Here is a 288,358-nt window from a genome sequence, read left to right on the forward strand (position 1 = left end):
GCGTACATCCCGCTCTGGACCACTTATAACCGCCCCAGCCCACTCATTTATCCACACAGTTTCCACCCACAAGTTTAGCTTATGCTCCTCTTTTCTTTTTTTCCTTTTTCCCTCCTTCCCTCTCTTTGCTCTTCTTTCCCTTCTCCTTTTTAAGCCGTCAAAGCTTTCTGCTAAAAATGAGATCAGAACATTGGACAAGAGGTCCCACCCTTCCAACTAGGCCAAGGAATTGCGGAATCCAATCCCGCCCCCGCCCGCCTCTCCAACACCCCCTCCCCGTCATCATCCATGTTAATTATCGTCTAAGGCGCCCGGGAGACAACTCCATCGTTTACAATTTAATACAAATCTGCATTTCACCCCCTCTTTATTTCTTTTTTTCGTTTCCCCTTTTCTCTCCCCCTCCTTTCCAATATTTTTTACCTAATATCATATCTTCTAATACCCTTTAGTGGGTCAATTAAGTCTCAGCCACAACCCAATATAATCCCCTCCAATATAATTACTCTCTATCCTTGCTCAGAGAAAAAAAAACAAACAAACAAAAAAAAAAAATCATATCTCCTCCTATTAATCTATATATGAAACAAAATAAATAAATAAATATACTTATATATATCATTCCCTCTCTCCTCCTCCCCCTCATATCCCCGCCTCCCTCCCCTCCGGCCAAATAGACCACATTTTCTGGAATTTCAACATATTATTATTCTTCAATGCTCTATAATACTCCATCGCCAGCAACCCAGACATCTCTTTTTCCCATTCTTCCACTACCGGTGGGTTAATTGACATCCACTTTCTGAGAATACAATTTTTGGCCGCAAACAACGCCTTCAACATTGCCCCTTTTATCTCTAACTCCGCATGAATATTAGATAGATCCCCCAATACACATACCCTAATATCTTCTCCAACAGTTATTTGTAACCTATCTTCTAAACGAGATAAAACCGAAACCCAAAACCTGTGCAACTTAGGACATCTCCATAAAAGATGGATCAATCCGCCACCTTCTTGATTACATTTCGTACACTTATCTGTGTCCCTCAACTTCATTTTATATAATCTACTAGGGGTGTAATACACTCTATAAATTAAAAAAAAGCTGTGTAATCTTGAGATTTATTCTAGTGCTATTTCTATTAATATCAACTAAAATTTTTCCCCAATCAATTTCTCCCCCTCCCAACTCTTCGTTCCATTTGTCTCTAAAGTGTTTTTCTCTACTACTAGGCTTTTGCCCGTAATTATTTTATATATTTTCCCAATCACCCCTCTATTTATATTACACATTTTATCTATATCAATTCCGTGCTCTTGTGTCTTAAGTAAATTATTAGGTTGTGTCTTTCCTTTTGCATATACTTCTTGAATATATCTATAATAATGAATAGGACGTAATCCAAACTCAGAAACCAATACTGCAAATTTTTTTATGTTCCCTTGTACATCAAACAAATCCCAAATTCTAACAACACCCTTATTGACCCAAAAATTAAAGTCTTGAATTTTTCTAAACTGAACTAGAAATTTATTATCCCATATTGGGGTATATTGATTGCATTGAGATGACACTAATTTTGATTTAACGGCCAACCATACCTTATATGATAAATAATTTAAGGAATTTTTTTTATCTAAGTGGCACCCAGACTCCAAAACAGCCGAGAGATCTGGGTGCCATTCAGATTGCCTGGATTTCCAATATCCCGTAAAGTCAAAGCTCTCACCCTTGACTATATATTTGAGAAGCCAAAAAATATAACTCGAATATAGGGAGATTCATCCCACCTTTATTATTAGGTAGGCACCATGTCTCATAGGCAATCCTCACTGTCTTATTTTTCCAGATGAGAGCATTACAGAGCCTCTTAATCTGAGCCCAATACTCTCTACCCAACCAGAGCGGGCTATTAGCCAATATGTATAGGAGCTGTGGTAAAACCACCATTTTGATCAAACTAATTCTGGAGGCAACTCCTAGGGGGAGTCCATTCCAAATCTTAATTTTCTTGTGAAGATTTTTCAAAAGTGGAACCATATTTAGCTTTGGATATTGCTGTATTTGGACTGAGAGTTCTATACCAAGGTATCTGATCATGTCTTCCACCCTAAACATTGGCGACCTCTCATGCTCAATTCTATCAGCTTCTTCAAAAAATAATATCGAGGACTTGTCCCAGTTTATCCCAAAACCACTATACTCTCCAAATAACCCAATTATCTCTTTAAAATTTTTTACTGATTGGTGGACCTCCGACACGAACAACAATATGTCGTCCGCAAAAAGGGATATTTTTTCTACCCTATCCTCATATACAAAACCCTTTATTCTTTCATCCCCTCTTATTATTTCAGCCAGTGGTTCCACCGCCAGGGCAAACAGCAGGGGAGAAAGCGGACACTAATGTCCGCTGGGCCCTGGTGCAAGAGGTCAGCTTGGGCCCCCCCCCCCCCCCTCCTCGACCAAGCAATGCTTTTGGTATATATGTGTGCAAAAAAAAACTCACTGCATTCTTCAGTGTGAACTGGGGCCAGTAGCTGCACCAGGATCCACTGGTGTAAACTTATATAAATGTCCGAAAATGCTGCAGCACTGCACAATTTAAACAAAAAAACTTATTTTCCCATAAACTGAATAGCTTTATGGAAAAATAAACACAGAGCTTTCCATTTGAAGTCTGAAATCTGGAGTGAATGTATGCATATCTCCCTATGGCCCCTTGTCTCACCTCACATATAATAAGTTTTCTATACTGCCCCCCCATACTATTGTTTCCCACCCTTTACCCTTTCACTATTACCTCTTTTCTCCTGTATGCTGTATACACAAAGCTTTTTCTTTTTTTAACCTTGGGGAACTCCTACCCAATAATGTTCTAAAAAATACAAAAAAAGTCATACAGTAACTCACAGGTGACGTCTTCTTTCATCTGAGGCGTCACTTTCCTTTTCCTCTCCATCCAGCCCAGGCCTCGATGATGATTTCTTGCAGCTACAATTGATCTCTTTTGAACCTGTGAGACAAACATCTTAGGCTCCGCACTTATCCACTTATCTTACTTTTTTCCAACTCCTAAGATTCTACACAAATTCTACTTAAGGCTATGTTCACACTACGTAAAACTACGGCCGTAGTTTTGCGGTGTGGACAATGCCTTGTGTGCAATGGGATCCCACCCTGCATATAGTAATAGAGCCCCCTGCACCCTGCATATAGTAATAGAGCCCCCTGCATATAGTAATAGAGCCCCCTGTATATAGTAATAGAGCCCCCTGCATATAGTAATAGAGCCCCCCTGCATCCTGCATATAGTAATAGAGCCCCCTGCATATAGTAATAGAGCCCCCTGTATATAGTAATAGAGCCCCCTGCATATAGTAATAGAGCCCCCTGCATATAGTAATAGAGCCCCCTGTATATAGTAATAGAGCCCCCTGCATATAGTAATAGAGCCCCCTGTATATAGTAATAGAGCCCCCTGCATCCTGCATATAGTAATAGAGCCCCCTGCATATAGTAATAGAGCCCCCTGCATATAGTAATAGAGCCCCCTGCATCCTGCATATAGTAATAGAGCCCCCTGCATATAGTAATGGAGCCCCCTGCATCCTGCATATAGTAATAGAGCCCCCTGCACCCTGCATATAGTAATAGAGCCCCCTGTATATAGTAATAGAGCCCCCTGCATATAGTAATAGAGCCCCCTGCATCCTGCATATAGTAATAGAGCCCCCCCTGCATCCTGCATATAGTAATAGAGCCCCCTGCATATAGTAATAGAGCCCCCTGCATATAGAAATAGAGCCCCCCTGCATCCTGCATATAGTAATAGAGCCCCCTGTATATAGTAATAGAGCCCCCTGCATATAGTAATAGAGCCCCCTGCATCCTGCATATAGTAATAGAGCCCCCCTGCATCCTGCATATAGTAATAGAGCCCCCTGTATATAGTAATAGAGCCCCCTGCATATAGTAATAGAGCCCCCCTGCATCCTGCATATAGTAATAGAGCCCCCTGCATATAGTAATAGAGCCCCCCTGCATCCTGCATATAGTAATAGAGCCCCCTGTATATAGTAATAGAGCCCCCTGCATATAGTAATAGAGCCCCCCTGCATCCTGCATATAGTAATAGAGCCCCCTGCATATAGTAATAGAGCCCCCCTGCATCCTGCATATAGTAATAGAGCCCCCTGCATATAGTAATAGAGCCCCCTGCATATAGTAATAGAGCCCCCCAGCATCCTGCATATAGTAATAGAGCCCCCTGCATATAGTAATAGAGCCCCCTGCATATAGTAATAGAGCCCCCTGTATATAGTAATAGAGCCCCCTGCATATAGTAATAGAGCCCCCCTGCATCCTGCATATAGTAATAGAGCCCCCTGCATATAGTAATAGAGCCCCCCCTGCATCCTGCATATAGTAATAGAGCCCCCTGCATATAGTAATAGAGCCCCCTGCATATAGTAATAGAGCCCCCCTGCATCCTGCATATAGTAATAGAGCCCCCTGTATATAGTAATAGAGCCCCCTGCATATAGTAATAGAGCCCCCCTGCATCCTGCATATAGTAATAGAGCCCCCCTGCATCCTGCATATAGTAATAGAGCCCCCTGTATATAGTAATAGAGCCCCCTGCATATAGTAATAGAGCCCCCCTGCATCCTGCATATAGTAATAGAGCCCCCTGCATATAGTAATAGAGCCCCCCTGCATCCTGCATATAGTAATAGAGCCCCCTGCATATAGTAATAGAGCCCCCTGCATATAGTAATAGAGCCCCCCTGCATCCTGCATATAGTAATAGAGCCCCCTGCATATAGTAATAGAGCCCCCTGCATATAGTAATAGAGCCCCCTGTATATAGTAATAAAGCCCCCTGCATATAGTAATAGAGCCCCCTGTATATAGTAATAGAGCCCCCTGCATATAGTAATAGAGCCCCCTGCACCCTGCATATAGTAATAGAGCCCCCTGTATATAGTAATAGAGCCCCCCTGCATCCTGCATATAGTAATAGAGCCCCCTGCATATAGTAATAGAGCCCCCTGCATATAGTAATAGAGCCCCCCTGCATCCTGCATATAGTAATAGAGCCCCCTGTATATAGTAATAGAGCCCCCTGCATATAGTAATAGAGCCCCCCTGCATCCTGCATATAGTAATAGAGCCCCCCTGCATCCTGCATATAGTAATAGAGCCCCCTGTATATAGTAATAGAGCCCCCCTGCATCCTGCATATAGTAATAGAGCCCCCTGCATATAGTAATAGAGCCCCCTGCATATAGTAATAGAGCCCCCTGTATATAGTAATAGAGCCCCCCTGCATCCTGCATATAGTAATAGAGCCCCCTGCATATAGTAATAGAGCCCCCCTGCATCCTGCATATAGTAATAGAGCCCCCTGCACAGGGCCGGGACAAGAAGTTTTGGTGCCCTAGGCAGAGAAGGCAAATGGCGCCCCCCCCCCCCCCATCCCAGTGTTATCAGAATTGGTGCGCCACAGACAGTATAGTGCCCTGAAAGTGCCCCCACACTATATTATGAGCCCCAATACACACAGTAGTATTTGCAGTGGGTATCCAGAAGCTGTAACCTTGGTGTCTGAACACCTTAATACAACCTGACAGTTCTCCCCCCGATTTTCTGAAAGCAATGTTCCAGTACCGAACAAAACTTCAGAGGGAAATGTGTTTCGAATACCTAGGTGTTACTCTATATACAATAGCATAGTCACCTATATTACTGTATATACAATAACAGTCACCTATATTACTGTATATGCAATAGCATAGTCACTTATTACTGTATATACAATAGTAGCACAGTCACCTATATTAGGTGACTATGCTATTGTATATACAGTAATATAGGCGACTATGCTATTGTATATACAGTAATATAGGTGACTGTGCTACTATTGTATCTACAGTAATAAGTGACTATGCTATTGTATATACAGTAATATAGGTGACTATGCTAGTGTATATACAGTAATATACGTGACTGCTATTGTATATACCAGGGGTCCTCAACTGGCGGACAGCTAACCGGACCCCTGGTCAGACCTCCTAACCGCCCCGGATCCGGTCCGTCCCGGGGAAGTTAGGAGGTCCCGCTCCCCACCGCACTGCCTCCCGCCCCATAGGCGTACTGTCCTTAGATGTCAGTACGCCTGTGGGGCTGGGGGCAGTGTCGGTCCGGCCCCCGGCTGATACGCGCTCTCTGGGGACGTCGCGGGGATTCCCTAGCAGAGCGCGCACCACAGACCTCAGTGTACGCTGCCGGCCTGAACTTCCCGGAACTACAGGCCGGCAGCGTACACTGAGGTGACTGGTGCGCGCTCTGCTGGGGAATCCCCGGCATAACCCTAGAGAGCGCGTATCAGCCGGGGGCCGGACCAGGAGAGGAGAAGAAGACAGGCGCGGGAGCGAGGTGATAGGTGAGTTGTGGTTGGTTTGTTTTTTTTGACTGGGAGCCATCTATAAGGGGAGAGCGCACAGGGGGGGCTATATACTACAGGGGGGACTTCACAGGGGGGCTATATACTACTGGGGGGAGCTCACAGGGGGGCAATATACTACTGGGGGGAGCTCACAGGGGCTATATACTACTGGGGGGAGCTCACAGGGGGCTATATACTACAGGGGGGAGCTCACAGGGGGCTATATACTACTGCAGGGACCTCACAGGGAGCTATATACTACAGGGGGAGAGCACAGGGGCTATATACTACTGTCCGGAGCTCACAGAGGGCTATATACACTACAGGGGGGCTACATACTACTGGGGGGAGCTCACAGGGGGCTATATTCTACGGGGGGAGAGCGCACAGGGTGGCTATATACTACAGGGGGAGAGCACAGGGGTGCTATATACTACTGTGGGAAGCTCACAGGGGGCTATATACTAAAAGGGGAGAGCACAGGGGGCTATATACTACTGGGGGGAGCTCACAGGGGGCTATATACTACAGGGGGAGAGCACAGGGGGGCTATATACTACCGGGGGGAGCTCACATGGGGGCTATATACTACAGGGGGAGAGCACAGGGGGGCTATATATTACTGGTGGGAGCTCACAGGGGGGCTATATACTACTGGGGGGAGCTCACAGGGGACTATATACTACTGGGGGAAGCTCACAGGGGACTATATACTACAGGGGTAGAGCACATGGGGGGCTATATACTACAGGGGGAGAGCACAGGGGGCTATATACTACTGGGGGGAGCACATAGGGGGGCTATATACTACTGGGGGCGAGCTCACAGGGGGGCTATATACTACTGGGGGGAGCTCACAGGGGGCTATATACTACTGGGGGGAGCTCGCAGGGGGCTATATACTACTGGGGGACAGCGCACAGGGGGCTATATACTACAGGGGGTGAGCGCACAGGGGGGCTATATACTACTGGGGGAGAGCGCACAGGGGGGCTATACACTACTGGGGGAGCGCGCACAGGGGGGCTATACACTATTGGGGGAGCAACAGGGGGGCTATATACTACCAGAGCAGTCACCCCCTTTGTACCTAATATCAAAGGGCTGGTGAGAGAGAAAAAATGCCAGTTTTCCCCACTAATAAGCAGCAATTCTGTACGTAAATAGTTGAACGTTTGTGAAAAGTAACAAAACACGTTTCCTACTGATGTTCAGCTCGGACCGTCACCTGACTATAGACCCCGGTAAGAGGACCTTCACTAAAAGTTGTTGAGTACCCCTGGTATATACAGTAATATAGGTGACTATGCTATTGTATATAAAGTGTATATACAATAGCATAGTCACCTATATTACTGTATATACAATAGCATAGTCACCTACGCTTTTCTATTCAAACTGTGAAACATGAACACAAAATGCAGTGTGAACCTGAGCTTATACATACCTTCCAGTAATATACATAGAGAAAAAACTACATACTGTATACAGACATGTTTATGTATATACACACAGACACACACTTATGTATGCGAATACATTTATGCATATACATACACTTTTATGTACAGTATATATACACACACAGGCACACATATATGTATACAGACAGGCAGTATATATACATGTATACACACACACACACAGATACACACATTTATGTACAATATATATTTATATATACACACACACACACACACACACACCAGCTACCTCCCATCTAGGTGTGTGGCTGGTAATGCTGCACATTCCCCCACGCTGCCGTCCTGCACCAGGTCAGACGCCTCCTGGGAGTGGGAGCTCAGCCAGAGCAGTGTCCTCAGCAGGAGGCCGCCCCTCCCCCCTCCTATGTACAGCAGCAGCTGAAGACTCACAGGCTGTGAATCTCCCGACATGGGGCTGATGTAATCAGCTCCTGTATGCTGCTTCCGGGTTCGGCCTGGTGGCGCCCCCTGCTGTTTGGCGCCCTAGGCCATCGCCTACCCCTGCCTACTCTTTGTCCCGGCCCTGCCCCTGCATATAGTAATAGAGCCCCCTGCATATAGTAATAGAGCCCCCCTGCATCCTGCATATAGTAATAGAGCCCCCTGCATATAGTAATAGAGCCCCCTGCATATAGTAATAGAGCCCCCTGTATATAGTAATAGAGCCCCCTGCATATAGTAATAGAGCCCCCTGTATATAGTAATAGAGCCCCCTGCATATAGTAATAGAGCCCCCTGTATATAGTAATAGAGCCCCCTGTATATAGTAATAGAGCCCCCTGCATATAGTAATAGAGCCCCCTGCATATAGTAATAGAGCCCCCCTGCATCCTGCATATAGTAATAGAGCCCCCTGCATATAGTAATAGAGCCCCCTGTATATAGTAATAGAGCCCCCTGCATATAGTAATAGAGCCCCCTGTATATAGTAATAGAGCCCCCTGCATATAGTAATAGAGCCCCCTGCACCCTGCATATAGTAATAGAGCCCCCTGTATATAGTAATAGAGCCCCCCTGCATCCTGCATATAGTAATAGAGCCCCCTGCATATAGTAATAGAGCCCCCCCTGCATCCTGCATATAGTAATAGAGCCCCCTGCATATAGTAATAGAGCCCCCCTGCATCCTGCATATAGTAATAGAGCCCCCTGTATATAGTAATAGAGCCCCCTGCATATAGTAATAGAGCCCCCCTGCATCCTGCATATAGTAATAGAGCCCCCCTGCATCCTGCATATAGTAATAGAGCCCCCTGTATGTAGTAATAGAGCCCCCTGCATATAGTAATAGAGCCCCCCTGCATCCTGCATATAGTAATAGAGCCCCCTGCATATAGTAATAGAGCCCCCCTGCATCCTGCATATAGTAATAGAGCCCCCTGCATATAGTAATAGAGCCCCCCTGCATCCTGCATATAGTAATAGAGCCCCCTGCATATAGTAATAGAGCCCCCTGCATATAGTAATAGAGCCCCCTGTATATAGTAATAGAGCCCCCTGCATATAGTAATAGAGCCCCCTGTATATAGTAATAGAGCCCCCTGCATATAGTAATAGAGCCCCCTGTATATAGTAATAGAGCCCCCTGCATATAGTAATAGAGCCCCCTGCATATAGTAATAGAGCCCCCTGCATATAGTAATAGAGCCCCCTGTATATAGTAATAGAGTCCCCTGCATATAGTAATAGAGCCCCCTGCACCCTGCATATAGTAATAGAGCCCCCTGCACCCTGCATATAGTAATAGAGCCCCCTGCATATAGTAATAGAGCCCCCTGCATATAGTAATAGAGCCCCCTGCATATAGTAATAGAGCCCCCTGTATATAGTAATAGAGTCCCCTGCATATAGTAATAGAGCCCCCTGCACCCTGCATATAGTAATAGAGCCCCCTGCACCCTGCATATAGTAATAGAGCCCCCTGCATTGCAAAAAAACAAACCAACATTATACTCACCTAATCCAGGAAATTCCAGCTTGTCTTCTCTGTTGTGGCCCGGCCTCTGCAGCTGTGTTCAGGGATGGAGGGGGTCCCTCAGGTAGGCGGACGGAGGGCAGCAATTACAGGAAGGGAGTCCCCCCATAGCGCCGCGCAGGTAGCGGTACAGCGCCGGGGAGGGGGGGCCTCAGATGCCACAAGGAAAGCGGTCCTACTCAGGGGGGCGGGGCGCAGTATCGGCACAGCACGCCGCTGCGCTGTCTTGAGGTGCCTGAGAGTTCCTTAACCCCTGCCCCCCCCCAGGCGCCGTACCGCTACCCGCGCAGCGCTGGGTGGGCCCTTCACGAGTTAGGGGGCCAGAGGCAGTTAAATGGCGAGGGGGGGCCCCTGCGGGCCCCCCTTGCTGGCGGGCCGGGTCGCAGCCGCGACCGTGGCAACCGCTATAGCTACGCCACTGCCCCTGTCTGGTTCCCCTAAACAGTGCAAAAGACTCTGACATCTGGCCATTTATTAAAACCCTAGCGCGGGGCTCTCTATATAATAACTGGATCCATCCTATAAAAGTGTCCCCAAAGCCCATCTTTCTTAGAGTCGCCCACAGATAAGGCCACTCCACGCTATCGAACGCCCTCACAGCGTCCAACGCGAGGATGGCCCTACCCGTGAGCGACCCGACACTGCCCCTGATGTTACAAAAGGCTCTACGAATATTATAGTGGACCACCCTTCCCAGAATAAAGCCTGACTGGTCTCTGTGAACCAGATCACCCATCACTTGAGCCAATCTATTCGCCAAGGCTTTGGCTACTATTTTAACATCGCTATTAATCAGGGAAATCGGGCGATAAGAGTCTGGGGACGATGGATCCTTCCCCTCTTTCAAAATAACAATAATAACTGCTTCCTTTATTGAGTTGGGAGTATCTCTAGTTTCATATGAATAATCAAACACCTTCAAGAGCTCTTTTAACAAGATTCCCTGAGTCCTTTTATAGACTTCCGCGGGCAAGCCATCAGAGCCAGATGCCTTGCCCCCCGAAATCCCCCCTAGAGCCTTCTCCAGGTCTTTTACCGTGAGCGGGGCATCTAAAGTATTCTTTTGGTCTTCGGACAATTTTCTAAAAGGAATATTCCTCAAATAGTTATCAACCTCCTCTTCAGAATGTTTTGCCCTAGATGCATACAGAGCTCTATAATATTGCATAAATCTTTCTCTAATCTTATCAGAGGAAGTAATAATTTCTGTTCCCTCTTTGAGAAACCCTATATTATCCATGTTATTATTACTTTGAATAATTCTAGCCAAATAGTGACCAGGGCCATCTATTTCTATTTTAGCCCTCGCACACTCGAACATCCTCTTGGCCTCATTCCTACCCAAAATGAATCTCTCTAATTTCTCTTTCCCTGCCATCCAATCATCCCATGTCTCTATACTCGGGTTACTCAAATATATCCCCTCTTTATGCCCCAATTCCTGTATAATTAGATGCTCCCTTTGTCTTGCCCTCTTCTTAGATGCCACAATGCTATTAAATAGGAGTCCCCTAAATGTTGCCTTCCAGGCTTCCCATATCATGATTGGACTGGAGGAATTATTAGGGACAATTTTTAATTTATTTTGGGGGTGTTAGGCCAATTATTAGTTTATAAGGTTGAAAATGACAGGTGTCCATCAAATTCAACCTGTGTTGATCCAGAAGAAAGGCTAAAAACCCTTGTGAGGCAGACGACAGTAGCCTCATCACTGGGAAAAAATTCCTTCCCGACTCCATAATGTTGATCAGAATAATCCCTGTATGGCGACCCCTGAAATAGGAATAAGGGACAGAATTTAGATAATGTAGAACCCCAGTGACGTGTGGTACGCCTTGAAGCTATCCAGTATGCAGAGGCCGGGGTGATCAGGACAGGTGTCACACTGGAACATGGTGTTCTTCCTGATCCCCCTATTACGGCACACTCTGCACTTCTTCTGGGGTCTCCCGTTCTCCAGTGTGAGGGACGTCACCTGGAAAATGTTGCCCTGGTGCGATACAGGGTCCTTTATATCCAGAAGCGTGGGTTCGCTCCATGGCTGCTAAATATTAGGGCTTTATTACTGCTTCCGATATTTTCGGATCGTGCCGCAAGCTACTGTAGCTTGGGCAGCAAGGTACCGGAAAAGGGGGTGCTGGTATAAAAGTTATCCCCATACAGGTGGTAACCTTTATCCAGCAGTGAGAAGATCAGTTCCCAAACAATCTTCCCACTAACTCCGAGGATGGGCGGGAGGATCTGGGGGCTGGATTCGTGTGTCCCTTTCTTCATACACTCTAAGGTTACGTGCACACTGCGGAATGGAGAAGGATAACCCTTTGTGCATTCCGCAGCTGGCACCCGCCGGCGGACTGAAGCGGGCGCGCGTCTCTATCCGTGTCATAGACTCCATTCTATGCACGGGCAGATTCCGCTCTCCGTCCAATCTGTTCATTCTTTGGATGGATGATGGAATCCGCCCGTGCATAGAATGGAGTCTATGACATGTGCGGAGACATGCGCGCCCACATCAGTCCGCCGGTGGGTGCCAGCTGCGGAATGCACAAAGGGTTATCCTTCGCTATTCCGCAGTGAGCACGTACCCTAAATCTGTAAGTGTACCCTGAGGTACTCTCACAGAGTTTGTAGAATTTCACACCATACCGTCATCTCTAATTGGGACGGTACTGGCGGAAAAGACGTGTCTGGGGGGCAGCATACGCTACGCTACCCCCCAGACATGTCACTGGATGATGAGGATGAGGATGAATGGAGGAAAAAAGGATCCCCCATTCATCCTCACTGGCTGTTGCGGTGTCGGAGGCAATAATAGCGTATGCGTCCGACACCGAAAACGCCCTGGGGGCCATTTTTATATAGGGATTGGTATATGGGGTATGTAGTGGTGTAGTGTAAAACTTTATTTAGTGTAGTGTAGTGTTTTTTACGTTTTTTTCAACATTAAGTATAAAAAAAAAAACTACGCCAAAAATGGTGTTGATGATAAATGCCGCACTTACGTGCAGCACTTATCAGCAGACCGTGGCAGTAGGATATAGAAAAAAACAACCTACGCCAAAAAGAAGGAGTTGCTGATTAGCAGCGCACTTACGTGCGATGCAAATCAACACTCAGCGGCGTAAGGGTGCGGAAAATACAAAAAAAAAATAAAAATTGAAAAAAAAAAACCCATTTACTACATGCTGAACATCCCTATAGCTGCTGATAAGTGTATTACACTTATCAGACGCTAGAGGGCAGCAGAGCGCTGAAAAAAAGTCGAGGACATCCGAGGGGCCAACGGAAAAGCCCGAAGTCCCGAACGGAAGATGACGACGTCACGGAACCCGGAAGACACCGATCGGGACCCCGGGATCCGGTGAGTATGGCCAAATACCTTCTCTGGACCCCTCAGCTACCTAGCTGAGGGGTCCAGAGCAGGTATTTATTACTTTTGGGGACTTTGAACACAGTTATCGGCAGACCGGTACCGGCTGGCCGATCACGGTGATTGGGACGTGGCACCGTGGCCACCATTACTTTTACTTTGGCCGCCATTATTTTCTGGGTCATCGGGTCAACAATGGCCCGGAAAGGTGCCGATCGCCGCTATTGGCAGATCTGAACTGATCAGCCAATAGCAGCGATCATCGGCATGGGTTTGAAGCCAAAGCCAGAAACAGTATAAACAGAGATCAGGCCATAAAGGAAAGCCTGAGATTTCTCCTCTTTTCAAATCCATTCCAGGATTTGGCTTCAAATTTTTGGCAGATAATCTGTCAGACAATCTTTCTGTATAAATGGACCCTTATGGTGCGTTTACACAGGCAGAGTTATCTGACAGATTTTTGAAGCCAAAGCCAGGAACAGACCATTAACAGGGAACGGGTCATAAAGGAAAGACAGAGATTTCTCCTTTTTTTAAATTCATTCCTGGTTTTGGCTTCCAAAATCTGCCAGATAAATCTGCCTGTGTAAACGCACCATAAGTCAGGGCCTAGTGTTAGCCGGTATAAAATGGCTAACACTAACCCCCCCATTACTACCTCCGTACCCACCACACAAGGGGTACTGGAAAGAGTCAGGTACCAGTGGGCCAGGAGCGTTAAAATTGCCGCACACCTGGACTGGGCAGTAGCAGGCTGGTGAGTTTTTTTTAACCTAGCTGTATAATTTATATATATGAGAGAGAGAGAGAGAGAGAGAGAGAGAGATGCACTTTTTATATATATATATTTTTTTAAGCATGTAGGGTTTCCCCTATTTTCATAACCAGCCAGGTTAAAAAAAACAATACAGCATCAGTCTAGTGGTACCAGGGTGGGAAGGGCAAATTTTTTTTTGCCTTTCCACAGCTTAATACCAGCCTGCCACCATTCAGTCCAGAAGTGCCATTTTGATTCTACAAAACTACTGGTACATAGCTCTTCGCAGGATCCCTGGTTTGGTGGGTAGTGTGGTAATAATGGTGGGTTAGTGTTAGCCATTTTATACTGGCTAACACTAAGCCCTGACTTAGTAATGGATGCCATCTATCAGACAGCTTCCATGTCTTTACAGATAGCTGCTTACAGTCTGGCAATCAAGGGGTTAAGTGAAGAAAAACTTGTTGACCATTTTATTTTTTGAAAAAAGTCATCAACGTAGTCCACCGAATACAACACAGCCCTGGAAATACCTGTGTCTGGACTTCTGCTCTATGTAATGAGCAGAGCAATTAGCTCCGCCCCCATACACAGCAGCCAGACCTGAACAGCAAGGACCTGGACAGGTGAGATTATCCCTAGAACTACAACCCCGATCATGTCCTGCTAACAGTTCATGATGGCAGTTGTAGTTTTTCAGCTGGAGAGTCAGAGATTGGAAAACAATAATTAGAGAATGACACAGTACAGTCCATTAATTATAGGGGACAGTGGTACAGCACATGAGGGGGAGGCAGTGGTACAGTACATGAGGGGGAGGCAGTGGTTCAGTATATTAGGGGTAAGCAGTTGCACAATACATGAGGGGACACAGTAATAGTTCATTAGGACACAGTGGCACATTAGGTGGCGTACAATTAGAGTAATCGGATATACAGTGGTGCCTTGGATTACGAGCATAATTTGTTCTGGGAGCGTGCTTGTAATCCAAATCCACTCTTAAACCAAACCAAATTTTCCCATAAGAAATCAGAGAAATGCAGACATTGGTTCCGCACCCTAAAAATAATGATTTATTATTCTGAATAACAAGAAAAACAAAAGATACAAACATTCAGAAACAGCAGAATATGTGATATTATAAGTTACTGTACAGTAATGGAGAGGATGGGAAACACAAGGACTGACAGAGACTGCAGGGAGCATGACGGAATGAGCAGGGCAGATGTGGGCACAGTATAGCAGCACTCTCTGTATGGGGAGAGATTACCTCCACAGTCCTGTCCCCTGATGTAAGCCCCAGCCAGAAGTGGATCTGCTATGATTTGGAAGGTGAGGGAGACTTACTGGGTCAGAGTACTGTGCTGTAGACCCCGCTATGCAGACCATACCCCTCCTCCACTCGCGCTCCCCCCAGTACAAGGAGCTCTTAAACCAAGTCACAATTTTGAAAAACTGTGAGCTCGTAAACCAAAACGCTCCTACACCAAAGTACCACTGTAATGATTTTTGGCCTCTGACTATGTCTCATCATATGGGATGGGGGGAGGGCAAGCTAAAATTTTGCACCACGGCCCGTCAGCCTTTAGCTATGCCCCTGTTGGCACAGAAAACACTGGATTCACAGGTCAGACTGATTAGTTCTGGTATGGGATCTTGGGGTTGGGGTAATATGGTTTCAGGATGTTGTATTGCATGCTCTGCTATACACAAGCTGCTTGTCTAATGTCCCTGCTCCCACACCCCCTTCTCCATAGACCAGAAGGCCGGGTTCACATTACGGAATCCGCGCGGATGAATTTCGGCTGATTCAGTTGCTAGTACATGCTCACGGCCGTGCTCCTTTCCACCGGCTCCATAGACACCATTCTATGGGCGGGCTGATTCCGCTATCTGCCGAAAGAAGTGACATGTCAATTCTTTTGGCGGAATGCGGAATCCACCCATGCATAGAATGGTGTCTGTGGCACGGGCGGAGAGGCATATACTCTTTTTTTGTGGAAAAATGTAGAAGGCAGAGCCTGCTTCTCCATGTAAACAGGAGTTCTGCCTCTCCTTTAATAATATGGGACATCTTAAAGGCATATATCCGAGGTCTCCTTATAAAAGATATAAACACCTGTAAAACTAAATCAAAACTTATCCATAACTCACTACAGAAAAGAGTAGTAGAAACTGAACAGCGGTTCATTATTAGTCCCTCGGAAAACACGAGAAAGACATGGGATGAGGCCCAAACAATTTTTAAAGAACACCTAGAACAATCTGCGGACAACAAAAGATTCTTTCAAAAGCTGGCATATTTCGAAAGCGGGGAGAGCACAGGAAGGCTACTCGCTAGAAAAGCCTCAGCACAAAGGGGACAGTCGTTGATAATCCAATTAAGTGGAACAGATGATAGGTTAATTACTGGGGACAGGGATATTCTGCAGGCAATGGTATCATTTTACAAAGAAACATATTCCTCTACACTACTGCCCACCTCTAGTGAGATAATGAAGTTTGTATCTAACATTGATCTCCCTTCACTGACACAGGTGCAGAGGTAACAATTAGATGATCCCCTGACTGGAGGAGTTGGAGGGGGCGCTACAGGATTTTCCTAACAAACGCTCTCCTGGGTCGGATGGCCTACCTAGTGAATTCTTCAAATTACACAGTGAGTGTTTAATGACACAACTCTTGACCACCTTTGACTCCTCCACGGCAGAGGGAGTACTGCCTGCTTCTATGAGGGAGGCAATAATAGTCCTAATCCCGAAACCAAGCAAAAACTTGCAGAAAATGGGTTCTTACAGGCCAATCTCGCTACTGTGTGTAGATATCAAAATCATAACAAAGGCCCTGGCTAAAAGACTGATTCGGGTTATCTCTGCTCTGGTCCACGGTGACCAGACTGGATTTATGCTTGGGAAATCCACTGTGGACTATATAAGAAGTCTGTTCTTCAACTTGCAGGCGCCCACTGAGGGGGGAGGGGGCAGCGGGCGCTGCTCTCACTCGACGCTGCCAAGGCATTTGATAGCATTGAGTGGGAATGCCTATGGTGTGTGCTCTCCTGCATGGGCTTCGGTCCCAAATATATCTCGTGGATCAAATTACTTTATACTGAACCATCTGCACGACTCAGAGTAAACTGTCTATTGTCCGAGTCGTTCCTTCTACAACGGGGAACCAGGCAGGGGTTTCCCCCCTTCCCATTTCTTTTGCTATCGAGCCACTTGCCTGTATGGTTCGGCTTCAAATGGCATAGTGGGTTTTAAACATGGCAGGATGGAGGATCGCATTGCGCTGTACGCCGATGACATGCTTCTATTCCTGAGAGATGCAGCGAGTTCCCTACCACTAGTTATGGATCTCCTCTCTACATTTGGCAGATACTCTGGGTTAACAATCAATTGGGACAAATCAGCGCTGCTGCCCCTAGATACTTCCCCGGAACAGACCCGGCTGTCGGCGCAGCTGTCCCTATGGTTGCCCAATTCCGGTACTTGGGGGTGCAGGTCACTTCCGATGTCACTAAATATCTAACGCTGAATCTGTCTCCCCTAATGGTAAGGTCGGCCAGTAAGATAAAGGTATGGCGCAAGCTTCCCCTGTCACTTGTAGGCAGATCTAACCTAACAAAAATGATACTAATGCCGCAGTTTTTATATATATATATATATATATATATATATATATATATATATATATATATATATTGCACAATGCACCAGTGTGGGTGCCTATGACATACTTTAACCGCTTCCAGTCCCTATTTCGAGAATTGATATGGGATGGGGAGACACCTAGAATCCGGTTAGACACTCTGCAGAGGGGTAAGGACTGGGGAGGATTGGCGGTACCCAACCCATACCTATAATATCTAGCCGCGCAGATGCAGCAGCTCAGAGGATGGGCCGGATCAGGGAACATGGCTCCCACGGGCCTACTGTTTCAAAGTGTAGCAGAAGGGCGAACTCCTATATATCTGTTAGAAATAGCATCTCAAACAAGGCCACCGGATGTAACTCTCATTCTACCAATGCTCAAAAAAGTTTGGTCACAGATTAAATCCTTCTTGAATTGCACGTCCTACACCAAATACACCCCAATATGGCATCATTCAGATTTCCCTCATCTGCTTGACTTAGACGGGGCCATTTTTTGGTAAACAAAGGGGGTACATACACTTTCACAACTGTACCGTGAGGGAGACCTAAAATCATATGCCCAACTCCAGGCTGACTACGATCTGCCACATTCTGCCTTTTATAGGTACCTGCAATTACGACATGCCTTGGAGGCACAATTTGGTAGAGCACCAGTCACCATATCCACACCCTCACTATTTGACACAGTTCTCACTGCATCAGATTCCAAAAGATCTGATATCATTAATATACCAGGAACTGCTAGAGGCTTACCTCACAAGACGACCCCTGGTGGTTAAGGAACAATGGAAAATAGACATAGGCCCAATATCTGACGAACAATGGACAGAGGTACTTGCCTTAACCCCCAAACTGGCAGTGTCAGAGATGCACAGATCCTCTCAATTGTTCCTACTTCATTGCGTGTATAGGACGCCCAAGTTTTTACACAGGATTGGTATACGTGCTGATTCTAATTGCCCTAGATGTGGCCTAGCAGACGCACATATTATTACATCTGATGTGGAGTTGTATCGAGTTAGAGAGATATTGGAAAGAGGTTATTGCCCTCATACAAAGGGTGTATGGAGTTGCTGTGCCTATGGAACCCCTAAAATGTATACTTGGTCTAGTGCCCGAGGAAGATGAGCCTACAGGTATTGAACTGGCTATATGCCGCATTCTATACCAGGCACGCAAATGAATTGCTCATCACTGGATACAGGCGAGTGCACCCACCATCACAGAACTTATAGGTAGACTTAATGCAGTAATACGCTTAGAAAAAGGGATATATCAAAAAAGAAAGGCATCCAAAAAGTTTGAAAGTATTTGGGGCCCTTGGCTTGATGCGCCTGGCATACCGTCCAGGAATCTCCGGAGCAACCCAATGAAAGCCTTTTTATTACTGGCAGATCAGAATGCTGCAACCAATCGCCGTAATAGAGCGCAGAGTGGGAGAAGAGACATTACACGGTAGACGACATGGTCACCCTGATGGTGGGTGCTCCAACCTCCCCGTTGGGCTCAGGGTAGGGAGATTCCTATTAATGTTACTGAACGTACTGATGCACCTTGTTATTGTATAATGGATGATACTGGGGTGAGTTGCATTTCACGGTCTTTCCTCTATGACAACAGTCTTGATCTGTGTAACCTAGACAATATTGTTACCTCCAAAGAAATACTATTTTCCCTTGCGAAAGGGAAGCTGGTTTGGGGTTGGAGGTGGGTGATGCTTTATGAAGGGAGGGGGGAGAACAGGGGGGGGGGGGCTTGTTTTGTTGGGGGGGGTGGGAAGACACGTTTTGTGTGTGTGAAAAAAACTGTTTAATAAAAAAAATCTGAGTAAAAAAAAGAAGGCAGAGCCTGCTGTGATTTCACACAGCTGCATATGACCTAAAAAAACGCCTGAAAAAAAAAAACACTGTAAAAAACTCCAGTGGGTATTGCATTTCATTTGACTTTCAGCATCTGGCCACAGTGTTTACTGCATATCAGTTGAACTTTCTGCTCACTTGGTAACAGCTAAATGTTTCAGTGAATGCCATTTAGAAAGTTGATCAATTTTGGAAGCAAGAGACAAATCAACAATAATCAAATGTATAGATGTCCATTTTTTAATGGTATTTTTACTATTTTTTTTTTAGTTAGTATTTTGCATGTGCCACCTATGGAAGAAATAAAGAAAATAAATTATACAACTAAAGCCTTATACACACGTTCCATGTTTCACGGACATGCTGTTTTTGTGTGTCAGGTATAGGATAGTCTCCATTTCACATCTTTAAAAGTCCTAATGGATGACTGTATACACTAGACTTCTAAGTCATCCAAAAATTTTGAAGAAAGCTTTTACTGCTTAATTAAAGATAGTTTGCAGAGCCAACAGAATGTTTAAACAGCGGTTTAATATTCAACAGAATATAGTATAGGGCAGACGTGTCAAACCCAGGCCCTCCAGCTGTTTTAAAATTACAATTCCCATGATGCCTGGACAGCCTAAGCTAAAGCTTTGGCTGTCCAGGCATGATGGGACTTGTAGTTTAAAACAGCTGGATGGCCTGAGTTTGACATGCCTGGTATAGGGCATAGCATCTGTAAACCAAAAACCATCAGACAACCCTCATAGAATTACTTTAGAACTAATTTGTGCATTGTTCCATTGCTTGAGTATTGCCCTCTTAAAGGACAACTCCTGCCAAAACTATTTTTTAATATGTTATTACTTATGGAAAGTTAGACAAATTTCTAATGTACATTAATTATGGGAAATGCACATATAGGGCTATTTCTCTTAATTTAGTAGATCAGGGAGACTTCAGATTCTCTAAAAAACCGTGACGTCACGAACCGGGGGTGTAATTACAATGGAGTGTCCAGCAGGGGCGCACTATATATAGAAGTCAATGAGTACCATTGACTTCTATATATAGTGCGCCCCTGCTGGAGACTGCCTCTCTCCGCCGCCTCTCTCTGCTGGCACATGCCGCTTCCCGGTCCGCACTGCATGCCGGCCGGGGACAGTAAGCAGCAGTGGATATATGCAGTAAGCGGCGGCGATGAGCGGCGCTATAGTTACAACTTGTTAGCTGGGTGGAGGAGGGGGAGTGGCGGAGGGGGCATGCTGAAGTGCTGGGACAAGTAGCTGTGCGGCGGCAGCGTTCGTTATCGGAAAATAGCACAGGTGCTTCTTCCCCATTATCTGTTCATAATATGATAAACAGATAATGGGGGAGTAGTACTGTGCATATGTGGCAGCAGCAGCACCGAGCAGGGAGCCCTCCAAACGTACTGGTTAAATACATTTATGGATTACTTTGGGGAGCAAGGACACTTGCTCCCCAAAGTATTCCATAAATGTATTCAATCAAAAACCTACTGTATAGTACATTCCCATACACATCCATTGTAATTCCAATGGAGTGTCAAGCAGGGGCGCACTATATATAGAAGTCAATGGTACTCATTGACTTCTATATATAGTGCGCCCCTGCTGGACACTCCATTGTAATTACACCCCCGGTTCGTGACGTCACGGTTTTTTAGAGAATCTGAAGTCTCCCTGATCTACTAAATTAAGGGAAACAGCCCTATATGTGCATTTCCCATAATTAATGTACATTACATTACAATTAATGTACATACATTACATTTCCATAAGTAATAACATATTAAAAAATAGTTTGGCCCGGACTTCTCCTTTAAGGATTAGAACTGGCAATTCTATTCTTTAAAATGAGGTAATCCAAACACAACATGATCAGTGTATGCTAAACTTAATGAAACAAATCTCAAGAGTTACAGCCATCTGGTAGAGAGGTTTGGACCTATGTTAAGGATGCTTCCATAGTGTAGGCCCAGGACTTGTTCTCTGTTGTCAGACTGCTTGTAGCCTCTTCCCAGTTGAAGTTTTATGACAGATGAAGTATAGATATGATTAATATGTTCCTGGTGATGATCTGTTCTGTGCCGATTTGCAGCTGATGTTTTGTTTTAGCCACTTGTTTTGGAAAGTCTTCGAATGTTCGCTACTGCTTCATTACAGTGCTGCGAATATTCACAGACTTTCCCCACCGTCAGCATCATATTGACAGATGATGCCGTGTGGGAAGGGGTCTTCCACGGACAGCACATTCATGAAACACGGAATGTGTGTATAAGGCCTTTCTCAAGAAATGCCACAAAACACTTTGTATGTAGTGCATTTTAAACTTTACGCCGGTTTCACACAGGCATTATATGCCGTGGCCCCCCTTCTCTGCTTGCGCACGTTTTGCGGAGATTGTGGTCACTGACCGGCACAGTGATGTTTTTTGGTTAGGGACTCATGTGTATCAGAAGACCTGCACGTGGTACATGATGCAATATGGTTTGGCCAAATTATATACTAACTTCTGATGTTGGTTTTAAATGTAGCTGAATAAGCTTTCGTGTCAGCCATGGGTGCGATGTGCAGCCATTTCTGTCTTTTTGGCTTGTGCATATTTTATGTATTCTGTCCCTTTTTTCATCGTGGCTAGCACTCGTGCTTTGTAAGACCCATGTGATCCAAATTAGCAGGAAGCACCTGTGTACATAAGGGGAGGATCTCCTAATATTCTCCCATTCTACCTGCAGAGGAATGGAGAGAGAGGTAAGAGCTTGTTCACACTTGTGTTGCTTGGCGTCCACTTTTTCCACCGGTGGCGCCTGCGAAGTCCAGGGGGGCCCTTTAAGGTCTGGTCCTGTGACAATGGGGTTGCAGGGCAATGCCGTGGCCCCCCTTCTCTGCTTGCGCACGTTTTGCGGAGATTGTGGTCACTGACCGGCACAGTGATGTTTTTTGGTTAGGGACTCATGTGTATTAGAAGACCTGCACGTGGTACATGAGGCAATATGGTTTGGCCAAATTATATACTAACTTCTGATGTTGGTTTTAAATGTAGCTGAATAAGCTTTCGTGTCAGCCATGGGTGCGATGTGCAGCCATTTCTGTCTTTTTGGCTTATTCATATTGACAGATGATGCAGTGTGGGAAGGGGTCTTCCACGGACAGCACATTCATGAAACACGGAATGTGTGTATAAGGCTTTTCTCAAGAAATGCCACAAAACACTTTGTATGTAGTGCATTTTAAACTTTACGCCGGTTTCACACAGGCATTATATGTGGGTCTTGAGAATATGGGGTCCCAACTGCTCTTTGTGAATATAGCAGTAAGCATGTGTGACCACTGTGTGATTCACTGCTATGGGACTGACTGAGACCAGGTCAGTCCTTAGCAGTAAATAAGGCGGCAGCCACACAAGCCTACTGCTGCTTCATTCACAGGAGGCACCTGGAGACTGATATATTTTAGTAGAAAAACCCTGTAAATTTACTGTTAACAAAAAATTGTCAGTAATCAGTTTTACATATTATAAAATCCCAGATTTTTCCTTCCTGTGTGTTACTTTACATTTATGACTGTTTAACTTCTATTGCCACTTTCAGCCCAAGCATTTAACTTATTAACTACTTCTCCATTTTAGTATTAACCCTTTGAGGACCAAGCCCAAAATGACCCAATGGACCGCGCAAATTTTCATTTTTGCTTTTTGTTTTTTTTTCCTTCTCCCCTTCTAAGAGCTCTAGCGCAGGGCAATGTGAGGTGTACTTTGTAATGGCATCTTGTATTCTACCATAACATGTATGACAGAACCCCCAAAATTTTATTTTTGAAAATGTAAATTGGTGAAATTGGAAAAAAGAATGCAATAGGGTAACTTTTGGGGTGGGGGGGTGGGGGGGGGGGTTCCTGTGTCTACGTAATGCACTATATGGTAAAAGTGACATGATACCATTATTCTATAGGTCAGTCCGAACACAACCATATGCAGGTTTACACATATTTCCTAATGTTATATATTTTTTTTAATTAAATCCTTTTTTTGCAATTAATTATTAATAAAATGGACCTATAGTGACGCTTATAACTGTTTTATTTTTTCACCTACGGGGCTGTATGGGGTGTCATTTTTTCCGCCATGATCTCTAGTTGTTATTAATACCGTATTTTTTTTTACATATAACGTAACAAAAAAAAATAAAATAAAAAAAATAGGTAATCCTGGCACTTTTCCCCCCCACTTTTTGTTTACGCCGTTCACTGCAAGGAATAAAGATTGTTATATTTTAATAGATTGGACAATAACGCATGCTACGGTATATAATTTTATTTTTATAGGTTTTATTTATCAAATGGGATAGGGGGTGGTTTCAACTTTTATTGGGAGAGGGGCTTTGGGGTATTATAATAAACATTTTTACTTTTTTTTTCTTTTACACTTTTAAGTCCCCTTGGGGGACTTTTACATACAGTCATTACATTACATACACTGTACAATGCTATGCCATAGCCATAGCATTGATCAGTGTAATAGGCGCTCTGCTGATTAAGCCTGCCTGTGTCAGACTTAACCAGCAGAGCGCCGATCGGACTGCACGGAGGAAGGTGAGAGACCTCCGGCGGTCCGTTACAACGATCGGGACCCCCGCAGTAACACTGCAGTGTTCCCGATCTGTAACATTTGTGGTTTAGCATTGAAAAGAAGTTAACAAGCAGATCCTTTTAGCTTAATGCACTGCCATTTTCTGACCAGAGACAAACTGCAATGGCCCATGTAGTTATCATGTTACATTTAGCTATGCAAGTAAGACAGGCTCTAAACAAGCGTTATATGAGGGCATTTTTGGGTCTGTATAACGGCCTAAGGTCCCATGCCGACAGCAGGTTTAAATCACCCAAGCTAAAAGAATCACAGATCTTTATGAAGCTGTCAATTTAATTAATTAGATCTTCAGTCAAACCCAGACTTGCAAACATAATATGGGAATAGAAATATCTCTTCATTATGCTTGTGAGAAGCTGGCTTTAAATTTTTACTAGTATAGATAATAATCCACCGGTTCCAAATAATGGAAATAAGGACAATATAGTCTTGAGTATTTAATTGCAAGTGCTTTTGTGCATCATTTATTGCGTAACATTGGGGAACACAGACATATCCCGACGTTTCGGTGAATGCACCTTTCTCTTGTTTAAATTTTTACTATCATTTCCGAAAAATTGATGTATTGTAGATGTGTAGATGTAAAAAATGTGATTGTCAGGAAGAACCAGGAGAAACACACAACTGATTGTTTTACTTCCTTTCTTGCCATGATCTCTGGGCAGTTTCACAAGACTAACTACATTATAAGTCAATGGAGTCCATCTAGTGCAACTGAACAGAGATCACATATACTCCTCTCCCCACACACACACACTCTTTAAATTGATTGTAAGTGTCTAAGGGTACTATTACACGGAACGATAATCGGCCGAATTGGCCCGATTTGGCCGATTATCGCTCCGTGTAATAAATGCAACGATCAGCCGATGACAACGATCATCGGCTGATCGTTGATATAGGTTAGGCCTTATTTTCGTCGGGCGCCGACCGCGCACCGCTGCGTGTAATAGCGGTGCGTGGCCGGCGACTAACGATATACATTACCCATCCACGTTCCAGGGCTGCTCATGCCGTCCGCTTCTCCCGGGGTCCCGCGCGCGCTCTAGCTTCACAGAGGCCTGTCAGCTGATAGGCCGCGGCGGTCCCGGCCTGTGATTGGCTGAGCGGCCTACCAGCTGACAGGCCGCTGTGAAGCTAGAGCGCGCACGGGACCCCGGGAGAAGCGGACGGCAGGAGCAGCCCTGGAACGTGGATGGGTAATGTATGCCAGTTTAGCAAGGGCTGCAAGGACATCGGTAACGATGTCCTTGCAGCTCTTGTCAAACGATTATCGGGGCGTGTAATAGGCCCAGTAAACGAGCAACGATCTAGCAGATCGCTGCTCGTTTACAGGTATTATCGGGCCCTGCTCGGCCCGTGTAATACCACCCTAAGCCCTGAGACATGTCAAAAGTTTTTCTTTTAAGAGGACAGGGACATAGCTTTGCAACAGCCACACCTGTGATCTAGAGTAAAGCTTCTTGAATACTCCCCCTGGCAATGTGACCAGTGAAATCATATGACTGATATCACATAAGGTCCTGCAGAACCTTCACACCCAGTTTTGAGATGTTCTGTGTTAGTTTTCATATGGGACTTCACTTGTAATATTTCTTTTTATTTTATTGCCATACATCCACAATGCAACATAAGTAATTCTTGTTAAAACAATATCCCATACAAATATACAAATACAAAAGCCATAATTACACCATTATTACGAAACATAATAATTAACATTTAAGTCTCTGTGCAGGCAAAACTAATTCATATCTTTCTCCTAATAATATTCTATATATCTGTGACGGAAGACCCCTTTCCCTTCATCAAAGCCATAATTCTGTTGATTGCCTCACTATGTGAAATTTGAAAAATCTCTTTATTATGTGATTTATTTAATGCATTCCTTAAGTGTAAATAACTTATTTCCCCAATTCTCACCACAACCCACTAGAAGATTCACCATCTTTCTAAGAGAGCATTCCTCAAAAAAAAACACTGGACTTCACTTAGGCAACATTCCCTCCAGAACCTCTGATCCCATAACTCTAAAAACTCCGGAAAATTACAGTTATTCCAAAGGTCCCTAAAGGCCAGGCTACTTCTGATTTTAAAGACCCTTTTAATTTCCTGCCATACTCTATGGGGGAGATTTATGAAAGGGTGTAAATATACACCTGGTGTAAACTGCCCACAGCAACCAATCACAGCTCAGCTTTTAGCTCTGGTATAATATAGGAGGAGCTGTGATTGGTTGCTGGGGGCAGTTTACACCCTTTCATAAATCTCCCCCTATGTGTCAGTGCTCCAAAACTATCTATTCCCTTTGAGATCACCCTTAGCCCCCCCCCGTTTCTAATCTTACAAAAATAGCCTTTTCCATTTGCTTTATACAGTGAGCAGTTATCCAATCTGAATTTTTATGTGAGATTATAAAGGCGGTTTGAAAAGCCAGAAAATATAAAGGAAAATCTGGTAGAGAAAAACCACCCCTCTCTATTTTGGGACAGAACTGACCATAACGCAACCTCACCCTTTTTCTTTCCCATATAAGTTGGTTAAGAAGAACTTCAGCCAGTGTTAGGGCCCTATTCCACCGGACGATTATCGTTTGCATAATCGTTAACGATTAACGATCTCAAACGACCGCTATTGCGAAAGACCTGAAAACGTTCACTCATTTCCATGGAACGATAATCGTTATTTATGATCGTAATTGCGATAGTTTTTTTCTTCGCTATTTATTCGCTATTGCGTTCATATCTATTGCGAACGACCGAACGATGTCTTATTCAATGCGAACGATTGGTGAACGTTTTGCGAAGGAGCAACGATAAAAAAAAAAAGGTACAGGTCTTATAAAGCGATCAACGATTTCTCGTTCGGTCGTTAATCGTTAACTGCATTTCAACCGAACGATTATCGTTTAGATTCGAACGATTTAACGATAATCTGAACGATAAAACCCTTCTGGTTTTGGTTTATGATTGGAAAAAAAAAAAAAAAAAAGCTTATGGAAGTCTTATGGAAATACTATGCGTGAAGATAGCTATAAAGTGAGTGTTAGTCTTGACAATGCTGTCCTTCTTTCTGTGATAGGTGACATTTAAAAGGACAGTAATAAAAAACGGAAACTAAACATGTTCTGTCGATAAATATTTTGACAGCCTTGGAGGATACTGTAGGTGCCAGGATTCAATTCTCATAGTGTTAGAAACAAAAGAGAGTCAAGTAAATGTTTCAAATTAATATATATTATTAAACTGAAAATCAAAGAACTTTATTAAAATGAATGCAATGAGCTGTGAACATAGAAAAAAATAAAGACATAATGAACATACTAAACATTACTATTAACCCAACCAGACATGATGAAATTGGAACTAGATTTTGAATGCATCTTTCATACCACACTGTTTGATCAGTTGATATCAGGACTTTAATCCAGTACCCCAGTGTTAACAAGCACCTGGGCAAGAATCTCAAGGTTTACTTCTGTAAGAAAAAAAGTAAAAAAAAAAAAAAAAAAAAAAAAGTATGAGTTAAAATTCAAAACAAACAACAAATATACTGCAAACTATTATACATATACATACTGCAAACGATTATACATATATATTATACATGGTTTTTGTGCATCTGCTTATAACAGAACTACAGAGAGATCTAATAGTTTGTACCTTTTCATTAAAGCAAAACCACTTTGCTTTAAAGCAAAACTACTAAAAGAGCAGCTCCCCCCCCCCTCCCCCGCAATGCGATCCCTGCTTCCTGCCGGGCCAGGGCTCTGCACCCTAATGATGCTGATCCTGGCTCACCACTTGATTATTATGGGCTCCAGCATCCCATAGTTATAAAAACTGATTTCATAGATGAGAGATCAGTGTAGTTATAAAAAGTCCCCCAGGGGGACTTTAACCCCTTAAGGTCAAAGCCAATTTTCGTTTTTGCACTTTTGCATTTTTTCACCTAGAGACGCACATAAGCCCTTATTTTTTGCGAAACCAATTGTACTTTGTAATGACAGGCATTATTTTTCCATAACATATACTGCGAAACCGGAAAAAAATCATTTGCGCTGTCAAATTTTAAAAAAAAAGGAATTTGTTTTGATTTTGGGGAGTTTCGCATTTACGCCGTTTGCCCTATGGTAAAACTGACTTGTTATGCATGTTCCTCAAGTCGTTACGATTACAACGATATGTAACATGTATAACTTTTATATTATCTGATGGCTTGTAAACAATTCAAACCATTGTTAACAAATATATGTTCCTTAAAATTGCTCCATTCCCAGGCTTATAGCGCTTTTATCCTTTGGTCTATGGGGCTGTGTGAGGTGTCATTTTTTGCGCCATGACATGTACTTTCTATCGGTACCTTGATTGCGCATATACGACTTTTTGATCACTTTTAATTACATTTTTTCTGGATTTGATGCGACCAAAAATGCGCAATTTTGCACTTGGGAATTTTTTTGCGCTTACGCCGTTTACTGTGCGAGATCAGGAATGTGATTAATTAATAGTTCGGACGATTACGCACGCGGCGATACTAAATATGTTTATTTATTTATTTATAAAATGGGAAAAGGGGGGTGATTTGAACTTTTAATAGGGGAGGGGATTTTTTATTAATAAAAAAACATTTTTACTTTTATTTTTACTTTAACTTGAAGTCCCGCTGGGGGACTTGTATATAGACAGCAATGATCTCTCATAGAGATCAATGCTGTGTATATACACAGCAAAGATCGATTAGATCGGTCATAGATTACTATGGCCTGCTGCAGGCCATAGCAATCTATTGCCGAGCCGGGATCAGCGTCATTCCGACGCTGAGGCCCGGCACGGGCAGAAGAACGGATCTCCCCCCTGTGATCACATCGAGATCGGTCCCACTAGACACCAGGGACGTGCAGTACAAAGCCTCTAAGTGCAGCTGTCAGGTTTGACAGCTGCACTTAGAGGCTTAATTAGCCGGCACGGCAACAGGACCCGCGCCGCCTAATAGAGGCACTGCCCGGCTGCACATGTCAGCCGGGACCCCGCTCTGAACACCCCCCGCGGCACCATGACGTATCAGATACATCATGGGTCGCTAAGGGGTTAAGGTACTGTACAAAAAAAAAAGTTTAATAAAAAAAAAATCCCATCCCAATTCAAAAGTTTAAAGGGAATCTGTCACTAGGTTTATTCCGCCTTAAAGGAGGGAAGCATAAACTATTGACAAAAACGTTGAACAGATGGGTGTATTACCTACGTCTGTAATTACCCAAACTATTAAATGATCAGATCCCTGATCTCGCACCGTAAACAGCGCAAGTGCAAAAACCCGCCAAAGTGCAAAATCACAGATTTTTGGTCACTGATCATTTATCATTTTTGATCAAATCAGGAAAAATTTAAATAAAAAGTGATCTAAAACTTTGCATACACGCAAGCAAGCTACCTTTAGAAGGTACAGATCATGGTGCAAAAAATGACACCTCAAATAGCTCCACAGATCAAAAAATAAAAGCGTTAAAAGGATGGTAATGGAGCAATTTTAAAACTTTCATTTTTGAAAAAAGGTTTTCATTTTATAAAAGTTATACAAGTCACCTATGGTTGTAATTGTACTGACTTGAGGAACATAGATGGCATGTCAGTTACAAGGTTAAGGCTGGGTTCACACTACGTATATTTCAGTCAGTATTGTGGTCCTCATATTGCAACCAAAACCAGGAGTGGATTAAAAACACAGAAAGGCTCTGTTCACACAATGGTGAAATTGAGTGGATGGCCGCCATATAAAACAGTAAAAAACTGCCATTATTTCAATTTAACAGCCGTTGTTTTAAAATAACAGCAAATATTTGCCATTAAATGGCGGCCATCCACTCAATTTCAACATTGTGTGAACAGAGCCTGTGTTTTTAATCTACTCCTGGTTTTGGTTGCAATATGAGGACCACAATACTGACTGAAATATAAGTAGTGTGAACCCAGCCTTATAAAGGCGTAAACATAAATTGTTAGTCTTACCATGGGCAGAAACATATTACAACTTATGTTTAAGTAGAATACCCCTGTTGTGTTACCTGCTTTTGAACCTTCCTATCCATTTAGTAAGTCTGCTCACCCTATCTTCTCCATTCAGCACATTACTTCATTTGTTATTACATTAGAATTCAGTGAAAACTGAATTCTATTTATGTGATCCTGTTCTTGCGGAATTCTCTTGTCGTAAATTCCCTATGTGTGTACTGCTGGACATGAGAAAAGCAGCCATCCAGTTCTAACACACTCTACAGTTGTACCTAAATAGCAGAAGTCCATCAGTTAAGCGCTGTACATGGCTAGGGCCACACAGCGATTCCCAGTCATGGAGTGGGAACTGCTGTGAAGCCCTAACGTAAATTGCTCACCATCAGCTTAGGACACAAAGTAGGTAGTAGTAGATATGTATAATGTAGTTCTTTACACTTACCCTGAAGAGCTGGATAAAAGGGAGAAAGGGTACGGAGGATATTTGTTACAGTATTTGCATCTTTTCCTTTGAGAAGCTGAAGTATGTCAGGACTCAAAGTTTTGGATGTTTTTCCTTGTGTATGACTTGAGGAAGTCCTCTCAGAACTAGCTTGAGATGAGTAGCTGCTGGAAGGTGGCGATTGTTCAGGAATGGCAGAATTTTTCTCAGCACCTAAATCAGACAGTTTTGCTGTGTCAGTGTCATTAGGTTTCTTAACTTCTTGAACGGCCTTAATTTTTGAAATGTTGTCATTTGGTCTATCCTGAGGGGAACTGTTCTGTGTATCCTTTACCATCTGCATCTTTCCACCATATGTCTCTTTGGGAGCACTAATCTGTGTGCAAGTGGCTGCAATTAAAGAGGAATGTGACGACGACACTTCAGCTGAGCTGTGCTGAGGGAAACCCAAGTCATTCATGTAGGACAAAGAGGATGTATGTATGGTTGAAAAATTATAATGTTCCTTGTCCCGTTTCTTTTTTCTGCTCTGAAATTCTAAAATAAATAAATAAATATAGGTTAAATACAGTCATTCTCCAAACATGTCTTATTCCCATTCAAATTCTTTTGTGCAACTACTTCTTGAAAAACGTTAAAGGGATCTGTGCAAGGCTAAGAGGTTTACAGTGCATCTTCCATTATGTTAAAACAAACTAAATAAAATATTTAAAGAAATTATCAAGGCTTAGAAAAACCATGGCTGCTTAGAAACAAACAGGCATAAAAAAAAAAACATGACCACTTTCTTCCAGAAACAGCACAACTCTTGTCTCCAGTTTGGGTGGGTTTTTGCAGCTTCCAGTGAGGTGAATGTAGCTTAATTACAAAACAACATCCAAACTGGAGACATGGAGAGTCGTGCTATTTCTGGAAGAAAGTGGTCATGTTCATTTTTATGCCAGGAGAACTCCTTTAAGCTGAAGGGAGGAGAAAAAACAGAAGTAAAAATTTGTATATCCATGTATCAGGGACTCGGTGGTCTCTCTGTGGATTAGAAACGGCAAACGTTTCAACATTTAGGCTAGGTTCACGCCGAGGGTGACATCAGGGAACGAGTCGGCAGGAGGCTGGGGAGGCGGTGAGCCCTGCAGTCAGTCCCCGGCAGGGCATGTGAGTACATCAGCGGCAGCAATGTCAGCAGCGGCATCGGCAGCAGGGATGTGCATGTGATGGGGATAGCCCTGGTACTACTCCCCCATCATCTGCTCATACTATGAGCAGATGAAGGGAGGAGTAGTACAGTGTATATGTGTGCATACATAGACATCCATTAAATCCATAGTGTCCAGCAGGGGGCGCACTATATATATATATATATATATATATATATATATATATATATATATATATATATAGAAGTCAATGGTACTCCATGAGTTCTATATATAGTGCGCCCCCTGCTGGACACTCCATAGGAATTACAACTGATTTGTGACTTCACGATTTGAGAGAATTTGAAGAATCCATGAGCTTCTAAATGAAGGGAAATAGCAGTATATGTGCATTTCCTATAATTAATGTACATTAGGAATTTGTCTAACTTTCCATAAGTAAAAACATATTAAAAAATACTTTTGGCCGAACTTCTCCTTTAAGTCTGTGAACGCAGGATCTATGCTGCCTGAACAACGGAGCAGGAGGGCACAGCTGACTGACTCATATTTAGTCCTTTGGCACCAGGGAGATGAAAAGGCAGAACTGCCCGCTTCCGCAGAAAGATCTCTGCAGTTCTACAGGTCCTTGACGGGCACCGGAGGTGGGCTGATCTGGTAATAGTGGGTTAAAATGAAAGGAATTTCTACCAAGTAGAATATCAGGATGGGGACACAGGGGGTCTGGTATTAGGAAATCTTGGTCACTTACAGAGTTACACATTGTTAAATGGTTAGTTTAGTCTTGTAAAATGCTCTTAGACTAAGTTTCCTATAATACAAAAATCCAAAAGCTGAAGAAAATATTCAAGAGGGCACTGACCGTTTTTTGTCTTTATTCTTATAATCATGGTGGCATCAACGCAGTATAGCTGGCGGGGGCACCAAGTGCAAGATGATGTCACCATGATCATCAGAATAAAAACAAAAAAACGGTCAGTGCCCTCTTGAATTTTTTCTTTAGCTTTTGGATTGTTATTATTTCTTACATTAATGAGAGTGAGCACCCCGTTGAGTGACTTGGCCCCAATGGGTACATGAATTAGTAGTGCCGGTCTCTGTTTCCATACTTACACTTTGTATAATACAAAAATATTCAACTTGATGAGCCTTACAAGTTTAACTTTATTAGTTGAGATTGAAATACCCCTTGAAGAACAACAAAATAAATGTAAGGTAGATTTTATGGATACTGCTCTGAGGGTTCTAGGAAATTAAACCAATTGCATTTACCAATTCTAGTTTTGCCTCTAGACAGCTTTTCAAATAAGCACTATAAAATCTAAGGGGTAACAAGTTTTCTAAAAATACTTTAACCTCTTAGAGCCACAACCAGTTTTAACTGTGACTTGTTGTGTTTTATTATCCCTGACTTCAAAGAGCCATACATTTTTATATTTTTGTTAGTTAGTCATATTGACATTTTTTGCTTTCAGGAAGAGTTGTATTTATTTTTACTAGTTACTGTACCATACACTGTACTGAAAAAAAAATATTGAAGGTCAAGTGAAATAGAAAACAAAAGAAAACAGCATTTACACAGTTTTTTTTAAAGATTTTTTAAATTTTTATTTTAACGCCATTCACATGACATAAAAACAACATATAAACTTTATTCTGTTGGTCAGCACAATTTTGTGCAATACAAAATGTGTATGGTTTTTTCGATCATTTACAGAATAAAAGTCTATATTTTGAAACCAGTATCCACAGCTTGCCTCATAAACGTCCAAAATAGAAAAATTAGACATACTACATTTTGATCACTTTTTTTGTGTGTGTGTGTGTGGGGGGGGGGGGAGGCGATTTGACCTATTTGTCTGGATCGAAATGCCAAGTCAAATCTTTCCGCAGACTGATTTCACCCTTTAAAATGTAATAAATAGCAATCTGCAACAAAATCCTTGAATTAAAGCTAACAAATGCTTCATGTGAACATATCCTTACACCCATGCTACACTCAACATTTCTATCAAGGTCACCAAAAATAGGGATTCTGCAGCTAAAAGCAGATCCAAAATAGGAATTCTGCAGCCAGAAGCACATATGTGGTGCATTTTCCCTGCTGCGCTAGCTTCCCTTTCTTAGATGAAGAAAGACGTCCTTTTTAGCTGCAGACAAACAATGGGTAGGGGAAGCAGCTTTATCTTTAATCTTTTCCTGTCCTCATCAGTTTATTGCAGTTAATCATAGATGTGGTGTTGTCACAAAGCAATATTCTTGAAACCATTAAACAGGCTTCAAGTAATCAGAACAGAGAGGAATTATTTGGTTACCGATGGATATACAATATTTGGAAAAGACAGAAAAGTTGTTAATGTGAGAAGCTATAAATTATAGAAAATATAAAAAATATAAAAAATAAAATTATATATATATATATATATATATATATATAGTATTAATTTTATATAAACACATACCAGGGGCACTTCTGCTTTCTTGTACATCACATTTATCAGAATCATCTTCCGACAACTCAGGTTTGCGTTTCAGTCCCCGGGTATCTCCCAGTTTTACAGACATACTACCGAAGGAATGAGCACTTGTAGTCGGACACACAGAAGATGAAGATGGCCCTTCTGTGTGCCACTTCATCTCCTTGACACTCTTCAAACCTTAAAAATAAAGTGTAAGCTTAACATTTTACTAATTATACCTGCCATATTCTACATAAAAACAAAAATATCTTGCATAAAACCAATTTACAAAGTTAGACAACCAATACCTTGGTTTGCAGGACTTGTAGGATGTAGGTTTTCTTGAACATTTGGAGGAAAATTCTAAAGGAAGAAAAGCATGCCATTCAGTTTACCTTGCTAAATACTCTTACCTAGTTTTGTGCATATATACTTATGCACAAGCATATAAACAGTACACGGGGGAAGGCGTTCTGCCACTATAGCACAGCAGCTATGCTAGAATGACTGCTGCCTGTCGCACTGCTAGAACCACTAGCGTAGCAAACGTGGATAGTAATCACTACTTGCTGTAGAGGGGCTGCCGCACTGTGCTATAGTGGTGGGCAGCCCCCCTCCGGTCCAGTATATACAGTACACAAGGGTAAGGGTGGCTCTGCTCTGTATAGCATTGTGTGGTGGCGCTTACTCAAAGCAGGGATCTGAGAACTGCAAAAGTATACATTTATTTTATTGAAGGTATATTACAAAGTAATATAACGTTATAAAAGCAATGTATTAGCGCAAAAAATTTGAGTCTCTAAAGTAGCCGTATAAGCTGGTCATACACAAGATAGATGTCCGAAATAACCAGCTTTGATTATTTTGGCTGACCACCGCTTTTAAATTTTATGCATTCGGTCTGATAAAAATGTGATTTGCCATGCTGGAATGTTTCAACTGTTGTCGGCTAAAACTGGATGGGTATGCCATGTAATTTGTCACTTTGTGCAAGGGAACTGCCCTTTGTATAGGTAAAACAATTGCTTTTACAGTTTCATCTGGCATATAACTGGTGAGATCTGTTCATATTTCCATGTTAGATCTTCCCTTGACTGTAAAACTACATACAATGCATATTTTGAACTAATTTTGAGTAACAGTATTTTTCCCTCTAAACACTGCTGCCTTATCAATGAGAAACAAAAAAGAGTAAATTTGCCCATGCCCAGTGTCTTGATGCAGTGTCTCTAGTGTCCTCCGCTGACTACAGCCCCACCACTTCCAAGAATGACTTGTTTTAGGAGTGACAGACCACTTAGCCAATCAGTAACTGAGACAAAAGAGCTCAGTGGCCAGTGGTTGGCTGAGCGGGCTATCACTCTGGAGACAAATCCATCTTGGAAATGGCAGTCAGTGGAGGATACAGCATCAGGACACCAGGGTAGTGCAGAGGGGAAAGCATAGTCTCTTTTACTTTCTATATCAGTGCAGTAGGGATGCACGATGCACCGAAACATCGATACTACTATCGATATTTCGGGCAAAAAAAACGATTCGGTACCAGGATTTCCTGGTATCAATACTTTATAGTAAGCTGCCTAATAACGCAGCTTAACATAAAGTATAGAGCAGAGAACACAGCCGGCGGCTAGCAGAGCGCCGGCCATGTTCTCTGAGTGCAGCCCCCTGCCCCCTGGCGTCACTTCCTCCTCCTCCTCCGCCCGCCCCTTCCTCGCTCACTGCAGGGATAAGTTATAGCCGGGACACAGCGATCGCTAGTGCCAGCTATATAACTGTGCAGAAGCCGCTGTCACAACTGACAGCGGCATCTGACCCATCCTGAGCCTCTCCAAAAGCAGTGGGGGTTGGCTACTGTGTGTAACAGACCCCCGCTGCTAATGACCCGCAGCCCGTCACACCTCAGCCTCCTGTCCCTCCTGGAATGCAGCCGGTGTGAGGTGCTGTGTCTAGGGCTGAGGACTCTGATGCCCGCTCGCCCTCCGTCCATCCCCGGCGCTGTTCCTATGCATATTCATGTATGCACACTCTTGGTGGCTGCGCTTCCTGACCGGCCTGAGTGTGCACACATGAATATGCAGGAGGAACGGAGGCCTGACAGCTGGGAGCTTCCCGGAGCTGAGGGGAGGGGGATTTGTAATGGGAGCTTATTTAAGGTGGAACAGACAGCCTGAATCTTGGCCAGCAGCAAAGGTTAATCTTCCTGCTGGCCGAGGTTCAGGTTGTCTGTTCCACCTTAAACTCCCTTTACAAATCCCCCTTCCCCTCTGCTTTGACAAGCCTCATGCTTTGAGTGGTACCGCAGTAAGTGAGAGCAGGGGATGTGTGCAGACATTGCAAACATCCCTGCCCTCTAGTGTGCCCCCCACATCCCTGCCCTCTAGTGTGCCCCCCACATCCCTGCCCTCTGGTGTGCCCCCCACATTCTGCCCTCTGGTGTGCCCCCACATCCCTGCCCTTACACCCCTGCCCTCTGACAGGAACTGACCTGCCAGACAAAGTAACCCTCTCTTGTCTGTCCAGACCTGGCAGCCTTCACCAGCTCCCTGCAGTGTGGGGGTTGTAGTCTGTACCCAGTGGCGGATTAAATGTACCCTGGGCTGTTCACCCAATCTGGACCCCAACCCCCCCCCCCCCCCCCCCGTCAATCCGCCCACATTATAATCCACTACTGCCCCCCCCATGCTTTTCCCAATAAACACAATGTTTGGTCCCTTGCTGCACAGAGGATGTCAGGAGAGGAGGGGGCTGGTCTTAAAGGGGAGGTCACAGCAGCACAGAGGATGTCAGGAGAGGAGGGGGCTGATCTTATAGGGGAGGTCACAGCGTCACAGCAGCACAGAGAATGTCAGGAGAGGAGGGTGCTGATCTTATAGGAGAGGTCGCAGGGTCCCAGCAGCACAGAGGATGTCAGGAAAGGAGGGGGCTGATCTTATAGGAGAGGTCACAGCAGCACAGAGGATGTCAGGAGATGAGGGTGCTGATCTTATAGGGGAGGACACAGCAGCACAGAGGATGTCAGGAGAGGAGTGTGCTGATCGATAGGGGAGGTCCCAGCGTCCCAACAGCACAGAGGATGTCAGGAGAGGAGTGTGCTGATCGATAGGGGAGGTCACAGCAGCACAGAGGATGTCAGGGGAGGAGTGTGCTGACCGATAGGGGAGGGCACAGCAGCACAGAGGATGTCAGGAGAGGAGTGTGCTGATCGATAGGGGAGGTCACAGCAGCACAGAGGAAGTCAGGAGAGGAGTGTGCTGATCGATAGGGGAGGGCACAGCAGCACAGAGGATGTCAGGAGAGGAGTGTGCTGATCGATAGGGGAGGGCACAGCAGCACAGAGGATGTCAGGAGAGGAGGGTGCTGATCTATAGGGGAGGTCACAGCAGCACAGAGGATGTCAGGAGAGGAAGGAGTGTGCTGATCTTATGAGAGGTCACAGCAGCACAGAGGATGTCAGGAGAGGAGTGTGCTGATCGATAGGGGAGGTCACAGCAGCACAGAGGATGTCAGGAGAGGAGGGTGCTGATCTTATAGGGGAGGTCACAGCGTCCCAGCAGCACAGAGGATGTCAGGAGAGGAGGGTGCTGATCTATAGGGGAGGTCACAGCAGCACAGAGGATGTCAGGAGAGGAAGGAGTGTGCTGATCTTATGAGAGGTCACAGCAGCACAGAGGATGTCAGGAGAGGAGGGTGCTGATCTTATAGGGGAGGTCACAGCGTCCCAGCAGCACAGAGGATGTCAGGAGAGGAGTGTGCTGATCTATGGGGAGGTCACAGCAGCACAGAGGATGTCAGGAGAGGAGTGTGCTGATCTATAGGGGAGGTCACAGCAGCACAGAGGATGTCAGGAGAGGAGGGTGCTGATCTTATAAGGGGGGGTGTTGTATTTTTTTTCGAGGTATCGAACTGGTATCGAGTATCGAACTAAAAAAATCGAGTATTGGTATCGAACTCAAAATTCTGGTATCGTGACATCACTACAGTGCAGCCATATAGCAAAAGTTTGCTAATGCCAGACAACCCCTTTTAAGACAAGAAAACAGAGTTAAGATTAGTAGCAATGAGCACATCAGTAGTTTTTGTTTCACATAGATAAATGTTGGTCTGTGTATTTTCAAGTTGAGCTCCTATGCTGCACTGAAGTTACTCAACAAGTCATGTGGCTCTGAACTGTAAAATGTGTAGCTTTCCTTAAAGTACTTACCATTGGTGCTGATGTGGATGTTGTGGAGATTCTGTCTGGTATTGTGGACTCCAGAACCTGTCATTTACAAAGTTACTTAGTCAGTGAAGAATGTACTGATGAAACATGTTGGCCAATTAGATGAAAAAGCGAAAACAAAACACAAATGTTTAAAGCGTAACTGTCATTTCAGGGCCATTTTTTTGAAAACATTAAATATCAACAGTTCAAGCGATTTTAAGAAACTTTGTAATAGGTTTTATAAACCAAAAGAGTTTCCTTCTGTACTGAAAAGGCAATCTCCCAGCCTCCCCCCTCACTTCAGAAGAAGCAGGATTTCTGTCTCTATTATGTGGCTATGGAGAGGGGAGGGGCTGTTAGGAGTGACTGAGCACGGAGCAGTCCTGCACAGCACAATACCCTGCAATCTTCTCTCAGTAAGTTCATAGATAAGCACTGACCTTTCTGACCCCAGAATCCTGCGTTTTAGGTGCCCAGAGAGTCTACAAACAGCTGACCTTCATGTCACCTCTTCCTGCTCCCTCATCTCCCTCGGCCCCTCCCCCCTCCATAAGGATAGAATGGAGAGAGCAGAGCCCATCTTCACTGGCTTCTCTGTAATGAAGACGTGTTTGCCTGATAATGCACAGATAAGAAGTCAGGGGGGGAGGCTGGGAGATTGCTTCTTGAGTACAGAAGAAGGCTTTTTTGGCTGATAAAACCTATTACAGAGTTTCTTAAAATCGCTTATACTACTGATTTCTGCAATAAAAAAAAACATGACAGTTACGCTTTAACTTCTATTGAAACTGTGGGATGTTAAAACAAGTCAATATCAACCTCATATTGGCAAAGTATTTAAAGGGGAAAGTCCACTAACCACTGCAACTATTGTTGTTTAAATGTATCTAAAATTAAGTTGTTTCAAAATATTTTTAAGAAATCCTGCATGGTTTGTTTATATTAAAGGAGTTATCAGCCACACAGTTACCAGGGAGAAATTTTCTCTAAGGGCTCTATTACACAAACAGATTATCTGAAAGATTTTTTTTTTAAAGCCAAAGCCAGGGGTGGATTTGAAAAGAGGAGAAATCTCAGTCTTTCCTTTATGACCTGTCCCCTGTTTATTGTCAATTCCTGGCTTTGGCTCAAAAAAAATAAAAAAATCTTTTACATAATCCGTTGGTGTAATAGGGCCCTAACAAGTAGTAGACAGCAGATTGCAGATTGATGGAAGTAAGGTGTTACAAACGGCAGTGACCATTTAAGAAATTTGTAACTAGTCCTATTTAGGGATGGTCCGAACCTGCCGAGGTTTGGGTTCGTATGAACCCGGACTCTCGGCAATGATTCCCGGACTCTCGGCAATGATTCCTGCTGTCTTAAACCTCCGTGGAGAGGGTGGATAAAGCGGGAAGACCGCCTGGAAAACTGGGATACAGCCTATGGCTGTGGCTGTATCCCCGTTTTCCAGGCGGTCCTCCCGCTGTATCCACCCTCTGCACGGAGGTTTAACCTCTTAGGGATATATGACATACCCGTACGTCATATGTCCCAGAGAGGTGTTCAGAGCGGGGCCGCACGGCTGCTTGTGCAAAAGTGCAAAATTGTGCATTTTTGGTCTCATCAAATCCAGAAAAAATGTAATAAAAAGCGATCAAAAAGTCGCATATGCGCGATCTAGGTACCGATATACCCCCCAAATAAAAGAAATGCGTTTTTTTGTTCAATTTCACCACACATTGAATTTTTTCCTGGTTTCGCAGTGTACTTTATGCAAAAATTCAGCCTGTCATTGCAAAGTACAATTAGTGACGCAAAAAATAAGGGCTCATGTGGGTCTCTAGGTGGAAAAATGCAAGTGCTATGGCCTTTTAAACACAAGGAAGAAAAAACGCAAACACAAAAACAAAAATTAGCTCCGTCCTTAAGGGGTTAAGACAGCGGGAATCATTGCCGAGAGTCCGGGTTCGTACAAACCCAAACCTCAGCAGGTTCGGACCATCCCTAGTCCTATCTGTATTATAGTATAGTTATAGCCTTCATAGAAACATAGATACAAGCACACTCTTTTAGCTGCATACACCAAACAAGATGACATTTTATTACACCTTTTAGGGTTGTAGGTAATATGTTGGCCCATTTCCATTGCATTTGAGAAAAAACTGTGACATTCTCACTTACATTTCTTTCCCCAATCAGAATTCATGTACATTCAGCTAAGTGAACATGTGGTGATTAGGAGAAATAGCTGCCAGCTTTAAAACTGCTTAAAGTGACACTGTCACCCCCTTTGTGCATTCTGACATCTCTACACAGGTGTAAAGGGTAAATTTAGCGTTTTTCATACCTTATTTCATATCATACGTCGTGGTGCTTGTTCAAGTAAAAAGTGTCCTTTTATCAACTGCAGATTGTATTAAGTGGGCGTGACCTCGCGGCATTAGCGCCACTTAACCCCGCCCACAACGGCCCGGTTGGCCCCGCCCCCTTGACGCCCATTGGTTGTCCAACGTAAAGGGGGTGGGGTCTAGACCTTTCGGCCAGCCTGTTCCAATGGCCGGCGAGGGGGCGGGCCAACTGTGCCGTTGTGGGCGGGGTTATGTGGCGCTAATGCCGCGAGGCCACGCCCACTTAATACAATCTGCAGTTGATAAAAGGACACTTTTTACTTGAACAAGCACCATGACATATGATATGAAATAAGGTATGAAAAACACTAAATTTACCCTTTACACCTGTGTAGAGATGTCAGAATGCACAAAGGGGGTGACAGTGTCACTTTAAACACTTATATACTTCATTATCTGAATTACACACACGTACAAGTTAGTTTTATATAGCCCTTCAGTTAAAGTGACTCTGTACCCACAATCTGACCCCCCTCCCCAGACCACTTGTAGCTTCGGATAGCTGCTTTTAATCCAAGATCGGTCCTAGGGTCCCTTCAGCAGGTGATGCAGTTATTGTCCTGAAAAAACAACTTTTAAACTTACAGCCCGTGCCAAACAGGAGTATCTGCTCCCTAACTTTGCACCACCCCTCCGTCCCTCCTCCCCACCCTCTTCATTATTAGAAATGCCACTAGAACATTTTCTCCATGTTGAACATTGCCCAGCTGCCTTAATGATCCAGCCCATGTGCCGGGCTGACACAGGTCAGGAAAAAGAGGCAATCTGCCTAGAGTATTCCTAATGATGAGGAGGGTGGGGAGGAGGGACGGAGGGCTGGTGCAAAGTTAGGGCACAGATACTTCCGCTTGGCACGGGCTGCAAGCTTAAAAGTTGTTTTTAAGGACAATTACTGCATCACCTGCCGAACGGACCGCAGGACAGATCTTGGATTAAAAGCAGCTATCCAAAGGTACACATGGTTTGGGGGGGGGGGGTCAGATTGTGGGTACAGAGTCGCTTTAACGTCTTAACTGCGACAATGGCGAATGCGGTATCAAGATGAGTGATTCAGCATTCAGTTCATTTCTGAGATTGTACCATTTATCACCTCCTTGTAGCCACAAAAACTCCAGGTGTGCATTTTTGGAAAGGAGCTGTTAAAAATGTAGTTTACACAAGTTTAATAAAGCTCAGGCACTAAACAACGGCATCTATAAAACACCTAAATGGGGAATACTGGGGGATAACACCTTTACTATACAGCTCCCAAAAGGTATGTAAGACCATATTGCTATGAAGAATATTTGATATATTTTTTCCAGCTATTTTGTAAAAAGCTAAAGAACACTAAATCATGAAACACTTACATCTAGTCCTTTGTACTTTAAAAAATATTGCTCCAGTTGGTCACTCAGCTGCTGTGTTAGGTTCAGCACTATAGTTGCTTCTTCCCTGGATGAGATCTTGAACTTTTCCTAGAAAATGGTAATTATGTTGTATTGCATTACAATTTTATGTTGCTGAAAGAAAATATCTAGATAAATAAATGCTTATGTTAACTTACCGAGTAATCTAAAGCTATTTGTCTGTTATCTAGAACTTGAAACTATAAATAAAACAATAACAATTAGTATCATAGTTATCTAGAAAACTATTCATGCAGTACTGCATAAAACTAAGATATTAAGGCTTTGTCCACACTTTAGGCATGTCAAATGATTTTATCAGAATCGTCGCAGACTGGCCAAAACTGATTGTAAGGGCCCTATTACACAGGACGATAATTGTGCGAAAAATTGTTATATCGTTCGAATTTAATCGATAATCGTTTTGTGTAATTGTAGGCAATGATCGAAAAATTGTTCGTATGTCGTTGATTTAGATCTGAACCTAAAATTATCGTTAATCGTTGGCTGTAATTCCGCATTTTTTTCACTAATCATTTAGTGTAATAGCACATTGCCAATTGTTTTCCTTAGATCATAAGGAAAATACGATCGCAATAACGATCATATCTAACGACCATCTTTTTGTGTAATATGGAGAACGATTTCAGGTTAACGATAAACAATCTTGTTTGCGATCGTTTATCGTTAAAAATCGCTCTGTGTAATAGGACCCTAAGGGTTACTGTCAGGATTTCAGTTTTCCTTTTTTTACTGCATAGAATAGCATAGTCTTCTACACTATTCTGCATACAAAAAGCAACACAAACTGAAATCTGATACCTTCACAAATTATTATATTATATATTATATATATATATATATATATATATATATATATATATATATATATATAATGAAGGTGGAAGTTCACAGAGATGTAATGAATTGTGTGTTCCTCTAAGGCCCCATTCTCAACACATTTTGGCCCTCTTTCAGGGGGCTGTAATGTAACACACTGTAAAGACAAAGTGGGATGTGCTGATCACTTCTATAAAAAAAAAAAAAAAAAAAAAAACAACCCTAGGGAAGCTCCAAATTATGTAACCGCCCACATTTACCATATGCAACACAATGTACATATAAACAATCACTGGAGCTTTCCCAGGTAGGTCAGTCAGTCTTCCTAAACTTCTCCCAAAGCCTCTTCATACTGATGGTAATACGGACAGACCCCATCTACAGTACAACCGATATAGGGATTGCTTAGGAGGAAGACGGAGATCTCTGCAACAAGGCCCAGGATTACAATATAGCTTAGAAGCTCCTGTGATAAGGGTCTATAATAGTGATGAGCGAGCATGGTTGGTACTCGTTCGAGTATTAAAGATGATGTACTACCAGGTACATCCTCTTGAATTTAACACACCAATCGAACTGCACCGTCATGGGAAAGCCGGTGCCGCGGTCCATTTTTTGAACCGTGGCCCGGTTTCCGTGTACGGTGCCGTTCTATCCAGCGGTACCGGTACTGAAGCACTGGAGGTCGGCCGGCCCGCCCCCAGTGCGAGGCAATTCCCTCCTCTCTATGACGCGGCTCCATTGATTCTAATGGTACTCGATGCTCGGACGAGCATCTCGCGATACTCGAGAAAATGGCTTCATCCTTTTCCTGCAAGTTTTGGGCAATTTCTCAGCCAATAAACATGCAGGAGACTCTTTGGTACATCAGGCGATGACGTGGGGGGGGCCTGTGGGGGGGGGGGGGGGGGGTGTCGTCGATCGGAGCGGCGCCGGTGGGGAGGTGGCGATCGGAGTGGTGGTGGCGGGGGGGGGGGGGGGGGGGCGGGGTGGCAGGGGTGTGGCGATCGGAGCGGCGGCGGCCGGGCTGCGAGCGGGGGGTGGGGGCGGGGCGGCGGGACTATCGCGCGACGACTGTTTACACGAAGCGATCGGCAAATTTTTTACGAACGACGATTTAAGAACATGTTAAAAGATCAAAATGATTTCTCGCTCATCGTTCGATTTTTCGCCGTGTTTACACGTACGATTATCTTTCAAATTCGTTATTGCGAACATTCGCCCGATAATCGTTCCGTGTAAACGTAGCATAATTCCCTCTGCTACATGCAGCTTTGTGAACAAGTCTCTGCTAACAGCAGAGGGAATACAAAGCACTATATTATACAATTCTGTCAGTAAGGAATGGTTTACTACAGCTGATTTTTGTAGCCGCTATGGTGAATGTGTTTTGTCAGGTCCTGATCTAGATGATGAAAAAGAAAGAAAAAAGAAACTTTAATATTCCACTTTTCACATTGACCAAAGCCAATAGACTTACAATTCCAGTGTATCCTGAGGGCCTGAGGGGCAGGGCCAGTTGCACAATGTGCATCACCAGATAATAACGCATTTTACTGTTGAAAGAGACTAAGAATTCCATGGCTTACAGTTACTTAAGGACTGGTAAAATGATGAGAGTGCAATGAGAGATTCTCTTTCACCAGCACCCCAATTTACAGTTGGAAGGCAACTGTCCCTACAATAATAGGGAAAGCTTACTTCCTGCTCCATCCATATTGGCTTTAGGGTAGATGGAGTGAAAATTCTTGGTTTCTTCTGATAAAACTAACATTAAAATTAGGTGCCTAAATTGTGTTGGTCCCCTTGTGCTAGCTCTGATCTACTGAGGCATGGTCTGTACAAGACCTATAAAGACAGTCTGTTTTATCTGGTACCAAGATGCTAGCAGTATATCCATTACCCCTTAAAGAGCAATCACGTACATGAAAGGGGTAGTTCAGGATAAATTGATCATTAGCGATCCTACCGAGGCTGTGGGTGACATGACGGTGATGTGTCCCACTCCGCCACAGCAGCTGGTTCCCAGGCAGGACACTCTCTGCCACTGTCAGCTTAACAACAAAATACAATGACATGCCGCTCCTGACAAGCCCTTCCATCTCCCTCATATGCATGTATACCTTTATTGGAACATTTAGGAAAAGATAAAAGTGTGTTTACAGCATATTGCCTAATGCTAAACAATACCACAGGCAAAAGAGAAGGCAGGATGAAAACAGCAGGTGTAATGGTCTGCAGCAGCTCTGGGCAGGGAGCCGGCAGGAAAGCTTTGGGAGGGGAGTAGCAGTGTGAGAGGGCTGTGATGAAGAGCTGAGGGAAAGTAATGCACTCTGGGAATTCTAGTACTGAGCAACTATTCAACCAGGAAATCATGAGAGGACAAGCCTTTAACCCCTTAAGGACCGAGACTGAAATGACCTTAAGGATCAATTGTTACTTTTGTGTTTTCGTTTTTTCCTCCTCGCCTTCTAAAGGCCCTATTCCACGGAACGATTATCGTCCGTATTCGGCCGATATGGACGATAATCATCCCGTGGAATAGAGTGCAACATGTTGAAAAACAAGCGACTGATACAGCAACGATCTGCTGCCGTCGCTCCGTTGAATAGGAGCATCGGCAGCAGACGCTGCTGTATCCTATGGGCTGCCCGGACGATCAGCGATCAAAAAATGTGATTCCGCAAATGTTGCAGAGGCTTTCATGTTTATGTAATGCACTTTACGGTAAAAAGTACTTTTTCTTTATTCTATAGGTCAGTCTGAACACAGCGATATGCAGGTTTACTAGGTTTTCTAACGTTTTACTATTTTTATTAGCAGTAAAACTTTTTTATGCAAATAGGTATATTTAAATTGGCCCTACTGTGACTCCTATAGCATTTCTTTTTTTTTTTCACCCACTGGGTCATATGGGGCATAATTTTTTGGGTCATGATCTCTAGTTTTATTAGCAAAATGTTTTTCTAGATCAGACGTATTGATCACTGTTCATTAATTTTTTTATACATAAAATGTAATTTAAAAAAAGAAGCAATCCCTGCATTTTTTACCGCTTTTTGTTCACGCTGTTCACCGTGCGGGAACAATGTTTTTTTATTTTAATATTAGACGATTATGCATGCTACGGTATATTATAAGTTAATTAACTTTATTATTTTTATCTGTTTTACGTATAAAATGGGAAGAGGGGGGGGGTGATTTTCACTTTTATTGGGGGAAAGGCTATGGGACTTTTTTTTTTTTTTTTTTACATTTTTATGGTCCCCTTAGGGGACTTTAACATTAATACATTGGATATCATATACTGATCAATGCTATGCCATAGCATAGCAGGGAACAGTGTTATCTGTGATCTTCTATCAAAGGATCGGACTGCACGGAGGTAAGAAGTATACCCCCCAGCAAACAGGCAGTGCGATCGGAACTTCCACTTAAACGCTGTGGCCGCAGCGAGATCGCGGCATTTAAGGGGTTAATGGCGAGATTGCGGTCGCCCGCCATTGAGGGTGAGGGCCTGGCTGCAGATAGCAGCCGGTCCTCACCCGCTATGGGGTAAGGGCGTATATTTACTTTCTCCTGCCTCAAGACCCAGGCAGCAGGGGTGTAAATGTACGCCCGTGGTCCTTAAGGGGTTAATACAGTTTTGCCCTGCATATAGTTATTGTCACATTTTCTTTTAATTCTTTATTTTCAAGAAAAGAAGTGTACAGACAATAAAAGCAAATAAAATACATTTATACAATATATAAAAATATACAAAATACAGCATAGCCACCAAAACCACTATATGAACGTCATAAGACAAAGAAAAAGTAGTAATATATTTGAAACATGTTGAAATAGTATTTAAAGGCTATCATATTAAACCTTCCCAGCATGAGGAGTATCATGAAGATGGCAAAAAAGGAGCATAAAAACACCCCCGGGGATATTGAAGTTAAAAGGAGGGAGCAGCAAGAGAGCAACGGAAACTTAGGGTGCTATTACACCAAGCGATTATCGTCCTTACTTGGTCGTGCTAGGTCATGCTAAAAGGCAACGATCAGCCGACATCCATGATGTCGGCTGATCGTTCTCTTTCAGTGCGTTTTAAAAAAACAGCGATAGAGAGTCTACTGGCCGTCGCTCCGCGTAGTAGGAGCGGTGGCAGCAGACACCACCACCGCACCAGCCCTAAGTTTGTGCGGTATTTAAACTAAGCACAAAATACCAGAGCTGCAATACCACACTAAATTGAGGACAAGAGTGGTGCTATTTAAGGAAGAAAACAATGTTTTTTTTTTTTCTAATCTTGGATAAGCCCTTTTAATGAAATGACGTAAATGTACGCCAATATTGTGTTAAGGGGGAAAGAGGGGCCTCGGGACTAGTGATGTCACGATACCAGAATTTTGAGTTCGATACCAATACCAACATTTTTTTTCCAATGCTCGATACCAATTCGATACTTAATAAATTATATTTAAAAAAAAAAACACAAAAAACCCCTCAATATTAGAAATGCCCCCCCCCCAACTGTCAGGTCCGATGGAACCAATTTATGTTCCTTTAATTTTTTAACTTAAAAAATAAAGTTGACATTATTTACATTAAGGGACATTACATTAAGGGCTCTTTCACACGTCCCATAAAATTGTCCGTGGTCGCGGATCAGCAACCACGGACAATTTTACGGCCCATTAAAGTGAATGTGGCCATTCACACAATGATCCGTGCCGCGACCCGAAAAAATAGGACATGTCGTAGTGCGGATCGCGGCACGGATCCCCCCCTGCCACCCAGCCGCAGAGATGACAGGAGAGCATGATGTGCTCTCCTGTCATCTCATCTACTACTCACCTACTCCCTGTGCTGACCAGCTTCATCTTCACCAGAAGTGGCCTGGACTATGATACCTTCTCCTGGCAGCGTAGTCCCGGCCACTTCCAGGGAGCGTGTGTAGCCGGTCAGTGCGGGGAGTAGGTGAGTAGTAGATGAGATGACAGGAGAGCACATCATGCTCTCCTGTCATCTCTGCGGCTGGGTGGCAGGGGGGGAAATAGTGTGAAAGAGGCCTAACACTTCATCTATCAGGGAGATGATGGGGGCTGTAGTCATGTAACACACACACCAGCTGTCAGGGTGATGATGGGAGCTGTAGTCATGTAACACACCAGTTATCAGGGGGATGATGGGAGCTGTAGTCATGTAACACCAGTTATCAGGGGGATGATGGGAGCTGTAGTCATGTAACACATACCAGCTATCGGGGATGATGGGAGCTGTAGTCATGTAACACACCAGTTATCAGGGGGATGATGGGAGCTGTAGTCATGCAACAAACCAGTTATCAGGGGGATGATGGGAGCTGTAAGCTGGTATGTGTTACATGACTACAGCTCCCATCATCCCCCTGATAGCTGGTATGTGTAACATGACATCAGGGGGATGATGGGAGCTGTAGTCATGTAACACACCAGTTATCATGATGGGAGCTGCAGTCATGTAACACACCAGTTATCAGGGGGATGATGGGAGCTGTAGTCATGTAACACACCAGTTATCAGGGGGATGATGGGAGCTGTAGTCATGTAACACATACCAGCTATCAGGGGGATGATGGGAGCTGTAGTCATGTAACACACCAGTTATCAGTGGGGATGATGGGAGCTGTAGTCATGTGACAAACCAGTTATCAGGGGGATGATGGGAGCTGTAGTCATGTTACACATACCAGCTATCAGGGGGATGATGGGAGCTGTAGTCATGTAACACACACACCAGCTATCAGGGGGATAATGGGAGCTGTAGTCATGTAACACACACACACACACACACACACCAGCTATCAGGGGGGATGATGGGAGCTGTAGTCATGTAACACACACACCAGCTATCAGAGGGGATGATGGGAGCTGTAGTCATGTAACACACACACACACCAGCTATCAGGGGGGATGATGGGAGCTGTAGTCATGTAACACACACACACACACACACACCAGCTATCAGGGGGGATGATGGGAGCTGTAGTCATGTAACACACACACCAGCTATCAGGGGGGGGGAATGATGGGAGCTGTAGTCATGTAACACACACACACACACACCAGCTATCAGGGGGATAATGGGAGCTGTAGTCATGTAACACACACACACACACACACACACACACACACCAGCTATCAGGGGGGGGGGGATGATGGGAGCTGTAGTCATGTAACACACACACACACACACCAGCTATCAGGGGGGATGATGGGAGCTGTAGTCATGGGAGTAGTCATGTAGTCATGGGAGCTGTAGCAAGGTAAACTGCAGGCTGCAGACCCCCCCTCCCCCCTTCCCAGTGAGAGCCAGGCCGACCCCCTCTTCACCTCTCTCACATAGCTGATGTCCGCCCCAGGAGTGTCTTGTCGGCCCCGGCCTGCCGCCCCCTCACAGTCCTGTGGCCCCCACCTTACAGTGCTGTGCAGCCAGATGTAGTGGCCGCATCTCCTCCCCTCCTCCAGCCTTATGCTCCGCTCTCCTCTTCAGGAAGCGACGGCCGCTCTCCCTCTGCAGCCGCCGACCCTTTCACTAAAGGGTAAATGACTGCCGGCCGCAGTCATTAGTAGCGGGGGTCTGCTACACCCCCCCGCTACATAGGGAGCAGGTTAGGAGAGGGGGATAATGTCGCTGTCAGTGTGACAGCGGCATCTATACAGTTAAATAGCCGGCACATACGATCGCTGTGTGCCGGCTATTGGAAGTTAGCGCCGCCGGGAGCGGAGAGAGTGAGGGCGGGTGGACAGAGGAGGTGACACCAGGGGGGCCACGCAGAGCACATGGCAGGCACTCAGCTCACTGCCTGCCATGTCTTCTGCTGTGTACTTTATGATAAGCCGCACTGCTGCGCGGCTTATCATAAAGTATCGAATACCAGGAAATCCTGGTATCGAACCGAAAATATGCCCCGAAAATCGATAGTAGAATCGATTTTTCGGTGCATCGTGCATCCCTACTCGGGACCCGAGACCACTTTGTGCTGTGTTGCTCCCACCTGCTATTCGCAGCCGAGGACCACAGCTACTATTTAATTAACAGTGCCATTTAAATGGCTTTAAAAAGACTTTAGTGGTGGTCAAGAGGGGAAATTGGCTTCTCGCAATGAGCTCATTACAAGCCGATCCATTATACTTACCGGTCTAGTCCTTTCTTCTTGGTCTCAGCAGTTGTTTCAGGCAGCAGCCTGAAGCAATCAAACATAAATAACATTGATCAATGCAATACATTGGTATTGCATTAATCCCTATGAGCAATCATGGAGTCCCCTGGGGGACTACAAATAAATGTTAAATGAAAAAAAGAAAAAAAAAAGGTTTTAAAAATATAAATAATGCCATGCCATATTAAAACCTTTTTATAACAAAAAAATATAAAAAAAACAATAAAATTAAAACAAATATATTTGCTATTACCACATGAAGATTCACCTAAACATTAAATTATCACATTCCTGATTTTCTACGGTAATAAGCATAAGCACAAAAACCTGCCATATTGCAAAATTGCTAATTTTTGGTCACATGACATCCCAAAAAAATAAAATAGTCATCAAGCAAGATACTGATATAAACTACAGATCATGGTGCAAAAAAAAGGACACACACAGCCCTACATTAGAAAAGATAAAAGTGTTGTAAGGATCAAAATAGAACCATTTTAATCCCTTCAAGACAGAGCCCATTGATGCCCGGGTCAAATTAATGCAATATTCCTCCCCTCCTTCTAAGAACCATAGCGCTTTTAATTTTCCACCTACAGGGCTGGTTGGAGTGTCATTTTTTGCGCCATGATCTCTAGTTTTTATTAATATCATATTGGTGTAACAGAAAATTTATGATCGCTTCTTATTATTTTCTGATATGTAATTTTTTTATTTTTTTTATAAATCAGCAATCCCGGTGTTTTTCTGCTTTTTTTTTTTTTTCGTTTACGCCGTTCACCGTGCAGGAACAATAATGTTATATTTTTTATACTATATATTTTTATACTGGGCAAGAGGGTATTTTAAACTTTTATTGGGGGGTTATAAGGTTTTTTTTTAATACTTTTAAAACCTTTTTTTTATTACACTTTATTTTTACACTTTCACTTTAAAACATGCAATCAATAGATTGCATGTACTGATGTATGCTATGTAGGAGAATAGGATTCTTGCCGCACCACTCTCCTGCCCTCCCGCTACTGATTGACAGTTGACTGCCTATACACAGCATGGATAGATAACTTCTAATTAGCAGCTGGTGGGCTAATATCCAGGGGCTAATTATCCAGGACTACTGGGCTCATGCTTATAATGGAGAGGACTACTTATTGTCCATGTTATTCAGGAGGATATCTCCCAATCAGCTACACAGAACAATGTGTGTGATACATCATTTTGTTCAGCTTCTCTGTCACTATTTTATGCTACCCTGAGATAGGACAGCATAAACCTGCTGACAGAGTCTCTTTAATAAGATGGAGAGGTCATAATGAGTCACAGATTAATGGTAAGTAACAAAAAATAGATTGTACTTCCTAATATATGTGAACACACTTCTCATCTAACATCATAGTGGCCATAAAATTTTAATATGAATCAGAGAGCATATTAGTCATAACAGTAAACATACAGTTCATTCATGCATTTGCCAAGACACGGTAGTGCTATGTGTAGAGGGAGGTGCATCTCAACTACACTCGCAAGAATTCATTTAACAAACTGATCGGTGACAATTGCAGCTGCTCTCCCATATGGATTGGTGTATGGGCACCATGTGACGATAATAACACGATCGTAGTAATGTGGGTTTAGCAAGCCGGGTCTCAGTCATCTCCTATTAGTCTTCAGCAGCACATGATCTTGCAAGACGAGCCTGTAGATTCTACTCTGTAATAGTGAACTCTGCCTTTTTATTGTACGTGACTATGGCGCTATGGGATTGGTATCCCAATGCGTGAAGTCTTGCGAGTGTAGCTGAGATGCACCTCTTTCTACACTTAGGGCTACGGCGTCTTGGCGAATGCATAAATGAACTATATGTTTACTAATATGACTAATATGCTCTCTGATTCATATTCGAGGTATATGGCCACTATGATGTTAGATGAGAAGTACAGTATGGACACATATTAGGAAATACAATCTATTTTTTGTTACTTTACCTGGCACTCATACTGACCCTCCCCTTTATTAAGCGATTGTTTTGGATTTTTTTGCCTTTTTAAAGCGACTCTGTACCCACAATCTGACCCCTCCAAACCACTTGTACCTTCAGATAGCTGCTTTTAATCCAAGATCTGTCCTGGGGTCCGTTTAGCAGTTGATGCAGTTATTGTCATAAAAATAACTTTTAATCCAGCAGCGCTGTGTCTAACGGCCGGGGCTTACATTTGTATATGCATTAGGCTGGCACACCCTCTCTGTCCCTCCTCCCCACCCTCCTCAGCATTAGGAATGCTCCAGGCAGACTGCTCCCTATTCCCCACCTGTTTGTATAATGAACATGGGCTGGATCGTTAATACACCTGTGCAAAGCTCAAACAGCAGTAAATGTTGAGGAGGGTGGAAAGGAAGGACAGAGAGGGTGTGCCAGCCTAATGCATATAAAAATGTAAGCCCCGGCCGTTAGACACAGTGCTGCTGGATTAAAAGTTATTTTTATGACAATAACTGCATCCCCCACCGAACGGACCCCAGGACAGATCTTGGATTAAAAGCGTGGTTTGGGGGGGACAGATTGTGGGTACAGAGTCGCTTTAAAGCTGTGTATTAGTATTGTTTGTTATTTACACAGTTTTAAAGGAGTTATCAAGCGCTACAAAAACATGGCCACTTCCTTCCAGACAACACTGCTCTTGTCCCCCTGCCATCATCCTCTCCAGCAGCCACAGCCCGCACAGCTCTGGGAGTCGGGTCGTGACATCACCATATTATCCAGGAAGTGAAGCCTTGATGCAGTAGTAAGTGCAGGGAAAAAAGCACTTTATAAGCATTTCCCATAATAAGTGTATATTGGGGATTTGTATAACTTTGGAGTGACAATACAATACTGACTAGGGATGGTCCGAACCTGCCGAGTTTCGGGTTTGTATGAACCTGAACGCTCGGCAGCAGATTCCCGCTGTCTGCCTGCTCCGTGGAGCGGGCGGATACAGCGGGAGTAACGCCTGGAAAACTGGGATACAGTAACACGGAGCAGGCAGACAGCGGAAATCATCACTGGGTACGAACCCGAACCGAACTCGGTTCGGACGATCCCTAGTACTGACTTACAAAATTTCACACAAGCTGCAAAGAGAGAATCGGTCTCTAGAAGAAAGTGGCTATGTTTGTGTAGCACTGGATAACCCCTTTAAGGAAGGGAGGTGTACTCCCTAAGGCCATGTTCACACAACGTAAATTTTCTTTAATCATGGCCGTTGTTTATAAATCTCGGCCATGATTAACAGAAAATTTATGTTGCACTGCAGTCAAAGGAATCCCAGCCGGAGTGTATACACTCCGTCCGGGATCCCTAGCTGCCGCATGAAAAACTGACATGTCAGTTTTTTGTGGCCCCTATTCTTTGAATAGCAGCCGCACAGAATTGACAGCTTGCACAATGGAAAGTGTGGCTTCGGCCGCACTTTCCATTGTGTGCTATGGTGAATTGGGAATGCGAGCACACATGGATGCACCCGCATCCCAATTCAGCACAAAGGAGATTCTGTGACACAGCCCGTGTCTTACAGCGTGTGAACCCGGCTTGAACATGTAAACGTATTATTATTGTTATTTATTACAACTCTTTGACTAGTGGACGTCTGTGGGGCAGCGCTGGCAAGTAACTTAACTTTTTCTGTTTTTTAATGTTTGGTGACTTAAATGCAGGCCCCCTTGTGGGAGTATCCCGTCTTGAGTACATTTAGCCTGCAGCCCTTTTTATGCCAAATATGCATTTCCGTAAACCAATGGACCAGGTGATACAGTACACTGCCGCAGTCTGCAGGGTGATATGCACAAAGCCCAAAGGGCTACAAGGTGAGCACATATTCCCTTGCCTTGTTCCATTCTCCTTTGGTCATAAGCAAGGTGTCTGTGCACTTGTTTTTCTTTTCCTTTTGTCATTCTCATGGCAAAGCATAATTGTCAATTTTTTTAAACTGTATTAAGCCCCCTTTTATTAGGAAACTTCACCCAAACAGTCCCCACCCCTCACCAGAATCCTAAGCTGCCCATTGCTATGCTAAATCTGAACACATTGGCTGTGTAAAAGCACAGCATAGCTCAGTGCTTTTTACCTCAGGCATTGGATACGGCTCCTAGTAAATATAGTAAAGCTGAGACAGAAAGCAGGAAGGGAGCGTGAATATCCAAAGTTTACAGATAAAGGGCGGGTTCACACTACGGAATTCTTGCGGACAATGTCCGCGGAATTCCGTCAGTTGTCTGCCCACACGGGCATGCGCTTTTCCGCCGGCTCCATAGACACCATTCTATGGGCCGGCATATTCCGCGACCCGCTAAAAGAAGTGACATGACACTTCTTTCAGCGTATAGCGGAATACGCCGGCCCATAGAATGGTGTCTATGGGGCCGGCGGAAAGGCGCCCAGATGTGCGGGCGGACAGCTGACGGAATTCCGCGTACATTGTCCGCGAGAATTCCGTAGTGTGAACCCGCCCAAACAGGGAACAGCCCTCTCCATACATTTCAGCAGCTGAAGGCCGCCACAGAGCAATCCTTGTGTTGGCTATTTAACTATTTAGTTAATGCTGTAAAAACTGACAAGGCATCTAAATGACACTGCCACACGTCACTGGTGGAGCAATGGTTCAGATCAGCTCCTTGTGAGGAAATCGATGGAGCCAATCCATTGTCAGTGCAGCCCAAGGCCTCTGCTAAGCCTCCCATGGCTGCCTGACCCTGTGATCAATTTAGCATGCCTACAGCAAGCTGTACCAATAGAGCGCAATAGACTGAACTGCATTGAACTCTATGGGCAATCAAGCTATTGTTCATACTAATCTGCTAGTGGAGCTTCTAAACTTAAAAAAAAACAAAAAAAAAAAAAACATCTTAAAATAAAAGTTTGAATCAGATTTTACAAATATACGCACAGATTATACCAGTAATAACTACAGAATACTGCGCAACAAATACAGATGAAAAAAAGTTGTAGGGGTCAGAAAATGGCAAATTAATTTTTTTTTAAAGTAGCAAAACATGACAGAAACTATACAAACTGGGTATCATTATAATCGTACTAACCTGAGGAATACAGATAACATATATTCCCTTTAATATAAAATAATCTTTTCCAAATACAATTTAGGATTAATTATTTTATTGATTTATATAGCACTGACCTGTTCCATAGTGCTGTACAAAGTTGATCACAGTGGCCCCTGTCCAGATTAGCAATCCAACCTTAGTATTTATTTGGAGTGTGGAAGGAAACTGGAGTACCCAGAAGAACCCTGCTCAGACACAGGGTAAACATACAAACATGTAGATGTTGCCCTGTTTTGATTGGGACCTAGGACCACAGCAAGGCAAGGCAACATTGCTAACCACAGAGCCACAGTGCTGTCTATTTGTAGCTGATGGACATGTCCTCCAGTAGTTGTTCATTAAGGCAACAACGGTTCTCCCTGTGCAGCGAATACTAATCATCTTTGCACAGGGCAATCATGTGTAGTGTACACCACTGTGTCTTTCTGCTATTACTTCCCTTCACTCTGGAGCGGATGTCACGGTCATGAAAAGCTGAAAGACTCAAGGCTTTAATGAAAGTAGACTTTTTAAGGAAAAATAGCAATTAGTAGATTTCATTTATTCAGCCTAGTCTGTAAAAAGAACAGATTTTTTCTTTTCTTTTTTTTTTTAAACAGTTTTCTATAGTATTGTGTGGAATCTATATAGATAAATTTCTCTTCAGGTAGTTTCTGTTTAAGGGTACTATTACACCAAGCAATTTTTCGACGACTAACGATTAACGATAAACGATCTTAAACGACCGCTAAGGCAAACGACCGCTAAGGCAAACGACCCGAAATCGTTCGCCCAATTACATAGAACGATGATCGTTATTTATGATCGTTCTTGCGGTCGTTTAGTCTTCGGTATTGCGTACATTTCAGCTGCGAATTCTTATTCCACCGAACGATGTGCGAACGATGTGCGAACGATAAAAATAGGTCCGGATGCTATTAAACGATCAACGATTTCTCATTGGTCGTTTAATAGTTGCCTGCTATTACATGAAACGATTATCGTTCAAATCCGAACGATTTAACAATTTTTCGAACGATAATCGCTCCGTGTAATACCAGCCTTAGACACTTTAATGAATCTGGGCCCATGTATCTGAACTGCAGTGACAAGTAAAGGCCCATGTATACAAGCCAACGTACTGTAGTAAGCGAGCGCGCCGATGCTCAGTTGCGGCGTCTTTATTTTACTATAAAATGAAAAGGTGGTAAAAAAAGTCATAATATATATATATATAATTATTTTTTTTTTACATATAGCATCACTATTTTTAAACAATATGATCCTTGCACAGTTGGCTGCCATGTTTAATAGTGTCTGATGTCATTTCACGGCGCGCACACACACACACACACACTATATGGCACCTCCAGAGCATTGAAGTGAACCGAAGGAGTCTGTCTTACACTGGGGGCTCCGTGTACTGCACACGCGCAGTACACAGCCAAATGACATTTTCTACAATCCTTTAGTGTGACATGGGCAGCTGCTTCTGGGTCACACGCTGAGGGTAGAAGCAGAAAGAGAGGAGACCACAAATCATTACCGACCTCTCCGCTAGAGAGGTGGGCGGGCAGCCGCGGTGCTGGTGCAGAGGAGATTCCTTGGTGACTGCGGGTAGGCGGTAAACAAGCAGGAGAGCTGTGCAAGTGGGCGAGCGGATTCCCTTGTGACTGTGGGCGGCCTCAGGACTATGCGGGCGGATGGATGGTGAGCAGGCAGGAGAGCTTTGCAGGAGGAAGAGGCCTGGGGATGAGTCCAGAGAGGTCAGGCTGGGTGAATGTGCGCACTGGCGGCTGCCGGACCAGCAAGTGGAGGGTAGGTAGTGGCAGCCTGGGGATGGGTCCCGGGTGGTTGGCGACGACCCAGGGAAATGCAGCAACGGTGGCTGGTGAGTGTCCCCAATGGCGGCTGCTGGGCCAGCGAGCGTCGGCTGTCGAGGCATTCAGGAGGGTAGGCAGCAGCCTGGGAACAGGTCCTGGGTGGTCGGACAGGAGACCGTACTGCGGAGGGGATTCTGTGTGACTGGTGAGCTGGTAGGAGAGGCCTAGAAGGGGCCTATTGCGGGGTTCTGCGACAGGTGAGGCCTAGTGCGGGGTTCTGCGACAGGTGAGGAGTAGTGTTAGGTTTTGCAGCAGCTGAGGTGTAGTATGGGGTTTTGTGGCAGCTGAGGTGTAGTGAGGTTCTACAGCAGCTAAGGTGAGGTTCTGCAGCAAATGAAGTGTGCATTATTATGTTCTACAGCAGCTGAGGTGTGTAAGATGGGCTTCTTCAGCAGCTGTGGTACTGTAGTATACTGGAATTTGGCAGTTAGGGCTGGACTGTAGGTGGTTTGTGCAAGAGGGGACTGTGCAGTTGTTGGCGATTGTAGGAGAGCGGGATGTCAGGTGATCAGTCAGTTGGTGTTGATTAAGGGAGAGTGTACTTTGTGGTGACTGTGCAGTCGGTGGCGAGTAACCGATGAGCCTATTACACAGCAGGATAATTGTATATATCTATATCGATCTATCATTAGTGATTTTTGTGCAGCCATCACTTTTTATAATAAATAAATATATACATCACTTCTCCATGCTCCTGGTGTTCTTCGCGCTTCTGTCCGCACCCTGCAGCCGCCGCTGTATTTTTCAATAATACATTTTTATGTTGTATGTATTTTTAGGTTTGTTTTTACTTTATTTACATAATATAAAGATAATATTATTATATTATGTTTTTGTTATATTCAAAAATGGAGGAGGGGGGGGGATTCGGGGAGGTGCGACTGGGTTAGAGGAGCAAGCAGGCTATATAACAATAAACAAAACAAGTGTAAAACACTGGCAAAGTGTTTAGATATATAAAAATTTCTATGTAATAATGCAACAAAATGAGGGCCTTGGGCTCTTGTAGAAATTACTGGAGCTATTACTTGAGCTTCACTGGAGCACTTTCAATGGCCCAGCCTGCTTACATACATTGCCTTGAGCGCCCTACTGCTCCTCAGTCTGTATGAGGGTGCACTAGGGATGAGCTTTCCGTCTGAGGGTGCATTAGGGATGAGCAAATTTGCTTTGCCAGTCGGCTGCATTTGAGTTCTTTTTCGGGTGTATGAAGGAGCGGGATACAGTCCTTGGTGAAGTTTCACAGCACTGTAACCAGATTTTACAGACACCCGGAGCAGTGGTCAAATGCAGCCGGCTGACAAGGCGATGACAGAGCGCAGCAAAGCACTTCGCCACTACTGTAAATTTGAACATTCATAATGTACAGGCATGAGCTGTCTGTATTAGTGTAACAACAGTACTATATGCATAAGGGGCACGGTAGGTAATAAGTGCATGAGGTGTGTGCGTGCTGGCGAGCTGTATGAGGTTCTGCAGCAGCTGAGGTATATTATGATATTCTGCAACAGCTGAGGTGTATTATGGTGTTCTGCAGCAGCTGAGGTGTGCCATGAAGTTGGCTGGGTACATACTTGTTGTATGTTAAGACACCAACAAAATGGCGCTGAACAGCAATACATATAATTTCAACTTTTTCTTCTTTGTTCCTCTTTAAAATGAGGAGGGAGTTGATGATGTCACAGCAGCTGAGCAGGGACAGCCTCTTATTTTTTTTCAGGTTGCTAAAACCAGCAGTATTCCTGTAGGAGGGCGAAGTGGGCAATAACAGAGGTAAGCACACCTTAAACAAAAAGGAATCTACTTGAAGAGTCTCATTCATAACTAGGTATAATATATATGTTTGGGTACACAGTCAGTACCCAAACCATATTATCACTGCAAATGAACTCTTTTTTTGCAGAAACCAGATGCTTTAAAGATAATTTAAACTCATAATTTTAAGGACAAAATTAACTTACTTTTTTCTGTTCTGCATCAAACCTACGTTGAAAGAAAAAAAAGAAACCATCTATGAATAGAATGCAAACAAACATTTAAAAATTGAAAAGTTAAATTTAAATTCTTGATACAGTACTATAAAGGAAACTTATTCTAAAAATGTAGTCCAATATACTGGCATTCCTTTATATGGCAGGACATGTCAAATCTTTGGGTGGATCGCAGATTGCTCTTGAGAAATAACATTAAGTCAATGGGACACGTGGAACTTTAAGAGAGAAGTCAGGCCAAAAGTATTTTTAATATGTTATTACTTATGGAAATTTAGACAAATTTCTAATGTGCATTAACTATGAAAAATGCACATATACTGCTATTTCCCTTAATTTAGTAGATCATGGAGTGTTAGAATCCTCTCAGAAACCGTGACGTCACGACGAAGGGTGTAATTCCTATGGAGTGTCCAGCAGGGGGCGCACTATATATAGAAGTCTATGAGTACGATTGACTTCTATATATAGTGCGTCCCTGCTGGACACTCTATTGAATCAATGGAGAGAGGTGCCTGTGCATCTACCTCCCCCCCTCCTCCCTGCTCGGTGCTGGGCACATATACACAGTACTACTCCTCCAATCATCTGCTCATAGTATGAGCAAATAATGGGGGAGTAGTACCTGTACTATCCCCATCAGATTGCCGCCGCCGCCCCTCACACAAGGGGTCTCTTCATCATGCCCCCCTCCCGGCTTCAAACGTGTAACTATCCAGCCTCTGGCCGCCGCTCTCTTCTCCTACATGCCGGCTTCCGGTACGCACTGCATGCTGGCCGCGTCAGCCCTCCCCCACCCCGCAGGGAGCATGGTGCTCCCAGTGCTTCCTGGTGTCCCCGGCCTCCCTGCGCGTGGGGGAGGGCTGACGCTGGAGGCATGCAGTGCGGACTGGGAGCCGGTATGTAGGAGCAGAGAGTGTCGGCGGGGAGTCAGAGGCGGGATAGTGTGAAGAGCGGCGGCTGGCGGCAGGATAGTTACACGTTTGAAGCCGGGAGGAGGTGGTGGCGGCGGCATGATGAAGCGACCCCTTGCATGAGGAGCAGTGGCCGGCGGCGATCTGATGGGGAAAGCACAGGTACTACTCCCCCATTATCTGCTCATACTATGAGCAGATGATGGGAGGAGTAGTACTGTGTATATGTGCCCAGCACCGAGCAGGGAGGGAGGGGGGAGGTAGATGCACAGGCACCTCTCTCCCTTCCTGCTCGGTGCCCTCCTAATGTATTCATTGAATACATTTATGGGATACTTTGGGGAGCAAGGACACTTGCTCCCCAAAGTATTCCATAAATGTATTCAATCAAAACGTACTGTACATAACATTTTTACATACACATCCATTGATTCAATAGAGTGTCCAGCAGGGGCGCACTATATAAAGAAGTCAATGGTACTCATTGACTTCTATATATAGTGCGCCCCCTGCTGAACACTCCATAGGAATTACACCCTTCGTCGTGACCTCACGGTTTCTAAGAGAATTCTAACACTCCATGATCTAATAAATTAAGGGAAATAGCAGTATATGTGCATTTCCCATAATTAATGTACATTAGAAATTTGTCTAATTTTCCATAAGTAATAACATATTAAAAAATACTTTTGGCCAGACTTCTCCTTTAAGTGGAACTTAAAATTCAGTGCCTAAAGGGGTTATCCAGCGATACAAAAACATGGCCAATTTTTTCCCACTCTAGTCTCCAGTTCAGGCGTGGTTTGCAATTAAGCTCCATTTACTTCAATGGAAGAGAGTTTCAAACCCCACCCAAACTGGAGTCAAGAGTGGTGCAAAAGTAGCTATGTTTTTAAAGCACTGGATAACACCTTTAATTCCGTAGTGTTAACATACCCTAATAGGGCCCTTAAGGTATGTGCACACTAAGGAATAGGCAAGGCATTAAAGCGTAACCGTCATATTTTTTTTTGTATTGCAGAAATCAGTAGTATAAGCGATTTTAAGAAACTCTGTAATAGGTTTTGTCAGCCAAAAAAGCCTCCTTCTGTACTCAAAAAGCAATTTCCCAGCCTCCCCCCCCCCCCGACTTCTTATCTGTGCATTATCAGGCAAACACGTCTTCATTACAGAGAAGCCAGTGAAGACTGGTTCTGCTCTCTCCATTCTGTGCCTATGAAGGGGGGGAGGGGCTGAGGGAGATGAGGGAGCAGGAAGAGGTGACATGAAGGTAAGCTGTTTGTAGATTCTCTGGGCACCTAAAACGCTAAATTCAGGTGTCAGAAAGGTCAGTGCTTATCTAGGAACTTACTGAGAGAAGATTGCAGGGTGTTGTGCTTTGCAGGACTGCTCCGTGCTCAGTCACTCCTAACAGCCCCTCCCCTCTCCATAGCCACATAATGGACAGAGAAATCCTGCTTCTTCTGAAGTGAAGGGTGAGGCTGGGAGATTGCTTTTTCAGTCCAGAAGGAAACTCTTTGGTTTATAAAACCTATTACAGAGTTTCTTAAAATCGCTTGTACTGTTGATATTTAATGTTTTAAAAAAAACGGCCCTGAAATGACAGTTACGCTTTAAAGAGGAATAATATGCTCTTAATTTCCGCTTGAAATTCCTCCTGTAAAATATAACAATATCCCATTGTGTTTAATGGAATTTCCGCTCTGTTGTTCACACTGCAGAATTTCCAAACAGAATTTTCTGCAGCAGATCCGCTTTACTCCCAAAGAATTGACATGTCAATTATTTTTTAAATTAACTGGTGCCAGAGATTTGTAATTTACGTTTATAAAAAATCTCAAGTCTTTATTAGCTGCTGTATGTCCTACGGGAAATGGTGTATTCTTTCCAGTCTGACAGAGTGCTCTGTGCTGCCACCTCTATCCATGACAGCAACTGTCCAGAGCAGTAGAAAATTACCATAGAAAACGTCTCCTACTCTCCAGACTGGAAAGAATACCACTTCCTGTAGGACATACAGCAGCTGATAAGTACTAGACTTGAGATTTTTTTTTAACAAATCTCTGGCACCAGTTGATTTGACAGAATTTTAATTAACTGTGAGCAGTGTGAGCACTCTCTGTACCCACTTAGTGACACCATGATGGTTATACCAATCATTCGTCATTAAAGCGACTCTGTACCAACAATCGGACCTCCCCAAACCGCTTGTACCGCCAGATAGCTTCTTTTAATCCAAGATCTGTCCTGGGGTCCGTTCGGCAGGTGATGCAGTTATTGTCCTAAAAAAAAAAAAAAACCCTTTTAAACTTGCAGCCGTGTCAAATTGGCGTGGCCTAGAGTGTGTGTGCCCTAGGCTTGCCTCTCTGTCCCTCCTTCCCATCCTCCTCATGCCCTGGGCAGTATTTTTCCAAGTCATCACTTGTGTGAACAGTGCACAGGTGCCTTAACGATCCAGCACATGTGCAGTGTTCACACAGGTGATGAATAGGAAAAATCCTGCTTGGGGCATTTCTAATGATGAGGAGGGCGGGGAGGAGGGATGGAGAGGTGGTGCAAGGGTGGGCACACGCCAATTTGACACAGGGCTGCAAGTTCAAAAGTTGTTTTTCTTAGGACAATAACTTCATCTGCCGAACGGACCCCAGGACAGATCTTGAATTAAAAGCAGCTATAGGAAGGTACAAGCAATTTTTTTTGTTTTTTCTTTTTTTATGGGGTGGGGGGCAGATTGTGGATACAGAGTCACTTTAAAGGGTTAATTGGAAAAAAGGGGAAATTTTAATTTGTTATATTATTTAAAAAAAACAAAAACTTAGAATCCTTTTACATGGGCCAATAATTGGTGTGTACACAAAGGGCTTCGATTGTTCAACAAACAAAATGTCTAGTTCATCAGCTGACTGCATGTTTTGAGCAGGCACTAAAATCATAGTAGTCACCCCGCACATAAACAGAAATGTACAGCCTCTTATCATTAAGTTAATAAGCCACATGATGCAGTGATTTTGTGCGGCTCGGCTGCACAACTGATTAAGCCTTGCAGAGGTTTTGCAAACAAGCCTCAATCCTGTTAGTCAGGTCATGTAAAAGAGCCCATACGCACATCAATGCAGTACTATTGTACTGCATTAATCTGTCATTTCTGCATTTTGCTAGCAAAGTCTTTTAGCAGAGTCTACTTGGCAGCCAAGAAAGAAGACCTCAGAAGATCTCCGTCTGCCATAGTTACCGATCAGCACTGAGATCATTATTAATTGTTGCATTTAAAGAGGTTAAACTGGCAATTGCAGAAGAGTGCAGACTTGATATACAGCTTTCACTTGCTGCATAGGGAGCAGGGCTACATCTTAAGCTTACTCCATATGCAATGACTGTCCAGTACCGTAAAATTTGTACAGAAAGCGGGTAATAATGCTTACTCCATTTTTTCTTCTTTTCCAGCCATCGATTGGTCTGCAAAAAAATAAAATAATAATAATGAAATAAATAAAGTTGTGAGTATACTGAGAAAGCAAAATGTATTATTAAAATGGGGTTCAAGTGCTCACTACACCCCTAGGTGAAAAAACAAAACAAAAAAAAAACCTTATGGCCACTACAAATGCACATGGTTCCCAAAAACTGTTTGGCAAAATGGCGATCCTTTCCTGCAGTGCAGTGCCCTGCAGTGTGCCCAAACAGTAGTTTATGACCACATATGGGGTACTTCTTTACTCAGGAGGAACTGTATAACAAATTTTGGGAACCTTAGTCTTCTGTGTTCCTTGTAAAAATGAGAAATTTTAGGCTTCATTTTTCTGTCTCAACTTGACTTCTGTGGAGTTCAAAAGCTCACTTCCCCCCTAGATACATTCCTTGGAGGGTGTAGTTTCAAAAAACAGGATCTCTTAGAGGGTTGTTTCTAATGCTTTAGAACCTCAATTCCTATGCAAGCCCAATATGTTACCATTAAAAAAAAAAAAAAAAACAGCCCCAAAATCTACAGGGTGGTCCATTTCTTAGCCATGTGTGCAAGGCGAGGAGCTACACATGGGTTATTTCTAAAAACTGAAGATTTGGGGTAATAAATATTGAGTTAAATTGTACTAATGCCTGCCATGTTACAGAAAAATAAATACAGATTACAAGTGAAAATTTTAAATGTTAAAAAAAACTTCATCTCCACTTTGTGTTAAATGGGTATTCCCATCACCTAGACTTTTGTTAGGTGAAAGGGAATGCAAAGGAAAGCAACTTTGCAAATGTTTCGCATTAGCAAAATTGCTTTTATATTGTAGTCTGACCCTTTTGTGTCCTTGTAGTGTTGTCAGCTTGTTGCCTAGATTCCTGATCACTGCTCTCCACTCTGAGTAAGGTGGCTGGGCTGTGATGTCACAGGGTGGCCAGGATTCTCGAGAGCTGGTATCTTTTTAACACCTTTTTGTCTCTCATTGAGCTTACATATGTCTCCAGGGACAATCCACAAGCCCTGGAGACGTGTGTAACCTCAGTGGGAGACACAGCGATGTAGGGCTGATAAAGCTAGGTGCTGTCCTCACTCCTTGCGCTAAACCATGAACCAAAGGGGATGCCGCAGTGCCAGGCTGAATCAGAGGAGATGGGAAAACTCCTTTAATTCCTGTGAACCACCTAAAGAGTTAAAAAGTACCTAAACCCTGTTGTGATATATATTTTTTTAATAATCATCTAGATATGTTAAATCATCACTAAGTTATTACCACGTAAATTAAGACAGGTCAGATTTGAAAAACAGGGCTGTGCCATGAAGGTCAAAGTTGGTTGCAAGGGGTTGAATAGGCACTGTTGTGTAAAACTTTGCATAGCTCAATAGTACAAACAAATTTAGGAAACTTTATAATATATCTGACACAAATGTTTCATTTTACTGTTATGAAGCATCTTCCTCTCCACCTAAACTGTCTTTCACTCTGAAAAATTTACTTTTAATAGATATGCATTAAAACAGATGCTAAAACACACCGCCTCTCCACAATACTAACGTAACACCAGAATAGACTACAAAACAATCAACAATGAATGCCAGAAATAGACAATCCAATATATAGCACTGCACATGCCCAAAGTGAAAAATAGAAGTAGAAATCTTACCAGCTGATATATATGTTAGTGGGGAGATGCCTGTTCCTTTACTCGGTTCATGTAGTGGCTGGGTAGCCATAAATAGCAGGCAACACAGTAGCATCAGTCCCTACATGTCCTTTGAGTAGGTGCACCAATCTATCCCTGCTCGCTAACAGAACCTGTGGGGTGATCGTCTTAACAAGGCGTTTTGCCAATAAATTTATGTTTTGTTAAGTTTTGTGAATGTTTTTGTAAAGCCACAAAATGATTCAACTTGATTGAGGCCCCCCTTCACACGTTCGGAAAAACCACCCGGATTTCCTCTCAGGAAATCCGGACGGATTTCCGGACGCATAGACTTTCATTGGACACGGACACCCTTCCGGAATTTTCCGGAAGGGTGTCCATTCCGGAAAATAGGACCGGATTTTTTAGAACCGGTCCTATTTTCGTCCGGAAATCCGGCCCGGACGCCCCCATAGAAGTCTATGGGAGCGCCCGGGCCCCGGACGCTTTCCTGATGCACATCAGGAAAGTGTCCGGAGTTTCACTCACCCGGACCACCTTCCGCCGCTGCGCCCGGTCTGCCCCGGCCTCCTGCTCCCTCTCCCCCCCCACCCCCTGCGGCCAATCCTCCTGATCAGGATTTCCTGACAGTAAAAACGGACACGGACGTGTGAATGGGGCCTTATCTAGTAAAATAATAGTCTGATTTAAAAAACATTAGGTAATACACAAAGTGATTATAGGAAAAATGGTATGGTATGCTGTACAGGTTTAGATAAACTATACAAATACAAAGCTAAACAGACATACAATACCATCACCAGAGCGTTTAACATCATGTCTAGACTTCAGCCTTTCAGATAAGGTAGAGAAAGAATCAACATGATGATCAGGCTCCAATGAATACCAACAATAGGACAATAACACAATAATGACCTTTAAACAAAACGATTCCAAATATGAGAAACAAATAAAATGGTATTAGTAACACAGTGATCAATATACCAAAACGTTTGTTAACTAGATACTATTCTTTGAAGATAGCTGAATCTCTAAGCTAAATAATTTCTGCATACAAGCTGTGTCAATTCTGTTACTTATACATAGAGATGCAAAATGGATTCCAAGGTTTTGACTTCAAATAGCCACAAATTAGTCCCAGCATTAAACAAGAGTGGGCCCTGCCCCATGCTACCCCTAGTCCAAGACCCTACACTCACCTTTAGAGAGAAGCAACCAGCAGTATTGTGCGGATAATGCTGTTATCAGCTCCTAATAGAGCTGCTAAAGTGCTCCCTAACCATATGAAAACGTCAAAAAAGTTCTGGAGGAGACACCATTAAGTCCATGTCAGTCCAATATTAATGGTCTGTTTGCAGGTTACAATCTATCAACCATAGTGAAACAATTGTGAAGTCCAGGGTGTCCAGGATGGAGCCAATGCACTCAGGTTCTTCGGGGGATGGTGAGAAGGAAAAGGAGAACATTTCCAAAAACACAAATTAACCCTTAGAGGACCTAGAGACCCACATGAGCCCTTATTTTTTGCGCCACTAATTGTACTTTGCAATGACAGGCTGAAATTTTTCATAAAGTACACTGCGAAACCAGAAAGAAATGAAAAACAAAACGCATTTATTTTATTAGTTTTTTTTTTTTTTTAGTTTTTATGCTGTTCGCCCTGGGGTAAAACTGACTTGTTATATATGTTCCTCAAGTCGTTATGATTACAAAGATATGTAACATGTATAACTTTCATTGTATCTGATGGCCTGGTAAAAATTCAAACCATTGTTAACAAATATATGTTCCTTAAAATCGCTCCATTCCCAGGCTTATAGCGCTTTTATCCTTTGGTCTATGGGGCTGTGTGAGGTGTCATTTTTTGCACCATGATGTGTTCTTTCTATCGGTACCTTGATTGCGCATATGCGACTTTTTAAATCGCTTTTTATTACAATTTTTCTGGATTTGATGCGACCAAAAATGCGCAATTTTGCATTTTGGGATTTTTTTGGGCACTTACACTATTTACCGTGCAAGATCAGGAATGTGATTTATTAATAGTTTGGGCGATACCAAACGTTTATTTATTTATTTTTATTTATAACATGGGAAAAGGGGGGTGATTTAAACTTTTATCAGGGGAGTGGGCTTTTTATTAATAATAACACTTTTATTTGTACTTTTACACTTATACTAGAAGCCCCCCTGGGCGACTTCTAGTATAAGTGCACTGATCTCTCATACAGATCTATGCTGCATAGATATGCAGCATAGATCGATGAGATGTGTCCCGGAGGAGCGATCCTCCCCACTAGACACCAGGGAATGGCTGCATCAAGTAATCAGATGTAGCTGTCAACTTTGACAGCTGCATCCGATTACTGTATTAGCGGGCACAGCGATCGGACCGTGCCCGCTAATAGCGCTACGAACGGCACCCGAGACTGCGGCGGTTCAGAGCGTGGCCCCGCTCTGAACACATGGAGGCGGCCCTGGACGTACAGGTACGTCCAGGGTCGCCTAGAGGTTAATTATAATGCCCCTTGGTTTACACCAAGCGAAGGGTGGGGGTGGTTTGAGAGACACAGATCCTTGTAACAGTTATAGTGGTGATGCAAGTGGGCGCATTGGGTTTGAAGCAGTTTTAGGTCATGGGATCAGGCCCTATAAGGTTCTGTTCCAAAAACCACTTGGTTGCATGGAAGCATTGTATGATGTGGTCCATGATGTGTGGTGGGAGTAGTCTAATCATGGGTGACCATATATCAAAAAAAACTCAGGCTTCCTCTTGCACAGATGCCACACTCAGTCTATTCTCAGTACAAAGGGATCTTTTCCTGGAAGATGTAAAGACTAGGTGTGTTAGGTGCTAGCCAAGTCAGTAGTATTGTTTTCCTCACTGCTGCTGAGATTAGGAAAAGAAAACGAGTGCGTTTGTGAGGGAGATTTATGTCAGTCAGGAAGTTACCCAAGGAGGGCCCATACTGGGTGTAGGGAAAATGTATAAGGAATGTGAGAGTTCATTCTCTGTGTGAATTTGGCTGAAAGAACCAGACAACGCCCAGTCTCTTTCTGAACCTATTTACACTTCTACCTGCCAGGGGAGCGGACACCCGGCTTCATGCTTTCTCCTGTTTCCTCTTTTCTAGTGCTCGTTTGGTTAAAAAGAGTCACGGTTGTGAATTATTATTTTTTTTTTTGTTCAGAAATCAAGTGTCCAGGCGATTTAAAGAAACTTTGTAATTGGGTTTACTAGACAAATATGCAATTATCTGCATTTAAAAAGCCTTTTCCAAGGTCCCCCCCCTCCTCTCCTTTCTGTCACGCACTGCTCAGAATCTCAATCAGACATGTCCTGTCTGTTCTATGGAGAGGGGAGGGGAAGGAGAGACTAAGGAGAAACGTTGGCAGCAGAGAGCAGAGAACAAAGGAGGGGAGCTATTCAGAATGCTATTCAGAGGTCAGATAGGTCAGTGGTGACATCAGAGGAGAGAGGACAGAGGGTAATGTAGCTTTTAATTCTCTTGTATTCTCTTTTAACTCTTTGTTGTCCTGTTTTGGTGTCTCTTTTCCCTCTCTCCATAGGAGAACAATGAAGAAAGGGGGAGAGCTCCCAACTGCTTTTTCGAGATAAAAATTCATTTTTCGGCTAATAAACCCAAATACAAAGTTTCTTACAATCGCCTGGACTATTGATTTCTGCAAAAAAAAAATTCACAACAGTGACTTTTCCTTTAGGTGTTGCATCTGCTCCTGATGCTTAATACATTCAGACCCAAAGGGAGGGTTTCCTGGATGCTATTGGCCTCCATCACTGCTGTCAGACTCCTTGTTTCTATCAGGGATTGGGACAGGAGTTTTGGCAGCATTTAGTCTGATAATTTACACCCAGTAGTTGGCATTGCATGTTGGTCTCCAGCTACATCAGCGTTATCTATTTGTACTGTAGAATCCTGTTTCTGCTACTTCTCCTAGCCTACACTCTCTAGACAGTAAGGCTTTAAGAAGAATAATGGTTTACTAAAATAAAGGTAAAGTACAAGATAACAAATAGTGTGAATAGCCAATAGCAAAACCTTCCTCCAATGTCCTATACTAGGAAAATACAAGCATTAATACAAAAGACATACAACATCTATATTCCTAAAAGCTATATCCCTAAGTGCTATATCTATCATACAAAAAGGTCCTATATTTATATGAAAAGAACCCACAACCACACCAACACACACCCGCAGTTCCACTCCCGACTACGGTAACGTCAGTCTTTCTTTATGACAGTTCATCCAATCAGTGGGCAGTAATGAGATATCTGTGACCTCCCACATTCCAGTGAGCTGATTGTCATCTTCCTGCAGGTGGCGCTCGCTCTTTAAATCAGTCCTTGTCCTCCTGTTGACCCTTTGGGACTGAGCTGCATTTGTTCTTCAAGGGTGATAACAGCTGCCTTTGATCCATTGTGCACGGCTCTGCAGGGCTGTTTATCTGCTTTACGCAGGGGCTGTACATAGTCCCAGTAACAAAAGAGCTCCAGGATGACTTGCATGTTATCACCAGGGTGTGATGTTTATAACAGTCAATTCAATAGCTTCCTGATAGCATCTGTTTAACCACATCAGCTCCATATACACCCAGGGGCTATTCCAGGTTTATGACAGGAGCCCCCTGGAGAATGCTAGCTTCCCCACAGAATCTCAGCTGCTCCCATCAATCTCAGCCCATGATACACATATATTAAAATTACATTTAATATCCTAATATGGGGCATCTTTCATGTTGGCTCCAACATGTACAGATGGTGATTAGACCCTGCTATTATTGGACTTTGCATTGCCTTTTCATTCTGTACTGCACTACCTCTTGTGCAGACCTTGGACCCTTTGCTTGCTGTTTTGGATTTTGACGTTACTTCCTGTTTCCGACACACCTGTCTGTGTTTTTGTCTAACGCTCCATATCCTTCGTAAGGCTAGGGACTGTTGACCACTTGCTGCCCTATGGGTATCCTAGGGGGAAAAGTAGGCAGGAACAGGGGGGGCAGGTTCGAGAAAAAAGGACTGACATCTTCTTGGACCCCAGGACTCCCTGACGAGGAACACGTGTATCTGCAAAGAAATGTATTCTGCGCCAAAATATTTTAATTTTGGGACAATCCTATAAGCAATGGAAGTGGTCAGCAGTGTCCGCTCCACACCTGGAACAGGCAAGGGTAGGAGGTTAGGGAGATCACCCATTAAAAAGTTTCATTGGGCAGTTATGTAGCCTCTTTGTAAAATGTTCAGTGACATTTCCCAAAAGGATGTTGAGGAAAATATAAATGTTTTGGTCAAAATTTTATGAAGTGCTAATGGGGAAAACTGAGGATCATGCGTGGACCATTTGGTTATACCAAAGGTCGTGAGTTTATAGTCAAGCTAGGACCGGAAAAACAAATAGTTACTGGAAATAAGGCCCTTCCCGTTTGGGAAAAGGCAGCCAGGCAGGGACACAGCAAATCTCCCCAATCATGCATTGACTGAAATCGCATTATTTTAAACCTGTAAGAAATAGGACATATGAAGAGTAGAAAATCATATTACAAGGACACCTGGGAGAACAAGAGAACTTTCTTGTTAAAAGGGTTCACCACAATTTTTAATCCGTTAGTCCGCAACCGCTGGAATGTTGGGTGAGGTTTTCCCTGGGGGAAGAGAGCGTTGTTACAAAAAGGTTGGCAGAGAGACCACTGACCAGGCAGATCTTGGATTGTGACATATAGCGTTTCCAGACCTCCACAATGACATAAACAAAGGGTTCGCTCTTTGAGCCTCTGAGGGAGAAGGGAGTAGGGAGAGTGAAGCAGGGCTTGAGTTGAGATGTTTCCTATCAGATATGTTTGTAACACTATTGGGGAGTATTGCAATGTGTCCTAAAACCAATCCTGCAGAATTCTCATGTTAGCCACTGGGTATACAGCAAGCAGGGGAAAGATATTTTGTATAGATTTGCCTATGATAACGTAACGTAAAGGAGTTCCAGGTTTGGATGCCATCTTGTAGAGATTTTAAATATGCTTGGATGTTAAGCGAGTATAATTTTTTGGGGGGGGGGGGGGGGGGGGCGGGGGATCTGAACACTTATGTTAGAGTTCAGTCTGTGTGTGAACTCGGCAGGAAGAATCAGCAGACGCCCGATTTCTTTCTGACCTGTTCACACTTCTTGCTCTGCTGCCAGGGAGCAGACACCCAGTCTCATGCCTTTCTCCTGACTCCTCTCTGGTGCTCGTGGGGTTAAGCCTTCAGGTGTTACATTCTCCTGAGGCTTGCTCCTGTCTGAGTACAGGGGAGGGCTCCCTGGCTGCTATTGGTGTCTCATGCTGCTGTCAGACTCCTTGCTCCTATCAGGGGCTGGGGCGGGAGCTCTGGTAGCATTTAAGCTGGTGATTTACAGCTTGTAGTTGCCAGTGTATGTTTGGTCTCCAGCTACACCAGCATCTTATTGTTCTGCTTGCTATTTGACATTTGGACTTGGCCTCTGCCTTATCCTCTGTACTGCGTTACCTCTTGTGCTTGACCTTGGACCGGACTCTGTTAACCCTTTGTTTGCTGATTTGGATTTTGACGTGACCTCCTGTGCCGACTCTGACTGCCTGACCTGTTTGTATATACCTGTCTGTGTGTTCTGTTACCTCCCCGTATCCCTAGTTAGGCTAGGGACTGTCGCCCAGTTGCTGCCCTAGGGTTTAGCCTAGGGGGGGCAAGCAGGTAGGGACAGGGGTTGCGGGTCGAGAGAAGGGACTGCCATCTTCCCGGACCCCAGGACTCCCTGACAACTTAATGGAGTTACATTGCCATTTGAGGGGGAATTGGTTAAACCAAGGTGTGATGGGCCTCTTAAAAGTAGGGCTTTTCATTTTTTTAATGTTTATTTTGAAACCCAGTGTATCAGTTATCGTGGAGATTTCTTACATAAGCAGGGCTAAGGTTTCCTGTGGATGCAAGATGAACAATAAGAGATTGTCCGCAAAGGCTGTTAGTTTTAGAGGAGTAGAGTCAAACATAATACATTTTAAGGTGGGCCAAATGTGTAGGTAATATATGAGGGGGTCCAGAGCTGGGTTAAACAAAAGTGGGAAAGTGGGCAGCACTGTCTTGTGCCTCTTTCCATCACTATTGGTGAAGATAGAAGACCACTGATGAGTAGTCTGGTGGTAGGTGATGTTTGGAGTGTGTGGAGGAATTGTAGGAAGGTGTCTCCAAATCACCTTGTCATATGGAGGTAAAAATTGCAAGGATATGGAGTCAAACGCTCTATCATCATCTATACTGAGAAGCATGTTGTCGGAAATTTGGCTAAAACGGTGGCAGACACCGCTGATTGGATTAAAAGTAGAGTTTCTGCCTTCTGTGAACCCAAATTGATGGAGGGTATAGGAGTTGAGGTAAGAAAGTTTGCAACCTTTCTGCCACAATCTTGGCCAACAATTTATAATCTACATTAAGGCCAATTTCACAGCGAAATCCGCTGCAATACTGTCCTCTCATTTCTTATGCATCTACATTCTCGCAGATTTTTGTTCCGCTGTGAGAATGTAGCCCCTATCAACTTAAAAAACTGCTGCCGGGCTGATACATTACCTGTCTGCGCTCCAGCTTGCTTTCCTGGCATCCAGCTCAGCCAGTTCAGTTTGCTGTCCCACCACAGCCACTGACGACAGTGACTCGAGAGCCAGAGAAGCAAGCTGGAGCATGGACAGGTAATGTATTAGCTTGTTAGCCCAGCAGAGTTAAGTAGGCCATGACTGACAGTACAGAGTATCGCAACAGACTGCTGCAGAACTCGCAGTGTGATATCAAACTGTCATACGGTACGTGTAAAACTGTCCTAAGAAGGGAAATGGGACACTATGAGGTCACAAGAGCAGGGTGTTTATGTGGCTTACGGAGAACTATTGTGCATAAATCATGTAGATGTTTAGGGTGGGATCGTTTAATATATATCTTTTGTTAAAAAAGTAAGTAAGGGTACTATTTGTGACTTGCGCATTTTATAGTATTCTGCAGTAAGGCTGTCTGGACCAGGAGTTTACCATTGTGAAGTGACAAAATGGTGTACGCTACCTCCCTGTTCGTAATAGAATCCAAAAGGATATTGTGCCATCTTTGGGAAAGGGACAGGAGGCCTGAAAAGCTGAGACGATCCTAAGTTCGGTTGGAATCGTAAGGGTGCGCTGAATATAGGTCACTTAGGCAAGTTTCCATGATAGAGATTTTTGTGGAGGCTGGAGTGTATGCTACCCATGTGCGGGTTTCAATTGTAGTATGGTGGAGCGGGCGTGGAACATTTTCTTTTCCCCATTGAAACCTCTAAGCTCTGTTTGGCATTGGGCCAGTGTAAAAGCATCTAGTAGGCGTTTAGACTCTAGACAATCCTGTTTAGAGGAACTGGTAGGATTGTCAAGAAATAGTCTATGCGCCGCAGAGGTCTGAATGCAACTCTTGGTATTTTTTCTTCTGTACTCTTGCGATGTAGGAGGTGACTTGTCCATGTAGGAGGTGATGTGTCCCTGCATGACCGCCTTGGATGTATGCCATAGTAATGGGGTATCTGAGGTAGACTGTTCAATATCAAGGAAATTTCCCCGGTAATGCACTCACCCTATTTCCAACGTGTTTCCTGTGGCAAAAACACATCTGGTCTATAACGTTTAAGATGCTTGAGGACCCTTTTTCTCTTTATAGGCGTGTTCAGGCCTTCCACATTCCAAGAGAGGGAGGCAAATGTCGAGTGTGATGGTGTGGGTGTAGGTGAGGGTGCAGTAAATGAGGTACTCCTCCTATCCAGTTTTTTGTACGTGTGTTCAGTTCTACTGAACAAGTTCCCAGATGTCCTGTCCCAGAGAGCAAGACTATCTGGGTGAGGGAGAGAAAGAAGTTTGATCCGTACATCTTAGGGAGGAGGCGTTAAAGCTACTCTGTGGCCACTGTGGAACCCCCCCAAACTACTTATACCTTGTTGTAGCTTAGGCAAAGTCCTTTCTGGTGGTATGTTTTGTAAAGCAGGTTAGGCTTTGATGAGGCAGAAAATCCAACTTTAGTAGTGGGGCTGCCGTGTCTAAGAGACGGGGCCGAAGCGTTCCTGCCCTTTGTGGTGTTGCTAGTCGTCTCCCCCTGCCCGCCTTCACAGGGTTCCATGTAAATGCGCATGCAGCGTTTTTTGAGCTCCAGCGACGCTGTAGTGACATAGCCGGGTCCGCACCGCCTCCTTTGGCCGCCTTCCACGCCCTGTTTAGTGACGCTCTTGGCCCAGCCCCGGCTCGTATGCCTGTCAGCGGCCACCCCGCCCCATCGCATAACATGTTGGCGCACACTGCCTACGTCATCTTGTAGAGCTTTTGGGATCGGATCCCGCGCAGGCGCACTGACGCGACCGGCTAGACTAGTTTGATAAAGCCGGTCGCATCAGCGCGCCTGCGTACGATCTGATCCCAAGAACTCTACAAGATGACGTAGGCAAGGTGCGCCAACATGTTATGCGATGGGCGGGGTGGCCGCTGACAGGCATGCGATCCGGGGCTGGGCCAAGAGCGTCACTAAACAGGGCGTGGAAGACGGCCAAAGGAGGCGGTGCAGACCCGGCTATGTCACTACAGCGGCGCCGGAGCTCAAAAAACGCTGCATGCGCATTTACATGGAACCCTGTAAAGGCGGGCAGAGGCGGCACGGGAGGCAGGGGGAGACGACGAACAACACCACAAAGGCGGCACTGCACTAGGACACGAACGCTTCGGCCCCGCCTCTTAGACACGACAGCCCCGCTACTAAAGTTGGATTTTCTGCCTCATCAAAGCCTAACCTGCTTTACAAAACATACCACCAGAAAGAACTTCGCCTAAGCTACAACAAGGTATAAGTAGTTTGGGGGGGTTCCACAGTGGCCACAGAGTCGCTTTAAGGTAACTGGTTCCTTTGTCATAGGAGTGAACACCACAGCAAAGGAAAAAACAGGAAAGAAATCAGACTATTAACTAATAGAGAAATTAAATAGAAATGCAACAGAGGCAAAGCCCCCTCATGTGAAATAGGCTTAAAGTGGCGATGGCACATGTTTCAACCGTCATCTCGTGGTAAGAAGAACGAACGCGTTGTTTCCAGGTCCACATAGGTGGTGACCAGGCCATTTTCAGTGAACTTTAGGCAGACCCTTTAGCTGAGTACTGTAGTTGAAATTTGACTTGGTTTTCGACTAAATACTTGCAAATTGGGGCAGAGTTTGCGCTTTGCAAAAACAGTTGCTGAGAGATCTTGGAATGAGGATTTGGTGGCCTCTTACTGTGATGAACTTCTTCTGTTGTTACTACTGGAGGATATGTTCTTTAATTAATAGTTAAAAAAAGTTTTCCCAAGATTATAAATCTTGCAGTCATACTATTATATACTTACCTGTCCTTAATGTGCTGTCTTGGAAAAGAAATACCTGTCTGGTCACTAGAGATGAGCGAACCTGCCGGATTTCTGGTTCGTACGAATTTCAGGTTCGCTCTTCTCTACTGGTCACGTGATCCTCCGACCACTATCTTCTTTCTTCCTGCCAGGTTAGGGCTGGGCGATTAATTGAATTAATTTGATTAATTTGCCCAGAAAGTTAGAATCTATTCGATTTTTTAGTGAAAATTGTAAATTCGAATTTGTTTTGATGGAGTTGTTGAATTGTTTATTTGGGTATCTCAATCTTGGCCAGCCGTGTTAAAGGGAAACTATCAGCAGGTTAGACTAATCTAACCTGCTGACAGCCCCCTATAGCACCCGGGACACTGAGGAGGAAGGCATGTGTCTTACCTTTCCCCTTGGCGCTGGTTCCGTGCTGTTAGTCGGCATAATCTTTTGCCAGCAGCACTGTTAGGAGCACTGCCCCACCCCATAGCATCATCCAGCCTACCCACTCCATTGGGTAAACTACCGCAGCACCCCTCAGTCCGCCAGCCACTCCCTTTGCATGCCACCTGCTCTGTCCCCACAGCTCTCCTCTAAAAGCCCTATTTCACGGGTCGTTTAGAGGAGCAAACGAGCGCTCTCAGCGCTCGTTTGCTCCTCGTTCCCCGCTCGCTGCCGCCGCTATTAGACGCGTCAGCAGTGAGCGGGTGAGTGCGGGAGGAGCAGCGGGGAGGTGCCGGGGTGATCGCTGATCGTCCGGGCAGCCTATAGGATACAGCAGCGTTTGCTGCCGATGCGCCTATTCAATGGAGCGACGGCAGCAGATCGTTGCTGTATCAGTTGCTTGTTTTTCATCATATTGAAAAACAAGCGACTGCAACGATCAGCCGTCACGAACAATGTCTGCTAATCTATTGCACTCTATTCCACGGGACGATTATCGTCCGTAGCGGCCGATATCGGCCGAATACGGACGATAATCGTTCCGTGGAATAGGGACTTAAGGCTCTTATCCGACCTTTCACTTTGGGTATAGGGCTCCGTCTGACCAAAAGTGAGGGAGACAGGGTTGAAGATGGATGCAGCTCTCAGGGAGTCTGCTGTGGGGCAGGCCTCACTCCCAGCTGTGATTGGAATAGTGTCTATCTGCGTCCTGCAGGTCCCAGGCACAGGGGGACACAGGCTAGGGCAAGAATAGGTGGATTAAGACAAGGAAAGTGGGGCATTAAGGGGATTTTTCAAGTCTGCAGCTCTCAGTTCAAACGTCTGCTCTCCTTGGCAGTCAGGATACACCCCTCGGAAATCGTTCTTTTAATCCGGCACATGGTGCAGACAGAGCACCATGAACGCTGTCTGTATGTCAGTTACCCTGCAAAGCATAGGGTGGGGGCCACCCTTGTTAGGGCAAATCACCCCACAGGGTCCCTGAGCGAGCAAGGATAGATTAAAGCTAGGGCTGGGCGATATGTGCAAAAAATAAAATCTCGATTTTTAAAAATTTTTTGGGACGATTCTCGATTTAAATCTTGATTTTTTTTTTCCTTTTTTGCTAAATAAACAGAACATTTTCTCCTTGCAGCATCAGATACTATTTTAATGATATTTCAGACAATAACTGTATTGCTTTCCAGTGTAACAGAGCCCCCATATAGTATAGGAAATCATGTTTGTGCCTCCATCTACGTATTGTGTAGTAGTAGAGGTATAGTGGAAAAGGGGTGTGTAGTAGTGGAGGTATAGTGGATAAGGGGTGTAGTAGTGGAGGTATAGTGGATAAGGGGTGTAGTAGTACAGGTATAGATGAGGGGGGACTGGGGTGACACTGGAGGGGACTGGGGTGACACTGGAGGGGACTGGGGGACACAAAGGACTGGGGTAAAACTGAGGGGGACTGGGGGGACTTCAGGGGGGATGAGGTGACACTGAGGGGACGGGGGGGGACACTGAGGGGACGGGGGGGGGACACTGAGGGGACGGGGGGGCGGGGGACACTGAGGGGATTGGGGGATGACTGGTGAAGCTGGGGGTGATTGGAGCAGGAGGGCACACACACATCTCCTCCTCCTCTCACCTCCACACACACGCTCCCCTCCCGGCCAGACGTGGAGGTCCCGGGTCTGTGGAGGAGGAGGCCGCAGGGACTACAGGAAGTGGTGATTGCGTCGCTGCGGGTCACGGAGCTATAGAGCGGGAACGGGGTCTGCACTGAGCCCCCCCGATCACGCTGTATAGCTCCAGGATGTGCAGCGCCGCAATCACCACCTACTGTAGTCCCTGCGGCCTCCTCCTCCACAGACCCGGGACCTCCATATCTGTCCGGGAGGAGAGCGGGACGCTCAGCGGAGGGGGCGGGGGCAGGTCAGAGGCGGCACTGTCAGTGGCTGGAGGCCGCCGGCACCGCACCGCCCCTCTCCAGCCTGGCCACCCAGCATCTTCTCCCCGCTCACCCACACCGCCCCTCTACGGCTCTCCCGCCGGCCCGCACCGCAACCCCCCTTCCTCTCAGCTCCTCTCCGGCACCGCAGCCCGAAATGATTTTTTGTGAAAATCGAATTTACGATTTTCACAAAAAATCAAATAGATTTCAACGTTCTGGACGATTAATAGAATTAATTCGATTAATCGCCCAGCCCTAATTAAAGCACTTACTCAAATGACAGGGGACCAATGCTAGGGACCAATGCTTTTGCCTTATTGGCTATATATGGCTACCCATCCTATACATGACCTGAGTAAAGAACAGGCATCTCCCTACTAACAAAAATCTCGGGTGGCAAGATTGCTACTCCTATTTTTTGAAGAAAACTGTGCATCCACGGCTTCATAAAATCCAATAACTTTTATTCAACGTCACACATAAAATAACAAAATTGGTAAAAAAAACACGCTGACGCGTTGCAGGGTGAAAACCCCTTAATCATGGCAGTAATCTTATGGTTACATCATGTTTGAATAGAGATAGGATGTGACGTTAGACTGAATAGGGGCCGCCCACCAAAAACAGGTGCACCTAAGCACCTGATCCAGGTAAGTCACATGACTATTTACATCACCCATAAAGCTATATCAGTAAACATAAACCAACATATAATGCATATAAACTATATTAACCCTTTTACCATACAAAAAAAAAAAAGTGTACAAAACTCAGTAAATATAATACAAATCAGATTTATAATTTAAAGCGTAACTGTCATTTCAGGGTCATTTTTCTGAAAACATTAAATATCATCAGTTCAAGCGATTTTAAGAAACTCTGTAATAGGTTTTATGTACTAAAAGTTTCCTTCTGTACTGAAAAAGCAATCTCCCAGCCTCCCCCCTCACATCAGAAGCATTTCTGTCTCCATTATGTGGCTATGGAGAGGGGAGGGGCTGTTAGGAGTGACTGAGCACGGAGGATTTCTGCAAAGCACAACACCCTGCAATCCTCTCTCAGTAAATTCATTGATAACCAGTGACCTTTCTGACACCTGAATTTAGCGTTTTAGCTGCCCAGAGAGTCTACAAACAGCTGACCTTCATGTCACCTCTTCTTGCTCCCTCATCTCCCTCAGCCCCTACCCCCTCCATAAGGATAGAATGGAGAGCAGAGCCAGTCTTCACTGGCTTCTCTGTAATGAAGACGTGTTTGCCTGATAATGCACAGATAAGAAGTCAGGGGGGGAGGCTGGGAGATTGCTTCTTGAGTACAGAAGGAGGCTTTTTTGGCTGATGAAACCTATTACAGAGTTTCTTAAAATCGCTTATACTACTGATTTCTGCAATAAAAAAAAAACATGACAGTTACGCTTTAACCCTTTAGGGAACCTAGTATTTAAATTAAGAATCCATAGCGCCTCCCTCTTTCTAACCATTCGGGTACAGTCACCCCCTCGTTTAGGTCTATTAACCCTTTCAATAGCGGAGACTTTTAGGCCGCTCATATCTCCTTCATGGCACTTAACATAGTGTCTGGCAAGGCCAGAGAGCGAACGAGTACTACGGGATGAAAAGGACATCTTGACATCAGACAGGTGTTCTCCTATACGGGTTTTGAGCTTCCTGATGCTCGATCCCACGTACTGTAAAGCGCACGCCGTGCAGTGGGCAACATACACGGTGTGAGATGAGTTAGTTATGGAAGGATCGGATCCTGAACTCCCGACCCGTACTGGACGACACCACTGCAGTTTTTTTAGATACATAACGACACATACCTCAGCGCGGTACCGCACAGGGAAAAAAAACCTATGGTACTCAACCAATTCTGTGTATGTGACTGTGTACTCTTACTAATATCACTTGGGGACAGCAGTTTGCCCAAAGTCTGGCCTCTGCGTGCAACATATCTTACCCCATTATTTAGAATCTGTTCATACTTAGGATCTGAAAAAAGTAACGGTATGTATTTTTTTATTATATTACGGATATTGTTAAATTGGGGACTGTAATCGGTTGAAAAAGTTATGCTAGGTTTATCATCGGACTCCTTGTTCTCATCTGCCGATAAGTCAAAGGCTCTATCTCGCAGATGGTACGCTCTATCTTTTCGCTCTGCTATATGTCTAGCCCTTTTGATAACATCGGTATTATAAGCCCTAGCCTGAAGCCTCTGTTCCAAATCTTGTGCGCCCAACTGGTAAACCGCATGGTCTGAACAGGTGCGGATAAGGCGGATAAATTCTCCGATTGGGAGATTTCTAGTAACATGGGGAGGGTGACTGCTTTTAGCATGTAACAACCTATTACCCGCGGTGGGTTTGCGGTACAGACTGGTGGCGATATCCGTAATATAATAAAAAAATACATACCGTTACTTTTTTCAGATCCTAAGTGTGAACATATTCTAAATAATGGGGTAAGATATGTTGCAAGCAGAGGCCAGACTTTGGGCAACCTGCTGTCTCCAAGTGATATTAGTAACAGTACACAGTCACATACACAGAATTGGTTGAGTACCATAGGTTTTTTTCCCCTGTGTGGTACCGCGCTGTGGTATGTGTCGTTATGCATCTAAAAAAACTGCAGTGGTGTCGTCCAGTACGGGTCGGGAGTTCAGGATCCGATCCTTCCTTAACTGTAACTCATCTCACACCGTGTATGTTGCCCACTGGACGGCGTGCAATTTACAGTACGTGGGATCGAGCATCAGGAAGCTCAAAACCCGTATAGAAGAACACCTGTCTGATGTCAGGATGTCCTTTTCATCCCGTAGTACTCGTTCACTCTCTGGCCTTGCCAGACACTATGTTGAGTGACATGAAGGAGATATGAGTGGCCTAAAAGTCTCTGCTTTAGAAAAGAGGGAGGCGCTATGGTATTTGTTTATATGCATTATATGTTGGTTTATGTTTACTGATATACCTTTGTGTGTGATGTAAATAGTCATGTGACTTACCTGGATCAGGTGCACCTGTTTTTGGTGGGCGGCCCCTATTCAGTCTAACGACAAAGACAATAAAAATGTTGACATACTAAAATATTATTAAATGGGGAAAAAAAAAAAAAAAAAATAGGTGTTAAATCTACAACAATAAATGATTATCTTAACTAACCTTGTTCTTTTTTCATATCTGCTGCTGAAACATACTCAATCTAAAAAAATGAAAAAGTAATGTGTTAAAATAATCCCTAAAATGCAATCATAAATACAAGGCTTATAGGTTGGAAAATCATTGTATATAGTATACTGATACTTGTGAAAACACGTCGGAAGGGACTTTTTGTTTTAAGCCACATGTCTATATTCCAACTGTAGAATACATAGGGAAAGGTGTGCACAACTTATGCATAAAGAAAAATTTTAAATACATTGGGCTCACGTGACTGCCACTCCATTCTGATGGAGAAAAGGAACCCTGTTCTCCAGATCGCAGGGGTTCAGACTGCTGATCATACATTTATTCCCCATCCTGTGTAGTCAGATAACCCCTCTTAAAAAAGGACTAAAAGAGAGAGCAAAAAAACAGGGCACCAGCGCCTTGTGTAATACCAGAGGGTGCTGTGGAAAATAGGAAGGGAGACATTGGGCTCTCCTTGTAGCCACTTGGGCTTGATACATATCACCCCAAAAAGGGGTACTGGTTGTTCGACTGGAGTAGGTAGTTGGGGTCACGGCAGCTGCTAAGCTAGAAGTACCAGCAGACGGGATACTCCCAAAAGGGGCCCGTATAAAGATGCAACAAAATGAAAATGAATAAAAAGAAATATTGGGTAGTGTGATTCCAGCGCTGCTGCCATAAACAAATGTATAATTCTAATGTAATTAAAATAAACTTTTAAAGCACGAGGTTGACATGTATTGGGAGAAACCTCTCCGTTCCTCAGAACATGTGCACACTTGTTCTGAGGAAGTGAAAGGTTTCTCCCGAAACATGTCAACCTCGTGCTTTTAAATAAACTTTTATTTTTGGTTTTCATTACATTAGATTTCTACATTGGTTTATGGCAGCAGTGTTGGAATCATGCTACCCAATATTTTTTATTCGTTTTCATTTTGTTGCCCTTTAACCCTTTGAGGACCAGGCCCAAAATGACCCAGTGGACCGCGCAAATTTTGATCTTAGTGTTTCCGTTTTTCCCTCCTCCCCTTCTAGCTCCCCTTCAGCACTTTCAGTTTTTTATCTACAGGCCATGTAAGGGCTTATTTGTTACAGGAATAGTTGTACTTTGTAATGGCGTCACTCATTTTACCATAACATGTATGATGGAATCCCAAATATATTATTTATGAAGATATAAATTGGTGAAATCGCAAAAAAGAATGCAATATGGTAACGTTTGGGGGGTTCCTGTGTCTACGTAATGCACTATATGGTAAAAGCGACATGATACAATTATTCTATAGGTCAGTACGAACACAACCATATGCAGGTTTACGCAGATTCTCTAATGTTATATATTTTTTTTAAATGAAATCCTTTTTTTTTGGCAATTAATTATAAATAAAATGGGACTATTGTGACGCTTATAACGGTTTTATTTTTTCACCTACGGGGCTGTATGGGGTGTCATTTTTTCCACCATGATCTCTAGTTTTTATTAATACCATATTTGTGAAGATCGGACGTTTTGATCACTTTTTATTAATTATTTTATATATATAATGTAACATAAAATCGGTAATCCGCGCACTTTTTTCCCTCTTTTCGTGTACGCCGTTTACCGTTCGCAATGACGCTTGTTATATTTTAATAGATCGGACAATTACGCACGCTACGGTATATTATATGTTTATCTATTTATTTTTATGTTTTATTTATATAATGGGAAAGGGGGGTGATTTCAACTTTTATTGGGGGAGGGGTTTTGGGGTAGTGTGTTAGTGTTTTTAACTTTTTTTTTTTTTTTTTACACATTTGAAGTCCCTTTGGGGGACTTTTACATTCACTACTTGGATTTTTACACTGATGAATGCTATGCCATAGGCATAGCATTGATCAGTGTTATCGGCGCTCTGCTCATTGAGCCTGCCTGTGCAGGCTCAGTGTAGCAGATCGCCGATCGGACCGCACGGAGGCAGGTGAGAGAGCTCCGGCGGCCCGTTTTACCGATCGGGACCCCCGCAGTCACACTGCGGGGGTCCTGATCGGTAAGTGACAGGGGACTCCCCCTGTCACTTACACTTAAACGCCGCGGTCGCGGCGTTTAAGGAGTTAATGACACGCGGCAGCGCGATCGCTGCAGCGTGTCATTATGGTGAGGTCCCGGCTGCTGATTGCAGCCGGCCCCCACCTGCTATGAAGCGCGCTCCGCTCCGGAGCACGCTTCATAGCGTGAGAAACACCCAGGGCGTACAGTTACGCCCTAGGTCGTCTGGGGACAGACTTCCATGGCGTAACTATACGCCCTGGGTCGTCTAAGGGTTAAAAAAGGGAAATTCCAACATTATTCCTACTCAAAGAAGAGTGGCTTATCAGAGCAAAAAGTCACAGTATTAAATTGCAATAATAGCAACTATGAAAATGGACTGACCTAGGAACCTAAATCTAGGTAATATTATGTAACTAAAAATGGTAATTTTGTAGCATAGAATTTTCTGAGTTCAGTGTAGAGTCTTACTTTAACACCCTGAGTTCCTTCAGCACGTTCAATCTCTTTTGCATAATCCTTAAGAAGCCTGGCAAGGTGTTTCTTTTCATAGGCCGATTTTCTTAAACTTTGATACACTGAATAGTAATGTTTTTCCTGCAATTAAAAAGCAGAAACATACATGTAACCTATTTCTTGTATAGGCCATTAGATTAACAGTGGTGGACTCTTGGTACCGCGATCCGATGTCTTAAGAAACTAGAGCAATACACAATTCCTTGCACTGCCACTTGTCATTGTCAATTGATGCAGGATAGACCATCAATTTGATAAAGCTGGATAACCTTTTCAGGTCTATATGAAAAGTTGTTTTTCTCATATTACATGAATTATTGGCAAAAAAATGGTTGGAAATATAATCTTCAAAGGGAATCTGTTAGCTGCAAGTTGCATTTAAAACTGCTGACACTGTTAGCTAGTTTTTCGGGCCAGAAAACACAAGGAACCTTTCATATATCTGTCTGTGATTACAGAACATAAAAAATACTTTTATGCTATAGTACAAAGAGTCAAAGAGGCTTTCCTGAGTTCTGAAGTGCAGCAAGTTGTAACACCTCCTTAGGGTATAAACCCACACACCGTATATGCAGCGTATTTACTGCTGCGATACGCAGCGAACACGCAGCAAATACGCAGCAGATTAGATCTAAATAACTGAACACAGCATCAAATCTGTACCAACAAATCTGCTGCGTATTTGCTGCGTATTTGTTGCGTATCTGCTGTGTATACGGTGTGTGGGTTTGTACCCTAAGGGTACAAACACACACGGCATATACGCTGCGTATTTACTGCTGCGATACGCAGCAGATACGCAGCAGATTAGATCTAAATAACTGAACACAGCATAAAATCTGCACCACCAAATCTGCTGCATATCTGCTGCGTATCTGCTGTGTGTGTTTGTACCCTCAGAGTACGTGCACACAAAGGAATCAACGCAAATAACTTCCACCTGATTCCAACACTTGCCCCCCTGCACTCCCACTTGAAGATCCACCCGTTTCACAGGCTCCATTCTATGCTCAGGCAGATTCCACCATCCGCCTAAAGAAGTGACAAGTCAACTCTTTGGGCAGATGGCGGAATCAGCCTGAGGATATAATAGAGTGTATGGGACGGGTGGAACATTAAAGCCACGGAATCCATTGGAAGTTATCTGCGCAGATTCCATCGTGTGCACATACCCTTACGCCCCCTCCATAAACCTTTTGCTACAGTCTGGAAGCACAGACAGATATATGCAAGATACCATGTGTCTCTGTTGTGGAAATAAAGACAATTCTGTTTATTCTATTGTTAAAAATGGCCACCATATTCTGGACCACACCTAAAGGAGAGAGTCTGTGTAGGATTATGTAATCCATGAGCTATGTAATACAACCCACTATGCAAATAAGGAACCTGTTCATGGCAAATAATAGCCTGGCATCTTATCTATATAACTGCCCTCTTTCTTATAATAAACGAGTTTTACCTTAACATGGCGTCATAGTGGTTCTTCATACGCATATGCATATATATAAGCATACCTAATTTGGAGCAGATAGACAACAGTCTGGTACGGATTGAGTACCATCCACAACATCTCCTTGATCTAACAGCTATCTAACAGTGTCAGCAGTGTGGGATTTGAATTACCAAAGATTCCTTTTAAGTAAAAACATGTGCAATTCATAACAAAACCATTTTCTTTCAGTGTAGGTTCCCCTGTCAGTGGCGTAGCTACCATGTAGGAAGACCAAACAGCCACTATGGGGCCCATGTGGCAAAGGGCCCGGACAACTATCCCCCTTCCCCCAGTGACGCAAAATCTGCCTCCATGGTAGCTACAGCTGGCTGACACATCCTAACCCCGCCAACCGTCAGCACCTAACCCACCGGTTCTAAGGGTCCATTTACACAGAAAGATTACCTGCCAGATTATCTGCCAAAGATTTGAAGCCAAAGCCAGGTATGGATTTGAAAAGAGGAGAAATCTCAGGCTTTCCTTTATCACCTGATCTCTGTGTATAGTCTGTTTCTGGCTTTGGCTTCCAATCTTTGGCAGATCTTTCTGTGTAAATGGACCCTAAGAGTTTGGCCAGCCAATCCACAGCCACCCCCTACCCCCGGCACCAGACGGGGCCTGTGAGCTGTACCCAGAGCATTGCTGGGCAAGGGAACGGAGGAGTGGGGTCACTGAGGTCAGCTAGGTGGAAGCTGAAATGGAGGCACCAAGAAGGAGCTGCATCGTAAAGGTTAGTGCCAGCTGATCAATACCCCCCTCAATCACTCCCACACCTGGACAGCCACCAAGGGTGGTGTCGGGAATGTACAGGATTTATGGGGCCCAATGAATTCTAGGGATTCCCCTCTCTGCTGTATAAACTTGGGATCAAAAAGAGAAGCAGATGGAACAAAAAAAAAAAAAAAAAAAAAAAAATGGAAACTTTCTTTTCATCAAAGATTTTGGTAGAAAATTATATACAGGGTGAAGTTGTAGTAGACAAGCATACTATTTAATCTTATGTGAAGCACAAGGAAGCTAAACATAAAAGAAAGTAATGAATAAAGAACACTCACCATATAGGCTTTAATGTGTTGTGAACCAACAAGGTGTTCCTTCATAGTTGCCATTTTCCCCTTAACAGCACACAAGTTACACTTTACAATGCTCTGATCCGAATCCAAAATTTTAATTTCTACTACATACTGCAAGCCTGAAATAAAGATAAATGGTAATAAAATAAAACAAAAAATATTTTCGTCTCATAATTAACCCCTTAGCGTCCCATGACGTATCTGATAAGTCATGGTGGCGTGGGGGGAGTTCAGAGAGGGGTCCCACCGGGAACCTGCTCTGAACTGCGCTGCTCCTGGCTGTTATGTACAGCCGGGGAGCGCCTCTATTAGCCGGCACGGGTCCCGTTGACACGCAGGCTAATTAAGCATCTTAATGCAGCTGTCAAACCTGACAGCTGCATTTAGATGCTTAGCTCCGTGCATCCCTGGTGTTGTTCTGGCCGGGCTGGGCCTCAGCGTCGCAATGACACTGATCCTGGCTCGGCAATACATTGCACTGGCCTGCAGCAAGCCAAAGCAATGTATCGCCGATCTAATGGATCTTTGCTGTGTATATACACAGCATTGATCTCTATGAGAGATTACCTTATATACTCCCTCCATTGCACATGCCATATAAAAATAAAAAAAACACAACTGTTTTTCCCTTTTAATGTCTCTCTGGCATGTCATTTTTTTCATGACAGGTACTCTTTAAGTTTGTGGTTGCCATTAAATTTTTTTGATCAAAAGTTTTAATTTACGTGTGTGTGTGTGTGTCTGATTATTTTTTGCTGAGACACCATGATTTTGTCTGCCAAACTCCACTCTGTGCAGGCATCTAGCCACCCTCCTATACAAGACAGCTGTAAATCACTTGATGTACACTTTTAGCATCAAGCTAACTACTAGGCTACAAAATGATAGATTATAAATGCATTAGTTATGAATTTATTAGGTTATGAAACACAAGTTTATATAGTGATTTGATATTTATTCAACATGCTGTAAAAGGTTTTTTGTTTTATAAATTCTTTATTTAAATCGAACAAAACCACATTTTCTGCAGGCAAAGACAGTAAACAGGAAACCTCGTCCCTCCCGGCACCCCGTGACATAACACAGTGTAAACAAAGCGAATTCTCTCCAGGGAGAATAATAAAGTAGAGGCTACAGAAATGGGGAGGAGAATTAGGACCCCTAAAAGGAGGTCATGCATGAGGAGACAAACAAGCCTAAGTGAATTGTAGAACAAGTGCCAAGAGGGCGAAGGCTCCGACCATCCCCGCCGCTTTTCCAATCACAAAGTGTAAACATACTAACATTAAAGATACTGCAGAAAGAAGAAAAAGGAAAGATAAAAGAGAGATCACTCAGGAGCCCACTCACACAAAGTAATGTAATGTAGAGGGGCAAGGGGGGGGGACATACAGGCAAGGTAATGACACAAACGGTAGCTGAGAAAGGAAAAAAGGGAGGGAGAGGGAAAGAGAGGAAGGGGAGGGAAAAAAAAAAAAAAAAAAAAAAAAAAAAAAAAGGGGGGGAGGAGGTGTGGGTGGGGAGGGGGGGGGGAAGCCAGGGCCACCATCAGTCACCAGACCAGACCCTCTCGGGGTCCACTCAAGAGGGCAAATCAGTCTCCACCATCTGCACCAGCAAAGAGGCGTAGTCAGCCGTGCTCTGAAATTCCAGCCAGCTGAACCACGTCTTGGTGAAGCGGGAATTGGTATTGTGCAAAGAGGAGGTAAGATCCTCCATTCTCATAAGTTCATTCACCTTTCTCACCCAAAGTGAGATCGGCGGGGGGACAGTGCGTTTCCAGTACAGAGGGATACAGGCCCTGGCCGCCATGACCAGAAAGCGCAGCAGGGAGCGCGTATACTTCCGGACAGACATCTCACAGTGATGAAGGAGAAACAGTGCGGGGGTGAGACCTGTTGAAAGGCCCGTCACCTGGCGGACGATCCCTCGCACACCCTCCCAGAAAGATTGCAGCAGAGGGCACGACCAGAAGATGTGCAGGAAGGTACCTCGATCCCCCCCACAACGCCAGCACATCGGGTCAGTCTCAGGCCAGATCGCATGCAGCTTCACTGGCACCTGGTACCAGCGGGACACGATTTTGTACCCTGCCTCCTGGAGGCGAGAGCTTACCGTGGCCTTGTGGGCCAGGAGGAGGATGTTAGTCCGTTGCTGCGTGGTCAGGTCTAGCTGTAGGTCTTCTTCCCACTTTAGCAGGAAAGTCGGTGGGTCTTGGTCAGGGGGAGTCATCAAGTCAGCATAGATTAGAGACAGAGAGTGACGGATGGCATCAGGGCCATCGCAGAGAGCTTCAAAGTAGGTTTGGGAGGAAGTGAATTGGGCGGCCGGGGGCAGAGAGAGGAGGTAATGTCGTAGTTGGGAGCATCTCCACACCCCCAACGAAGGGAGGTCCGGGACCGTCCCCAGCGCTTCCGCAGACAACCAGGAGGATCCTGTCACAAAGTGTAAGACCCTGAAAAATTTGTGAGAGATCCATCTCCGGAACACCGGGTCCGTGAAACTTGGCGTGAAGTCCGGGTGGCCGAGTATCGGCGTCATGAGGGAGCACTGGGGCAGCAGCCGCCCTCGCACCAATGGGTGGTTACAAACCCGAATAGTTGGGCCAATCAAGGGATGTGAGCGGAGCGCCCGCGTCTGTGAGTCTGGGAGCCAAGGAATGCAGCACAGAGGGATGCTAGAGGCAGCTTGTTCGACAGACACCCATTGCTTCATAGCAGCATGTCGTTTCCAGTCGATCACCCTAGAGAGCTGGGAGGCCAAATAATAAGCATGCAGATCAGGCAGGGCGACTCCCCCCCGATCCTTGGGCCTGCACAAGAGTGACCGTTTCAAGCGCGGGGGTTTGGCTCCCCAAATGAACTTGATCTGGGTGGAGGCTACGGCTTTGAAAAAGGACATAGGGATCCTGATCGGCAGGCACTGGAAGACATATAGTAATTTAGGCAGGAGGGACATTTTAAAAATGGCACATCTGCCAAACCACGTAAAAGTCCCCTTACTCCAAGACTCACAACAAGACTGGATTGTGGCTAAGATGGGTGGAAGGTTAAGGAAGAATAAATCTGTAAGGGAAGCAGACAGGTAAATGCCAAGGTATTTTATCGATTTGGGGGCCCAGCGGAACCGAAAGGAGGCCCGGAGGGAAGACACCACACCAGGCGGAAGGGAAATGTTTAAAGCCACTGACTTCGAGAAATTAATCCTGAAGTTGGACAGGGAAGAGTATGTTTCCAGTTCCCTCATGAGGATCGGCAACGTCACGAGAGGAGTGGAAATAAAAAATAAAAGGTCGTCCGCGTATGCACTAACCCTGTGCGTGGTGTCCCCCACCCAGACCCCACCCAGATCCCCACTGGCGCGCACCACCCGCAGGAAGGGCTCCAAGGTTAGTATGAATATTAGGGGGGACAGTGGGCACCCCTGTCTGGTCCCGTTGTGGATCGTGAAGCTCTCAGAAAGGATGCCGTTCATCCGGACCCTGGCAGAGGGGTTCGTATACAGAGCCAGCACCCAAGACAAGAACTGCGGGCCAAGGCCCAGCGCACGAAGTGTCTCTTCCATAAACGTCCAGTTGACCCGATCAAACGCTTTCTCCGCGTCAGTCGAAAGCAACATCAGAGGGAGATTGGATGACTGAGCGCTGTAGATCAGGTCAACTGCCCGCATGGTACTATCGCGAGCCTCCCGACCCGGCATGAAGCCCGTCTGGTCCAGGTGAACGACCCCATTCAAATGAGGCGCCAACCTTGTGGCTAATATTTTGGCAAAGAGCTTCAGATCCACATTGAGGAGCGAGATGGGACGGTAATTAGAACAGAGGCTGTGATCTTTACCCTCCTTTGGGATCACCGCGATCGTAGCCCTAGTGAGGTCCGGAGGAGGGGCAACACCCGCCGTGAGTGAGTTAAAGGCAGCGAGAAAGGGGGGCGCCAGCGTGGATTCCAGCAATTTATAATAGTGCAGGGTGAAGCCGTCTGGCCCTGGTGCTTTACCTGTCTGCGACCCCTTAATGGCCAATTTAAGTTCCACATCTGAAATGGGGGTTTCCAGGGAGTCCAGCGTCTCGACATCAAGACGCGGGAGTCCCGACTCAGAGATGTACGCCTGGATACGGGACCTGAAAGAGGGGCTATGAGAGAGTGGATTTGTGGCGTCTGAGGTATAGAGGTTGGCATAAAAGTCTCGGAATGTCTTCGCAATGCCCGCCGGGAGGTGTTCCCTGGTCTGTGCGGAGGTGGTGATATGGGGGACATACGTCCGGGATCGTTGGGACCGCAGTGAACGAGCAAGGGTTCGCCCACATTTATTCCCGTATTCATAGAAATGTCTCCTACATTTGGTGAGCTGGGCCTTCGCCTTATCCAGGAGATGTGTACGGAGAGTTTCCCTGGCCTGCACCAGTTGACCTTTAGTGTCGGCAGATGGGGAGGTCTTATGTATGTCCTCCAGCTCTCGCAGGTGAGTCAGAAGACGCAGAGTCTTGGCAGCCTTCTCTCTTTTTAGTCTAGCACCGTGTTTCACCAGCACCCCTCTGGCCACACATTTATGCGCCTCCCAAACCGTCATAGGGGAAGTATCGTCAGGGGAATTAAGACTGAAGTATTCCGTCAATGACCTTGTAAGGTCTGCAGCTACTACGGTATCTTGTAACAATGAAGAATTAAGTATCCATTGCCATTGTGTCGGGTACGGTGTAGGGAGGGAGATATGCAAGGAGATCATGGCATGGTCGGAGAAGGTTATAGTGTCAATAGACGCGTCCTCTAAGAGGGGTAAGTCCCTGTGTCTAATGAAGAAGTAATCCAATCTGGAGTACATATCATGAACAGGAGAGAAAAAAGAATAGTCCCTATCGCGGGGATGGCACAGTCTCCAAGTGTCAATCAGCTGATGATCGTGGAGTGTGGCGTCCATCCTTCGCAATGTGACACGGTTCACATGGGAAAAGCCCTTAGACGTGTCTAGGGTGGGGTCAAGAGCAACGTTAATGTCTCCCCCGACCACCAGCAACCCCTCAGCAAAGTCATCTATCATGTCCAGGTATTGAGTCAGGGCCTGAGACTGACCCGAATTCGGGAGGTAAAGTGAGGCGAAGGTAAATACCTGCGAAGCAATGCGTCCCTTCACCAGGAGGAACCTGCCCTCCCCATCACTGCGAGAGTCCATCGGTTCCCACGGTAGGGATCTGGCTATGAGGATGCTCGTGCCCCTGGCCTTCTGTACTGGAGAAAAACTGTGGTAAGCAAATGGAAACCAGGAGTTAGACAAAGAAAATTTGTGAGTGGTCATCAAATGAGTTTCTTGTATAAACGCGACCTGCAGCCCCTGTTTTTTAAACAGGTTTAGCATGATGGAGCGTTTGCCGCAGTCATGGAGCCCTTTTACATTAAGTGATCCGACCTTAAGGGACGCCTGCTGGCGTGTGGCCATAGCTGCAGGGGGATGGAACAAAGAGGGAGGGGGGGGGGGGGGGGGGGGAGGGTGGATAGGGAAGGGGGCCAAAGGGTGAGGGAGGAAAGGAGGGGGGGGGGGGGGAAGGGGTAAAGAAGAAGTAGGGGGGGGAAAGACGGGAAAAAGAGAAACGAGGGTAGGGAGAAAAGAATGTGATAGATCGCACCAAGAAAGGCGCACAAAGAAAGGGAGAAGCACACAAATGCTAAATGGAGACGGTCACTCCAGAGGGGTAGAAAGGACAGAGAGAAAAAGAAGAATGGGAACGTAGAAAACCAGGGGCGGGGGAGGCCCCGGGCCAGCGGCACACCAAACATAAAACACTGGGAGACCTGCCCGTCCGTCCGAAAAAGAGGACTAGACGCGCAGGGCCCCCAGGGCAACAATCTTAAACATTCTGTTCCAACAATGAAAACATATGAAAGGTGAAAGTACAATCCCCAACTAGGAGTTCCCCTTGAGGCTGAACTACCGGGCACCGCAATCAGGGGGGGCATCAGACAATGTGGGGTATGTCCACCTCAGACAGTGTCAGGGGCTACAGAACACTGCTACAGCCCGTGAGGACTGGTAAGGCTGGCAGCGGGCCAGTGGTGCCGAAATCCAGTAAACGCCCACCCCTTCCAGTATCCCGGGAACAGAGCATGAGACGGGAACCATGGCAAAAGAAAACTTAAAGTCATCGACTATGGGGCCATGGGACCAGAGACCAGTGACAGCCAGCCTCTATCAGGCCTCCGTGGGGAGACCAAGTGACATGTCTCTCCCTGGGAATGGCGGGGGGGAATGTGCACTTATGGGCCCCGGGGACCGAGGGGTCCGCTGTCTCCGCCGACGCGATGTGGCAACCGGGTCCGGCAAGTCCACTGCCAGCCAATCAGGAACCTCAACGGGGGGAGCTTCCAAGAAGTCGAACAGCTGTGGTAGGTCATCTGGGCGTCGTAGGGAGAAGGTGTCCGTGCCGCGCCGGACAATCACTTGCAGCGGGTGTCCCCAACGGTAGGTGGCCCCCGCATCCTTGATTGCAGTCAAGGCTGGATGCAGTAAACGCCTCATGTACAGCGTGCGCGCTGATATGTCTGGAAAGAGGCGGATCGTGGACCCATCATATTGCACCGAGCCTGAGTTTCTCACAGCAGCCATAATTGCCTCCTTGTCAGAGAAGTTGTGAAGTCGGCATAAAACATCCCTGGGGGCCGAGGTGTCACGCTGTTGGAAGCGAGCCACCCGGTGCAGCCTGTCCATCTTATAAGTAGATTCCAGTGGTCGGCCTGTAGCCAGGTTGAAAATCTCAGTCACCCTGTGAGGCAGGTCATCATGGGGTCGGAGCTCCGGGAGGCCCTTTATACGGACGTTATTTCTCCGCCCGCGGTTTTCCTGGTCATCCAGGAGGAGTGTGAGCCGTTGGGTATGGGCTCTGGCCTGCGACATCTGTATCTCAAGGGTATCCAACCTAGAGGCCAAGATGGCGGCCGTCTCCTCAGTGGCCGTTGTGCGGGCCGCTATATCGCCCACATCCGCCCTCACTGCCTCTAAGGCTTGCTGCTGGGTGGCTTCAATCCGGGCCACAACTGCATCCAAGTCCCGTTTAGTGGGGAGAGCCTGTATGAGCTCCCGCAGCAGCCGGAACTCAGCATGTGGTGGGGTGCCGTATGTGGGTAAGTCAGTGAGGGGGTCAGCGGGGGGCCACACGGGGGGCTCCTCACCTGCAGCACCGGAGTCTTCAGAAGAACCGGAGGCCGCCGCCGCCCTCGTGCCGCCGCGCGGCTCCCGTGTTGGACATGGCTGTGTGTGGGCAGGCGCCATCTTGCCGTCCTCAGCAGCTTGCAAGTCCGGCCGCGTCGGCTGCAAAAAGCGGTCTATGCGGGACGTGCCACACGCAGATCTCGTCACCGGTGGGTGCGTGGTGTCCGGGCCTCGGTCTTTCTTGTATGGCATGGGGGATGTAGGTCGGGAACAGGGTGGGAAACAACAGACTGTGCGCCGCGTGGCCCGGAGCTCCTTCAGCGTGCGACCTTACCGCTCCATGGCTAAGCCACGCCCCCCTGTAAAAGGTTTTAGTTTTTATAATTCAAATTCTACAGCCCATAGCAATGGTTATTTGTATTCACCCTACCCCTCAGGGTCTCTAAATGTGTAAGCTACATGGAGGCCTTTCTAAAATTATTGTATAGATGTTACTATACTCCATATAGAATATCCAAGTTGTATCCAGGGGCCTCCCCACTATGCTGTCGGTGTAGCAAACAAATTGGCGCTTTAATGCATATATGGTGGAAGCATGATAGAGTACAGGTGCTGTGGACACAGACAGAAGAGAAAATCAGGGACACTATTAAATACCCTATACCGTGGGCACCAGAGGAGCTTTCATTTTGTTTAGACACTTTACCCATACCTTGCCTTACTATTGCTTTCCATATTCTCACAGCCACACATACGGCAATAGCTGAAAATTTGAATTCTACCTCTATCCCAAGTGTAGCTCAGATACTAGCCACAGTACAGCATAGCTATATTATGGAAGACTTATAAGCACACTGTTCAGGGCACCATAGGAAATTCTTGGAGAAATGGGCAGATAGGCCACATACATTGGACACATACATTGCATTATGGTTGGGGTAGAACTGCCATTAGGATTTGCAGACCGGAAGTGGTCAAACATATAGAGGCATGGATTAAACAAGTTAACTGGTTCTTCAGTTGTTTGTAAGGAATATGCAAATCCCTCTTATTGTTCCCTTTCCCTGTACCTTCTTCCCTAATCATGTGTCTTGTTTACCCCATCATTCTCATTTCTTCCACTTGCCCCTTGTTCATTTGTTGTTGATGTTTGCTGTACACACACACAAACTTGTATAGCGCATAATCATGTATAACTGATATCGTGAAGAACAACAAACTGGATTCCTTCAGCTCATGTAAAATCATTCAATTTTATTTCAGTAATTCATTAAAACGACAGCCGACGCGTTTCGGGCCTAACCTGGCCCTTAATCATGGCATCATGAGAAGCCATGATTAAGGGCCAGGTTAGGCCCGAAACGCGTCGGCTGTCGTTTTAATGAATTACTGAAATAAAAATTGAATGATTTTACATGAGCTGAAGGAATCCAGTTTGTTCTTCTTCACTGTATATACCCCGGTATCCAGGGGATACACCTTCGTGCTCTGTCACTCCTATCCAAAGAAGCACCATCCATTTTGCTGGGCGCTGACCACCATTTCTACGTTTTATAACTGATATCGCTTATCTGCATGTAACACATAAAAGTTTGCACCTGTATATTTAAAAACCAATCAATAAAGAGTTACGAGAATAAAACATTTAAAAGTTAAATTTCCATTTAAAAGCAACTAAAAGTAAATATGGTATACCAATAAGTGATTCCTCCCGTTTGGGATCTTCAACATACTCAACCAATGTCAAGGGCTCTGAAAAACAAAATATGGAAAAGTGTTTAACCCTAGCATTTTGGGCTTTAAAGGAGAAGTCCAGCGATTGCCAAAATCCTGCAGCCGATGGGGGTAGGGATTACAAGTACTAGCTTACCTCTTTCCCGCGGTGCCCGCGGTGAGCGACAGTGTGACACCTGCCGGAAGCAATTTACCCCATCCCCCTCGCTGCAGTATTTTCATAAGTAAAAAACTGGGTGTATGAAGTGTGTCAAAACTTTGGCTGCTCCAAGCCTGCAATCCATCAAGCAATATAAGAGACACACACAGCAATTTCTTTTAACTTTGCACTTTAGTAGATTTTTTTCCCAACACTTCACATGGTAAACTCTCACCAAATAAATATCTCACATGTCCATGAAAAGCTAATATTACCCAGTGCATGTAGAGGCAGAGGCTTTACCGGGAGACATCTGACATCAGCTGGTTCTCAGCAACCCGGGAAATACTCCATGGGGGAGATTTATGAAAGGGTGTAAATATACACCTGGTGTAAACTGCCCACAGCAACCAATCACAGCTCAGCTTTCAGCTCTGATAGAATAAAAGAGGAGCTGTGATTGGTTGCTGTGGGCAGTTTACACCAGGTGTATATTTACACCCTTTTATAAATCTTCCCCCCCACCATGTGTTCAAACGGAGGAGCAAACACACGTGGAACGTCTTGGCTCTGATCGGCAACGTTTCAAGGTACAACGCCCCCTTTCTCAAGCATGACGCAAGTGAACACCACCACCATTGCTTATACATTGAAATCTTGTGATATTACATGTGTCACAATAAAATCAGCGTGAGTAATCACATGATCCACATCAGTATACAATACTACCTATAGATGATACATTCTAACAGAGCAATATTTATAAAAATACATTAAAAATACAAGTTTAATTTAATACTCCTGGTGTAAAAGTGTCTACTTTCTTAATCCAATACACTTCATGCTGCAACAACTTCTTTCTGACCTCCTCATGACTTCCTACACTTAAGGCCCTATTCCACCAACAGATCTGATGACAGATTATCTTCCAAAGATTTGAAGCCAAACCCAGGAGTGGATTTGAAAAGAGGAGAAATCCAGTCTTTCCTTTATGACCTGTTCTCTGTTTATAGTCTGTTCCTGGGTTTCGCTTCAAATCTTTGGCAGATAATCTGTCGTCAGATCTGTTGGTGGAATAGGGCCTTTACTTCAAGAATCATCCAGCGGTAAATTTCTTGCAAATTTCCTGATAAGGGCAGATACTGGTAAAAAAAAAACCAAAACAGACAGATGTTTTGACATGCCAAGGAAGCGGGCATGTTCCCATGTTTAGCATGTCAGAACTGTAATGCCATTATTAAAAGGTAATAGTGTCAGGCATCCACCTAAAGGGAATGATTATTGAGATTAGAGGGTGGCATTCATGTGACTCCAAATAGGTTATCTATATGCTCAAATGCCCGTGTGGCAAAACGTATATAGGACAAACGTCTAGAAAGGTTAAAAGACGTCTGAATGAGCACAGTTGTGCCATTCGTAGTTTCAGTGGCAAGGAACAGGATGATTCAAAATTTGGTGAGAGTAGACACTTTTAGGGTTAGAGAATTGTGCTGTATGATTCTTGAAGAAGTGAGTGTTGGAAACCATGAGGAGGTCAGAAAGAAGTTCTTGCAGCGTGAGGTATATCGGTTTAAGAAATTAGACACTTTCACTCCAAGAGGATTAAATGAAATTTGTAATTTTAATGTATTTTTATAAATATTGCTCTGTTAGAATGTATCATCTATAGGTATTATTGTATACTGATGTGGATCGTGTGATTACTTACGCTGATTTTAATTTTACAGATGTAATATTGCGAGTTTTAGATGTATAAGTAATGGTGGTGGTGTGCACTTGCGTCATGCTTGGGAAAGGGGGCGTTGTCCCTTAAAACTTTGCCAATCACAGCAGAGACGTTCCACGCGTGTTCGCTCCTCTGATTGAACAAACAGAGTACTTCCCGGGTTGCTGAGAACCAGCTGATGTTGGATGTCTTCTGTTGAAGCCTCTGCCTCTACATGCACTGGGTGATATTTGCTTTTTATGCACATGTGAGATATTTATTTGGCGAGAGTTTACCCTCTGAAGTGTTGGGAAAAAAAATTCACTAAAGTGCAAAGTTAAAATAAATTGCTGTGTGTGTGTCTCTTGATATATTGCTTTATGGGCTGCAGGATTTTACCAACGGCTGGATTTCTCCTTTAAAGAGGCACTGTCACTACATTCTTCTAAATCAAACGAGTCCTGTTAATTAAAAAATTTTTTTTCAATATACATGTATTAAAAATTTTTGCTCCAGAAAAAAACCCCTATAAAACGCACCACTAGGTATCTTATGTGAGTCTAAGGGTCCTATTACACGGAGCGATTTTTAACAAATATCGATAAACTATCGCAAATGAGATTGTTTAGCATTGACCCAAAATAGTTAACCATATTACACAAAACGATAGTCGTTAGTTACAACCGTTACTATGATAGTTATTACGTTCGTTACTATGACCGTTTACTCCTTCTGATCCCAGCAAAACAATGAACGATGTGCAATTACACTGAATGATTAGTGAACAAATGCGGGTTTACACCGAACGATAAGCGAACAATTAACGATAATTTTAGGTTTAAATCTAAATTAACGATTAACGACACACTAACGATTGATCGTTACCTGCAATTACACAGAACGAGTATGGTTTAAATTCAAATAATAATCGTCCCGTGTAATAGGGCCCTAAACCTTAGTGGAGTCTCTATTCAGCTTGAAAATTTCTCAAAAGATGCATGACAAAGAAGCAGTGTCACAAAAGGGAGTGTATCAAACCAGCTAAGGGAACACGCATTCCATTTTTGAGAACTGCTAGAGAGACTTCTGAGGAAAGGAGGCTATTACTGGGACCAGAAGAGGCAGAATTTGAAAATAACCCACCAGCGAGAATGCAGGTAGTCAGTACAAGCCTACATATTTTTTTCCCCATAAGCTAGTGACCGGTACACTTCAATGTCCAAGTCCAATTTTTTTTTCCTATGGTCGCCTGCCAAGTGGTATAACCTTATTTTTTTAGTTGTCCATCAAAATAGCAATACAAGGTATTATTTTTTGTGGGACAAGTTGAACTTTTTATTGGTAGGATATTGGAATACATAGAACTTTATTTGTGTGTGTGTGTGTGTGTGTGTGTGTGTGTGTGTGTGTGTGTGTGTGTGTGTAGGGGGGGGGCAGATTAAGTAAATATTGTTCAGGTCATAATGAACGCAGTGATATATTATGTGTGTATTTTTTGTGAAGTCAATCTGACTGTGTGGACCAACTCACTGTTTTTGTATGTACCCCTGGTGCAAACCACGTGGCAGGGTGGCCAGCGCTGTGTATGTGCCCTGCTCTTTCCCTGTCAAACTCACCTGTGTGCTGAGATTAATCAGGTTTAGGGCCTGTGTACAGCTTGCTGGACCAGCCCCCCATGCGCTACGTGTTTGAGGCACTGAGAATTATATTTCAAGAGAACACTTGCCCAGTTTTTTTTTTTTAAGGCCTGCATAGAAGTTGCAGTCAGCTGACAAACGGGAGGGGCACCATTTAAATTTTTGCCTCAAGCAGCAGAGAAGGTAAAAGAAGCCCCTGGGCGATATGTAAATTGCCCGCATCGTATTGTGCCTTTCCTCACAGGTGGGCATGAAGCCAACCTGATAAAGATGGATGACATCTGGGGGGGGGGGGGCTAAGACGTGAGGCCAGGATATTGGCAAATAGTTTAAAGTGTCACTGTCGTTAACATTTTTTTTTTGCAGAATTCAATAGTCCAGGCGATTTTAAGAAACTTTGTAATTGGGTTCATTACCCAAATATGCCATTATCTGCATGTAAAAAGCCTTTTCCCAGGTCCCCCCTCCTCTCCTTTCTGCTGTCCACTCCTCAATCAGAAAATCTTGACAGTTTTTTCGTTAGTCGGATGAAAAAGGGGGAGGGGGAAGGAGCAAGATTAGCCTTCAGCTGAGAGCTGAGAACAAAGGAGGAGCCATTCAGAGCCCTATAGAGAGGTGAGAGAGGTCCATGGTGCCTGTCAAAGGAGAGAGCCCGCAATGTGAATGTAAATTAACTCTTTGTTGTCCTGTTTTGCTGCTTTTACTTTCTCTCTCCATAGCAAAACCATAAAGACAGGGGGGAGAGCTTCAAACTGCTTTTTCATGATAAAAATTCATTTTTCGGCTAATAAAACCAATTACAAAGTTTCTTAAAATGACCTGGACTATTGATTTCTGCAATAAAATTTTAACGACAGTGACATTTTAAGAGTTTAAGATCTAAATTCCGTAGAGAGCACAATAGTTTTTTTTTTTGTAATCCACATCAATTTTGACCCCTTGCCTCCGCCTACGGTTATTCTGAAAGTTTTTCTGTGACATATTCCTCTTTATGTTAGCGGTATACTTTGGTTAATACATTCGGTAATTTGCTGCCAACACCACAACATTTGTGCAGAAATTAGAAAAATTTACAATCCTTTATATTCAAAATTCTCTTTTCCTAAGAAAGATAGTCATGTCACATGAACTAATTAATAATGCAACATCTACAACATATCTACTTTATGGTGATGTCATTTGGTAAACGTCCTTTTACTTGGGGGGAACGGGGTGAGCGCCGCAGCAGGAACGAAGGGGGGGGGGGGGGGGGAGCACGGGGAGGGAATAGAAGAGGGAGCCAGAGTTGGATCGGGGGAAGCACAGACCACAGGGGGAGAATCAAAGCAGTGGCGGCGGGAGGAGGCAATGTCTGCAATTGGCTGAGCATAACTAATTGCGGCTGAGCAGCTGATGATGCGCCAGAGGGGGGCCGGCATGAGGGACTGCTGGAGCAGGCCGGCTGGCCTCCTAAAGATTACGTCATTGTCCCAAGATGGCAGCCGGGGTCGACAGTAATGCGGTGAGTATAATGCACCACACTTCTGGGGGTGGGGGGAAACACGGGGAAGAGGGGGATTCACTTAAATAACACACATTACAAAGTTGTATAACTTTGTAATGTGTGTTATTTAGTAAATAAATGTAGAGCAACGCACTACCCCTTTCAGCATGGTGGAGGATCCACAATGCTGTGGGGTTGCTTTGCTGCATCTGGTACTGGAGGCCTTGTCCATATCACAGACAAGAAATTTATCAAGACATTTTAGAGTGAAATGTCCTATCCAGTGTAATAGTGCGCTTACACAGAGATTTATCTGACAGATTTTTAACCCCTTAAGGACCGGGCCTGAAATGGCCTTAAGGACCAGAGCAAATTTTATGAATATGACCTGTGTCACTTTATTCATTAATAACTTTGGGATGCTTTTACCTATCCGGACGATTCTGAGATTGTTTTCTCGTGACATATTGTACTTCACATTTCTAGTAAATTGGAGTCGATACGAATAACGAATCTTTATGAAAAACCCCAAAATAGCGTGAAAAATTGTGAAAAAATGCATTTTTCCAACTTTAAAACTTTTCTGCTTATACAGAAAATGGTTATACCACATAAATGATATATTAAATAGCATTAGCAACATATCTACTTTATGTTGGCGGCATTTATTAAACTTTCATTTTTTTTAGACAATAGAAAGCGTAAAACATTAGCAGCAAATTTCCAAATTTTCAATAAAATTTCAAAATCAGATATTTTTAGGGACCTGTTCAGGTGGGGGCTAGGTTCACACTATGTAACTGTGCGGCTGTATTTTTTATGCGGCTGTAAATGTGCGGATGAAACTACGGCCGTGGGAAAAAATAGACATGCGGCTCAAAACATACGGTCATTTACTTGGAAATCTGGTTCAACTAAAAATAACAAATAAAATCTTAAGAAAGTGAGAAAATGCAAACACCTCTGGATGCATCTGGGAAAGCAGGGAAACAGTTTACATGAATTGCTATTACCGGGGTTTGCGATCCTCTGCAGTAATGCCGATGTCTCTCATGGTTAATCTAGTAAAATAATAAAACACATTTTCGTTGTAATAAAGTGCCTTTCGTTGTTCAATAATTAAATTTAAACGAATCCATCATTTTGCAATTAAATATACTGTTAAAATAAATAGATATATACATAAATGTATATTTATATATATATTTATTTTTTAACAGTATATTTAATTTCAAAATGATGGATTCGTTAGAATTAAATTATTGAACAACGAAACTGAATTTATTTAATCGAAAATGTGTTTTATTAATTAAATATTAATTAGTACAGGAAGCTCCATAAGCCGTTAATTCATATTCCCGGCAAAAGAGCATTCTGTACTAATCATCACTTTACTTTAATGAAAATATCAAATGTTTCTTCTAATTATGTTATCACAATAGCATTATTAGAAGAAACATTTAGAATTATATGTGCGCTCAGCTGATTGGCTGATCGGCTCAGCGCACATATAATTAGCGGGTCCGCAGCACAGTGACTTTATTGTGCTGCGGACCAGCGAAGAGGACACATCGGGGTGAGTATAGAGCTCTCCCCACCCCCTCCCCAGCACTGCACCCCTTCCCAGCAAGGAAGGGGGGTCACTTAACCCCTTCCTTGCTGGGATGGGTGCAGTCTGACGTCAGTCTGGCCCCCAAGGGGTTAAGGGGGATGCTATACATCCTCCCTTAACCCCTTGGGGGCCAGACTGTAAGCAGAGATCTGTAAAGATGCTGTATACTGTAATGAGCACAACACCGCTCACAATGATGGGTGTTGTGCTCCTGTTTGTGTGTTTTTTGTGTGTTTCTCCCTTTTTGTTTTTCAGATATCGGTATCCTGGGGATTACGTTGGATTCCGTGGACTACGTCGATGACCAGCGTTTTTTTTTATTTTTTTTTTTTATAAAATGGTCAATGAGGGGTGTGGGGGTGTTTTTATTTGAAAAAATTTTTTTGTTAACTTGTGTCTTGTCTTTATTTCTTTACTTTATAGACTTAGTAGTGGAAGCCGTCTAATAGACGCAATCCATTACTAAGTTGGGGCCTAGTGTTAGCCGGTATAAAATGGCTAACACTAACCCCCTATTATTACCCCAGTACCCAATGCCACCAGGGGTACTGGGAAGAGCCGGGTGCCAGTGGTCCCGGAGCGTCAAAATTGGCGCTCCTGGACCGGGCGGCAGCAGGCTGGTAAGATTTAGGCTGGGGAGGGCCTAAACCAATGGCTCTTCCCACCCTGGTGTTACCAGGCTGCTGTCGTTTGGGTTTTAACCCGGCTGGTTATAAAAATAGGAGGGACCCTATGCGTTTTTTTTTTTTAAATAAATAATTAAAAAAAAAAAAGGCATAGGGTCCCCCCTATTTTTATAACCAGCCGGGTTAAAAACCAAACGACAGCAGCCTGGTAACACCAGGCTGGGAAGAGCCATTGGTTTAGGCCCTCCCCAGCCTAAATCTTACCAGCCTGCTGCCGCCCGGTCCAGGAGCGCCAATTTTGACGCTCCGGGACCACTGGCACCCGGCTCTTCCCAGTACCCCTGGTGGCATTGGGTACTGGGGTAATAATAGGGGGTTAGTGTTAGCCATTTTATACCGGCTAACACTAGGCCCCAACTTAGTAATGGATTCCGTCTATTAGACGGCTTCCACTACTAAGTCTATAAAGTAAAGAAATAAAGACAAGACACAAGTTAACAAAAATTTTTATTCAAATAAAAACACCCCCACACCCCTCATTGACCATTTTATTAAAAAAAAAAATTAAAAAACGCTGGTCATCGACGTAGTCCACGGAATCCAACGTAATCCCCAGGATACCGATATCTGAAAAACAAAAAGGGAGAAACACACAAACAGGAACACAACACCCATCATTGTGAGCGGTGTTGTGCACCTTACAGTATGCAGCATCTTTACAGATCGCTGCTTACAGTCTGGCCCCCAAGGGGTTAAGGGAGGATGTATTGCATCCCCCTTAACCCCTTGGGGGCCAGACTGATGTCAGACTGCACCCATCCCAGCAAGGAAGGGGTTAAGTGACCCCCCTTCCTTGCTGGGAGGGGTGCAGTGCTGGGGAGGGGGTGGGGAGAGCTCTATACTCACCCCGATGTTGTCTCTTCGCTGGTCCGCAGCACAATGAAGTCACTGTGCTGCGGACCGGCTCATTATATGTGCGCTGAGCCGATCAGCCAATCAGCTGAGCGCACATATAATTCTAAATGTTTCTTCTAATAATGCTATTGTGATAACATAATTAGAAGAAACATTTGATGTTTTCATTAAAGTAAAGTGATGATTAGTACAGAATGCTCTTTTGCCGGCAATATGAATTAACGGCTTATGGAGCTTCCTGTACTAATTAATATTTAATTAATAAAACACATTTTCGATTAAATAAATTCAGTTTCGTTGTTCAATAATTTAATTCTAACGAATCCATCATTGTGCAATTAAATATACTGTCAAAAAATATATATATAAATATACATTTATTTATATATTTTAACAGTATATTTAATTGCAAAATGATGGATTCTTTGGAATTAAATTATTGACCAACGAAAGGGACTTTATTACAAAGAAAATGTGTTTTATTAATTTAATACATTAACTATTAGAGGCATCGGCATTCGGATCATTGCCGGCTATTTTTGAAGTACTCCGTACGGACCTCCTGTCAATCCACGGCCGCATGTCCAGCCGCAAACAATGGTCTTGTTCATTTTTTACGGGTCAGTTTACGACCGGGCCGTAGATTCATACATAGTGTGCACTGTGCAGCCGTATATCCTATACTTTCCAGCGTACGCATGAACCACCAAAAATACCGCCGCACAATTACAGCCGCAAATACAGCCGCACAGTTACATAGTCTGAACCTGGCCTTAAAGTGTATTTGAGGGGACTGTATGTTAGAAAGCCCCACATAGCACCCCATTTCAGAAACTGCACCCCCCAAACTCTGCAAAAGCACATCCAGAAAGTTTTTTTTAACCCTTTAGGGGAGTCACAGAAATAAAAGCTAAGTGTGTAAGAAATTTGAAAATTTTAATTTTCTGTGCAGAGATTTTATTGTAATCCAATATTTTTCATAATTATGAACCTATTACCAGAGAAATGCACCCCAATATTTATTGCCCCGTTTCTGCAGTTTATAGAAATACCCCATATGTGGCCCTATTGTGCTATTTGACGCAACCACAAGCCTCAGATATAAGGGAGCGCCTAGTGAATTTCAATGGCTCAGTTATATTTAGTCATTTCTGACTGTACCACTTCAGGTTGGCAGAGGCTCTGGGGTGCCAAAACCTAAAAAACACCCCTAAAGGGACACCATTTAGAAAACTCCACCCCTCAAGAAATGTAACAAGGGGTGCGGTGAGCCTTTGGACCCCACAGGTGCTTCACAGATTTTCCGAACAATGTGGCGTGAAAAAAGTATTTTTTACACTAAAACGTAGTTCTAGCCTTCAATTTTTCATTTTCACAAAGGGAAAAAAGGAAAAAAAAAAAACACAAAACATGTAGCGCAGTTTCTCCCGAGTACAGAAATACCCCACATGTGGACATAAAGTGCCAAGCGGGCGCAGGACGAGCCTCCAAAGGGAAGGAGCGCCAATTCGCTTTTGGAAGCTGGATTTCACTGGAATGGATTTCAAGGGCCACGTCGCATTTACAGAGCCCTCGTGCTGCCAAAACACTGGAACCCCCCCACAAGGGACCCCATTCTGGAAACTACACCCCTCAAGGAATCTAACAAGGGGTGCAATGAGGATATGGACCCCACTGGTGACGGGCACAAATGTGGAACAATGTGACGTGAAAGTGAAAAATTTCATTTTTTCACTTTCACGGCACAAATGTGCCCGTCATCAAGGGGTCCATATCCTCATTGCACCCCTTGTTAGGTTCCTTGTGAGGTGTAGTTTCCAGAATGGGGTCACTTGTGGGGGGTTTCCAGTGTTTTGGCAGCACGAGGGCTCTGTAAATGCGACATGGCGTTCATCATCCATTCTAGCCAAATCCAACCTCCAAAATCCAAATGGCGCTCCTTCTCTTTGGAGGCTTGCCCTGCGCCCACATGGCGCTTTATGTCCACATGTGGGGTATTTACGGACTCGGGGGAAATTGCTCTACACATTGTGTTTTTTTTTCTCTTTTAACCCCTCGTGAAAATGATAAATTCAAGGCTAAACCAACATTTTAGTGTAAAAAATGTAATATTTCATTTTCACGCCACATTGTCCCACATTTGTGCCAGTCACCAGTGGGGTCCATATGCTCACTACACCCCTTGTTACATTCCTTGAGGGGTGTAGTTTCCAGAATGGGGTCACTTGTGGGGGGTTTCAACTGTCTTGGCAACACAGGGGCCTTTTAAATGCAACATGGCCCCTCGAAATCCATTCCAGCCAAATCCAACCTCAAAAAAACAAATGGCGCTCCTTCTCTTTGGAGGCTTACCCTGCACCCGCATGGTGCTTTATGTCCACATGTGGGGTATTTCCGTACTCAGGGGAAATTGCTCTACACATTGTGTTTTTTTTTATCTTTTAGCCCCTTGTGAAAATGAAAAAATCATGACAAGATCAATGATTTAGAGAAAAAATAAAAAATTACACTAAATGTTGGTCTAGCCTTGATTCTTTTCCATTTCCACAAGGGGTTAAAAAAGAAAATAAACTCAAAACTTGTAGGGTAATTTCCCCTGAGTACGAAAATACCCCACATGTGGACATAATGTGCCATATGGGCACAGGGCAAGCCACCAAAGGGACAGAGCGCCATTTAGAGGCTGGAATGGAGGATGGAGGCCATGTCGCAATTACAAAGCTCCTGTGCTGCCAGGACAGTAGAAACCCCCACAAGTGACCCCATTCTGGAAATTACACCCCATAAGGAATCTAACGAGGGGTACAGTAAGCATATGGACCCCACTGGTAACAGGCACATGTGTAGAACATGTGCCGTGAAAATAAAAAATACAATTTTTTTCATTTTCACGTCCCAAATGTGGCCGTCACCAGGGGGCCATATACCCGCTGCCTCCCTTGTTAGATTCCTTATGGGGTGTAGTTTCCAGAATGGGGTCACTTGTGGGGGGTTTCTACTGTCCTGGCCGCACAGAGGCTTTGTAATTGCATCATGGCATCCTCTAATGGGAATGGCGGCCATACCTACTTAGCTGGGGAAAAGGGACCATTCTAATTTATTTGGGGGTATTAGGCCAATTATTAGTTTATAAGGTTGAAAATGACAGGTGTCCATCAAATTCAACCTGTGTTGATCCAGAGGAAGGCAAAAAACCCTCGTAAGGCAGACAACAATAGCCTCATCACAGGGAAAAAATTCCTTCCCGACTCCATAATGGCGATCAGAATAATCCCTGGATTAACGTGACCCCTGAAATAGGAATAAGGGACAGAATTTAGATAATATGGAACTCCAATGACGTGTGGTGCGCCTTGAAGTGATCCAGTATGCAGAGGCCAGGGTGATCAGGACAGGCGTCACACTGGAAAATGGTGTCCCTCCTGATCCCCCTGTTACGCCACACTCTGCGCTTCTTCTGGGGTCTCCCGTTCTCCTGTGTGCGGGACGTCACCTGGAAAATGTTGCCCTGGTGCGATACGGGGTCCATCATATACAGAAGCGCTGGATCCGCTCCATGGCTGCTAAATATTAAGGCTCTATTACTGCTTCTGATATTTTCGGATCGTGCCGCAAGCTACAGTAGGTCAGGCAGCGAGGGACCGAAAGAGGGGGTGCTGGTATAAAAGTTATCCCCGTACGGGTGGTAACCTTTATCCAGCAGTGGGAAGATCAGTTCCCGAATTATCTCCCCACTAACTCCGAGGATGGGGGGGGGGGGCATTGTGGGGGCATTTGGGGGCTGGATTCGGGTGTCCCTTCCTTCATACACTCTAAGGGTACGTGCACACTGCGGAATGGCGAAGGATAACCCTTTGTGTATTCCGCAGCTGGCACCCACCGGCAGACTGATGCGGGCGCGGGTCTCCGTCCGTGTCATAGACTCCATTCTATGCACGGGCGGATTCCACTCTCCGTCCAACGTATTCATTCTTTGGACGGACGATGGAATCCGCCCGTGCATAACATGGAGTCTATGACACGGGTGGAGACACGCGCCTGCATCAGTCCGCCGGCGGGTGCCAGCTGCGGAATGCACAAAGGGTTATCCTTCGCCATTCCGCAGTGTGCACGTACCCTATATCTGTAAGTGTACCCTGGGGTACTCTCACAGAGTTAGTATAATTTCACGCCATACCGTCACCTCTTATTGGGACGGTACTGGTGGAAAAGACGTGTCTGGGAGGCAGCGTACGCTACGCTACCCTCAGATACGTCATTGGAGGATGAGGATGAATGGAGGAACAAAGGATCCCCCCATTCATCCTCACTGGCTGTTTCGGTGTCGGAGGCAATAATAGCGTACGCGTCCGATACCGAAAACACGCCGGGGGCCACTTTTATATGGGGATTGGTATATGGGGTATGTAGTGGTGTAGTGTCAAACTTTATTCAATGTAGTGTAGTGTGGTGTAATGTAGTGTTTTTTACGTGTTTTTTACAGTAAGTATTAAAAAAAAAAAAAACCTACGCCAAAAATGGTGTTGCTGATAAGTGCCGCACTTATCAGCAGACCGTGGCAAAAAGGAGGAGTTGCTGATTAGCAGCGCACTTTCATGCAATGCTGATCAACACTCAGCGGCGATAGGGTGCGGAAAATAGAAAAAATAAAAAATTTGGAAAAAAAAAAAAAAAAAACCTTTATTACATACTGAACATCCCTATAGTGGCTGATATGTGTATTACACTTATCAGCCGCTAGGGGGCAGCAGAGCGCAAGATCCGAAAAAAAGACGCTGGAGCCGAAAATAGCCGAAAAAAGCCGAACGGGACGGCACGGAAGGAGCCGAAGACCCGACCAGAAGACGAGGACGCCGCAAACCCGGAAGAAGCCGATCAGGACCCCGGGACAGGTGAGTAATGTACAAATACCTGCTCTGGACCCCTCAGCTACCTAGCTGAGGGGTCCGGAGCAGGTATTTATAACTTTTGGGGACTTTGATCACCGTGAACGGCGGTCAGGCCGGTGGCACCGTGACCACCATTACTTTTTACAGCAATGGCGGTCGGTGCCGTCCTCGGACAGCCCCGACCGCCATTTTTTTCCGGGTCATCTGAACTGATAAGCCAATAGCGGCGATCGTCGGCATGGGGGGGGGGGGGGGGGTTAACAACCCCCCCCATGCCGACAGGGAGAGATGGCCTGCAGTGTATTTCTGCAGGCCATCTCTCCCGATCGCATGCGGCCGGTCCGCGGCGCCCTCTTAAAGGCCCCACGGACAGGTACGTCATGGGTCCTTAAGTGACAGTGATCCATGACGTACCGGTACGTCATGGGTCCTTAAGAGGTTAAAGCCAAAGCCAGAAATGGATTTGAAAAGAGGAGAAATCTCAGTCTTTCCTTTATGACCTGTTCTCTGTTTACACTGTCTTCAAAAATCTGTCAGATAAATCTGTCTATGTAAACGCACCCTAAGATAACTTAGCTTGAGTTGAAAATCATGGGTTCTCCAGCAAGACAATGACCCAAAGCATACATCCAAAAGTACACAGGAATGGCCTTAAAAAAATGGACTGTTATAAAACGGCCAGCAATGAGTCCTGACCTCAAAATCTTTGAGGTGAGCTAAAATCAGTCACTGGGCAAAAGAACCCTGTGCAAACAAACTGCGAAGGAAGAGTGGGAGAAAATACCAGATGAGAAGTCCAAGAAGCTTACAGATGGCTACAAGAAATGATTGGAGGCTGACATCAATGCTAAAGGGTGTGCAACCAAGTATTAACTGGGGGGGGGGGTGCCTTTATTGCTGCACATGTTTTTTCTGTTTCTTCTTTGAAATTACAACATATAAGTTGAAAAAATATAATTTTATTATTGTATTACTTTGGATCACTAATTAAAAAATCCTGAGGATTTAACTTTGGTACTATTCCATTTATTTGTGAAGATATTGTACAGTACATAAAAAAAACAAAGGGGAGCCAATAATGGTAAGCATTGCTGTGCATATACTGTATGAAGAACATTTAGGAACACTTAAGAGACTAAACAGATGAAATACTTACTTTTATTCTGTGTGTCCAAACACTTCATAGACATAAAAAAGTAAAAAAAACAAAAACATGTTACAACAAGTACAGTAGCACAACTCCAATTTTGTTTTTCATTTTTTTACTTATGGTGCAGCATAGGCTATTTAAGCAAAAATTTTGAAGGCTCTTGTATGTTCCTTGCATATACCTATTTTAGTTGATGTGTCATTTTATGGGTTGTCTGCTATATTGATTCCTTATTTCCCTCTGATATGGCTCTCCTACCAAGCATCATTATACGAGTGATTTTACAACCCCTGGAAAAGTATCCTCCTTCAACAACGACTAGAGATGAGCAAATCTACAGTAATAGAAAAGCGAAGTGTTTTGTTATCTTTGCAATCCGCTCATCAGCCGGCTGCCTTTTAACTCAGTGTCGCTCCTCCCCGAGTGCTGGGAAAAGCGGTAACCAGTCCTGGGAAACTGGCTGAGGAGCGGCTTGCAGATATAACAAGCGCTTTGCTCATCTCTTACAATGACTTAAGCTTCGTTTACACATAGCGATAATTTACCCAATCCATAGTTTAAAAATTTTGAAGCAACGATTTGGTTTCTATAACGATCAGCATTTAGACGGAGGAAAATTGTTAGAGAAATCGTTATTGCAATCGTTTTTAAGATCGCTTAAGTCCATCTCGCACATAGGCAAATCTTTGAAAGACTGTTTAGCAAACAGCCAACAACGATTTGAGAACATGTTGAAAGATCCCAATGAACGATTTCTCGATTGTCACTTGATCCATCGCTGTGTTTACATGGAACATTTATTGCTAAAATGCGATTGTTATTGCAAAAATTTGAACAATAATCGCTCTGTGTAAATGCAGCATTATTGAAACCTATTTTCTAATGATGGAATGAGAAAATTGTCCTAAATCTCTATGTACACCTGTGCATTAACTGTTGTAATGAATGCTATCTCCCTAGGCCTCATTCACACGTTCAGTAATTTTTCAAGACTGTATATTATGTCCGCAATCGTCGTCCATCCGCAATCCAGATAGTGAGAATAGCTCAACAGAAATCATAGGGCCCTAAAGATGTCCATAGTTGTGGATCCACAATTACAGACAAGTTTACCAAACATGCCTTACATGAAACCGTATATGACAAAGGAGTGGAGAAATGTGACTGTACATGTCGCAGTAATGATGCTTCTTTGCCACAATTTTCTGAAATTGCAACAAACCCACTGTGTTTATGACAAAGTCTCAGAAATTATGGAGAAAAGTTAAAGCGTAACTGTCATGTTTTTTTTTTATTGCAGAAATCAGTAGTCGAAGCGATTTTAAGAAACTCTGTAATAGGTTTCATCAGCCAAAAAAGCCTCCTTCTGTACTCAAGAAGCAATCTCCCAGCCTCCCCCCCTGACTTCTTATCTGTGCATTATCAGGCAAACACGTCTTCATTACAGAGAAGCCAGTGAAGACGGGTTCTGCTCTCTCCATTCTATCCTTATGGAGGGGGGAGGGGCCGAGGGAGATGAGGGAGCAGGAAGAGGTGACATAAAGGTCAGCTGTTTGTAGACTGTCTGGGCACCTAAACCGCAGGATTCTGGGGTCAGAAAGGTCAGTGCTCATCTATGAACTTACTGAGAGAAGATTGCAGGGTGTTGTGCTGTGCAGAAATCCTCCGTGCTCAGTCACTCCTAACAGCCCCTCCCCTCTCCATAGCCACATAATGGACACAGAAATCCTGCTTCATTTGATGTGAGGGGGGAGGCTGGGAGAATGCTTTTTCAGTCCAGAAGGAAACTCTTTTAGTACAAAAAACCTATTAAAGAGTTTCTTAAAATCGCTTGAACTATTGGTATTTAATGTTTTCAGAAAAATGACCCTGAAATGACAGTTACGCTTTAACCCCTTAGTCACCGCCGATACGGCTTTTTACGGCGGTCACTAAGGGTCCTTATTCTGCTGCCATCAGCTTTTTATGGCGATGGCAGAGAATAAGGCTGCGGGGCCGGGACGGCCCCCACCCCATCCCCCCAGCTACCGGCGGTAGCTGAGGGGTTGGGGCAGTGTGTGGGGTCCGTCCCGCCCCCCCCCCCCCCCCTTACCGACGATCGCCGCTATTAACGTTATAGCGGCGGCCGTCGGTAAAGGGGATTACCGGTGCCGCTGCTGCTTTTCATCTCTGGATTCACGGCGGGGGGAGATGAAATAAGTGTCCCCTCAGACCCCAGATCAGCCCCCCCTAGTAGGGAATCACTAACCCCCCTCCCCCGGCGGCCATCTTGGATTTCCAAGATGGCCGCCGCCATCCCTGCAAACAAACGATGTTTGTTCGCAGGGATGGAAAAGTTTAAATGAATGAAAGCCCCGTGCTCTCCGCCACCGGAGGTAGCGGAGAGCATGGGGCAGTCATCAGGGACCCCCCTGTGGGGTCCCGGTACAAGCGATCAGCGGTATATACTATATACCGCTGATCGCTTGTACCATGTGCCGCCGGCACTTTTTATCCCCTGTCACCATAAATGATTGGTGACAGGGGATAAAAAGTGTTGTCCCCCCACCCCCCAAGTCGCCCCCCACCCCCCCTGTCACCCCCGTCCCCCAGTCACCCCCCCCTTCCCCATATACTCACCTGATCCTGGAGCTCCGTCCTCCTCGACGTCCTGGCTGGTTATGAAGTGCGCATGTGCTTCACAACCAGCCAACTCTGGAAAATTTAAAGTGACAGAGACCAATTTGGTCTCTGTCACTGAACTATGATTACTGAGATAGAAAATATCACAGTAATCATAGTAATACAGTGAAAATGAATGTGTAAAGTACAAAAAGTGACAAACATACAAAAAAATAAAACACACACTTATTATAGCAATAATTGCAGTTTACTCCCAAATCACCCCTAACCCTACCCCAGATTACCCGTAACCACCGCACGTTGCCCGTAACCACCGCACATTGCCCGTAACCACCCCAAATTGCCAGTGACCCCCTCCAGATTGCCCGTAACCACCCCAAATTACATTTACCAACCCCAGATTACCTATAGGCACTTCAGTTTAGCAGTAACAATCCCAGATTGTCTGTAACCCTTCCAGGTTGCACATAACCCCCCCAGGTTTCCCGTAATCACGCCAGATTACATGTAACCCCCCAGATTGCACGTAACCACCGCACAATGCCTCTAACCCTCCAGATTGCAGTGCCCATGCCAGATTACAGGTATCCACCCCAGATTGCCTATAAGCACTTCAGTTTATCCGTAACCACCCCGCATTACCCGTAACCACCCCACGTTGCCCGTATCCACCCCAGATTGTCTGTAAACACTGCAGGTTGCCCGTAACCACCCCACGTTGCCCGAAACCACCCCAGATAGTCTGTAAGCACAGCAGGTTGCCCGTAACCAGCCCACGTTGCCTGTAACCACCCCACGTTGCCTCTGACCACCTCACGTCACCTCTGACCACCGCAGGTTGCCTCCGACCACCGCAGGTTTCCTCCGACCACCGCAGGTTGCCTCCGACCACCGCAGGTTGCCTCTGACCACTGCATGTTGCCTCTGACCACCCCAAATTGCCAATGACCCTCTCCAGATTGCGGTAACCATGCCAGATTACAGGTACCCACCCGAGATTACCTATAAGCACTTCAGTTTATCCGTAACCACCCCTCATTGCCCGTAACCACCCCACGTTTCCCGTAACCACCCCAGATTGTCTGTAAGCACTGCAGGTTGCCCGTAACCACCCCAGGTTGCCGTAACCACAGCAGGTTGCCCGTGACCACCCCATGTTGTCCGTAACCACCCCAGATTACCTGTAACTACCTCAGGTTGCCCATAACCACCCCAGGTTGCCCGTAACCACCCCACATTACCTGTAATCTCATTTTTTTTATTTTATTTTAGTAACTGCGCTATTCTAATAACCATTACTAGCTGCGGTTTTGCTCCAGCAAATTGGCGCTCCTTCCCTTCTGAGCCCTGCTGTGTGCCCATACAGTGGTTTATGCCCACATATGGGGTACCGTTTTACTCAGGAGAACCTGAGTTACAGATTTTGGGGTACGTTTTCTCTCCTGTTCCTCGTCAAATTGAGAAATTTCAAACTAAACCAACATATTATTGGAAAAATTTGAGTTTTTCATTTTTACTGTCTACTTTTGAATACTTTCCTCTAATACCTGTGGGGTAAAAATGGTCACCACACCCCAAAATGAATTCTCTGAGGGGTGTACTTTCCAAAATGGAGTGACTTATTGGGAGATTTTACTCTGCTGGCACTACAGGGGCGCTGCAAACGGACCTGGCGCTCAGAAACTTCTGCAGCAAAATCTGCATTGAAAAAGCTAATTGGCGCTCCTTCCCTTCTGAGCCCTCTTGTGTGCCCATACAGTGGTTTACGCCCACATATGGGGTACCATTGTACTCAGGAGAACCTGCGTTACAAATTTTGGGGTACTTTTTTTCTTTTGTTCTTCGTTAAATTGAGAAATTTCAAACTAAACCAACATATTATTGGAAGAATTCGGGTTTTTCATTTTTACTGTCTTCTTTTAAATACTTTCCTGTAATACCTGTGGGGTCAAAATGCTCACCTCACACCAAGATGAATTCTTTGAGGGGTGCACTTTCCAAAATGGGGTGACTTATGGGGGGGGGGTTTCTCTCTGCTGACACTACAGGGGCACTGCAAACGCACCTGGCGCTCAGAAACTTCTTCAGCAAAATCTGCATTGGAAAAGCTAATTGGCGCTCCCTTCCTTCTGAGCCCTGCTGTGTGCCCATACAGTGGTTTACACCCACATATGGGGTACCGTTGTACTCAAGAGAACCTGTGTTACAAATTTTGGGGTGCTTTTTCTCTCATTTTCCTTTTGAAAATGAGAAACTTTAATCTAAACGTATATATTATTGGAAAATTTAAATTTTCCATTTTTTTACTGCCTAATTGTGAATACTTTCCTCCAGCCCCTGTAGGGTTAAAATGCTCATTATACCCCTAGATTAATTCTTTAAGGTGTGTAGTTTCCAAAATGGGGTCACTTATGGGGGTTTTCAGGATACCAGACTTCTAAATCCATTTAAAAAAAGAACTGTTCCCTAAAAAAAAATCAGTTTTGGAAACTTTCACGAAAATGTGATAATTTGCTGATGAATTTCTAAGCCCCATAACACCCTAAAAAAGTAAAATATGTTTACCAAATTATGCCAGAATAAATAAGACATATTGGTAATGTGACTTAGTAACTAATTTATGTGCTACGACGTTCTTTTTTAAGAAGCAGAGAATTTCAAAGTTCATAAAATGCAATTTTTTTAAATTTTTCATGATATTTTGATGTTTTTCACAAAAAACACACAAAGTAGTAGGGCTGGGCGGTATACCGTGAAAATACCGATACCGTCTCTGGCGTCGGTTAACCGACCTCAACTCTGCCAGGACGGTATCTGCTGTATTTCACAGGCTTGGGTGCTTTATGTGCAGAGACGCAGGGATGCCAGAGCCAGGCAGGACGTGGCTGCAGCGGAAGAGAGGAGTCTTATCCCAGGCCCCAGACAGGAGGGGGATCACTGAGCTCCGACACTACAGTCCAGGGATCTGGCTGATCTCTCCCAGGACCCCCAAGAGGCAGACACTGAGCCCCGCAGCCTCGGGGTGTCCTGCTCTCCCCTACCTGGGCAGCGCGCGCAGCACAGACCGGACAGCTTCTGCTGGGGTGACCGCTCTGCCCCCTCCCCCTCCAGTCACTGCCGGGCCGTCCGTTCAAACAGGGCAATTGCCGCGCAGAGCAGTGACCTGGAGCCAGAGCGGTTCCCAGGCTCCAGTCACTGTCACGCTGCCACAGATATCCCCCTCCGTGTAACAGCAGCAGCGTTCAGGAGGTAACCTACTACTGTCTGCTTCTGCCTCACACAGCCCTCCCCCGTAACTAGCCGGCACCGGTCTCCAGGAGATAACACTCTGCAGCCGCAGCATTGTAGCTCCTCCCGTTGTGTACTGGCCAGAGAAAGAGACAGTGTCTGACTAGTGGCAGCTACTGCACGGAGGAGCCCTTACTCGTCTCTGCTGCTCCAGATCTTATCACTGACAGGCAGAGGCTAAAGGAGAAAGTGGTTTCCCCATGTGCACACAGGCTGTCTGTACCTGGAATAGCAGAGCTGTCACACAGGAGGAAGGGGGGCAGGTCCCATCCTATGTGTACATAGTGTATATATAGCAACCTGTCCCCCTTTCTCCTGTGTGTATATATAGCAGCCTGTCCCTCTTCCTCCTGTGTGTGTGTGTGTGTGTGTGTGTGTATTATATATATATATATATATATATATATATATATATATATATATATATATATAAAGGACCTGTCCCCTCCTGTGTCTATATACAGAGACCTGCCCCCCTCCTGTGTGTGTGTGTGTGTGTGTATATATAGAGAGATCTGTCCCCCTCCTGTGTGTATGTAGCTGTATAACTCTGCTGAGACCCCCTAATAAGGACAAATAATAATAATGATAATAGACTAAATTCACTGCCTTGAGTTGCTGCTCAGTGAGTTCCATTTTTTTTTAACCTTAAGTGGGTGTGGCTTGCAAAGGGGCGTGTCATATTTATCGTCCAATTATCGTTACCGCAACTACATGTGCGATAAACCGCGATATTGATTTAGGCCAATATCGCCCAGCCCTACAAAGTAGTGACCAAATTTTGCCACTAACATAAAGTGCCATATGTGACGAAAACACAATCTCAGAATCGCTAGCATACGTTAAAGCATCACTGAGCTATAAGAGCATAAAGTGAGACAGGTCAGATTTTGAAAAATTAGCCTGGTCATTAAGGCCCAAACTAGCTGCAGCACGAAGGGGTTAAAGGACAAGTGCCATGAAAAACTTTTTCCCAGTAATTGAAGCACATTACAAAGTTATATAACTCTGTAATGTGCTTCAATCACCTATCTGCCTCCCTTCCCTGTCTTTTCCCCCCTCCACCCCCCAGCAGGAAGTGTCCTAACTCGCACAGACCTGATTACTGCCGTCACCGTCACCAAGCTCTTCTCTCAGCTCCTTCTCCTGTTACACTAGCCTCCCCCCTCCCCTGCCTTGTCAGGTGACAGGCTTGCTCAGCTCCCATTGGCTGAACAACTGCAAGCCATCACTTGTCACATCTCACTTGCTTATCTTCCCTCAGACTGACTCCGGCACTTAGGCAGCTCCCCCCTCCCCTCATACCCTCTCTCCTGCTGCCCTGGACTCAGTGAGTGAATTAGTCATGTCACTAGAGAAGATAAGCTGAGCAAGCAGAGTCACCTGACAAGGAGGGGAGGGGGAGGCTGGTGTAACAGGACCTAGAGCAGCCCTCCTGCTGATGACTCATCCTCACAAGAAGGAGCTGCCTGGTGACAGACGACAGTAATCAGGTCTGTGTGATTTAGGACACTTCCTGGTGGGGGGTGGAGGGGGGAAAAGACAGGGAAGGGAGGCAGATAGGTGATTGAAGCACATTACAGAGTTATATAACTTTGTAATGTGCTTCAATTACTGGGAAAAAGTTTTTCATGGCACTTGTCCTTTAAAGCCTTACTGACAGCCCATGTGAAAGATCATCCTCTAATAAGAAAGACAGAGGTTAAAAAACACTCACTCTTGCATCTCCCCAGTGAGCGGGATATAATGGGGTTGTCATGGTGGACTACACAAAACTAAGTTATTGGTAAGTTCTACTTTTACCACGTAAAAGTAACACCAAATAAGCATTAAATTAGGGAAAACAGCATGAAGAAATGTTCTTCTGAAAGCCAGAGGCTGTTTATCAGAAACATCATAACATCAGATCTTTCGGCGGAAGGCGGAATCCCCCAGTGCACAGAATGGAGTCTATGGCACAGACGGAGAAGCACGCGGCCACCAGAGTCCGCGAGCTCAGGGCTGGCTTTATTTATAAACTGAGACTTTCTATTGTGTACAGATCATTTCCTAGCAGTGATCTTCTCATCAACACAGATAAGAGTGCAGTGACAGGTGACACCAGTATATAGATAACAGAGGTACACACAATAGCTGTTGATCAAAACTCAGTGCACTCCTCCCTATAGAATGAGCTCTATAATATTCACTAAGCATGCCCATAAACCATTCATCTGAATAGGACAGATCTAAATGCTCTTATATTATGGATGGGTTTACACACACAGTTTGTTTAACCAAAACAGGAAGGAAGATTAAAAAAAACAAAAAAAAACTGAATTAAAAAACTGTTACAAAATGCTGTATGTGACCATCCCTAAAGAGATGTCTTTTTATGAAGGTGTTAATTACAAGAACCATAACTTCTACTGAATGTACTCTCAAACACAGAGCATGTGGTTAACAGGGTCCTTGCAATGCCACAGTACATAGTAATAGGCTTATGTTCTGCTATTCAGCATTTGTGTACACAAAATATAACCCTGCATAACGTTACAGCTCCCAGTTACTAGATCTAAGTTACACTTGGGGCCCGAATAGAGCCTTTACGGTGTGAATAGTCACGCAGAAAATGACAGATCTAAACAAATAGTTTAAAAGGATCCCTTAATGCTGCGTTTACACAAAGCGATAATTCGCCCAATCGATTGTTTAACGATTTTGAAGCAACGATTCGGTTTTTATAACAATCAGTGTTTAGACGAAAAAAAAAATAGTTAGAAAAATTGTAAGAAAAATCGTTTATTGCGATCGTTTTTAAGATCGCTTAAGCCCATTTTTCACATAGGGTGAATCTTTGAAAGATTGTTTACACAAAGCAATCTGCGAATTTTTAGCGAACAACGATTTGAGAACATGTTGGAAGATCAAAATGAATGATTTCTCGCTCGTCTCTTAATCGTTTGCTGTGTTTACACGGAACGATTATCGTTAAAATGCGATCATTATTGCGAAAATTCGAACGATAATCGTTCTGTGTAAACGCAGCATTAGAAGCCAAATAATTATTTAGGTGTCTTAATAGGCCATGATGCTCGTGTTAACAGAGCTTTACATTAACTGCAAGATTATCTACATACCTTGGGCACGGTTTTCACTTGTAAATCACATTTCTGCTGCCCCGGGAGACTCATATTTATACTGCAGGCCTATAAGAAATAAATAAATATAAAAATAATTCTTATATATAGTTTTATGAAGTCTTAGGGTATGTTCACACTCCTCTGTTGCCACCGCTCTCTGCTCAAAGAATTGACACGTCATTTCTTTGAGTGGAGAACAGCGGCAGCGCAAGCTCACCCACAGACAGGCTATGGTACACTGAGGCAGGCAGGATTCTTCCGCCTGATTTGCTCAGTGTGAACATACCCTTAAGAAGAGGTCTGAGGACCATTTGTCAAATTTCTAACTATGAAAAATGTTTAAGTGAAAAGTTACCAGAAATCTAAAGGATTGTATATATTAATAACAGTCCAATTACGATTGCAGGAACTATATAGTGGGAGAGAGAGACCATAAAACAATATACAATCTGGAATGTGCAGAAGTCAGGTTACTCAATTAATGCTTAGGAGTAGCCTGTTGGACTACCATATATTAAACATATTGTTAGAATAGCTAATAAATCAGCATGTGTTGCATGCAGTCTAAACAGCACTCTTACACGATGTCCAATAGCTGCTCAATGTCGCTGCAACACTGGTAACAGGGGGTGGCTATTGATCATTGCTCTGCTCCGCTCTCGTCTGTGGAAGCACAGACTGGCAGTAGGAAGGAAGTGGAGCGCTGGAGAGAAGAAGAGGTAGGACCTTTTCTGCTCTCCAGATATCCCCTTTAAGATTGTCTAATCGGCAGCTAAATTCCCTTTAATCTAAGTTTAAGATGTTTGCTTGCTGTCATTTGATAGAAACCTTCATTGTTTACTTCCAGAGAATAAAAGTCATGTCCTGCTCAGGACACATGATGCAGATATACATTGGGCGCAGGCCTTTTGTGACCACAACCACGCTGACACGTGGCTTTAGTGCAATTTGTGCAGCTTTTAAAAAGGGGTAGTGCGGAATAAAACTTTTTTTCACAAAATAACACACATTACAAAAGTTATACAACATTTTAATGTGTGTTATTTATGTGAATGGCCCCCTTCCCAATGTTTCCACCCCCCCCCCGACCTTTGACCCAAAAGTGTGAGACAGTATACTCACGGAATCACTGTCGACCCATCTTGGGACGATCACGTCACTCTTCAGGAGGGCGGCCTGACTGCTCCAGCCCTCCCTCATGCCGGCCGTCCTCCCAACGTCTTCTGTTATGCTCAGCCAATCGCAGCTGAGCATCTGATGATGCGCTGGAGGAGGGCCGGCATGAGGGAGAGCTGGAGCAGTCAGGCCGGCCTCCTGAAGAGTGACGTGATCGTCCCAAGATGGTGGCCGGGGTCAAAAGTGATTCCGTGAATATACAGTATCACACTTCTGGGTAAAAGGTCGGGGGGTGGAAACATGGGGAAGGGGGCCATTCACATAAATAACACACATTACATTGTTGTATAACTTTGTATTGTGTTTTATTTAGAGAAAAAAGTTTATACCGAACTACCCCTTTAACCCCTTAGGGACCAAGCCTATTTGGGCCTTAACCCTTAGACGACCCAGGGCGTATAGTTACGCCATGGAAGTCTGTTCCCAGACGACCTAGGGCGTAACTATACGTCCTGGTTGTTTCACTGGCTATGAAGCGCGCTCCGGAGTGGAGCGCGCTTCATAGCAGGTGGGGGCCGGCTGCAATCAGCAGGCGGGATCTCACCGGTAATGACACGCTGCAGCGATCGCGCTGCCGCGTGTCATTAACTCCTTAAATGCCGCAGCGTCCGCAGCGTTTAAGTGTAAGTGACAGGGGGAGTCCCCTGTCACTTACCGATCGGGACCCCCACAGTGTGACTGCGGGGGTCCTGATCGTTAAAACGGACCGCCGGAGGTCTCTCACCTGCCTCCGCGCGGTCCGATTGGCGATCTGCTACACGGAGCCTGCACAGGCAGGCTTAATGAGCAGAGCGCCAATAACACTGATCAATTATATGCCTAGGGCATAGCAGTGATCAGTGTAAAAATCAAAGTACTGTATGTAAAAGACCCCCAAAGGGACTTCAAATGTGTAAAAAAAAAAAAGTTAAAACACTAACACACTACCCCAAAACCCCTCCCCCAATAAAAGTCTAAATCACCCCCCTTTCCCATTATATAAACATATAAAAATAAACAAATAAACATATAATATACCGTAGCGTGCGTAATTGTCCAATCTATTAAAATATAACAAGCGTCATTGCGAATGGTAAACGGCGTACACGAAAAGGGTGAAAAAGTGCGGGGATTACCGATTTAATGTTTATATATATATATATATATATATATATATATATATATATATATATATAAATAAAATTAAAAAAAAATGTATAAAAAGTGATCAAAACGTCCGATCTTCACAAATACGGTATTAATAAAAACTGGAGATCATGGCGGGAAAAAAAATTACACCCCATACAGCCCCATAGATGAAAAAATAAAACTGTTATAAGCGTCACAATAGGGCTATTTTATTTATAATTAATTGCCAAAAAAAAAAAAAAAAAAAAGGATTTCAGTTAAAAAAAATATATATAACATTAGAGAATCTGTGTAAACCTGCATATGGTTGTGTTCGGACTGACCTATAGAATAATTGTATCATGTCGCTTTTACCATATAGTGCATTACGTAGACACAGGAACCCCCAAACGTTACCATATTGCATTCTTTTTTACGATTTCACCAATTTATATCTTCATAAATAATATATTTGGGATTCAGTCACACATGTTATGGTAAAATGAAAGACGCCATTACACAGTACAACTATTCCTGCAAAAAACAAGCACTTACATGGCTTGTGGATAGAAAACTGAAAGTGCTAGAGCTCTTAGAAGGGGAGAAGGGAAAATGAAAACATAAAAGATCAAAATTTGCGCGGTCCACTGGGTCATTTTAGGCCTGGTCCTCAAAGGGTTAACCTCTTAAGGACATAGGACGTACCGGTACGTCCTATGTCCTCACTTGCACTTCAAAGCGGGGCCGCGCGGCGGCCCCTGCTTTGAAGTGCCGCGATCCCGGGTGCCGCGTGTAGCCCGGGACCGCCGCTATTAGCGGGCACGGTCTGATCGCCGTGCCCGCTAATTAGCTAATCGGAGGCAGCTGTCAAAGTTGACAGCTGCCTCCGATTACCGGAGGCAACGTTTCCCTGGTGTCTAGTGGGGGAGATCGCTCCTCCGGGACCTTGTCCCGGAGGAGCGATCTCCGTTACTGATGCCGGCCGAGGACGTGTCCAAGATGGCGCCGTCCTCGGCTCGGCACTCGTTCGTTTTCGGCTGCAGCAGCCGAAAGCAAACGAGTGCCGATCTCATGGATCTCTGCAGCATATCTATGCTGCAGAGATCTCAATGAGAGATCAAAGTATATATACTAGAAGTCCCCCAGGGGGGCTTCTAGTATATGTGTAAAAAAAAAAAAAAAAAAAGTGTTGTTAATAGTAAAAAGCCCCCTCCCCTAATAAAAGTCTGAATCACCCCCCTTTTCCCAGGTTTTAAATAAAAGTAAACAAATAAATAAATAAACATGTTTGCTATCGCCGCGTGCGTAATCGCCCGAACTATTAATTAATCACATTCCTGATCTCGTACGGTAAACGGCGTCAGCGCAAAAAAATCCCAAAGTGCAAAATTGCGCATTTTTGGTCGCATCAAATCCAGAAAAAATGTAATATAAAGCGATCAAAAAGTCGTATATGCGCAATCAAGGTACCGATAGAAAGAACATATCATGGCGCAAAAAATGACACCTCGCACAGCCCCATAGACCAAAGGATAAAAGTGCTATAAGCCTGGGAATGGAGCGATTTTAAGGCACGTATATTGGTTAACAACGGTTTGAATTTTTTACAGGCCATCAGATACAATATAAGTTATACATGTTATATATCGTTTTAATCGTAACGACTTGAGGAACATGCATAACAAGTCAGTTTTACCACAGGGCGAATGGCGTAAAAACACATTTCCCCCAAATAAAAGAAATGCGGTTTTTTTTTCAATTTCACCACACTTTGAATTTTTTTCTGGTTTCGCAGTGTACTTTATGCAAAAATTCTGCCTGTAATTGCAAAGTACAATTAGTGAAGCAAAAAATAAGGGGTCATGTGGGTTTCTAGGTGGAAAAATGCAAGTGCTATGACCTTTTAAACACAAGGAGGAAAAACCGAAAACGTAAAAACGAAAATGGGCCATGTCCTTAACCCCTAGACGACCCTGGACGTAGGGTTACGTCATGGAAGTCTGTCCCCAGACGACCCATGACGTAACCTTACGTCATGGGTGTTATTCCCGCTATGAAGCGCGCTCCGGAGCAGAGCACGCTTCATAGCAGGTGGGGGCCGGCTGCAGTGAGCAGCCGGGACCTCACCGGTAATGACACGCTGCAGCGATCGCGCTGCCGCGTGTCATTAACCCCTTAAATGCCGCGATCGCGGCGCGACCGCAGCGTTTAAGTGTAAGTGACAGGGGGAGTCCCCTGTCACTTACCGATCGGGACCCCCGCAGTGTGACTGCGGGGGTCCCGATCGTTGAAACGGACTGCTGGAGGTCTCTTACCTGCCTCCATGCGGTCCGATCGGCGCTCTGCTACACTGAGCCTGCACAGGCAGGCTCAATGAGCAGAGCGCCGATAACACTGATCAATGCTATGCCTATGGCATAGCATTCATCAGTGTATAAATCAAAGTAATGTATGTAGAAGTCCCCCAAAGGGACTTCAAAAGTGTAAAAAAAAAAAAAGTTCAAAACACTATTACACTACCCCAAAACCCCTCCCCCAATAAAAGTCTAAATCACCCCCCTTTCCCATTATATAAATAAAACATATAAAAATGAATAAATAGATAAACATATAATATACCGTAGCGTGCGTAATTGTCCGATCTATTAAAATATAACAAGCGTCATTGCGACCGGTAAACGGCGTACACGAAAAGAGGGGAAAAAGTGCGCAGATTACCGATTTTATGTTACATTATATATTAAAAAAAATCAATAAAAAGTGATCAAAACGTCCGATCTTCACAAATATGGTATTAATAAAAACTAGAGATCATGGCGGAAAAAATGACAACCCATACAGCCCCATAGGTGAAAAAATAAAACCGTTATAAGCGTCACAATAGGCCCATTTTATTAATATTTAATTGCCAAAAAAAAGGATTTCATAAAAAAATATATATATAACATTAGAGAATCTGTGTAACCTGCATATGGTTGTGTTCAGACTGACCTATAGAATAATGGTATCATGTCGCTGTTACCATATAGTGCATTACGTAGACACAGGAACCCCCCAAACGTTACCATATTGCATTCTTTCTTACGATTTCACCTATTTATATATTCATAAATAATATATTTGGAATTCCATCATACATGTTATGGTAAAATGAATGACGCCATTACACAGTACAACTATTCCTGTAAAAAACAAGCACTTACATGGCTTGTAGATAGAAAACTGAGAGTGCTAGAGCTCTTAGAAGTGGAGGAGGGAAAAACGAAAGCACTAAGATCAAAATTTGCGCGGTCCACTGGGTCATTTTGGGCCTGGTCCTCAAAGGGTTAAAGGGTTAAAGAGTCACTGTCGAGTTTTTTTTTTTTTTTTGCAGAAACCAATAGTCCAGGTGATTTAAAGAAACTTTGTAATTGGGTTTATTAGCCAAATATGCCATTATCTGCATGTAAAAAGCCTTTTCCCAGGTCCCCCCCCCTCCTCTCCTCTTTTCCATCCACTGCAAAAAATCTGAAAATTGTGAATTGTTGCATGAGTCACACTCTGTCTGTTCCTATAGAGAGGGGAGGGGGGAGGGGGGAGGAGGGAGGGAGGAGGGAGTTAGCCGGCAGCAGAAAGCAGATAACAGAGGATTACAGGCACAGAGCTGGGTCACAGCTGTAAATCAGAGCTCAGAGAGGTCAGTGCTGATGGTCAGAGGAGATACAGGGTGAGGTATTTGTAGATTAACTCTTTGTTGCCCTGTTTTAGCTCTCTCCATAGGAGAACAATGAAAACAGGGGGGAGAGCTTCAAACTGCTTTTTATATAATGAGCATTTTGACTCTACAGGGGCTTGAGCAAAGTATTCACAATTAGGTCGTAAAAAAATGGAAAATAGAAATTTTCCAATAATATATTTGTAGATTAAAGATTAAATATTAAAGATTAAAGTATCTCATTTTCATAATAAACATGAAAGAAAATGCATGCCAAATTTTGTAACGCAGGTTCTCCTGAGTAGAACGGTACCCCATATGTGGGCAAAGAATTCATCTTGGTGTGAGGTGACCATTTTGACTCCACAGGTATTAGAGGAAAGTATTCAAAAGAAGACCGTAAAAATGAAAAAAAAATTATTTTTCCCAATAATATGTTTGTTTAGTTTGAAATTTCTTGAAAATTTCTCGATAAACAGGGGAGAAAACTCACCCCAATATATGTAAGGCAGGTTCCCCTGAGTAGAACGATACCCCATATGTGGGCATAAACCACTGCATGGGCACACAGCCGGGCTCAGAAGGGAAGGAGCGTCAATTAGCATTTTCAGTGCATGATTTTTCTGAAGAAGTTTCTGAGTGCCAGGTGCGTTTGCAGAGCCCCTGTAATGTCTACAGAATAGAGCCCCCCCAAAAGTCACCCTATTTAGGAAAGTGCACACCTCAAAGAATTCATCTTTGTAACGGAGGTACAATGGTACCCCATATGTGGGCATAAACCACTGTATGGGCACACAGCAGGCTCAGAAGAGAAGCAGGCTCATTTTAGTTACAGGCAATATGTGGGTGTTTACTTGCTATTTGGGGTGGTAATGGACAATCTTGGGGTGTTTACTGGCTATCTGGGGTGGCAACAGGGAATCTGGTGTGGTTATAGGCAATCTGGGGTGGTTACGAGCAGTCTGTGCCAATATGGGGTGGTTACGGGCAATCTGGGGGTGTTTACTGGCTATATGGCATGGTTACGGGCAATTTGGGGCAGTTACAGGCAATCTATGATGGTTTACGGGCAATCCGGGGCACTTGACTTTGGTGCCCCTGATCGCTTGTACTGGGACCACACCGGGTGGTCCCCGATCATTGCCGCATGCTCTCTGCCACCTCCGGTGGTGGAGAGAATGAAGCTTTGATAATTTTAGGAATCCATCACTGTGAAGAGAGTATGTTCACAGTGATGGTGGCAGCCAACCAGGTCACTAGGGTTAATTCTAGGGACAGGGGGGGACATGTTCTCATCTCCTCTCACCGTGGATTCACTGTGAGAAGAGATGAAAGCGTTCAAATGAGATGAAAGCAATGCCCGTTACCAGTGGCCGCCGTTATACTGTTAATAACGGCGATCGTCGGTGCGGGGACTGGCCGGCACTGACCCCACATTCTACCCCAACCCCTCAGCTAACTCCGATAGCTGAGAGGAGGGGGCTGCCGGCATTACCGGCGCTGCTGCACTATTATGCACCATCGCCATAAACAGCTGATGGCAGCAGTATAGAGCCCATTAGTGATCACCGTAAAAATCCGTATCAGCGGTCACTAATAACATAATACATGTATTCTCTGGGTCACTACGGTTACGGCGATACCACATTTGTATAGGGTTTTTTTTAACTATTACCCCTTTGGCGCAATAAAAACTATCTTCCTAGCAAAAACCCACAAAAACTGTCGCCACATTGCAAGATCCATAGCGTTCTCATCTTTTGTGCGACAGAGCTCGTTTTGGGCTTATTTTTTGCGGGAAGATCTGTAGTTTCTATCGATAAGTTTTATATGTATATGTTATTTTATAACGTATTTTCTAAAGTGGATTGATAAAATACAGCTTTTCTGGTACTTTTTTTTTACATTTTAACAGCGTGTGTCGTGCGATATAATTATTGATATAGTTTTATAGATTGGGTCGTTACGAACGTGGAGATACCAAATATGTACAGGATTTGTGTTTTTGATCACTTTTATGTAACGTTTTATAGTGTATGGGGAATGTAATGCATTTTTATTATGGGGGAGGCGGGGGCTGGGGGGTCTTGTGTGTTTGGTGCACTTTTTTTTTACTTTTACACTAGTGTACATTACTGTACACTTGTGTATTATTGATCACTGATACAATACACTGCATTACCGATGTAATGCAGTGTATTGTATATGTGTCAGCTACTTGCTGACAGGCTTCTGCTCGGCCATACCTCTGTATGGCTGAGCAGAGGCATATCCATGGTGAGCCCGGGGGCCTTCATTAGGACCCCGGGATCACCATGGAGACCGTCAGGTGCGGGACTTCTGATCAGGTCAGTATACCCGCGGCGCCGACCGGAACCCGTTAGATGCCGCTGTCATGCTTTGGGGGAGGGTCAGCTGTCACACTGACAGCTGATCCCCCGCTCTGCTGCCGCTGCCGGGCGGCAATTTTTTCCGATGTGTCCGCCGTTAAAAGGCGCACGCATCGGAATAAAGCCCATTAGTGGCCACCGTTAAAATACGTGCGGCGGTCACTAAGGTGTTAAGCTGATTATTAATGGCCGTACAATTCTGCAGGTAAAAGCGCTATCAGCACACAAACCTCACAATTAGAGATGAGTGAACCTTGAGCATGCTCGAGTCCATCCGAACCCAAACTTTCGGCATTTGATTAGCGGTGGCTGCTGAACTTGGATAAAGCCCTAAGGCTATGTGGAAATCATGGATATAGTCATTGGATGTATCCATGTTTTCCAGACAACCTTGGAGCTTTATCCAAGTTCAGCAGCCCCAGCTAATCAAATGCCGAACGTTCGGGTTCGGAACGACTCGAGCATGCTCCAGGTTTGCTCATATCTACTCACAATACAACAAGCACTAACAGTAACTCCATGAGCTGCTGGATATTTGGCTCCAGCCATGCCTCACCCCTAATGTGTCCCTCAGTGACCAGGACACACTTGTATCCCTACAGAGGAAACAGGGAAGGTTCCTAGTGCAGGAGACATCATGTACACTGGAAAACAGGATAACTTCATTATACACAGAGTTATAGTCACTTGCTGACAACAAAATATCCCTTCCGTCATAGCCAATAGAAATGCTTCCGTATATACACATTGCAGTAAGTGAGGAGCCCGGCATGGCGAGGACTGTGCAGTCCAGGCTCCTGTCACTGTATATACACATTGCAGTAAGTGAGGAGCCCGGCATGGTGAGGACTGTGCAGTCCAGGCACCTGTCACTGTATATACACATTGCAGTAAGTGAGGAGCCCGGCATGGCGAGGACTGTGCAGTCCAGGCTCCTGTCACTGTATATACACATTGCAGTAAGTGAGGAGCCCGGCTTGGTGAGGACTGTGCAGTCCAGGCTCCTGTCACTGTATATACACATTGCAGTAAGTGAGGAGCCCGACATGGCGAGGACTGTGCAGTCCAGGCTCCTGTCACTGTATATACACATTGCAGTAAGTGAGGAGCCCGGCATGGCGAGGACTGTGCAGTCCAGGCTCCTGTCACTGTATATACACATTGCAGTAAGTGAGGAGCCCGGCATGGTGAGGACTGTGCAGTCCAGGCTCCTGTCACTGTATATACACATTGCAGTAAGTGAGGAGCCCGGCATGACGAGGCTGAAATTGGTTTCTTATTCGGACCGTTTCTTATTCGGGGCTGAAGTTGGTTTCTTATTCGGCAGTTTCTTATTCAGAGGATTTTTCTTTTTCCTGTTTTAGCTATTATTCTTACAGAAAATGAATAATATTCATACCCTACCGTAAGTGAGGGGCCCTGAGAGGACTGGTGATAAAAATGGCAAAAAAGACCCCATGGTTGGCATAAAAATGGGCATGAAAGTAAAACCACAAAATTATTATTTAAAAATAAAATTGACTTTGGGCCACAGATCTCACACTGATATTACACAGAGAGGGATGCCCCGCATCACATCCCAAGAGAGTCCAGCCTGGCCCAAAGTGGTTCTGGGTATAAAAACTGGCATCAAAGTGGGCAGATTGGCATTTTTCCCAATTTGAATAAGTAACAGCTGTTTTCAAAGGGTTAAATGAGTTTGGGCCACTGATCTCACACTGATAATACACAGAGAGGGATCCCCCGCATCACATCCAACAGAGTCCAGCCTGGCCCAAAGTGGTTCTGGGTATAAAAACTGGCATCAAAGTGGGCACATAGGCATTTTTCATGATTTGAATAAGTAACAGCTGTTTTCAAAGGGTTAAATGAGTTTGGGCCACTGATCTCACACTACGTACACACAGATAGGCATGCCCCGCATCACATCCAAGAGAGTCCAGCCTGGCCCAAAGTGGTTCTGGGTATAAAAACTGGCATCAAAGTGGGCAGATGGGCATTTTTGTCCTATTTTGAATAAGTAACAGGTGTTTTCAAAGGGTTAAATGAGTTTGGGCCACTGATCTCACACTGATAATACACAGAGAGGGATGCCCCGCATCATACCCAAGAGATTCCAGCCTGGCCCAAAGTGGTTCTGGGTATAAAAACTGGCATCAAAGTGGGCACATAGCCATTTTTCATGATTTGAATAAGTAACAGCTATTTTCAAAGGGTTAAATGAGTTTGGGCCACTGATCTCACACTACGTACACACAGATAGGGATGCCCCGCATCACATCCAAGAGAGTCCAGCCTGGCCCAAAGTGGTTCTGGGTATTTTGTGAATAAATGTTTAGCGCCGCATTACCCCTTTAAGCAAACAGGGCTAAAGTACTCAGGAAGCATTTGTCAGCATAACAGGATCCCAGAATTAGCTGTCCCATCTCTTCTTAATAAACATTTCTCGGCTAACCCTGAATACATTTCTATAATAACAATACCTGCAGCAATGTTTTCTGCTGACAGGTCTGCTTTAGGCTATGTTAGGCCTCATTCACACATCCATAGTTCAGCCAGTGAATACGGACCTGTAATGGTGGACCGCACTATGAATGTGCAGTAACAGTGCTACGCAGTTTACGGAGCACTATGTAGAAGACAATGATTCGTGCCGCAAATGCAAGTCCGCACTATAATCTATCCTTTATTTTTTTGTAGCGCAGGACGTGGACCTGAACACTTGTACAGATGTGTGAACAGGGCCATTAAAATATATATGTCCTATGTGTTGCCTGCAATGTCAGGGTCCCCTTGTAGCCATATAGGACCCCTTTGTAGCCATTAAGACCGCCCTTGTAGCCAGCAGAACCTGATTACGGGAGTATTGATGTCCCTGTACCCAGTGGGATTAGCAGATGCATGCTGCAATACTAATGATCGCACTGCGCACGTGTAGGAAGGCCGTTCTGGGTACGAGAGATGGCTTTGCCCCCAAGTGCTGACGTCACCATACCCAAGAAGATGAAAGGAAGTAGGACATCACTGTAAGAAAGGTTGCATCATGTGACTGGACCAGCAATCTCCGAGTAAAACCAACAAGGAATATATAAGTTCTTTAGTTAAGGGTTAATTTTGGTTCTTTTTTTTTTCAATTTTTCCAGGAATACCCCTTTAGGCTATGTTTAAACAAAGTAAAAATAAGGGCAAATAATGACCATTATTAAAGGGGAACTGTCAGCCAGTTAGATTAATCTAAACTGCTGATAGCTCCTTATTGCACCAAAAACACCATGGATAAAGGTGTGTTTTACCCTAATCCTCATTACCGTTTCAGTAAAGTTTGGCATTTGCTCCAAAGTCTGGTAAGGACCCACAGGGCATCCCTCTCTGTGTATTATCAGTGAGATGCGGGGGATCCCTCTCTGTGTATGATCAGTGTGATGCGGGGCATCCCTCTCTGTGTATTATCAGTGTGATGCGGGGCATCCCTCTCTGTGTATTATCAGTGAGATGCGGGGGATCCCTCTCTGTGTATGATCAGTGTGATGCGGGGCATCCCTCTCTGTGTATTATCAGTGTGATGCGGGGCATCCCTCTCTGTGTATTATCAGTGAGATGCGGGGGATCCCTCTCTGTGTATGATCAGTATGATGCGGGGCATCCCTCTCTGTGTATTATCAGTGTGAGATCAGTGGCCCAAATGCATTTAACCCTTTGAAAACACCTGTTACTTATTCAAATTTGGAAAAAAATGGCTATGTGCCCACTTTGATGCCAGTTTTTATACCCAGAACCACTTTGGGCCAGGCTGGACTCTGTTGGATGTGATGCGGGGGATCCCTCTCTGTGTATTATCAGTGTGAGATCAGTGGCCCAAACTCATTTAACCCTTTGAAAACAGCTGTTACTTATTCAAATTAGGACAAAAATGCCCATCCGCCCACTTTGATGCCAGTTTTTATACCCAGAACCACTTTGGGCCAGGCTGGACTCTCTTGGATGTGATGCGGGGCATCCCTCTCTGTGTAATATCAGTGTGAGATCAGTGGCCCAAACTTATTTAACCCTTTGAAAACAGCTGTTACTTATTCAAATCATGAAAAATGGCTATGTGCCCACTTTGATGCCAGTTTTTATACCCAGAACCACTTTGGGCCAGGCTGGACTCTCTTGGATGTGATGCGGGGCATCCCTCTCTGTGTATTATCAGTGTGAGATCAGTGGCCCAAACTCATTTAACCCTTTGAAAACACCTGTTACTTATTCAAAATAGGACAAAAATGCCCATCTGCCCACTTTGATGCCAGTTTTTATACCCAGAACCACTTTGGGCCAGGCTGGACTCTCTTGGATGTGATGCAGGGCATCCCTCTCTGTGTATTATCAGTGTGAGATCAGTGGCCCAAAGTCAATTTTATTTTTAAATAATAATTTTGTGGTTTTACTTTCATGCCCATTTTTATGCCAACTGTGGGGTCTTTTTTGCCATTTTTATCACCAGTCCTCTCAGGGCCCCTCACTTACGGTAGGGTATGAATATTATACATTTTCTGTAAGAATAATAGCTAAAACAGGAAAAAGAAAAATCCTCTGAATAAGAAACTGCCGAATAAGAAACCAACTTCAGCCCCGAATAAGAAACTGTCCGAATAAGAAACCAACTTCAGCCTCGTCCCGGCATGGTGAGGACTGTGCAGTCCAGGCTCCTGTCACTGTATATACACATTGCAGTAAGTGAGGAGCCCGGCATGGTGAGGACTGTGCAGTCCAGGCTCCTGTCACTGTATATACACATTGTAGTAAGTGAGGAGCCCGACATGGCGAGGACTGTGCAGTCCAGGCTCCTGTCACTGTATATACACATTGCAGTAAGTGAGGAGCCCGGCAAGGCGAGGACTGTGCAGTCCAGGCTCCTGTCACTGTATATACACATTGCAGTAAGTGAGGAGCCCGGCATGGCGAGGACTGTGCAGTCCAGGCTCCTGTCACTATATATACACATTGCAGTAAGTGAGGAGCCCGGCATGGCGAGGACTGTGCAGTCCAGGCTCCTGTCACTGTATATACACATTGCAGTAAGTGAGGAGCCCGGCATGGCGAGGACTGTGCAGTCCAGGCTCCTGTCACTGTATATACACATTGCAGTAAGTGAGGAGCCCGGCATGGCGAGGACTGTGCAGTCCAGGCTCCTGTCACTGTATATACACATTGCAGTAAGTGAGGAGCCCGGCACGGTGAGGACTGTGCAGTCCAGGCTCCTGTCACTGTATATACACATTGCAGTAAGTGAGGAGCCCGGCATGGTGAGGACTGTGCAGTCCAGGCTCCTGTCACTGTATATACACATTGCAGTAAGTGAGGAGCCCGGCATGGTGAGGACTGTGCAGTCCAGGCTCCTGTCACTGTATATACACATTGCAGTAAGTGAGGAGCCCGGCATGGTGAGGACTGTGCAGTCCAGGCTCCTGTCACTGTATATACACATTGCAGTAAGTGAGGAGCCCGGCATGGCGAGGACTGTGCAGTCCAGGCTCCTGTCACTGTATATACACATTGCAGTAAGTGAGGAGCCCGGCATGGCGAGGACTGTGCAGTCCAGGCTCCTGCCTCTGTAGGGGTGAACAGCAGCAATGCTTATTTGGTTATCCTAGGAAGGAAAGATAGGAACACGCGACTGTAAAATTGTCCAGAGACGCAACAGCAGTGATATCGCATTGTGTGCCCGAGCCCAAGCTGCTCCAATGCCGCAGCTATATACGTCTATGAGCATACAACATTATCAGGTCTATTACCGGTACCGAACCTGCTGCACACACGATTCCTCTTCTCCGTAATTTGCCGCACAGAAAGCGTACGCCACTAACGCAACACGTATAATTTGTCGGTAGGTTGGGATCTTCAGAGAGGGTTCACAGCTTCCATTGCTTGACTATGGATGCTATTTTACATGTCTGACTGTAGTGCCGTAAAATACGCTCCCGCACTCACTGCGCATGTGCGTGTAAGCCGCGCATTTTATGTCGCTGTACGGCTGTGTTGTGGTCAGCGCCTGTAATGTGGAGCACGTAGGGAGGCAGGACTGCGGTGGTTGGTTAGGATAACGGCAAACAGAAGGCCAATGCATCGATTACCTATCAGCCGGGGTAGGAGACAGCAGATATCCGGAAATGAGGCAGCGCTCCGTGCTGTGTTATGTGCCCAATCACTGAGCTCGGATACGGAGCTGTGAGAGGTGGATGGTGGTGGCGCGCGCCTGCTCCCGGGGCCCCATGGGAAAACCAGCATTTCTAACTTGTTCTTCGAAAATAGCACATTTACACATAGAAGGTCTGTGCCCGGAATCTTTGCTGAAGAGAATCGGTTCCATTCATCTGAATGAGGACATATCAGCTGTGGGAATGTGTGCGACAAAGCTGCGTGTGTGCCCAGTGTGACAGGGAGGTGAGGCTGAGGATGGCAGTACAGGGCTGTACCATGGGGCATCCAGCTGTAGCATTAATAGAGACAACAGTCAGCTGATAACTCCCTCTGTAGCCCAGCACTGCTTAAGGCCCTATTATGCTGCGTTTACACAGAACAATTATCGTTCGAATTTTCGCAATGACGATCGCATTTGAGCGATAATCGTACCGTGTAAACACAGCAAACCATCAAGCGATGAGCAAAAAATCGTTCATTTTGATCTTTCAACATGTTCTCAAATCGTTGTTCATCGTTCGCTAAAAATTCGCAGTTCGTTTTGTGTAAACAGTCTTTCAAAGATTCAACCTATGTAAAAGATGGGCTTAAGCGATCTAAAAAAAATGATCGCATTAACGATTTTTTTCTTACGAATTTTCTTACGATTTTTCTAACAATCTATTCATCTAAACGCTGATCGTTGTAAAAACTTAATTGTTGCTTTAAAATAGTTAAACAATTGATTGGGCGAAATTATCGCTCCTTGTAAACGTAGCATAACACCGAACAATTATCGGCCATTACGGCCGATAATCGTCCCATGTAAGGGAAGGCAACAATCAGCTAACATCTTTCATGTCGGCTGATCGTTGCTGTCGTTTGTCTATCAACCATGTTGAAAGACAAACGACTGTGATAGCCGCGATCTGTTGCTGTTGCTCTGTGTAATAGGAGCGGTGGCAGCAGACCTCCACTATCCTCTATGGGCTGCCCGGACGATCTAGCGATCACCCGAGCAGCTCCCCGTGGCCCCTCCCCCACTCACCTGCTCGCATCCGCCGTGCATAATATTGGCAGCAGGAGCAAGCGGGGAACGATTTGCTCCTCAATAGCGTCCCGTGTAATAGGGGCTTTACATTAAAAATAAGGCTACATAATAGGGCCCTAAACCAGAAGTGCACCCTTAGGCCGGGTTCACACTATGTAGAACGGCCGATGAAGATCATCCCGGCCGATACTGCAGTAGTGCAGTAATGGATAATATTCATTTGTGCTGAATTGGGATGCAGGCACATCCTCTAATGACAGGCTGCAGCAATCGCGCTACAGCGTGTCATTAACTCCTTAAACTCTTAGGCGTTTTAGTGTAAGTGACAGGGGGAGTCCCCTGTCACTTACCGATCGGGACCCTCGCAGTGTGACTGCGGGGGTCCCGATCGTTAAAACGGACCGCCGGAGGTCTCTCACCTGCTTCCACAGGCAGGTCCACTTAGCAGATCGTCTATCACACTGATCAATGCCATGTCTATGGCATAGCAATGATCAGTGTGAATAATGAAAGCAATGTATGTACAAGTCCCCCAAAGGGACTTAAAATGTGTAAAAAAAAGTTATAATCACTAATACACTACCCCAAAACCCCTCCCCCAATAAAAGTTGAAATCACCCCCCTTTCCCATTATATAAATAAAACATAAAAATAAACAAACATATAATATACCGTAGCGTGCGTAATTGTCCGATCTATTAAAATATAACAAGCGTCATTGCGAACGGCGTAGACGAAAAGAGGGAAAAAAGTGCCAGGATTACCGATTTTATGTTAAATTATATCAATAACCCCTTAGCGACCCATGACATACCTGGTACGTCATGGTGCCGCAGGGGGAGTTCAGAGGGGGGGACCCCGCTCTGAACGGCGCCGCTCCCGGCTGATATCTGCATCCAGGGAGCGCCTCATTTAGCTGGCACGGGTCCCGTTGCCGCGCCGGCTAATTAAGCACTTCAATCTTCATATCCCTGGTGTCTGGTAGGTCGGATCTCGCCCCCGCGATGCGATCGCAGGGGGGAGATCCGTTCTTCTGTCCGTGCCGGGCCTCAGCGTCGCAATGACGCTGATCCCGACTCGGCAATAGATTGCTGTGGCCTACAGCAGGCCAAAGCAATCTATGACCGATCTAATCGATCTTTGCTGTGTATATACACAGCATTGATCTCTATGAGAGATCAGTGCTGTTTATATACAAGTCCCCCAGCGGGACTTCTAGTTCATGTAAAAAAAAAAGTTAAAAAGTGTTTTTATTAATAAAAAATCCCCTCCCCTAATAAAAGTCCAAATCACCCCCCATTTTCCCATTTTATAAATATAAATAAACAAATAAATAAACATGTTTGGTATCGCCGCGCACGTAATCGCCCGAACTATTAAATGATCACATTCCTGATCTCGCACGGTAAACGGTGTAAGCGCACAAAAATTCCAAAGTGCAAAATTGCGCATTTTGGTTGCATCAAATCCAGAAAAAATGTAATAAAAAGCGATCAAAAAGTCGAATATGCGCAATCAAGGTACAGATAGAAAGAACACATCATGGCGCAAAAAATGACACCTCACACAGCCCCATAGACCAAAGGATAAAAGCGCTATAAGCCTGGGAATAGAGCGATTTTAAGGAACATATATTTGTTAACAATGGTTTGAATTTTTTACAAGCCATCAGATAATATAAAAGTTATATATGTTACATATCGTTGTAATCATAACAACTTGAGGAACATGCATAACCAGTCAGTTTTACCCCAGGGCGAACGGCGTAAATGCAAAACTCCCCTTTTTTTTTTTTTCAATTTGACAGCGCAAATGATTTTTTTCCGGTTTCGCAGCATATGTTATGGAAAAATAATGCCTGTCATTGCAAAGTACAATTGGTTTCGCAAAAAATAAGGGCTCATATAAGTCTCTAGGTGAAAAAAATGCAAGTGCTATGGACTTTTAAACATAAAATGGAAAAAGCAAAAGCGCAAAAAGGAAAATTGGCTTTGACCTTAAGGGGTTAAAATTTTTTATAAAAAGTGATCAAAATGTCCGATCTTCACAAATATGGTATTAATAAAAACTAGAGATCATGGCGGAAAAAATTACATCTCATACAGCCCCATAGGTGAAAAAATAAAACTGTTATAAGCGTCACAATGGGCCCGTTTTATTACTAATTGCCAAAAAAAAAGTATTTCATTAAAAAAAAAATATATAACATTAGAGAATCTGTGTAAACCTGCATATGGTTGTGTTCGGGCTGACCTATAGAATAATAATACCATGTCGCTTTTACCATATAGTGCATTACGTAGACACAGGAACCCCCCTAACGTTACCATATTGCATTCTTTTTTACAATTTCACCTATTTATATCTTCATAAATAATAATTTTGGGGTTCCAGCATACATGTTATGGTAAAATGAAAGAAGCCATTACAAAGAACAACTATTCCTGTAAAAAACAAGCCCCCACATGGCTTGTAGATAGAAAACTGAAAGTGCTAGAGCTCTTAGAAGGAGAGGAGGAAAAAGGAAAGCGCAAAGATCAAAATTTGCGCGGTCCACTGGGTCATTTTGGGCCTGGTCCTCAAAGGGTTAATAGGAAACTTACTATGTGTGAACTTAGCCTTAAAGGGTACCTCGTTGGGACTGCAGGTGACAGGGACTTTTTGCATTTTGTCTCTTCTTCTCAACCAGCTCTAGACTAAAAAGCTGCCTTCTGGAGACTGGACCTGGATTTCAGATAAAAATGTAACTGTTTTAAAGCACAATCTTAATCTTAATGGAATAAAGTTTACTAGGTACCCTGTGAATGACACATTTTCCATCTTATGCACTGGATAAATTTAAAAGTCTAAAGACTCGATCAGCTGAGAATTGGAAATTTTACCCCATCCTTGGCCGATCAGTGTCACTTTGAGGCTGGGTTCACACTACGTATATTTCAGTCAGTATTGTGGTCCTCATATTGCAACCAAAACCAGGAGTGGATTAAAAACACAGAAAGGATCTGTTCACACAATGTTGAAATTGAGTGGATGGCCGCCATATAACAGTAAATAACTGCCAATATTTCAATATAACAGCCGTTGTTTTAAAATAACAGCAAATATTTGCCATTAAATGGCGGCCATCCACTCAATTTCAACATTGTGTGATCATAGCCTTTCTGTGTTTTTAATCCACTCCTGGTTTTGGTTGCAATATGAGGACCACAATACTGACTGAAATATACGTAGTGTGAACCCAGCCTTAGGGTGGGTTCACACTGAAGAATTCTCGAGGATTTGTAGAGGAAAGTTTTCTGCTAGAAATTCCTTGCTTATTCAGCTCTGGCAGAATAGGAGAATGTAAGCGGAATGCCAGCAGAATCTAATGGTGCGTTTACACATACAGATTTATCTGACAGATTTTGAAAGCCAAAGCCAGGAATGGATTTGAAAAGAGGTGAAATCTCAGTCTTTCCTTTATGACCTGTTCCCTGTTTATAGTCTGTTCCTGAATTTGGCTTGAAAAATCTGTCAGATAAATCTCTCTGTGTAAACGCACCATAAGGGTCCATTTACACAGAAAGGTTATCTGGCAGATTATCTGCCTAAGATTTGAAGCCAAAGCCAGAAACAGACTATAAACAGAGATCAGGACATAAAGGAAAACCTGAGATGTCTCCTCTTTTCAAATCTATTCCTGGCTTTGGCTTGAAATCTTTGGCAGATAATCTCTCTGTGTAACTGGACCTTTAGCCCCCATTAACTTCTATAGGATTCCTCTAGCAGAATCCGCCCAAAGAATTGACATGTCAATTCTTTGAGCAGAAAGCGGAACAGCAGCAGAAAATTCTGCTTGGAAAATCTGCAGTGTGAACTACAGAGCAGAAATCCCATTGAACACAATAGAACATTGTTCTGTACATATTTTACGGGAGGAATTTCAAGCTAAAATAAGAGCGGATTCCTCTTCATTTCCTCACCCAATTCCTTACCTATTCCTCAGTGTGAACCTACCCTTACATGGGCTGATTACCACCCGCAGGAGTGTTTCTAGCAATGCTCACTTCCCTTTACGGATATGGATAGCTTGGCTGATACATCTGGTTAAGGTACCTCCAGCTATTCTTCTACACTTAATTGGCCCTGCAAATTACACATATTCTAAATTTTCTGATACTTGAGATACTGCAACACAGCCCTCCCACTGTTTTATGACTGGAACTCTATTATTCCTTGGATTTTTGCAAAATGGGAGTACGACCTCCTGGGACCAGGGCTGCGGCGTCTGTAAGCCGCAGCTCTGACTCCTAAATTTTATCAGGGACCAACTCAGACTCTGACTCCTTCATAAATGGGCAATCAGACATCAGGAAAGTTATTCATCACACTGGTGTAAGGCAGATCTGGCTCAGAAGCTTCAGTGTAATGTCCTACATGAGCCTGGGGTTTCTGAGTGAATAGGGCAAAGATATAAAGCAGATTCTCCTCTTTGTGTGTGTGCAGTGGATGCAGCCAGTCTCCAGCCTCCATGTCCTGAACAACTCAAAACTAGACTGGAGAATAGTTGGTTAGAAAAGACCACCTGCTCCATCTATACACAAAAAAACTGCTAACAATGCCAGGTACCTGTGATATACAGTGGTCAGACATAGGCCCAGATTTATCAGCTCTCTGTCAGTGTCCATGCTCCTGAATCACACAGCCCCACAGGAAATACCCACTCAGCCAGTCAGTGACAGCATCTGTGTCCCGCCTCACTAACTGAGCATTTCTGAGTGGGGCAGTGATATCAAAGGATCGGGGACCATGAGCCTTGACGCTGCACCACGGAGGACAGGTAAATAGGACTTCTTTATGATGATCCCACCACCCCTCGGATTGTTCACTGTTGCCCAGAAAACCCCTTTAATTTCTGCTTCTCTATAACACGCACACTGAAGAAAAACACAATCTTTTCCCAGAGAGAAAAAAAAACACATAGCGGACAGAGGTTACTGTTACACTACTTATGGCTTATCCTTCTCCTTTTCTGTATTATGGTACAAACACACTTGGTGGATCCCCAGCAGTTAAAGTGACACTGTCACCCCCTTTGTGCATTCTGACATCTCTACACAGGTGTAAAGGGTAAATTTAGCGTTTTTCATACCTTATTTTATATCATACGTCGTGGTACTTGCTCAAGTAAAAAGTGATCTTTTATCAACTGTTAAGTGGGCTGGGCCTTGCGGCCCCTTGACGCCCATTGGTGGGCCGCCCTAGAGGGGGTGGGGCCTAGACCTTTAGGCCAGCCTGTTCCAATGGCCGACAAGGGGGCAGGGCCAATGTGGCGCAATGGGCGGGGCCAAGTGGCACTAATACCGCAAGGCCCCACCCACTCGCAAAAAGGAGGTGACATTGTCACTTTAAGCTCCAATCACTTCTATGGAACAGAGTTACAAATCACCTAAACTTGAGACAAGAGTGGTGCTGTCTCTGGAAGAAGGGGGCCATGTTTTTGTGCCGCTGAATAATCCCTTTTAATGCGAAGACCCCTGGTGTTGATTGCAAAGTCTGTGGAACTATTCCAGAGAGCTAAGAGGAGCAGTGCCAGTCCAATGTGCTTTTTTGATTTACTGTGCGATCAAAACTTTCACACGCCTCCATGATGACAGTGACACTGCAATGAAAGTACAAATCTGTGAACACAGCTCAACCAAATAGGCTTTACAGCTGAACAAGAGAAATCAGCTGATTTGGAAATAACCCTAATCAGGGCTGTGGAGTCGGAGTTGGAGCTAGTTTTCGCTGGAGTCGGAGCTAGCTTTGGCTGGAGTTGGAAAAAAAATGTTCCGACTCCCGCTTTAAAAAATGTAGAATTGAATTTTAATATGAACTTTACAAGTTTTGCTCATGAATATATATTATGAGCAACATTCTAATAGGACACTGGCCCTATTGCATAAGGGTGGTCATGGAAAAGTTGTCAGTCATTATTTGGCAGTTTGTTTTTGAGCTGGAAGAATCCATTGTGTGGGGGTAGATCTATTCTGTTCTCTTCCTGGATGCTGGATGACTGTATATGAGCAGCAGTGTAATATGAAGATATCCTGTGTAATATGGAGGAGGAGGAGAAGACATAAGTAGTATAGCAGTAACCTCTGTCCTCAGTGTGGTGTTTCCTCTCTGGGAGACGATTGTGTTTTTCTTCCGTGTTCTATGCCTGTAGCTGTGTGTGTGTGTGTGTGCGCGTGCTATGGCTGCAGTAGGCTGTGTGTGTGTGCTATGACTACAGCAGGCTGTGTGTTTTTACTATGGCTGCAGTAGGCTGTGTGTGCTATGGCCGCAGGTTGTTTGTGTGTATGGTGTGTGCTATGGCTGCAGCAGGCTGTGTGGGTGTGTGTGTGTGCTATTGCATGCCCCCACAGTGACCTTCTATATCACTGTGTGACCCCCTCTCTATATCACTATGGCTGACCTCTATATTACAGGTATCTGGCAGTGTTAGCAGTGTTTCTTGTATGGTGAATATTTAGTTAGAAACTGATAAGGCCAGATTATGGGATTTTACCTACTTGCACCGTACCTATATGACTACACCTATATATATTGCCCTCTTAAGAGACTGGAGATGATCAGAGCGTGATCAGAGGGTGACAGAGAGATGTTCTGGATGAAGAAGAGGAATGCTGGAAGCACGTCACTGAGATTAACTCCTGGAAAGTTATCATTTGTAGACACAATCCCCAAGGACCCAGAGACTCCTATCTATAAACAATTTATGGAAAACAACTACATTGTGCTCTTGGATTCATGAAAAAGTATCTTTGTACAGAATGTATTGTTTTAACCTTTTTGAATAATAATAATGAATACTAATATAGATGCCATTGCGCATGACTGAATATCTAAATCACTAGCACCGCCTCATCTATGTCTTATTAGCATTTGTTACCACCCTATATTTTATCTGTCTATAAAATGTGATGACCATAATAAAACTTGGGCCATTTTCTCCAGGCTTATAATCATGATACATTGTCTTATCTGTGTCAGTGACTTATAAGTAACGAGCTGGTAATACTGCAGATTCCAACTCTAGATATAATTTAAAAACCATCCTTTACCTGGGTTTTCGGCTTCTCTCCATAGAGAGAGGTCAACATATAAATTTAACCTTATCATTTTGGCGTCCGAACCGGGACTCAGCCTCTTGCAACCAGAACGCAGACTGACGGGATGCGGTGATTTATCCGTCATCGGACGCGCAGATATAACTGGCCAGGTAAGAAAGACTTTCCTTTCTTACGTACTATCTGCACCTCAGGGGAACGGATCTAATCAGATTCCCGTCACACCTGCGTTCTCTATATATGTTTGTAAAGCTAAGTCTATTTGTTAGACAAAGAACTCTGTAACCCAGGATAGGACAAGGTTAAAGTGCTGCATTGCCGTCGCAAACTGTGGTGTGATTGAGATAAGCTGTTGCTGTATTTATGCTGAATTAAGGAAAGGGATTGCCGAACTTATTCACTTCTACGTCCTTACGGGGAGGCTGTGATTAATGCTTAACCCTTGTAATACAGCATGGCATCGAGAGCAGCTGCAAGGTCACGGACAGTAGGCGCATAGACTCTCTGTATGAATGGGTTCCGGAAGTGAAAACAATCTGTTCGGTGACCAGTGGAAATAGTACTTGTATTAATTCCACTCCTTGCTTGTACCCTGTCGATTCGGTACAAGATGTAGGCGCCATGGATCAATAGACCCGTGGATTATTCTCGCCGCTTAGGAGGATGGCAAAGAGGGAAGGCATCCCGCCGCAAGCAGGAGCCTACTATAAGACCTAGATAGGTCTGGACAATCCCCAATAAGCTACCTAGGGCTGGGTGCGAGAATGGGACAGATGTTCACTAAAAAACAGGAACTCATCATCTTTATGGGAGGGCTATGGGAAATTGAATAGCTAAGAGATAGTTAGCGACGGGCATGAGAAGATGCAGTGCAAGATCTAGAACAGATCTTTAGGAGGTTTGATATGAAGGCAGATACATGCCTTAGCCCCACCAACCTCTGGCTCTCTGACCAACACCTGGGAAACCACTCACACTCCTGTGCACACTTATTTTTGCCTTGTGGGTAGGTAACCAGACCTACATGTAACATGCAGGGCAAATGGGTCCTTGGAATTTCCAGGAACCTTAGGGGTCAATGTAAGTACTATTCCTAAGGGGGAATCAAGGATTAGAGTTCTAAGAGGGGAGGGTGTGGAGTAGATAGATGAGAGCCAGAGGGTCAGACAGAAGGAAAACATTCAGGATAATGGGTGGGAAGCACAGGTCTAGCTGGGTGGACATGTGCCGGTGACCAACAAGATCTAGATAAGACAGAATATTGTAGTGTGTGTGGCAGACCCAAGCCACATCATTATGTTACACCATTGTACCCAGTTTATATCTGTATACAAACCCCAGATCCTGCAAAAAGCCAACCTATGTTCAATGGTGGCGTATAGACCCTTTGCTCTGCAGGAATCTTCCCCTTGGTCAGCTGTTGAAGTAGTTACTTTGATTTAAAGTGCCCCTGACCTGATAGTAAGACCAATGCCTTTTTGAAGTGGGCAGCCTAACCTCAAATAGTGTACAGTGCCATGTAAGTGTCTAAGTACAAAGCCACGTACTCAGACAAGGAGAACAGTCCAGCTCATTGCTAGATACAGTACTGAGAGAGCTGAAAAGAGGTTAATTAATGCTGCGTAGTGAAGCAGCATACAAAGTTTTTTTTGTGTGTGTTATTTGTTATGTTTTGTACAAGGTCATTAAACAGCTCTGAGGGCTGCAGATCACATGCAAGCAGAGTTAGAGAGAAAAAAAAGAATCAGAGCTGTTAGTGTAATGTAATGTACGCTCCTACATTATATACTATATTTCAGCCAGTCTTACTAAGCTGGTGTTCCCCTTTAGAAGTAGTATGTGACTTGTTACAAAATGTTGATCATTTTCTGTTGTCCCGACCGTGGAACATTTGCTTATTAATGTACGCCATTTTTTTTGTAATCAAAGATGGCGACTGAAAGCCGACCACTCCCTCATATCATTCACATCTGTATTATAATTGTGACGTCTTAAAACCATGCCCTAAGCCAACACCCCTATATCTGGTTATCTAGTCCGGAGGCCATTTTAACTCCTGGCATTTCTGTCCTCCGCCCATACTGCTTAGTGTCACTGAGGGGGCGGGCACAGGACTCTCCGATAGAGTCTAACAACTGTTTTGCACATTTATTAAGAAATGTTATTACCTGAGGGTGAGGAAAGTTAGACAAAGGTTTGTTGAAAGGAAAAGCAATGAGACTGTTTGAAGGAGCCAGGTCTATTAGACCTGTTAGTGTATAAGATTGTTATACGGAAGTGTCAGTAGGAGGAGTCAAAGAGAAAAAGTACGTTTTATTAGGAATGTCAAGAAAAAAGTGATAATTGGTAAAGATCAAACGCAGAATTTTGTGCACTTATTAAGAACCCAATGGTATAAGGAGCCTGTAGTAACTTATTACTGTAACTTACACATTTTTATTTAAAACGTATTTTGTAGGTATATATATATATGTATCCCAATATATATTGTAAGCAGATTTTCTTTAAGTGTGTGTCCCCAACGTATGATATTTCAAAGAAGAAGTAGTTTACTACAGTAAAATATATATATTTCTAAGGAGTAGTAACTTACTACTGTAATATATATTTCTATGTAACTTTATTTAACAAGTCTTTATATGTATATGTGTATATATGTGTACACATCTATCCTAATAAGTTCTACGCAAATTGGTTTTTTTCCTACTAAGTTATAAGTATGTGTGCCACTGTCCAAGGTTACAGTCTGGTGTATAAGAGCACAGCGCTGATATCTTCTGTAACTTCAAGGATGTTAGAAAAAAAAAACAAAAAAAAAACTTCCAAGAAGTTTTAACTCTTGTATCTATGATTTTACTGCTCACTGCTCAAGGTTAGAAGTGAGGTACAGAGCGTTCTGTTTACTGATAAGAGCAGCGGATTGAAGGAATATTCATTTCAGCTGATTAATTTTTTTTATCAAAAGAAGGTTAATATGGGACGAGTGTACAATGTTTAATTATTTTTTTTAATGTTTTTATTTTTAGGGTTAACAGTTTTGTGATGATTATGGCAGACTAGCTCATGAATATATATGTATTGTTTTATCCCTAGTAAAGCCAAACCCATATCCATGGCTCCAGTCTGCACTCCTTATTGAATCCAGCATCTCTGTTGCCTCTTGATGTAGATTCAAATGGGGGAGGGGATAGAGGTGAATGGAAATGGGAGCAGCCAATTTTGATGGAGTAGCCAATTTTGATGTTTTAAAATTTTTTTAAACACCGTACAAATTTTTTATTTTTGAATAAGGATGTTTTTATTACTTATTGTGTTTGATATTTTAAATTGTGAAAGATGAAAATGTAATTGAAAGCTCAAATATTAATGAAAGTTTAAAAGTTTTTTATTGTAGATTATCTCAGACTTTTCAAAGATGGATGACACAAGACGCAAGGATATATGGTGACCGCCATGCAGCGTGACGTTCCACTGCAGAAACCGCTCCTGCCATAAGCTGGAGGTGAGGACAATCACTGAGACATGTAGGATGGTTGGAGGTGACTGTGCAGATGTCTATATGAAGCCCACAATTATGGGTTAATTGGCAAATTAGAGATTTGTTTGGTCCCTGGGCTTACCAAAAACACTTGTAGAAAAAAAAACTGTTCAAAGAAGAAGAAAAGCTGCTATAGAGCGGCTGACGCAACATTCACGCAGACAAACCCTGAAGCCTAAATGGTGATGGATGATGGATGAAGCTGGTGATGCGGTGGTTTCTGTGCTCTTCCCAAGGTAACAGCGTACAAAGCGTACAAGGGAATGGGGAGATGTTTCCAGTCTCTTCCTGAGGTAACCGTACATAGTGTACAGGTGGAGGGGGAGATGTTTCCGGTCTCTTCCTGAGGTAACCGTACATAGTGTACAGGTGGAGGGGGAGATGTGGATCTGTTTGTTTTTAAGTCTTTTCCAGAGACAATCAGCGACAAGCTGTGAGACCAGCGGATGGAGAGGAGGTACAGGGTAAAGATGATGTCAGACAGTAAGTAACTGTATTTGCCGCCTGCCTTGTATCCCACTGTAAGTTATCTAACAAAACCAGCAGAAGGAAGCCATGTGTAATGTGATGTAGTATCCTCACATTGGGCGGCCCAGGGGTCAACAAATATAGCAGAGAGGGTTGTGTATGGCTGTATTATCTACACCTGTCATAACCTGCTGTAAGTAACACCGTAAAGTGCCTGTCTGCATAGTCTGTCATCTTCCTGCCTGTTTCAGGGAATGTAAGTGGACGTCATCCAGCTGCCACAGGTGGTCCATATAGGTATGTCCTTGTCTGTATTGGTGTCTTCTTTACAGGTCAAGCCAAAACCACGGGAGACGACAAAGCCAATGTCTGAGGTGATACTAGTGGCCTTAAAAGAAGCGATATAACTGAGGCCAAGAATCCAAGTGTCTGTAAAGAGGCCTGTCAGTCAAAAGATGGGTTTAAGGATAAAGGATCCATACCAATGCTACTATTACAAAAAGGATCATATGATATATAATTCTCATAAAAAGGCTTTGAAACCTTAGGTGATGTATCGTTTACACTTTGCTTTTATTTCTATGGTGGTTATTTTATGTGTAATATGTGATCTCAGTGAAACAAGAGACAATTCAGTAGGATCCAAATATTATATCGGTAATAAGCCCCCAGTTACTTCATATTATTGGTCTATGTATTATACTATTAGATTATTTACAGGAAGAGATGTGACCAGTCATTAGTCCTGTGTGATCTAATCATAAAGATGTTTTCTAGGTACAAAATGAAGTAAAAAGACTAAAAAGAAGTGGAAATTCTGAGAATCTCTTACTGACGAGTGTGAATTCATTATCTGGTTATTATAAGTGAATCTAGTGGTTACATAGTAGGTCACATTGTGGAGATCTTATTGCATTTATCTGTTATGCTGTTTTTAGTTTATGTGTCAATCAACTTTTTATTTTTGCTTTTGCTATGAGATAAAATTTGCTCACATCTAAACTTTCCCTTTTCAGAAACTTTTTAAAGTTAGTTGTTGTGATTTTCCAATACCCACATGATGCTGAAGTGGTCGAGTCCTTGTTATAGAGTCACGTCTGTTATATGCAGTGATAAGACAATAAGATTTGGTTATTTTGATAAAATCCGGAGAGGTATTTGTCATATATATATATATATATATGTTATTTTGGGTATTGATAATAAGCTTTTATTTGTTTTGTTGTAACTAAGCTGTATATTGATGTATACTGTACAGACTCACCCATTGTTTAGTATTTTCTTTCGGTTATTGCAGATCTTCCTATTGCATCCACTGTAAGTTTGTTCCGCCATCTATAACTTTCAATAAAACGTATGGTACTATTTTTGTCTATCCTATGGTGATGCCCATAAACTAATGGGAGTCCTTCAGGGTCTCATCCAAGTGGTCTTATGCATAATACTGATCTGTTAGTCAGTAAAACTGTTTATGTGTATTCTCTCTCGTATAAAACCTTGACGAACAAAAAGAAGGTCTACCATCATATAGGTAACTAACGTGATTATGTTTCTTTCTGTTATCAGTTCTCTTGAATCTGTGTCGCCTGGACATTTCTGGAGGTTGGATGCTGGACAAGTACTTGGAGGATGGGTTCACCCTATGGAGAAGATGTGACCCCTGAGCAACCCGCGGCTCAGACAGAATCTTTGGAACCTCTGGCTATGTTCCAACCACAGTGATTCCAGTCCAAGGCTTCACGGATGTCAAATGGGGGAATGATAAGGCCAGATTATGGGATTTTACCTACTTGCACCGTACCTATATGACTACACCTATATATATTGCCCTCTTAAGAGACTGGAGATGATCAGAGGGTGACAGAGAGATGTTCTGGATGAAGAAGAGGAATGCTGGAAGCACGTCACTGAGATTAACTCCTGGAAAGTTATCATTTGTAGACACAATCCCCAAGGACCCAGAGACTCCTATCTATAAACAATTTATGGAAAACAACTACATTGTGCTCTTGGATTCATGAAAAAGTATCTTTGTACAGAATGTATTGTTTTAACCTTTTTGAATAATAATAATGAATACTAATATAGATGCCATTGCGCATGACTGAATATCTAAATCACTAGCACCGCCTCATCTATGTCTTATTAGCATTTGTTACCACCCTATATTTTATCTGTCTATAAAATGTGATGACCATAATAAAACTTGGGCCATTTTCTCCAGGCTTATAATCATGATACATTGTCTTATCTGTGTCAGTGACTTATAAGTAACGAGCTGGTAATACTGCAGATTCCAACTCTAGATATAATTTAAAAACCATCCTTTACCTGGGTTTTCAGCTTCTCTCCATAGAGAGAGGTCAACATATAAATTTAACCTTATCAAAACATAGAAGACTGTCAGCAGGAAAAGATCACCTGCTCCATCTAGTCTACTTGTGAGTTGTTCAGGACATGGAGGCTGGAGACTGGCTGCATCCACTGCACACACAGGAGAAGCTGCCTTATATCTTTCTTTATTCCCTCAGAAGTCGCCCCAGGATCCTGTAGGACATTAGGAAGAAGCTGCTGAGCCAGTGTGATAAATAACTCCCCTGGTATATGACTGGCCATTTATGAAGGAGGTGGAGTTGCGCCTTACCGACTCCACAGCCCTGAGCCTAATGGTGCCTTTACACAGAAATTTATCTGACAGATTTTTGAAGCCAAAGCCAGGAACAGACTATTAACAGAACAGGTCATAAAGGAAAGAATGAGTTTTCTCCCCTTTTCAAATCCATTCCCAGCTTTGGCTTCAATAATCTGTTAGATACAGCTCTCTGTGTAAACACACCATAAGGGTGTTAGCTGATTAAGCTACACCTGAGGTCCCCAACTGATTAATGGTGTGTTTACACAAAGAGATTTATCTGACAGATTTTTTGAAGCCAAAGCCATGAATAGGTTTGAAAAGAGGAGTGATTCCAGTGTTTCCTTTATGACCCGTTCCCTGCTTATAGTCTGTACCTAGCATTGGCTTCAAAGGTCTGTCAGATAAATCTTTGTGTAAACGCACCATTAGCCCAACTAATGGTGCGTTTACACAGATTTATCTGACAGATTTTTGAAGCCAAAACCAGGAACATACTAAACAGGGAACAGGTCATAAAGGAAACACTGAGATTTCTCCTCTTTTCTAATCCATTCCTTGCTGTGGCTTCAAAAATCAATCAGATAAATCTGTTTGTGTAAACGCACCTTAAAAAGGCAGCTAGCTACGCAGGCACCTGAAACATTATTATATTACATGGTTATCCAGCACTACAAAAACATGCCCACTTTTTCAGAGACAGCACCACTCGTCTTCAGTTTGGGTGCAGGTGTAATGGTGCATTTACATGGGGCGATAATTCAGGCAATCGAACAATGATTTCAAAAGTAACTTTTTTAAAACGATCAGCGTTTAGACAGAATGATACATCGTTTGAAAAAAAATCGTTATTGTGATCGTTTTAAGATCTCACACATAGGGTGAATCAGTGAAAGCGATAGCGATTTTTAGAGAACGACCAACGACGATTTGAGAACATGTTAAAAGATCACAATGAACAATTTTTCGCTCGTCGCTTGATCGTTCACTGTGTTTACACGAGCCGATAATTGCTTAAATGCGATAGTTACCGTGAAAATTTGAACAATAATCATTCTGTATAAACGCACCATCATTCAGTTCTATTCAAGTGAATTGAGCTTAATTGCGAACCACACCTGAACTGGAGACAAGAGTGGAGCTGTCTCTGGAAGAAAACAAAAAACTTTTTTTTTGTGCTTTTCTAGGAGTCTCCCGTTTTTAAAAATATGGAGGGAAAAAAAAAGCATCCAACTCCAGTTCCCAAGTATCATGGAGCTGAGGTCCTACCAGATCCTTGCTGGGTTTAACACTGGAACTCAAGCTTGGGTTGATAGTCCTGTAGAGTGGTGATGCTGGCTGGCTCCCAGGAGAGGCAGAGTAAAAAAATAAATGTGATGTCATATTTTGGCACCTTGCACTGTAATCACTTCCTGCTGATATACTTCTGGCTTCCGCTGTCTGTAACTGCAGCCTTTCGCAACGCAAGCCTACTGCCTCTGCTTTATCCTCCCCATATCTGTGGTAAAAAGGGAGGTGGAATCAGAGATCCGAACTTTGACCCTAAAATAGTAGACACCCAAGTTCACCCCAGGCCACCGATACCATGGTAGCCTAGCACTAAGATGTGTAGAACCCACTTTGCTCTGCTCCTGGCTTCATTCGAGGACAGGAAACCACTAAGGATGGAAAGGGGGCCTGCCTTTTTATTTATTCAGGTTTCCTCTCGCTGGGGGCAGAGTCCCTCTCTCTGGTGGTGCGGTCATATCAAAATGGGAAATACTAAACACTACATTTTTTTTATTCTGATCAGAAAATCCTGAAGGTATTGATGATCTCCTAACTATACTGATTACTCTCAGGAAATCCTAATTGTTTTCTGAAGCCTTCTTATCAGGATTACCTGACGCGGACATGTCAAAAGGGGCCTATTCTCAGGTGTCACATCCTTTCCAAGCTCTTGAAATGCTAATGGCTGCTTGACAGCTGGAAATTAAATTCCAATCAGGCAGGGTCAGTTATGGGAGAAGAAGCGAGGAGGAGTTACAGCACTGAGCACTTATAGGTGTTATCCGGCATTAGAAAAACATGGCTACTTTCTTCCTTAGACAATATGACTCATCTACAGTTAAGGTGAGGTTTGCAATTAAGCTCCATTCACTCCAATGGAACGGAGCAGAAAAACCCTCCAAAACTGACAAGAGTCGTGGCCATGTTTTTCTAATGCTGGATAACTAAGGATCTTGGCAAGACTTTGGGATGGTTTGTACTAGGAAATAAAAGAATTGTTCTGAAGGCACAGATGGATATATGAAAAGTAGTGTGTGTTGCCCTAACCTAGCAGTGTAAGGCTGCATTCCCACGTTCCGTGATCCTGACGGATCACGGACGTGGAATGCATGTACCGGAGTCCCCCCACGCACGGACAGCATCTGTAATTAGATGCTGGGAGCTGGGGAGACTGTATTCATAAGCACCGCGTTGTAGTAACAGCACCGCGCGGCTGATTCATTACAGAGAGGCGCTTATGAATACAGTCTCCTCCGCTCCCAGCATCTAATTACAGATGCTGTCCAGGCGCGGGGGGACTCCGGTACATGCATTCCACTTCCGTGATCTGTCAGGATCACGGAACGTGGGAATGCAGCCTAAGAAGTTCAGAATGTGAATTACATCTGACAGATTCCCTCTAATAAGTGGTCATAAAATATCCAATCCTGACCTTCCAGGCTTACTAAGGTGTACATTATGTGATAGCATGTTCCCTCCATTTAAATACCTAACCAATCTTTTCTTTTTCTAACAGGCTTTTAAAATCTACTGGACAGAGTTCTTTTATATTCACAAAGAAAATTCCATTTGATTTGGATATCACTCTGGGGGGAATCAAAATTGTTCTAAATGGGAAGTGGTCCATATTATGCCTTTTGAATGTTTTCTTTTCCCACGCCAAACATAACAAAATTGCACACACGCGGTCATAAACTTGGCACAAACAGTGGCTGTCTCATTTAACCTTCACTAACCTTTGGCACAGGGTAAGCTTTTGGCATCTCATACGCAGGTCTTCGGTAATTCACCATAAGTGCACAGGCACAGTGAGTTTATATAGAGCAGGGGTGGGGAACCTTTTCCATGTCGAGGGCCGGTCGGGCATTAATAAAATCATTCGAGGGCCGCATACCGTGTGCGGCAGTTAGTAGCGTGGGTTTGCAGCACCCGGGGCAAGGCAAAGTATTGTTCCCCTAGTGCCCCTGCTATTGTAGTTAACCCCCAGTGATGCCCCTGCTATTGTAGTTAACCCCCCAGTGATGCCCCTTGTAGTCTAGTTAACCCCCAAGTCATGTCCCTGGTAGCCTAGTTAACCCCCCCAGTGATGCCTCTGGTAGGCCTAGTTAACCCCCATCAGTCATGTCCCTGGTAGCCTAGTTAACCCCCATCAGGCATGTCCCTGGTGGCCTAGTTAACCCCCATCAGGCATGTTCCTGGTGGCCTAATTAACCCCCATCAGGCATGTCCCTGGTGGCCTAGTTAACCCCCATCAGGCATGTCCCTGGTGGCCTAGTTAACCCCCATCAGGCATGTCCCTGGTGGCCTAGTTAACCCCCAAATAAAAAAAATAAACATCCCACTCACCTTACCTCCGCTCCCACGCTGCCCATGTCCTCTTCTGTCCCAGGTCGTCTGTGCCGGTCTTCTCCTGCAGGCGGCGCGCGATGAAATGACGTCATCGCGCGCGGCCCGCAGGAGACTGAAGACACGCGCCGCTCTGCTGGGGAAGAAGCCGTCATAGACAGCATCCTCCTGTGTCCGGCAGCTGTCACAGACACCGGAGGATGCTGTGTATGCCGGCTCCTTCCTCCTCCAGAGCGGCGCGCATCACAGGGGAGCTGCGGGCCACATTGGGAGGTCTCAGGGGCCGGATGCGGCCCGCGGGCCGGAGGTTCCCCACCCCTGATATAGAGGCACACACTGCCTGTGCACCCTCACTGAAATCTATGGTAGCTCAGGAAGGACATAGATTTCAGTAATTATTTACATTGTAAATTGTAATGAATATGATGCCCGCTGCCCCACCCAACCAAGCGGCACAGACAGCAAACAGCTGCAGACTGTTTCGGCAAAAAAGGGTTTTGATGAAAAGTTGGGGGACTTTTCTACACCTGATACGCATTATGATTAATTTGCCCCCCCCCCTCCCATGTACTATTGTCAAGCTCCGTGTTACAGTGTGATAATGCAATGTTTCATCATGAACTTAGTTATGGAAAGAGGTTTTCCTTAATTCCAATTTTTATTATAATGGCATATGAATCAAAAAATGAGAAGTACACAGGGGACCCAATTAGAATTCAATGAATATATAGTCACCAGCTGCTGCTTAAAAGTAAATTACAAAGTACAAAAGAAATACAACAAAAAGACTTCACATAAGACACCAGCAACCACTGTAGGATGTTAGTAAAAATTTAAACTGCACAGCAATTGCCTGTACATATTTATTGAGGGAGGGAAACAACATAACTTATACTGTGCTCACATCTACCTGTAGTCACATAAAACATTTTTCTGTCCAGCAAAATTAGGCTTCTTCCATTAAATAAGAAATTGAACTGTGGCTAAATATAAAGAGTGTCCTATTTTAAACATGATACACAATTATATAAAACTAAGCAAAAAACATTGCTTAAATTAAAGGTCCCTTCCTGGTGGACAAGCAACCATCACGACTCGTTTCATGAAGATATTGGAACTCATCTTCAGTTCTTTTGGCTGTCCATAGCCACTTGTTATATGCTGTAAAAGAAAAAGTGAACACCACAATAAACCATCAAATACAGTCATTTTTCAATAGCTTCTTAAAGCCACTCTGTACCCAAAATCTGACCCCCCAAACCGCTTGTACCTTCAGATAGCTGCTTTTAATCCTAGATCTGTCCTGGGGTCCGTTCAGCAGGTGATGCAATTATTGTCATAAAAAAACAGCTTTTAAACTTGCAGCCCTGTGTCAAATTGGCATGGCCTAGAGTGTGTGCGCTCAAGCCTTGCACGGTCTCTGCATCCCTCCTCCCCAACTTCCTCATCATTAGGAATGCAATATTTTTACTATTCATCACTTGTGTGAACACTGCACAGGTGCCTTAACAATCCAGCGCATGTGCAGTGTTTACACAGGTAATGAATAGGAAAAATACTGCATATACAGCAATACAGGGCATTCCAAATGATGAGGAGGGTGGGGTGGAGAGGCGGCACAAGGCTTGGACACACACACTCTAGGCCACGCAAATTTAACACAGGGCTGCAAGTTTAAAAGCTGTTTTTTTAGAACAATAACTGCATCACCTGCCGAATGGACCCCAGGACAGATCTAGGATTAAAAGCAGCTATCTGAAGGTACAAGCGGTTTGGGGGGTCAGATTGTGGGTACAGAGTCGCTTTAAGGGTAGGTTCACACTTAACACAGCGGACGTCATGCTGCGCATATTGCAGTAAATCCACTGCAATACTTGTTCCCATTAGAATCTATAGGTGTGCACTCTCGTTGAAGATTTTGTATACGTTTCCCATTATACAAATAAAACATGAAAAAAATAAATAAACATATAGTAGCATGTGTAGTTGTCCAATCTATTCAAATCTAACAATAGCGTAAAGAGGGGGAAAAATGCCAGGATTGCTGTTTTTTGTAACATTTATAAAAAATGTAATAAATAAAAAGTGATAAAAACATTTCATCTTCACAGATTTTATACCAATAGAAGCTAGATGATATGGAGCAAAAGATTCCATCCCATACAGACCCATAGGTTAAAAAATAAAAACATAAAAGAGTTACAATATGACAATTTTAGTCGTAATTATTTACAAAAAATAAATTTACAGAAAACTTTTTTTTGTAAAACATTAACCCATAGCTGCACCAGGACGTTATTGAACGTCCTCGTGCCGCTATGGGAGTTCAGAGGGGGGTCGCGCGGCGACCACCCTCTGAACTGCCGCGATCCCGGGTGCCGCGTGTAGCCCGGGCTCGCGGCTATTAGCGGGCACGGTCCGATCGCCGTGCCCGCTAATTAAGTACTTAGAAGCAGCTGTCAAAGTTGACAGCTGCTTCTAAATACTTCTTAAAACGCATACCTGGTGGTCTAGTGGGGGGATCGCCCCCCTGCGGCGCGATTGCGGGGGGGCGATCCCCGCATCCTTCCCGGGCCGGGGTCTGCGCCGTAATGGCGCTGATCCCGGCTCGGCATTCTATTGCATTTGGCTGCAGCAGCCAAAAGCAATAGAACACCGATCTCATGGATTCATGCAGTATAACTATACTGCATGGATCTCTATGAGAGATCAGAGTACATATACTAGAAGTCCCCCAGGGGGGCTTCTAGTATATGTGTAAAGTAAAAGAAAAATGTATTTTTAATAACACAAAACCCCCTCCCCTAATAAAAGTCTGAATCACCCCCCTTTCCCCATTTTATAAATAAAAATAAATAAATTAATTAATAAACAAACATGTTTGCTATCGCCGCGTACGTAATCGCCCAAACTATTAATTAATCACATTCCTGATCTCACACGGTAAACGGCGTCAGCGCAAAAAAATCCCAAAGTGCAAAATTGCGCAATTTCTGTCGCATCAAATCCAGAATAATTGTAATAAAAAGCGATCAAAAAGTCATATATGCGCAATCAAGGTACCGATAGAAAGATCACATCATGGCGCAAAAAATGACACCTCACACAGACCCATAGACCAAAGGATAAAAGCGCTATAAGCCTGGGAATGGAGCCATTTTAAGTGACGTATATTTGTTAACAACGGTTTGAATTTTTTACAGGCCATCAGATACAATATAAGTTATACATGTTACATATCGTTTTAATCGTAACAACTTGAGGAACATATATAACAAGTCAGTTTTACCCCAGGGTGAATGGCGTAAAAACACATTTCCCCCAAATAAAAGAAATGCGTTTTTTTTTTCAATTTCACCACACTTTGAATTTTTTTCTGGTTTCCCAGCACATTTTAGGCAAAAATTACATCTGCCATAGCAAAGTACAATTAGTTGCGCAAAAAATAAGGGCTCACTTGGGTCTCTAGGTGGAAAAATGCAGGCGCTATGGCCTTATATACACGAGGAGGGAAAAACAAAAATGCAAAAATAAAAACTGGCTGTGTCCCCTAAGGGTTAAAGACGCTATGTAAACATGCATATTGTTGTTTTCGGACTAATGTATAAGTAAAGATATCAAGTCCTTACATGGTCCTTGTAGATGGAAAAATAAAAGCACTATAGCTCTTAGAAGATAATGAGGACTCTAGAACAGTTAAAGAGACTCTGTACCCACAATCTGACCCCCCCAAACTGCTTGTACCTTCAGATAGCTGCTTTTAATCCAAGATCTATCCTGCGGTCCGTTTGACAGGTGATGCAGTTATTGTGCTAAAAAAGCAACTTTTAAACTGGCAGCCTTGTGCCTTACGGGAGTGGCCTGGATTGTGTATGCGTTAGGCTGGCACAACACCTCTGTGCTGGAGAGCCCAACCCATGTGCTGGAACGTTAAGACACCTGTGCAAATGTTCCAGTGGCATTCCTAATGATGAGGGTGGGGAGGAGGGACGGAGGGGTGGTACAAAGTTAGGGCACAGATACTCCCGTAGGGCACAGGGTTGTAAGTTTAAAAGTTGTTTTTTGGACAATAACTGCATCACCTGCCAAACGGAACGTAGGACAGATCTCGGATTAAAAGCAGCTATCCGAAGGTACAATTGTTTTGGGGGGGTCAGATTGTGGGTACAGAGTCACTTTAAGCATGTAGGGCTTGTCCAGTTAAAGTGACACTGTCACCCTCTTTTTGCATTATGACTGCTCTACACAGGTGTTAAGGGTAAATTTAGCCGTTTTAATACCTCATTTTATATCATATGTCATGATGCTTGTTCCAGTAAAAAGTGATCTTTTATCATCTGGGATTGGGATACCTGGGCCACTTAGCCACGCCTCCAGCGCCACGCCCCTCGGGGGCGTCATTATGGCATAGGCCACGCCCCTTCAGCAGCCATTGGTGTTGGCCAATCTAGTGGGGCCTAGACCTTGAGGCCGGCTCTTCCAATAGGTGCCGAGGAGGCGGGGCTTATGCGGCAATGACGTGGCTAAGTGGCGCTTTGGCCGTGAAGCCCAGGTATCCCAATCCCAGATGATAAAAGATCACTTTTTACTGGAACAAGCATCATGACATATGATATAAAATGAAGAATTAAAACTGCTAAATTTACCCTTTACACCTGTGTAAAGCAGTCATAATGCAAAAAGGGGGTGACAGTGTCACTTTAAATACTTCTGCAAATACATTAATTTAGAAAACTTTCTGCTCTTTTCCTCCAAATGTTGCTATCTTGTTTGCTAGGTAACCCACCACTGCTCTCATCTAAATGCACACACACACACACACACACAATGGAAGGAGAAGAACAGTAAGAAGGCAAGTTAGCTAAATGAATTTATTTGCAAAAATATTTAACTTGTTCAGTCCTACAAGTGTAACTATATTAGCTGAGATGGGAGAACCCCTTTAAATTATAGTACTTTATAGGGCATTTGGATGTAACCGATGTTCTTCCTTAAAGGAGAAGTCAGGTGAAAATTTTTATTTAAAAGTATTGTGTGGCCCCCAAAAGTTATATCAATACAGTGTATATTGGTAAAATGTATACCTTTTGGGGGGCAATACAATACTTTTAATAAAAATTTTCACCGGACTTCTCCCTTAAGAGGTTTTGTTTTACAATGTAATAGCAATACTTACTATAATTGCATATTTGTTAAAAAAAACAAAAAACATCTATACAATAGGAAGACATTTATTACATTTACCTTATTTTCCAGAACGCCTTTCTGAATACTCGCTAATAATTGCCGATGCAGTGAACAAATCCTTTCCTTTAATCCTCTTAAGGAGCTCCTCAGGCATGCCAGCTGTATTTATACCGAGAGACTCAAGTGCCTGATCATGGTAACTTTCTGATCTGTCAGCTCTGTTATCCATTTCAAGTCTAGCACGCTTGCCATAGCGGATATCATTATCCTGATCATCCCAATCAGAGGAATTGTAGGATCTTAAGCTAGGTCGGCGTCTTGCATCTTCTATTCCAATTTCTCCCCTTGTATTATCATTATAATCGTCATAATGACCTTTTGGAGAACTTGGTGAGAGACAAACTCTAGTATATGGTGCTTGTTTTCCTCTATGATCGACATATCTAGGCTCTGATACTTGTGCTGATGTGTTGTCATAATAAGCGTTATCCCATTCTTTGTCATATGCTCTAGGTTCATAATCCACATTAGTATTAGAAATAAGCGGTTGTTGATTTTGCTCATGCTGACCGATATATGAATCTCCTTTTGGTACAATATTTCTTTCCATTGAAGTACCATAGCCAAAATTGTCACAATTTTGTGATGTGCTAGGGTAGTTTTGCATTTCAAGAGATGGGACTTGATAATTATTCTGATTCATTGGCATTGGTGCATTTTCTCCGAGCTGTCCATACACTTGGCTCCCCAGATTCTGGTTGAAAGACACCAATGAATTCATATTTGTCTGCATATTTCCTGAAATCTGCATTCCTGGAACTAAACTAGTACTACTCAATAATGAATTTTCATTTAACTGTATCGGGTTGTTTCTAAGAGAGGCGGTTTGCATGACCATAGCAGTGCTATTCTGAGAGGTCATTAACATCATTAATTGCTGATTTAGAGAAGCATTTTGGGCGCTGATCGTGTCCTGCACCATAGAGGCAACCTGCTTCATCAGTTGCTGATTTGCTAGTTCACGTTCGTCACTCTTTTGATTTACCAACAATGACTTTAACATGAGCAATTTTGAATTCATTTGTGTATCCTCTGAAAGTGGGGCATTTTGTGGAAGAGCTTCAAGCAATGCCATAAGTTTCTTAAAAAACTTAGTATCTTCTTGGCCTAAGGTATTTATATCATCATTCTCATTTACAGATTTCTGGGGGGTTTGATTCATTTGGGGCATTGAAGGTCCATACATTCCTTGTTTTTCGTTTGAAGAAACAAATGGATATTGCTGTGCTTGTGGATATGGAGGTGCATTAGGCATGCTTTGTCTTGGATCAGTGCCTTGAAAATTTGTCCCAGGAAAACCGCTCTGCGTGGCAATTTTATTTTTCAGATTAAGATTCTGCAGAAGAGCTGTAAACACAAAAAGGATGATCTTTAGGTATGGCTTGTTAAACCACTTTTACGAATGATTGTTTCTAGAGGCAAAATGTATATTATTTGTATTGTAAAGAAGTATGGCATAGAAATACGTCACATGACTTTTCCACAGCTAATGCGATTATGGAGCCATATCCCTAAATTAAATGACCTATGTTTAATATAACCTATGCTCATTCAATAGTATACAAGAGCAATATCCAAAGTACAATCTGTGTATTTTAAAAATGTTGTTTTGGTCAAAAAGCGCCTCCCTGACAGCCATGCACTGTGTCTCTAGCAGTGGAGACTCCAAGATAGACTGCAGAAATTGGGAGCTAAGCTGTTATGACAGGCTCACTGCAGTATACACAGAGGGAGGCATTTATTAAGTCCGGCGTTTTTTACGCCGGACTTAAAAATGCCCCCGCAGCTCCGGCGGTACGGGGATTTATGTAGAGGCGGACTGCCTGTACATAAATCCTGTGCGCGCCGGTGCGCACCGCCGAAAACCTACGCCAGCTGAGGACTGGAGTAGGTTTTCGGCGTACATTTGGGCGGAACGGATGATAAATCGCGCGGACTCTGAGTCCGCGCCCTCCGTTCCGCCCACTTCCCTCCTACTTTCCGCCCCCTGGCGTACTCGGCGGAAAGTGCCGATTTGCGATTATTTTATTCGCAAATTGGCCATTTGCGTATAAAATAATACGCAAATCGGCACTTTCCGCCAAAAATCATCCGTCAGCCGGATGATACATGTGGCCCAGAGAGTTTTCCTCTGCCATCAGCTGAGGTAAAGCTTAAAGTGGCTTATCAACATAACACAACTGGGAGTGACTACTGGGATATGGACTGCCGATTTGATTAATAACATTTCCATTGTGTGTACATGCTTACTGGGACAACAGAGAAGCAAGGCATTTACATTGTTGCCGATTTGTCTAGCACTTTGCTAGAGGCATCATAGGGACTACTGAAAAGCAAGACTGTCAGTATACTGCTAGCAGACTTTTACATAAGGGACATACCCTTTGCTCTAGAGAGCATATGTGCTGTGTAGCAGAGAAAATGGCAAAAGCACATGATATACAAATAATACAGCTGCAAGGAATGGTTCAACCACCCCCTAACCTTTAAAACAATACAGGGCTGCTATTTAACCTCCTATGAAGACTCAGATACTCTTTAAAGTAAACATTTGGTGTTTTACCCATTTTTTCATGTCACATCTATTATTATAACAACATCCATTATTGTTACAACAGAATGTAACACCTCTATAATAAAAGGTAGAGGCAGAAGATGTCTTGTCAGGGGATGTCACAGATTCCCTCCTCCTTCCCCTACACAGTATGCCTAGAACATTCAATGGCCCACATTTATTAATCTGCTTGAAACCTAAACTGTCTGGTTCTGTCCATGGCAGGATTTATAAACGTGTACACAATGTACAAACATGACAGTCATAAGACCAATATTAGAGATAACAGAGATAAAGGTATCCAGGTACTACAATAAACAGGTTTGTAGCTGTATACCAAACATTAAAAGCGTTGGCAACCAGAGCATCCACACATTAATGTTGCACTACCCCAATACTCAGAGCAAAATCACATAAAATGTTAATTATTTACATTCAACCAATCTGAATAGATTGTGACATTTTTTTTTTTTTAGGTAAAAAACCTTGCAGTAATAGAAAGGGAGACCAACACAAACCTAAACTCAGTCCACACCACCAGCTCAAGATGTACACGGCAGAAGCAGCTCAATGTAGGGAGATTAAGCCGAGACTTTGGGGCATGAAGTTGAGGTTGGAGGAATCAGAGAAGAGTTGTTTTACAGCGAATGTACCATCAGATAAATCGCTTTGTTTTTTTTTTTACCTTAACGGATTGGAGCCGGCATGTGGCGTGTTTTTTTTCCATTGAACCACCACCTGTGCACAGCGTGGCCCAGCAATGGCCCAGGGCCACTGGGGACAGGTCTGCCGCGACCCCAGTGTAACAATCTTAGAATCAATGGAGCTCCATCACAGAAAGGAGGGTTTTTTGTCACACTGGGGGCCTGCCCCCAGTGCTCCGTGCCGGTCCCCGGGTATAGACTGTCGCTGTGCGCGAGAACAGGCCGGAACCGATACATTAAGGTAAAGAAAAAACAAAACAATCTACCTGATGGTACATTTGCTTCAAAGGCTTTAGATGATCCAAAAGCTCACTGCTGGAAAGTCCATGAACTGTGTAAGGCGCAGGGATGGAGTATAGAGGGATGTGAGGGGGAAAAGGGTGTTCATTTTTTTTTTTATGGGCACTTCCGCAGACTGTCATAACCGCTCGTATAGGGAGAAAGAGCCATATACGCACATAAGGTATTAGCCAGGCCTTTATACAAACCAGTTAGAGCATAATTGCTATAGTCAGTATCTAAATCACAAGTAGGAATAAACTAATTGAGAGGCAAGGTAGAAGTTGTAAAAATTTGAGGTTGCCAAGCCACCTCGATCTAGCTGTAAGGCTAGATAGAGTGAATGTAGGGGTCTCCCTTGCCAGGAAAATGTGTGGAGGACATGGTCAATCTGGGAAAGTAGATCATTTTACAATATTGATATGACAACCTAGGAGCGATAGGGGGAGCTGCCATGCCCTCTCCCTGGTTATATCTGCATATCGATAAAATACTTGACATGCTTAAAAACATGTCAAAGATTATTTTTAATGACATGTACTGTAACTTCCACAGAAACCTATATTGCTATATATTTAAAAAGTGTGGCAAAGGAAATGGGTGTGGAGAGGACTTGTGGTAGGGGGAATTTAGCTTTCCAGTCTTAATAAGCTTTAGTAAAATGAAAGCCAAGCTCTGATCACCATGGACAAAACTAAATAATTTTGATTTCATGCAGATTGATAAATATGGGCCAAATGAGTCCTCTTCCGCTCTACAGTTTCCGAAGGTCTATCAGGCTACTGTTAAGCAGAAATTATGACCAGTTTCAGTTTTAATTAAGCAGTACATTATTGTTAATGCCCTATTCAAACTTAAAATGGTTTTGATTACTTCTTTTCATTATGAAAACCTACTTGGTGGAGCAAGTTGTGGAGGCATTTTAGGTTTTGCCGTTATCTGGGTTAGATTCTGCACAGGTGTACGTTGTTTTGCAGCATTCTTCATCAAGGACAAGGCCACATCCTGTGCTCTGGCAACCCTGGCTGGAAAAAGCTTCAGGGAGAAAGAAAACAGCAACATTAGTACTACAATTAGAGTTCATTAATCAGTGCAATGCTGCGTTTACACGTAACGATTATCGTGCGAATTTGCACGATAACGATCGAATTCGAACGATAATCGTACGTGTAAACGCAGCAAACGATCAAACGACGAACGAGAAATCGTTCGTTTTGATCTTTTAACATGTCATCAAATCATCCTCCTCCTATCAAGATGAGTGCCCTTTTCAGACTGATAGAGATGCCTATTACCCAACGAGCTCTTCTATCAGTCTAAATGAGAAGAGGACAGCTCATTGGTGGAGGAGCAGCAGCACGGCCTTGGTCTAGGGAGGGGGCGGGGCATAAAGCCCAGAAGCAAGATGAGAGCCAAATGGAGGACCAATTCTATATAAACGAATACAAATTTAAAATTAAATGTTAAACCTGAAAGTATGTAGGATAAACAAAACCAAAAGACAAACTTACTGCATCTTCCTTGGCTTTGCCATGATAAAATTTCAGGTAATCAGTCAGCCTCTCACAGAGCCTTGCTACAGTCGTTGCTTCAAGTTCACTGTCAACCTCAAATGATTCCTGCAGCGGAAATCAAAACAGCGTAACAAACGTGGACATCGAAAATATGCCATAGGGTACGTGTTCAAAGGAAATGTTAAAGAAACAACAGTTACACCACCTGTTAAAAGTACTAGTTACAGTGAACAAAGCACACGTTCAGGCACAACTATTAGGCTGTGATCATACCATCGTAATAGTTTCCATTAGGGCCCCTTGTACACTACAGAAATCACGTAGATAACTTGCCGTGGATTCAGTCGCTCACAACAAACTAACCCCCCCCCCCGCCCGCTCCATAGGCTTCATTCTATGGTCGGGTGGATTCCGACATCCGCCCAAAGAATGAACCTGTTCATTCTTTGGGCGGAAGGTGGAATCTGCCTGACCATAGAATGGAGTCTATGGGACGGGAGGAGAGAAGCGGGAACAACAGAATCTCCGGCGCGTTATCCGCGTAGTGTGCACATACCCAAACAACAAAAACCATGACTACCTTTCTAGAGTTTGGTTCAGTTACAATGTTTGTTTTGACAGAAAGAGCAGCATGGGGCATTCTTCTATTCTTCTCAATATTTTTTTTAAAGTTTAATTTACCATTTTCAATAAAGAACAATACAGTCATTTACAAAACAGATTGCTAACACTAGGCAAGAGTACACGATAAAAGCATACAGAGAATTAACAAGCACATAATGAAAGAGAAAATAGGGACCAGTGTACCCGACTACAGGAGAGGATAGCAAAAAACCAAAAATGCCAAAAAGAGCAGTTTATTCAGCCTTAAATGAGAGCAGCATAAACTAGTGACAGAAATGCTAGGCAGATCGGTGTATTACTTACATCATTTTTTTTCAGCAGTTCTCATTATATGCAGGAGAATAGGATTATTGTGGCATCATTCTCCCTGTCCTCCAGCTGCTAATTGACTGACTATACCCAGCATGGATAGATAACTGCCAATCAGCAGCTATTGGGAGGAGTTTTCTGCTTCTCATAAATAACAAGGACTACTGGGCTCATGCACATAATGGAAAAGACTACTTATTGTCCATATTTATTTAGGAGGATATCTCCGAATCAGCTGCACAAAACATCTAAGTGATACATCATTCTGCTTTTCTATCACTAATTTATGCTACCTTTAGATAGGACAGCATAAACCTGCTGACAGAGTCACTTTAAAGTAGCATATAATGCATCATCACCACTATTCCTGTTATCCATTACAGTTCTGCTGCATGCATGTTCCAATACTGTAGCTGGGTCATGTGACCAACAGAAACTTACATGGCATGTGAACTAAAGGATGACATCCCTCCCAGCATCTCCCAAACCCTTACCAGCATTTGTATGCTGTTGCTCTCTCTACAGCATCAAGATATAAAGTAGTTATTAATTAATGCTGTAACTCTTCCACAGAAGGATAATAAACCAAACTCAAAAGTGCTAACAAGTTGTATGTGAAAATATAGGAATATATGCAAACCTTTACTCAAAAGCATGTAAGTAATTCTTACCAGAAACTTTAGAGCTTTCGCCATTCTATTTTGATCCTGTTGAAAAACAAATTTACTTGGATGGACATGCTATATAAATCATTTAAAGCAGAAGGACAACTATTAATACATATATGGAAATTGACCTTTATAAAAGAGAACAGGTCACACGTTGTTAAAGGAGAAGTCCAGCAAAAAATGTTATTAAAGTATTGTATTGCCCCCCAAAAGTTACACAAATCCCCAATATACACTTATTACGGAAAATGCTTATAAAGTGCTTTTTTCCCTGCACTTACTACTGCATCAAGGCTTCACTTCCTGGATAACATGGTGATGTCACGACCAGACTCCCAGAGCTGTGCGGGCTGTGGCTGCTGCAGAGGATGATGGCAGAGGGATGTTCAGTGTCCCTCCAGTGCCCTGTATCCCTCAGTGTCCCCCTGCCATCATCCTCTCCAGCAGCCACAGCCCGCACAGCTCTAGGAGTCGGATCACCATTTTATCCAGGAAGTTAAGACTTGATGCAGTAGTACCATAAGTGCAAGGGAATCAGCGGCACGGTCTGATCGCCGTGCCCGCTAATTAAGTAATCGGATGCAGCTGTCAAAGTTGACAGCTGCATCAGATTACCTTATGCAGCCCTTTCCTGGGGTCTAGTGAGGTGGATCGCTCCTCCGGGACGATCGATCCACATGTCCGGCTCGGGCCGAAGTCTGCGCCATAATGACGCTGAACCCGGCTCGGCATTCGATTGCTTCCGGCTGCAGCAGCTGGAACCAATCCAGTGCCTCTCTCATTGATCTATGCTGTATAACTATACAGCATAGATCTCAATGAGAGATCAGTGTGCTTATACTAGAAGTCCCCCAGGGGGGCTTCTAGTATATGTGTGTAAAAAAAAAAGTGTTGTTAATAAAAAGCCACCTCCCCTAATAAAAGTTTGAATCACCCCCCTTTTCCCATGTTATAAACAAAAATGTTTTGCATCGCCGCGTGCGTAATCGCCCAAACTGTTAATCACATTCCTGATCTCGCATGGTTAACGGCGCAAGCGCAAAAAAATCCCAGAGTGGAAAATTGCGCATTTTTGGTCGCATCAAATCCAGAAAAATTGTAATAAAAAGCGATCAAAAAGTCGCATATGCGCAATCAAGATACCGATAGAACGTATACATCATGGTGCAAAAAATGCCCTATCAGCATGGGAATAGAGCGATTTTAAGTAACATATATTTGTTAACAATGGTTTGAATTTTTTATAAGCCATCACATAAAATAAAAGTTATACATGTTACATATTGTTGTAATTGTAACAACTTGAGGAACATATATAACAAGTCAGTTTTACCTCAGGGCGAACAGCGTAAAAAAATAAATAAATACCCTCCAAATAAAAGAAATGCGTTTTGTTTTTTTTCAATTTCACCACACATTGAATTTTTTCTGGTTTTGCAGTGTACTTTATGCAAAAATTCAGCCTGTCATTGCAAAGTACAATTAGTGGTGCAAAAAATAGGGGGTTAAGAAAAAATGAAAAAAAATGCAACTGCTATGGCCTTTTAAGCACAAGGAGGGAAAAACGAAAAACGCAAAAGTTGAAATTGGCCTGGTCCTCTAAGGGTTAAAGTGTCTTCAACTGAACCTCTACATAGTCTATTAAATAATTCAGCTCTAGAATTACATGTTGTCCTTATTGGTGCCACATTATTATTTAATGTGCAAGCAGGTCCTCTGTACACTGCTACTATATATATTAAATATTTATATGGATGCACTGGTTGGTATTTCATGGGCAAGAAGGGTGGCACATGGTGTTAGCAGAATATTGCTTTGTGAGCTCACTGATCTGTGATCATTTGAAGTTTAAAATGTATATATTTGTATGTACTTACATTCCTGTCGTCATCCCATCTGAAAATAGAAAAACATAGTACACTACAGTTACTAAAATATTATAACTTCTTGACAAAAGGAAGTGAAAGTTGCATCAAAGAGGCCTTTTTCTGAGCTTGAGTTTTTAAAACGATTTAAAAATAAAATAAAAAATTCAAAATATCAAGAAATTCCAAGACAAATCTTTTTCCCATTTTACAAATTAAAAAAAAAAAAAAGTCTAAATGGCAAAACACAAAAATCTGGTATCACCACATGCAGGAACATCTAGTATAATGTTGGTATCGCTGTAATCATATTGACTAAGGGTCCTATTACACGGCCCGATTAATACTGTAAACAAGCGCAGCTCGTTTGCTTGGCCTATTACACGGCCCGATAATTGTTTAGCAAGGGCTGCACAGACATCGCTAACAATTGCCCAAACAGTTAATACATTACCTGTCTACGCTCCCAGTCTTCTCCTGCGCTCTGCATGCTTCCCAGTCCCGCGGCTGCGGCTTCAGAGCGATCTCTGAGCTGACAGGCTGCTCAGCAACTCTTAAGTGTGCAGTGCCAGGAAGAGAGCAGAAGGCAGGAGAAGGCTAAGAGCATGGTGAGGTAATGTATTAACTGTTTGTTCAATCGTCAGCCATGCATTGCTATTCCATGTAGCGATGCGCACCTGGCGATTTTAGGTTAGTGTCTAAAGAAACAATGAGCTGATGATCATTTCATCAGCTGATCGTTCTCTCTATTACACAGAGCGATAATGTGTGAACTCTGTACTTTATGGGCATTAAAAGATTGGAAGCAATATTGACCATGTCCATCTAACATTTGAATCAAACAGAAATTCACTGTGGTACTATAGGAAAAGGATAGCCTTACCTTGTTTTCTTTCTAAGTTCTGTTAAAATAAAATAGAAAAAAAAAACAAAAAAACACATTTCCTCATATTAAAGAATGCAACCACAAAAAGTATTCTCACCTAAGGTATTCTATTTTATTGGGCAAAAACATCTTACATAAAGCGGTGTGGGCAGATGTGGTATACTATCAAGCCATTTGAATTACATGTATTTCACACAATATGCAAATAAATCTTTTTTATATAGTGCCACTGTATAAAAACACAATTCTGATGGTATGAATAAAGACAAATAGACTACAAACGCATGCATGAGAAAAGTCTTGAAAAGACCGGATGGAGAGGGCCAGATTATGGAAGAAGTTCAAGATCATTAGTGAAGAGCATGTCAAGCATGGTAGACAGATAAGGGAGGAGATGTTGGAAGGCACAACATTGTGGATAGCATTGTCGGTGAGTGAGGAGTATATACTATATTTTGAACTAAATGGACAGCCAGTGTAGTGACTGGCAAAGGAAGGAGGAATCAGTGTAACAGCTGGAGAGGGTGTATCTTGACAAACCTTGGCAAATTTAAGAAGAACTCTGGGCACAATCTAAACATTCACGAAGGGCAAGGTGGCAGGGGAACATAAAAAAAAGCTATAGTTACCCATCCCCCCCACAGCGCAACTTCACTACTGACAGACCCCCTCTGGCTTCCTGTAGCTCCCAGTTGTATTATGTCATGACCCAACTCAGAAGTCCGCTTAACGAGTTATTGAGTCAACCAGTCATTGCAGTCACTTGCGGCTCAGAGACGGGTAATTATGACTACTTTATTATGCTCCCCCACCCGCCCTGGATTTATACTTTTCGGCAAAGTTCACCTTTAACAGAATAAAACAGTTATTAAAAAGGCATACTCACTTTTGTCTGCTGTCCTCAAAGTCATCATAGTTTCCATCCATACTGAAGGATCAGTCTAAAAGGAAATCAAAACACTATTAAATGTCTCTTGCTATTAATAAATAGATATTTAGGAGGTAGATACTCACTTAAATATGGGATTTAAAGGGGTACTCCAGGCAAGGTTGAAAAATCTAGAGGGGCAAGCAGCTATACCTGGCCATCTCCATGTCTCCGCAGCACCACCAATTCTCTGTCAGCCTCCGGTTTCCTAAACCTCCTGAGTCCCTGTTTCATCATGGCTCCAAAAGGAACCAACCACTAAGCCAGTCAGTGACATTTTGGTATTAGAAGCCTTGCAGAGGAACAGTGAGTGGAGATGCTGCGCTGCGGGGTCATGGTAATGGGTAAGTAGGACTTATGTCCTACTGTCTCATTGAGTCAAAAATATACTACATCATTCCTTTTAATTATTTATACAGATATCTAAAAGCTGCTGATCAGGATTATGCGTTCCAATTTGTATGTATGGGCAAATTCTACCACTTTTCTTGTCTCCACTGGCAGTTCTGTAGGATCTGTCTACCAATATTTTTTTAGATCATTAATTCAAATAAATGAACCTGATAGGGTACACTTTTTGGCATTGAATTGAATGATAATACAAAGTTTACTTTACAAAATATTAATATGCTGCTTTAGAAAATAAATAAAAACCATAAAAACATACCATGTACATCTTTGTCCCCTCCTCTCTTTCGATTTCCAAAGCCATTCTCCTTATGAACTGAGACTGATCTTCCTTGCTAATAGCTTGAGCTTTGAGAACATATGGATATTCTCGTGCCTGTTATGAAGTGTTGTATTACGTTAAACATGCAACATCAAGTGCACATTTATAACTAAATATAACTATAACTGGTCAAGAGAACTGATTGGATACAAACTAGAGAGAACTGTCCACTAACTGAAGGTCAATTGCCCTATTCTTTCAATAATCCATCCTGCAATTTAATGGACTCCATTCTCGAAGTGGATTGAAAATTGGCTGCAAGAACGGAATGCCATAGGCTTTAATGCTAATCAGAATAACTGCTGAACTTGCAGCGTGAAATCGGCTGCAATATATTACATGTCAACATACCCTTAAACTTAAGGGTCCATTCACACATACCGAATAAACACAGGATAACACATAAAATATGCAGCTTTAAATCTGTGTTGGCAAACTCTGCAGCAGACCCTGTATGTGTTGACACAACAGCAAACACAGTATGTCGAACATGATAAATGTACAACAGATTATCGGGGGAAAAAAATTAATCATTTTCAGAAATATTGTCCAAAAATACACCAGAATGCACAGAGTTATCACAAAAAGTTTAAAAAACAAAACCTCACCAAGTATTGTTTTCTGTGCCTAAAACCAGCCAGGTGCTCCACCATTGGGTCTACATCTGTGTCACATTCACAAAGTTCACAGAAATATTTTGTTACAATCTGATTCCCTTTGGTCTTAAAACGATACTCTAGCACATACTCCAAACCTGCAGAAACAAAGAAAAATCTCTTTAAAACAAGTAACCCTGGTGGATTTTTCTAAAAAAACACCTGCACCTAGTTTGTGGCGCTTTGTCTTCCTTCCACAGTTCATAGGAATAAAAATAATAGCCTGTGTATACTTGTAAAAGGCATGTATAGCTGGCATTACTGTAATCTCATAGACACTTAAACCCTAATAGTATCACATGCATTGGGGAAATTTCTGAAGTAATAGTTGCACCCTCCCTCCATGTACAGTGATTTTATTCTGTATTAGTATGGTAGTATTTTTTATTTACCAACAGTATGGTGGTATTTATTCACTGCTCTACAAATAAGTTGTCCTGGTGAGAAGGTATTAAAAAAAAAAAAAAAAATTACTCCAACCCTTGTGAAAATCTTGTATGCTTTCCAATTTGTAATCAGTAACAGATACTTAGAAATAGATGGCATAACTAAGATTCTTTTCTGCTAGACAGAAAATAGGTATATTTACTACACCAATAGAAAGATAAGACTGTTATTCTAATCTTATAAAGTTAATTACTAGGTTATGCCATCACTAAGTGTGTATGTGTGGGGGGTTAACTCTGAAATGATCATGCATTCCAAGAATGAAAAGGATTCAATGAGGAAGTATATAATATCCAGCCAAACAAGGTCAAGTCCCCTGATAATCGAATACTGGAACCCTCTCTTCCCTAGAGTCTACTGTCCATTATTCATAGAGAGAGAAGACCTGTATTTTGTTTTTGTATGGTCTAATATTGGGGTTATAATTTAGTAGGGCTGTTTGTGAGCCCATTTTAATTGATTTAAAGCGTAACTGTCATGTTTTTTTTTATTGCAGAAATCAGTAGTATAAGCGATTTTAAGAAACTCTGTAATAGGTTTTATCAGCCAAAAAAGCCTCCTTCTGTACTCAAGAAGCAATCTCCCAGCCTCCCCCCCTGACTTCTTATCTGTGCATTATCAGGCAAACACATCTTCATTACAGAGAAGCCAGTGAAGACGGGCTCTGCTCTCTCCATTCTATCCTTATGGAGGGGGGAGGGGGGGGGGGGAGGGAGATGAGGGAGCAGGAAGAGGTGACATGAAGGTCAGCTGTTTGTAGACTGTCTGGGCACCTAAACCGCAGGATTCTTGGGTCATAAAGGTCAGTGCTTATCTATGAACTTACTGAGAGAAGATTGCAGGGTGTTGTGCTGTGCAGGACTGCTCCGTGCTCAGTCACTCCTAACAGCCCCTCCCCTCTCCATAGCCACATAATGGGGACAGAAATCCTGCTTCATTTGATGTGAGGGGGGAGGCTGGGAGATTGCTTTTTCAGTACAGAAGGAAACTCTTTTAGTACATAAAACCTATTACAGAGTTTCCTAAAATCGCTTGTACTGTTGATATTTAATGTTTTCAGAAAAATGACCCTGAAATGACAGTTACGCTTTAAGTAAAAGTTCTATTTTATACACTTCCTCGGTGAATTGGTTTGCATATGATGTTGGAGTGTTTTCTATAGGTTATACTTTTGTAAGACCAAGAATAAAAAGGCTGCAATGCTATCTCAAGTGCTGCGCCCCTCCTACTATTTTGCCCTGTGCAAAAAAATAAAATAAAATTGAGAAGTGTCCTTCATGTGAAAAACCATTCAAATTAAAGACTAGACTCTTTTTGATTATACTGTACTAAACACCAAAGAGATGGCTAAAATTTATGTCGCCATATACCCTATCAACTGCTCCCTTTTTTTTGCTGGTAGCTGGATTCACAGTTGTTGCATTTAAAAAGGAAGCACAGTTAGTCTGCTGTGTGCCCACTGGTTCAACAAGACAGGTAGGCTTTATAAATCAACTCTTAAAGTTTCACATTTTATGCAAAGAGGGCTGAATTGTATCAATATCTGAAGACATACCAATAAGAGGCTCCCTTTCTGCTCTTGATAAGTAATCTTTTAACTTGAAAATCTCTCTTCCGCTGCCCCCAAATATGGTTTCTGCAAAATAATAAATCAAGTGTAACCAGACGGGGGGGGGGAAAAAAATAAAAAAAAAAAAATCAAAAAAAAATCAATGGAACCAGAAAGCTGTTGTCAGTTAAAGGGGCTGTGTCACGAAGCAAAAGAGAGAAAAATCTGACAAATGTGCTGTTTTTATTAAAGTATCTTACATCTCTGCACCGTTTTTCTCTCCCATGGGTTTAATAGTTTCCTTTAAAAAGTGACCCTGCTATTGTCATGCAGCAGTGGACACACTTTGCCACAATGACCCTGACTTAAGTGGAGACCAGCTGCCAGTACTTCCTTAAGACTGCAGTTGAAGGAACATGCCTGGCCCACCTTAGTGGGTTAAACCCAAGGGTAACCGGTGCCTTCTTTGTTTTAATGAAATGTCTATATCTGTCAAACAGTACCATTTCAGAAAGTGCCCGTACATTAGAAAAATGTTTTATTTGACATAATGCATAAGTTTTAACCTATTTTTCTTATTGACACAACCCCTTTAAGAACAACCTATAGTATAATCTAAAAAGCATAATATAAAAAACCTTTACACTATGACAGTCCTGTCACTTACAATATTGTACATCAATAACTGCCTTTAGAATATCATACCAAAAGCCCTAAAAGGCTGTTGTGATGGTATTCAGTGTTTGCTGTATAAAATACCCTTTTTATTGAGTTTTGGAAAGATAACTGCATGGTTAGAGTCTAATCGGCTGATAGGTTTCCCTTTAACACAACACCTGCTATAATGGGCTTTCTCACCCAATAACTCAAAAATATTCTATAACATTTCCCACAATTGTGCTGATTATTCAAATGAACATAAAATGATTACGAACAAAGCTTCCCTTATGTCCTTGCCAGCAGCAAAATGATAGGGTATTTCTGCCTCTGAAAACTAATAGGACAGATGGAATTTTTAATGAAATTAACATTAACTAGAACCTCACACCCTATAAGTCATCTAAGCCCCTCCCACCCTGCATATTTTTTCTGCCCTTTGTGGATACGTGTTTTGCTGGCTGCTTTGCCTATCCTTATGAATGTGTTTATTTATCATGCTGGACTTCCTAGATTCTGGACTAGCTTCTATGTCTGTGAAGCTGCATGCCACCTGCTTTTATGCGCTTTAGTTTGCCAGTTAACATTTTATCCTTTCCATTCAATAAATGCAGGGTGGGAGGGCCCTAGGTGTTTTTTTTAGGGTGTAAGGCTCCAGTTAACTTAATTTGGTTAACAATTCCATCTGTCCTACTAGTTGACATCACTATGCTGCTATTCAGGGAAAACAAATTAATATTAGAATGTTACATTATTACTAATCTTGGGTGCACAGTGTGTTCCTGAGACAGGGCACACCCTCTGCACTGATTGTGGATAAAATGTAACTTTTTCTTTTTAATAAAAAGGTTTTGCAGGCAATATATCATAAATAATGGCCGAAATAAGCAGGTCTGCAGTTCCACAAGCATTTTCTTTCCAATTGTATTTATGAAGCTGAACTCCACCACCGGTTCTTCAGACAAAGTACATGCAAGGATATCACTGGGTGTCATTCACTTGCAGAGGCAACTGTACTAACCAGCGTGGAATGCTTCACTTAACGCCCAACTGAATAACTGGCAGGAGTTACAGGTATTTCCCTTTAATTAAGGGAAAATAAATGAAATAGTTTCATACCTGGGTGAAAAACTGGTGCTCTCCTTTTTGGTTTATTATCTGAAGTATAAAAAGACCAAAAAAAATAAGCAAACACTGACATTAATAGGGAATTTTAACAATCTATACAATGTTTAATAGGAGCACAAACCCTTTAAAGCTGCTAAGAAAACAACTTTTAGCTGATGTAGTACCGTAAATTGAAAGGCACAGCTTGAACACAATATAACCGTTCTTAAATTTTAATTTCTCCTGTAGCTTAAGTTTCAACACTTGTGTAAAGAAATCAGCACAATGCTAAAAACATGGTATCTGCTAACAGGCTCTCTCACAAAGAAGAGGACCTTTAAAATCCTCTGACAATAGCAATGATAAAATGTTATATATAACATATATTAAGATCTGTGCTGAATATAATATCAAAATATATATTATTACCTGTACTAAATATAAATCAATTAAAAAAAATATATATATATAAAATATTACCTGGCTTAAAATTCACTGTATTTTTTATTTTATTAAATTTTTCTTCAGCTTAAAAGAAAGAAAGAAAGAAAAAAGAATTAGAACGTCAAAATATTACTAGAGGTTTCTGACCAAAATCACTTTCCTTACAAATGGTGTACAATATCACAATCTAGAAAATGCTAGCATTTTAACTTAAAGGAGAAGCCCGGAGAAAATTTTTAATAAAGTATTGTATTGCCCCCCCAAAAGTTATACAAATCACCAATATACACTTATTACGGGAAATGCTTATAAAGTGCTTTTTTCCCTGCACTTACTACTGCATCAAGGCTTCACTTCCTGGATAACATGGTGAAGTCACGACTCCCAGAGCTGTGCGGGCTGTGGCTGCTGGAGAGGATGATGGCAGGGGGACACATGGCACTGGAGGGACACTGAGCATCCCTCTGGGAAAAAAGCACTTAATAGGCATTTCCCATAATAAGTGTATATTGGTGGTTTGTCTAATTTTTGGGCGGCAATACAATACCTTAATAAAAATTTTCACTGGACTTCTCCTTTAAAGGTAGACCATGATTGTACTGCCATTGGGGTTTCCCTTTTTCAGAATTTTGCTGCCCCTCACAGGCATTTTACTAATTCTGCCTATTTAAAATTGCAAAAAAAAAAAAAACAACCTAAAAAGGGCCCCATTACACCAACAGATATCAGACAGATTTTTGCAGCTAAAACCAGGAACAGGCTATGAAAACAGAGAACAGGTCATGAAGGAAAGACTGAGATTTCTCCTCCTTTCAAATCTATTCCTGGCTTTAGCTGCAAAAATCTGTCAGATACTAATAGGGCCCTAAGTCTAAGTGACCTATATTAAGTTAAAGGTCCCGAGCCTAAAATAAATAAATAAAATAAATAAAAACCACTATGGCCAGAAACAGCACCACTTTTAGTTTGGAAGTGGTTATGAAGCTCAGTTCTATTTAAGTGAATAGAGCTGAATTGTATTAGTACACACAACCTGAGCATGGGTGTGGTGCTGTTTTTGCAACAAAGTTACTATGTTCTTATCTAGTACTTTAAAGGGGTTATCCAGCGCTACAAAAACATGGCCACTTTCTTCCAGAGACAGCCCCACTGTTGTCTCCAGCTTGTGCGGAGTTTTGCTTCATTTCCATTAAAGTGAATGGAGCTTAATTGCAAACCGCACCTGAACTGGAGACAAGACTCATGTTGTCTCTGAAAGAAAGCGGCCATGTTTTTGTAGCACTGGATAACCCCTTTAAATCAGAGCCACTTTAAAATCTGAAAGTTTTCCAGATTCATTAGAACCTATTGGCAATACAATATATTGCATTAATCACAGTACTTTATTTTTATGTGACAGTAACAGTTTAAGCTTTGCTCATACTGGTGTCAAGGTGGTTTCCTTTTGTTTGTTTCTTACATGTCCCAAAAGCATACGTTTTGAACACTTAGGTCCAGGCGTTTAGATCTCTACTGATCCTTATATAAAGCCAGGAAAAGAACTCAGTTAAGCGCTTCACTTTCTGGCTCCATAATCGCGTAGCAAGAACTGCATGGACATAGTTATTAATGTCTGTGCTGCCCTTGCCCTAGTGTAAAAAAATAAACCTTATGCATACCTCTCTGCACTTTCCAGTGTTCATTTCACTTCTGCCACCACTGGAACTTCTGAGCTGGTCTCTGAAGTGACAGGCCACTCACCCAATTACTGGCCAAGACTGGACAGTGCTGCAGCCAGTGATTAGCTTAGTGGCCTGTCACTTCAGAGACTAAGAAATGGCAGTGGGAGCTGTGGGCAGATGCGAGGACAACACCAGGAAGCACGGAGAGGTATGTATAAGGTTTTTTTTTTTTTTTTTTACAGTCATTAGGTGCGCATTGCCATTACACATACCAATGCACGCCCAATGGTCGACGATTTTTAGGCTGGAATAAACGTCAATGATCATCCGATGATCATTTCATCACCTAATCGTTGTCTTTATTACACAGGGTGATAATCCGCCAAATCGGCCTGATTTGGCAGCTAACCGCTCCATGTAGTAGGGCCCTAAATCTATGGCACTGTCTCCTGCAGTAACACAAAAAAAGTCAGCAAAGTGGAGCCAGGAGCACTTCTCCTGGCTGTATCTAATTATTAAACCCTCACCAAACAGCCAGACCACATAAGACAAGCAATAAATTGTTCCATACCAACCTGCAAGACTCCTCCTTGTATACCCCCCATTATCCCCAGTGCATCGTGCATCCCAACTTACATTCTTTCTGCAGTCCAAAGTCCCCCCTATACCCTCAGACATTCTCTGTACACCCATTTATCTTAGTACATCCCCACTCCCTATGCTGTACAATCCCCCCATATACCCCTACTAATCTCCCATAAATCCCATTATCCTCATATTACCTCTATCTACCTCCAGATTTCTCCTGTAAACCCCCACTCACATTCCCTGTGCAGTCCAGGTAATCCCTCTTTTACCACCCAGCCGTGTCCCCTCCCTGGTATCTCAGCCCCAGGCCCAGGTCTGACACATCTGGTGTTGCTGTACCAGGGTAAAATGCTGGTACCAGCTCTGCTACAGTGCGAGTTATTGAGCGCTGCTTTGTCTCTTCTGCAGCTTCAGGCACTGAAACAAGCTTCAATCTGAGAAACCTCCTTGAAAGTCGGAAATATGGCAGGTTCCCAGTAATGCATGCACTATGTCCTCTGCCTCCACTCTTCAGTGCACACAGCTACAAGAGGAAAAGATACTGTGTGGGGGGAAAATGGATCCATATCAAAAATGTTGTGCAGCTTAGCAGAGAGTCCTGCTCACTGATATGCTGCTAAAGTGCTTTAAATGTCTTTAGATGGTAGGAAAACTTTAAACATGATATAAAGCTGAATCTGTCAGCTTTATATCATGCTCAGGCCTGCAGACATGGACAGATATCTGATAAAACAGTCATACCAAACTCTTATCTAAAAGGATGTTTGCAGAGGCATAAAATCATGTTTTATTTCCAAGCTCAGGTGTAAAAGAGGCTGAGCTGCAGCATGCACGCTTCCTTCATTCCCTACCCTGCATGCTTTATGTACAGGGTTTGGCTTTCAGCACTGAGCCTTGTCAATGCTGAAAACCAAACCCTGTACATCAAGCATGCAGGACAGGGAAAGGAGGACAGCTCATCGCGGCCTCTGACTTTAAGGTTTGGAAGGAAAACATGACTATCACTTTGCAAACATGTATCAGCAAAAAATAAAGATTGACTAGTGTTTAGGTATTGCAAGATGCAACAGCTCTGCATCATATAACAACTCATGATCACGTGGTATGTCAAGAAGCTGGGGTTGGGGCATGTAACACCTGAATCAGCAGACTGTGACAAAAGATACAGGCCAAAACTTTAGCTGCTGCACAAAAGCATCTAATGCCTTATTTACATCTGAACTGGCGGTTCCATGAGAAGCCTCTATGGAAGATTCTGTAAACAAAAAAAAAAAAAACAAACAGGACAAAACAGCACAGAATGCAGCACTATTTTGTCTGGCAAAATGCTATATCAAGAGAACAAAATAAAAAAAAATCCACCATGCTGGGGATGAGATGCTGCAGTTTTTCCCATTGTTCAGCTCTTACAGGTAAAGGCCTAATATGAGCATCGGGTTACTTAGGTCCAAATCTAACCAACTCACAAAGCCCACAGCAAATGAGTATTCAAAAACAAATTCACTGTTTCTTGGACAGAAACAACAAAACTCATTCTACATAATTCTAGATCGCATAGTGAAATCTCAAAACAAAAAACAGCAGTACTACGGGAAGTCATGGTAAATGCTTAAAACAAAGTGGCCACACAGTTAGTTAAGTACTATGGCCAATTCAAGAGTTTTCACTGCACAATAACTCTACGGCCACCTGCTGTGCAGGAGACTACAATAGAGCCCCATTTACCTTAATGGCTCGGTGTTGTGGTTCTCTGCACATCAGGAGGAAAAAGGTAACATTGCATGAGCAATGCAGGAGGAAACTGTGTCTCTTTCATTTCAGAAATAAATTAGCGTTGACCCCCCCACAAATCAGAATGTCCTAGCGATAAGTCATGCCATTCTTGATGAAAAAAACCCTTTAAACTGTTAACATAATGTGCTTTTCTCCCCTGAATGTACCCCTCTCCATGCCCTGCACTTTAGCTCAAACCTCCATGGTTTAGCTGGAGCAGTGTTAGATATATAGCACATTGATTTCAGTGGACACCACATAGTGCTTCAGTTGCCCTTGGTTGTCATGGGAAAGGAACTTGCCAGTGATGAATTCTCCAAATCACAGGCGATTTCTGGTGTTCAGTGGAAACTTCCTGTGAGCATGTGTTTATAAAAAAGAGCCAGCCTGAAATGGAGATCTGCAAAGTAATTTACGGGGGAGGGAGAAAGACACTGCCTGTGCCTACAATGGGTTTGGATAGATTTAAAGTCTCACCCAGTAATTGATAGCCTTGCTCATATGCCTGGGCATAGAGATAGCCGTCAACCATTGACTGGGATGAGTGTGAGCAAGCATTCAAAAGCAGATACAACAGAAACTATAAAAAATAGTGTACTCACCTTCCTCTGCTCCATAGCCTGCAGATCAGACTGAATTGTCAGTGTGACAGGATCCCCTTAACAGATGTTCCCTTTAACCCCCCCCCCCCCCCCCCCAAAAAAAAAAAAACACTCCTCGCATCCTAAACCAGGCCATTCTGTGCACACACGGATACTAACAGGGTGTCTGGCTCCTGCAACATTATATGTACTTCCCTTTTTTTAATGTAAGAAAAACCCACCAACACACAGCTGGACTACCGTGCAAATGTTTGAAGTGATAATGGACTGCTCTAAAGGCTTTATCACAAGGGCCAATGTTCATGGGTAAGCGAGCACAGACTTGTCAGCTCAATGCTTACTTCCCCCTTATTCCCCGCTAGCTGCCTGTGCTATTAGCGCTCTGAGGACCAGATGAGTATATCATGCCATGTGCTAGTACTGAGGACCAGATGAGTATATCGGACTGTGTCACTATCTGGTTTCATTATTATTGTGACCAGCACAATGGTCAGTCCTGACTTACAGATTTTTCTGCCTCTTCTTGTCTGTTTGCATGTCAGTGTACATCACACATGTTAATGATTTGTGTATGATGTGTCATCCGGACTGTATACTGCCCTAGTATATTATGTGTTGGTTTGTACTAGCAGCAAATAACAGGACTTTTCTCATACGTACTGTGGCATAATGGTGACATATTTTGGTTGTGCAGTCCATCTGCCTGCTTTTTGTCCGACTGACTATCTGATTTCACTTAGGTTATCATTATCTGAATACCTATCGCTGCTGTGGATTCATTTGCTGGCATGATTTTTGTAGGTCCTGTGATTTATGTATAATCTGTTACTGTGACTACACATATGGAGTATACATATGTAATATGACCCGGTCAATTCCACTCTGACCCGGAAGTCATTTTCCGATGTAATGTCATGTGCTATTTAAACTGCTTACTGATGCCATTACTGTTCACTTGAGAAAGCCCACCCTGGAATAGGAGGCCGAAACGCGTTGTGCTTTTAAATAAACCTCTTGTATGAAAAAAACCACGGCATAGTGTGGTTTTAATGAGCACCCGCGCCCAGATCGAGCCAGGATTCTATGGTCCAGGTGCCCTCTGTGGCCCATCTTCTGAACTACGTTTGGTAAGCCTTCCTTGATGTATCCCTGGCAGGAGCTGCGGGACTTCACCATATCTGACATGTGCTACATAGAGTTGTGCCTATCTTCGCACAACTCCACTAGGTGAGTGCTACTCATCTTTCCCCCTCCTAATTTGCTCCCCTGATATACTACACCAGGAGGCGCCCCCGCCCTCTCTTTCCTTTTTTTGTCTACTACCAGTATTGTAACTAGGGCAAGTAGTGATTGTTTTTCACTTAAAATTTTTTGATGTTATCTATTATTAACCTTTGACTAACAAAATTTTAAGTTTTAGGCCTTATTCACACGTTCCGTAATTTACGGATCCGTATTTCCGTATCCGAGTTAGTGCACATTGAAGTCTATTGGGCTATTCACACGATCAGTAGCAGAAATGGATGAAAATCAATCCGTAAAAAAAAAGGACATGTCCTAGTGCGGACCGGGTGCGGACCCAGATTTTTTCACGGATGCTCTCATTGACATCAATTGTCTACGGATTGTTTGCGGATTGCAACATGTTTGGCATCCGTATTTCCGTAGAAAAATATGGATAACTCATGCTCCTATTGTGCACAGCAGTATATAGAAGTGCTGGGATCTATAGTTCTCCGGATCTCCGGGCGGACAGCTGACGGAATTCCGCGGACATTTTCTGCGAGAATTCCTCAGTCTGAACCTGCGGCTGCATCAGACCCCCTCCTGCGGCTGCATCAGACCCCCTCCTGCGGCTGCATCAGACCCCCTCCTGCGGCTGCATCAGACCCCCTCCTGCGGCTGCATCAGACCCCCTCCTGCGGCTGCATCAGACCCCCTCCTGCGGCGGCATCAGACCCCCTCCTGCGGCGGCATCAGACCTCCTCTGCGGCGGCATCAGACCCCCTCCTGCATCATCAGACCCCCTCCGGCGGCATCAGACCCCCTCCGGCGGCATCAGACCCCCTCCGGCGGCATCAGACCCCCTCCTGCGGCATCATCAGACCCCTCCTGCGGTAAGGATGCGATCTCCTATGCGATCCTCCTGTGCCGTTCTGCCTTCAGTGCTCTTAATTGATTCATTGATACTTTCCTAACCACATAGTAAACACCAATTTATTGAGCTAATTGGTAATGATGATTGGCAGCTGGGCTACAAAGGTACAAGTACCAATTACCTCAATAAATTGGGGTGTTTACAATCAACACCTCAACACTGGGGGTCTGATGCCGCAGAGGGGGTCTGATGCCGCAGAGGGGGTCTGATCATGCAGGAGGGGGTCTGATGCCGCCGCAGAGGAGGTCTGATGATGCCGCAGGAGGGGGTCTGATGCCGCAGAGGGGGTCGGTCCGATGCCGCCGCAGGAGGGGGTCTGATGCAGCCGCAGGAGGGGGTCTGATGCAGCCGCAGGAGGGGGTCTGATGCAGCCGCAGGAGGGGGTCTGATGCAGCTGCAGGAGGGGGTCTGATGCAGCTGCAGGAGGGGGTCTGATGCAGCCGCAGAGGGGGTCTGATGCCACAGAGGGGGTCTGCCATTCATTCACTGCTCAGTTGAAGTCTGGTCCAGCAACGGATGGAATACGGATGGAATACGGATGGAATACGGATGTCCAATCCGCAATTTCTCACGGGTTGTTTCAGGACCAGAAAAAAATACTGAACGTGTGCATAAGGCCTTAGTGTGTCTTTTTTTTTTTGGTGAATTAGCATCTGTGCTATTAAGGGTACAAACCCACTTGACGTATTTGCTGCGTGAATCAGTCTTAAAAATAAGCAGGCAAAACGCAGGTTGGCTTTATACGATTGTTCTGCGTTAAAATACGCAATTGCGTATTTTTGAAGCGTGAAGCTTGTTGTTAGCAAAGCATCAGTTGTTAACAACCTGTGCGAAAAACGCATGTAGCTTCATGCTTCAAAAATACGCAATTGCGTATTTAAACGCAGAACAATTGTATAAAGCCAACCTGCGTTTTGCCTGCTTATTTTTAAGACTGATTCACGCAGCAAATACGTCAAGTGGGTTTGTACCCTTAAACACACAACACAAAACCAAAAAGATACCTAAAGCATTCGGGTGACTCATTGAACTTGAGAAAATCGCGATCGTTGCCTTTCAAGATGCTCTTACACTGAACGATTATCGGCCTGAAAGGCAGTTCTGCAGCCCTCAGCTCATCGCTCTGTCCGACTCATGCAGCAAACCTCTTTATGAATATTGATAATATTCTTTGAAGTGAGCAGTGGCAAAGAATGAGATCACTGCAGAAGGCCATTATTAAGGCCAAATCATAGAGAAGGTGATCTGCAGGAGACAGCAGTCATATCGCTACACTGAGGACTACAGGACTGCATCCAGTGGACTGAAGTGCTTCATTTACTTAAGATTAGTGGGACAGAAGACCTTCTAAATAAAGGTATGACTCCATCATAGGGCCCTATTACACCGGACGATTATCTTGCGAAAAATCGTTATATTGTTTGAATTTAGACGATAATCCTTCTGTGTAATTGCAGGCAACAATCGAAAAATCATTCGTGTGTCGATTGTTGATTTAGATCTGAACCTAAAATTATAGTTAATCGTTCATAGTTCGCTGTAATTCCACATTCGTTCGCTCAAGTTCTATATTTGTTCACTAATCATTAAGTGTAATTGCACATTGTTCATCTGGGATCAGAAGGAGTAAAAGATCATAGTAACGATCGCAATAACAATCATAGTAAAGATCGTAACTAACAACCATAGTTTTGTGTAATATGGTGAACGATTTCAGTTTAACGACAAACAATATGGTTTGCGGTAGTTTATCATTAGTCGTTAAAAATTGTACCCTAACCTGCTTCTAGATTCCCTTTAATAATGAGAGCCACAAACAGTTGTTAATTTGATTAACTTGCCCTGGGGGGGGGGGGGGGGGGGGGGGGTCGATTTGATTTCTTTTTTCCAAAAATCACAAATCGGATTTTCAAACAAACAATCTTTGACCCTCTTCCAAACAGTTCATGTAGCTGCACTCCTAAAACAGCATCTGCTCTCTCTTTTAAGTTGTACATGGGTGACCCACCCATTTACAGCCATAGTGCCCCCGCCAGAATGAGATAGTATTCCCATATCATGTCAGCCATAGTGCCCCCCATAATGACAGCTAATATTTCCATAACATATAGGAGGACTTTACTACAGGGAAGTTACAGCATGAAGCAGCAGAGTTTCTGCCTCAAACTCAAATAAAATGGTATCTAAGGTGCCTAAAAGTAGAAAGGTTTAGGGAGAGATTTATTAAACTGGTGTAAAGTAGAATGGTCTTAGTTGCCCCGGGCACCAGATTCGACCTTTCATTTTTCAAAGAATGTGTGAGGAATGAAAAGTGGAATCTGACTGGTTGCTAGGGGCAACTAAGAACAAATGGTGCGTTTACACCGTTGATTTTTGAAGCCAAAGCCAGGAACAGACCATAAACAGGGAACGGGTCATAAAGACTAAGATTTCTCCTCTTTTCAAATCCATTCCTGGCTTTGGCTTCCAAAATCAGATAAATCTGCCTGTGTAAATGTACCATAAGACAATTCTACTTTACACCAGTTTGATAAATCTTTATTGGGGAGGGGGGGTTGAGGAGAAAAATGGAGATTTTCTTCTGGTCAGTTTTGCTGTAAACTTCTGATACAATAAAGACCACTTTCCAGCAGTCTCCTTATTACAGACAAAAGAAGTCCAAGCTTAGTTTAAGGCCTATTAGACTAAAGAAAACTGGATGATTTCAGGATTCGTTAAATGTACAATAAAAAACCTTATCTAGATTTTAAAAAATTATCTATCTATCTATCTATCTATCTATCTATCTAATGTTGTTCTTTAAATTACCCCATCTCTACACAGACCTAGTTGAAGACAGCTGCAGAGCCAGATTATTTCACTTTGCTTACACAGTCGACCACAGTCTTTTCAAAGACAGGTCCTGCCCTTCTTGGTCCTTAGAAATAGACGTGATCTCCCCTTGAGATTGGCTGCGTATCACAAAGGAGGAGTTTTTACTCACCGTAAACTCTCTTTCTCGTAGTCTTCATTGGGGGACACAGACACCATGGGTATAGGCTGCTGTCACTAGGAGGCTGACACTAAGAAAAAATAAAACAAGTCGGCCCCTCCCAGCAGGCTATACCCGCCCACTGGCACTGAGCTAATCCAGTAGTGAAAAGTAGTAGGAGGAGCCGAAGGAAAAAAGGAAAAAAACCAAAGTCCACCTCAAGGTCTGAAAACACAGGCCAAACGGCAACAACAACACAGACAACAAGGGGTGGGTGCTGTGTCCCCCAATGAAGACTACGAGAAAGAGTTTACGGTGAGTAAAAACTCCTCCTTTCTCGGGCGTCTTATTGGGGGACACAGACACCATGGGACGTCCCAAAGCAGTCCCTTGGGAGGGAAAGAGCAGAGAAGAACTTAAGGGGAAGAAGCCACCGCTGCCTGCAAGACCAAGCGGCCCAAGCTCGCATCAGCCGATGCAAAGGTGTCCACCCGGTAAAATTTCGAGAAGGTATGCAGAGACTTCCAGGTGGCGGCCTTACACACCTGAAGGGCCGAAGCCCCATGCCGGATAGCCCAGGAAGCCCCGACCGACCGAGTGGAGTGAGCCGAGACTCCGAAAGGAGGAGCCTTCCCCTTACCACTGTAAGCTCGAGAGATAGCAGAACGAATCCAGCGGGCAAGGGTCGCCTTGGACGCCGCCGATCCCTTGCGAGGACCCTCAGGGATGATGAAAAGGGAGTCAGAAGTGCGAAACGATTTAGTCCGCGCAAGGTAGATGCGCAAGGCGCGAACCACGTCTAAGTGGTGGAGCGCCCGCTCCCTCGGATGAGAGGGGGCGGGACAGAAAGAGGGGAGGATAATATCCTCATTGAGGTGAAAAGGCGACACGACCTTGGGCTGGAATGAGGCCACAGGCCGCATCACCACCTTGTCTTGATGAAAAACCAGGAAGGGAGGGCGGCAAGAAAGAGCGGCCAACTCAGATACTCGTCGAATCGACGTGATGGCCACCAGGAAGACCACCTTGAAGGAGAGAATAGACAGGGGCACGTCCCTGAGGGGTTCAAATGGAGAAGACTGCAAAGCATCCAAAACCAGGTTTAGGTCCCAGGAGGTAGTTGGACGACGATAAGGGGGGGCAAGATGTGCCACCCCCTGAAGGAAGGTCTTCACCTGAGAGATCGAAGCCAAGGGTCTCTGGAAAAAAACAGAAAGCGCGGAAACCTGACCCTTAAGGGAACTAAGGGATAAGCCTGACTCCAGTCCTGCCTGGAGGAAGGCGAGGAGCCGGGCCACCGAAAAGGAAAGCGGGTGCGCCGCGCAGGCCTCGCAATGACGGAGGTAGGCCTTCCAACAGCGATAGTAAATCCTGGCAGAAGACGACTTCCGCGCCCCGATCATGGTCCTGACGACCGCGTCCGAGAAACCCCGGGATTTCAGGACCCAGGTTTCAACAGCCACGCCGTCAAACGAAGCGACGCGAAATGCGGGTGGCAGATCGGGCCTTGACTTAGAAGATCCGGACGGTCGGGCAGACGCCAGGGGGCGTCGACGGCGAGGTTCACTAGATCCGCGTACCAGGCGCGGCGAGGCCAGTCCGGAGCCACCAAGATGATTGGAACCCCTTCCGCCTTGATTTTTCTCAGGACCCGTGGAAGGAGCGGGAGGGGAGGGAAAATGTAAGGCATGCGGAACTGCCGCCAAGGAATCACCAGAGCGTCTGACGCCAGAGCCTGAGGGTCCCGCGTCCGACAGACAAACTTCGGCAGACGTCGGTTGATCCGGGATGCCATCAGATCCACGTCGGGCGTTCCCCATCTGAGACAGATCTGGGAGAACACCTCGGGGTGCAGGGTCCATTCCCCTGGGTCCACACGTGCGCGGCTTAGGTAGTCGGCCATCCAATTGTCCACCCCCGGAATGTGGACAGCCGACAGGGCCAACACGTTTACCTCTGCCCAGGAGAGGATCAGCGCCACTTCCGCCATGGCGGCCCTGCTGCGGGTGCCGCCCTGATGATTCACGTACGCCACCGCGGTGGCATTGTCTGTCTGTACACGAACGGGGAGACCTCGGAGCTGCGCCTGCCAGTGCAGGAGAGAGAGCCTGATGGCCCGTAGTTCGAGTATGTTTATAGGAAGCCGAGACTCCTGCGGCGACCAAGTCCCCTGCGCGGTGAGAGTGTGCCACACTCCTCCCCAGCCCTGCAGGCTGGCGTCGGTGGTCACTATCTGCCAGTGGATGGGCAGGAATGAGCGACCGATGGAGAGGCTCTGAGACTGGAGCCACCATTGGAGATCCCTCCGAAGACGAGCAGGGGGACTGACCCGGCGATCCAGGGAAGGAAGAGACCTGTCCCACTGCGCCAGAAGGAATAGCTGAAGGGGACGAGAGTGGAACTGCGCAAAAGGCACTGCCTCTATTGCGGCCACCATCCTCCCCAGCACCCTCATGCAGAATCGAATGGACACCGGGCGATGACTGCAAAGGGCTCGAACCCCGGAGCGAAGGGACACCAGCTTGTCCTCCGGGAGAAAAACCCGAGCCTGAAGCGAGTCCAACCTCATCCCCAGAAACACAATGGACTGGGAGGGGGTCAAGGAAGACTTGGGTCGGTTGAGGAGCCACCCGAAACGAGAGAGAGTGTCCAACGTTATCCGGAGGCTTTCCAAATTCTGGTCCCGGGACGGGGCTTTGACCAGAATGTCGTCCAAGTAGGGTGTTACTGAAATCCCCCGGGACCGTAAAAGAGCCATGACAGCCGCCATGGTCTTTGTAAAGACACGAGGGGCCGTGGCCAGGCCGAAAGGTAGGGCCACGAACTGAAAGTGGTCCGATCCGATGGCGAAGCGAAGAAAACGCTGGTGGGAGGGAAAAATCGGAATATGGAGATACGCGTCCTGGATGTCCACCGAGGAGAGGAACTCTCCCGGCTCCAGGGACGCGATGACAGAACGCAGAGACTCCATCCGAAAATGAGATAGCCGGACGTGGCGGTTCAGTCGCTTGAGGTCCAAGATTGGACGCACCGAGCCGTCCTTCTTCGGAACTACAAAAAGGTTTGAATAGAAACCGCGGAACCGTTGGGAGGAAGGAACGGGGACGACAACTCTCTTGTTGAGGAGAGACTGGAGGGCCTGAGAGAACCCGGCCGCCAGGGAGGGAGACCGAGGCAGGCGAGAAGGGAAGAAACGGTCGCGAGGAATGGAGGAAAACTCTATCTTGTAGCCCCGAGAAACCACGTCCCGCACCCAGGCGTCCTCGACATGGGAGAGCCATGCCTCCTGGAAATGCAGGAGACGGCCGCCCACCAGCGGGGAGTCGCACGGGGGGAAACCTTCAGGAGGAGGCGGTCTTGGGAGCGCCTGACTTGAAGGGGGGCCGGAAGGAGTTCGACCTGGATTGCCAGGAAGGACGGTTCCTGGGGAAACCAGTCCTCTTGTTTTGAGAGCCCGCGTTTTTAGTGGAGGGGGCAGGCGGGAGCGACCGAAAGGAGCGAAAGGAACCCGGCTTGCGTCGGGTATCCTGACGCTTCGGGCGCTGCTGGGGAAGACTGGTACTCTTACCTCCGGTAGCGTCAGAAATTATTTCGTCCAAGCGTTTCCCAAAAAGACGGGAACCTGCAAAAGGAAGACTGGTAAGAGACCTCTTAGAGGCCGGGTCAGCCCGCCACTCACGGAGCCATAGGGAACGACGTATGGCCACAATATTAGCTGAAGCGAAGGCTGAGCTGGCTGCGGAGTCTAAGGAAGCTAGACAGATATACTGGGCCGCATCCTGTATCTGCTGAGTAAGGTCAGCCAGGTCATCAGGGGGCGCCCCAGAAAGAAGACCGTCCCTCAGTTGTTTAGCCCACACCGATATCGCCTTGGAAACCCACGTGGAGGCAAAGGTGGGCAAAAGGGAGGATCCGGAGGCCTCGAAAGCCGACCTAGCCAAGGCTTCCACCCGTCTATCGGTGGAATCCTTGAAGGAAGCCACATTGTCAAGGGGAAGCGTAGTGGCCTTAGTCAAACGGGAAACTGGAGGATCCACAGAAGGGGGGGAGGACCAGAGAGACACAAGGTCCTGCGAAAACGGATACAAGGTGTCCAAGCGTTTGGGCTTGGCAAACTTTTTATCCGGGGACTTCCAGTTCTTGGTGAGTAAAGCGTCAAATTCCTTGTGGCTTGGAAAAGAGCTACGGACACGGAGGGCGCTCCTGTCGAAACAGACCTCCCCGGATGGAGGAGGATCCGCTGAATCCTTCAACTGGAAGGTATCACGGATGGCGGCCACGAGGTTATCCACCGTGGCAGACATGTGAGGATCCTCTGAGTCAGAGGCGGAAGCCCCCTCAGAATCCGACTGGTCTCCAGGAGAATGAGACCGCCTAGCTGGGGAGATGTGGGCAGGAGCCAGACTCGACCTAGGGGAGCCTGAAGACGACCGGGAAGAGGCCGCCCGAAGGCGTTTACGGGAATGACTCCGACCGGAGCGACTGGTGGAAGGGAGAGGGCGAGCCTGAGCTGCCGCGGAAGCGGATAGACGGTCGAGGGCGGCCGCGACCGACTGGGAAAGCTCAGCCATCTGAGAGACAGAATGACAGAGGGAACGCGCCCAAGCTGGAGCTGGCTCATCCGACTCCTGGGAAGGAGGGGGATCCTGTGCAAGGGACTGAGAAGAGCAGGACTGCATGGAGCAAGCAGTGCAGAGTGGCTGAGAATGGCCAGAAGAAGATTTAGTGTTACAGGATGAACAGAAATAATAAGTAACAGAAGAAGGGGGAGGTTGCTGACGGCGAGAGGAGTCAGACCTTGACTCAGACATAATGCATATAAAGAGAAAAAAACACAAGTGCAATCTCCTAGGTAGACAGCTTAAGAAAAAAAGGTGTCGTGTGGAAGGATTCCAGCAGAGTACCCGGAGACTGGTGACAAGCTGCAGGGGGAGAATAGAAATCCAGTGAGCCGGCAGCAAACAGACAGTAACGTAAAGTAAAGAAACCCAGAGGGCTTACCCGGGAGATTCAAGCGTCCTGAAGATGAAGCAGGAGCAGCGGCGTAAAGACCGGCAGAAACGGCTGCAGAGCAGGGTACAGTGACGGCGAGTGGACCGGAAGCCTGTATCCTGGAGCCGACGCGCGGGAATGAGGAAGCGCGGCGTCCTCAGCGCAGTGACGTCACCGCGCCTGCCCGCGCGCAAGTACTGGCGCGGCGTCCTCAGCGCAGTGACGTCACCGCGCCGGACCGCGCGCGCGCGGGAAATTCAAACAGGCGCCCGAACCGGAATGGCGCCGGGACTGGAGTGCGGCGAACGCCGCCGGAGAAAACCAGCAAGCTGCCGCTCGGGACCAGAGGGACCCAGTATCCTCCGGTACCAGGCCCAGGTGGAGGGGTGGCCGAGGAGGGGCAGGACCTGGGCGCTACAGCCGGCGGGAGAGTCGGGCGCGCGCCGGGGTCGGGGTGGCGGCAAGCACGAGCGCACACAGCGAAGGCCCGCCGAGACCAGAAACTCACCGTTCCGATGTCTTCTGGTCTTCTGCCGGCACTGTGCCACGCTGAACGCTCAACTCTGGGAGGCTGAGGGTGCAGGGGCTGGCGGAGTGAGATCCGCAATGAGGAGACAGACAGCTGAGCAGGTCTGTGTCCTGGGCGCTGAGTCCGGCCGTAGGTGACCTAGGGTAGACAGTCCCTCTATATTTAGGGTCTGTTCCCTGGTCACTTGGGGAGTGGGATCAGGGTGAGTCTAGATTACTCACCGTGCCCAACCTGTAAGGAAAAAAGGGGTTGTTAGTAATAGAAAGTAGCAGAGATGATCTGGAGCAACCAGACCTGCATCTGCCTCCTACTGACACTAAGCTAAACTGGATTAGCTCAGTGCCAGTGGGCGGGTATAGCCTGCTGGGAGGGGCCGACTTGTTTTATTTTTTCTTAGTGTCAGCCTCCTAGTGACAGCAGCCTATACCCATGGTGTCTGTGTCCCCCAATAAGACGCCCGAGAAATCATGTTTCCCATGTGGCTTAGGTGATTATGGGCAATAGATTGTTTATGAAGCAGACGTTATTTGTGAGGTTATGGCAAGAGCAGCCCCTCTGAGGGGTTTGATAACATCTATCCACTCTATACTTAACTCTCCCCCTAAGGGTACGGAAGAACAACACACTTATACGATAAAATAGGAGACCTTTCTAAATAGATGTATCTCCCGGCAACTTTGGCAGATTATATGGTCTCGGGCTTCTTGCATTTTCATGATTTCTTAATGCTTTTTAATATGCAGAAAACCAATATAAAATTCTCCTTTTTTTAGTACCATGCCCATGAACTCCTCTTCCTCTACACAGTGACCTCTTCAGAATGCTGGAGATGCCCAACGTTTAGAGGGTCCCTTCCACACATTTCCTGGGTGTGTAGTCAATTGAAACCTTATTGGACAGGCATTCAGGGGTTGATTGCAGTGGTAGTGGGCCGGGTCATTGCGTTAGACTCGCTCCTGTACATGCTTAATGTTCCACCCAAAGGAATTTGCAAGCATACGACGAGGCCGCTTCTCTAGGTGTTAACTGCGGTGAAATGTTTAATAGCTAAATATTGGAAACAGACTTCTCCCGACATCAGTAGAATTGGTGAATCGAATACAGGTGGATAAATAAAATAAAAAAAAATGGTCCCCTTGGGGCGCTTACTATGACATCTCATACTTCTTAGCCCATTTAGGGGGTTCAACCGCCCCTCCCCTCCTTTCCTGCGGTGTGATGCCATTTGTCTTTGTCTCCTTGTGTTTTGTTCTGTCTCCCCCCCAAGTTGTGACTTAAAATGCAAAGCAACGATGCATCTGATCCCACACAGTAAACGTTACAGAAGGAAAGATGATACCCAATGGCATAATTAGCGATATTTGGTCACCTCACATCCCAGGAAAAAAAAAAAAAGAAGTCCTATCTACACACAATTTAAAAAAAGCCTCACATTGTCCTTGGACAAACAAAAAAATAGAAGTTGTATGAGTCAGATAATGGAGGGGCAAAATATTACAACAAACAGAAGTGTTTCCAGTAAAGTATGTACAGAAATGATGCATAACCCATCGCCAAGAGTAAAGAAAACCACTGTATTGGGTAACTGCCACACTCGAGAGCACCAGATACATGTAAAGCCAGGATCACACTGTTTATTGTGCGCATTTTGCCATGTACTACATGCAAAAACACACATGCAAATGTGTTTCCCATTGTTTCTAATTCGAGGAAGCATCTGCACTGTGAACTGTGGCATGTATACTGTTCAGCGCACATTTTACACAACTGGGAATAAGTGACAAGTCACCTATTCCATGTGTAGCATTAGAAATCCAGGACATAGAAAAGCACCGCTAAATGGGGCTCATCCATTTCAAAAGCAGTGACAAAATAAGTGGTCAAGTGTCAAAACATATAGCAGAAATCAGAACTCTGAATATCTGCCATGTTCTTTTCCACCAGTGTGCACACCCATGTACTATTTTGTGAAAGAAAATTAACAGCAGCATTGCACAGGAGCTCACAGTCTACCTGGCAAATGCAGATGTAAGGACCCATGAAAGAATTAAAACACACTTACCTTCTTTTTTCATTGCGCTTGCAATCTTTAAAGTGAAGAAGCAAACAGTCCCAAAACAAAAGAAAAAAAACAATTAACCTTATGAAAAAACAAGCGTCACAATTACTTGGGAAAACAGAGTAACAGGCAAATTTTGCCACAAAGAAAAAAGGTCATTTTTTTTAGGAACCCATTATCTTCATATTAGGAGGGAATGTTCTGTTCTATTGTAAATAGCTGAAAGAGAGCAAGAATTTAAAAAAGCTGTGCCATAAGGAGACAAAAGGTTGTAGATTGTTCAGAAGAAAGTCCTATTATTAACAGTGATATAACATAGGAAACCACTTTATGCAATCCTTGACAGGAATGCAAAGGTTTTTTTTCTGTAAAGTTGCGTTGTTATATTATGACATGTCTATTTTAATAAATACTTGTATCCACATAATTAAACAATTAAGGGTCATCATTTTTATATCTGTATTTGTGTTCTTAGTCTGTGATTTATGACTAGACGATGTCATTTAGGTGCCACCAGCAGGAGGTGTGCTCCAACAGTGCAGACATACTGTTAAGTGATAACCCTCTTGTCAAAGTCAATGGTAACAACCACAAACGTTTCTCCTGTGAAATGCAACTGAAAAACAAATACCAATCATTATATAAAAAAAAACAAAAAAAAAAAAACATTACTTAAAAAGGAGAACTGTGGGCAAAATCTATTTTTTAATGTTATTACATAAGCAAAGTTAGACAAATTCCTAAGATACAATAATTATGGGAAATGCACATATAGTGCTATTTCCCTCAATTCACTAGATTAGGCAGGCTTCAATTTCTCAAATAAAAAAAAAAAAAAAAAAAAAAAAAAAAAAAAAAGACGTGACGTCACAACCCGGTCTATATACCTGAAGGGTTCAGCAGGGGGCTCAGCAATGACAGCAGTGGTAGTGCAATCATTCCCCCCCCCCTAGGGGGCTCGATCACACCAGCCCCCTCCCGTACAGCGGGGTGAACTCTCTTCAGTTAACATCTATCCTGTTCCCTGCCACCTCTCTCTCGTCCTGTGCTCATCTGCCTCCCTCCCACCCTGTGCATCGGGGTGAGCGCTTCTTATCTGCCTTCCCCTATTGGCTCCTGCTGCCTCACTCCCGCAGCAGGCAACAGGGACCGATAGAGGAAGGCATACTAGGAGCACTTACCCCGCTGCATGGCACGAGGCAGCATGGGGCGGAAGGGAGGCAGCAGGGAACTAAAGAGAGTTCACCCTGCAGCACAGGAGGGGGCTGGTGGGACCAGGGTGCCCGGGATGATTGCACCACCACTCCTGTTATTGCTCCTGGCCGTGGCACAGGAAAGGCCCTGTTATCCCATTTTTTTGTGTGTAATTTCTACATATGCTGCATCCCCTGCTGGACCCTTCAGGTATATAGAACGGGTCGTGACGTCACTTTAAATTCAATTAAAGTCCGCCTGACCTACTTATTTCCCATAATTAATTAGTGTATATTAGGAATTTGTCTAACTTTGCATGTGTAATAACATAAAAAATAGATTTTGCCCGGAGTTCTACTTTAATAACCCCCACTAAATTAATGCAAGTGCAATATAACTTAGCCATATTAGGTAGGGCTGTAACATCATCACTGCCTACTCATCTTCAAAGTGCAAGTGCATGTACATTAACAGTAAAACATTAGTAGTAAAACCAACGTGTAGCACCACTGCCGATCTGGTCTATTCATAAACAGGGTCTCCAATGACCTAAAATTAAAGTTCAGCTGCACCCAAGCTACCAGGCATGTAATTCTAACTTCATGCAGCCAAGGAGCAGGGGAGTACATGACCTCTCAGAGGGCAGCAAACTGCACCATACAGGAGAAGATGTGGTCACTCCCACTGTCACCACAACAACACTCACATTTACATCATGCAGACAGCATAATGTATAACAAGAGGTCTTGAAAGATGTAAAAAGTGAAAAGCTTTGCGCAAAACACCATATACAGTTTGAGGTTTACTAAATATAACAAGTTTGTAAATTCATGTGAGATCTATTTATGAAATACAAAAATCTAAATATGAGTAAATAAAAATGTATATAATGATGGTTATTGGTTTTTGAATTGCATTTCTCAGGTTATGAGTTTAAAGTCTACTTAGCAACTCTCAGATTATATATGGGTTAGTGATATTTGTACCCTATTTTGGTTTATGAAAGAGAACAACCAGTTGTGAATTTAAAAAAAGCTTATGAGAAGGGAATGCATAAAAACTTACTTAGTTTTCCATAAAAACATCAGCAAGTGTTGTCCATGTATTGTGATACATATAAATAAATCTCAGAAGTGTAAATGCCACTTGCTATAACAGCAGGTCATTGGGCACTTTCTGCCAGTCCTGGTATTTCTATTAGGTCATAATACGTAACCCCACTGGTCTAGTCGTGCAATAACTGACAACTACTAAACCTTTTCTCGGTTATTTACATATTACAGCATACATGCAGGCTAGGGTTTAACTAGCTGACAAGCCTCTACTGTCACAATCAGTCCTGTCAAGCGCACTAAAATGGATGCTCCCCAAGAGTGCTGTCATATTGATGGTCTGTTCCAAATTATATGTTAAAAGTAATATCTCATGCATGGAATAATCACATTGACACGACTGAGGAGTTTATTCAAAGATGGCAGAGATAGATAGGTGCAGAGAGTTACTAGTGTAACACTACCGTCTATTTAAGTGAACTTTAAGGAATGTCAACATCTCTGTGTGTTTTAAGTCAGCGCCATATTGTAACGGCTTCACAAAATATGACATCCTTGACAGTACTGTCAACCTCACCCAACATGTTTTTGGTGATGTTATCAGGGGCTCAGAGGTAGGAAGTATAAAGTCCTATAATCAAAGGAGAAGTCCAGCCATTTGAAAAGCTTTTGATCAGTGACTGGGGCGGGACGCCGTTCCAGTCACTGAATGGTTGAGCGTGCAATCCATCAGCCGGGATGGGCATTCCCATCCAAAACCCCCCCCCCCCGCCACACGAAGGAAATGCCTTTCGGCAGTGGTCCCAGAGCTTGTCATGTGGCTTCGCAGGCACAGGGAGAGATAAGCAATGACTGTTTTTTTTATGTTCCCCCTGCCACCAGTGGAATTTTTGAAATAGCTCAACTACTCCTTTTTAGTGGTGTATAATTACATAAACCACTAAAAATGACTGGTAATATTGTACATGTTCGCGCAGAAACCAGTTAATTAGCAGTGGATAATAGAACAACAAGGAACAGATGTGACTTATGTTACTCCCTGTACCGCAATGTAGATTACCTTCGGATAGTATGTCCAAGCAAGGCAATGGCTGAGCATGGACATGTATCCAAAAACTGGTCTTGTTATGTACAGGTGAGTATATTGGAGTCTATGTTGTGCCTACAGACTGTCCCTCTGGTCGGAGATGTGTTCCAGTCATGCTGCAGAAATTACATTTTTCCTACAGTTAGAAACTGCTTTGTTTGAATGTCAGTGGTTTTGCTTTAAGACATGAAGTATTGTCCTTTGCAAGGAAAGGCCTTGCCTAGCAGTATGCTAGTTGATGCGATTCCCACTTCAAAAGCTCATACCCATGAGCTGTTGTTGCACTTTGCTATACATATTCTTTGTGCATGCCACAGCAAGAGAAAAGGATTACTTGCAGCCACTGATACTGTTTTCAACAGTTCTTCTCTCGGTATTAGTTTGCTCCTAACTAGTTGAACCCCTTCTATGACAGTCCTATTTTTTTATTAATTAGAAATAGGTTGTCCCAAGACTGATAATGGAGCACAAATCTCAGTGATTAGCGCTTGTTCACAGGGGACTTGTGCAGCCCGCTCTGGCAATCAGTCATTGGCAGGGGATGATGTGCAGCCAATGATTTCTTTTGGCTTGTCAAAACAGTCCAACCAGCTAAAAAATAGTGTTTGCTTTTTATTTTATTTATTTAATTTTTTTTTTTGGGGGGGGGGGGGGGCGGCAGCAGATCACTAGCCCTATTACATGGACGCTATCAGTCTGTCCAGCCTATAAGCATCCCCCTTGTAATAGGGACCTTAGAAAGACCATCTATTAATGTATTGTTAGCCTAAATCTTGCTTTTGCATCTTCCCCATTATAACAGAAAATGTGGACAAATAAATCTTAAAGCCTCAAACTTTCATAAAAAGAAGCTTATACTGTAGAATAGATCAAGTAACAAAAAACCCACTCTATAAAGGATGTGAGGAATATTTCCTTAGTGGCAACTACTACATGAATTGACCTCAGTATTTTCCTTACCATGAGCAAAAAAAAAAAAAAGCCTCAGCGCCAAAGTATGAAGATACAGAATTCTTCAGTGAAGTCTCCAACACATGAAGCTGCTGCAAAAGTGCCAATAACTTTCCCTATTCAGTGATTGAGTCTAACCTTAAACTTAAAACTTAAACTGTGGCAAGAAAAACACCATGGAAATCCAGATATTTGGTTGGATGCTTTGAATACACCAATGGCTCTATTCTTGATGGGTTATGCTGCCAGAAATCTCTGGATATTCAGTTTCTTGTGTAATCACTGATTTATTTATTCAAAATGTTGCAAAAGCACATAAACTGCATGTCCCATTGTGAGACAGAAATGCTGAATCATGCAGTTGTTCTTGCACCCCACCCCCCCACAGCTGCCAAAAAAAAAAAAAAAACACACATTGTTGCGCAAATCATTTCCATTTTTTTAGCTCAATACTGCCACCAATCCCTCCCCTCTTCAACCTTGAAATCAAAGAGATCACGATATCAACCATGCATAACTACCAGACCCTATCAACCCAACACCAAGTGGAGTGCTATGAAATACTGCAAAGAACTAATCTGTAGGAGTTACACGTATTAGGAAGGTAGCAGGCATTAGGAAAGTGCTAGTCCGTTTTATCACTCAGAATATGCCAACCTTGATACACAGGGCCACAACTTCAGACAGATTTCCACTTTTTTTTTCCACCTGTCCACAACCATTTCTATTTCAGACAAGGTCACCAAATTCCGCAGTTGTGATGAAATACGTTCTCCAAAGCACATTATTACGAATTAGTATTCTTTATGTTCACATAGTTATTCCACTTCCCAAAACTGTTGTTAAGCAGAGAATCTTTTCTCCTGGCTTTCAGCATTGTGGCATGTCTTCTTATGATGGGAAACCTCATCCTAGCACCGTCTATCATACATTAGTTCTTCAATGCTTCCCAGTAATCACGATTTTCCGAACACATATTGAATAGAACGTTAAAGATGGAACAGAAGAAGGGTGGACAGGTTCTTCTATATTTCTCAGTGCTTTCGCAGAAGTCATGAGATCTTGTACAAAGAAAGGACATGGTGGAAAGAGTCTGCAATCTGCTGGTTGTAAGCTTATTCATATACATTACATGAAAGCTGGGCTTGCTAAATAAGAACAATGTCATCTTTGGATCCTGTTTAAAAAAAAGGCTTGTACTTTTCTGTTGTTTAGGAAGGTCGAAGGAGGAACACTTTTTTTTTTGGCAACGTATTGAGAAGCACAGTATTGGAACTACACAAGTCACAAACCCCAAAACCAGTGGCACTTTCTTCTGTCAAAAATCAGCTAGCCAAAGTGATATAAAATCACAGAAAGGGCCCTTTAACACGGGCCACGCAGACCCCCGATAACAAGCGACCATCTCGTTGATGGTGCTTATTTAATCAGCCTTTAAACCGCTCAAGTATCTTGCAGGCCAGGCCATGCGAATTATCGCTGTGGTCCTTTCATCATGGTCAGCCACATACCCCCATTTACACAGGATGATGTGCAGCGAAAACCAATGATTTTTACACCTGCAAAAATTATCCAATCAGCTAACAAACGAGTGTTTTCTCGTTCATCATCTGATCACTGGCCCTTTTACACAGGACAAATATCGGGAACCAGTCATCCTATAAACCCTCATTCAGCCAATAATCGGCCAGTGTAGAAAGGCGTTAAGTGTTGTTGAATAATATGGAGGAGCCACCGATACCAAAAGGAGTAATATATTACTTCATTCCTCCTGTAGCAGGTTCTTCAGCCTTCTGGCCCTTTATGTTAGCAATAACAGCTGTCAGGATGCTTTGTGGTCAACTTATCTATGGATTACTGCCCTAAAAAAAGGTTGTCCAAAGACAACCCCTGTACAGGACAGACCCTTTAACATTAGCAGGTTAAATAATTTTCACACTATTATGTCGGTCTGCAATTAAACTCAATTTCAGGTGAGCTTGAAGAGAAAAAGTGATCTTTGTCCAGCCTAAAGCTGGACATACACTTCAGACAGCTGTGAAATAAATGGTTATTTGGCAGTCAGCTCTCCCTCCCAAACTACATATATAAGTTTGGTACGTGTGTGTATATAAATATAATAATATATTATAATATATATATATATATATATATATATATATATATATATATATATATATATATAGCGATATCTATCTATATCTCCCCTTTTAAGTCTTCCTTACAAAACAATCTCCAGCCTGATAAATCAGAATTGAACAACAAGGCATTTCATGGACAAAAAATGTCAGAAAATTTGGTACCTGAAGGCTTTCATCATCTGTCTTGCCGTGCACAGTGTGTAAATGTACTCTATAATTTTGTAAAAAATTACAGGCAAAGTTGCACTCCTACAGAGCAAAAAGAAAAAAAAATGTTTTGATTCAGTTTGAACAGCAATAAAAGGTTTGCACAAATAAAATGAACTGAACTTGGCAAAGCTGTACTACATGGGTTATAGCATTTTCTTAAAAGGAACCTGTCATATATGCATAGTAATAGCACTCTTATGAATATGCATAGTGGGTGGAACGAGCCAAGGGGGGTGCTCTGGGCACCCGGACAATGACCATGATGCATATTCATATGAGCGCACTTACTATGCATATTTGAACATGCGGAGCGGGGCAGGACGAGGGGCAGTGGGCACACGGACAACGCCCACAGTGCTCCTAAGGCAGAGATTTGCATATTTTCTTCAATCAAAATGCGTCAGAACGCTGGGAAGCACAACAGAATTAATATCACTGAAAACATGAGCTTAAGAGCTGCTGGGGAATATCAGGGGTTTACACGATGTTTGTGACAATTCTTCTTTAACGGAACAAACAGAAAGATGAAATAACAAAAATCAGCATCTATATTTCTGGTCTATATTCATTATATATCAAACTGTGAAAGCATACATTGCCTTCTGCTTAGACACTTCAAGTCAATGGAAGCTCTGTCTGTTTAACCGCAAAGCCTTCGATTTCCTTAAGGCAGAACTTCCACAGATATTAGTAATCTGTACTCATTACAGTAGTAGAAGATAAAACTTTTTAAAAACTTGTAAACCATAATGTTGAAGTTATATCTGATTTCATACACCAACACAGGTAACCTATTAAATAGAAAATTAATTTGAACTTGAAGGTAAAATGTTACAGTATAGGAAAAGCAAAGCAAATTGATATACAGTGAAACCTGAGTCAACCACAAATTTGCAGAAACAAAGTGGTCTTTTATGGGGTCGGTGCTCAAACAAAAATGGATACAGAATTCAGATAAAAGTGTCTATGTAAAAATGTAAGGAGCAGGCGACATTTGCATTTGTCTGTTAGCTAGTAAAAAATGCTTTAGACTTACTCAGTGACTGCCACCTACCTCATATGCACATTTACACATTGAAGGAGGTAATGTGGCAACATGACCACCGGTCCCCCAACACAAGAACAAGACACTCTGCGTACTAAAGAGTGGCAAGAGACTATCCCACAGCATCAGATCAGGATAGAGTCGTGTGAGAGAGATCGCCAGTCCCGTGTGAGCCTCTCAAACCTGGATCTAGATCTGTGCACATACCCTTAGGGTATGTTTACACTGAGCAAAAGCGGTTGAATTCTGTGGTGGAGAGATCCACCACTTATAGTGGAACTTTTTCTACAAAAAATCTGCTGAGCCTCTCCTGCTCTTTAACTTACTTGCTGCAAACGGCATTTTGAATGTGAAAGGTTCCTTTTAAATATTCATTCCACCGATCATGTAATTTTACTTTCCCAGCACAAGGCTGGTGAAGGAAACAATGGCTGCCCCTGCTCACTGGGGTGACCAGTTTCCATGTTTTGCTGCCAGCTCCAGTGCCTATTGCAGATTCACATACTAATGTAAACCAAAGGTAACTTTCCCCATATAGGTCTATGAGAAGCTTAAAGGCTTACATTAGGAAAGTGACTTGCACTCCACTCACAAACCCCAGTGTAAATTAGCTAGTCACAAGTAGCAATGTATCCTAGCCAGCCTCATGCTGGGAGGGTAAAATTTCATGGTCACTAGAGTGTTCCTTTAACAAGGATGACAATGCATGACCTAAAATATAGCATTTGCAAGTTATAGAATCCGTAAAACAGGACAATGCTTACTGGTGACCAATGGCAAACAACAAGCAATTTTGGGCAGCAGTAAGAGCCAGAAGCAACTGGATAACCGTGGCCATACACCTTCAATAAGCCAAACATTCCTTTAACAGACAGCTTCAACACGGAGCTGCCTGGATTGTTGGAATAACTGGTTTGGAATAATTGTTTGCCTTTTATCAATCCTAAACCAATCCTATAAATACAATCCCATAAAAAAAATAGAAACACACTTACTGTGCAAAAGAACTTTGGTTTTATATTTGGGTTCAGACCTGCCTTCGGTGTTACCATCTGGTTTCCTTGACTATTGTTCTGTAAAAGTTAAAATACTTTTCTTTATTAAAAAGATAAGACCTGCAGAAGAAAATTTTGCCCTGGGAACACCATAGATTTGGTAAAGTTGTTTAATCATTTTCAAAATCTAAAACAGGATATGCAAAAGAAGGTTTGCAATTTGTAAAAAGTCTAAACACAGGAATTCCTATGTTTCCCCAGGTCATTTGCACGTTTACAGAGAAGGCAGTCGTTACTAATGGACACCCTGAGCCGGGACTGGGGCTGGCAGGGACTTCCTGCATTTAGGGGGGTTTTTTTCCCCAACCAGCACAAGACTAAAAAGCTGCCTTCAGGAGACTGGATCTGGATTTCAAAGTAATTATAGCTTTGTTTTAATGTATAATACATTCCACTTTTAAAACTGAAACGCAAACTTTTTTCCATTAAAGGGGTACTCCCCCTCAAGAGCTAAAAAAAAAAAAAAATTAAAAAAATCTGAACCTAGCTGCTCTTACTCACCAAGTCTCACTAAGTATTTTGAGCAGTCTCCCGTCTTTCTAGCTGCTGCCGTTCTATAGTTGCAAGATTTTCTATAAGCCCAACTATATCCAACATGGCCCGGCAAGAAAACTACATTTCCCATCATGCAATGCCTATGCTTGATTGGTCCATGATGTAGCAGAGCTGATATCCATGCGACATAGCAGAGCAGATATTCATACAACATAGCAGAGCAGATATCCACGCGACATAGCAGCACCTGAGGCAGCGGCATAGAGTTGAGTTCTACCTCACTAACTCAACTCTTCTAACTCACTAAGAGTTGACAGTGTCGTGGATCCACGTACTAGTAGCAGTGGTGCCGGAGAAGGGTCAAGCCCAGAGAAGCATGGAAATCGGTACTCCGCACTGAGTTGCAATTAAAGGACAACTCCGGCCAAAACAATTTTTAATATGTTATTACTTAAGGAAAGTTAGGCAAATTTCAAATGTACATTAATTATGGGAAATGCACATATAGGGCCATTTCCCTTAATTTAGTAGATCAGGGAGACTTCAGATTCTCTGAAATTCTGTGACATCACGAACCGGGGGTGTAATTACAACAGAGTGTCCAGCAGGGGGCGCACTATACATAGAAGTCAATGAGTACCATTGACTTCTATATATAGTGCACCCCTGCTGGACACTATTGGAATTACAATGGATGTGTATGTAATGTAATATACAGTGTATGTAAATGTAATATACAGTATGTCTTTGATTGAATGCATTTATGGAATACTTTGGGGAGCAAGTGTCCTCGCTCCCTAAAGTATTCCATAAATGTAATCAATCAGTACATTTGGAGGGCACCGAGCAGGGAGGGTGAGAAGTGCCATCTACCTCCCCCCTCCCTCCCTGCTCGGTGCTGCTGCCATACATACACACTGTACTACTCCCCCATCATTTGCTTATAGTATGAGCAGATAATGGGGGAGTAGTACCAGGGCTGATCGCCATGTTAAGCCTGCCGAATCGCCGCCGCACTGGACTACACTGAACTACTACTCCCATCAACTGCTCATAGCATGAGCAGGTGATGGGAGTAGTAGCTGGGTTATCGTTATCACATCGCCGCCGCTGATGAGCCACTCATCACACAGGAGCCATCATGCCCCCTCTGCTCCCCCCTCCTCCTCCTCTTTCCGGGATCCAGCAAACTTCCCCCTATCCCATGGCTGACTCCCCGCCGCTTTCCGATCACACATACCCAGTGCTTCCTGGTGTCCCAGGCCGGCACGTGTGGGAGAGGGGAAGCACCGGGAGGCGGTATGTGTGATCGGAGAGCGGCAGCCAGGCGGGAGTCAGCCATGGGATAGGGGGAAGTTTGCCGGATCCCGGAAGAAGGAGGAGGAGGGGGAGCGGAGGGGGCATGATGGCTCCTGTGTGATGAGCGGCTCCCCATGCTATGAGCAGTTGACGGTAGTAGTAGTTCGGTGTAGTCCAGTGCGGCGGGGAGCGGCGGTTTGGCAGGCTTACCATGGAGATCGGCCCTGGTACTACTCTCCCATTATCTGCTCATACTATGAGCAAATGATGGGGGAGTAGTACAGTGTGTATGTATGGCAGCAGCACCGAGCAGGGGGGGAGGGGGTAGGTAGATGGCACTTCTCACCCTCCCTGCTCGGTGCCCTCCAAATGTAATATACAGTATGTTTTTGATTGAATACATTTATGGAATACTTTGGGGAGCAAGTGTCCTTGCTCCCCAAAGTATTTCATAAATGTAATCAATCAAAAACATACTGTATATTACATTTACATACACTGTATATTACATTATATACACATCCATTATAATTCCAATAGTGTCCAGCAGGGGTGCACTATATATAGAAGTCAATGGTACTCATTGACTTCTATGTATAGTGCACTCCCTGCTGGACACTCCGTTGTAATTACACCCCCGGTTCGTGATGTCACAGAATTTCAGAGAATCTGAAGTCTCCCTGATCTACTAAATTAAGTGAAATAGCCCTATATGTGCATTTCCCATAATTAATGCACATTAGAAATTTGTCTAACTTTCCACATAAGTAACAACATCTTAAAAAATAGTTTTGGCTGGACTTCTCCTTTAATATAGTTTTAATTTGCATAGGTGGTAAAGCAGATATAAATAACATTTCGGTCTATACGACCTTCATCAGACTCATCATGAATTGGATATAAACGATGAGGAGTCCTGGTAGAACAGCTTGTGGAACAGCTTCAGTGCTGGGAGTGGAAGTCTTGGTTTTGGCACAGATTGATAAATCCTGGTATTAGTAGGAGAGTAGTGCCAGCTGTCAGTGTCATGGTGGCAAGAGCCGTGCCTGGACTGGGAGACGCTGTGTCATAGAGCAGAATCCGTAATAAATTGATATTGGAAAGATGGAAAGCTATGGGTGGGCAACGTATTAATGCAAAAATAATTTGGGGGGGGGGGCGAGAGAATAACCCTCAAGTTTATAAAAAAACCTAACCTGTATTGGAGGAACAGCCATGGTTTGAGAAAAAGGACGATTTTCAGCCGCTGTGGGACTCTGTGAAGAAAAGCATGTCACTGAAATATGAGAACCACTGTATGGCACCACTGTAATAGAATAATTACGGTATGTATGCTCTTGGGGTTAGCAAAGTCAGCTTATCACTCACAACATGCCATGCTTCCTGAAAGCAAACATCATTTCAAGAGATTTTTAAAAACCTGAATGGCTGGGTTATGGTGGCAACAAGGTGATTTTAGTGCTCAGACAGCTGTAATTAAAGTGACACTGTCACCCCCTTTTTGCATTCTGACTTCTCTACACAGGTGTAAAGGGTAAATTTAGCAGTTTTCATACCTTATTTTATATCATACATCATGGTACTTGTTCAAGTAAAAAGTGATCTTTTATCATCTGCAGACTGCTAAATGGGCGGGGCTTCACAGCAGCAGCGCCACTTAGCCCGCCCACAGCGTCACCGTAGGCCCCGCCCCTCTGACATCGGCCCATAGGCCCCGTCCCCTTGACGCCAATTGGTATGGGTCGACCTAGAGGGGGTGGGGCCTAGACCTTTAGGACAGCCTATTCCAATGGTCTGCAAGGGGGCAAGGCCTATAAGCCTATGACGTCATGGAGGGGCGAAGCCAATGGTGACAATGTAGGCGGGGTCAAGTGGCACTACTATCGTGAAGCCTCACTTAGCACATTCTGCAGATAATAAAAGATCACTTTTTCCTGGAACAAGCACCATGACGTATGATATAAAATAAGGTATGAAAACTGCTAAATTTACCCATTACACAAAGTCATAATGCACAAAGTGGGTGACAGTGCCTTGAGTCTCCCCTCCATGGTGCACAACTATTTATCATACTGTTTAAATGTTCATGCTAATGTACTGACACTGCTGCGCAGCTGTGTAAATAAACTAGCACAAACTTTCAAACAGTATCAGAGCTCCCGACATCATAATTAATTGTGATGCGGGGAGCTCCACTACGCAGAACACCATCCGTGCTACAGGCAGATTACGGAGATCGTGTGAATACTCCCTAAGAGGGTGGCAATAAAATTTCTATCATTAAAACCTGCAGCTCAGAAAACCAAACCTGTCATCACTTTTATGCTGCCCCAACCATGAGATTTATGCAAATCGTTAAAGGTTAGTTACTGGATGATACATTTATAAGGATAGATTATCTGTTATAATGAAATAATTAGGTTTGACACCTGTGTGATGCCCATGATTAGTCATGTTAAAACCTTATCTAACTTGGAAGACAAACTTACCCAAGGACAGTTATAGCATATGTATATGTACCCTCAGCTTACATGCTAGACTCATTTACGGTTAAAGAAGTTATCCAGAGCTACAAAAACATGGCCACTTTCTTTCAGAGACAGTAATGCTGCGTTAACAGTGATTTATCTGACAGATTTTTGAAGCAAAGCCAGAAATGGATTTGAAAAGAGGATAGATAAATCCCTCTGTGTAAAGGCACAATACCACTCTTGTCTCCAGTTCAGGTGTGGTTTGCAAATAAGCTCCATTCACTTCAATGGAACAGAGTTACAAAACCTGCACCCAAACTGGAGACAAGAGTGGCGCTGTCTCTGGAAAAAAGTGGCCATGTTTTTGTTGCTTTGTTTTGTTGTTTTTTTAAAGCAAGACTTTATTTACGCCAACTGCAATAAAAACTTTCTGGATTGTATAGATAATTACACTGGAACAACAGCACAGTTTTTACTCTACCTGGATTAAACCTAAACAAAAATAACAAAACTTACTGCCCATGAGAATCTGGATTTTCTGTTTGGGTTCGCTGCTGCTTTAAAGGGTGCATTCTGGTTGCCTATATTATTGTTCTGTAAAATTTAAAATTAAAATGTTAATGTTTGACAAGTCATTGCTGGAAGCCAGATATACAGACACCAACAAGTTAAATGTTGCCATGGGAGCACCAAGGAATCAGTGAGCAGAGCATAGTGTTTAGGTATGTCAAAAGAGAAGTCCTACCAAAGTAAAAAAAAAAAAAACTCAGGGCAGGGCTGGGCAGGGCTGTGCGGGAAAATAATAAAGCATACTAACCCATCCCTGTGCCCCCGCAGCGCTGATTTGCCAATTTCTGACAACAACTAGTGTCCTGCAGCTCCTCCTTTTGCAATGTCACGTATCTTCCTCAGCCAGGTTGACGCTGCAGCCGGAGGAGCCAGCTGCTGGCAGAGAATGACATCTGGTGGCTGATGTGGTGTGACGAGGGCATGTGCATGGGTAAGTATGCTTTCTATATTATGTTCCCACACCCCTTGCCTGCTTGAGATTTGTAACTTTGGTGGGACTTCTTTTAAATCCACAGGAAGTCCACAACAGCAAAATCTATAAAGTTAAGGAGGTGATCAGAAAAAAGAAAAATGCTGCTTCCTAGAGGCCACATGATCAAGGAGTTCAAATTTCACTACTGAAATGTACTAATCATTAAAAATAAAAAAAATAAAAAATAGAAAAAAAAATCTGACATGTTAAAAGTTTAACCACTGATCAGGACAATAAGTGAGGAACAGTCTACTGCGGTCATGAATGTCCTGCCAAGCAGCCCCATGACCTAGTCATGGACATGCCTAGACAGATCACTGGGGCAAGCTGGGGAGCAAAATGCACTTGAGGGTACAAACCCACACACCGTATACGCAGCAAATACGCAGCAAATACGCAGCAAATACGCAGCAGTTTGATGGTGAAGATTTAATGCTGAGTTCAGTTATTTAGATCTAATCTGCTGCGTTTTTGTTGCGTATTTGTTGCGTTTTTGCTGCGTATTTGCTGCGTATCGCAGCAGTAAATACGCTGTGTATACGGTGTGTGGGTTTATACCCTGAGTGTATTTCTCCTGATCAGTGGGGACAGAGTGTCCATTTAATTTTTTTTAAAATGGGAAGTGTAATCCAACCTAATTTTTCCAAAATTTTTTTGGGGGGAGCATATCACATTTTGCTAACCTGTATTTTCTCCTGTGTGGTTTGAGGACCAAAAGTTTTTGCACCCATCGCAGGATTCTGTAAAGAAAAGTTCCACTCCATTGAAACGTGATTTATTTCAGGGTAAAGAATATTATAGCCAGTTCACTTTTCTTATTAAGCCATACTTCCTTTAAAAAGAGTTACTGCAATTTTACATACTTTATACCCTCTTCGTCCAGGCAGAACGTTTCTGGAATCTTTTAAGTCCGTCAGATTATAAAATTGATTACAAGTCCTAAATTACCTCTCTCCATGCCGAGCATCGGGAACGCCCACAGGACCCCCGACAGGCTCCAGGATCTCCGGAGCAGACACATTATGACCCGACTGATGGACTGGCCACTCAACCAGTCACTGACTGGGGCAGGACGTCGCTCCAGTCACTGATAGGCTGAGGCCTCCACCAACACCAAGAGTTGTGGCACCACAATTTGGGGGAAAATGCCTTCTGTTGGGGGTCCCGAGGCCAGCCCTGGCGTGGGGAGAGGTAAGTTAGTACTTGTAATCAATTTTTCCCCTGCTGGCTTTATAATCTACTGGACTACTTCTTTAAAGAAACAGCCAGTGTCCATAACTCCCATTTTCTTGTAAGGGTAGCCAGTCTACTAAAAAGCTCCTAAGATCTGAACGCCACTGAACACTTTACTGTACCTACTTTCAAGCTTACAGCGTTCGTGTAAGATTCATTAACCTTTGGCACACTGTCATGTTAAAAGTATAGGTGTAATCCAAACAATGTTTTAGGGTGGCGGGGGGGCGGGTTGCTAACCTGTACTTTTCCAGGTGTGGTTTGAGGGCCAAGAGATTTTGCACCCAGCGCAGGATTCTGTAAAGAGAAATTACATTGCATTAAACTTTGGCCCAGATTTATCAGAGGGTGTAAAATAGGCACCGGTATAAACTGCCCACAGCAACCAGAGCTCAGCTTTCATTTTACGAGAACAGAAACCTGTGTAGGGATTGGTTGCTGTGGGCAGTTAACACCAGTGCATATTTTTCACCCTTTGAAAAATTTCCCCCTTTATACCCACCTCATCCAGGCAGGGAGTAGCTCGAATAAAGGAACAGACAAACTCGCATTGTTACACTGTTTCCATAACTCCCAGGCTGGGTAGCCAGCCTGTTAAAAGTTCCTAGAAACTGAACACTTTGCTGTACCTACTTCCCAGCTTAAAGCATTAGTGTCATATTAATTCATCTTTTGCAAATAACATGTTAAAAGTAGAGATGTAACCCAAACAATGTTTTCTATAAATTTATGGAGGGAGAGGGGTGTTGCTAACCTGTATTTTCTCCTGTGTGGTTTGAGGACCAGGAGGTCTTGCACCCAACATTGGATTCTATAAAGAAAAAGTGATGTGATAGAACGGTTGCAGCACCATTGTAATAAAATAATTTTATTTAAAATAACCTTTGACATGTTTTCAAGCATAAGTTAATGATTGTAATGGGTCTCGCTCCTGAGACCCAGTGCAATCCTGAGAGACATCCAGGCAAAGTGTCCAGCAGCATGTTCCACTCCCTGTCCACTTGCACCATATACTATAAAAGAGCAAATAAACTGGATTTGATTGACAGACTGGGAGAGAAGCGTGCTGCTGCATGTTAGGCTTTATATCAGGATAGCAGCAACTCCCGACGTAATTCCCTTTGACAATAAAGATTTAATGTTGCATCCACTAACGCATAAATAAACAAATTACTAGGTCTGAAAAGTGATTAGTCCCTTGCTCTGGTGCTCAAAATTTTGTCCCAGTAAATGTTCTAGATGTAGTGCAGTATAGTGTAAAGTTTGTATAAGGTGCTGAGCCCTCTGACAATCAATAGAATGAAGGGGTAGCAGCTATTAGCAGCGCGTGCTGTGCCCATTCAACTCTGCTATTAGAAGTGTACAAAATTATAATAAAAGTCTATGGTACTATTATTATCAATTGTCAGAAATCCCATAGACTGCCATATTTCTGTAGACTGCTCATTACTGCAGTTTAGGGAAGATGAAGGGGCACAGCACTTAGTGCCAAGTGCTTCTGCTCCTTCATTCTAGTGATTGCCATGGGTCTTAGCACCTAAACCCTCACAAATATGAACATCTGACACATCAGAGGTTTGTTACAAAGATCTGACAGATAACTTTTTATCTAATTCTGCAGGGAAAAACATACGTGCCCAAGGACACTTACACATATATACGATGTACACCCTCCCCCTCCATGCCAGATTTATGGTTAAGCAAGAATTTCCCCAACTGCAAGGTGAACTACCTTAATTGCATGCATAATTCTAATAGAATAAATGTCTTCCCCTCTTTTCGACTAACGCTTAACCATATAAATATAACCACATGACACCCTCCCCCCCCCCCCCCCCCCCCCCAAAAAAAAAAAAAAAATTACCTTCCATATATATACGTTTTTGTTTAGTTTTGGGACTGCATTCAAAGGTGGATTTTGGTTGCCTTTATTAGTGTTCTGTAAAATTAAAAAGTTGCCTTTTATCAAACTAAAGAGACATCATAAAACACATAAATAGGTTTTTCTGGGACAGGACAGCAAATCCAGAAAATGGGTCCCCTGGGTTAAGAATACTTTTTACCCAGATTACGCTGCCCCTGCTGGTAACATAATAAAGCAAAAGACAAAGTTTACTGCTCATAACAGTTTTCTCCTTCCATACAGTGATAGGGAAAACCCTGTCACTCATAAGAGGGTGGGCAAGGTCAGCAGAAAATTAATGAATAGGATAGACTTCTCTCACATTTTTAATTGATTTTTCTGTCAGTTCACAGTGTCACTGAGGCATTGCTGATGATGCCAGCACTAATGCTCTGTCCCCCTCTCCCACACAATGCTCAGCGGCCTCAAGAGACTTACCACAAATGCACTAACCTTGACCTAGCATTTGGGCTTGTTAATGTTAGCATGCATGCAGCGGGTCTTCGAGACTACCTTTAAAGCGACTCTGTACCCACTATCTGACCCCTCCAAACCACTTGTACCATCAGATAGCTGCTTTTAATCCAAGATCTGTCCTGGGGTCCATTCGGCAGGTGATGCAGTTATTGTCCTAAAAAAATACTTTTAAACTTGAAGCCCGTGCCAAAAACGGGAGTATCTGTGCTCTAACTTTGCAACACCCTTCAGTCCCTCCTCCCCACCCTCCTCATCATTAGGAATGCTCCAGCCAGACTGCCTCCTATTCCCCACCTGTGGCAGCCCGGCACATGGGCTGGATCGTTAAGGACCTGTGCAGTGTTCAGTATGGAGAAAATGTTTCAGTGGCATTCCTAATGATGAGGAGGGTGGGGAGAAGGGACGAAGGGGTGGTGCAAAGTTAGGGCACAGATACTCCCGTTTGGCACGGGCTTCAAGTGGTTTGGGGGGGGGGGGTCAGATTATGGGTACAGAGTCGCTTTAAAGACACCCTGTCTTCGCAGTCTGCATGAAGGGGGATTTCAGCAGGGCTGTTAGAGCACTGCTTGTCAGTCAAAGTTGGAAGGGGCACTGTGAGGGAGGGGCGGGGGTCACAATTACACAGTTGTGCCTCAATGCTACTGAAACCCAAACTTTTTTTAATTTTTTTAAATAAGTTCATAAAACTTCAAAGATTTTCCTAACCTGTAAATTCACAGCTGCGGTTTGAGGAACAGGCTTTTTCTCAACTGCTGACGGATTCTGTAGAGAAAAAGTAAATTTATAATAGGTTGTGGCACCATTAAAATAATAATTAAAATAATTCTTTTGACCTTTGGGGTTAACAGTGTTCTAGTCAGTTTAACATTTAATATGCAATATGTGATGGCCAGGATTACACGAACAGTCAAGCTCACTGTACTCTGCCATAGCTCTAGAGCTGGGCGATATTGGCCTAAATCAATATCGCGGTTTATCGTACATGTAGCCGCAGTAACAATAAATTGAATGATCGTTATGACACGCCCCTTTTGAAAACCCCATTTTCCCGATGGTAATACAAACGTGGATTTATTCCATAAAACAATGTGCAGCAAATTTCAAAAGTAATACACAACGTTTTGGAGTCTATGCAGTTTTCAAGTGGCACTAGAAAACTGCATAGGAGACGCTAAAACGTCTGGGGAGGAGGGACGGAGGGGTGGTGCAAAGTAAGGGCACCGATACTCCCGTTTGGCACGGGCTTCAAGTGGTTTGGGGGGGGGGTTAGATTATGGGTACAGAGTCGCTTTAAAGACACCCTGTCTTCGCAGTCTGCACGAAGGGGGATTTCAGCAGGGCTGTTAGAGCACTGCTTGTCAGTCAAAGTTGGAAGGGGCATTGTGAGGGAGGGGAGGGGGTCACAATTACACAGTTGTGCCTCAATGCTACTGAAACCCAAACTTTTTTTTTATTTTTTTAAATAAGTTCATAAAACTTCAAAGATTTTCCTAACCTGTAAATTCACAGCTGCGGTTTGAGGAACAGGCTTTTTCTCAACTGCTGACGGATTCTGTAGAGAAAAAGTAAATTTATAATAGGTTGTGGCACCATTAAAATAATAATTAAAATAATTCTTTTGACTTTTGGGGTTAGCAGTGTTCTAGTCAGTTTAACATTTAATATGCAATATGTGATGGCCAGGATTACACGAACAGCCAAGCTCACTGTACTCTGCCATAGCTCTAGGGCTGGGCGATATTGGCCTAAATCAATATCGCGGTTTATCGTACATGTAGCCGCGGTAACGATAAACTGAATGATAGTTATGACACGCCCCTTTTGAAAACACCATTTTCCCGATGGTAATACAAATGTGGATTTATTCCATAAAACAATGTGCAGCAAACTTCACAAGTAATACACAACGTTTTGGCATCTATGCCATTTTCAAGTGGCACTAGAAAACTGCATAGGAGACGCCGAAACGTCGTATATTACTTGTAAAGTTTGCTGCACATTGTTTTATGGAATAAATCCACATTTGTATTACCATTAGAGTGCTCCAGAGTATTTTTTACTAGCTGACTTAATCCAAGGTCTAAGAATTCGACTGCTGGCACCCACAGTTCGTTTAGTGTGCTGCCCATATTGTTTGATCTATCTCCTATCTATCTATCCATCTCTCCAATATCTACTCCCAATCACTCTGTCATATGCTGTTCTGCCCTGCTCCCCTCTCCCGCACATACAGTGGCTGCAGGGGGTCAGCACCTCCTTCCTCCAACGGGCACCGCTGTCTCTCCTGCACAGGAATCCAGTCACTCATATCTCTGCCGGCAGTGTCCCGGGCAGAGCGCCACACATAGATACTTCCAGCACTGACCAAAGATAACGGGGCGCCGAGGATTCCTGTGCGGGAGAGGTGGGGCAGAGCTCACTGTGCAGCTTCCAGAGACGCCAGCTAGGAGAAGTGAGTGAGCCGCCCAGCAGCAGCCCTGAGCACACACTGGAGGGGGAGCTGCCGTCTGTGTGCAGCCTGTCACATCTCCAGCCTGCCTCTTCTGCCCCCTGCAGCAGGATCTTCTGCAGGGAATACCGCAGATACAGTCCTGGCAGAGTTGAGGTCGGTTAACCGACTCCAGAGACTGTATCTGTATTTTTACGGTATACCACGCAGCCCTACACAGTTCCCACTTTCTTCTAAAGATAATCAGGATGCTATGAGAACTTCAGATCAGAATTTGTATCTGCTTTAACTACAGCCTGTTAAAAAAAAAAAAAAAACTTTTAACATTGACACTGTGTGGTTTTCTCTCCGGTCATCTATGCCTTCTGTGTGCGCATTCCGTGGCTCCCTCTCTCTCCTGCAGCCACTCATAACAGGGCCCGCACCGCTTCCCTGCTCTCCTGTTATCCTGCTTCTCATTTACTCCAGGGTGTGTGCGCACGCTCAGCTCCTCGGGATCCCTTGTTTCAGAACAAAAGTAGAAGTGTAACCCAAACAAGGTTTTCTGTAAATTTTTGGAGGGGGAAGGGTGTTACTAACCTGTATTTTCTCTGGTGTGGTTTGAGGAACAGGAGGTCTTAAAGCCAACAAGGCCATCTGCAAAGAAAAAGTGATGTGATAGAAAGGTTGCAGCACCATTGTAATAAAATAAATTATATTTAAAATAACCTTTGGCGTGTTTAGAGTAATTTTTGGAGGCGTTGGGAGGTACACCCATTGAAGGAAAAGTTAAGATTGTTAATAGAATAAGGAAAAGGTCTTTGGATAAGTACTCCGTGTATTAGGGGAGGGGAGGGATAGGGTTGAATCATCTTAGGTGGAGTACTGGATGTTTTCTTACTCTATAACTTGTTTTTATTTGCATATGGTTGTAATTTGTTTTCTTGAAGCTTAACCCCTTAAGGACAGAGCCTGAAATGGCCTTAAGAAAAGGGACAATTGTCACTTTTGCGTTTTCGTTTCTTCCTCCTCTCCCTCTAAGACCCATAACGCTTTCATTTTTCCACCTACCGGGCCATGTGAGGGCTTGTTTTTTTCAGGCCATTAAATGAATGACGGAACACCCAAAATATCATTTATGGGGTAAACTTGGGTCAAAAAATGCGAATTTTGGGGGACTTCCACGTTTGCGTAATCCACTTTGCAGTTAAGCTGCCATTTTTCCTTTATTCTATAGGTCGGTCTGAACACTGTAATATGCAGGTTTACTAGGTTTTCTTACGTTTTACTATTTTTATTAGCAGTAAAACTTTTTTTTTTTTTTGCAACTAGGCATATTTAAAATGGTCCTATTGTGACTCCTATAGCGCATTTATTTTTTCACCTACGGGGTCGTATGGGGTGCCATTTTTTGCATCCAAATCTCTAGTTTTTATTAGTAACATTTTTTTTCTAGATCAAATGTATTGATCGCTTTTTATTAAATTTTTTATACATAAAATGACAAAAAAAAAAAAAAAAGCAATCTCTGCGTATTTTTACCGCTTTTTTCACGCCGTTCACCATGCGGGAAAAGTAATGTTTTATTATAATAGATCGGACGATTACGCACGCTACGGTGTATAATATGTTAATTAACTTTATTACTTTTTATGTGTTTTATGTATGCAATGGGAAGGGGGGGTGATTTACACTTTTATTGGGGGAGGGGCTTTGGGGCACTTTGTAAAACTTTAATTTTTTTACACTTTTATGGTTCCCTTAGGGAACTATCACTTACATATATTAGATCAGTAACACTGATCCCTAATATGCCATAGCATTGCAGGGATCAGTGTTATCTGTGATCTTCTGATTCAGCCTGCCTGTGGCAGGCTGAATCAGAGGACTGATCCGAGGACTGCACGGAGGTAAGGAGAAGACCTCCGGCAGTCAGGAAAAGCGATCGGGACCCCCGCAGACAAGCTGCGGGGGGTCCTGATCATTAAGTGACCGGAGATGCTCCGGTCACATACTTAAACGTCGCGGTCGCTGCGTGTTTAAGGGGTTAATGGCAGGTGGCCGCGCGATCGCTCGTGAGCCCGCTCCATAGCCCGGGACCGTGCCAGGGCGTACATTTACGTCCTCCTGCGTTAAGTCCCAGGCAGTAAGGGCATAAATTACGCCTGTTGTTGTTAAGGGGTTAAAATAAAATTTTAAATAAAAAAGGGAAGAAAAAAAAAAAAAAAAAAAGAAACAACACCTGTATTTTCTCCTGTGTGGTTTGAGGATTTGCACCCAACAAGGGAACCTGTAAAGAAAAAGTGATGTGATAAAAAGGTTGCAGCACCATTGTATAAAATAATTCTATTTAAAATAACCTTTGGCATGTTTTCAAACTTAAAGGGGTATTCCAGGGAAAATCAATAATTTAACAAAGGAAAGGGTTAACCAAGGTTAACACTTTCCTAATATACTTACCTGTTGTTTTTTGGCCCCCCAAGGAGATCTCCGGTCCGGTCACGTGATCTTGCAGCTTGTGGCTCGGATCCTCTTCTCCTTCCGGTTCGGTGACGTCACCCGGCCGGCGCCGCTCTCCGTCTCATTAGCAGCAGAGCACTGAACCCTGACTGGCTTGGTAGCGTGCAGCCAATCAGGGCTCAGTGCTCTGCATCCCCACACGCTTCAGAGTGGGGGTCCCCTGAGGCTGCAGTAAATTATCAGGGGTCGTCGGGCTCAGTGCCGGTCACCAGTTACATATGCCGGCACTGCACTACAGCAGGTGATCACTCCGCAACCCCACCCCCCACCTTGTCAGCGATGCCGACCGAGTCCCGGGAGGGGATGCGGCGGGCGGCATTACTTCATTCATAGCTACTAGACACTCGGCTGCCCACCGCATCCCTTCCCCCCAGGGACTCAGGGTCGGCATCGGTGGGGAAGTAATGTGTATCGGCTGCTGATCCCCCCGGCCCCCCCTCCCTGTGTCCCTGTCAGATCACTCACCCCCGGAGCATGCTGCCGCACTGGCCCCGATCTCGGCACTGGTCTCAGGCACCTGTACTCAGCTGACAGGCGCTGTGTACGGAGCAAGAAATCTCTCCTGCCTCAGTCACAGAGCCTGTCAGCTGAGTAGAGGTGCTTCAGACCAGTGCAGAGATGGGGGCCAGTGCGGCAGCATGCTCCGGGGGTGGGGGTGAGTGATCTCTGACAGGGACACAGGGAGGAGGGGGAAGTCCTGCAAAGTGATATGTATTTGCTGCTGATCCCCCCGGCCCCCCCTCCCTGTGTCCCTGTCAGAGATCGCTCACCCCCGGAGTGTGCTGCTGGCCCCGATCTCGGCACTGGTCTCAGGCACCTGTACTCAGCTGACAGGCGCTGTGTACAGAGCAAGAAATCTCTCCTGCCTCACTCACACAGAGCCTGTCAGCTGAGTACAGGTGCCTGAGACCAGTGCAGAGATCGGGGCCAGCAGCACACTCCGGGGGTGAGTGATCTGACAGGGACACAGGGAGGGGGGGCCGGGGGGGACCAGCAGCAAATACATATTACTTTGCAGGACTTCCCCCCTCCTCCCTGTGTCCCTGTCAGATCACTCACCCCCATCCCCCGGAGCGTGCTGCTGGCCCCGTTCTCTGCACTGGTCTCAGACACCTGTACTCAGCTGACAGGCTCTGTGTGACTGAGGCAGGAGAGATTTCTTGCTCTGTACACAGCGCCTGTCAGCTGAGTACAGGTGCTTCAGACCAGTGCAGAGATCGGGGCCAGCAGCACGCTCCGGGGGTGGGGGTGAGTGATCTGACAGGGACACAGGGAGGGGGGGCCGGGGGGATCAGCAGCCGATACACATTACTTCCCCACCGATGCCGACCCTGAGTCCCTGGGGGGAAGGGATGCGGCGGGCAGCCGAGTGTCTAGTAGCTATGAATGAAGTAATGCCGCCCGCCGCATCCCCTCCCGGGACTCGGTCGGCATCGCTGACAAGGTGGGGGGGGGGGGGGCGGTTGCGGAGTGATCACCTGCTGTAGTGCAGTGCCGGCCCATGTAACTGGTGACCGGCACTGAGCCCGACGACCCCTGATAACTTACTGCAGCCTCAGGGGACCCCCACTCTGAAGCGTGTGGGGATGCAGAGCACTGAACCCTGATTGGCTGCACGCTACCAAGCCAGTCAGGGTTCAGTGCTCTGCTGCTAATGAGACGGAGAGCGGCGCCGGCCGGGTGACGTCACCGAACCGGAAGAAGAAGAGGATCCGAGCCACAAGCTGCAAGATCACGTGACCGGACCGGAGATCTCCTTGGGGGGCCAAAAAAAAACAGGTAAGTATATTAGGAAAGGGTTAACCTTGGTTAACCCTTTCCTTTGCTAAATTATTGATTTTCCCTGGAATACCCCTTTAAGTTAATGATCGTAGTGGGTCTCGCTCCTGAGACCCAGTGCGATCCTAAGAGACATTCGTGCAAAGTGTGCAGCAGCATGTTCCACTCTCTGTCCAGTTGGGAGATCAGACTCACTCGCACCATAGACTATAAAAGAGCAAATACATTGGATTTGATTGACAGACTGGGAGAGAAGCGTGCTGCTGCATGTTTTACCAGTCTATATATCAGGATAGCAGCAACTCCTGACACCTGACGTGATTCCCTTTGACACTGAAGATTTAATGTTGCATCCACTAATGCATAAATAAATTACTAGGTCTGAAAAGTGATTAGTACCTTGCTCTGGTGCTCAAAATTTTGTCCTAGTAAACGTTCTAGATCAGATACACAGTGGGCCAAAAATTTAAAAATTGGACAAAGTCGCGGGTCAACCATGATTATTGAAGCGCGAATGCCGCGGTGCTGGCACTGTCAGAGCAGCGTGCATCTCCCAGCCCCGTGCACCATGATAAATGACATGACACAATAAATTGCTATGACATGATTAAACCCCAACCCATATATAATAGCCAATCCCCCCCAAATTTCCCCACATATTAGCCAGCCCTCCCCAGTAGTCTCATATAGTAGCCAGCCCTCCCGCATAGTCTCTCATATAGTAGCCAGCCCTCCCCCATAGTCTATTATATAGTAGCAAGCCCTCCCCAATAGTCTCATATAGTAGGCAGCCCTCCCCAGTAGTCTCTTATATAGTAGGCAGCCCTCCCCAGTAGTCTCTTATATAGTAGCCATGATGGGCCAGATGTAATTAAAACACTGAATTGCCTGGCAGGCCAAAAATAATGGTACCATGGGCCAGATTTGGCCCGCGGGCCAGAGTTTGACATGACTGTTCTAGATGTATTGCCGTATAGTGTAAAGTTTGTATTTGCTGCTGAGACCTCAGACGATCAATAGAATGAAGAGGGGTAGTCTTCACTTTGATCCTCTGAAATTAAGACTTTACCTGATAGTGGGCAGATAAGAAGGGGGGGGGGGGATCTGCAAGGTTGGAAACACACACTGCTTTTTTGTGTGTGTGTGTGTGTGTGTGTGGGGGGGGGGGGGGGGGGGAAGAGAGAAGTACAAGTCCTCCCTTTATATTTTGCGTCCCGTTAGAATCCACTACTGGTTTTGGCACAAAAACTGCGGTGGCAATTTAAAAAGAAAAATGGTGTGTGTTTACAGCCCAAAACAGCTGTTTGTTGCTTCAAAATCCCTTATATTCATTTTTTCCCAATAAAAAATTAAATGACAGTTACACTTTAAGGCTATGTTCACACACAGTATTTTTGCAACCAAAACCAGGAGTGTATTGAAAACACAGAAAGGATATGTTCACACACTGTTGAAATTGAGTGGATGGCCACCATTTAATGGCAAATAATTACCGTTATATTATCGCCGTTGTTTTGAAATAACGGATTTTCCAATAAATCACGGTCAGCCACTAAATTTCAACAGTGTGTGAATATAACCAATGTGTTTTGAATCCACTTCTGGTTTTGGTTGCAAAATACTGAGCAAACATACTGTGTGCACATAGCCTAAAGGAACAAAACAGAAATGTTACATACAGTTGTTTCGAAAATACCATTGGGAATGTACAGAAACCTATGTCACTACATAAAACAAATCATGCAGTATAAGTTTCCATATGATCTCTGCAATCAAATAGTTCCTTTAGGGTGCGTTCACACCTACAGGATCTGCAGCAGATCTGCAGCAGATTTGATGCTGTGTTCAGTTATTTAAATGAAATCTGCTGCAGAAAATCAGCTGCAGATCCTGTAGGTGTGAACGCACCATTAAGGTTCCTTTTAAATAGACTAGAAAATTACCTTGGGCTTTTTCTTTTCCAGGGGCTCTGAAGGTTCATGATTTTTAAAATTTTGTAAATGTATTCTAAAATTCTGTAAATGGTTGCAGGCAAAGGTGCAGACCTGGAGGGTTAAAAAAATAAAAGTTATAAGAATGGTAATAGAGCAATTTTAAAGTTTTAATTTTTCTTAAAGCAGTCAGATAAAAAAGGTTATATAAACTGCATATGGTTATAATCATACTGACTTATGGAACATAGATAACTTCTCAGTTTTATCTTAGATAACTTCTCAGTTTTATCTTAAGGCAAACGGCGTATACACAAAACCCCACCAAAATAAAATTTAAAAAAATTGTGTTTTTTCAATATCACTGCTCAGCTAATTTTTTTCCTGGTTTCGCACATATTTTATGGAAAGATTAAAGGAGAAGTCCAGTGAAACTTTTTATTAAAGTATTGTATTGCCCCCCAAAAGTTATACAAATCACCAATATACACTTATTACAGGAAATGCTTATAAAGTGCTTTTTACTAGCACTTACTACTGCATCAAGGCTTCACTTCCTTCACTTCACTTTTGGGGCACAATACAATACTTTGCTAAAAAAAAAAATCTTTTCCTTTAAGTCTGCCACTGCAAAGTATAATTGGCGTCACAAAAAAAAAGGGCTCATGTGGGTCTGTAGGTGAAAAAATGCAAGCGCTATGGCCTTTTAGACACAAGGACAAAACAAAAGTGCAGAAATAAAAAAGTGTCCCGGGAGGCAAGGGGTTAAAGACCAGAGTCTGTTTTCAGAATGTTACGTGTCTCACTTTATGTGGTTTTAGCTCCATCATGCTATAACTTATTCTAGTGATTCTTTCAATGTTTTTTCATGACATATCATGAAATATCTAAAAAAAATTGTGAAAAATGCCCACATTTCTTCAGGAGAAAAAAAAAAAAAAGTTTTTCCAAACTGAATTTTCTACAATCACCAGGCAGGTTTAATCATCTGATAATTTTACGGAGTTGTTACAGACACGGCGATACCAAATATCTGTACTTTATTTTTAATTTCTGTATTTATTATTGCATTGGAGGCTATAGGGATTATGTATAGGTTTTGTTTTTTTTATTTACCTTTTTACTTCATTTTACTGTCCAACCATGGGGATTTCCCTCACTGATGACAGGCACATTACAGAGCAATGCTGATCTGTACTGCAATGTACTGTGCCCGTCATAGGCATTGCTGATCAGACTCTGCCTTAGGGCTAAGCCTGATCAGCCACAGTGATTATGAAAACCCCTTTAATCAAAGCTCCAGGGCCTGATGGATTACACCTCAGAGTTCTTAGGGAACTTAGTTCTGTAATTTCTCTACCCTTGTATGAAATATTCAGTGATTCTTTGCTGACTGGTATTGTGCCGAGGGACTGGCGTAAGGCAAATGTAGTGCCGATCTTCAAAAAGGGCTCTCGAACTTCCCCAGGTAACCATAGACCCGTAAGCTTAACATCCATTGTGGGAAAACTATTTGAGGGGCTTATAAGGGACTACATCCAGGAATATGTAGTGGCTAATAGTATTATAAGTGATAACCAGCATGGTTTTACTAAGGACAGAAGCTGTCAAACCAACTTAATATGTTTCTATGAAGAGGTAAGTAGAAGCCTGGATGGCGGCGCGGCTGTGGATATCGCGTACCTGGATTTTGCAAAAGCATTTAACACAGTTCCTCATGGGCGTCTGATAGGTAAGTTAAAGTCTATCGGTCTGGAAAGTTTAATGTGTAACTGGATTGAAAACTGGCTTAATAATCGTACCCAGAGAGTGGAGGTCAATGATTCCTACTCCGAATGGTCCCCGGTAATAAGTGGTGTACCCCAAGGGTCAGTACTGGGCCCTCTTCTGTTTAACTTGTTTATTAATGATATTGAGAATGGAATTAACAGCAATGTTTCTATCTTTGCAGATGACACCAAGCTTTGTAGTACAGTACAGTCTATGGAAGATGGGCAGATGTTAAAGGATGACTTAGACACACTGAGTGTTTGGGCGTCCACTTGGCAAATGAGGTTCAATGTGGATAAATGTAAAGTTATGCACCTGGGTACAAATAACCTGCATGCATCATATGTCCAGGGGGGAGTTACAGTGGGAGAGTCACTGATGGAGAAGGATCTGGGTGTACTTGTAGATAATAGACTACAGAACAGCACACAATGTCAGTCAGCTGCTTCTAAGGCCAGCAGGATATTGTCATGCATTAAAACAGGCATGCACTCTCGGGACAGGGATATAATATTACCGCTTTATAAAGCTTTGGTGCAACCTCATCTGGAGTATGCTGTCCAGTTTTGGAACCAGATTCATAAAAAGGACGTTCTAGAGCTGGAGAGGGTACAAACACGGGCAACTAAACTAATAAGGGGAATAGAGCATCTTAGTTATGAGGAGAGATTAAAAGAATTACATTTGTTTAGTCTGGAGAAGAGACATTTAAGGGGAGATATGATTAATTTATTTAAATATATAAATGGCCCCTACAAGATATATGGGGAAAAGATTTTCCAGGTAAAACCCCCTCAAAGGACAAGAGGGCACTGCCTCCGCCTGGAGAAAAAAAGGTTCAATCTCCGGAGGCGACAAGCCTTCTTTACCATGAGAACTGTGAATCTGTGGAACAGTCTACCACAGGATCTGATCACAGCAAAAACATTAGAGGGCTTCAAACAGGGCTAGAGTTCTTAGAGCAAAATAATATAAATGCATATGTATAGAACCTATCACCCCTCCCCCTTCCCTGTATCCATCACCTCCTTGGTTGAACTTGATGGACATGTGTCTTTTTTCAACCGTATTAACTATGTAACTATGTAATTTGCATTGCTGAAAATTATTGGTTTGGTGTCTTCAGTGTTATCAGCACTTTTTTTGGATTTGCACTACATAAATGCCCAATGAGAATACCAACACATATAATATGTAAGCAATGTACTAAGATATATTTTATTTCCAAAGCTGAATACATAATTTTATTACAATAGTTTACCGTTGCTTATGGTGGGCACCAAGTTCTGTTACTTAGGAATACATTACAATAGAACTGTAACCACATCAAAAACGTACCTTGCATGAGTACCTTGGTTTCCCTTTTGTGTTTATGACAGCCTGATTTGATGTGTTCTTATTATCTTTGTTATTGTCCTGGAAAATTTATTTTGTTACATATTAATCTTTTTTATTAATCATATTAAAAATAATAAAGCACATGATTTAAAAGATTGATGGGGTCCAACTACTAGAATTTCCAATGATCTAAGAAAAAGTGTTACATTTCTCATTTGCATAGGAGAGGTGGGCGCAAATGAGTACACTCTATATTAAAAGCTGTAGACACAGAAAATGTGAGCTCAGATGATCATGCATCTCTCAGATTATAATGGAGTGCTCTCACATTTACAGCTGACTCAATATGGAACAAGAGTATGCCTATTCAGTTTATTGGGATCCAGGGTTTCTGTATCTCCTGTTTTCATTGAAGATTCAGACGCAAAGATAAGAATACTTCATTTTAACCTATGGAAGATACAGGAAGCAATGAGCTCACATGGTGTCAAATGTCAGATTAGTGGGATTATACTGGATTAGAGAAAAGAAACACAGCACCACACTTGTTCCCAGGTTATGTACAGTATTGCAATTCATTTATATTCACTTCAATGGAACTACACGGCAAAACCACACCCAAACTGAGGACAAGAGTGGTGTTGGTTTTTGGGAGAAAGTGGTCATGCTTTTCTAAGCCTGGATAATCCCTTTAAAGAAATGTCACTGCCCTACTGAAATAATCAGCTGCACCAGAGCTAGAAATTGAATAGTAGTAAGTGTGGGGATACTACATAAACAATAAATTTTGAATATGTTGAACCTCTTAACGTATAATCACATACATATATGTTATCATGCTGTTAATGGTGTATGAAGCGGGTTTGGGACTCAAAAATGCTCCATACAAAGCTACTATCAGCAGCTAGCGGTCACCTCTCATAGCTGTCACAGAGTGATCCTCCATGCAGGCTATTCAACTATATAGATGCAGCTGTCAGTACAGGAAACCCTTTTGCCTAATAAAAGATATTAGAGTTTCTTAAAATCCTTTGTACTACTGATTTCTACTAAGTTGTTTAGTAGGTACAGTAAGCGAGTGGCTCCTACTGCACCTGATTTGTTAGCAGGAGTAAATCATTGCAGAAAATCTACACATGCTCAGGAGCAGATACAGGTCCCGTTGGATTTAGCTAAGAGCCATGCACCTTTTAGGGTGCCTTTACACAAAGATTTATCAGACAAATTTTTGAAGCCAAAGCCAGAAACAGACTGTAAACAGAGAACAGGACATAAAGGAAAGACTGAGATTTCTTCTCTTTTCAAATCCATACCTGGTATTGCCTTCAAAAATCTGTCAGATAAATCTCTCTGTATAAATGCACCATTATTTACGACAGTTCGACGCTCCGTCCCACTTGGTACACAGCAGTCAGCTTGTGACACAACATTTACGCTATATTTCTATCAAGCCATCCCCATTATACAATTTCTTCCATCTGTCGACAGATTCATAAAACATCACAAAGGTTGCAAACCTCCATTTTCTCAGCCATGGTTTGAGAAACAAAACCTCAGTCATCCACTGTAGACTCCTGTGGAGAAAAGCATTCCATTAAAATATGCATAGAAAGTTTGTGTGTTGGAACATAATAAATGTGGGAAATTTTAGTTTTCAAGATAAAGATTTTGCTTTGGGCCACCAAAACAACGATGGGTCGTCTAGAACACAGGTGTCAAACTCATCAGTAGTTTTTCTTGTACTGAACTACTAACAAATTCTTCCAGTAAATGGGTACTGCAGTATCAAAGAATTTTATCTAAGATTATGATGTGTGCGTACTAAAAATAAAAAAATACCACCAAATACCACCACCAGGGTCCCTGCTCTTCACCAGTTGTTCCTGCTTACAGGATAAAATCTCTCAGCAGGACTTGCCTGCTCAAGCAATCTCTCTGTGGAGTCGATAAGCCACAGCTTTGAATCCAGTCCCTGAATTTTACCAGGCACCGACTCCTTCGTAAATGGTCAGACACCAGGGGAGTTATTTTTCACGCTGGCTCAGCAGCTTCTCCCTAATGTCCTACATGATCCTGGGGCAACTTCTGAGGGAAAAAGGCAAAGATATAAAGCAAATTCTCCTCTTTGTGACCTCCAACTTTTCCCCAACAGCCTCTATCTAATAGGGTCAGTGCTTCATTACTGATATATGGAGGAAATGTGTCACCTTTAGAGATAAGCGAACCTCGAGCATGCTCGAGTCGATTCGAACCTGAACTTTCGGCATTTGATTAGCGGTGGCTGCTGAAGTTGGATAAAGCCCTAAGGCTATGTGGAAATCATGGATATAGTCATTGGCTGTATTCATGTTTTCCAGACAAACCTAGAGCTTTATACAAGTTCAGCAGCCCACGCTAATCAAACGCCGAACGATCGAGTTCGGATCGACTCGAACCCGGTTCGCTCATCTCTACTCACCTTCTCTAACTTAATGAATGTGAGAAAGTCTTCCTTTTTTATTATTATTATAAATAGAGGCCTTAGATTCATAGAACATATAAAAACATTACTTCCTTTTTTAACCTTTAAACACAGGTGCCATGATACCAATGTTAACAAAGCCTAAACCAGCAGTGGGCAACTGACCAGCTTTGTGGGCTGATCAAAGGGCTCTCCTATTATGCGGTGTCCTGTCAGTATAATACACAGCTCCTTGCTGCACTACCATGCCCACAACACAGTAGAATGCAGAAGTGAAGCAGAATATGTGCACACTGTGTAATAAAAGGTATATTCACATCCCAGAGTCCTTAAAGAGGATGTACCATCCGGTACATCCTCTTTAATCTGACCCAGATTCGCGGGTACCGAGCCAGGGCTGAAGCACAGGAGGTGGGCCGGCCCACCCCCAGTGGGAGGGAATTCCCTCCCCTCCATGAGGCGGCTCCATTAGAATCAATGGAGCCGCGTCACACAGCGGCTGGGGATTCCACACACTGGGGGCGGCCCGGCCCGCCTCCTGTACTTCAGCCCCAGCCCAGTACCCGTGAATAGAACGGCGCCATACACGGTCCTTTAGAAAACAAACCGCAGCATCGGTTTGCCCGTGACAGTGCTGTTCTATCCCTGGGCCTGATTAAAGAGGATGTACCTGATGGTACATGCTCTTTAAAACGAATGTACCAACAGGTAAGTCGCTTTAGGTTTTTTAAATCAATAGACCAACGCAGGTGCCACAGTCCTTTTTCTTGAACCGCAGACCGGATACTGCGTAAGGCGCCAGCCTGTTCCCGGGCAATGGCCCGCCCACACCCAGTGTGATGAAACCCCCTCCCCTCTGTGACACAGCTCCATAGACTGCCATGAGTGATTCCAGCCAATAAAGTTTCACGTGTAACAGTGATGCTAGAAGTTCAATTAGAGAGGGTTCAGGTGCTAGGACCCCCACTGATCGATAGCAACTAGCATTCAGTATATAAAACTGCTAACCCACACCTAGTGATTGACAGCCTGTTACACACATTCATACAGAAAAAGCTGTCAATCACTAGATGTGGGACTCTCATTGCAGATGCACCACCTTCTCATATTTGACCCTGCTTAAAGCTCAGCTTGCAGTTGACTGTCAAGCAGGTTAAAGCAACTCTGAACCCACAATCTGACCCCCCAAAACTGCTTGTACCTTCAGATAGCTGCTTTTAATCCTAGATCTGTCCTTGGGTCTGTTTGGCAGATGATGCAGTTATTGTCCTAAAAAACTACTTTTAAACTGGCAGCCCTGTACCCAATGGCCGGGGCTTAGATTGTGTATGCATTAGGCTGGCACACCCTCTCTGTCCCTCCTCCCCGCCCTCATCATCATTAGGAATGCTCCAGGCAGATTGCCTCCTATTCATCAGCTGTGTGAATACTGAACATGGGCTGGATCGTGCTTTATTGTTTCCATGATCATTATATGTGATTTTATGTATTCTAATTAAATCAGCATTTTATATTGTTATTTTATTATGATTCATTACTATATCACATGGGGCTGCTGTGACTTAAGGACTATATAATTTTTGTTTACACTTCTTGATTGTTAAGGCACCTGTGCAATGTTCAGACAGGAGAAAACGTTCCAGTGGCATTCCTAATTATGAAGAGGGTGGGGAGAAGGAACGGAGGGGTGGTGCAAAGTAAGGGCACAGATATTCTAAGCCCCGGCCGTTGGGCACAGGGCTGCAAGTTTAAAAGTAGTTTTTTAGGACAATAACTGCATCACCTGTCGAACGGACCGCAGGACAGATCTTGGATTAAAAGCAGCTCTCTGAAGGTACAAGTGGTTTGGGGGGTCAGATTGTGGGTACAGAGTCACTTTAAGGTATGGGAGGGGGAGCAATGAGGCTTTACCACCTGTTAGAGATCAACAGCTTGGGAACTGCTCCCAGACACTTTACAAAGGAAAATAAAAAAAACATTCTAGATTGTGGAAGAAGAGACTGCTATATGAAAGGTACAATCCGTCTCTTCAATTCAACAACTATGTACAGCACTTTGCAACGTGAATTTACACCGAAAGATGTGCTTTAACCCTATCCCGCACGAGGACTTAACTGTACGTCCTCGTGCGTGCGTTCAGAGCGGGGCCGCGCGGCTACCCCGCTCTGAACCGCCGCAATCCCGGGTGCCTCAAGTAGCCCGGGATCGCGGCCATTAGCGGGCACGGTCCGATCGCCGAGCCTGCTAATTAGATAATCGGAGGCAACTGTCAAAGATGACAGCTGCCTCCGATTACCGGATTCAGCCGTTTCCTGGTGTCTAGTGGGGGAGATCTCTGTTACTGAAGCCGGCCGGGGAACGCTCCAAGATGGCGCCGTCCCCGGCTCGGCACTCATTTGTTTTCGGCTGCAGCAGCCAAAAGCAAACGAGTGCCGATCTCATTGATCTTTGCTGTACAACTATACAGCAAAGATCTCAATGAGAGATCAGAGTGTATATACTGGAAGTCCCCTAGGGAGGCTTCTAGTATATGTGTAAAAAAAAATAAAAAATAAAGTGTTGTTGTCAATAAAAAGCCCCCTCCCCTAATAAAAGTCTGAATCACCCCCCTTTTCCCAGGTTATAAATAAAAGTAAATAAATAAACATGTTTGCTATCGCCACGTGCGTAATCGCCCAAACTATTAATCACATTCCTGATCTCGTACGGTAAATGGCGTCAGCGCAAAAAAATCCCAAAGTGCAAAATTGCGCATTTTTGATCGCATCAAATCCAGAAAAAATGTAATAAAAAGCGATCAAAAAGTCGCATATGCGCAATCAAGGTACAGATAGAAAGAACACATCATGGCGCAAAAAATGACACCTCACACAGCCCCATAGACCAAAGGATAAAAGCGCTATAAGCATGGGAATGGAGCGATTTTAAGGAACATATATTTGTTAAAAATGGTTTGAATTTTTATAGGCCATCAGATAAAAAAAAAAGTTATACATGTTACATATCGTTTTAATCGTAACGACTTGAAGAACATATAAAACATGTCAATTTTTCCATAGAACACACTGCGTAAAAATACAGTCCCCCCAAAGAAAAAGAATTGTGTTTTTTTTTCAATTTCACTGCACATAATTTTTTTCTGGTTTCGCAGCATATTTTATGCAAAAGTTCAGCCTTTCATTGCAAAGTACAATTAGCGACGCAAAAAATAAGGGCTCATGTGGGTCTGTAGGTGTAAAAATGCAAGTGCTATGGCCTTTTAAGCACAAGGAGGAAAAACTAAGACGCAAAAACGAACATTAGCCTGGTCCCGAAGGGGTTAAAGGGGTTGTTTTTAAAGTTATTGTTTTGTATTGTGACTGGAGGGAGGGGGAATACACACTTGCCTTCTTTACTACCCTGCTGGCACCAAATTAACCCAGCTCTGGTCTCTGCCGCTGCAGGCTTCCAAGTCTGATGACATCATGTCACAGGTCTGCAAATCCAGTCAGTTGGGGGGATTCATGTCACCAACCTGGGAACCCTGTTGTATTACAGACTTAGGGTACAAACCCACACACCGTATATGCAGTGTGTTTACTACTGCGATACGCAGCAGATTAGATCTAAATAACTGAACACAGCATCAAATCTTCACCATCACATCTCCTGCGTATTTTCTGCGTATTTGCTGCGTTTTTGCTGCGTATACGGTGTGTGGGTTTATACCCTTAGGCTGAGTTCACACTACGTATATTTCAGTCAGTATTGTGGTCCTCATATTGCAACCAAAACCAGGAGTGGATTGAAAACACAGAAAGGATCTGTTCACACAATGTTGAAATTTAGTGGATGGCCGCCATATAACAGTAAATAACTGCCATTATTTGACTATAACAGACGTTGTTTTAAAATAACAGCAAATATTTGCCATTAAATGGCGGCCATCCACTCAATTTCAACATTGTGTGAACAGATCCTTTGTGTTTTTAATCCACTCCTGGTTTTGGTTGCAATACTGACTGAAATATACTGACTGAAATACACGTAGTGTGAACGCAGCCTAGAGCTGCGTGGATCTGGCTTCAGGAAAAGAGGTGTGTGGGGGTTTCCATGCCTCACATCACACAACTTTATTAAAAAAGTGACAAAATAGCCACATCACAGTGAAGTCACTACAAACATGCTCTGGTGTCTATGGAAGCAAAGTCGCATGTGATTTGCAAACAAAAATCCATCAAGGATGGTGCTTTTGTTACTGTTGCAATGCAACCCAACTCCCAAACGCTTCACAATCTTTCTGTCGTGTGACCAAGGTCGCTGTGTAGTCTTCGTCTCACACTGCTGAATTTTGTTGTAAATGGACACTGTTAGAAAGAAATAATGTTAAACCAGCAGAGGAGATGATATACAGTGGTTTGCAATAAATTAAAATAAAAAGTTTTTTTTTTCCAGTAATTCAATAAAAAAAATTGACCTCATATTATATAGTCATTACATACAGAGTGAACTTTTTCAAGCGATTATTTCTGTTAAAGTTAATGATTATGGATTACATCCAAGAAAAACCCATAAGTCAGTATTTCAGAAAATTAGAATATTCTATAAAACCAACTGAAATTTTTTTTTAACACAGAAATGTCGACCAAACAAAAAGTCTGTACAGTAATGCCCTCAATACTTGGTCGGGGCACCTTTTGCATGAATGACGGCATCAATGCGGCATGGCATGGAGTCGATCAGCTGATGGCACTGCAGAGGTGTTATTGAAGCCCAGGTTGCTTTGATAGCGGCCTTCAGCTCGTCTGCATTGTTGGGTCTGGTGTCTTTCATCTTCCTCTTGACAATACCCCATAAATTCTCTATGGGGTTAAGGTCTGGCGAGATTGCTGGCCAATCAAGCGCAGTGATGCTGTGGTTAGTAAACCAGGTATTGGTACTTTTGGCAGTGTGGACAGGTGCCAAATCCTGCTGGAAGATAAAAATTCCATCTCCAAAAATCTTTTCAGCAGAGGGAAGCATGAAGTGCTCTAAAATTTCCTGGTAGACGGCAGCGTTGACTATGTTGTTGATGAAACACAGTGAAGCTACACCAGCAGATGACATGGCTCCCCAAACCATCAGTGATTGAGGAAACTTCACACTAGACCTCAAGCAGCTTGGATTGTGCCTCTCCACTCTTCCTCCAGACTCTGGGACCTTGATTTCCAAATGAAATGCTAAATTTACTGTCATCTGAATGAAATCAGCACCTTGGACCACCGATCAACAGTCCAGTTCTTCTTTTCCTTGGCCCAAATAAGACGCTTCTGGCGTTTATTGGTTAGGAGTCGCTTGACACATGGGATGCAACACTTCTAGCCCATGTCCTGCAGACGTCTGTATGTGGTGGCTTTTGAAGCACTGACTCCAGCAGCAGTCCACTCTTTCTGAATCTCTCCCAAATTTTTGAAAGGCATTTTCGTTACAATCCTGTTAAGACTGAGGTTCTCCCGGTTGCTTGTGCACCTTTTTCTACCACACTTTTTCCTTCTACTCAACCTTCCATTAATATGCTTTGATACAGCACTCTGAGAACAGCCAGCTTCTTTAGCAATGAATTTTTGTGGCTTACCCTCCTTGTGGAGTGGGTGAATGACTGCCCTCTGGACATCTGTCAAGTGAGCAGTCTTCCCCATGATTGTGTTGCATACTGAACCAGACTAATGGTGGTTTTAGACTGAACGATTATCGTTCTAATTTGCACAATAATCATCGCGTTTGAGCGATAATCATTCCGTGTAAACACAGCGAACGATCAAGCGACAAGCTAAAAATCGTTCATTTTGCTATTTCAACATTTTTCAAACTGCCGTTGATCGTTCGCAAAAAATTTGCAGATCGTTCCGTGTAAACAGTCTTTCAACGATATAAACATGTGTGAGATAGGCTTAAGCGATCGCAAACCGATCACATAATGATTTTTCTGTACGATGTATCGTACCATCTAAATGCTGATCGTTATAAAAAAAACCATTGTTGATTCAAAATCGTTAATCGTGCCATCGGGCGAATTATCGATCCATGTAAAAGTACCATAAGGGACCTTTTATAACACTTAGGAAGCCACTGCAGGTGTTTTGGGTTAATTATTCTAAATTTCTGAAATACTGACTTTTGGGTTTTTCCTGGCTGTAATCTATAATCAACTTTAACAGAAATAAACGCTTGAAAGAGTTCACTCTGTATGTAATGAATAGATGGGGTCACTTTTTAAATTTAATTAATGAAAAAAAAAAAAAAAACTTAGTTGATATTCTAATTTATTGCAAACCACTGTACTACATCTGTACAATTTATTTAATTGTCTTTTCTACACTGCAGTCTAGGCTCCGTCACTAAGGCAATTTTGTCTTTAGCAACAGCAAAAAAAATATTTGTGCGTTGACATGTAACAATTATCGTTCAAATTTTCGTGATAACGATTGCATTTGAGAAATAATCGGCTCGTGTAAACACAGGGAACGATCAAGCGACGAGCGAGAAATCATTCATTGTGATCTTTCAACATGTTCTCAAATCGCCATTGATCATTCGCTAAAGTTGGGCTTAAGCGATCTTAAATCAATCGCAATAATTTTTTCAACGATTTTTCACTTCGTCTAAACGCTGATTGTTATAAAAATCAATTTGTTACTTTAAAATCGTTAAACGATCGATTGGGTGAATTATCGCTCCGTATAGATGGACCATGAAAGAAAAAGAAAATGCAGGGACCAAATGCAGGAAGTGATGGCAGCTGACGCAGGGAAGATGAATGCTGATTTAAAAAAAAAAAAACAACAACAAAAAACACCAGCACAGAGTGAAATGTAGACGCATGAAAAGTGTAATAGAGCACTAAGCAGGCCACTGGAGCAGTATAAAGCAAGCATTAACTATAAATTTGCTGGGGTTTTTAATTTTAATTTTTATGTCATGACAGGTACACTTTAAAGCCCCTATTCCACGGAAGGATTATTGGCCATTACTGCGGATAATCGTCCCACGGAATAGGAGTCAGCGATCAGCCAACATTGTTCAAAGACAAACTACATATAGCAGCGATCTGCTGCCGCTATGTCCTATGGGCTGCCTGGACAATCAGCGATCACCTGGGCATCATTCCGGGTGGGGGAAACAGTCCAGGTCGGACATTTAACGTCTGTGTTTCATGGACGTAACATGAAATGTGTGAACGCAGCCTTAGTGTACTATTACACAGAGCAGTTTTTAATGATTAACTACTGACGATAAACAATCGCAAACGAGATTGTTTATCGTTAACCTGAAATCGTTCACCATATTACACAGAATAGTTGTTAGTTACGACTGGTATTGCGATCGTTACTATGACTGTTTATTCCCTTTGATCCCGGAAAAACAATGAACAATGTGCAATTGCACTGAAAGATTAGAGAACAAATGCGGAACTTGAGCGAAAGAACGTGAAATTACAGTCAACGAGTAACAATTTTAGGCTCAGAACAATTGTTTAAATTCGAACAATTTAACGATTTTTCGCACGATAATCGTTCCATGTAATAGGGCTCATTGTGTCCTTTCAGCCTATCCAGCTCTGATCAGCCGCACCGGACTCTATGATGGAAGCTGTGAATGCAGCCCAAGCAGAAATGTGAACCAGCCTAGCATGTACATTGGGAAGGAGACAAATGTATACACATAGGGGGAGATTTATGAAAGGGTGTAAATATACACCTGGTGTACACTGCCCACAGCAACCAATCACAGCTCCTCTTATATTTTACCAGAGCTGAAAGCTGAGCTGTGATTGGTTGCTGTGGGCAGTTTACACCAGGTGTATATTTACACCCTTTCATAAATCTCCCCTATAAACTCCACGCTACCAAGTGACCCTGGTGCACGTCATACAGCACAGCCCACTGCTCACTCACATTACTAGAGGAAAGCATGACATATAGATTGTGTGCAGGAGCAGAGCCGGCCACTCTACCGTACACAGAAAACTAACAGAAACGCCATGGAACCCTAAGCCTACAGAAGCCATGGGGAAGGTGGGCTCCACTACTAGCACTGCAGCCCCTCCCCTTCCAAACCTTGCATGGCTGCTACACAGAACAATCAATAGCACGTCAGGAAAACAAGAGCTCATACTACACAGGCAGCCGTGCATGCTTCTCAGCATTATGCAATGCGCCCGCCCTGTGAGCACACGTACGGTATAACACAAATACACCGAGCACACATACCGTATCACTCGCGCCGTACACGCTCCATCAGATAATAATCCGGAAATAATAATGCGTCACCAACTGACTACGTCACTTCCGGATCTCGGTTCACTAATCGTTCTCCCCCTTTGACCTCAAAAATTGGTTCCGTCTGGGGCGGGACGCACCCAGTCATGTGATTGGTAGTTTGTCAGTGAGGAGACTGCGGGAGTGCTTGCTTCTCTGCTGCTATGGCCGTGGTCTGTAGCACGTGGGCTCTACAAATATGTGGTGTTTTGTCCCACAGCTTTAGATATGCTCACAGTTTCCACCTGTCAGGCCTATTCATAGAGTGACAGCCCCTAAAGTTACCACTTTTGCAAACACCATGGTTTTCTTGAATTAAAGAGACTTTACTATCAAACCTACTGTTTGTTTTTATTTTGCAATACTTGCAAGGCACAGTTATTATGGTCCTTTCTCCAAAACACCACTGAGGTGTTATCACTGCACTGAGGGGCGCTGAGCCTGCCCCCAGTGCTCCGGGAAGGTGTGTGTTGGAATCGGGGGACGCTTTGAAAAAAGGACTGCGCCACCGGGATCCTGGCACTGAGCAGGTACTGCTAAGAAATTTTGTAATTTTGATGGTACATTTGCTTTAACCCCTTGCCCAGTTCTCATGTACGCACCATTCTATTCATGGTTAGAGGGCCCTGTTGAAGCACTGGAGGCAGGAACCCCCACCACCACCCCTCAGAACCGGTAACCATGAATAGAACTGCGCCGGAAGTGGCTTCCCCGTGACGGCGTCATTCAATTCATGTGTAATATTAAAGAGAGTGTACCTGATGGTACATCCTCTTTAACTATCGCAGTTTTCGTGACATATTATTCTTTTTTATATTTGTGGTATACTTTCGTTGATACACTCAGTAGTTTTTTTGTAAAAAAAAAAAAAACATATGCACAAAAATTTTAAAAATTTACATTTGTTTATATTCAAAATTCACTTCTAAGAAAGATAGTCATGCCACATGAACTAATTATTAAAGGGGACCTGTCGTCCTGGCCGCCGGGGTGAAGCCCGGCGCTGGTGGATCCCCTTATACTTACCTCTTCCTTAAAGTCCCGGACCCTGTCCCACCACCGAGAAATCCCCGTTGGAAGCCGCGCGGGTGCTCACCAGAGTCCAACGCCCATAGAGAATGACTGTCATGACTTCCTTTAATGTAACATCTACAACATGTCTACTTTATGGTGATGTCGTTTGGTGAACGTCCTTTTACTTATTAGGATGTTAGAGGACTTCGAAATTTTAAAGAGATTCTATTAGGGACCAGCTCAGTTCTGCAGTGGATTTGTTGGGCCTAAATGTTAGTTACCTCCATAAATCCATCCACTGTAAAAACTGCACCCCTCAAAGTATTCAAAGTAACATTTCATAAGTTTATTTACCCTTTAGGTGTTTCACAGAAATTTGATGCAAGTTGGAGGGGAAATGTAAAAATTAAATTTTTTTGGCAGATATTCTATTTTAATCCATTTTTTCTTCTAATACAGCAAATACTAACTGAGAAATTACACTCACTATTGATTTCCCTTATTCCAGTGTTTCTAGAAATATCCCATGTGTGGCCGCAGTGCGTCACCTGACTCACTGGGGCCTTTTTTTTTTACTTCAGTTTTTTTTTAGCCATTATACCATGTCACAGAGGCCTTGTGGTGCCAAAATATTTGTGTAAGACAAGTTGACGTTTCCATCGGTACCGTTCTGGGAGACAAGTGACACCCTGATAATTTTTTATTTAATTTTTATGAGGTGGTACGATTTTTTTTTTTTTTTTGCGGCATAAGCTGATGTTTTTAGTGGTACACCTTTTGGGTACATGTGATGTTTTGATAGCTTTTTTCTATATTTTTTAGGGGGTGGGATTAACAAAAAAAAATGTCATTTAGGTTAGTTTTTTATTTATTTTTTTCCTGCATTAATCGGGCAGAATAATTAATGTCATGGGTTATTGACGGGGTCATTACGGACGTGGCAATACCCAATATATGTACAGTGGTACCTTGCTTTAAGAGTAACTTGGTTTAGGAGCGTTTTGGTTTAAGAGCTCAGTTTTTCAAAATTGTGACTTGGTTTAAGAGCATTGCTTTGGTTTAAGAGCTCCCTGAACTGGATGGGAGCGTGAGTGGAGGAGGGGCACGGTCTGCATCCCCGACTCTGACCCAGGAAGTCTCCCTCACCTTCCAAATCATAGCAGATCCACTTCAGGCTTGGGCTTACATCAGGGGACAGGACTGTGGAGGTAATCTCTCCCCATACAGAGAGTGCTGCTATACTGTGCCCATATATACCCTGCTCATTCCTGCATGCTTCCTGCAGTCTCTGTCCACCCTTGTGTTTCCCATCCTCTCCATTACTGTACAGTAACTTATAATATTACATATTCTGCTGTTTCTGAATGTTTGTTTCATCTGTTTTACATGTTATTCAGAATAATAAATATTTATTTTTGGGATGTGGAACCAATTGTCTGCATTTCTATGATTTCTTATGGGAAAATTTGATTTGGTTTAAGAGTGGATTTGGATTACAAGCACGGTCCCGGACCGAATTATGCTCGTAATAAAAGGCACCACTGTATATTGCTCACTATCAATTTGAATCATTATTTATAGACCCAGAGACATTCTGATGAATTTGTGCTTTGATAATCAGTATATTGTTTTTATTTACACTTGATTTTAACTGTGTTTATGTTTCATACACATATTGCCCCTTATGATGATCACTAATTACTCTCTTTTTGCATCCCTAGATACTCGTCCTGCTTTGGTTTCTCCTGTCCACAGTTCGGCTACCCGATGTGCCATGCTTGGGAAAATGGAAGCCTCTCTCTTGCTTATGCATTCTACTACTATGTTTTTCTTTCCTTTAGGACCACTGTTGTTGTCTTAGTCTCTCAATAAACATGCACTGAGCAGTATTTCCTGGTATGGATGTTTTCTACCTATGCATTGGTATCCGCCTTCCCACATGACCCTTTGACGTACTACATATGCGCTTTGACTATGATATACAGGCACCCCATGCTCCTCCCGCAGTTTGGCCTTGTGCTTAGCAGTGTATGGAAGATACGTGCCTACATGGAATGGTATGTGTGGCTTGATCCCTGACGAAATGCGTGTGGTCACACTCTACCCTAACTGGATTGAGTGAATGGTCCACTACGCCCCTGGCATCCGCATGGTGGATGTTCCTTACCAGTATATTTAACCTGCAGAGCTGGGTGGATTGTCAGGTGTATGGTACGAATGGTGCACTCCTATGGTCAATATGACGAGATGTTCGCAGTGACACAAAACGGCCAGTTAACCACTATTAGACTCTATATAAATGTATTGTCCCCTTAGCCGTCATTAGTCTTAGGCTATGTTCACACTACGGAAAACTACGGCCGTAGTTCTCGCCGCAGAACTACGGCCGTAGTTTTGAGGGGTGGAACATAGCCATATTTTCAATGGGATCCCGACCGGAGCGTACACATATCGTATGCGTTCCGGCCGGGATCCCATACGGCGCCGGAAAAAACTGACATGTCAGTTTTCTGCGGCCGGAATTCAGTGAATTCCGGCCGCAGAAAGCCCTGTCAGCTCACACAGTGAAGCAAGCGGCTCCGGCCGCTTGCTTCACTGTGGGCTATGGGAAGCTCTGATGCGGGCTCGCGCTGATGCGCCCGCATCAGAGCTCCGCGGCTAGAAGGATCACCCGGAACGGCAACAGCCGGGTGTTCACGTAGTGTGAACATAGCCTTAATATGTTTGCATATCTATCATGTGGTTCACCTACTGTATGACTTAGATTCCTTACTATATAGTCATACACTCGTGCGTTAACAGTGCAGTAGTCTCTAAGTACAACATTGCATAACAGTTTGGTCCGCTCTACACCCTATACTTACTCCTTTGGTTTTCCTATGCCTCCTCCACAATAACACTGTGCCGTCAATCTTAGATGACGACACAGTGTTGTTGTTTACTGGTTACCTGGACAACCCACGTTGAGCCGACTTCCGGCCCTGCGCGGCTGACTGAGGTACGTCACTTCTGACGCCAGCACTCTCTCACAGTTGCGATTCTGGCCAGCGTACACACCGGTATGCTTGATCCTGCTACGATCCCTGGCCGGCCCCAAACTGTGGACATGGAGCCAGCCCCCAGGTAACAATGTTACACACACATATGATGTGACTGGTCAGATTGCGATTCTGATGTGTTCTCCCTGCTGTGGCATTATGACAGTTTTGGTATACCTTTTGGATCTTGTATAATACTGGACATAACTTGATCCTCTAGAACAGACATGTCAAACTCTGGCCCGCGGCGCCATTATTTTTGGCCCTCCTAGGAAATCGATTGATTTCCTAGAGCTGTCCCGCCGATAGGACATCACAACAAATTATTATATGGTCGGTCTTCTGGACCGCCCATATTATAATCTGATGCGATGTGCGCCAGGAACCTGTCACCCCTGAATGGCACCCGGAACCCACTCTACCCCTGCATAAGGCCCCCATGCTTACCCCATCCTGCCGGTGCCGCTGCGGACATACAGCCGCCTGCTCATCTGACATCAGTATGTCTGCGGCGGGACGGGCAGGATGGTGTAAGAATGGGGGCCTTATGCAGGGATAGGGTGGGTTCTGGGTTCCGTTCAGGGGTGACAGGTTCCCTTAACTTTTAGGCTGCAGGAAGAGCCGTCTCCTCCCCTCCAGGCATGTGAGCCAAGGCTCCGTGCAGGAGATAAATCACTTCAGTACCGCACGAGGACCCGCTGTCTCCCCCCCTCCCCCCCCCCCCCCCCCCCGGTCAGTTCCATGCGCGGATTGGTTAATTGTTTTTGTGTTTGCACATATATACCCCCACGGTTGTGTCATTTGTATGTATGCTTGATAAAGACCGCAGGGTCGAAAGGTCGCTTACATGTACCTGATGTGCTAATAAAGCCTTTGAAATTCTACCTTGGATGCTGTCGGACTCTACCTGCATTACATACAGGACCATGGTTTGGGCACTATGAAAAAAAAAAAAAACTATTGTGGTAAGATCTTCGCGTGATCAAAACTCCTTCATGACTAGTTATCTGCCATACCTCATTTTTAATGTGGAAAATAGAAGGACTGTATCCAGCTCCACAGGAATAAAAATAAAATCTGTTTCTTTATTAGGTCATGTTAAAAGCGGTACAAAAACATCCTAGATGCCAACGCATTTTGGAAAAATAAACCTTCCTTACTCATGGCATGTTACACATGTAGTGTGCACCTTAATTTATACACATATCCCAACAGCTTAACAAGGGGGAAGGGAAGAAAGAAACAGGAAGTGAGAACTAACAAACTATGCACAGACGTGTAAGAGCACTAAGTCTACAGAGGAAACATGAAGGTAACACAAGAACAGATGGTCAATTAGATGGTCAAGTAAATAAACGCACTGTATGAATAGAGATCTATTTTGTTCTATGTAAAAGGTACCAAAAACGAAAAAATGAGATATATATGTATATGCATATGCTGTAATACAACATATAAAAAAATAACATAACAGAGTATATATATTGGTTTTTGATACATGGGTTACATGACAAATATCGCACTGTATGTATAAAGAACAAAAGGACAGAAATATCAGTCTGTCCCAAATGCAATCTAGACCCGGTGATATAGTGTATACGGGAGGGGCAAAAGTATATAGTACTAGTATATAAAGGCCAAATCATTTTTCTTGTTCAGACCCAGTGGCGCCCAACAATCTAACGCTAAAATCCAGTATGCCTCTCTCAGTCTAACCTGATGCATCCAGTCTCCCCTCTGTGGTCGGCCAACTTTTTCTATTCCACATATCAGGAGAGATGATACATCCCCTCCATGTTGTTCCACAAAGTGTTTGGAAAGGTGATTGTACACCCAACATACTTTAAGTTGCATGAGGTGCAAGTTGCTAAATACACTACATGATGTGTTTCACAATTAATTAGAGAGGAAATTTGATAATTCTTTTTGGTTACACTAGATACAAAGTGTCTCTGAGCTGTCATGTATTTGCAAGTGGAACATCTGGGCAAGGAACATCTAAAGCAGCCCGTGGTAGAAAGCCAATTTTGTGTGGGTTGGTCCTTCAAAACGGTAGGTGACAATATGTTCGCCAAAGACCTGCCTCTTTTGGCTACACATTTAATACCATCGGATAGAATAGTGGCACATTCTTCATCATAGAAGAGTAGAGGGAGATTTTTCTGAATGATAGATTTAATGTTATTAAACTGTGTGCTATAGGGAGTAGAGAATACCAAAGGGTTATTTTGAGAATTTCCTCTATGACGTATTCTATCTTGTAAGTGATACTCCCGAGTTTTAGACTCTGCTATCTTCCTCGCTCTGGTTATGACCCTAGGAGTGTAGCCCCTATCATGCAGTCTATGTTGTAAGTTCTCACATTGTGACCGATATGTGGATTCTTCTGAGCATGTGCAACGTATCCTAATAAACTCACCAATAGCTAAGCTTCTGATAGTATGCCATGGATGACTACTAGAGGCACGTAGAATGCCATTGCCGGATGTAGGTTTACGGCAGCGCTTCTCAAACTTTTTCTACTGGAGCCTCACCCAACAGACCAAGGCAATGCCTGGGCCTTACCAGACTGACCAAGAGGGCCTGGGCCTCACTATCTGTGGTGAAAGTCCATTTAAAAGCTTAAAATAATGCTAGGGTTGTATTGCACCAATCTCCCAAGCTCTATACACTAATAAAGAGTGTTCAAAATAACTTGTGGCTAAAATGGAGATAGTTGCAAACAGCAAAAGGACTGTGCAGATCATAGTCACTTTTGTGAAAACTGGCTTCCCAGCTGGGCCTCACCAACAACTAGGGGGCGCCTCACTGGTGAGGCCCGCCTCACAGTTTGAGAAGCACTGGTTTACTGAATAGAGATGTGTGAATCTGGTCCATTAAGGGGTGAGTAACAAAATTAACATCCAAAAACGAAATGAAAAATGAATCTGAATGTAGAGTAAACACCAAATTAAGCTGGTTATCATTCAAAAAAGAGTGAAAAGAACTGTTGTGAGACCTTTCCCCTCGCCATATTCGGAGGAGGTCATCTATATAACGGCCATACCAAAAGATGGAATCCCGCTACGGATTGCAGTCCGCATATAGATAGACCTCCTCCCAATACCCCATGTACAGGTTGGCGAGGGACAGAGAATATTTTGCGCCCATTGGGCAACCTTCAATCTGCAAATAGAATTTCCCATCAAAGCAAAAAAAATTGTGTTGTAGTAAAAACTCCACCACCAAAATGATATAGTCATAGTTACATAGTTACATATAGTTAATACGGTTGAAAAAAGACACATGTCCATCAAGTTCAACCAAGGAGGGGATGGATGTAGGGAAGGGGGAGGGGTGATAGGTTCTATACATATGCATTTATATTATTTTGCTCTAAGAACTTGTCTAGCCCTGTTTTGAAGCCCTCTACTGTTTTTGCTGTGACCAGATCCTGTGGTAGACTGTTCCACAGATTCACAGTTCTCATGGTAAAGAAGGCTTGTCGCCTCCGGAGATTGAACCTTTTTTTCTCCAGGCGGAGGCAGTGCCCTCTTGTCCTTTGAGGGGGTTTTACCTGGAACATCTTTTCCCCATATTTCTTGTAGGGGCCATTTATATATTTAAATAAGTTAATCATATCTCCCCTTAAACGTCTCTTCTCCAGACTAAACAAATTTAATTCTTTTAATCTCTCCTCATAACTAAGATGCTCCATTCCCCTTATTAGTTTAGTTGCCCGTCTTTGTACCCTCTCCAGCTCTAGAACGTCCTTTTTATGAATCGGGTTCCAAAACTGGACAGCATACTCCAGATGAGGCCGCACCAAAGCTTTATAAAGCGGTAATATTATATCCCTGTCCCGTGAGTCCATGCCTGTTTTAATGCATGACGATATCCTGCTGGCCTTAGAAGCAGCTGACTGACATTGTGTACTGTTCTGTAGTCTATTATCTACAAGTACACCCAGATCCTTCTCCATTAGCGACTCTCCCAGTGTACCTCCCCCTAGGACATATGATGCATGTGGGTTATTAGTACCCAGGTGCATAACTTTACATTTATCCACATTGAACCTCATTTGCCAAGTGGACGCCCAAACACTCAGTGTGTCTAAGTCATCCTGTAACATCTGCACATCTTCCATAGACTGTACTGTACTACAAAGCTTGGTGTCATCTGCAAAGATAGAAACATTTCTGTTAATTCCATTCTCAATATCATTAATAAACAAGTTAAACAGAAGAGGGCCCAGTACTGACCCTTGGGGTACACCACTTATTACCGGGGACCATTCGGAGTAGGAATCATTGACCACCACTCTCTAGGTACGATTTTTAAGCCAGTTTTCAATCCAGTTACACATTAAATTTTCCAAACCGATAGACTTTAACTTACCCATCAGACGTCCATGAGGAACTGTGTCAAACGCTTTTGCAAAATCCAGGTACACGATATCCACAGCTGCGCCCCCATCCAGGCTTCTACTCACCTCTTCATAGAAACATATTAGGTTGGTTTGACAGCTTCTGTCCTTAGTAAAACCATGCTGGTTATCACTTATAATACTATTAGCCACTACATATTCCTGGATGTAGTCCCTTATAAGCCCCTCAAATAGTTTCCCCACAATGGACGTTAAGCTTACAGGTCTATAGTTACTTGGGGAAGTTCAAGAGCCCTTTTTGAAGATCGGCACTACATGTGCCTTACGCCATTTCCTCGGCACAATACCAGTAAGCAAAGAATCACTGAATATTTCATACAAGGGTATAGAAATTACAGAACTGAGTTCCCTAAGAACTCTGGGGTGCAATCCATCAGGCCCTGGAGCTTTGGTTACATTGAGTTTATTTAAATTATCTTGGACCATATCTATATTAAACCAGTTCAGTACATTACATGTGTTAGCAGCACTGGCCCCACCCACCTCAGTACTGGCCCCACCCACCACAGCTCCATCCTCTTTTGTATATACAGAACTGAAGAAGCCATTAATTAACTCAGCTTTCTCCTGATCCCCAGTTATTAATTCCCCTTCGCCATTATTTAGGGGTCCTACATGCTCTGACCTTGGTTTTTTTGCATTAATATATTTGAAGAATTTTGGGGGGTTTCTTTTGCTATCTATAGCTACCTGCCTTTCATTGTGAATTTTTGCTGCTTTTATTACATTTTTACAGGTTTTGTTGACTTCTTTGTAATGTTTAAAGGCTACAGCTGACCCCTCTGATTTGTATTTTTGAATGCCCCTTTTTTCTCATTTATAGCCCTTCTAACCTCGGTTGTAAGCCATGTGGAATTGGATTTTAACCGTTTATATTTGTTACCCATAGGAATATGTTTGGCAGTACAGTTATTTAATGTGGATTTGAAGATTTCCCATTTATTAGCTGTATCAGTATGTGACAGCAGCCGCTCCCAGTCTATGCCCTGAAGTTCAGCCCTTAACCCAGGAAAATTGGCCCTTTTAAAATTAAGAGTTTTTGCCCTCCCAACATGTTTTTCTTTTCTACACTTTAAGCTAAAAGTCACTATATTGTGGTCACTATTACCCAGGTGTTCATGGACAGTGACATCCCCAACCAGCTCAGCGTTGTTAGAAATAACCAGATCCAACAAGGCATCACTTCTAGTTGGCTCCTCCACAAACTGGCCCAGAAAATTATACTGCAAGAGGTTAAGAAATTCCTTCCCCTTTTTGGATTTAGCTGAACCGTGAGCCCAATCTATATCTGGGTAGTTGAGGTCCCCCATTACCACTACTGTCCCCTCCCGGGCAGCCCGCTCTATTTGTCTATTCAACTGACCATCTATCCCCTCAGTAATGTTGGGGGGTCTATAGATTACACCAAGAATAATTTTTTCACTCTTTTCCTCCTTCTGTAGTTCTACCCATAATGCTTCCACATCATCACAGTCATCGCCCACTATTGCATCTTTTACACTCACTTTAATATCATTTCTAACATACAGACATACTCCTCCTCCCCTTCTGCCCAACCGTTTCCTTCTGAACAACGAAAATCCCTGAATATTGACAGCCCAGTCATGTGAGGAGTCCAGCCATGTCTCAGTCACACCAACCACATCAATGGACTCCTCCAGAACCAAGGCCTCTAGCTCCCCCATCTTGCTGGCTAGACTTCTGGCATTAGTAACAATACACTTTATATTACCATCGAATTTAACCGCTTCACTATAAGAAATAGGATTTATTACTGTGCTGTGGCTACAATCATCCTCACTGTTCATCCGCAACATATGGATCTCCCTATCCACTGCTCTTATTCTTCCCCCACAGGACCCTTCTCCTCCCTCCTCAATGTTCTGTCCCCTCTCTAACCTATCCGCCACTATATTACATACTACATTGTTCTCCCTCCACATCCCTAGTTTAAAAACCTCTCCACTCCTTCTAGGATTCTCTCCCCCAGCACAGCGGACCCCCTTCCATTAAGGTGCAAATTATCTGCGGAAAACAGATTGTACCCCAATGAAAAGTCAGCCCAGTGCTCTAAAAACCCAAACCCTTCTTCTCTACACCACGACTTGAGCCATGCATTTAACTCCCTAAGCTCCCGCTGTCTTTCCTGCGATGTGCATGGTACAGGCAGTATTCCAGAGAATACCACCTTCGAGGTCCTTCCCTTCAACTTAGCAACTAATTCTTTAAAATTATTTTTAATAGACCTCCACCTACCTTGTATCCTGTCATTGGTTCCCACATGGACCACGACAGCTGGGTCATCCCCAGCCCCCCCAAGTGATTTATCCACCCTTTCCACCACATGCCGAACCCTGGCACCAGGGAGACAGCAAACCATTCGGTTGAGGCGGTCTTGGCGACAAATTATTCTATCCGTCTTCCTGATTATAGAATCCCCTACAACCACTAGCTGTCTAGGCCTACCTACAATACCATCCCTCCCACTACTAGTTGGACTGTTCCCCCGGCTGTTAGGGAGAACAGGTTCCACTAGAGCTGCCATTTCTGACACGGATGCCCTTGCATCATCACCTAACTTGGCAATTTTGCTTGGGCATATAGTAGGAGAAGTGGCCTTCCTTTTCTTGGATCCCTTACTGGTCCCTCTAACTACATTAACCCAGCTACTTAATTGGGCCTCCTGATCTATATCACCACCCTCCATCTCTAACCCACTAACTTCCTGCTCAGTGAGCCGAAGTTCCCTCTCAAGGTGGCCAAGTTCCCTCAGTGTTGCAATATGCTTCTCCAGATCTCTAACTCGAGCTTCTAGATGGGCAACATGCTCACATCTTTCACAGCGGTACTCACCCTGGAACACCTGCTCCAGTTGTGCGTACATGCGGCAGACTGCGCACTGAATGAAACCTTCCATCTTGCTAGCTATCATAAATCATAAATCTATCATCCAGGATACTAACTAGGGATGAAACATTGGTTTTACAGAAAGGCCTATCATTTGTGCCAATTACAAAATTTGATCTTTTCACATGGATTAAGGACTGTGAGACACTGAAGGGGTTAATCCTGGATGGTCGCTATGTTTCGCCTGTGTTCAGCTATTACACCTACTAGGACTGAGGGAAGTTCATGTCTCACTATCTGAGACATGGAAAATACAGGGATGTGATGTGATCTCCAGCAAAGGTAGTTGCTGGGGATGTATTGATAAAGTGTGTTTGGGCCTGGTTTTTAGGAATGGATGGCAGGCTTGGTAGTGGGGCTGTCCATTCCACTTCCTCCACTCCAGATATTGTTTTGGTGTCAGACGCCACAGGTGCTGAGGCTGGATAATCAGCATCTTCATAAAGTTTTGCAGAGCCATGGACAGAGGGAGGCTGGGTGTAGCTGAGTGTGCTGGAAGGCTGCAGCCTCAGGAGAAGCCATATACCTGACCAAGGTAAAACATTGGACTGTATACAATGTTATGTTCGTGCGACTGCAGCTAGTCGTAGCGTATAGACAGGGCCGTCTTCTGTTTAGTTAGTGCTGGACAAGCAGAGTTTATTTTGTGTTATGCCTAAAGCCAAGTCTGTTTATTTGTTTTCTTGTATTGGAGAATAAACGCAGGCAAAGCCTGTACTTGGACTTCATTCGTTTGAGCCTGTTGACTGCTGTTCACACTGCAATCCTGCACTCTACTGAACAAATCCACCCACAGGACCTACACTTATATTGTAGGAAATTGAAATGGCATAAGTTCTTTTTCTTTCATAATCAAAAGCAGTGTCTAGAATTGGGGATATCCGAGGAAGAATTGGCTGGCTTACAAGCTCTGGAGGAATTGCATGAGGAATCACAGAGAGACCTTGGACAAGGCCCTTTTACAAACCTCAAACCGAAGAGTACCCTTATGCCCCCCATCTCGGAACAGACCAGCATTGACATATTCTTGAAATTAGTATCCCAAGATTTGGAGACACTCGCAAAAAATCCCCCTACTGGACATCAGAGGTTTAATCTATCAAGAAATGAACAAATTGCCCTAAATACATTGGAGAAAGATACCTCAATTGTAATAAAACCCTCTGACAAGGGGGGCAATTTGGTAGTTATGGACCATGAGACGTACAAAGATATGTGTTTAACAATCCTTGGAGACCCTGACTGCTATAGGATACTTCCATCCGATCCAACTGAAATATTCAGGAGAGAACTGACAGAAATCCTTGTTGAAGGCAAACGACTAGGCTTGATCAACCAAAAGGAATATGAATATATGTGCCCCAAAACTCCACAGTTGGCTACATTTTATTGTTTGCCTAAAATACATAAGGGGGTCCATCCCCTCAAAGGCAGACCTATTGTGTCTGGAGTAGACTCCCTGACACAAGGGGTGAGCGTTTACATTGATCAAAACCTGCGAGGCTTCGTCATGGCACTTCCCTCATATACGAGGGATACGACCGACCTTCTAAGCAAGATAGAAGGAATCTCCATTGATGACTCTACATGGCTTGCAAGCATTGATGTGGAGGCCCTATATAGTTCAATCCCGCATGGGAAGGGCCTCCAGGGAGTCAATCATTTCTTAAAAACACGGGGGAGAGCACTACAGGCACACAATGAATTCATCGGAAGACTCCTACAATTCGTTCTTACACGAAATTATTTTTTGTTCAATGGAAAACAGTACCACTAGCTCAGGGGGACAGCAATGGAGAGCCCTTGTGCCCCCACGTATGCTAACCTCTTCCTGGGCTGGTGGGAAGACATCCTAGTCTTCCCAGCTGAGGACACACCATGGTCAAAATACATCATCCTGTGGACTAGATACATCGATGATGTATTTATGTTGTGGTCAGGAAGTAAGAGTGACTTTACGGCTTTTTTGGGGTCACTGAATGATAACGATCTAGGTCTGAGATTCACGTCAGAAATCCATGAAGAAAGACTCCCCTTTTTGGATATTTTGATCTACAAGGACCCTACAGGGGTGTTGTCTACCACACTGTATAGGAAACCCACCTCGACCAATAGTCTGTTACATTGGAATAGTCATCACCCACCGCCCCTTAAAAGGGGCACTCCAAAAGGGCAGTATTATAGGGTACGACGCAACTGTTCATCTGAGGTCGAGTTTCATAAACAGGCTAAAGACCTACAAAGGAGGTTTCTTGAAAGGGGTTATCCCAACGAAGTCCTGAAGGACGCATTTAAAATGGCAAGGGATAAAAGGCGTGATTCATTATTGACGCCAAAGGATCTCACTACTGAAAACGTATCCAGAGTCATAGGGACCTATGATGATTTGTCTCAGGAGGTACGCCAAATCTTGACTAAACATTGGGGGATACTAGCTGCGAATCAAAGTCTCCAACAAATAATACCCGATCGTCCCTTGATCACTTACAGGAAAGGGAGAAGCCTGAGGGACCGTTTGGTACACAGCCATTACCAAGGTCCCGCAAAAAGACAAACTTGGCTGGAGAGACAAACAGTAGGTCAATATAGATGTAGTGGCTGTAAAGCCTGCAACTTTATACGGAAGACCAAGACCAACGTAGCCTCCACTACTGGACAACAGTTTGCTCTAAGAGACCTAGCAACGTGCCGCACCAAAGGGGTTGTTTATATGGCACAGTGCTCCTGCCCGAAGGACTACATCGGAAAGACCTTTAGGGAATTGAGGAGGCGGGTGTGTGAACATGTAAATGATATTGAACACCGACGCGATACACCACTGGCCAGACACATGATTGAAAAACACAATGGTGATCCAAGAGCCATCACCTTTGCCACCCTGGAAGTTGTCAGACCCTCCAATCGAGGAGGGGACTTCAATAGAAGGTTGTTACAAAAAGAATTACAATGGATATATAGGTGTAAAACATATCCACCATTTGGAATTAATGAAGCCTTATCATTCGGATGTTATATCTAGTTCCCCTGGATGTACATTATCCTTCTGTGTAAAATCTTCCTGCAATTTAGGTAGCAAACTAGTTACATCTAGTTCCCCTGGATGTACATTATCCTTCTGTGTAAAATCTCCCTGCAATTTAGGTAGCAAACTGCTGTATTTTGATTCGCTCTGTAATAGTGATTATCTGCATTAAAATGCATCACTTATTTATCATTGGTCTAGTATATCAGACCATTCATCATGCAATTAATTGAGCATTGTGATATATCTATGGAAATTGTTCTTTATGACAGGCTGTTATTTAGAACACCATTCATTTTATCACTGATCGGATAATAATCCCTATCAGGGTACCCTAATAAATAGTCTATCCCTCTGCCAGACTTTTATAAATGCTGGTATGGATCAATATGGAATGCGCTTATTGGTCCCTATATAGACGAGAACACAGTAGACTTGGTACCTACTAGTACAACTACAAGAGTGCTGAAGGTAGCAGATAGTTACCTCTTAGAGCATATCACCATACAAGACTAGTGTCATAGAACGCTAGTATCCTAGCGCGATTCACCAATGATATACACATCGCATCATTATGAGAGGTTCAACACTATAATGTAAAGAATCACCGATACGCATGCGTTAATGTAGCACAAGGACTACACATACACCGTAAATAGATGCCTAGGTAGCGTATCCTTATCAATGTGCGCATGCGCCAGTGTCAACGCATCTGCACCACGCAGGCGCACTACATTAGCATCTTGGCGAGGACGACGTGCGCAGGCGCGAGTAAGTAATACACACTCAGCGAATCTAGGACATCAAGGGACTAGTCCAGTGCGCGTGCGCCAACCACGTTAACACACGCACGGGCTGTGCCTTTTTTCATTGGGTACCTTGTTAATTAGCGACCAATAGAAGTATTGGTAGGAGGAGCCTTAGATACAAAAAGGAGCGCAGTGAGTCAGGGAGACATAGACGCCTGACAGCGCTCATCATGGCATCACATCTATCACGTCTGTCCTGAATACAGATGTTGTGCACCAAGACCCCCTATTTTGGTCTCCTGATGATTTATGGGGGTATAAGAAACGCGTTGAGACCACACTGCTGCTCGAATCAGTAGATGAGTATATTTCATTGATGTTTATTTACACATTGAATCTGAGTTTTTTCCTATAAATACTGCTTTTTGTTTACTGTATCTTAATTGCAGTATTTATATACATCTGTAGCAAATGAATCTTTTTTCCATACAGTACATATGCTTTATCGTTTCAATGGCAAACAACAGATATACCATTGTAGCAGGATGTACTATGTAATATGGATCATTAAGTAATTGTTTACACGTACCAGATTTCCCTATCCCTCACAAACTTACTGTGATAGTACACTACTGCATCTTGTCTCATCCTGGACCACGGTCATATGATATTCATCTCTGCATATATCTTGTCATTAGTATATTTATACAGTCCAGGGACCATCAGTGAGACAGTTAGTCACACTATTGTAGAGGAATGGATAGGAGTTAGGGCAGGATCCAGTGCGGGGCCGTCTTTTTCAGGACGTTTACTCTGCCTAGGGCAGGCTAAGGATAGGGTACCAGAGTGAGGGCCTGATAGACACGCCCACTCTAGATCTCTCACACATCCATTGTAATCTGCCCCGAGTCACTGGTGCCATTACTGATAGGCCAGGGACCCCCATCCATAGTGTCCTTGTTTTCCCAAATTATATAGGTACGTGGACACGTAAGTCCAGTAAAGGTACTGGCATAAAATTGGACAGGTGGTTCACCAGTTCCCTCCTTGTCCTTTTGTGCTTTGGGTTCGGTGATGGTTGTTGTTTTTTTTTGTTACTCCTCACGTTTGATGATCAGTTTTTACTTTTAATCAATTTAATAAACGTTATGTTTTAGCATATTCCTTTGGCAGTGATTTAGCCATCATTCTTAGTGCAAAAACAAACAGTGAAAAAGAAAGAGATTCAGCACTTACCAGAACTTGTAACTCCTTCTTTCAACTCCACTTATTCAGACCACTTGTCAGCAAACCACAGCAGTGAGCAAGTCCTGCAGTATCTGTTCATAGTTACTGTATTTCTGTAGATGAAATTTCAGAGCTATTAGGGCTTAATGGTGGGGGATAATGTGTAGAGAGCAGTTACGTCACATGTGACCCAGGTATACGTGGGTCCCCAAGTGAGATTGCCCACTGCTGCCAGTAGAGACTTGCTATCCCTGATGTATCCGGGGATCCGGACCACCAGGGGTTGGAGCAAGTCATCCACCCACGAACAGAGGCGCTCACAAAGAGAACCCACCCCCGACACAATAGGACGTAATGGTGGTGGAAAGACTGCTTTATCGGTTTTTGGGAAAGCGTGAAAAACCGGAGTCAGGGGATACTGTACGAGTAAATAATCATATTGCTGTTGTGTAATGATGTTTGCATCAATGCCACATTTGAGGACCACAATTAGTTTTCTAGTGACCCAAACGGTGGGATCCGCAGACAGGGGTCTGTATGTACGGAGGTCAGATAGCACAGAGGTGACCTCCCGCACATACAAAGCCCGGTCCAACACGACCACCGACCCACCTTTATCAGACGGGCGGATCACCACATAAGGGTTGTGAGCCAAGTCCCTTAGACTCATACGTTCAGTAAAAGTCAGATTAGATTGATTATTGTGTTGTTGAGACGCTAGAAGCCGTAGGTCCGATTCCACCCTGGACTGGAAGGTGTCCATAGGAGGAACCCTGGATTCGACAGGATAAAAGTCAATGTTAGGTAATCTTAAGCGATGAGCAGTAGAATGTACCTTAGATAAGGGTTCCTGTTGTTGTAGGTCCGATAATGCCTGGACCGCCACCTGTTCCTGTAAAGTCATAGGTAAGATCAGAAGTAACAGGGGAGGTGAGGGCATTCCGGTCCACATTGTCAATATGTAAAAAAACAACAAACAGACGAACAAATTTATCTACGTCCCTAAGTGTTTGGTACAAATTGAAATTACTATCTGGAACAAAATTTAAACCCTTCTTAAGTACAATAATCTGAGCATTACTTAGTATGCAAGCTGATAGATTGTAAACATCAAACACAATCAATGGATTCCCCTGTAAACTAGAGTCATTAGTTACTTGCCCCTCTTCTTCGCTGGCTGTTTTCCTTTTCCCTTTGCGTTTTCTCCTTGCCCGATGTCGGCGTCTCTGTTTTTTTTGCAGGGGAACCATATGGTTGGAATTACCACTGTCCCCTCTCTCAGCAGATCTCGTTTGGGGGCGGTAATAGGAATGACAGTGAGACTTGTGATACTTGCGCTGTCTCACAGGTGGTGATTGATTGTAATCTTCAGAAGCAGAAAGCTCTGTCTGTGTATCGGATGTCTCTCCGTCTGTAGTGCTAAACGTGATGTTTCTCTTAACTCCTGGTGTGCCGAAGCCAGTGTGATCCTTAAGGATCGGCCGTGGAGTTTTGAGACGTCTACGTTTTTATTGCCATGTGTAAACCGTGTCCGACATGTAATCCTTCAAGTCTCTATTAAACTTAGGGTACTATTACACGGAACGATAATCGGCCGAATTGGCCCGATTCGGCCGATTATCGCTCCATGTAATAAATGCAACGATCAGCCGATGACAACGATCATCGGCTGATCGTTGATATAGGTTAGACCCTATTTTCGTCGGGCGCCGACCGCGCACCGCTGCGTGTAATAGCGGTGCGTGGCTGGCGACTAACGATATACATTACCCATCCACGTTCCAGGGCTGCTCCTGCTGTCCGCTTCTCCCGGGGTCCCGCGCGCGCTCTAGCTTCACAGAGGCCTGTCAGCTGTCAGCGGCGGTCCCGGCCTGTGATTGGCTGAGCGGCCTACCAGCTGACAGGCCACTGTGAAGCTAGAGCGCGCACGGGACCCCCGGAGAAGCAGACGGCAGGAGCAGCCCTGGAACGTGGATGGGTAATGTATGCCAGTTTAGCAAGGGCTGCAAGGACATCGGTAACGATGTCCTTGCAGCTCTTGTCAAACGATTATCGGGCCGTGTAAAAGGCCCAGTAAACGAGCAACGATCTAGCAGATCGCTGCTCGTTTACAGGTATTATCGGGCCCTGCTCGGCCCGTGTAATACCACCCTTAGTCTTTTTCACATTCACAATGACTCACATTCACAATGACACACATTCACACTCCTCCATTTCTTCCAAGGTTTTGGTAATTTTGGACTGAATTTCAGTGAAGTCAAGTATGTCCACATATTGCTCCAAGTCTATGTTGTGTGCGGTTATACTGGCTTCGAGCTCTGACAGTTTTTTCTCTTCACGTGTGATTAGAATAGTCATGAGTTTGAACGAGCACTCATTCAGAGCCTTATGCCAGTCTGTCATGTATTCCTCCTCCTCCTCCTTTAATGCCCCTCTCATGAGAACAGCCACTACTTGACCAATGTCTAAAATAACCCCCCCCCCCAGGGAATTCCAAAGTACATTTTCACATGACTGCCCCTACATTATGCTACTTATAAACACTTGCATAGGATTTCTGCATACCTGAAATTAAATAGGACTGGGTAGGCCCAGTGTGTCTGTCCACCTGCCCCAGATTAGCGCCAACTTTCTAAGGCACTTCCTATTCTGATACACTCCAGCCTCAAGCTTGATTATGCTATCCCCCCTTAGGAGACAAATCTTCCATGCCTCTGTCTGACATTGTGTGTGTTTGCTGAGATCAGGCTGATGATGCAGACAGGGGGCAGGGTGTGATGACCCAGGAGGCTTGGCTGGATCCCCCAATTCCCTGAGTGGTTCACCATCTCTGACCGGCCAGAAGCAGGTGTGCAGTGAAATAAAGGCTGTGTTCACACATGTTGGAGTGTTATTGCAGTACTGCAGCGTATTCACAAAAATGATGCAGTAACACAAGTAAATGATGTTAAACAGCAAAGAGGATCAGAGCCTTATTGTGGGGCTCAACTTCAGAGATAAGATGCTTGATCATAAAATGTGCGTGGAAATGAAAAGAAAAAAAAATTCAAAAATTTCTTTGCTTTATTCCAATATCAGCATTACAGGTAGAGAATACAGCGTGCTGTGTGGTGTTACAGGTAGAGAATACAGCGTGCTGTGTGGTGTTACAGGTAGAGAATACAGTGTGCTGTGTGGTGTTACAGGTAGAGAATACAGTGTGCTGTGTGGTGTTACAGGTAGAGAATACAGCGTGCTGTGGGGTGTTACAGGTAGAGAATACAGTGTGCTGTGTGGTGTTGCAGGTAGAGAATACAGCGTGCTGTGTGGTGTTACAGGTAGAGAATATAGTGTGCTGTGTGGTGTTACAGGTAGAGAATACAGCGTGCTGTGTGGTGTTACAGGTAGAGAATACAGCGTGCTGTGTAGTGTTACAGTTAGAGAATACAGCGTGCTGTGCGGGTGGGACCACAATGAAATGATAAAATACTGCAAATAATTCAGTAACACAATGAAACTGCAATGTGTAAACACAGCCTAGATGTTCTGCAACAGCTTTGGGCAGCTGAGGGAAAGCATTGCATTCTGGAACCTGTAGTACTGTGTACAACTGATAAACCAGGAAGTGCAGAAACACAAAACAGAACAAAACCCCCCAAAACAAATATTTATGCTTTATTGTTCTGCAGAAGTTTCATTTTTTATAACCTCTACCTAGAGTTCCCCTTTAGGAACCCAAAGAGAAAACCTCTCAAGTCTGAACAATTCTGGAAGTTTAGGATTTTTCTACACTGGTGTATATTCTATAAAATTTTTACTTTAAGTATTTGCTTAACCTTTTTCCATTTCTTAGTCATGAGAGCGAGAGTGGGCATAACCCTCCTTAAGGCTTGTGTATGTGCTATCTCTACAGCTGCTAGCGGTGGGGAGCGATCCACCATCCACCCCACCCAAGATTCCTACATCATCTATTTGCCCCCGTCCCTTCACATGCTGCAACTGTGCTGCTAGGAAATAAATAAAGGAATTAGGAACCGCCAACTCCCCAGAAGATCTACTACCTTGTAATGTCTTAAATAGCATTGCTCTTTTTCCACATCAAATCTCTAAAAAGGCAGTTAATCCTTTAAAATATACATTAGGGATCCACACTGGGGTGTTGCGAAGAAGGTAGAGCAACTGAGGCATCAGTATCATTTTTAACAGGTTGCATCTGCCTAGTGCAGACAAGAGCAGCCTCAACCATGTGTCCACTTTCAATGCTTTTTTACGCAGAAAGTGCTAAAGGGTATCGTGAATATGATCCTGCACGCGAGGAGACACAACGATACCTGGGTATTTAAATTTAGCAACCGTCTGAAGCGGGATGCTATTATTCTGAGGGAGCCAAGAGGAGGGTGTAAGGGGAAGTATGAACAACTTAATAGCATATTGATACATTAGTAGCATATCGTCCACAGGGAGGGTAAACCACCTCATCAGAGTGTCTAAGCAGTGCAGCAAGGGGCTCAATAGCTATGGCAAACAACAAAGGCCACAAAGGGGGACACTGCTGTGTGCCCCTTTCAAGATCAAACGTAGGCTATAGACCACCATTTACCCGAATCTGCACTCCCAAACTTGAATTCATCAGCCTAGTCCACAGTACAAAATTATCCCCCAAACCCATCTTATGCATGACTGGCCAAAGAAACTGCGCAGCCCTGCTCCTGTCCACCTGAAAAGCCTGTAAATTAAAATGTAAACTTCTAAGATTATGAGATATGGAGCAATTGGGCATAAAACCCTATTGATCTGGGTGTATTAGGTGAGTGATGACTAATGAAATACGGTTTGCCAACACCCTCGCCAATAATTTGACATTGGCCGTTAAAATGAGATTGGCCTGTATGAGTCCGGGAGCACAGGCTCCTTACTGGGGTTAGAAATTACCACCACTACATCCTTTGCAGGGTTGGAGAGAGTGTCCAGAGAGCATCCTTATATATTTCTAAGAAGTGGGGCAAAAGAACCTCTTCATAAATTTTGTCGTCAAACTCAGCAGGTTACCCGTTGCCCTTTTATAATTAGTAAGTGTTTTAATGCCTGAGACAACTCCGGCATTAAAGTTCAAGAGGTTGCTCTGGTAAGCATCTATAGTTATGCAACATCTAATGAGCCACATGTTAAAAACCTACAACTCCCATCGTGAACTGTCAGCATGAAATGATGAGGGTTGTAGTTATGCTCGAGTCGATCCGAACCTGAACTTTCAGCATTTGATTAGCCCTAAAGCTATGTGTAAATCATGGATATAGTCATTGGCCTTAGAGCTTTATCCAAGTTCAGCAGCCCCCGCTAATCAAATACCGATGTTCGGGTTTTGATCAACTCGAACCTGAACCCGGTTCGCTCATCTCTACTAGGCAACTGTTTCAAATGCTACACATTTTGAGGGCCCACTGCCCTCTTTATCAGGCATACAATTTACAAGCAAGTATTTATAATAAAAACTAAATAGGTGATCCGGAAGTAACTCACCTGACTAGAGAATCAGTAATTTTTTTTGGGGGGGGGGTTCAAATCCCTATGTAAGTTGTTATTTTTTATTGTTAGACATATTTTTTATTAACAAAATAAAGATATTGATTTTGGCCTTAAAGGGGTATTCCCCTAAAAACTAAAAAAAAAATGAAATGCTCCTAAACCTAGCTGTTCTTACTCACCAAGTCCACCTGAGTATTTTGAGCCATCTCCCATCTAGCTGCAAGCCCATTTATATCCAAGATGGTGTCGGCAAGGAAACTAAATTTCCCATCATGCCGTGCTTCTCCCTGATTGGTCCATGATGTAGCAGAGCTGACGAAGTACTTCACTAACATCTGTCTGTGATCTAAAGAGCTGCAGCAGAGGTGTGGAGCTAGCTGACTATGCAGTACATGAACACTATGTTGGGAATTGTAGTTCCTCAGCATCAGTAATATACTATTACTGATATCCGCTGAAGAACTACAACTCCCATCACAATGCTCAGTAGGACAGAGCAAGCCTTCATGTGCTGCAGAGCCAGCCAACTTCATATAGGTCCAGGGGCGTAGCTAGGGGTTCAGCGTAGGTGGGGGGGGAGTGAGTCTGAGTGGGCCCCCTCCTTAAAATAATAGCAGGCCGTGGGTTAGGACGCCTAGAAGAGGCTTAGGGTTGGTTAGGTATTCAAAACTATCTGCCAGGATGTAAAGTTATAATCCCCCCGTCTCGTAATGTTGTCATAATCCCCCATCCTGTGCCCGTATGTAATCCTCCGCCTGTATCCCCCATCTCCTCATAATCTCCTCCCGCTGTGTCCCTAATCTCCTAATGATTCCCTATGTCCCCCCATAATCTCCTTGTCCCCATCTCCTCATAATCCCTCCAGTGTCCCCCAATCTCCTCATAATCCCCTCCTCCTATGTCCCCGAATTCCCCTGTGTCCCGATCTCCTCATAACACCCTGTGTGCCCTATGACCTCATAATCTCCCCTCCTGTGTGCCCTATCACCTCATAATCCTCTCCACCTGTGTCCCCCATCTCCTAATATTCCTCCTGTGTCCCCCATCACCTCATATTCTCTTCTGTGTCCCCTATCTCCTCATATTCCCTCCTGTGTCCCCATCTCCTCATATTCCCTCCCGTGTCCCCCATCTCCTCATATTCCCTGTGTCCCCCATCTCCTCATATTACCTGTGTCGCCCATCTTCTCATATTCCCCACTGTGTCCCCCATCTCCTCATATTCCCTCCTGTGTCCCCCATCTCCTCATATTCCCTCCCGTGTCCCCCATCTCCTCATATTCCCCGTGTCCCCCATCTCCTTATATTCCCCGTGTCCCCCATTTCCTTATATTCCCCCTGTGTCCCCCATCTCCTCATATTCCTCCCTGTGTCCCCCATCTCCTCATATTCCCCCTGTGTCCCCCATCTCCTCATATTCCCTCCTGTGTCCCCCATCTCCTCATATTCCCTCCCGTGTCCCCCATCTCCTCATATTCCCCGTGTCCCCCATCTCCTCATATTCCCTGTGTCGCCCATCTTCTCATATTCCCCCCTGTGTCCCCCATCTCCTCATATTCCCTCCCGTGTCCCCCATCTCCTCATATTCCCTGTGTCCCCATCTCCTCATATTCCCTGTGTCGCTCATCTTCTCATATTCCCCCCTGTGTCCCTTATCTCCTCATATTTCCTCCTGTGTCCCCCATCTCCTCATATTACCCCTGTGTCCCCCATCTCCTCATATTCCTCCCTGTGTCCCCCATCTCATCATATTCCCCCCCCCCATCTCCTCATATTCCCTCCCATGTCCCCCATCTCCTCATATTCCCTGTGTCCCCCATCTCCTCATATTCCCCCTGTGCCCCCCATCTCCTCATATTCCCCCTGTTTCCCCCATCTCCTCATATTACCCCTGTGTCCTCCATCTCCTCATATTCCCTCCTGTGTCCCCATCTCCTCATATTATCCGTGTCCCCCATCTCCTCATATTCCTCCCTGTGTCCCCCATCTCCTCATATTCCCCCCTGTGTCCCCCATCTCCTCATATTCCCCCTGTGTCCCCCATCTCCTCATATTCCCTCCTGTGTCCCCCATCTCCTCATATTACCCCTGTGTCCCCCATCTCCTCATATTCCGTCCTGTGTCCCCCATCTCCTCAGCTGGGGGTGACTGAGAGGGACTGGGGCAGACTGGGGGTGACTGAGGGGGAGCTGGGGGTGACTGAGGGGGACTGAGGCAGCTGGGGGTGACTGAGGGGGACTGAGAGGGACTGGGGCAGACTGGGGGTGAATGAGGGGGAGCTGGGGGTGACTGAGGGGGACTGGGGCAGCTGGGGGTGACTGAGGGGGACTGGGGCAGACTGGGGGGGACTGAGGGGGACTGAGAGGGACTGGGGCAGCTGGGGATGACTGAATGTAAGGGCGTGCTGGGAGTAGTAGTTATACACATATCGGCTGGAGGTAGTAGTAATACACATACAGGCTGTCAGGACATGCTAGGAGTAGTAGTTATACACAGGCTGTCAGGGCATGCTGGGAGCTTTAGTTCTACACAGGCTGTCAGAGCATGCTGGGAGCTGTAGTTATACTTATACACAGGCTGTCAGGGCATGTTGGGAGCTGTAGTTACACACAGGCTGTCAGGGCATGCTGGGAGCTGTAGTTCTTAACAGGCTGTCAGGTAAAGCTAGGAGTAGTAGTTCTACACAGGCTGTCAGGGCATGCTGGGACTTGTAGTTCTACACAGGCTTTCAGGGCATGCTGGGACTAGTACTTCTACACAGGCTGTCAGGACATGCTGGAAGCAGTAGTTATACACAGGCTGTCAGGGCATGCTGGGAATAGTTATACACAGGCTGTCAGGGCATGCTGCAAATAATAAAATTGGTACTGGTGCTTAATACACTGTGTGACTATGTCCCAATCAAAAACCAAGCCGCTAACTCGGTATCCACATCATAAATAGCCGCAGTAATGGAACTGTAATCCAACTTGAAGTTGCAAAATTATTTTTATATATATCTTGTACTTGACGCGTACGTCTCTGCGTCATCATTTCCCAGAGGGTGAGAGCCTCGTAAGGACTGAGACTTGCTGTGCACCGGAGCATGGTGCGAATACCATCTGGCGTCTGTCCGTCCGTTACACTGTGGTGACTTTCTTTATGTTCTTTATGTGAAAGACTTTATTTGTATTATTTCAAGTACAAGATATATATAAAAATAATTTTGCAACTTCAAGTTGGATTACAGTTCCATTACTGCGGCTATTTATGTCAGGGCATGCTGACAGCTGTAGTTATACACAGGGGATGGGGACAGGCTGCAGTCACATGTTCAGGGGGGGGGGAGGGCAGGAGCTTCCTCTTTGCTGACTCTCAGGAAGGGATGGATATATGGCCTCAGGGGGACGCAGGTGGCGCCCCCTCCCTGCTGGGAGTGCACAGCGCTGCACTGCTCGCACACCCCTAAAGCTGGCCCTGCCCCCAGACCTCAGTGGGCCCCCTGCCAGGGTGGGACCCGGAGCGGCAGCCCCCCCTGCCCCCACCTAATTTTGCTACTGTATAGGTCTATACATTACTGAAGAACTACAACTGCCAGCAAGTGCTGTGCTTGCTGGCTATGTCCTGCTGGGCACTATGCTGGGAGTTGCAGTTCCTCATAAGGAGCAGGGGGAATGAGGTAGGTGACTATAGAGGTCTGGTGGCTGAAGTCGGGGGGGGGGGGTGATGTTGGGAAAACGGGGTGCAATGGCAGTGGGACAATGCGTGCAGCCAACTGGTGTGGGCATTTGCTTCCAAGGAGAAGGGTCACAGCCGGCAGGGAACAGTGGCACATTCTCGCGAGGGGGGTGGTAGGTGCTGTCACAGCCGGCAGGGCACAGCAGCAGTTGAGTCTGGGGAATGGGGGCGGGTAGGGGCTGTCACGGCTGGCAAGGGACCAAAAATAGAAAAATACTATAGCACTCCTCTTCTTAGACTTGCCAGTCTTAATAAGTAAATAACAAGTTAGTACGAGATGCAATAGTTACCAACCCTAGTGTCCAAACAGGGCAAAAAGAGTCCAAAGTACAGCAAAGGTAACGGCATCTCACAAGGCGGATTAGATAAAAAAGTAGTTGTTTATTCCAGCATGGCACCAATACAACGTTTCAACCGCAATTGTCTTTTCAAGTATACAGGATCAGAAACATATCATGGTATATAAAGCACTTCCAGCAAATAGCTGGTGTAATTCAATCAGTACAATTAAAATAATTTAACCCATACCACCCCTGTGACACAATCACTATATACATATACTTTATTAGAACTCACAAAAAGTGCTTCATAGGTTAAGAACATACTCAGAGAGACCCACCTCCCTGCAGCTGCGATCTCCAAATAGAGCGAGGAAGGAGCGCGCCATGCGCAGATGTCGGCGTCCTGCCGCATCCACCGCGCATGCGCTATCAATAGCCAATCACAGCGTTGTGGGCGTTACCTCGAGCGGTCAGCTGACCGCTGTTATAGCGACCACAGATGCTATACTACACAGATATCAGCAAACCCCATTAGAAGTCCATATTCAGTAAAGCACGTCCAAGCTTACATTAGGTGCCATCCAGTTCTTCTTAGATCATCATCTGAAGCAAAGTTCTTTATTGGAATTCCGGCTTGGTAGATATTGCCGACGTACAGCACTCATTCATCCACAGTATCTCTAGAGTTTGCAAACACGGTCGCACAGTCCACACACAGTCTCCCATGCGTGTCCGCTACTCGCCAGTAGCCTCGGATCCCGTTCAACAAGGTTTAGAGTCCACTCCAATAGTCGAATTAAGCCCCAATCAGCGTACGAATTCACTTCTGGTTTAGCTGAAACAGACCTTTTCATACGCATGGAATTTCCGTCCGTGTCCATAACTCATATAAGGGCAGATTGACAATCATACGATCAATCCACTGTGAAGATATGATGGCATGATATGGCAGCAGTCGGCAAAAACATCAATACACCGGATATAAACTTGTGTCAACTTTATGCGTAATTGCTTCACCCAAATCCGACACCTTGGCGTCGTATCAAATTCTCCAACGAGACACAGGGGTATTGCTGACATCTTATGTAGTAATAAACTCCTCCTCATAGCACATCTTTAATTTGGCAGAACTCAACCCGGGAGGGTGTCCAATCTGTAAATATTAAATAAAGAATTGTTAAAAACATGTAAATATAAAAAACTGTAAAAAACACATAAAAAAATCCTATAATACGGACTTAACGCATCACATACCAGGCAACACCTTATATTCCAGGTTCAATCCCTTTGGGGCCAAAGTGCCCAACAGAAAAATCCACTTTAACTCCAGCTTTTTTAACTTAAGTTTCCTATCACCACCTCTCACTAGCGGTGCAACATGATCTATTACACAGATTTGTAGCTGACTGATGGTGTGTCTCGCTTCCAGAAAATGTTGGGGAATTGGTAATTCTGTTTTCCCTGTCCGGATCGTGCTGTTGTGTTTCTGGATCCTCACCCTAATTTCATTAGTGGTCTCCCCCACATAGTATAGACCACAAGGACAAGAGATTATATACACAACATAGTCAGATCTACAGCTAAATCTTTGCTTAATTGTGAATTTATGTCCTGTGTGGGGATGACTAAATGTATCACCTTTCAGCATATTACTGCAACAAGAGCAACTCAAACATGCGAAACATCCCATTTTACTGGTCTTAAGTGTAGTTTGTCTAAGACCTCTAGATATGCCAACATCCAATTTCACCACCATATCTTTGATGTTACGTGTACGTTTGTATGACATCATGGGGGGATTCTTAAACTCCTCTATCTTAGGGCATCCCTTAGCAATAATACCCCAATTTTTTCTGAGAATGTTTGCAATTTTACCACTAAGTGGTCCAAAAGTGGAGATGAAAGGTATACGCTTTTCCATAATACGCAATTTAGGTTTAAATAGATCAGACCTTGGCATATCCAGAGCCCTATTCTTATGTTTTTGGACTAGCTGTGGAGGGTATCCCCTGGCAATGAATTTCTCATACATAGAGTTCAATCTATCATCCACTACCTCCTCTTGTCCAACCACTCGTCTGACTCTGAGCATTTGGCTCCAGGGTAGTGACTCTAGCATTCTCTTTGGGTGGTTACTCTGAAAATGTAAAATGTTCTTCCTATCCGTTGGCTTTACATACAGATCGGTTTCCAGTCTATCATCAATTTTGAAGATGCGTGTATCAAGGAATTGGATTTCCACCTGTGAGGACACTAGAGTGAATTTCAAATTGTCATGTATAGTGTTCAAATAGTCACGAAAACAAAATAGCTCCTCCCCTGTCCCCTCCCACAAAAGAAAAATATCATCTATATACCGAAGCCAGCAACGGACATGACTCCAGAAAGATGACACATACACGAACTCCTCCTCCAGGACCGCCATATAGATGTTCGCATACGTTGGGGCCACATTGAACCTCATGGTGGTCCCGCGACGCTGCAAGAAAAATTCATCGCCAAACGCAAAAAAATTCTTACGTAAGACGAATTCAAGCAGCGTCAGGAGAAATTCCGTGTGTTCTGGAGGCATGTCAACACAAGGAGCAACAGGAAGGAATCCAGCACCTTTTTTGGACAAAGGCCCAATGAGAGATGCAGGAGGCGGACGCGCAGAGGAAGGCGCAAACACTGGAGGAAACGTAAGAGAGAACAACAACAGGGTGACTCGCACGACAGTGAAACGCAATCCACCGACATAGCCCAAGCCTCCCTGGTGGTAAATATTTCTGATATTTCTCTAACCGATGAACAATTGCATGTATTATCTAGAGGTTTATCATTTTGTCCCATCTATTCTATGGATTGGTTCAGACTAATTTTTTTCGCAGAATTAAACTGAAAGTGTTTTTTTTCAGAGCAGCCTAAAAGCAAACCCAAAGACAAACAGGACAATATGCTCAGTTTGAAGGACACAGGTTTGACTAATGTGAGCAACTTTTATCCACCTGTACATAATCATTGTGTGGAAGCATATGTACAAATTGTTTTGAAGGAAGTGGAGTCATTGAGACAGAGGGAACAAAAAGGTGTTGTTAATTATAACCTCACTAGGCCAGAAAAGCAAGCTCTGGAGGAGCTGATGTCAGATGTGCGCATCACCATCAAGCCCACCGACAAGGGCGGGGCCTTGGTGGTGATGCGCACTGATGCCTATAAACAGGAGGTATATAGACAAATTTATGATGTGGAGGTCTATACTAAACTATTGAATAACCCCATCTTTAAGTTCCAGAGGGAACTAGTGAAACTGGTGACTGATGCAATGACGATAGGGAATCTGGAATCCGATCTGTATGTAAAGCCAACGGATAGGAACAACATTTTACATTTTCAGTAAACACCCAAAGAGAATGCTAGAGTCACTACCCTGGAGCCAAATGCTCAGAGTCAGACGAGTGGTTGGACAAGAGGAGGTAGTGGATGATAGATTGAACTCTATGTGTGAGAAATTCATTGCCAGGGGATACCCTCCACAGCTAGTCCAAAAACATAAGAATAGGGCTCTGGATATGCCAAGGTCTGATCTATTTAAACCTAAATTGCGTATTATGGAAAAGCGTATACCTTTCATCTCCACTTTTGGACCACTTAGTGGTAAAATTGCAAACCTTCTCAGAAAGAATTGGGGTATTATTGCTAAGGGATGCCCTAAGATAGAGGAGTTTAAGAATCCCCCCATGATGTCATACAAACGTACACGTAACATCAAAGATATGGTGGTGAAATCGGATGTTGGCATATTTAGAGGTCTTAGACAAACTACACTTAAGACCAGTAAAATGGGATGTTTCGCATGTTTGAGTTGCTCTTGTTGCAGTAATATGCTGAAAGGTGATACATTTAGTCATCCCCACACAGGACAGAAATTCACAATTAAACAAAGATTTAGCTGTAGATCTGACTTTGTTGTGTATATAATCTCTTGTCCTTATGGTCTATACTATGTGGGGGAGACCACTAATGAAATTAGGGTGAGGATCCAGAAACACAACAGCACGATCCGGACAGGGAAAACAGAATTACCAATTCCCCAACATTTTCTGGAAGCGAGACATACCATCAGTCAGCTACAAATCTGTGTAATAGATCATGTTGCACCGCTAGTGAGAGGTGGTGATAGGAAACTTAAGTTAAAAAAGCTGGAGTTAAAGTGGATTTTTCTGTTGGGCACTTTGGCCCCAAAGGGATTGAACCTGGAATATAAGGTGTTGCCTGGTATGTGATGCGTTAAGTCCGTATTATGGGATTTTTTTAATGTGTTTTTTACAGTTTTTTATATTTACATGTTTTTAACAATTCTTTATTTACTATTTACAGATTGGACACCCTCCCGGGTTGAGTTGTGCCAAATTAAAGATGTGCTATGAGGAGGAGTTTATTACTACATAAGATGTCAGCAATACCCCTATGTCTCGTTGGAGAATTTGATACGACGCCAAGGTGTCGGATTTGGGTGAAGCAATTACGCATAAAGTTGACACAAGTTTATATCCGGTGTATTGATGTTTTTGCCGACTGCTGCCATATCATGCCATCATATCTTCAGAGTGGATTAATCGTATGATTGTCAATCTGCCCTTATATGAGTTATAGACACGGACGGAAATTCCATGCGTATGAAAAGGTCTGTTCCAGATAAACCAGAAGTGAATTCGTACGCGGATTGGGGCTTAATTCGACTATTGGAGTAGACTCTTAACCTTGTTGAACGGGATCCGAGGCTACTGGCGAGTAGCGGACACGCATGGGAGACTGTGTGTGGACTGCGCGGCGATGCCACGGGAACCATGGTGAGAGAAAACTCCTTATGACGCCTGATTAATCAATGGATATTGTAGCCCTATTGGTGCGATCCTGAAGTGATTGTGGAAATAAGAGACATTACCATCTACACCAGTGTTTGACCGTGTTTGCAAACTCTAGAGATACTGTGGATGAATGAGTGCTGTACGTCGGCAATATCTACCAAGCCGGAATTCCAATAAAGAACTTTGCTTCAGATGATGATCTAAGAAGAACTGGTTGGCACCTAATGTAAGCTTGGACGTGCTTCGAAAATATACCGGTGGCGTGGCTTAGCGGCATGACGTAACGCCGCACGCTCCGGATCCTCCCTCCATGCCCCACCTGACCACCACCCTGCTCCGTGGAGATGCCGCGGAGGGATAGCTTCACCCCGAAGGTGGCGTGCCTGACAGAGCGATGGGGTTACCCCGGCTCCTGGGCGGATTGTTAGCCGGGCAGAGAAGGAATACAAGATGGTAACCGGAGGGCCAATGAACCGCGGGAGGGGAGTGATTAATGCCCGATGCACTGCTGGGACTATGCCACGGTGTATTTATCCCGAGAGAGTGACACGACTTAGGCGGGCTCTTAAGCACTGCGGCTCTATATGGAGCTACTGGGATCCTGGATGAGGAGACGACCGGCTGCTATGGTGGAGCGGTGAGAACGCGGGCTGTGGGGGTTAAGGGGGGGAGGGTAGACGGAGTGAGAAGGAGCTGTACTCTGCTCGGTTTATTCTTTGAACCCCCCCACGTGAGAGGTGGTTAGGTGGTTTCCCCCTTTTTACTTGCTCCTCTCCTTGTATCCCTCCCCCTACCCTACAGTCTGTAGAGTGAGGACGGCGCCCTTTTACCTACATGATTTCCTGCCAGGGGATTTGGTGGACTATGGACTGATGCCTGGCGGAACCCCACGTGTGAATAGGCGGTATGTGTATTTATTGCAGCTGTTCTCCTATGGAATATACTAAAGGAGATGAGTGAACTCCCCTCCCATAAGGACTGATCTATTTTCTCCATCTAAATGGAGCTTCGGGTTTTAATTATCTGGTCATTGCCCTCCGTATGTGTCCCAGAGTTATCTGGAGGACATAATGTTAAATCTGCCCTGGTCTCTTTTTGTTTTATTTTTTTTGGGGGGCTTTTAACCCATTTTTTTATGCTTCCAGTGTCCAAGGAGGACCTCCGCTGTGCATTAGCCTCCCCTGAAGTGTGAAGTACGACGGTGATATTCTAGGCCGCTGCATGCTTGTCAGACTGCATAATCGCAAGTAATTTTCATGGTATAGAGCCTCTTCTGCTGTGTATACATGCCACCTAAGCCTACTGTAAGACTGTCGGGAGGAAGTTGTTCCCCAAAGGAAAAAAATATAATGCAAAAAGCTGATAAAAAGCAGAAAAATGTTAAAGAGAGTAATCCAGCTAAAACCCAAAAGCAACAATCGCTGAGGGAGAGCTTTGGTTCTAAATTTAATACCTTGGATACTGACTTAGCGGATACTGAATCTGAAAGTTTTGTGGAAGGCTCTAATACTCCTCTGTTGGAAACAATATTGGGAGAAGTGCAAAAGTCTAATAAAGCCTTGCTGGACTTGTCCGGAGTGGTGGAGGCAGTAAGATCTGATATCACTCTTATTAGAGATGACATGAATAAAATCCGGGAGAGAATTAAGACCTTGGAGGCGAAACTCCCCTCAATGGAGTCAAACAGTGCTGACACCCAGAGACTAGCACTTGAAAACAAGAAGGACATAATCCTCATGAGGAAAAAGATTGAGGACCTTGAGGATAGATCGCGCAGATCCAACATTAGGATAGTGGGTCTGCCGGAGGGTTCGGAGGGGAAAGAGGGGATCCACTTCGCTCAGAAATGGCTGAGGGAGCTTCTACCTGCGGAGCTTCTCTCAGATGTTTTTGTGGTGGAAAGGGCCCATCGGGTCCCAGGGAAGTCTCCCCCTCCAGGTGGTCCCCCGAGAACCTTCCTGATTAGGATCCTGTCCTATCAGGACAGAGATAAGATCCTTAGATGGGCTCGGGAAAATGGTAATATTGTGTATAATGGTAATAAGGTTGCCTTCTACCCAGACTTTTCTAGACAAACCCAGCTGGACAGGATGTCATACAAAGATGTTAAAAAGAGACTGCATGCTGCTAATATTAGATTCTCTTTGTTATATCCTGCTAAGTTACGGGTGGTTTTCCAGGGAAGCTCCCTCTTTTTCAATACTGTTCAGGAAGCTATGTTATGGCTTGATAAGGAGGCTATTTGAATGAAGTAGGTCTTATTCATTCTGAGGGTGAGGGGTTGGGTTGGCATGGGGGGGGGGAGTGGGATATAGCTTGTGGAGAGTCTGCGTTTGCTTTTTTTGCGCGGACAGGTTGGGGGGTCGGGGGGTAGGGGTGGATGGGGTGGATGGGAGGGGGGACTGAAGAGGGGTTGTGTGTTTTTTTTTTTTTTTTTTTGTGTTTTTGTGTTTGTTTTGATATTTATCTATGGGTAGAATCTTGTATTGGAATATAAGAGGTCTAAAGGAGAAGGGGAAGAGGGTTGCTATATTTGATCGTATTATATCTTTGCTCCCAGCGATAGTCTGCCTCCAGGAGACACACCTCCTTAGGGAATCCTTAGGTTTGGTTTCAAAACGTTGGGTGGGGTGGGAGTATCACTCAGTTTTCTCTTCTTATTCCAGTGGGGTATCAGTTTTAATTCATAAAGCGGTAGATTTCAGGTTAATTTCCAAACAAATAGATGATAGGGGTAGGTTTGTCTTCTTGGAGGCAGACTGGGAAAAAGGCCGAGTGGTATTAGCTTTCTTGTATATCCCCCCTCCCTTTAAAACCGATGCCCTGGTGCAGCTTCTAAAGTTCCTGAACAACAAACAATACCAATATATATATATAGGGGGTGATTTTAACATGGTAATGAACTTAAGTCGAGATAGAAGGGGCTCTAGGGTGTCGGGATCGGGGGGAGATTCTCAGCTCAGTAAATTCACTAATGAAGTGGGATGGCGTGATATTTGGAGGTGCAGATTTCCGAGTTTGGAGGTATTCTCCTGTTTTAGTTCAACTCACAAATCTGCATCCCGAATTGATCTTATATTCACTGATGATGAGGGCCTTAACCCCTTGCCGCAAAATGACGTTCCTGGAACGTCATGTAAAGCAGGTAGTTCCCGCAACATGACGTTCCAGGAACGTCATGGCTTCCCTGCCTCCCCCCGCTGTCCCTATAGAAGATCGGGCAGCAGGAGGATGCTATGTCACACAGCATCCCCCTGCTGCCTCTGCCCGGAGGGGAGCCGCGCTCCCCCCGGGCAGTTAACCCCATAAACGCCGCGGTCAATGCGACCGCAGCGTCTATGGGGAGATCGGGCGATCGGGCGGCGGGGGGAGGCTGCAGCACGTTGCCTCCCCCCACCGCCACAACTAGTGTGTCCCCCGGCCCCCTCCCCTTGTCCCCCGATACCGGAGATCACCGCTATTACCGTTATAGCGGTGATCTCCGGTACCGGGAATTACCGGCGCCGCCGAGAGCTTTCATCTCCCCCCACCGTGAATCCACGGTGGGGGGAGATGAAAAATATCCCCTCAGACCCCAGATCAGCCCCCCGATCAGACCCCAGATCCCCGTACCCGGGCGGCCATCAGATCCAAGATGGCCGCCCCCATCCCTGCGATGTTTGTTCGCAGGGATGGATATAAAATAATGATCAAAGCCCCATGCTCTCCGCCACCGGAGGTAGCGGAGAGCATGGGGCAGTGATCGGGGACCCCCCCGTGTGGTCCCGGAGCAGGCGATCGGCGGTATATACTATATACCGCCGATCGCCTGTTCCCAGTGCTGCCCGGCACTTTTTATCCCCTGTCACCATAAATCATTGGTGACAGGGGATAAAAACTGTCACTGTGCCCCCCCCCAAGTCGCCCCCCACCCCCCCAGTCACCCCCGTCCCCCAGTCACCCCCCCTTCCCCATATACTCACCGGATCCTGGAGCTCCGTCCTCCTCGACGTCCTGACTGCTTCTGATGTGCGCATGCGCGTCAGAAGCAGTTAGCTCTGAAAATTTAAAGTGACAGAGACCAATTTGGTCTCTGTTACTAAACTATGATTACTGTGATAGAAAATATCACAGTAATCATAGTAATACAGTGAAAATGAAAGTGAAAAAAGAACAAGTGAAAAAGTGTAAATGTGAAAAAGTGAAAAACATACAAACAAAATAAAACACACTTTTTATTATAGTAATAATTGCGGTTTACTCCCAGATTACCCGTAACCACCGCAGGTTGCCCGTATCCGCCCCAGTTTGCCCGTAACCGCCGCAGGTAGCCCGTAAACACGCCAGATTACATGTAACCACCGCACGTTGCCCATAACCACCACATCTTGACCGTAACCACCCCAAATTGCCAGTGACCCCCTCCAGATTGCCCGTAACTACCGCATGCTGCCTCTGACCACCGCACGTTGCCCCTGACCACCGCACGCTGCCTCTGACCACCGCACGTTGCCATTGACCACCACACGCTGCCTCTGACCACCGCACGTTGCCTCTAACCACGGCACGCTGCCTCTAACCACCGCACGCTGCCTCTAACCACCGCACGTTGCCCCTAACCACCGCACGTGGCCTCTAACCACCGCACGTTGCCCCTAACCACCGCACGTTGCCTCTAACCACCGCACGTTGCCCCTGACCACCGCACGTTGCCCCTGACTACCGCAGGTTGCCCCTGACCACCGCACGTTGCCCCTGACCACAGCACGTTGCCCCTGACCACCGCACGTTGCCTCTAATCACCGCACGTTGCCTCTGACCACCGCACGTTGCCCCTGACCACAGCACGTTGCCCCTGACCACCGCACGTTGCCTCTAACCACCGCACGCTGCCTCTGACCACCGCACGCTGCCTCTAACCACCGCACGTTGCCCCTAACCACCGCACGTTGCCTCTAACCACCGCACGTTGCCCCTGACCACCGCAGGTTGCCGCTGACCACCGCACGTTGCCCCTGACCACAGCACGTTGCCCCTGACCACCGCACGTTGCCTCTAATCACCGCACGTTGCCTCTGACCACCGCACGTTGCCCCTGACCACCGCACGTTGCCCCTGACCACCGCACATTGCCTCTAACCACCGCACGTTGCCCCTGACCACCGCACGTTGCCCCTGACCACCGCACGTTGCCCCTGACCACCGCACGTTGCCCCTGACCACCGCACGTTGCCCCTAACCACCGCACGTTGCCCATAACCACCTCACGTTGCCTCTAACCACCCCAAATTGCCAGTGACCCTCTCCAGATTGCCCGTAACCACGCCAGATTGCCTGTAATGACCCCAAATTACAGGTATCCATCCCAGATTACCTATAAGCACTTCAGTTTATCCGTTACCACCCCACGTTGCCCGTTACCACCCCGCGTTGCCCGTAACCACCCCGCGTTGCCCGTAACCACCCCACGTTGCCCGTAACCACCCCACGTTGCCCGTAACCACCCCAGATTCTCTGTAACCACCCCAGGTTGCCCATAACCACCCCAGGTTGCCCGTGACCACCCCAGGTTGCCCGTGACCACCCCAGGTTGCCCGTGACCACCCCAGGTTGCCCGTGACCACCCCACATTACCTGTAATCTCATTTTTTATTGTATTTTAGTAACTGCGCTATTCTTATAACTATTACTAGCTGCGGTTTTGCTCCAGCAAATTGGCGCTCCCTTCCTTCTGAGCCCTGCTGTGTGCCCATACAGTGGTTTATGCCCACATATGGGGTACCGTTGTACTCGGGAGAACCTGCGTTACAGATTTTGGGGTACGTTTTTTCTCCTGTTCCTCGTGAAATTAAGAAATTTTTAACTAAACAAACATATTATTGGAAAAATTCGAGTTTTTCATTTTTACTGTCTTATTTTGAATACTTTCCTCTAATACCTGTGGGGTCAAACCGCTCACTGCATCCCAAGATGAATTCTTTCAGGGGTGTACTTTCCTAAATGGGGTGACTTTTGCTGGGGTTCTATTCTTCTGACACTACAGGGGCTCTGCAAACGCACCTGGCACTCAGAAACTTCTTCGTAAAAATCTGCACTGAAAATGCTAATTGGCGCTCCTTCCCCTCTGAGCCCGGCTGGGTGCCCATACAGTGGTTTATGCACACATATGGGGTATCGTTCTACTCAGGAGAACCTGCGTTACAGATTTGGGCATGCAGCTTCTCCCCTGTTCCTAGTGAAATTGAGAAATTTCAAACTAAACGAACATATTATTGGAAAAATTCTAGTTTTTCAATTTTACTGTCTTATTTTGAATACTTTCCTCTAATACCTTTGGGGTCAAAATGGTCACCACACCCCAAGATGAATTATTTGAGGGGTGTACTTTCCAAAATGGGTGGACTTTTGGGGGGGTTCTCTTCTGCTGACACTACAGGGGCTCTGCAAACACACCTGGCGCTCAGAAACTTCTTCAGCAAAATCTGAACTGAAAATGCTAATTTGCGCTCCCTTCTTTCTGAGCCCTCCTGTGTGGCGATACAGTGGTTTATGCCCACATATGGGGTACCGTTGTATTCAGGAGAACCTTCTTTACAAATTTTGGGGTACTTTTTTTCTCTTGTTCCTCGTGAAATTGAGAAATTTCAAACTAAACAAACATATTATAGGAAAAATTCAAGTTTTTCATTTTTACTGTCTAATTTTAAATACTTTCCTCTAATACCTGTGGGGTCAAAATGGTCACCACACACCAAGACGAATTCTTTGAGGGGTGCACTTTCCAAAATGGGGTGACTTTTGGGGGGTTTCTCTTCTGCGGACACTACAGGGGCGCTGCAAATGCACCTGGCGCTCAGAAACTTCTTCAGCAAAATCTGCATTGAAAAAGCTAATTGGCGCTCCTTTACTTCTGAGCCCTGCTGTGTGCCCATACAGTGGTTTACGCCCACATATGGGGTACCGTTGTATTCAGGAGAACCTTCTTTACAAATTTTGGGGTACTTTTTTTCTCTTGTTCCTCGTGAAATTGAAAAAATTCAAACTAAACAAACATATTATTGGAAAAATTCGTGTTTTTCATTTTTACTGTGTAATTTTGAATACTTTCCTCTAATGCATGTGGGGTCAAAATGCTCATCCTACCCAAAGATGATTTCTTTGAGGGGTGTACTTTCGAAAATGGGGTGACTTTTGGGGGGATTCTATTCTGCGGACACTACAGGGGCTCTGCAAATGCACCTGGCGCTCAGAAACTTCTTCAGCAAAATCTGCATTAAAAAAGCTAATTGGCGCTCCTTTACTTCTGAGCCCGGCTGTGTGCCCATACAGTGGTTTACGCCCACATATGGGGTACCGTTGTACTCAAGAGAACCTGCGTTACAAATTTTGGCATGCTTTTTTTCTCATGTTCCTTTTGAAAATGAGAAACTTTAATCTAAACGTATATATTATTTGAAAATTTAAATTTTCGATTTTTTTACTGCCTAATTGTGAATACTTTCCTCCAGCCCCTGTAGGGTTAAAATGCTCATTATACCCCTAGATTAATTCTTTAAGGTGTCTAGTTTCCAAAATGGGGTCACTTATGGGGGTTTCCAGTATACAAGCCTTCTAAATCCATTTAAAAAACGAACTGGTCCCTAAAAAAAATCAGTTTTGGAAATTTTCACAAAATGTGATAATTTGCTCATAAATTTCTAAGCCCCGTAACACCCTAAAAAAGTAAAATATGTTTCCCAAATTATGCAAGAATAAAGAGGACATATTGGTAATGTGATTTAGTAACTAATTTATGTGCTATGACTTCCTTTTTTAGAAGCAGAGAATTTCAGAAGTTCATAAAATGCAAAATTTTCAAATTTTTCTTGATATTTTGATGTTTTTCACAAAAAATACACAAAGTAGTGACCAAATTTTGCTACTAATATAAAGTGTCATATGTGACGAAAAAACAATCTCAGAATCGCTAGCATACGTTAATGCATCACTGAGCTATAAGAGCATAAAGTGAGACAGGTCAGATTTTGAAAAATGAGCCTGGTCATTAAGGCCAAAACAGGCTTTAGAGGCAAGGGGTTAAAGTTGTAACTAAGATGAAATATCTTCCCCGTACAGTATCTGACCACGCTCCTATGCTATTAGAGGTTGACCTGGGCTTGCCTCAGGTAAGAGTGTTATCCCCGAGAATTAATGCTCATTGGTATTCGATCCTCGGGGACATGCAGCATATAGATGATCAGTTGGCTCATTTTATACAGGTTAATGTTGGTTCAGCTTCTTCTGCTGTTGTGTGGGATACTCTAAAAGCATTTTACAGGGGTTTGATGATGAGTCAGATTGCCCGGTGTAAAAGGAGTCTGCGGGCTCATGAGCAGGAATTGATTGAAGAAATAGATAAATATACGGCTGCCTATTCTAGAGATGATACAGAGGGAAACCTTGCTAATTTGAATAAGGCTCAGGAAGATTTGGCCGAGTTGGCTAGAGAAAAAGCCTATCATAGAATTTTTTTCGCAGGGAAACAGAAGCATATGGAGGCGGGCATGAACAATAAAATGTTATCTCAAGTAATAAAGAATCAGCAGATTAATCAGAGGATAGATAAGATCCGGTTGGGGAATGGGGAAGTCACATCTGACCAACAAAGGATAAGGTTGGAGTTTGCTAATTATTTCAGGGATATGTATAGCTCAAATGCGAATATTGATGTGGGGAAGGTGCTGGAGTGTTTAAGTGGGGTAGATCTCCCCAAATTGTCTGAAGATCAGCTTAACCACATGAATAGTCCAATTTCCATTGAAGAACTAAATGATTCCTTGAACTCTATTGGAGGTAATTCCTCTCCCGGCCCTGATGGCCTACCGTATGAAGTGTATAGGAGGCATGGGAAGCTTCTTCTCCCATTACTACTAACGGTCCTTAATGAATCCTTAGAGAAGGGGGCCTTGCCTAAATCCATGCTAGAAGCTACTATCACCCTAGTATTGAAAAAGGGGAAGGAGGAGTGTCAGATTGAGTCATACCGACCAATCTCTCTTTTGAATACCGATTTTAAGTTGGTGGCAAAGTGCTTGGCTAGAAGGTTGTCGGACTGTGTTTCCTCTTTGGTTGGGCCCGCTCAGAGCGGATTCATTCCTGGAAGAACCTCATCTAGTAACATTGACAGAGCATTTTATAATATTCAGTCGGAGGGGGGGGAGGGTGTCCGCTCGATCCTGTCACTGGACGCTTCTAAAGCCTTTGACAGGGTTGAGTGGACATTCCTCTTTGCCACCTTGGAGAGGTTCGGTCTGGGGGAATATTTTATTGGTTGGATCAAAACGATGTATAGGTTTCCTTCTGCTAGAATTAATGTCAATGGTGTCCTCTCTGACCCTTTTATGCTCCAACGAGGAACAAGGCAGGGGTGCCCCCTCTCGCCTCTTCTATTTGCCCTTTTTATTGAGCCTTTGGCTAGGATTGTTGGTGGGAGTGGGGAATTTAGAGGCTTTGGGGTAGGCGGCGATGCGGAGAAAATACTCCTATATGCGGACGACGTTCTTTTGTTTGTTAGGGATCCTCAAAATGCTATTCCTGGTATTATCCAGTCTATTGAAGAGTATGGTAATGTTTCGGGCTTGCGGATTAATTGGCTAAAGTCTACCTTATTGCTCCTGGAGAAGGGTAAACTTACGTTGGGGGACAGATTACTGATTAAAGAACCGGAAGATTATATCGAATATTTAGGAGTCCGTATATCTGGCAATATAAAGGATTATGCTAAACTTAACATAGGGCCTGCCATAGAAAAAATAAGGAACAAGATTGGGATATGGAGATCACTGCCTCTATCCATGGCTGATAGATTTGCATTGATTAAGATTGTAATTCTTCCACAAATTCTTTATTTCCTTAGGTCCTCCCCGATATGGATTGAGGATAAATATTTTAGGGAGCTGGAGAGGATCATTAATCTGCTCATATGGGGGAGGAAGAGGGTCCGAATTAAGCAGCATTTCTTCTGCCTCCCTGTTGGAGGGGGGGGTGTAGCTCTTCCTAATTTTAGGGTCTATTTTCTTGCTACCCAGCTAGCTAAGATTAAGCTCCTGGGTGGTTCGGAAATGGGTCAAGTATTTGTCAAACAATGCTCAGGGAAAGATCAAGAGATTGTTCCTATGTTGGATGCTGGAATGTTTGCACAAGGGGGTGGGGAGATCCATAAGTTGTATGGGAAAGTATGGTCACAATTTAAAAAAATTGTTGGGGTCAGAGGTTGTATGAGTAACACTTTATTATGGCACAATAGATTGTTTGAGGAACTCTTTAAAATTCAGGATTATGGTTGTTGGGAGAAAGTAGGAATAATTTATGTTTCACATTTGTTTACGGACGGAAAATTAATCTCCTTTGAGGAGCTGAAAACTAGGTACACTTTTCACGAGGGGTTTAGATTTAGATATGAGCAGATTAAGGATGCAGTGAGGAAAACGCAGGATAAGGAGAAATTCTGTGTAGTAAATAATATATTGATTGATTATATTGCTAGTGCACTTCAATTGAAAGGGAAACCTCTCACTATTATTTATAAAAAATTGATGCATCTAACTGGGGAAAAATCTATATTTAAGGCTAACAGGTTTTGGAAAGAGGCCCTCGATCTGCAGAAGGAAGACTGGGTGCGAATATATAGGAATGTTCCTGTTGCGTCATGTAATAGGAATCATAGAGTGATTCAGCTTAAAATTATATACGGGCTATATTACTCTCCTAAACTTTTGAATAAATTTTCCGGGGAGGGGAGGAAATGTTGTGCGAAATGTGGGGAAATAGATGCGGACCTCCTTCATATGCTATGGTTGTGCCCAACAATTGCCAAGTTTTGGAGGGAGGTTGTGGACGATGTTAATCAGAGGATTGCGGTAGAACTGGTCCCCTCACCGGATGTTTTTGTTTTGGGTAACATCCTGGATAAGATTAAGAATAAGGTACTGATTAGTAAATTGCTGATGGTGGCCCGGGTGCTCATCATGAGAAAATGGATTGCTAAGGATGGCCCTACACTGGGGAATTGGAAGAATTTAGTTAAAAAAATTAGAAGATATGAAATGCTTCATTATAGACATAGCCCTAAAGGAGTAAAAGTAGATAAGACCTGGAGTTTGTGGGATGGGGATGCTGATATGGAATCTGTTCTACCCTGATTGTATTGATGTTCGTACGTTTTTTTTTTTTTTTTTTTCTTCGGTCCAGGGGAGGGAGGGGGGGGATGTGGGTTGGGGGGTAGCGATAAGTGATTATGGTGATTATTGTCTGGTATAGGATATAGGTGATATGTGTTTGTTTCTAAGTGTTGGAATGTATCTATGGGCAATATCTCTGTTTATTTTGTGATGGAAAAATAAACTTTATTTATTTAAAAAAAAAAGCTTGGACGTGCTTTACTGAATATGGACTTGTAATGGGGCTTGCTGATATCTGTGTAATATAGCGTCTGTGGTCGCTATAACAGCGGTCAGCTGACCGCTTGAGGTAATGCCCACAACGCTGTGATTGGCTATTGATAGCGCATGCGCGGTGGATGCGGCAGGACGCCGGCATCTGCGCTATTTGGAGATTGCAGCTGCAGGGAGGTGGGTCTCTCTGAGTATGTTCTTAACCTATGAAGCACTTTTTGTGAGTTCTAATAAAGTATATGTATATAGTGATTGTGCCACAGGGGTGGTATGGGTTAAATTATTTTAATTGTACTGATTGAATTACACCAGCTATTGGCTGGCAGTGCTTTATATACCATGATATGTTTCTGATCCTGTATACTTGAAAAAGACCATTGCGGTTGAAACGTTGTATTGGTGCCATGCTGGAATAAACAACTACTTTTTTTATCTAATCCGCCTTGTGAGATGCTGTTACCTTTGCTGTACTTTGAGCTGGCAAGGGACAGCGGCACTTGCGTACGGGGGGGGGGGGGGGGAGGTGTCACAGCCGGCGGGGCACAGTGCGGTCTGCGGCACTTGCGTCCGGGGGGGAGGGTCACAGCGGCTGGCAAGCTGCCCTGGGGCACGGGGCAGGGAATCGCCGCCAGCAGAGGAAGATTCAAGCGGACGCCAGGCTGGCGTGGGGCACTTGTGTCTCGGGGGTTTACAGCCGGCTGGGTAAGATGCTGTAAGGCACTTGTGCCTATCAGCTGTGGGCTGGGTTAGCTCTCATTGGTTAGCTAGCCCTAACCACAGATCACCTGACCCCGTCTCGGCAGGAGGGAGGAAAAAAAGAGGAGCGTGTCAGAGTGGACCTGGACAGAAGCTTCTTTCTTCATCTGAGGGGAAGAATTGCCGCAGCAAACTGAAGAATGGTGCAAGAACAAAAATAGAAGCATGTTACAGAATGCAGGTATACGTCTACATTTTACTCTATACATTAGTACCGTATTTGTGTAGATGGGATATTTTGATCACTTCTAATTTTTTCTAATAATGTGAAAAAAAATCTGCAAACCTGGCACTTTCTTACTCTTTTCCTTTACGCCGCTCGCCATGTGGGAACACTATTGTTATATTTTACTAGATCGGACAATTATGCACACTACAATACCAAATATGTTTATTTATTTTTGCATGTTTTATCTGTAAAATGTGAAAGGGAGTAATTTAAACTTTTATTAGGGATGGGGGGGGCTTTGTCATATTTCTAAATTTTCTAACTTTTTTATATTTTTTTATATCATGCAATCATTTGATTGCTTACACTGTTAAATGTTATAATTGTGGATATATTATTTTATACTGCCGTCCATAAAAGTAGAAGGAAATCACAGCTCCAAAAAAACGTGAAGGAGTTAAAATGTCCAAAAATCTTTATTCCAAAGCATATTAAAAAACAACAACCATGTTAAAAACAGCACGTCTACGCGTTTCGGGGACAAGCCCCATAATCATGTCAATCAGGTCATGATTATGGGGCTTGTCCCCGAAACGCGTAGACGTGCTGTTTTTAACATGGTTGTTGTTTTTTAATATGCTTTGGAATAAAGATTTTTGGACATTTTAACTCCTTCACGTTTTTTTGGAGCTGTGATTTCCTTCTACTTTTATGGACTGCATACCTGGGTGAACGGCCCATTTCTTATCACCTGCTCCTTACCAAGAGGGTTGCCGTCAATATTGGGACATATTCACACGGTGAGCTGACCTTGTTCTATAATTTTTTTGTATTTTATACTGCCATTTAGTAGTTGTGTAGAAATCACAAAAAACTTCATATTCACCTAATCCGGGCATGGAGCAGTTCTTCCTCTCTTCTCCAGGCTCTGAGTGGGGAATTCACATCCAGGCCCAGTGCTGCAGAGTGAGGTCTGGGGAGGGGGCGGAGAAAAAAGAGGGGGGAGAGGAAGAGAAAGGAGGTGAAAGAGAAGAGGAGGTGAGAGGGGGTAAAGGGGAGAAAGGAAAAGATGACGTGAGGGAAAGAGGAGGTGATGGGAAAGAGGAGGCGTGCGGGGGGAAAAAGGAGGTGGGGGAGAGGAGATAAAGGGGGGAGGAAAGAGAGGAAGTGAAGGGGGGAGAGGAGTTGAAGTGGGATCGGAGGTAAAGGGGGGAGAGAAGAGGTGAAGGGGGAGGCTGCAGGGGGTGAGGAAGCACTGGGTGCTGCTGCTTCACCCCTGCGGTCACTATCCTGTGGTGACTCCATCCTTCCCCTAGCAGCATCACCAAGCCCCATTCCCCCACAGAAGCTGGTGAGCTGCTGCTGGGGGAAGGAAGGTGATTGGTGCGGGGACATTTCTGAGTGATAGCAAAGTCCCGGCACCCCAAGCAAAACCTGTGGCGCATACCCCCTGTGGTACACGTAATGCAGGTTTAGAAACCCTGTACTAGAAGATCTGTCCTGATATTTCTATAATGTGCACTATATTGGTTAAGGTCAAAACAGGTATTTCTTATCTTCTCAGGAAGTTCTACCAATACCCAGGGGTGATTCTAGCCTCTCTGCCGCCCGAGGCGAACTATAGGATGACGCCCCCCCCCCGTCAATCTGCCCACATTATAATCCACTACTGCCCCCCCCCACTGTTGTGCCCAATAAACATAATGTTTGGTCCCTTGCTGCACAGAGGATGTCAGGAGAGGAGGGGGCTGATCTTATAGGGGAGGTCACAGCAGCACAGAGGAGGTCAGGAGAGGAGGGTGCTAATCCTATAGGAGAGGTCCCAGCAGCACAGAGGATGTCAGGAGAGGAGGGTGTTAATCCTATAGGAGAGGTCCCAGCAGCACAGAGGATGTCAGGAGAGGAGGGTGCTAATCCTATAGGAGAAGTCCCAGCAGCACAGAGGATGTCAGGAGAGGAGGGTGCTGATCTTTTAGGAGATGGTCCCCCTCTTCCCCCCCCTTATAGATGGTCCCCTCTCCCTTATAGATGTTCCCCCTCTCCCCCCCTTATAGATGGTCCCCCTCTCCCCCCTCCCTTATAGATGGTCCCCCCCCCTTAGAGATGGTCCCCCTCTCCCCCCTCCCTTATAGATGGTCCCCCTCTCCCCCTCCCTTATAGATGGTCCCCCTCTCCCCCCTCCCGTATAGATGGTCCCCCTCTTTCCCCTCCCTTATAGATGGTCCCCCTCTTCCCCCCTTATAGATGGTCCCCCTCTTTCCCCCCTCCCTTATAGATGGTCCCCCTCTTCCCCCCCCCTTATAGATGGTCCCCCTCTTCCCCCCTCATAGATGGTCCCCCTCTTTCCCCCCTCCCTTATAGATGGTCCCCCTCTTCCCCCCCCCCTTATAGATGGTCCCCCTCTTCCCTCCCTCCCCCTTCCTTATAGATGGTCCCCTCTCCCTTATAGATGGTCCCCCTCTCCCCCCTTCCTTATAGATGGTCCCCCTCTTCCCCCCTTATAGATGGTCCCCCTCTTTCCCCTCCTTATAGATGGTCCCCCTTCCCCCCCTTATAGATGGTCCCCCTCTTTCCCCCCTCCCTTATAGATGGTCCCCCTCTCCCCCCCTTATAGATGGTCCCCCTCTCCCCCCCCTTATAGATGGTCCCCCTCTTTCCCCCCCCTTATAGATGGTCCCCCTCTTTCCCCCCCCCCCCCTTATAGATGGCCCCCCTCTCCCCCCCCCCTGCACAGCAGATAAAACAAAAACAAAAAACAGCACATAACTCACCTACCATCCGTTCCCCCGTCGAGCCTCTCTGGTCTGGTCCCGGCTGATGTGCAGCTGCCAGAGGTGTCATCAGAGAGCTCCCCGTGTGCCTGTGACTTCCAACGCACGGGGAGCTCTCTGATGCGCGCGCTGCTGGGGACAGGACGGGACACCCCCGGCAGCCGCACATCAGCCGGGGGACTAAGGCTGCATTCCCACGTTCCGTGATCCGTCAGGAAGTGGAATGCCGGTACCGGAGACCCACGCGCCCGGACAGCATCTGTAATTAGATGCTGGGAGCGGGGGAGACTGTATTCATAAGCGCCGCGCTGTAGTAACAGCACCGCGCGGCTGATTCATTACAGTGCGGCGCTTATGAATACAGTCTCCCCCGCTCTCAGCATCTAATTACAGATGCTGTCCGGGCGCGGGGGGACTCCGGTACATAGTACAATCAGTGGGGGATTATAATTTGGGCGGCCGCCCGAACCGCCCATATTATAATCTGCCACTGAATGCCGCCCCCACGATAACAGCTGGTAGCGCCGCCTGAGGCAGACGACTCAGGTCGCCTCATCATTGCGGCGCCACTGCCAATACCTTAGCTCATTCCGCCAGGCATTCCAACAGCAGCCTCATTGACAGAATATGCTCATTCCATTCACTATTAGTAGAAATCTGTAGAGCTGCAATTTGGTCGATTTCTTCCTTTACTAAATACTACAGACTGGATGCATGTAAAAGTTCCACCTTTAGCAAGAGAGTTTCACAAGATGTGATAAACAAGTAACCCTACTTTTATTAGGCTACCTATTGTCAGGAATGTGCAGTAGCCTAGTATGAACTGGTCCTGGTTTGTTGTGACACACCTGATTGCTTTTCTGATCCTGGATAAATAACAGCTAGCTGCTCAGTTCTCTGCTAGCTATTTCGGTTCTCGACTTCTTTTCTGACCTTCCGCCTGACTTTTGACTATTGGATTTGGTTGCTGATTTTGTACTGCGTTACTTGTTTGGTTCTGACTTGGCTTGCTCACTATTCTATATTGTGTTTGTCTGTCTGTCCTGTTTTGTGTTCCACATATACAGCATAGGGAACGCCTTTGTGGTTGTCCACGGCTGCCTAGGTCCGACTGAGGCAAGTAGGTAGGGACAGTGGGTGGGTTAAAACCTAGGGCCCACTGTCTTGTCTTGTCCGTACCTCCCTGTCCTGACAGAATAGCCAGCCAGACTGTGGTTTTGCCTCATGGACAACTGGACTGCCATGACCAATATAGTGGACCAAATGCTGCGGCTAAACACCATGGTGTAGGAGCTAGCGGTAAGGATCCAGGAACAGGAAGGGGCCCCCCCCCCACAACAACTTACTATGACCTCCCCGGCACCTCCTGAGCCGCCGGTCCATCTCCCTGAAAAATTCGCGGGGGACAGGAGAAGCTTTCCTGCCTTTCGGGAGGGATGTAAGTTGTTCTTCAGGTTACGTCCTTGCTCCTCTGGAGATGAGGTTCAGAAGGAATTGGTTGACCGATTTTTCTCAGCTTTGGGGTTGCTTTATGACAATCCTGATGCCGCCAATGCTGAGCGCCAGCTGACAGTATTGAGACAGGGCAGACGTCCGGTTTAGGATTACTGTTCAGAATTTAGGCAGTGGAGCGGCCTTTCCACTTGGAATGACTCTGCCCTCCGGTTTCAGTTCCATGCCGGACTGATTGACCGTTTAAAGGACATGCTGGTGGCTTATCCCACTCCTGAGACTCTCGAAGAGAGCATGACATCAGCAATTCGGGTTGACCGACGGTTAAGTTACAGACAGCGGGAGAGAGGTACTCCAGACCATCCCAGAATCTCCTTGTCTCAAACCTCCTGCCCTAAACCTTCCCCTCCTGTTGCAACCACGCCAGAGGAACCTATGCAGCTAGATTCCACTGACGCCAAGGTCAGACGAGCGCATCATCTACAGAACAACTTGTGTCTGTATTGTGGGAAAGCAGGACACCGAGTTCGGCAATGTCCTTCGAAGTCGGGACCACCGCCGGAAAACTCCAGCAACTGAGTGACTATCGAGGGGGTCACTCAGGCACACAGGTAACCTTCACTAAAAAGAATAAGTTACTTTTGCCCATTTCTCTGGTGTTGGGGAGAAGAGTGTTTCTGGGTATCTTATGTTTTTTTTCAGGTTTAGAGTTAATGTCACTGTCGGAGCTAAATGGTTTTCAAAAATTGATTTACGGGGAGCTTATAACTTAATCAGAATCAGGGAAGGTGATGAATGGAAGACCGCCTTTAATACCCCAGAGGGCCATTTCGAGTACCTTGTAATGCCCCAGCGGTCTTCCAACACTTTGTTAATGATATTTTTCTGGAGCACTTAGGTCGTTTTCTGGTTGTATATCTTGACGATATTCTGATTTTTCTCCTGATTGGGCTTCTCACATTATGCATGTCTGTACAGTCATGGAGCTTCTGAGACAAAATAATCTCCGTGCCAAGTTGTCAAAGTGCCAGTTTGGTATCCAGGAGGTCTCATTTCTAGGGTATAAAATAACCCCAAACTCATTTTTTATGGATCCACTTTAAGTCATAGCCATTAAAAACTGGGAGCGACCCAACAACCTGAAGGCCCTGCAGAGGTTTTTGGGCTTCGCCAATTACTACAGAAAATTTATCAAGGGGTTCTCGCTCATAGCCAAACCTCTTACTGATCTGACTAGGAAGGGGGCAGACCTGGTAAACTGGTCCCCTGAAGCCATAATGGCATTTGACAAGCTGTGGCGTTGTTTCTCAGAGGCTCCAATGCTGGTCAAACCAGATTTTGAGTGTCCTTTTATTGTGGAGGTTGATGCATCCGAGGTGGGGGTAGGAGTGGTCTTATCTCAAGGGTCAGCCACTCTTACCAACCTTCGTCCTGTGGCATTCTTTTCTAGGAAGTTCTCCAAAGCAGAGAGTAAATATGATATCGGCAATAGAGTTACTAGCTATAAAAATGGCTTTTGACGAATGGAGACACTTCCTAGAGGGTGCAAAACATAAGGTAGTTGTACTTACCGATCATAAGAATCTTGTATATTTAGACAGCGCTAAACGTCTCACTCCACGTCAGGCTAGATGGGCCTTGTTTTTTTACTAGGTTCAATTTCAAAATCAACTACTGGCCCGGTTCTAAGAATGTCAAGGCTGATGCCCTGTCTTGCAGCTTTGACATTGAGACCACGTCCGGGGTAGAACCTTATACTATCCTGTCCCCTGGTGTGGTAGTGGCCATTTTGCAGCCAGATGTGGTGACTCAAATCACAGAGTCTCAGTACCTGGCACCCCGGAACATTCCAGAGTCGCTGCTGTTTGTGCCCCCTAACCTCCGTCTCCGAGTCTTGGAAGAGGTTCACAGCTCTGTGTTAGCTGGGCACCCAGGGGTGACAGGAACAACATACTTGCCCTATACCACCTGAGGGTCTCTTACATCCTCTGCCGGTGCCTATGAGACCTTGGAGACATATTTCTATGGATTTTATTACAGACTTGCCACTCTCTAAGGGAAAAACCGTGATATGGGTGGTTGTGGATAGATTCTCTAAGATGTGCTATCTCATCCCTCTGTGTAAGCTCCGTAACGCCCGCACTCTAGCCACGTTGTTTATTAACCACATTCTGCGCTTGCATGATGTCCCTGAAAACATTGTCTCCAACAGAGGTGTTCAGTTTGTAGCTAAATTCTGGAGAGAATTCTGTGGCAGGTTGGGTATCTCTTTATCCTTCTCATCTGCCTTCCATCCACAGATGAATGGGAAGACTGAGAGGATCAATCAGTCACTAGAACATTTTCTGAGGTGTTTCGTGGCTGATGCCCAGGACAAATGGAGGGACTTTGTTTCACTAGCAGAGTTTCCTCTAAACAATCATGAGCAAAGTTCAATTAAGATGTCGCTCTTTTGTAATTTTGGTTTTAACCCTAGGTATTCATCCACTCACTCAGCCGAATCTGTGAACCCCTCAGCTAAAGTCATACAGTATACTCAAAACTGTGCACAGTTTGGGCCCAAGCTCATTAGAGCTTGGTTAAAGCCCAAGAGCTATACCAAAAACATGGTAATAAAAGACGCATACCTGGCCATCAATACATACTAGGTGAAAAGGTCTGGCTCTCTACCAAGAACCTAAGGTTAAGGGGGCAGTCCGGTAAACTGGCACACAAATATATTGGTCCATATACGATTGTGGAGATCATTAACCCTGTTACTTTCAGATTCAAACTGCCTGCATCTCTCCGTATTCTTAGTGTGTTTCATAAGGCTCTTTTAAAAATCTGTTTTCCTCTGGTGTCTCCGTCGCCTCCCCCTGCTCCGCTCATCATCCAGGGTGAATTGGAGTATGAGGTCGAGAAGATTGTGAACTCTCGTTGGGTCTAGGGCTTATTGCAGTGTCTTGTCCACTGGAAAGGCTTCGGGCCAGAGGAACGTACGTGGGTTTCTGCCAAGGACATGCACGCTCCTTGCCTTGTACAGCAATACCATGTACTAAATCCTTCTAAGCCTGGTCCATTGGCTAAGGGTCCTGAGGCCCCTCATAAGAGGGGGGGTACTGTCAGGAATGTGCAGTAGCCTGGTGTGAACTGGGCCTGGTTTGTTGTGACACACCCGATTGCTTTTCTGCCAGCAATGCAGGAGTTAACCAGAGCTCTGCAGGATTTGAATGTTTCAGCTCAACTTGGTGCTGGGATCAGGGCTGGTCCAGTCAGCTGCTGGACCTAGCCTCTGATCCTGGATAAATAACAGCTAGCTGCTCAGTTCTCTGCTAGCTATTTTGGTTCATACCTGGATCCCAGCTTCCCTGTGTTTATTTCCTTCCTAATTCTGATTGCTCGACTTGTTTTCTGACCTTCCATCTGACTTTTGACTATCCGATTTGGTTGCTGATTTTGTACTGCGTTGCTCATTTGGTTCTGACTTGGCTTGCTCACTATTCTATATTGTGTTTGTCTGTCTGTCCTGTTTTGTGTTCCACATATACAGCATAGGGAACGCCTTTGTGGTTGTCCGCGGCAGCCTAGGACCGACTGAGGCAAGTAGGTAGGGACAGTGGGTGGGTTAAGACCTAGGGCCCACTGTCTTGTCTTGTCCGTACCTCCCTGTCCTGACACCTATAGCCCATTCAAAGCGGTCCATTAGGGAAATAATATGCTTACCTGAAATTTATTTTTTGGGGCATCCACAGTCAGCACATTACCCCTCACACAAAAAATGTTTTTGTTTCTTTCTGCATAAAAAAGTTAGTGTCTGTGAAAGAAACTGTTAAAGCGACTTTGTACCCACAATCTGACCCCCCAAACCGCTCGTACCTTTAGATATCTGCTTTTAATCCAAGATCTGTCCTGGGGCTTGTTCGGCAGGTGATGCAGTTATTGTCCTAAAAAACTAATTTTAAATCTGCAGCCCTGTGTCAAATTGGCATGGCCTAGAGTGTGTGTGCCTGCACCACCTCTCCATCCCTCCTCATCATTAGGAATGCAGCACATATGGTTCTGTGGTGAGCCCCCACAGTGCTATGGCGGAGAAACGGCCAGTCACTTGCTAGATGGTGAGGTGTGACGCCACTTCTGTGGTGGTTGGCCGAGATGTAGCCGGACCCTGAGATGTTGTGTCATGACGCCAGTACCGGTTGGGCACACAGGTATGGTGGCACACCTGTTTAATTTTAGAGGGCCGGTTACACCTTGTTCCCCTGTGGTCAGTGACCTTCTGGGTTGCTACGGGTCCCTTGGGTTGTTATCACGGTGGGCTGGAGTGGTGTAGTCCATTACATGCATTCCATGTGTTCCATGCAGAATAAAAGGAAAAAATTGGCAGCACATCTATGACTCTGTTCACACTGCAGGTTGCACGCTGCTTGTGGCTTAAGTACAGACAAAAAAAAAACAAAACAAAAAAAACTAATATCTACAGAGCAGGTGTTAATCGTGTGTACGCTGGGAGGAGTATATACGGTAAGCTCTTGCACCTGTGGGTTGCTGTTGCACCTTCTGTTTTTTTCGTCTGTACTTAACAAGCAGCGTGCAACCTGCAGTGTGAACAGAGTCATAGATGTGCTGCCAATTTTTTTCCTTTTTTTTCTGTTGAATGTCGGGGTGTGGCTACCTCCTGTTGGCTTGCACTCCACTCATGTCCCAAGGGTGCTATAAAAGAGATCATTTGGCTCCTATCTGCCCAGTTGTAGGCTTTATCAGCCCAGGAGAGGCCATTGCTAGTGTGAAAATGCTAGAGTAGGGACCATGTCTCTAAGGACACCTTAACGTTGGTGACATGGTGCACTCTGTTTGATCAAATAGTTTGCTAAGATCCTCACTTTTTAATATCTACAGAGCAGGTGTTTATCGTGTGTTTGCTGGGAGGAGTATATACGGTAAGCCCTTGCACCTGTGGGTTGCTGTTGCACCTTCTGTTTTTTTTTTTGTCTGTGTTCCATGCAGAACACAGGAATGCGACGTTAGGGTGCGCTCATAAGTACAGGATCTGTTGCAGATTTTATACTGTGTTCAATCATGAAGTCACAATGACATCTGCAGCTTCAATCTTAGTTTGAATTTGGCTGGAATGATTTAGAGCGCCAAGTCATGCATGTTCAGTACCTGAGGTAGCAGTACAGTGGGAACCCCTAAAAAGGAAACCACATTTTGTAATCTATACCTCTCAAGGAATAAATTTAGCAGTGTATTGAGCATTTTGACGCCACACGCACATAGGGGAAGATTTATCAAACTGGTGTAAAGTAGAATTATCTTAGGTACCCCTTAGCAACCAATCAGATTCCACCTTTCATTTTTCAAAGAATCTGTGAGGAATGAAAAGTGGAATCTGATTTTGATTTTGAAAGTTATGACAGTGACACTTTAAGAGATGGCCTCTTTATTCCTAATTTAATACATGTCATAAATAATAGTATTAAAAATGTCAACATAGCCAGTAAAAAGTAAGCACATTTTGTACCTCTGATTTTCTGTTTACCATGTAGTCTCAAACCTAAGTACATTTATTTGCCAAACATAGCTAGTCATACCTTGACATTTTTATAAGCAATACTCATAATTATATTGTAAATATAAAAAAACTATTTTTTATTTGAAAGAACAGTCTCAAACTTCTTTTGCCTATTTTATTTGAACTAATAATATCTCATTCTTCATTAAGTAAATTATAGTCCCAGACTGAGCTGCTTGTTAAATGTAATAAAGTCTATGAGAAGATAATAATCCTGGGTTAATCTGACATAGATTTATCCTAATGAGGATAAGAAGATTGAAGAGCTCTATGACATAGGAAATTAGAAGATGATGATGTAAGAGAAGCTTTAATTATTGGTGCAAGTGCTACCAAAATAAAAGTCCTCATATGGCATATTAGGAACAAATTTTAGTGTATTCTTTTCAGTTGTGTGGAAACGTCATTATATCATCACATGGTTTTATTTAAAAATATGCACACAACATATTTCATTGGCACATATTTATTAAGTCATAATGGTTTAAACCAGAAGTGGTCAAGCTTTTTTACTATAGGGCTATGTTCCCACTTAGTAATAATATCAGCGGAAGGCAGCCATCTTCTAAAATAGACAGACACTAATAATGGTCATGACCATGTAACATAAACGGTTGTCTTCCGCCGATATTATTATTACTGGGAACTTAGCCTAGGATTGTATTTTTTATTGGTACTAACCTTACCTTCCTCTGCTACAGCCCTACTGGATTAGGCCATGGGTCTTCTTGTACTGTCTATACAGGACTGCTAGGGAAACAAATGTACAATTTTCATTTTGCATTATTTTCTCTTTGTGTTTAAAAACCCATAGCTCTTTCATTTTTTTTTACCTACAGACCCTTAGGAGGTCTTTTTTTGTGACACTAATTGTACGTAGTAATGACACTCTTTATTTTTCCATAAAATATGTTGTTAAACCGAGAACAAAATAATTTGTAAGGTGAAATTAGAAAAAAAGCTATGTTTCAAATTTTGGGGTGGTATCGTGTTTACACCTTTTGCCATGTGGTAAAACTGACATTTTAACTATATTACTCAGCTCAGTACGATTACAACGATATACAATTTATATAACTTTTTATTTTATTTTACTTCTTAAAAAAAAAACATTTAAAGAAATGTGTTTAACATTGCTCTATTTTTATAACATTTTTCTTTTTTGGTCTATGAGTCTACTTGAGGGCAATTCTCTAAGAGGAAGGGACGCTCTAAGAGGGTGGGAAGCTGATACCCCCACTAGAACACCATGGATGTCATTTAAATGGTTATTTAGCGATTCTCCCTGTCGGCTAAGAGCCACGGTCTGCTGATAGCAGTCGAGTGTGGCTTTATACAGAGAGGGGTAATGTTTTGTACCAGGTACATCATGGGTCCTTAAGGGTTTAAAGGGGTACACAGAAGATTTTTTTTTTCTTTAAATTAACTAGTGTCAGAAAGTTATACAGAATTGTAAATAACTTTAAAAAAATGTATGTTGTGCAGGAAGTGGAGCATTATTTTCAGTCTGACACAGTGCTCTCTGCTGCCACCTCTGTCTGTGTCAGCAGCTGTCCAGAGTAGCAGGAAATCCTTATAGAAAACTTCTCCTGTTCTGGACAGTTCCTACCACGGACAGAGGTGGCAGCAGAAAGCACTGTGTCAGTCTGGAAAGAAAACTCTACTTCCTGCAGGACAAACAGCAGCTGATAAGCAGCTATGAAAAAACTTCACTTTTTTAAATAAAAGTAATTTACAATTCTTTATAACTTTCTGACACCAGTTAATTTAAAAGCCTTTTTTAACATTATGAGAAACAGATTGCTGAACCTAGGGAGACCAGCCAAAGACAATACTGCCGGCTGCTAGTGAAAGCGCTCAATGCAGTGAAGTCCTAGGTGCATTGCCCCCTGGGAAACATGAATATGCAAAAGTGGAGTCCGTTGAGCCTTATTGAAGAGTCTTAAAACACAGGACTAGCCAGATATCCCTCCGGGAAGGACCCGGCCAAGGGGCAGCTCCTGTTAGGAAACCACCAAAACCACCATATTAAGTGGCCCTATAAGTCAATGTAATGACAAGGGATAAACCAAGGCTATGTAACCATCCACATACAGCTGTTTCGGGGTGTTGCCCCTCATCAGTGTGGAGCAGGATTCTGGCTAGGTGGGAGCAATGCCTAGTAGAGCCATAAGAGAAACAGATTGCTGAACTCAGGGAGACCAGCCAAAGACAACACTGCCGGCTGCTAGTGAAAGCACTCAATGCAGTGAAGTCCTAGGTTCATTGCCCCCTGGGAAACACGAATATGCAAAAGAGGAGTCCGTGGAGCCTCACTGAAGAGTCTCAAAACAGGACTAGCCAGATATCCCTCGAGGAAGGACCCAGCCAAGGGGCAGCTCCTGTTAGGAAACCACCAAAACCACCATATTAAGTGGCCCTATAAGTCAATGTAATGACAAGGGATAAACCAAGGCTAGGTAACCATCCACATACAGCTGTTTCCCCTCATCAGTGTGGAGCAGGATTCTGGCTAGGTGGGAGCAATGCCTAGTAGAGCCATAAGAGAAACAGATTGCTGACCTCAGGGAGACCAGCCAAAGACAACACTGCCGGCTGCTAGTGAAAGCGCTCAATGCAATGAAGTCCTAGGTGCATTGCCCCCTGGGAAACATGAATATGCAAAAGAGGAGTCCGTGGAGCCTCATTGAAGAGTCTTAAAACACAGGACTAGCCAGATATCCTTCCGGGAAGGACCCAGCCAAGGGGCAGCTCCTGCTAGGAAACCATCAAAACCACCATATTAAGTGGCCCTATAAGTCAATGTAATGACAAGGGATAAACCAAGGCTAGGTAACCATCCACATACAGCTGTTTCGGGGTGTTGCCCCTCATCAGTGTGGAGCAGGATTCTGGCTAGGTGGGAGCAATGCCTAGTAGAGCCCAGGGGTGATTCTAGCCTCTCTGCTGCCCGAGGCGAACTATAGAATGACGCCCCCCCCCCCCGTCAATCCGCCCACATTATAATCCACTACTGCCCCCCCCCCACTGCTGTCCCCAATAAACATAATGTTTGGTCCCTTTCTGCACAGAGGATGTCAGGAGAGGAGGGGGCTGACTTTATAGGAGAGGTCCCAGCAGCACAGAGGATGTCAGGAGAGGAGGGGGCTAATCCTATAGGAGAGGTCCCAGCAGCACAGAGGATGTCAGGAGAGGAGGGGGCTAATCCTATAGGAGAGGTCCCAGCAGCACAGAGGATGTCAGGAGATGAGGGTGCTAATCCTATAGGAGAGGTCCCAGCAGCACAGAGGATGTCAGGAGAGGAGGGTGCTAATCCTATAGGAGAAGTCCCAGCAGCACAGAGGATGTCAGGAGAGGAGGGTGCTGATCTTTTAGGAGAGGTCACAGCAGCACAGAGGATGTCAGGAGAGGAGGGTGCTGATCTTTTAGGAGATGGTCCCCCTCTTCCCCCCTTATAGATGGTCCCCCTCTTCCCCCCCTTATAGATGGTCCCCCTCTTCCCCCCCTTATAGATGGTCCCCCCCCTTATAGATGGTCCCCCTCTCCCCCCCTTATAGATGGTCCCCCTCTCCCCCCTCCCTTATAGATGGTCCCCCTCTTCCCCCCCCCCTTATAGATGGTCCCCCTCTCCCCCTCCCTTATAGATGGTCCCCTCTCCCTTATAGATGGTCCCCCTCCCCCCCTTATACATGGTCCCCCTCTCCCCCCTCCCTTATAGATGCCCCCTTATAGATGGTCCCCCTCTTTTCCCCTCCCTTATAGATGGTCCCCCTCTCCCCCCTCCCTTATAGATGGTCCCCCTCTTTCCCCCCTCTTATAGATGGTCCCCCCCTTATAGATGGTCCCCCTCTTTCCCCCCTCCCTTATAGATGGTCCCCTTCCCCCCCCCCTATAGATGGTCCCCCTCTTCCCTCTCCCCCTCCCTTATAGATGGTCCCCCCTTATAGATGGTCCCCCTCTTCCCCCCCTACCTTATAGATGGTCCCCCTCTCCCCCCTCCCTTATAGATGGTCCCCCTCTTTCCCCTCCCTTATAGATGGTCCCCCTCTTCCCTCTCTCCCCCCCCTTATAGATGGTCCCCCTCTCCCCCCCCCTTATAGATGGTCCCCCTCTTCCCTCTCTCCCCCCCTTATAGATGGTCCCCTGGTAGAGCCATAGGAGAAACAGATTGCTGAACTCAGGGAGACCAGCCAAAGACAACACTGCCGGCTGCTAGTGAAAGCACTCAATGCAGTGAAGTCCTAGGTGCATTGCCCCCTGGGAAACATGAATATGAAAAAGAGGAGTCCGTGGAGCCTCATTGAAGAGTTTCAAAACACAGGACTAGCCAGATATCCCTCTGGGAAGGACCCAGCCAAAGGGCAGCTCCTGTTAGGAAACCACCAAAACCATCATATTAAGTGGCCCTATAAGTCAATGTAATGACAAGGGATAAACCAAGGCTAGGTAACCATCCACATACAGCTGTTTCGGGGTGTTGCCCCTCATCAGTGTGGAGCAGGATTCTGGCTAGGGGACGGAGCAATGCCTTTTTTAACATTATGTATAAGTTTGAAAATTGTATCGTACAAAATGATTTTTAAAAATACAATCCTACAGATTTTAATATGAAGTATATTTATTTAAAAGCTTGTCATAAAAAAATAACTGAACTGCTCATTATTTTCTTAAAGTCTGACTAAACAATTAAAAGTCAACTAGTATGATCACTGTTGTTATCATTGTTGTACTTTATTTTTCAAGGGGCAGTATAATCCCCAGAGGCGAATATGTAGCTTGTTAGTGAGAATTGTAGGCTCCCAAGGATTAAATGTTACTGTGGGGATTTTTGCATGTCTGTCAACCATATATATATAGTGAGGACTAATAAGAGGAGCACCCTCCTTCTGCCAGAAAGTAGCTGCCTGAATCGGTGTTCACTGTCTAAGGTAATTATTTGTCGTCTGTGTGTAATATACTATGTCTGTCTATCCTAGACAAATGTGACAAATTTACACTTTACTATTTATAGTTTTGAATCCATATTGTGAAATTTGCATTTTAGTCAACTTCTGTGATACCAGATAAAATTTAAGCAAAATTGTAAAGGAGAAGTCCAACAAAATTTTTTATTAAAATATTGTATTGCCCCCCCAAAAGTTATAAAAATCACCAATATACATTTATTAAGGGAAATGCACATAAAGTGCTTTTTTCCCTGCAATTACTACTGCATCAAGGCTTCACTTCCTGGATAACATGGAGATGTCACGACCCAACTGCCAGAGCTGTGCTGGCTGTGGCTGCTGGAGAGGATGATGGCAGGGGGACACTGAGGGACACTGAGCATCCCCCTGCCATCACCCTCTCCAGCAGCCACAGCCCACACAGCTCTGGGAGTCGGGTTGTGACTGGACTTCTCCTTTAAGGTATTATGACAGTGAACTTTTAAGTATCTATTCTTGTGATTTTAAGAATACCAGGGCTAGGACACTACTCTTTTGGCTTAATGCTGACATTATTGTATGCTTTAGTTAGACTGATGGCTCTCCCAGCTCTTGTTAAGTATGA

General features: G+C 44.2%; 2 protein-coding genes and 1 long non-coding RNA gene across 7 annotated transcripts; 1 reads left to right on the forward strand and 2 right to left on the reverse strand.

Moving 5' to 3' along the window:
* Positions 1-27,446: 27,446 nt before the first annotated feature.
* LOC138783462 (uncharacterized) lies at positions 27,447-133,081 on the reverse strand. 4 transcript variants are annotated; one of them, XM_069958185.1, is made up of 16 exons: positions 132,857-133,081; positions 118,374-118,442; positions 109,351-109,372; positions 95,150-95,206; positions 86,297-86,433; positions 83,702-83,827; positions 81,196-81,235; positions 63,573-63,606; positions 59,207-59,228; positions 42,416-42,457; positions 42,219-42,326; positions 38,480-38,536; positions 34,584-34,638; positions 34,279-34,473; positions 30,663-31,199; positions 27,447-27,686 (listed from the first exon to the last, which is right to left on the reverse strand). In XM_069958185.1, the coding sequence occupies exons 2-16, from the start codon at positions 118,425-118,427 to the stop codon at positions 27,631-27,633; spliced, it is 1,542 nt and encodes a 513-aa protein (XP_069814286.1). In that variant the 5' UTR covers positions 118,428-118,442; positions 132,857-133,081; the 3' UTR covers positions 27,447-27,630. The 4 variants fall into 4 exon arrangements, with proteins under 4 accessions (XP_069814286.1, XP_069814285.1, XP_069814284.1 ...); XM_069958184.1 differs by lacking the exon at positions 132,857-133,081 and adding an exon at positions 132,524-132,735; XM_069958183.1 differs by lacking the exon at positions 132,857-133,081 and adding an exon at positions 132,518-132,735.
* An 8,128-nt stretch (positions 133,082-141,209) lies between these two features.
* LOC138783464 (uncharacterized) lies at positions 141,210-147,291 on the forward strand. The gene is made up of 2 exons (XR_011361693.1): positions 141,210-144,878; positions 144,934-147,291. It is a non-coding gene; the product is annotated as an uncharacterized lncRNA (long non-coding RNA).
* Positions 147,292-151,939: 4,648 nt separating this feature from the next.
* Positions 151,940-229,993, reverse strand: LOC138783465 (uncharacterized). 2 transcript variants are annotated; one of them, XM_069958187.1, is made up of 30 exons: positions 229,912-229,993; positions 220,740-220,796; positions 219,223-219,300; positions 216,127-216,228; positions 212,127-212,174; positions 210,485-210,541; positions 208,952-209,008; positions 208,162-208,218; positions 206,941-207,015; positions 205,831-205,887; positions 205,317-205,373; positions 204,527-204,583; positions 203,318-203,395; positions 201,527-201,586; positions 198,477-198,554; positions 196,389-196,475; positions 189,805-189,829; positions 172,505-172,552; positions 172,037-172,075; positions 170,267-170,347; positions 168,217-168,362; positions 167,546-167,662; positions 166,837-166,891; positions 165,948-165,966; positions 165,077-165,095; positions 163,203-163,238; positions 161,596-161,703; positions 160,981-161,119; positions 156,545-157,894; positions 151,940-152,461 (listed from the first exon to the last, which is right to left on the reverse strand). In XM_069958187.1, the coding sequence occupies exons 2-29, from the start codon at positions 220,755-220,757 to the stop codon at positions 156,546-156,548; spliced, it is 3,147 nt and encodes a 1,048-aa protein (XP_069814288.1). In that variant the 5' UTR covers positions 220,758-220,796; positions 229,912-229,993; the 3' UTR covers positions 151,940-152,461; position 156,545. The 2 variants fall into 2 exon arrangements, with proteins under 2 accessions (XP_069814288.1, XP_069814289.1); XM_069958188.1 differs by lacking the exon at positions 170,267-170,347.
* Positions 229,994-288,358: the final 58,365 nt, after the last annotated feature.

The sequence above is a fragment of the Dendropsophus ebraccatus genome, chromosome 2 (genome assembly GCF_027789765.1).
Source record: "Dendropsophus ebraccatus isolate aDenEbr1 chromosome 2, aDenEbr1.pat, whole genome shotgun sequence".
Classification (NCBI taxonomy): Eukaryota; Metazoa; Chordata; class Amphibia; order Anura; family Hylidae; genus Dendropsophus; species Dendropsophus ebraccatus.

Coding starts and splice junctions, on each gene's coding strand:
- LOC138783462 (XM_069958185.1), bottom strand. CDS start 118,427: ATGAGTCTCCCGGGGCAGCAGAAATGTGATTTACAAGTGAAAACCGTG. Junction 109,373..118,373: donor AAGTGAAAACCGTGCCCAAG/GTATGTAGATAA, acceptor ATGTCTATGAAG/TGTTTGGACACACAGAATAA. Junction 63,607..81,195: donor AGATATGAAAAAAGAACAAG/GTTAGTTAAGAT, acceptor ATTTTTTTGCAG/ACCAATCGATGGCTGGAAAA.
- LOC138783465 (XM_069958187.1), bottom strand. Junction 207,016..208,161: donor CCGCAGCTGTGAATTTACAG/GTTAGGAAAATC, acceptor TTAATTTTACAG/AACACTAATAAAGGCAACCA. Junction 198,555..201,526: donor TGGCTGTTCCTCCAATACAG/GTTAGGTTTTTT, acceptor TAACTTTTACAG/AACAATAGTCAAGGAAACCA.